The sequence below is a fragment of the Eptesicus fuscus genome, chromosome 12 (assembly GCF_027574615.1).
Source record: "Eptesicus fuscus isolate TK198812 chromosome 12, DD_ASM_mEF_20220401, whole genome shotgun sequence".
Lineage (NCBI taxonomy): Eukaryota > Metazoa > Chordata > Mammalia > Chiroptera > Vespertilionidae > Eptesicus > Eptesicus fuscus.
Genome location: NC_072484.1, coordinates 41,708,123 through 41,996,480, shown reverse-complemented (window position 1 = coordinate 41,996,480; position 288,358 = coordinate 41,708,123). Strand labels below are relative to the sequence as shown.

At 43.6% G+C, this 288,358-nt stretch overlaps 1 protein-coding gene, 1 long non-coding RNA gene and 1 pseudogene across 2 annotated transcripts; 1 reads left to right on the top strand and 2 right to left on the bottom strand.

Annotated features, from left to right (window-relative positions):
* The first annotated feature begins 74,710 nt into the window (after positions 1-74,710).
* On the top strand, positions 74,711-247,053 carry CCBE1 (collagen and calcium binding EGF domains 1). Its single transcript, XM_008149590.3, has 11 exons — positions 74,711-75,214; positions 75,608-75,688; positions 223,692-223,744; positions 228,164-228,298; positions 230,526-230,678; positions 239,916-240,019; positions 240,904-241,024; positions 241,832-241,971; positions 242,071-242,106; positions 242,979-243,014; positions 244,451-247,053. The coding sequence occupies exons 1-11, from the start codon at positions 75,081-75,083 to the stop codon at positions 244,688-244,690; spliced, it is 1,233 nt and encodes a 410-aa protein (XP_008147812.2). The 5' UTR covers positions 74,711-75,080; the 3' UTR covers positions 244,691-247,053.
* LOC129150939 (transforming acidic coiled-coil-containing protein 3-like) lies at positions 82,938-155,893 on the bottom strand (annotated as a pseudogene).
* LOC129150885 (uncharacterized) lies at positions 197,283-211,180 on the bottom strand. Its single transcript, XR_008557668.1, has 3 exons — positions 211,129-211,180; positions 210,163-210,299; positions 197,283-197,460 (listed from the first exon to the last, which is right to left on the bottom strand). It is a non-coding gene; the product is annotated as an uncharacterized LOC129150885 (long non-coding RNA).
* Positions 247,054-288,358: the final 41,305 nt, after the last annotated feature.

The window sequence follows — 288,358 nt, the reverse complement described above, 5'->3', positions numbered from 1 at the left end:
TGATGTTTCCAACTCAAATCCATTACCACATGGATTATTTTAGCCTCCTCCCCATTCCAACAGTGAGAAACTTGGCTCCCATCTACTTCCTTAATTGTTCAGTAACTTTAAAGAATTCTAAATGTTAGTATCCACTTCTGCCATTATTGTTTTTAATGCTCAGGTGGTCCCAAATTTGGCCAGTGGGCTCCCTTCCAAGCTGTGTCCTTTCACACATCTCCATCAGTCTTTGAGCACCTCATTGATTTTGGTACGAGAAGATAATCCAGACTTCTCTGTACTTTGTCTCAGACATAAAACCAACCACTCTTCAAGGATCCCTAATTCCTTTTAATAGGGAAGCTATATTTAGAGAAGGTCAGGGTGCCTAGTTTGCTAATTATGTTACCACTGGGTTTTTATTGCTTCATAGCCCTTTCAGTGGACAGAGCTCATTATAGCTACATAATGAGTTTTTAGTGATACCTCTAATTCAAATTCAACACTATGGGATTTTTCCTTATTTTCCTTTATTCCATATTTCTATAGTCCTTTTACCACAGCTTGTGCTTTAGTTCCCAGCAATTTTGAAATATATACTCATGTGCTCTATCGTACAGCACACAGACATTTTTTTTAAATCTCCTCATTTTTAAATATACCTAAACCTCAAAAAATGGATGCGACCCCAGTTTCCCTCACCTCAGTCTCCCAGAGGCCCTGCTTGAGACCCCTTTTATGTCACACAGGGAAGGCCAGCACGATTTTGTCTCTGTGTGGGGCAGGCCGCAAACCACCAGGGCAACAGAAAATAATGGAAAAAACTAGCAAACGTCAGAGAAACCATTCTCTCTCAATTCTGGAGTCTCTTGAGACTATCATGCCCTATTTGTTCCTGATACATTTACATATTTTCTTCAATTCATTTAAGTTCCAACGTAAAGGGAGAAAGATAGCAGTTACTTTGGCAGGGCCTCTTTGGCACTGAATTCAAATTGTACCACTTTTGCTCTATCTGGAGACTCTAGCCAGTGAGCCAGGGGAGATGTGCAGTGAGAGGAAGGCACGGGCTGATCTTTGAGGACCTCAGCGCTGCAGAGGTTTAATGATTGGGATGGGCCCCTGAGAAAGTTAATACCATGGCACCACTGAGGCACACTGACTGGGAAATTTACTGGAAACCATTTGGCATAGGGGGACAAGAGGATTATGAAGTGTTTGGGAAAATCTGTGAAGTTTGGACAATGATCTCATGGAGCTAAAAAATAGGCCATCGGAATAAATGTTGTTTTTTCTTTGTCCTTCTTCTCCTCCTTCCTTCTTTCATTCATTCTTTCATGGATGTCTTATGCAGAAGTGAGTTAATCATACGCTTCATTCACAGGTCATTCTCATGAGTTATGCCAAACAATTTTCTTTTTCTCCTTCAGTCCGCACAGCCACCAGGCATTCTTTTATGGCAGAAATTAGATCATGCCACTTCTTCACTCTCAACCCGAGGTCCTGCAGAGCCTTGCCCCTGGTGACCTCTTCAACATTTTCCTTCTCACGCTCTCCTCACCCGCCAGCCAATTTGGGTCTCATCCTTCACCTTGCTTTGGCCCTTGTCATTCCCTCTACTTGGAATATGCTTCCTTACATCTTCACATAGCTCTCTCTCTCTCTCTTCATTCAGATCTCTGCTCACATCTGCCCTGCCCTGTTCAAAGTAGCACTCTCCATCCCTCCCTGTTCATGAGTTTGATCCTTTCCCTTGTCCTGTTGCTCCCTGACATTGTATTGGTCAACTCTTTATCATTCACATTCCACATTAGAATGTAAGCAACATAAGGACAAAGACTTGGAGGAATTCCCACTTGATCCCCAGCTCCTAGAACAGTGCCTGGCATGCAGGGCTGGTTCCATCACTATTGACAAAGGGACCCTCCCCTCACCTTTACTCTCCTTTCCCCAGTTTTATGCCCATTCTAATGAGGTTTCTACGTGTTCTTACAAATAAGATTGTAAAATGCTTAGTATTGTATTCATTCCATCCATGTGGAAATTTTTAGGAGGGTTCTGGTGAGTTTGGGGAAAGCTCATTTCTGCCTACGTGTGGACAGAGCAGTCAGAGTGCAACTAACTAAGAAGTTGGGGCTCCACCAAGGTTGGCTAATTCATTGGGAGGTTTGCTTTGTGGGGAGAGAGGGAAAGAGTGGGAATGGGAGTCCTGGAGGTGGGACTCCTATATGGAGACGGAACAGGGATTTGGAGATGGGTTTATTGATGGTCCAAGGTTCTGAAAAAAGGCCAGAGAAGACACTTCCCACTCAGAGCCTATTGGGAGGATGATTGAACACAGGGAAGATAACAGAGGCACCCTGTTCCCCCAGAGGCGAGAAGAAATGCACTCAAAACAACTTCTTGGAGAAAGATGCCACTTAATGCTGCGCTGTTGGTGTGGCTGCTTCCTGGCCTCCATCTTGTAAGTAATGTAGGAATTAAGGCCCCAGTTACTGGTTAAACAGCCCCAAGTCCACATTTTCTTATCACAGTAGATTGCTTTCATGTTGAGTTTCTTAGGTGGCATATCTGGAGCATCTCAAATGTTAATTTGGACTTGATATAGGAGCCATATGTTATGTACAATCTATTTAATCTAAATGAAGTGAAAATTTAGAATACAATTTTAAGAAATTTTTTGTAGTTATTAGAACAACTCTAAAATAACCCAGATATCGTAAATCTAGACATAGTTATCACTGGTTATTATCTCAAACAACATCTCAAAGCAAGACAATCATACTGGGCTAATTATGACCTGGGGATGCTAATGGCCAAGAGTAGGCCTGTGTTCCCTGTCTAATTACCACGTATTAACAGTGCCTCCTGGGAGTCACGCTCAGAAGAATCTCAGTTTAAGATTATGTTTCTGCAGCGTCTTTGCCCTCTAGTGGCAAAATAATGGCAGTGGGGAAAGTGGAGAAAAGTAGGCCTCAGTGAAACAGATTATGGAATAGATGTGCACCCATTTCAGGGAGCGAAGCTAGAGCTGCAAAAGAGATATTCAGTCTCTTAACCATCTCATGGAAATTATTAGGTTATTCATTCAATGTACAAAACAAGAAGAAACCTTCACAAGGGATGAGGGGCTTTGTTTGTTATTTCTATAAATTGGCAAGATTTAAAACACATATTGCCCAGACCCAGGAAATACATGAAAAATGAACAGGCAATGCCCTAGCTGGTTTGGCTCAGTGGATAGAGCAACAGCCTGCAGAGTGAAGAGTCCCAGGTTTGATTCTAGTCAAGGGCACATGCCCAGGTTGCAGACTCAATCTCCAGGCGTGCAGGAGGCAGCTGATCAATGATTCTCATCATTGATATTTCTCTCTCCCTCTCCTTCTCCCTTCCTCTCTGAAATATATATATATATATGAACAGGTGAGCACTATTTACTATTTCTGGGAGAATAAATCATTTAACTTTTCAGGAAGGTCCTTTGGTAATAGGTTTCAAAATGTGTTATGTTGATATGGTTTCACCTGGGAATCCTATGATTGTAGTTTATGAAGGATAGGTTTACACAAAAGCCAAAAGATGTATATAAGTGTTACAGAAAACTGGAGAAGAACCAAGCAACGCTTAGAGAGATGGAGTTACATTTATTATTATTATTATTATTATTATGCGCGGGCCCAGAGGAATTCTGGGCCCCAACATGGAGAAAATTTCCCTATTATATGTTTTTACCTTCTTTGTCTCCCAAATATGGGGTGTTTTTGGTCCCCTTTGCAAGTTCTTAAAGAGCCCTATATGCTGAGGCTTTGAGACCTTAACCAAAGGCTTGGCCTGGCGCCAGCACTGATAACTTTGTCTGGGCAATGTTTATGGCCTCTCTGGAGTAGTCTTATTTTCCTTATTATTTAAGCAAGCAAGCATTTACAGAAGCCAAAATAGCAGGGTTAAAATGCTTCATAAGAGAATATGCATCATTTAAAAGTAAAAATGTGAAGCCCTGGCTGAGTAGCTCTTGTTTCGAACATTGTCCTGATATGCCAAGGTTGTGAGTTCGATCCCTGGACAGGGCACTTACAAGAGTCAACCAATGAATGCATAAATAAGTGGAACGGTAAATCATTGGTGTGTTCTTTCATTTGTAACACGAGTCACTGAATGCTTTCTGAGCTCCCCTGTGCTAAGGACTAAGAGTGCAGAAGGGAACTAAACAACAGGTCCCCCTCCACGGGGAGCTAGGAGATTCTAAGATGGCAGACAGGTGTTAGATGTCACCACCTGATTCTCATCCCCCTGAGTTCAGGGCCTGAGAAATTAACACAAGTACCATATTTTCTTTTTTATTTTAAATCAGGTTTAAAATTTACATTTAATAAAGTTCGCTCCCTTTATGTGCATAGATCTATGATTTGTCAAATGAATACATGGTCATTTGGGCACCACCAGAATCAATATTCTCTCATGCCCTTTTTCAGTCCCAAGATACAACATTTTGGAGGTGAACCAACATTCCAGTGGAGGTGTCCCAGTTGGAAAGCCTGCTTTTTCCTCTGGGAACATGCCATTTGCAAAAAATGAAATGTGCACGGAGCAGCTAGCTTGTTTTCTTCGTTTTTCCCCCTGTGTAATCTCTGAATTCTCCCTAATTGTATCCTTGGGCTAAAGGATTTTAGCGGGACACCATTGTTCTTTTAGCTTTGCAAATTTACTTTTGATTTAAATGATAATTAGACTGGGTTACGATGGGAGCAAAAAAAAAAAAAAAGAAAATCTTGTTTAACCAAGAGTCTGAAACTACACAACGTTATTGACAAGGGGGTATGTGCCTAGCCAGCTCAGCCAGGTTCGGTGAGCCGGAGGGCGCGGTGAAGGACTAAGAAAAGACAAGAGAAAAAAATCTGGGTCTGGGTGGGACGCTGTCCTCTCTGATAGAGAGCTAGCAACAGCGCCACAGCCTGAAAGCTGTGTCTTTATTTTATAGCCAGATTCTACGAGGCAAAGGGCGTGGTTACAACGTTCTTCTGAGTTTCGAATCTACTCAATTACTTGCACCTGATCTCTATCAAGCCCACATCGCTCAGCCACGTGGGACCACAGGTTCGGACCATAGGTTCAAGCTTACAACTATAGCCTTTGGCTATCATTGGGCTGGGAGGGCTTTGCCCTCCAAGCTGGGACTTGCACGTGGCTTTGCCACGAGAGGACTGTGCCCTCTCATTAGTCCGAGGCTTGAACCTATCCAAATGCTGTGGCCGCTCTCCACAGGGGTGGGATACGGGGAGATTGGTGGTACTTAAGATATAGTCAGGCTGAGTTTTCGAGGTGGAAGGTTAGGGTTAGGGTGCTGGGTTGGAGAGGAAGTGTCAGGTAGTACCAGCCCTGGTGCCCTTCCTAGGAGTCAAGTCACCACCAGCTCCCACGTTGAACTTTCCACGTTGGAAAAAACAGAATGAGGAAGAATACAAATGTACTAGTATTTTTACAAATACTATCACCTGGAGTAACATTTCCATCATAATCACGTGGGTAAGGACTCAAAACCTCCTGGAAGTTCATTTATTTAGAGGTGTTCATTTTAGAATACCACCAATCACTAGTTGCCAGGTTTTGTGTGTGTGTGTGTCTGTCTGTCTCTGTGTGTGTGTGCTTTGTTTTTAAAGACTAAATACAACTCTCTTTTACTTTTGCAAAAAAGCTAGTTTGATTTTTCCTTTTCTAATGTGTGAAGGTTTGACATGTGTGGAAATAACTGGCCAAAACTTTCCCGGGGTGTTTCTTGTTCTGTTGTCTCTAGAGGTAATGGGCACAGCTGGGGAAGGTGTGTCTAGACCCGTGGTCGGCAAACCGCGGCTCGCGAGCCACATGCGGCTCTTTGGCCCCTGGAGTGTGGCTCTTCCACAAAATACCACAGCCTGGGTGAGTCTTTTTGGAGAAGTGGCATTAGAAGAAGTTTAAGTTTAAAAAATTTGGCTCTCAAAAGAAATTTCAATCGTTGTACACAGAATAAATGTCTCGTTTTTGAAACAAACCTCTGTTTTCGAACTGACAACCCTTTTATGCTGATACCTCAGCATGACAAAAAGCATCTCGCAGGCAACAAGCAAAAGAGAGAATGCTTTTGCACAATTTTAAAACATAAAGAGGCCATCACAAATGCTAATGTTGTCCTAGCTGGTTTGGCTCAGTGGATACAGCGTCAGCCTGCGGGACTGAAGGGTCTCAGGTATGATTCCGGTCGAGGGCACACATGCCTGGGGTTGTAGGCTCGATCCCCAGTAGGAGGAAAGCAGAAGGCAACCAATCAATGATTCTCTCTCATCATTGATGTTTCTATCTCTCCCTCTCCCTTCCTTTCTGAAATCAATAAAAATGCATATTAAAAAAAGTGCTAATCTTGCTAAGGGTGTGAAAGAAGCAATGGTCACAGGCAATTGAAGAGGTTGTTGATTTGGATAAAGGGAAAGCAGTTAGCCAGTGACAGCATTTGGGAGGCAGTGGTAAGTGAACAAGCAAAGATGCTGCATGCTGGCCTGAAAGACACCCCTGGGATGAGTGCTGAACATGATCCCTTTAAGACTGGTAGGAGGTGGTTCCATAGATTTAAAAAAAGAAGTGCTTATTTATACATTTAACAGTACATTAGACATGTGCTGTATATAAGAAAGGTTAAAACGGAATCATTTGGGGGTCTGGAACAGATTAATTCAATTTACATTATTTCTAATGGGGAAAAATGGTTCGGTTTTTGAACACTCGCCTCTCAAACAGCCTTCCAGAACGAATTAAGTTCAAGAAGGGAGGTTCCACTGTACATTGAACTTGGTATGGAAACCATGACTTCACCTGTATTTGTTACAGAAAACCGGAGAAGAACCAAGCAACGCTTAGAGAGATGGAGTTACATTTATTACTGTTATTACGCGCAGGGCCCAGAGGAAAATGTCTCTCAAATGCTGGGCCCCAACATGGAGGAACTTTCCCTATTTATATGTTTTTACCTTCTTTGTCTCCCAAATATGGGGTGTTTCTGGTCCCCTTTGCAAGTTCTTAAAGAGCCCTATGTGCTGGGGCTTTGAGACCTCAACCAAAGGCTTGGCCTGGCACCAGCACTGATAACTTTGTCTGGGGTATGTTTATGGCCTCTCTGGAGTAGGAGTAGTCTTATTTTCCTTATTATTTAAGCAAGCAAGCATTTACAGAAGCCAAAATAGCAGGGTTAAAATTTCAAACAGCAGTTTTTATATAAGATGGATGCTTCATAGTGAATACAAGTCAAATGTAGAGCTCTAGAAATTTTTGAAACCTTATATTTTCATTTAAAAAACGGGTGCAATTTTGCATTTCTACTGCGAAATAGAGCCGTGGCTCGTTGTGCTTAATGTGATCATCTGGCCCCAGGTGTCAATCATTTGCAGATACGATCAGACTTCAGGTCGCCAAGCCCGGCCCCTCCCCCACCGGTTGTCCCCACTTTCCCACGCTTTATTGCCCTGTTGTTCTGGGGAAACCCTGGGGGGTTAGGTGTGCACCCTAATGCTCCATTCTCACAAGTCCATGACCCCCTCACGGTTTGTCTCCAAACTCACTGAATCAACAGCCCCGCTGGGGGAGAGTCCAGATAGCAAACCTTCCTCTGTGTTTCTCCAGGAGCCAGTAGGGAGGGTGTCTCCCTGGGATTACTCAGTGTCTGGCAGCTTCTTAGCCCTGTGGCCTGCCATCTGGGCTCACTGCTGGCCTCGGGCCCTTTCCTGCCCTGCTGACCATTCTTTTCTGGGCCTCGGAGAAAGGTCTTCTCCTTGCTTTCCTGTGTCAAGGAACAGCCTCCTGAAAGAGTATACCTTTCCCATCTTTCATATCTAAGTCCTATAAAATGAGCCTGTGGGCTCTCCTGGGCAGGTGGCTACCGTAGGGAGGGGTTTTAGGGGAGGGGCACCCACAGCCCCACACTATCTGGAATCGCTGCCCCTCTTGGCTTAAACACCTCCTGCTGAGTTTGGCCTGCTCAGCCAGAGCTGCTCACTCAGTGCCTTTTTGTTTGTTTGTTTAATCCTCATTCGAGGATAATCCCCCCCCCCCCCATCCCCGCCATTGATTTTTAGAGAAAGTGGAAAGGAGGAAAGGGAAAAACGGAGAGAGAAACATCGATGTGAGAGACACATTGATCAGTTGCCTCCTGCATATGCCCCGACAACGGGTCTGGTCGGGATGGGGCCTGCAGTTCAGGTACATGCCCTTGACAGGGAATCGAACGCAGATCCTTCCATCCACGGACAATGCTCTAACCACTGAGAAAACTGCTCAGGGCTTTTTAAAAAAATAATCTCAGGGGCTCCATTGTCCTTCTTTGTAACCTGGCTGTCATCAGGGTTTCAGACCTTCAGACATGCTCGCAATGAACTCTGACTGTGAACGGCATTCTAATACTTCCCCACGGATTCCTGGGTCCCTTTCAAATCCAAACCCTTCTTAACATCTCCCCAAACTCTTCATTGGTCAATCAGGAAGTGACACACAGAACAGAGACAAAGGTAGCCTTCTGGAGTGGGAGAGAGAGGCAGCTATTAGTAAAGAATCTCAGCTCTCGCCTAGCCAAGACCCCTTGTACTAGCAAAGGGATGCTTTAAATTGCTGGTTCAGAAGATGTCCTATGTTTCTTCCTGAAATTACCCCTGGGGGCACATGTGCTCCTTACTGAGAAGGGGCCTGCACTGGGGGTGCTCCTTCCCTCACCCAGTGCCTGGGCACACGTCTGTCTACCTCCTTTCTCTTTCTACCTCTGGTCAAAGCTTCTCCAAGATTCAACTGGGCACCATCTTACCCAGCAAGCCTTCCTGGGCCGACCTGGACCCTCCGGCTTAGCTTTAGTTACAGGTATCTCCACTCTGGGCATGTCAGAGCATGTCAGCCATTGTTGTTAATGTAATTGTTTATCTCTTTTTCCAGCCCCCATGATATCATCTTATCTCAGTTGATGGAGCTTATGTCTTTCATCTCTGTTGCAAATACAGTACCTACAGGAAGTGCTCAATATAACTTTTATTATAATTAATTTATTCACTAACAGTAACAGTAATAAGCTCATTACATGTTAATATAATTATTGTTTATGAAAAACAGCTATATTTTTTAAGCAAAAACATAGAATAGTGGCTTCTTATTCTTTCCTGGCTATTATAATAGAATGCCATAGACTGAGTGTCTCATGGGCAACAAAATTTGCTTCTCATAGTTCTATAGAGTGGGAAGTCCAAGGTCAAGGTGCCAGAAGATTGGGTATCTGGTAAGGGCCTAATTCCGAGTTTATACATGGCCATCTTCTTACAGAGTCCTCACATGGCAGAAAGGGAAAGAGGTCTTTCAAGGGTCTCTTTTTAAAAGGGCATTAATCCTGCCCTGGCCTGGTGGCTTAGACGTTTGGAGTGTCATCCTGTACACCGAAAGGATGCAGGTTTGATTCCTGGTCAGGGCACATACCTAGGTTTTGGGTTTGATCCCTGGGTGGGGTATGTACAGGAGGCAATCAATCAATGTTTCTCTCTCACATTGATGTTTCTCTCTCCCTTTCTTTCTCTCTCCCTTCCTTTCTCTCTAAAAATCAATAAAATTATATCCTAGGTGAAGATTTAAAAAAAAAAGGGGGGGGGAGGCATTAAACCCATTAGTGATGGCTCTGTCCTCATGACTTATTTGCCAAAGACCTCACCTCCTAATAATATCATATGGGGATTAGGTTCAACACAAACACTCAGTCTATATCATTCCAGTCTTGGCCCACCAAATTCATGTCCTTCTCGCATGCAAAATACATTCATTTCAACATACACACACACTCAATATAATTTTTAAAAAAATGAAGTGTCTGGATGGAGGCATGTGCCTCTATGTGGAAATATAGATACATGGATAATAATAAAAAGTAAATTTCACTTTTAAATCATTGTGAAAGTTCATATTTGATTTCTAATATGAATTTGCTTTGGGCTAACCTCTTAAGTAAAATAGCTGATAAAGATCTACTTTCGCAGAATATTCCATTTGCTGTTCATGTTTTCTCTTATGGATTGACAAGATGACTCTCCGGGGAAAGGACTGAGAATTTTTTGTAATCAGTTAATTTTTCTTGTGGTGGGCAGATACCGAAGGTCACCAAGGGGAAAAACCTAGCAAAGGACAACGGTAGGGTGGGACCTCACCCCCAGGGTGACTTTTCCTCCCCTAGCATATCACTGCTCATACCGTTTGGACCCCCTGACCTTTCCTCCCTAGAGATAACGTCTAGGCCTCAGATGCATTTCAGCTCCAGGCCCAGAAAAGCAAGAAAACCAGACCAGTGATCCTATAGCTGCCCTCAGGACCAGGTGCTTTGAATAATGACCCCTGCCCTGGTGCTGACCAATCATTCAGTGGAGACCACAACCCTGCAAGGACACACCTGGAAAGCTGCCGAATATTCTATTAAGATCTTCCCCTGGGACCTCCCCTAAGCTCTCCACCCTTAAAACCCTTAGGACAGAGGACCTAGCGCACTCTCCCTCTGGGAGCATGCCGGTGCCTTTCCCTACCCCTTCCGCCTTCCCTCCACCGCCTCCCCCCAGACAGGTTACCAGTACCTTCCTTATACCTAGGGCCCTTCCTTTGCCTCCATTTCCTCAGCCCATCTCTTGTACAAATTACTTCTTCTACCTCTGTAATTTTATAAATAAATGTCCTCTTATGGTTTGAGTCTTGGCTCTGAATTCTTTCAGAACTCAAGTACTGAGGTTGCTGAACCCATATCCAGTCTGACCCCATGGGTCTAACACCCAGAGCCATTCCCGTCACCTACAACAAAAGGATGGCTCTTTGATTAAAACATTTATAATAAATGTTATTGGCCCTAACCGGTTTGGCTCAGTGGATAGAGCGTCGGCCTGCGGATTGAAAGGTCCCAGGTTCAATTCCGGTCAAGGGCATGTACCTTGTTTGCGGGCACATCCCCAGTAGGGGGTGTGCAGGAGGCAGCTGATCGATGTTTCTCTCTCATCGATGTTTCTGACTCTCTATCCCTCTTCCTTCCTCTCTGTAAAAAATCAATAAAAAATATATTAAAAAAATAAAAGAAAAAAGAAAATAAATGTTATTGGCTAAGTTGTGACACCCGCCCCCCTTCACATGTTAAAGCCCTAACCCCCATATCTCAGAATGTGACTGTATTTGGATGCTGGGGCTTTAAAGAAATAATTAATGTAAAATGAGGTCATGTGAGTGGGCCCTAACCTAAGATGAGTGGCGTCCTTAGAAGAGATTAGGACACAGACAACATGCAGAGGAGAGACTGTGTGAGGACACAGCTAGAAAGGCCATCTGCAAACCCAGGAGAGAGGCGCCAGAAGAAAACTGACCTACTACTACCTCTTGGTTTTGGACTTCCAGCCTCCAGAAAGGTGAGAAAATACATTTCTGTTGTTTAAATCCCCCAAGTGTATGCTACTTTGTTATGGCAGCCCTAGCAAATTAATACAATTAGTATTAACAGGTCCCTACATTTCTCACCTTTTTGTGATATACAGAGCTCCTACTCCTTTGGGATTCACAGGGGCCCACTGAGACCTCACGTTTCTTGTTAGTCACCTAGTCCTCAGGGAGGACTCTCCTAGGAGCCACTTTACCTGCCCTGTCCTTCATCTCTCTGAGCTTCCACAGGGAAGCAGGGAAGGGATGAATCATTGTTAAGATCAAGCTGAACCCGAGATGGTGCAGGATCGCTTCATATGTGTAAGTGCAAAGACTGAAACACCACAGTGAGAAGCATTAAACTGGCCACCATGTCAAGAAATAAAATCTCTGATTTTTGGATAATAGCCAGGCTCTTTATATTGCAGAAAGAAAACTCAGGACCTGTTTTCCTGTACTTACTACATCTGATTCATTCTCAACCCCTTTCTAATTCTAAGAACAAGTGTGTGTGTGTGTGTGTGTGTGTGTGTGTGTGTGTGTGTGTGTGTGTGTTAGGAGTGGTGGCTGATTGGGAAGGGTTACCTGTCTTTAATAGAACTGTGCTCGTTTATTGAGGCCCAAACATGTATTCTTGGTTGAGTTAGACTCATAGTACACCGCCCCCAAAACCACTCAAATTAATTTTTATTTCATTGTTTATAAAATTAAGTTGTTGCTTCTGGTCTGGCTGCTTTGTATTTAATATTTCTGCAGAGCACAATTTATTTCCAAATAAGCATCAAAGGAAACAATAAATTTAAAAATTCTTTAGAAAAATGGGAATTGCTTTTTTGGGGTAACATTATCCATTTTCTTTCTTATTTTCCTGCTGCTCACTTTATTATTCCCAGTCTTTCTGTTTCATTGGTCTCTGAACACTCAGAGCAAACATCTTTTACAGAATCGGTTTGACAAGATTCATAATTCTCTGCTGGAAACTAATTTTTGTGGTTTTGGTTTGTTGCCTTACCGCAAATGACCAGGAGGTGCCTCAAAGTTACCTGTGTGTGGAGGGTCTGAAATGACTTTTTTAAGTGATACTTTGGAACACTTGCTTTCTGAGACCCATGGAAAGACAGCCATGAACTGGGGGGAGGCAGTGTCCGGTGCTGTAAGGATGAAGAACCCCAATCTCAGCAGCCTGGGGCTCCTATTCCTGTCAGGATCCGGAAGTCCAGATCAGATGAGGAGGATTGCTAAATTAAAGATTTGCTTTCAGGATATTGCTTACCTGCTTACCGGAGGCAAACGCTCTTGCAGCAGCGCAAGACACTGCATTGCACGTTAGGATCTCTAGATGGCGCTGCGAGCCCAACAGGAGGAGCCACCTCCCAGCTGATGAAGGGCCTCTGAAATGCAAGGCCTGGGACTTTTTAGATTTGCTTTCTCTTGGCCTTGGCGGCTTCCTCAAACCCCAAATAAACGCCCATGCCAGCGTATGTAAGAATCTTCTCATCCTCAGAAAGGGCTCAGCTCCCAGACGCACAAGATAGAAAAATACAAGGGAAGACGGAGCCCTGTGAATTTCTAATTGTTCAGAAAAGAGAATCTTGCAGGGGGGCGGGGGAGGGCGGTGAGGAAGGCGGGGGAGGTACTTTATGAATGTTCTTTGGAAAGCTGTGACTGTCATAGAGAAATCCTGGCACAGATGACAAAGTTGGATGTGGGTGAACGAGAGAAAAACAGATGAACCAAAGCAAAAAAAAAAAAGCAAACAAAAGTAATTGGCATCATAAATCATTGCTGAGCTCTTGGGATGATATTCATCTTCTGCTTTCATGCAGTGAACACATTTGGCCCCGCTCTGTCCAGCTGTTCATGGAAAGTCAATCACTCTGACTGCAGGATCAGTCCATTTCAAACTCTTCTCCTGACAAAATCAGCCTCCAGCTTTTCATCGGCTCCTCTTCGTCACAGTCACCTGCTGTGTTAGGCCAGGATGCTCCCTTGCAAAAGAAAAGCAGAGGACTTTCTGATCAGGTTATAGAGAGCACAGGAATTACAGAGGGGCGTTGCTCACTTCAGACCTGAGGCGTGCCAACTCCTGACTAGCTGCCGGGACACCGCATACTTGGGGAACTGTGTGTGGAAGACGTTTACTTGACAGAGTCTGCCCCTCTTCCTCAAGCATACTTTAACTATTGTCCTCATTCCCACCTTCATCTTCTTACCCCACCAGTAAGTGTGCTTATCGAAGTAAAAATGATTTGAAAGATAAAGCTATAGTGACAAAAACAAACAAACAAACAAACAAAAAAACCACACAAAACAAAACAATAATGTATGGATATAATTTAGAGCTTGAATGGCCCTACCACGCCTTTGCCTGAAGGTGACAGAGTGCCACTTAAAATCAGAGATGGCTGGACCCAGCTCCAGATCTACTGCATCAAAATTTCCAGGGCAGGGCCCGGTGGTCTGTATTGTAATAAGTCCCCCATCCCAACGCCCTCCCCAAGTGATTCTTTTCTTAGGAAACAGTACCTAAGAAATTGTCTAGTCCAGTGGTCGGCAAACTCATTAGTCAACAGAGCCAAATATCAACAGTACAACGTAGATTGAAATTTCTTTTGAGAGCCAAGTTTTTTAAACTTAAACTTCTTCTAACGCCCCTTCTTCAAAATAGACTCGCCCAGGCCGTGGTATTTTGTGGAAGAGCCACACTCAAGGGGCCAAAGAGCCGCATGTGGCTCACGAGGTCTAGTCCAATTGTCTGTGAAGGGCCAGAGAGCAAATATCGGAGGCTTTGCAGACCATACAATCCCTGTCACAACTACTCCATCCCAGTGGAGTGGTCATAGACAACATGTAAATGACAGCCTGGCTGTGTTCCAATAAAACTATTTACACAAACAGGTTGAGGGCTGACGTATGCTCGCGGCTGGGCTAGTCTGGGTTCATGTTACAGGTGAAGACACTGAGGACCAGAAGACGGAGGTGGCTTGCCCCAGCTGCAGTGAGTCAGTGGTCCAGCCAGGCCGAGGCTCTAGGCCCTGGAACAAGGCTCCCTTAACCACCCAAGCCCCAGCTCCCATGTCAAGTACAGGTTCACCGTGGTGGATGGACGGTGGTGGATTGACTACTTTGGAATAAACTTCTGTCAGGCCTCTTATGGACAGACTCTCATGATGAGGAAGTGTTCTTTTCCCCTACCGAAGGTCCTGCCAATCTCGTTTCTCTGGTTGGTGAGTTAAAAAAGAAAATAGAATCATAAAGAATCTACTGGGTAAGTTGAACATAGCCTAGAGACTTGGGGGTTACTAAATTTTCCACACTTCAAATGGCGTTAGAAATGTTCTCTTAAAGGTATTTGTGACCACATCTTGGATCACCTTGAGAGGATAGCTAGGTCTCCTGGTAATGCCCACCCCCTTTTCAACAACCTTCCAGAAGCCGATCTCTTCATTACGGCAAACAATCTCCTCTCTCCCTGCTCTCCTGGCAGCGGGCGCATCTGGTTGCCATTTTCTTTGTGCGCCAGAAGAAGCATCATTAAATCGCCACATAGTTGCTCTTCTGGCAAAGCAGCGGTTCTCTCAGAACTTCCCCAGAAAACCGGGCCTTTAATCCTGAAGGCATTTTTATGAGTTTGGGTCCTCCTCCAAGCTGTCTACACCCTCTTCAACTGCGTGGCTTTACACCAGGCTCAGGCTGGTGAGTTCTGAGTTCTGAAGGAAGAACTTCAGAAGACCCAGTTGTTTTCCTCTGTTGGCTTCCAGGATCTCCACTTACTCAATGGGTGATCCTTTCCATGCCAGCCACGTTCTGAGTTTATCTTGGGAGAAGCCAGAGAGCCGGGCTGCTGGTCACTTCTGGCAGGAGAGTCCTCACTCTCACTCAACCATCAGAAGCTCATGTCCTTTCTCAGTGGGGCAGGGGATATTTGATTTCATGTGTGTGTGTGTGTGTGTGTGTGTGTGTGTGTGTGTGTGTGTGTGTGTGTGTGTTTTGGTACCCAGAAAAACTTTGCCCAGAATATGGAAATAGTCTGGCATTTTTGGAACTCCTGTAGAATTATGTGTTATGCAGGAATTAAGGAAACTTTTAGGAATGGAAAACAATGTAGCAATCACTGCTTTCAAAAAAACAGAGAGCATTTGGAATTCAAATGACTCTGTTCTCTTGTCCCTTCACCCTTCTTGCATTCAGGGTACTTTTAGCAACTTGCCACAGCCCGTCCTGTTTTTCTTACCTAACTTTTATGTGCAAAACTTTCAAGTCAGCAGTGAAGTTGTACACACATAGTATACTGTCCATCCAGACTCACCAGTTGTTAACCTGTTCCCACATTTGCTTCATTGTCCATTCACTACCTTCATACCCTGCACTGACACCCCCGCCCACCCCCACACACCACTCTCCTTTTTGGGCAGAAACATTTGAAAATAAGTTGCTGATATCGTAACACTTCACTCTAAGTATTTCAGCCTACATCTCATGAGAATAAGGCCGTCTCCCACATAAATATTATTTAAATATCACTCCTAAGAAAAGTCATATTAATTCCATAACATCATCTCATACACAATCCATATTCAGATTTCCCCAACTGTTCCAAACGTGTCTTTTCACAGCTCTTCTATTTTCTGATCCAGGATGCAATCTAGGTTCACGTGCAGCAGTGCCTTTTGTCTCCTGGGTCTCTCGCTAATTAAGAACAGTCCTCTCACTCTCTATTTTCCTTTATGACACTCACTTTTTTGAGGGATCCAGGCCAATTGGTCTCCTGGAATATCCCATATTCTGAAACTATCTGATTGTTTCCTTATGATAAGATCCCAGTTGGACATTTTTGCCAAGAATGCCACACTGGTGATACTGTGTACTTCTTTCTACATCACATCGGGAGGCCCCAAGGTTGATGCTAAGTTTGATCGCTTTCCTAAGGAGATGTCCACCGAATCTTTCCAAGAGAAGCAATATGTCAGGGCTACTTTGAGCCTGTGTGAATAATATGTTCTCCAATAATCTTATACCTGATGGCCTTATTGCCCATTGTTTTTTGTTTTTTAAAATATATTTTTATTCATATTAGAGAGGAAGAGGGAAAGGGAGAGAGAAAATGGACACATCAATGATAAATAGAATCATTGATCGGCTGCTTCCCGTACACCCTCTATGGGGGATCGAGCCCACAACCTGGGCATGTGCCCTGACCAGGAATCGAACTGTGACCTCCTGGTTCATAGGTTGATACTCAACAGGTTGGACTTATTTGTCCATTGTTGATCTTTGCCTTAATCAATACAAGGGGCTGCAAAATGGCAATTGTCTAATTTTATTATTCCTTCTGATTATTAGCTGGTATTGTTCTTTAAAGAATAGTTTTGCTCCTCTCTCATCCTTCACCCTTTCTTCAGTTCATGCTCTTGACTAAGATGATTCACATAGTGTCATTGAGTTTTGCCGATGTGTCCTTTATGACAAATGACATGGAGTGGGTGGTAGTGAAGGTGTCCATATTCTACTGTGTTTCTCATAAATCACAGATATTTAAGCTGAATTCATTTTTTCCCTCTTGTTGGACCAGGGCTTTCATGTGGATGCTTACGGCAGATAAAAAATGTACAAAATGGTGTTTGATGGACAATGACCATGAACTTCCCTGGGCCTGACATGCTATATTCCAGTTACGCTATCTTCCCTAGTCTGTTCCCGCTCTCCTCTCCTGTGACTGCTACACACTTTCTACTCTCTCTTCAACCTTCACACCACCTCAGCTACAGGTCCCCGCTACCTGGGCTCTTCATCATGCACCCTTCTTCCCCTCCTGTGAGCACAGGTAAGCTCTCCCTGCTCCTCCCCAAACACTCTCCCTGCTCCTCCCCAAAACACTCCCCCTGCTAGACCCCACCCTCCTCAGCCACCCTGTACATTGCTCCAGGAAGGCTCTCCTCTTTCTCCTTCATCATCAAATACGCTCTTTTAATCCTATAGTCACATCACCATCAGCAAAAACTGTTATTATTTCTCCCCAGTAAAGGAAACGCTCCTCTCCAGACCATTTTCCTGGCCGTCATCTATCCCATTACTCTGAGCCGGCAAAGCTCCTCAATACAGTGATCAGTATGTGTCTCCACACTGTCTCCTCCCTTTCCCTCTTTACTTTGTTTTAGTTGGGCCTTTCCTCCCTGCTTCCTCTAGGACACCAATGACTTCCCCACACTTGCTCTGTCAGCAGCATTTGACACAGCTGACCACTCCCTCTGCCCTGATTCGCTTTCCTCACTTGGCCTTCCGAGCACCTCACCCTCTCTTGACTAGCCCTATGCCTGATCTTTCCAATCTGCACCACCTGCTCTTTCCCATCTCAGGTGATGTAACTGTATTCTTCAGTACAAAAACTTTGGAGTCTATATCATGACTCATTCTTACTTCACATCTGATCCAAAAGTAAATCATATCTGATCTACCTTTAAGATAGATCCAGATCTAACAACTTCTCAGGAATTCCCTTTCTACCACCCCGCCATCTTATTTCCACTCGGCTGCCTACCTGGTTTTCCTGATCCCCCTAGTCTCCCTCCTCTCTATTCTCGGCGTTTGCTGAACTCTGAATCCAAATACCCACCACCTTCCCCACTCCCGACTTTCCCACTCCCACCTTCCTCTCTCTCTGACCTCCTTTCATCCCCTTGACCTCCTTGGTGTTTCCAGAAAGTGTGGCATGTTTCCACCTTCCAGCCTTTGTATTGTCTCTTTCATCTGTTAGAGGTCATCTCCTGTAAGCTAATGTCCTCACTTCCCTCGCATCCTTTTGTAGTTATCATCTTCAATGAGACCTGTTATGACCATTCTATTTTAAGTTGCCATCCTCCCATCCCACCTGCACTTCTGATCACCTTTACTCTGTCCTACCTTATAAAATACTGCATAACGTATATATGTTTTAGGACAATAGTTTATTGTCTATTTCCCCCATGAGAATATGTGAAAAGATGGTCCTTTTTCAATTTTGTCCACTGATGTATGCCAGGTGGCCAGAACAGTAAACTCTCCACAAATATGTGAATTGTACAAATGAATAAATGAAATCAGCCCCCCTCAACCCCATTTCTTATTAAGCAGTTTTGATCAATTTTAGAGGGAGAAGTATTTAGGGAATATGTACTTGATAAATTGGATGAAAACCAATCTCTTGTAAAATAAGTTACACTTTAAAGAATCCAGAAAGCAGACGTCTCATTTAATTTTTTTTGTGTGTGTGTATGTGTGTGTATTTTAAGACTTTTATTGATTTTTTTTTTTTTGAGAGAGAGAGAGAGAGAGAGAGAGAGAAAGAAACATTGATGTGAGAGGGAAACATCAATTGGCTACCTCCTGCACACCATGGAGCCTGCAACCTGGGCATGTGCCCTGCCCAGGAATTGAACCAGCAACTTTTCTGTGCACAGGACGATGCCTAACCAACTGACCCACACTGGCCAGGGCTAATTTATATATTTTTAAAGTTTATGCACATTCACAATTTTATAAGTTAAATAGTTGCATTGTTTAAAATGAAAGCCATCACCCTAGCTGGTTTGGCTCAGTGGATAGAGCATCGGCTTGCAGACTGAAGGGTCCCGGGTTCGATTTCGGTCAAGGGCACATGCCTGGGTTGCAGGCTCAATCCCCAGTGGAGGCATGCAGGAGGCAGCCGATCCATGAGTCTCTCTCATCATTGATGTTTCTATCTCTCTCTCTCTTTCTCTTCCTCTCTGAAATCAATAAAAAATATATTTTTAAAAGTTCCTGTTTCCATTTAAAAATAAAATAAAATGAAAACCATCATACCCCTGTCCTATCTCCTCCCACTCTTGATTTTTCAGTCTTTTTTTAAATTTAATAAATCTTTATTGTTCAGATTATTACAATTGTTTCTCCTTTTTTTCCCCCATAGCTCCCCTCCACCCGGTTCCCACCCCACCCTCTGCCCTTACCTCCCCACCGCTCTCCTCATCCATAGACATATGATTTTTGTACAGGCTTTTCCCGTACCCCCCACACAGACACCCCTTTCCCCATGAGAATTATAAATCCACTCCCATTCTATGCCCCTGATTCTATTATATTCACCAGTTTATTCTGTTCCTCAGATTTTTAATTCACTTGACTTTTAGATTCACTTGTTGATAGATATGTATTTGTTGTTCATAATTTTTATCTTTACTTTCTTCTTCTTCTTCTTCCTCTTCTTAAAGAATACCTTTCAGCATTTCATATAATACTGGTTTAGTGGTGATGAACTCCTTTAGTTTTTTCTTATCTGTGAAGCTCTTTATCTGCCCTTCAATTCTGAATGATAACTTTTCTGGGTAGAGTAATCTTGGTTGTAGGTTCTTGCTATTCATCACTTTGAATATTTCTTGCCACTTCCGTCTGGCCTGCATAGTTTCTGTTGAGAAATCAGCTGATAATCGTATGGGTGCTCCCTTGTAGGTAACTAACTGTTTTTCTCTTGCTGCTTGTAAGATTCTCTCTTTGTCTTTTGCCCTTGGCATTTTAATTATGATGTGTCTTGGTGTGGTCCTCTTTGGATTCCTTTTGTTTGGGGTTCTGTGCGCTTCCTGGACTTGTAAGTCTATTTCTTTCACCAGGTGGGGGAAGTTTTCGGTCATTATTTCTTCAAATAGGTTTTCAGTGTCTTGCTCTCTCTCTTCTTCTGGCACCCCCATAATTCTGATGTTGGTACACTTGAAGTTGTCCCAGAGGCTTCTTACACTATCTTCAACTTTCTGGATTCTCTTCTCTTCTTGCTTCTCTGGAGGAGTGTCCTTTGCCTCTTTGTATTCCAAATCTTTGACTTGATTCTTGCGTTCCTCTAGTCTGCTTTTAGGTCTCTGTATAATATTTTTTATTTCAGTCAGTGTATGCTTAATTTCTAGTTGATCCTTTTTCATATCCTCGAGGGTCTCGTTAAATTTACCGGCCTTTTCTAGGAAATTCTTGAAAAACCTTATAACTGTGGTTTTGAACTCTATATCCAGTCATTTTTTCTCCTCCATTTCTTTTGTTTGTGATCTGTTTCCTTGTCTCCTCATTTTCGCTGCTTCCCTGAGTTGGTAGGGTAGCTTTGTGTGCTAGGTGACATATATGGTTCAATGGGTCAGCCTCCCAGTTACCTGAGGTGGACACTCTTGGTGCACCCCTTTGTGGACTGTGTGTACACCCTTGTTGTAGTTAAGTCTTGATTGTTGTTGGTATCACGGGAAGGAATTGACCTCCAGGCCAATTGGCTGTGAGGACCCGCTGTGTCTATAACAGAAGAATTGCTGTTCTGGAGACACATTTATGGGGCAGGACTTGTTCCAGTAGGGCTTTGGTGCTCACTGAGTCTGCCTCTTAAATGTGTCCCTTGTGAGAGTAGTTGAAATCTGGTGTCGTCTCGCACAGACCACTAGATACACTAGTTCTGGATCTCCAATGGGGTGCAGGTCAGCTACTGTCTGAGGCCACCCAGCAGGAGCTACAGCAAGAACTACAGTTTTCTCCTCTTTGCTTGGGATTTGGCAGTTTTGGAGCAGTCTGACTGGAGCTGCAGTTTATTTGGTTAAGCTGCCACAGGGCAGGCCATTTATATTCAAAAGCCGCTGTGTGGAGCCTGGTCGGGTTTGTAGATTATGCGGGGTGGGGTCTCAGGGCGGGACAGGGTCTCAGGGAGTCACTAGGCTAGGGCGTAGCAAATAGCGATGGCTGCTAGTCTGCCTTCTCTGCCTTTCCGCGTTTCGAAGTCCCTGCGTCCTGCACTCCAGCGCAGTAAACAATGATTGCTGGGCACACCTTCTCCCTGTAGGTATCTGGGTCCCCTGCATGTCCCCAGAAACTGGATTTCAGAGTGATGGGGAGCTTGTCTCCCTTCGGGTTGAAAAAAAGCCGCCCGCCCAGTTGCCCGCCACCAACCCGATTCACGTGCCTCCATACCTCAGCTTTTCAGCTCCTTTCTCTTTCTTTCTAGTTGTAAAACTTCCACTCAGACAGCTTTCCCGTGTTTCTGGTGATAGACATTTTGTCTTTTAGTTGTAGTTTTGAAATTGTTGTGCGAAGCGGCAGTTTAGGCATTTCCCTTTGCCGCCATCTTGGTTTCTCTGCCTGATTTTTTAGTCTTTTGATAAAAGCATTTTTATCTACTTTAGCTGGTTGGGAAACCTATTAATAATTACAGCAGGACTACAAGCATAAACTAGAATAATCCAGGGCTGCCAGGATGAAAATCACCATATTTAAAGTGAACCATGGGCATCCCCAGTGGATTTCTGCTACCTAGACTGTGACATTCTTCTATTTTTTCAAGTGGCTGTAATGGGTAGTCACACTTCTGTGGCCCTTTTCTTAAACATGTTTTAGTCATTTCATAAGGAGAACAGAAAGAGAAAAATAAAGATGTGTTTCAGTCACTTGAAAAAGATGTCTTAAAGTAAATGTTTGTTGAGTGAATAATGCATAAACAAAAATGTAATGGAAAAATTATTGTCTGTGAATAACAAAATTAAGGAAGGAAGGAAGAGAACTAATACTCACTGAGAAAATGTGACTCATTTAACTGTGCTCTAAATTTGTGTGGACCTTGGTTCTGTATCTCATAAAAAGTAATGCTCAACTAGCCAAGAAGTCACCAACAGTTCGTTCCTGGATGTTTGAAGAGAAACAATCTCCAGCAGGTTATTGACCATTAATACACTTTACAACTGGGGGAGAGTTTTCTTTTCTTTTTTCATTTCCTGCTTCTTATCTTAGGTTCTCAAATTGAGGCCATTCCTTGGCCAGAATAGCACGTTTCTGCACAATCTGCCTCCTGCCATTTATCAAAACTTTGTCTTGACCCTTTTCAGTTAATCAAAACCAGGAGGCAGAATTTCAGAAAAGGACAGAGCTGTATTTTCCACATCGAGAGTAGCGTGTGTGTGTGTGTGTGTGTGTGTGTGTGTGTGTGAAGAGAGAAAGAGAGAGAGAGAGAGAGAGAGAGAGAGAGAGAGAGAGAGAGAGAGAGAGAGAAGAGGTGGCATTGGTGTTAAGACACAAACATAAGCATGGGCTTTGACTGGAGGGTTGAGGAGTAAAGGACTTCAAAGAAATGCCAATGTAGGCATCAACTTATACTCTTGAAGTATAATATGATGCCGTAAACTTATTCCAGGATCCTTGATAATAATAACAAAGTTGACCAACTTCAACCACAAACAATTGTTTTATTATTGCACTTGTTTTGTTTTTTACTGAACACAAGTATATGAATTTAAGGTTTCCATTTGTGGTTTCCAAAAAGAAAGCAATTTGGCATTGCTAGTTTCCCACTGAGGGCAAATAAAGCATGCTATGACACGAACCTGGTTTCCTCCTTGTCAACAGTGATTATTATATGTCAGCTTGGCCAGCCTCATTTATCTGCATGAGAAGCTTCATGACCAGCAGCTGTGAACCGACTGTGTGGTAACCCCTGAGACACACTGTCACATTCTTTTGGCTTGGACTGTTTGGAGAGCCAATAGTCATTTTGCTGTGGGAAAATGGAGCACCATCTTCCTTCTGGAGAATCTTTGATAGGTAAGTAGAACAAAGGGAAAATGATGACTTGAATTTTCTTCCAGGCACCTCTATAAGTACTTGACATGCATCATTTATTTATTGCTCATAACTCTGCTATTTTATAGAAGAAGAAATTAGGCTTGGAGAGATGAAGCATTTTTCCAAGGCATGCAGCTAGTAAGTAGTACATGTGGGATTCAAATCTTCGTTTGTTTGTATTTAAAGACTGAGCTCCTAACCACTATTCTATACTACCCTACCTCCCTACCTAGACCTCACCATCTATACATCATTTTCTCTCTCTCACCTCACGTGGAGTTAGTCATCAACTCCTATTAATCTCCATTCTGTCTTAAATCCACCTTTCCATTCTGATTGGCAAGATACCTTCCTCCGTGGGATCATCATACCACGTTCTTACAAGGTCTGCCTGCCTTTGCGTCTCCCCTCTCAATCTGTCTTGTACATCACAGTCAAACCTGCGGGGGCCTGATGCGGCGGGGATCTCCCTTTTCCGTGGCCAGCACGGAGAGAGATGAAACTGGTTCTTGATAGAGGCGTACGGGGATTGAGAAATAAAGAAATAAAGAGACACAGAAGTAGATGCAAGCTGGGTGCCAGGTGGGTCACTGACCTCCTCTGCTGGAGAGACAGACAGACCCCCTGAGCCACGCAGCACATTTATTTATACTCCCATATACAAGGCGGGTTCACTGAAAAACTTAAGATTAAAGGAGCTTGGGAGGGCCCAGGTCTATTTCATTTCCTCTTTTCCTGTGCTAGACTGGTTCCACATCTCAAAGCCCTCTTCCAGAACCTAGACAAAGGTAAGCCAGGAAATAACAACACCTGCGCACTCCTGGGGCGAGGTGCAACTGACATGACTCTCTCAAATATCTTGGGCTTAATCAACAGCAAGCTAAAGAATGTCCATGTGACTTCCCAGGGGGCCCTCTACACAAACCAATCTCCCTTCTTCCACATTTTTAAAATCCATTCCACCAGTAGAGCTTAATCACCCCTTTTGTGCTTAGCTTGGCACTGTAAAGACCCCATAGTAAAGTGAATTAATCTGTTCCAGAACCCCAAATGATTCCTTGTTTTAACCTTTCTTATATATAGTATATGTCTAATGTACTTTTTTTTAAAAAAAATATATTTTATTGATTTTTTACAGAGAGGAAGGGAGAGGGATAGAGAGCTAGAAACATCGATGAGAGAGAAACATCGACCAGCTGCCTCCTGCACAACCCCTACCGGGGATGTGCCCGCAACCAATGTATATGCCCTTTACTGGAATCGAACCTGGGACCTTTCAGTCCGCAGACCGACGCTCTATCCACTGAGCAAAACCGGTTTCGGCTAATGTACTTTTAAATCTATAAATAAACACTTGTTAAACTTATTGAACCACACCCTACTAGACTTAAATGAATTTTTTTTATATCATTGGCTCCCAAATGTTATCATTAGCTAACTATGTTTGGTTTATCCAGTCAACAACAGTTTTTCTACCTGTTCCTTTGCCTGTGATTGTTGTTTTGTGAGCACTTTCACACCCTAAGCAACATTAGCACTCTTGATGGCCTCTTTATGTTTTAAAATTGTGCTAATATAGATTTCTGCCAACAACAAAAGCATTCTCTCCTTGGTTTGTTGCCTGAGAGATGCTTTTGTCATGCTGAGGTATCAGCATGAAAGGCTTGTCAGGTCAAAAACTGAAGTTTTGGTCCACAACATAACCATTTTTTCTGTGAACAACTTGGTCGAGAACCGAATTGTTCCAGGTGGGAGATGTTCTAGAAGCGAGGTTTGACTGTACTTGCAATCTTGCCTGGTGATTTCCTGGGATGAGTGCAGGCCTGGGAAGGGACTGGCAATACCAACTAGCTTCAACAGTCTGCCAGTCGCTTCCAGCTTTGGGAGATTTGTGACTCTGTGAACAGTGCTCAGTTGGAGTCTGAGCCATGGAGCTAAGAGAGAAGATAAGAGTGGTCAGACTGAGCACCATCTAGTGGGAATGAGGCTGCAAAGGCCAACAGTAGAAAAAGGAGTGGACTATGCAGTTGGCATTGTGATGGCACCTAGACAAGGACATTTAACCTTTTGCACTCAGATGTCGAGTGTGACTCGACACGGTTAGCATTAGAATAAAGGAATTGAGAAAAAAGCAAGCAAGTGCAAAGGGTTAAGGCTGAGGAATGGGGGGCAGAGTGGGAGCTGGGCGGCAGGTTAAGGGGCTGTGGACTGGGAGGAAGGGGAAGGACAGGAGGATCACTCTAGTCTTTAATGGGAAGTAGGAGGAAGAACAGGAATAATTTATGTTATTTGTCCAAGATCCATTCCTAATCCATAGCTTTGGGATTGAAAAAATAATAAAATGACAAAATAAAAACCAAATATGCACACTATTAGTTTGAGTTAATCAGTTTAAACAGTCTGATTTATCTTGTCAGTTGAGAAATTGAAAATGTTTTGGTTATCTACATGTCAAATTTTAAGAAGGTAACAAGAAGCACTATGTAGTAATTATAAGTGTCCTAAGGAAATATGAATTTCACTTTCATTCTGTACTGTGGAAAGTTAAAGGAGCCAGAGGAAGGAGGCAGGAAGAGAGATGTGTACTTAAAGGAATGGAACCAATACTAAATGAGATTCTAACCAAGGCAAATCATCCATAGAAAGATGGTACCATTTGCACCCTATGTTCATTGCAGTGTTATTTACAACTAGAGGCCCGGTGCATGAACCATGCACAGGTGGGGGTCCCTCAGGATGGCCTGTGGGGAGCGGGCCTCAGCTCACGCCCCCAGCCTCGCAGCCCCGCAGCCCTACCTGGCACCCCACTGTGGCCTGGTACCACCCCCTCACCTGCTCCACCATCCCACCTTCAGGCGATCAATAGGGGCCAGGCCCCCCACCCGGCTCCCTCAGAGCCTGGGAGTCGGGTGGTGGCCCCAACTCCCACCACTGCAGCTGGTCGCCATCTGCAGGGCTACTGGCAGGGTGATCAGGCCCCTGCTCACACCTGCCTTGTTCTGGCACCACCCACTCACCTGCTCCACCATCCTGCCATGATCCCGTTCTTGTTCTCGTTGGGGCCGATCAGGACTGGCAGCACCTCTACTGCTGCCCGCTGCCAGTGCAGCATCACCAATGCCTGCCATATTATGCGCTGCCCCCTGGTGGTCAGCACACATCATAGCAAGTGGTCAAACTCCCAGTTGAAAGACCACCCAAGGGGACAATTTGCATATTAGGCTTTAATGATATAGGATAGCCAAGATTTGGAAACAGCCCAAGCGCCTATCAGTAGATGAGTGGATAAAAAAGCTGTGGTACATTTATACAATGGAATACTACTCAGCAATGTAAATGAAGGAAATCTTATCTTTTGCAACAGCAAGGATGGACCTGGAAAGTATTAGGCTAAGTGAAATAAGCCAGTCAGTGAAAGATAAATATCACATGATCTCATGAACAAAATAAACAACAAAATAGAAACAGACTCATAGATATAGAGAACAGACTGACAGTTATCAGAGGAAAGGGAGGATGAAAGCCTGGCTAAAAAATGTGAAGGGATTAAGCAAGAAAAAACAAAAAAAACACCCTAAAACTCATAGATACAGACAATAGTATGATGATTACCAGAGGGAAAGGGTTTAGGGAGGAGGTAGAAGAAGGTAAAGGGCGATAAATGGTGCTGGAAGGAGCCTTGCCTTTGGGTGGTAAACACAATACAACATACAGATGATGTATTATAGACTAGTACACCTGAAACCTATATAATTTTATTAACCAACTAGAGGCCCAATGCACGAAATTCGTACAAGAGTCGGCCTTCCTTCCCCTGGCTGCCAGCACCAGCTTCCCTCTGGCATCCGGGACCCAGGCTTTCCTCTGGCTACCGGCAGGCACCCAGGACCCAGGCTTCCCTCGCAGCCCCAGCTTTGTCCAGAAGGTCATCTGGAAGGACATCTGGTCTAATTAGCATATTACCTTTTATTATTATAGATATCACACCAATAGATTTAATTAAAAAAAATTTAAATGGCACCATGGGAATCAGGCCAATAGATTAAAAGGCAAAGTGGCACAGACACAACCCACTCACTGTTTTGCACACTTCTTTGTTGAAAACACATCTGTAAGAATGGGGCTACCTTAAACAGATGTGTACACCTCACCTTTGGCCGATTGAAAGCCAACCAACATGGCTGCAGGAACTTTTTCTTCTTTCCTCAAAACAATGCGACAAGGGTTTCAAATGAGCAAAAGCTTATCCAATTCTCAATCAAATGAGCATGCTATGGGGCCAGGGCCAACTAATAGTTTGCAGTGACTTTTGTCAGTGCCCCTCATTAACCAGCTGGACTGTTTTACAAATATCAGGCCTTCAATTCTTTAACATGAAGGATTTGTGTCTTTTGGGAAATCTGCATCTTGTCATAAAAATGGAACATAGTGTCCTTGGTTTTGTTATTCCCCAGAGAAGCAGGCTTTATTGCTCTAGATGCCAGGATTATATAGTAAAGGCAGGGGGTGGGGGGAAGCTGATTGCTGTGAATTCATTTCAGGCATGAAAGACTGGGAGATGTCTATATAGATAGATAGATAGATTAGAAATATAAAACTATAGGCTCCACTCCCAGGTTACTAATATTCATGGAACAAACTCTAAGAAGGAAATTATTACCAATTCTTTTAATGTCCAAGAATTCATGAAGATAGAACAAGCCAAGAACAAAGGACTAACTTCAGAAGAAGTATGATAGATTCAAGGTTTTAGAAAACAAAAGCTCAGTTACAAACACTGGATCTAGTCTAGATAGGAAACAACATTCCAGAGTTTTTTCTCAAACTTGTGCATTATTTTCTTTTACCCTGGAAAAGTGGTAAAGATTGATACCGTTCTTGGACCACACATCTTTTACTAAAGTAAATCACAGACTAATCTGAAATTTTAATGTAAAAAAATAAAACCACATAAGAACCACTGAAAAAAATGCAGAGAAAATAATAAAGGAAAACAGAACAAAACAACAAAAATACAGATGAATATTTCTACAATCTTGAGGTGCAAATATGGCTATCTGAAGGATAAAATCAACAGCAAAAACTATAAAGAAAATGAGAGTTAGATTTGACTTTATTCAAGTTAAAAAACCATATTTGTTCAAGATAAAAGCACCATAAACAAAGGCAAACCAACGTGGGAAAAATGTGTACAAAATTCTCTTCAAGTTTCCTTTGGGTTGCACATAAGCCACTCAAGGCTGGCTTATTACAAAAGAAAAAGGACAGAAGATAAGGATTAGGAATATCTCCCAGACTCCAAGGACAGGAGCATAGCTGGACCACAGAAGAAATTGAGAACCAGGGTATGCGAGGCCCTTGGGAATGAAGGAATGAAGTGGCTACCCTCAGAGTTGTCCTGGGACCAGAATCTCCTGCCACTCATTTCTCGGTCTACACCATTACTTCCCTCTTTTCTCTCTCAGGCTGTCTGTCCCCACCTCCATGAACCTAACTGCTCCTGACCTTGTAGGTCCTCACTTCCACCCACATATAGAAGCTGCCTTTTCATTGCAGTCCTTTGTCCCCATAACAGAGAAGATTACTGGCCAGTTTTTCCAGTTGTAAATTCCTAATCCAGACAGTTGTGACCAGGGCCCATGGTCACGTGGAACACACACAGCTGAGGGTAACTGGGCTGTTATCAGAGGAAAAGGGTCACCACGGGCTGATCAGACACCAGAAATGGTGACTGCTACAACCTCATGGGGTTACTATTTGCTCTTGACCTTTTACAAATTAATTTAAAAAAAAACAGTAGAGAAATAAACAAGAATAAATGAAAATGACCAATACAATAATCTAATAGAAATGTTAGACCTACCTTACTTGCAAACAAGATAATGACAGTTAGGATTCAAAAATTCCTATTTCTATATAAGATTGTTATATAAAATTGGTGAATATTAAAATTATAATAAAACAACTATTGTAACTATATATGATTATATTGATTATTGTATTATAATAAAATTCTACTTATAATAAAATATTATTAAAGTACTAGAGGCCCGGTGCACGGATTTGTGCACCAGTGGGGTCCCTTGGCCTAGCCTGAGCCCTCTTACAATCCATGACTCCACTGGTGCATGATAGGGACTGGGGAGGGACTGTGGAAGGGCTCCAGGGTGTGTCTTGCCCATCTCTCCCAGTCCCAATCAGCTGGACCACAGCAGCAAGCTAACCTATCAGTTGGAGCGTCTGCCCTGTGGTGGTCAGTATGCGTCATAGCTACCAGTCGAATGATCAAATGGTTGCTTAGGCTTTTATATATATAGATAGATTATAACATCCAGGATCTGCAGAAGGTATAGAGAATCAGGTATTTGCACATGCTACATATATGGCCTTTATCATGTTTAAGTTCATTCCTTCTATATCTAAGTTGTTGAGAGTCTCTATCATGAAAGGAGCATTTGTCAAATGCTTTTTTTTTTTTTTTGCATCTATTGAGATGATCATATAATTTTTATCCATTGTTCTCTTCAGTATAAGTATGAACATGTAGTGATCATTGCTAAAGCCTGGAGGAATATTTTCCTGAATTCAACATTGCCAAAATGAAAACCACTACATGTTCGAGACATTTATAAAATAATCCTATATAATAAGAGAGGAATATGCTAATTATCCATTATTCCCTGAGGCATAACGACTGACTGAGTAATGACCGGATCACGGATCTGCAGGAGGGACAGCGGCCGAGAACTACAGGAGAGGGCAGGGCAGCAAGCTTTGAGGGGGAGGGGCCGGGGGAGCTACAGTAGGGCAGCAGCGACCTACTAGCAAGGTTGGAGCCCAGGAGGGAGGGGCCAAATCCATGCGGGTGGGTGGGTGGATAGGCAGGGAGAAGGAGGAAGAGGAGGAGTCAGGAAATGTCCCTGAGAAGATGTCCCAGCTAGTTCCTGCTCCCAGCTTGACCAGTGGGGCAGAAAGGTGTAGATAGGATTAAACTGCCTGGGGGACCCAGGAAACGACTGTGGAGACTCAGTGGGTAGTTTCTCCATCTTTTCATCGATGCAGAGAACAAGTGCACCTGAGGAAAGAGCACCAAACTGAATGGAGAGTGACCGCCGCCCAGGCGGTGGGAGTGACTAAGCACACACGGCCAGCCAGCATGGCCCAGACCAAAGCTTGTGCTTGCTGAGGTTGCCTGGACCCAGTGCCAGGTACTTGCACGAGGAGCTTAGTGACTTTCAGCCCCAGATCAGTAAACAGTATTTGGGAATGATCTCACACTCCTCCCTTCCCTGGGTTCAGCTGCCTTTGATCCGAAAGTGGGAACAGATGAGGACTGTTTGCTTTGAGAGAGGCCCTTTCTGCAGTCAATGCAGGCCCTGAAGCTATTTGTTGTGCTGTGGGTTTCAGTCTTGGTTCAAACTGAGCCCGGGGACAGATGTGTTCCTCTTTTCCTCAGTTGCATAGTGTCCTCTAAAACTGATATTTTGTACAGGCAGCTTATACAACTTAATAAAAGGAAGATAAATGATCCAATAAAAAAATGGGCAACAGACCTAAATAGAATCTTTTCAAAAGAAGACAGAAGGAAGGCCAAGAGACACATGAAAACATGCTCAACGTCACTAATTATCCGAGAGATGCAAATCAAAACAACAATGAGGTACCATCTCACACCTGTCAGAATGGCTATCATCAACAAATCAACAAACGACAAGTGTTGGCGAGGATGCGGAGAAAAAGGAACCCTCGTGCACTGCTGGTGGGAATGCAGACTGGTGCAGCCACTGTGGAGAACAGTATGGAGCTTCCTCAAAAAAATGAAAATGGAACTCCCAGTTGACCCAGTAATCCCACTCCTGGGAATATATCCGAAGAAACTAGAAACACCAATCAGAAAGGATATATGCACCCCTATGTTCATAGCAGCACAATTCACCATAGCTAAGATTTGGAAACAGCCTAGGTGCCCATCAGCAGATGACTGGATCGGAAAACCGTGGTACATCTACACAATGGAATACTATGCTGCCATAAAAAAGAAGGAATTCTCATCATTTGCAGCAACCTGGATGGAATTGGAGAACATTATGTTAAGTGAAATAAGCCAGTCAATGAAAGAAAAATACCACATGATCTCACTCATTTATGGATAATAAAGAACATTATAAACTTGAACAAAAAGATAGATACAGAGACAGTAAAGCATCAAACAGACTGTCAAATTACAGGGGGAAGGTTAGGGGAGATAAGAGATCAATCAAAGGACTTGTGTGCATGCATATAAGCATAACCAATGGATGCAAAACTCTGGGGGGTGAGGGCATATATGGGAGTGGGGTGGGGTGTGGCAATGGTAAGATATGTACACATATAATACCTTAATAAAAAAATTGAAAGAAAAAAAAAACAACCTGATATTTTGAAGGTCTTTAGAGCATGGGGAGATAGACCCCTCCAGACTGGACTGGGGTAGATTTATACATCACGTCTCTAATCAGTACTGGAAGCTCACTGCCCCTCATACTACTCTTCCCAAGAAGAATTAGGTGGCGAGTGTCCAGTGGGCAACTTTACAAGTGGACCTTTAGAATACAAGCCATTTCTCTGCAGGGTCTGGGTTTTGTTTGTTTGCTTGTTTTTTTTTTTTGAGAGTATGTTTATTGAAGCTGGGGGTGGTGAAACAAGGGCTTAAGATAGAAAAAGCAACAGGAGAGAGCTTAGGCGGGGGTGCTTTGGCTCAATAGAAATGTTATAGGCCCTGGACAGTATGGCTTAGTTGGTTGGGTGTCTTCCCATGCACCAAAAGATTGCTGGTTCAATTCCCAGCTCGAGCATATGCCCAGGTTGCCGCTCAATCCCCAGTAGGGGGCATGCAGGAAGCAGTGGATCAAAGATGTTTTTCTCTCATTGATGTTTCTCTCTCTCCCTCTCTCTCTTCCTCTCTCTCTAAAGATAAATAAAAAATATATATATATTTAAAAGAAATGTAATAGGACCAGTGTCTGGTTTGATTAGTCTCCAGAGAGAAGCACAGTGGAGAGGATTGCTGGACCTTGGCTGTGATTTTGTTTACTCTGTGTGCTCAGCATCTGGCATGAAGCCTGTACAATGGGCACTCAGTAAAAATGTGTGGAATGAAATAATTGTAATAATTAGGAATTAGAATGGAAATTTTTCAAATGCTAAGTATCTGTGTCTAATCCTTCATATTTTGTTACATATCGTTCAGAACATTGTTTCTGATACTGAAGTGATTTTAGTAGTTTCAGTACAATGCTATTGCATTAAACCTTGTTTTGGAAATAATGAGTACCAAATTCAATGGCCGAGTAGAGCTTTCTGAGTTATAATTATGTGGAGAGCGGCTACAGTACTTGGACAGGTTCAAGCCTCAGACTAATGAGAGGGCACAATCTTCTCATGGCCACGTGCAAGTCCCAGTTTGGAGGGTAGAGCCCTCCCAGCACAATTATAGCCAACAGCTGTAGTTGTAAGCTTGAACCTATGGTCCGAACACGAGGCCCCACGTGCCATGTGATAGAGGCTGCAAGTAAACAAAGCTTGATCAGGTGCATGTAATTGAGTAGGATCGAAACCCACGAGAATGTTGTAAACATCTTGACCACGCCCTTACTTTGCCTCGTGGCATCTGGCTATAAAATAAAGACACGGCTTGTAGTCCGTGGTGCTGTCACTAGCTCTCCATCAGGGAGACTCTCCATCAGAGAGGACAGCGTCCCACTGAGACCCAGCTTTCATTCTCTTGTCTGTCTTTTCTCAATCCTTCACTGCCCCCACTCAGGTTCACCTTTGGCCATCCTGGCATGGCACACACTTACAGGGAACTTCTTTTAAATGCAAAGCCTTCATAGGAGACTGCCACAGTCAATATGTGGCCTCACAAATTAATTGCACACCAAGTACTCAGAAAACAATAGAAAGATTCTCAAATCTCATTGACAAAAGAAAGAGTAAGCTATCTAGATTTAAAAAGAAAAGTTAATAAACAAAGACAGCATGAATTAAGGTAGACAGTCACTCCATGTAGTTCGGACAGTTACAGGGTGTAAGTGCCTACATGGCAAGAGTCACATGTGTTGTGTTTCTAAGGCACAGGCCCCAGAGGGGTGTCAGAAGTCAATGCTGCTGCCGCTGATGCTTAAGTCTCAGGGATGAAGGATTTTCCTGCAAGGTGCTGTTTGTTCAGTATTGAGAGTCCTAGCAACCAAGAAGGGGGTAAGCCTTCAGTTTAACCCTGTGCAGTACATGCAAAAAGCATTCCCCTCTGGGAATAAATGGCACTAAAATGTGTTCAAGGCTTGTTGAGACCTGAGAACCAGGCCTCTGATATCTGGTGTAGTTCCAGAGATAATCACAGAATTGCAAAAGGCAGGAAGGGAGAGACTGGGGAGGGATGAGGAGAGAGAAGGGGAGGGTGGGGAGGAAGAGGAGAATGTAAAGTAGAAGATGTGAGAAGCCAACCCAGAAACTCAGGGCTTGGTGAATTCCTGAGCTCTCCAACAGTGACAACCCACGCGGATTTGGCCTCCCCAGAAAAATTCTGAAGTTTTCCCAGTATCTTCTCTACCATCAACACTTACTTGTTCTATCCTTATTTTCCCAACTTCTCTATCATCAAAGCTTACTGGTTTTTTCCCTTAGTTACTCAGGTCCCAGATAGGGGACTCTCAGACTCGATAATCAAATGAGAGAAGGTGTTAATGGCCAATACTGGCAGCATGGTGCATCCCCAGCAGGCCACATTTCCATTTTAATTGAGGTCTTGAATGCCTTAATCTGAGAGAGAAAGAAGTGGTTAATGTGAGAACCTCAGACTCTCTGGGAAGGCTGTGGGAAAACTAGTTGGGATGTGGGTAATGAGTTTCCATTGCCATTTTTATCACATCATCAAAGGGGTGGAGGTGGGGGTGAGGGGGGTGGGGGGTGGGGGAGGCTGTGATCTACTCCGGTGAGAAGCCAATATCTAAGCCTTCCAAAGTGGATGGTTCGATATTCTTTGGAAGGTCTTCTAGGAACCCGTAGGGGCTCATTTCTGGGTTTGATTGTCTAAGATCAATAAATCCAAATGTGGGATTAAAAAGCCTTCTTTTAAAATTTGAACTCGTTTTCTTCTGTTTCTAGCTCAGTGAAGGTGGACTGAAATTAGGCTGTAACTCTTCTCATTAAGCATTGTTTCATATACAGAAGACAGTCATTATGTATCATCCTCTCTGGCAATATAACCTCAGTTTCTCTGTATTTCTCTCAATAAGAACCCCATTGGCATTGCTTTAACACTATCATCACCTTTTTCCAGAACTTGCTCCACTTTTTTCACATAATATCTAAAGTACAAGGGTGGTGCCTGGTTGTTGCTGTGTCACTTGGAAAGCCAACAGCCAGCGCAGCCTACGTCACAGTCAACAGAGTTGATGCTTCCCAGAGACATTGTTGGTCAGCAGCCATACCTCCCCAAATGTTAACCTTTTAAATAAAATAACTGAAACCACAGTGTCTCTCTTGAGTTTCCCCACATCTTATCCAAGTCCTCTAGTATGAAGATACAAAATCGGGGACAGATTTCATGTTTCAGTTACTTGTACTTCATAGCCCATGGCATGCTGTCTTGACTATAAGATGCTCCTAAAAAGAATAGTCATTTCAGCTCAAACCATCTCTTCATTTGGTCTATTTCCCATGTCTTCCAACATCCACAGTTAGGAAACAGACCCAATGTGGACTCTAAACTAATGCCATTTATGCCCACTGTTGACTGAGGGCTTAATTTTTGAGTTGGCTTTCAAAGGCCAATGATTAAGCACTAGGGATGATTTTCTTGGATGAAAGCCAGTGCTCTTGGAATGTCAGTTCTGGAGAAAACTGAGACTGAAATCTATCTCAGCCAAGTTTTCATCACATCATCAAAGAGTGGCTGTCATCTGTTCAGATGAGAAGTGGCTATCTTAAGTCTTCCCAAGTGGATAGTGTGTGTTCTTTTGAAGGTTCTTTAGGGATATAGAAACCACAGAAACTACTTTGGGGATAGAATGAAAAAATTAACAGAAATATAATAATGTTGAATAAAAATAATGGTTGTGAGGGTCATAATTTTTTATTTTACATTTTATTTTATTATTATTTGAAGTACTAGAGGCCTGATGCACAAAAATCCGTGCAAGAGTAGGCCTTCTTCCCCAGGCTGCCTGCACCTGCTTCCCTCTGGCACCTGGGACCGGGCTGCCCTCCGCTGCCCGCCAGCAGGCACCCGGGATCCATGCTGCTTCCCTTGGGCTGCCTGCAGGCACCCGGGACCCAGGACCCAGGCTGCCTTCCCTCCGGCCCCGGCTTTGTCAGGAAGGACGTCTGGAATACATCTGGTCTAATTAGCATATTACCCTTTTATTATTATAGAAGATTATTTTTATTGACTTCAGAGAGGAAGGGAGAGGGAGAGAGAGATAGAAACATAAGTGATGAGAGAGAATCATTGATTGGCTGTCTCCTGCATGCCCCCCCTCACTGGGGATTGAGACTGCAACCTGGCCTGTGCCCCTTGATCAGAATCGAACCCGGGACCCTTCAGTTCACACTCTGAGGATCATGATTTTATTTTAATTAATTTAGTTATTTTTAATAATTCTTTATTGTTGAAAGTATTACATATGTCCCCTTTTTCCTATTGACCCTCTCCAGCCAGCCTCCACCCTCTCAGCCTCAGGCCTTTAGCCCCCTATTGTCTGTGTCCATGGGTTATGCATATATGCATACAAGGTCTCTGGTTGATTACCTCCCATCTAACTGCCCTCCCCGCCTTCTCTCTGAGATTCCACATTCTGTTCCATGCTTCCATGTGTCTGGATCTACGCCGTTCATCAGTTTATTTTGTTACTTAGATTTCACATGTGAGTGCGATCATGTGATACTTGTCTTTCTCTGACTTATTTCACTTAGCATGAACTCTCCAGGTCTGAGGCTCATGATTTTAGATTGCCTCCTTATTCCTTTTGGGGCACTGTTCAATAGATCACTGCACGCTTACATATCCATTCACTTTTGAGTGTGGCCGAATGCAGTTCCCCACTCTCTAACAGGGTTCAGAACCCCTAAGCCATACCTCTTTACCCCTTAGTGCTTTATTGTGTTTACTCTAGAAACAAGATATTCTCTTACATAACCACGGGACAGTTATCAATTTTAGGAAATTTGGTATTAATCCCATAATTTTATCTAGTCTGTAATCCATATTCCAATATTATCCATTATCCCTAATAACGTTTGGTCCAGGACACAGCGCAGGATTATAGTCTCCTTTCCTCTGGAACAGTTTCCCAACCTCTTGTTGTCCTTTATGTCGTTGACTTTTTAAGAATACAGGCCACATATAGAAACTTTCTCAATTTGGGTATGTTTGGTGATTCCTCAGTTACATTCAAGTAGATTCTGAGGGCTCTTCCATGGAAAGTTAAAAATCATGGGGCTCTTCCAACAGCTTCCTATCACATTGAGAATGAATTTACATACTTTACCACGCCCTACAAGGCCCTGCTTCCTCCCTACTGGTCCTGACTCTCTCTTCCTGCCTCAGGCCCTTTGCATTTGCTGTGTTTACTTCCTGGTACATTCTTCCCTGTTTTTTTTTCTCTTGTTCCCTCACTTCATCCAGGTACATTTAGCTACAGAGTGAGCAATAATACCAGATTGCAATCCATAGCATTCTTTCATTGTGTGCAGCCTTCCCATCCCAAGATTCTGAAACCCTGTCTTCTATTCCCCAAGTGTCATGTAATGCTGATTAATGCATTGTTCTTTGGAACCGACCTGGTGTCCCTTCAGTGTCTAGTCTTACAAAGGAGTTTGCATGTAGAGCACTATTAATTAGGTGAGAGTGACATCTAGTGGACCAGTAATGGCAGTCTTTGAGTTAAAGGCTCTCCATTAGCCCTGAAGACTTAAGGAGGGACAAAACAACGAAAACTCCACCCTGATTCCTGGATAGGTTCCAAGGTGAGATCTGGAGAATCCCGTGAGATTCCTGTTGACATTTGATATGGCCAGCCTTCCCGGAGACCCTGGAGGAGCGCAGGCAACTGTAGCCTTGACTGCAAGCCCATGTTGCTGTAACTGGCTTCCCTGGAAGAAATGTGGTAAAGATCTCTCACCATGGACTGGTCCCCATATGGTTTTCACTCAGTTTGGCTTGTTTGGAGCAAGGCTCATGGAACCGGCGTCTGCTTTTCGGTATCTGTCTGTCCCTAAGGAGTTCCCACCTGTACTCCCAGGCCACCCACCGACCCACACTTGCTCCCCACTTATTCTTTTCTGGTTTCATCCCTGACTTACCAGGTGAGCACGTGCTAAACCACCACTCAACTGAGCCCGCTTGGCCCTCTGGACTTCCCAAAAGTTCTTCTCTAAATTTTAATTTATAAATTGATTCACACAGCAAAAAAACTCTTCATTTTGGCAGGGAAAGGCCCTGCCTGGCTACTGGGGCCCTGACTTAGCAGCTGGTCTCACCGCAGGACAGGGGACGGACCGAAAGAAGATGCTGAGTTTCCTGGGAACATCCCTCCTTCCTCACAATCCTGAGTCCGGGGGGCTCTGTTGTGATTAGGAAACCTTTGTTTTATGCACCTACATGAGGCGGACATTATTGGCAATGGCTTTGTACTATGGAGCAGTGGGCTTAGGGCTAAGGAAAACTCCATTTTATATGTTCGCAAGGTCTCTCCATTATGAGCAAATGGTTTGCTGCTCACCATGTGAAAGAACAAACTTTCTCTTTTGAGACTTTGGGGGAATCAAAGGAAAAGTGAAATGAATGGATCAAAGAGAGCTGGGACAACAAACTGAACAAACATTTGCTTTCCAAAAGCATGTTTCGACATTTTCTCTCGAAAATCTTCCCAAAGTTTATAAATAGCTCCTAGCTAGTGGTTCCAGATCAACCTTGGAGAAATACTTCCAGCTTTATGACCGAGTGTGTGTGCCTGTGGCCAAATGGGTTTGGAATGGAAACTTGTTTCTGTCATCTGGCGTATTGTTATTCCCTTCTGTGGCCACAATATTTGTCTGGGCCATGGGATTACTCAGTCAATTAAATATTTATTGAGTAACCAGACAAACAATGGAAAAATTAGACTTGGATCATATTGTATTCCATACTATCTGCCTTAGAATCTTCAGGCAGCTGAGATCATGGACGCTCATCTTTTGCTTTGGAGCTTAGAAAAGAACCTAGGCTTGGCTGGAAAAGGAGAAGATACACGTGCAGAAGGACATTATATATATATCTCCTCATCTGAGGATATGTCTTTTATTGATCTTAGAGAGAGAGAAAGGGGAGGGGGGGGAGAAATATCAATGTGAGAGGGAAACATCTATCTATTGCCCTCCGTAAACACCCTGGCCGGGGATCAAACCTGCAGCTCAGGTATGTGCCCTGGCCGGAGATTTAACCAGCAACTTTTTGGTGTATAGGACAATGGCTCCAACTAACTCAGCCATCTGAACAGGGCAGAAATACTTTCTTATGACATTTTGCAAGTAAAATGTTCACACTTTCAGTTGCCCCATTCTAGTGTCTATTTATGAATGTTTCTCTCCATTTTAGCTGTTTTCTCTGTAAATGTCGACTGCCAGTAACATCCACTTGAAACTGGAAGTTCTGGGAATTAAATTTTAGCCTCCTCAATTTACTATAGGAATAGGTCCCTAGAGACTGTAAGTCCAACATAAACAATGTGTGTGTTGGGGGGGAGAGTATATTTGTACACATTTTTACTAAGTGGGTGTGGAGGGGATCACTAGTGTTATTTGCCCATATTTCTGCTTCTCCTCCTTCTGGGACATGGGAAGATTTCACTTTTCTGCCCATATGAAGTTAAGGTTGGCCCTATGACTTGCTTTAGCAGAAATAAAATGTGCCTCTTTGGGGTCGATGCACAATTTTTAGTGTTCCCTTTCACTTTACACAGCAACTCAGTAATGTTCCAGTTGGTAGAGATTCCACCAGTGTGGGTCCAGGAGTGAGGATAATATAAAGAAGTGCCCGCACTAACTTGAGATGGACAAAAATATCATAAAATTATTCCAGGCTGCTGAAATACCAGGGGTGTTTTTTCCTGCAGCATAACCTTGCATATACTGAATAACATAACAATTAGTCCACAGAAGAGGGCTGCAGCTATGGCAAAGACCTAAAACAAATGGCATTGATTTAAGGGCCAGGTAGTGGGTGGCAAAGACATTGTGTCTGTGGCAATTTGGGATGTAGATTTTACCCCATGGGCCTGTGCTTTTAGGGGAAAAGAGTAGGAAGAAAAGATTATTGTTAGTAGAGTGTGTTGTTTGCTGATGACTGTTTTTGGTAAGATATTACAAGAAAGTGGTGAGCTCAAAAAGGAAGTGGCTCATGTTCAAGCAGGAATGTGAAAAGAAAAAAAACATAGTTCAGGGACTTAAAAGACTGAAATAAGACTCAATTCTAAATAGCAAATGATAAAATGAAGAAAATTGAAAGTGGCTGAGACCAATTAAAACTCTACCTTGCACCAAGGGGCAAACTGAGGGTATGGTAGTCATACTCATTATTAAAATCTGTGAATGAATTAAGATCTCTCTGAATAAATTTCCATTAATGGTGTGGTGTCCAAAAATCCTTTTACTTCTACAAAATGGCTCAGGAAAAGAGAAAAAGAAAGTGTGTGTCTCTCTGATTAAAGCCTGATGGCCCCAGGGAATTGAAATTAAATTGCTAAAGTGATATGAGAGCAAGAAAGGAAAGTAATATAGTAAATATGAGGATTGTGTCTCAAAAGGAACTGTGGCTATTGGCATATGGAGCTGACCAGAAGGAAATATACAAGAAGCTATGTTTTTCACAGAGTGATGTTCTGGCCACTCAGTGTGTATGTGTGTGTGTGTGTGTGTGTGTGTGTGTGTGTGTGTGTATGAGGCCCGGTGCATGAATTCGTGCATGGGTGGGGTCTGGCCAGACTGGCCAGGGGGAGGGGACTTGGGCAGTTGGCCGGCCTGCCTGCTGGTTGAACTCCTGATTGAGGGAACAATTTGCATATTAGCCTTTTATTATATAGGATATACACTGAGTGGCCAGATTATTATGTGTTCAGGGATCATAATAATCTGGCCACTCAGTGTATTTGTTGAAATTTTAGTGCAACAAATGATCTACTGTTTTAAGATACCTCCTTATAGGGACACTGGAGATTCAGTTATATATGAATGCCCCTTACTCACATTGTCAGGTAACATGTTTTTCTTAACCTCCTGGCACTTAGATTAAACCATGATTCAACAACATATTCAGTTTTATTTGTTTAAAACTCACTTCTTCCAAGATAGTACACAATATTTTTAGACATATGTAAGAAGAAAATAAAATAAAATAAACACACTTATTTTTATAAATTTATAGGAAAAAGAGAGAGGTCCTGAAGCATTTGGTATGAATTAAGTTACTGCTTTTGAGCATTAAATCAGCTCCTGGCATTGGGTTATGAAGTTGTTACTGCTTGATAACAGCAAGTATACAAATTTGTCCAGGGAAAGTCTTTTTCAGATTCTTTAGGCATGGATAACATGGTATGCAGTGTCTACAGTGCGTATGATTTTGCAAAGATAAGAAAATATTCTTCAGATTAATGCTCTGTTTCTCTTCTCTAAAGTCCAAGGACATAACATTAATCTTAATTCCATGGAACCTGATCTGTGGGGAGTAAAGATAATAAAGTTCAGGGTTGTGGCTTTCTGATGATCTATTTTACCTCAGGGATTGGGCTTATAGGATCTAGAGAAATGGAGAAATAACGTATTTCCTTCAAATCCCAGATGCTTTAAGCAAACTTTGGCAAGTGCTGAGCTACAGTTAGTTTGTGATGGGTTCCATGACAAATGCCTGAAGTGTGTGCACCCGCTCTATCTTCTCTTCCTTCCTTAATGTTGTCTCTTCAACTTGAAACGTCCCTTTCTTCTCCAACCATCAAAGCCCTTCTTGTCTTTCCAGGTCCAGCTAAAAGGGTAATCCTTCATGGAACATTTGACAGAGGCAATCCTGTATAATAAAGAGCTAATATACAAATGATTGTCACACCCTCGCGCCCTCATGCCCTCCTGCTAGGGCTTGATGGGGATTTGAGGCCATGCCCCCTGCCCCGGTGCTAGGCTGTGGGATCTGAAGCTGTGCTGGGGAACCTGAGGCTGCACCCCCCCCAACCCGGAGGGGCTTGACAGGGGACCTGAGGCTGCCCCACTGCCCTGCGCCGGGTCTGGGTCTCATGCGATTTCGAGGCATGCACGGGTAAGCGGGGACTTGACTCTGGTCCCACGGCACACCCCAGACTCTGACAGGAGGGAGATTTTCGTATACATTTTACTAATTTTCTTTCATCTCTGACACTTCTATTATAGAGAAAGGGCAAATAGCAATAAAATATTTCCTCTAATTAATTCCCTTTTAATGTGCATGAATTTCATGCACTGGGCCACTAGTAATGATAATAATAGATAACATTTAAAAAATATATTTTTATTGATTTCAGAGAGGAAGGGAGAGGGAGAGAGAAATAGAAATATCAATAATGAGAGAGTATCATTGATCAGCTGCCTCCTGCATGCCCTCTACTGGGGATTGAGCCCACAACCCGGGCATGTGCCCTTGACTGGAATCAAACCCAAGACCCTTCAGTCCACAGGCGGACGCTCTATCCACTGAGCCAAACCAGCTAGAGCATAGATGACATTTTTAACTAGAAGTAAGACAGTAATACTTAGGTTCCCATTGTGCCAAATGCTGGGTAAATGCTTTGGGTGATTATCTTATTTAAATCTCACTGGAAGCTTATGTCTTAAAACTGATACTATCTACAGTAGGCATTCTTTTGCTCAGAATCCCATAATTATAGAACTGCTTTATCATGACTGCAGCAGACATGCTTGGGTTTAATTCTTAACTTTAAACTTACTACACTAGCTGTGTGACCTTGGACAAATTATTTTACTTTCTAAACCTATGTGCAAATAACTAAAAGAATGAACAAGTCAGGAGCATAGATAGCTGTTACCCTGGGACAGTCATTTAGCAACAACCCAGGACACTGTGTGCCTCCTTTCTGTGTTAAATCCCATGCCATCTTGATTATTGGCTTACTCTTTTATTTTGGTGGAACACATGCTCCAGATGCTTTCTGAGAAAGTAAACATGAGGCAGAAGGCTATGTTTGTGAGACCTCACATGTCTGCAATTTTATTTATTTAATTGCTTCTTTAAGAGGTGCCTGGAGCCTCCTCTTCCTGGCCATTTCTGGGGTTCACCCATGTTGATTGCTTGTTGCTGGCTTTTCCCCTCTGCCAATTAGGTTCTGATTTTCATTGGTTTGACTATTTATCCATGTGCTTACCTTCTGAGATTGTATAGCTGTCCTCTCTTCACAGTCTCATTATCCTTGTGGGTTTATGCTTTTTTTTTAAGTGCTTTTATTGTAATGCAATTCTGATGGGGTTTTGGTGGGAACAGGAATACCCACAAGTATTTCATTCACTAAATTGAACCAGACGTGAGGACTGTGGTTATTTTAGCATGAACATTTACAAGGACAACTAGAGATCTCATCCATATAGAAGGTCACACCTTTTTTGCATCAAGGTTGGAATATGGTAGGGGGGAGTTAGGGTGGGGAATTAATGATTTCCATTTAGGACAAGTTGATGTTGAAGTTCCTAAGGGATATGCAAATAGAGATTTCTTGGAGATGTTAGGAGCTTAGGAGATAATTCTGGGTTAGATAAAGATGTATGCAAGTTATCAGTAGGGAGGAGACACTGAGGAGAGCAAAGACTGGGAGGGGGACAGAATCTCAGTAAGGGTCAGATAGAACAGGAGACTAGGTTATTTCCCAGGGTTTGGTTTGGTTTTGCTACCCCCTCCCCACAATTTCGGGGATTAAAAAAATTAAAGAAAATGTTCAAATTCTCTTTTTTATTTTTCAAATAGACTTTATTTATTGGGTGTGTGTGGGGGGGGGGGCGCAGCAATTAAAATTGAGCAGAAAGTAGAGAGCATTCCTAAATACCCCTCTGTCCCCTCACACCCACAGCCTCCCCAACTATCAATGCCCCTACCAATGCCCCCCCTATCAATGTTACAATTGATGAACTACACGGATACATCAATATCACCCAAAGTCCATGGTTTACATTAGGGTTCACTCTTGGTATTTATTGTACATTCCATGGGTTTTGACAAGAATATAACAACATGTAGTCACCATTTCGGTATCATACAGCGTAGTTTCACTGCCCTAAATATCCTCTGTGCTCAAGTCTCTTCTTTTTTAGGGAGTTATGCAACTTACTCTAATCTCCAGTACTGCTTTCTGAACCTCAGCCTACATAAAACCGGAACAAAGATAATAGGGATAAAAAAAAGCTAAGATAGATGGAGGGTTGCTCCAAAAACTGTGGATTACCTTAAAAGGTCTAAGTGATTTATAGCATGTCACTAAAAACTGCCTTCCTCCTTAAATACCCACAGACAGGCTAGAACCAGCCTTCCTGCCATAAAAACGGGTCTTCCTCGCTCATGATCCAAGAAATGCTGACGGGAAGCCAAGCACCCTGACAACATGAGCAAGGCAGTTACTAGGCAAAGTCACACACACACACACACACACACACACACTTCTGGCATTCAAGCATAGTAACATCCTTTGAGGGGAAGCTAGTTAATCACTTAACATGGGAGGATTTGCCTCTGACTGTCCCAGGAGTTGGGAATCATTGCCATGGCACGTCTCCTGTGGAAGAAATTAGAAGAATACTACTCTGTGCTGATCATAAGAGTTTGATTAGACCATCAGACCTCAGAGGGAAGGTAGGGAAGGGTGGGGGTAAGGGGGAGAGGTCAGCCAAAGGACTTGTATGCATGTATATAAGCCTAACCAATGGACACAGACACCAGGGGGGTGGTGAGGGCATGAGTGGGAGGTGAGGGGGGCAATGAGGCGATAAGGACACATATGTAATACCTTAATCAATAAAGAGAGAGAGAGAGAGAGAAAAGAGTTTCTCTGGCAGGGTCAAAATATTTCTCAAGACAGGCCTTTGAATCTTCACAGGTGTGTGGGCAGGTATTTGATTAAGAGCTCCACGTTCTGTGCCCTGAAGCAAGATGGAGATGCATTTGATCTGAAAACCTTAAAGGACAAATGTTACCAATTTGTCACCAAGACAATGAAGAGATCCCCATGCAGCCTTGCAGACTGTCAGATTTTAAGTGAAATTACCCAACTCTAATGGCTGCTCATTAGAATCACCTGGGGAACTTCTAAAACCAGCGATTCCCCAGGTGTCACGGGTAGAGTTCTGATCAGATGGGACAGAGTGGGGCCTGGGCCTATGTTCATCTTCAAAGCTCCTTCTGGGGATTCTACATGCAGCTCATCTTGAGACCCATCGCATGAGTTAGCTCTGCCTGTGTTCCCAATAGCTGAAGGCTGTCCATTCAGATGTCAGCATCCACTGACAAAAGTGAGCCAGTCACAAGGCTAGAGTGACATGGTCTTTATTGAATGAACAGATAAGAAATTGAAGCTGAGAGAGGAGAAAGCCCTCACTGGGAGTCGCAAAGCAAGACCTGTAACAGGTCCAGGATCAAGTACTCCACTAGAGACAGACTTAGTTCTCTTGCTTTTTTGTCACTTTGAATTATATTTCAAATTCCATAAAGCAGCTCACCCAGCATGCTTCAAAGAGCCCTAGCATGTTAGTACTGGTGGGACACAGTATGGCCTCTGCCAGCTTCCTCGAGTGTCTTAGGGGCTTATTTCATGCAGAGGAAGCTCGGGATGGGCAGAGATGGAGAGAAGGATCAGGATAGATCAGGATCTGGGTGCCCTACACCTGTTTCCATAAGAGCAACTCCAGTTTTTACCTGTTTTATAGTTCGGTATCCCATAGAAGAAAATGTTTTGAAGAAAAGTGTCCAATACTAAGAAAAAGAAAAGGAGGATTAAAAGTAATGGTTTAATCCAATCAATCCTCTACTGTTATAAAAGATAAAACAGGCTAAGAAGCTAAAAGACATCTAAGACCTAAGCAGATGATGTTGCAGTAGAAAATAGCTTCTCTTGGTCTCTCTATATTGTCAGTTATAATCATGGACCATGCAGTGACCAAAACTTCCAGAAAGATGTTAAGTAACAATGCTGTTGAGCATCCTTGTATAATTCCCGGTTTTATTAAAAATACCTACAATATTTGAGTGTTAATCTTCTTTGTTCTAGATAGATCTTTTTGGTGATATTAAAATCAATTATAAGAAAGTTCATTAGAATTAATGAGAGAATTATAAGCATCTGAAAACATCATATGATTTCTCTTAGTTTTAATATCTTTTGAAATAAGTATAGATTCATAGGACGTTGAAAAGGTACTACAAAGTAATCCCAAGTTCCCTTCACCTCATTTCTCCCAATGGTTACATCTTCTAGTAACCATTACTCTATTTTCTGTTTTGATGAATTTATCTATTTAAGGTCTTTTAATATATTCTTGATTTCAATTTACCGCATTTGCATGTATGTTCCTAATTTTATCATGTTGGTGCTTTACTAGCTGCTTTCTACACAGATTGAGAAAAATGAGGAGATGGTCAAAGGGTACGAACTTCCAGTTATATGATGAATAAGTTCTGGGAATCCAATGTACAGCATGGTGATTACAGCTATCAGTACTGTATTGTATACTTGAAGTTGCTGAGAGGATAGGTCTTAAATATCCTCACCACCACCACAACAACAAAAAAAAGGTAATTATGTAAGTTGATGGATGTGTTAACTAACCTTATTGTGGTAATCATTTTGCAGTGGATATGTGTATCAAATCATCACCTGTACACTTTAAATTTACACAGTGTTATATACCAATTATATTACAGGAAAGCTGGGGAGGAAAGAGAGAAACAATTGGCTCAAACTAAGCATATGACTTTATTTCCTCTTCTCTTGGACGATATGGACTACGCCCTTTCATTCAAGTTGTCCAATTACATTTATTATTATTAGAATTTCTAAAACAGGCAAAGGGAGAATACATTCCCTTTTTATAAACTTGGATCAAATATAATACTACTTAGCTTTGCAAAGAAAGTGACTGTCCTCTTAGCCAGCTCTTGTAATGGTTTAAAGATGAGACACTATATTTAAGTAAAAACAGCTAGCAATAAAAAGGGTAGCTTATTTAATTAACTGATCTCTTTATCAGGTATCATTAGTACCTTGATTGCTTAGTGGGTTTCATAAAATAATGTTCTTTTCTTTATTCTTTGCTTAACTCAACATCCTTTTTAGCATTTTTATGACCACTAACAAGGACAGTAAGTTACAACATGAGACTAGCATTTTCCAAAATGTGTTCCAATAGATATTTCAGGAACATTTTTTTCTGTGGTCAAATACATTTGGGACACATTGGATTAAATTAATTTAAACAGGTTACTATAGGACTTCTCAAACATTTAATACATTGTGTGTATTTTGAAACTTCGTAAGTGGAATGTAACATGCAGTGCTTCCCAAATTCATTTTTCTGTAGAATTCCTCTTTCCGGAGCCAGATTATAGGCAAGGAGGCTAGGTGCCAACAGAGCACACTTCAATAAAATAAAAATTAGACTCAGAACAAAAGGAGCAACAAAGGCATATTATTTAATTTGTTGAACATCAATGGACTTAAATTGCCAGACTTCAGCTGTAACATATTTAAATCTGCTATATTAAAGGATGTGTTGATTTTCAAAATATAGCAGACAACTGGGGCATACCGCCAACAGAGAGTTGCCAGTGCTGACTGTCAATGGTTAGTAATGAGGTAAAGAATGAGTGGAAGCATTGCTCAAACAGATGCAAAGAAATTTTGAATTTACTTAGGAATATAATAAAGCCACATTATTGATTTTACACTTGTGAAAAGATCTAAGATAAAAGAAATTGTCTTAAATCTCCATAAAAGGACACGGAGAGCAATAACACCAATTATTGATGTAAAAAATATATTAAGAGAATAATCATGCTGTCCTTAAAGATCAAACAGCCCTTAAAGATCAGAAAAGGTAGCTTAATAACAGTATTAGTAAAAGTTCTCCAGAGAAACAGAAACAAGAAGATTTATATATCTCAATTGACAGAGAGAGCAAGTCAGAGAGAGATTTTGTTTTATTTTAAGGAATTGGCCCACACAATGATGGAGGCTGGCAAATCCAAAATTTGCAGGCCAGGCCTTTGGGTAGAGCAGGAAAGATGGTTTCTATCTCTGTTAGCAACTGAGATATATATATCTTACATTTTCTTGATCCATTCATCCATTGATGGACACTTAGGTTGTATCCATACCTTGGCTTGGCTGTTGTGAATAATGCTGCAGTTTTCATAGGAGTGGTGATATCTCTTTGAGATCCTATTTTCATTGTCTTTGGAAATATGCCCAGCCTTCTTGGCCACCACCTGAGATAGCAGTTTTCTCCCAAGTCAAGCAAAACCTTCTCTTGGCTTGCATCAACTCTGAGCCACAAGTCCATCAGCTATCCAGCCACCACAGAATGGCTCTATTAATCTGACTCAATTCTTCTGAGTTGGGGCACAAAGGTTGCTTGGTTTCCTGGGTCTCTTAAAAGTTCCAGGTAGAATGCATGTATTTCTTAAAATGAATTCATATTTATTTTGCTTCGAGCCATTTGTGACTAGTGAGATCATCTGGAGTTCTAATTTTAGAATTCTTTTTTCTAAATGTTATGTATTTGCATACCCAGAAAGAATATTTCCTTGTTATATCTCTTATAGCTAAAACAAAAAGTTTGAATGGGCCACAGCTGAATACTCAAATAAATAGGAGCATTTTTCTATTTCTAGTTTCCCATTGGTGTCTTATGGCAATAGCACCCATTTGATGGGATCATCCTGCTGAATCACAGATAGGCTGCTTCACAGAACAGATGACTAACAAACATAACATGCATGGTATCCACAAAAAGAAAGGGGAGGGGAAGGAGGCAGAGGAGGAGGAGAAGGAGGGAGGTGAGGAAGGAGGGAGGATGGGAGGGATACTCAAACTCAAGAAGACAACTTTAAGACTATTGCCTTAAGTCCATTTACCAACTGACATTTCCAGAAAGTCTTTTTGGCTCAGCCCCTTTTCACCATTTTATTGACATGAAAACCAGTAGCATCCCATGTTATTCTACCTCAGTGTTAAATGAGAAGACTGGCCAAATTTTCATGTTATATCAAGAAATAAAGACAAGAGCCCTAGCTGGTGTGGCTCAGTGGATAGAGCATCGGCCTGTGGACTGAAGGGTCCTGGGTTTGATTTTAGTCAAGGGCACATGTCCGGGTTGCGTGCTCGATCCCCAGTAGTGGTGTCCAGGAGGGCCAATCAATGATTCTCTCTCATCATTGATGTTTCTATCTCTCTTTCCCTCTCCCTTCCTCTCTGAAATCAATAAATATATATATATATATATATATATAAATATATATATATATATACTAGAGGCCCTTGTCCTGCAGTTCACATTTGCCACAGAATGGTTAGTACATTCAGAATTACTCAACCAGGGGCTTTCTTAAAGGAATTGATATCTCATTTGTACTGAAACTACCCTCCTCGATGGTCTGCTGGAGAACCACACTTATTTGAAGAGTAATCTTTCTTGGCAAGGACAACAGAGTTGGTGTCAGGGGGTCTCTATGAAATCTTCAACAAGTTTTTATTCTGATGATGATTAAGAGGGTGACCTAATGTCTTGTCTGACCACTAAAGTATTAGGCCAAACTGTTAACTATGATTCCCGAGTGCTCCTTAGGGGCAGCAGCTTGAGAGAGAGAGAGAGAGAGAGAGAGAGAGAGAGAGAGAGGGGAAAGGACCCCCAGAGACATCACAAATCTGTTCTGCTCAGGACATAATGACCACCAACTGCAGAAAGCCAAGGAAAACCCCCAGAACTGAACCAGAGATGAGTGAAAAGAGTTGATAAATAAGGCCCAGGGTTAAAGCAGGCTTCGTTACTATTTTCCAAATGGGGAAATTTGTGGTCAGGAAGTGGTTCAAGTCTGTTCAAGGAATTCAAGTCTATGGAAGACCAGAGTGAGGAGTTAGGGAATATTCATTTAAAATAAAGTAACCCACGAAGAGGAAATTCTAATTCCCCTACTATGTAATCACTTGGACTTCTCCTCCCTTAGAGAGGACATAAATACTACAGTAGAGTGTGTGAAGGCTGGAGAGACAGATGAGAAAAGAAAATTTATCACGAAGCCCTTTCCAATGGCATTAAGGCATACTTTATCATCTACTTATATGAGTATGAAGGATAAAGTGAGGTCTGGAGGTATTGACTTTACATCATCCCTAAAGCAATCTACACGTGACATGGGACAGCACTGGCAGAGGTGAGAAGGAGGCGAAATGTCAACAAACGACCAGCTTGAAGTTCCCACTTGGTATCCCTATGGAACTTAGCTCCCAGAGTTCGCCTAAGGAGGGAGTCTCTGGGAGGACTGCTTTGTTTTCAGGCCAATGATCCAAGGTTCCCCCAGGGCAGCAGATCTTCTGTAGTCCAGGCCCATTCCCCTTCCCAAGAAGGAAAAGAAATACAAGCTCTTCAGGCTGAGGTCAAGACATAGCAAGTAATATAGAGATGGATTGAAAATGAGTGAGATCCCATAGAGTTTTCTTTGTCTCATGAGTTAGCAAGGCAATTCTATGATGTCATGACTACAAACACAAAGCATTTGATACTCCAAAAGGGAAGCAGTGGGAAAGGGGGATAATGGAAGTCAAGATGTCAGCCTAACACTTGTGACACAGTAGCAGTTTCCATAGTAAAGGCCCCAGCAATAATCTTCTCAGTTGCTGGGTTCATCCATGGCACTGCTCAGGAGTTTGTAGAACACACAGCTATTAAAAATAACCTCTCAAGGCTGTAAGTGTTGAGTTACAAAGGGCTAATACAAAGGTCTGTGAGTTTTCAGAGCATGAGACAAGCAAGGACAGACTCTTGAGTTTCTGTCCTTTAATTTCAGATTAAGTGGGTGCTCCAGTGACCTCTAGTTTTGGCCTTGGCCCAAAAACTTAAGGTAGAGATATAAGCCCCGTCTACATTATGTAAACCTGGACTGTGCAGCCATTGTAAAACCAGTCATATAGGCAGTATCCTAACAATGGTAGTGATTAATTGAAGAGAGGAGACTCCACCAAGCAAGAACATATTATTAACTGATTCTTAAATAGGTTACCTACCTTTTCTTTCCCTATGAGTCTATTTATGTTTTTAGGATCACAGAACCAATTTAACAATGGAAAGGCAATTGTAATTTATTAAACTCTCTGCCTAAATTCTGTGGCTAAGATGAGAGAAAATAAAATAGAGGTCTTTGGGGAATCTTATAATCTAATTTGAAATTTATGTTCTAGTTTGGAACATCAGAAGAACATACAAAATGAGTTGATGCTTAAGGGGGTGGGATAGGGGTGTGATATAGCATGAGAGGCTAGAGAAGGGACATGGGTTAGGGAGCCAAGAATGCACCCAGAGAAGGGCTCAGGTTAGATGTATAAAGTTGGGTTGCATTTGGGATCTGGATGCCTGGCAAAGGGAAAGGCAGGGAATCTTTGGAACATAGAGTGAGCTACCTAACAAGAATAGTAGGTTTGATATTGAGGAGTAACTGGAAAAAAGAGATGGCGAGTACTGCAGTTAGGAACATTAGTTCAAAGTCAGATTTGAATCCAGCTCTATTTCCTTATAGCTGTGTGACCTTGAGCAAGTTACTTAACTTCAGAGTCTCAGTCTCTTCATCTGTAAGTTGGAACTGTATTCTTCATCAGGCTGTGAGGATGAACAGACAACCCAAGTTAAATACCTAACACAGTGCCTGGACTTGTAAGCTGTCGGGAAATATTAGCTCTTTTAATTTTTTAGTCTCCATGACAGTAGGGACTGTCTGTCTGTCTATCATTGTTTCCAAACTCAGCTTGTAGTGAACTGTCAATATATGATTTTGAATAAAAGAATGAGTGAATGGCCCTAGCCGGTTTGGCTCAGTGGATAGAGCCTCGGCCTGCAGACTGAAGGATCCTGGGTTCAATTCTGGTCAAGGGCACATGCCTGGGTTTCGGGCTCAATCCCCAGTAGGGGGCGAGAAAGAGGCAGCCGATCAATGACTCTCTCATTATTGATGTTTCTATCTATCTCCCTTTCCCTTCCTCTCTGAAATCAATAAAAATATATATTTTTTAAAAAAGAATGAGTGAATGAACGGAGGACATGAAAGGGCAAAGAAATCCTTGTGAGCACATCGGCAATAATGTCATCGCCAAGAGCGCTAAGTTTCTTTCAACCCATTGCCACGTTTATTTAGACAGAATTTCCTCCTCAGGAGTATTTCCTTCTTGAGTCATGGGAAAAGCAAACAAACAAACCACAAAGAACCTGATATCTCATTGATGGCATTATAATCACAAAGAGGATTACCCAAAGAAATGATGTGTGGTAACATTATCATGTTAAAATAAATCCAATTATTTGTTTGTAAAAGTTCAATGAGTGATCAGGTTTCTCTATAGAAAAACAAAAAATATCTCTATTATATAAAACCCTTGCTAATTTGTTCAGACACACAACAGGGAGAACTACAGCACAATGTTAAGAACAGTAGTTTTTTTGTTTTTTTTACTGATAATGATACCCCATGTAATTCAATTCATTACAATAACTTCCCCCCAAAATCAATTTGATATTCACTTCAGTAGGCTAGTTTATTGTAACATAAGTTAATTGAAATTTTAACTCTGGCTCTGGGCATGTACCTAGAATGTTTTATGTAGAGTCTGACTGAAAAGAATACATGGATTTGGAAAGTGTGCCAAGAGAACAGGGTTAATGATATTACCCTCCACTCGCTGGGGGCTTCCGATGTTTCAGGCACTTGGAAGAACTTCAGTTGTAATTACTCATTTAATCCTTATGACAACTCTACTTTGTCTACAAAGTAGGTAATTTTATCATTCTCAATTACGCATGGGAAAATTAAGTTACAGGGAGTTATAGTAACCTGCCCAAGAGCACCCACCTTGCTCAGCTGCAGAGCTGGGATGCGAAGCCAGGTGCTGGGACTTGTGAGTCCAGGCTCAGTGGTTCGCCAGCGCTGTCCCAGCACCGACTCTGCTCCTGTGCACTGCCACCTGTCTCCTCTTCTGTGCAGGACTGTGCATGCAAGAGGGGAGGGGTGACCAGCATGTGGATCCTTATCCAATCTGAGACTGAGGAATGAGACTGCTTTGGGGGAAGTCTGGGCTGCCAGAGAGTGAGTGAGTTTCTTTCTTTTTAAAAAAAATATTTGTATTGATTTCAGAGAGGAAGGGAGAGGGAGAAATATCAATGAGAGAGAATCATTGATCTGCTGCCTCCTGCACGCCTCCTACTGGGGATCAAGCCCACAACCTAGGCATGTGCCCTTTCCAAAATTGAACCCGGGATCGAGTGACCCTTCAGTCTGCGGGCCGACGCTCTATCCACTGAGCCAAACCAGCTTGGCTCAAGTCCCCTTAGGTTTGTTAGCAAAGCCTGGGGTCTTCTTTTTAAAATAATTTTTCCAGCTTTAGTGAGATATGATTGACAGATAACATTGTGCAAGTTTAAGGTGTACAGTGTGATAGTTTGATACACATGTATACTGTATTGTGAAATGATTAGCACAATAAGGTTTATTAATACCTCCATCGCCTCCCATGATTATATTTTTTGTATATATGTAGTAAGAACATTTAAGATTTATTTTTTTTAGCAATGTTTAAGTATGCAGTAGAGATTGTCAACTATAGTCATAATGCTGTACATTAGATCCTCAGAATGCATTTTATAACTGGAAGTTTGTCCCCCTATGACCAGCATCTCCCCATTTCCCCCACCCTCCAGCCCTTGGCAACCACCAATCTACTCTCTGTTTCTGAGTTTGGCTTTAGAGTATACCTATAAGTGAGATCACATATTATTTGTCTTTCTCTGGCTGGCTTATTTTGCTTAGCATATGCCCTCAAAGTTCATCCTGGGGACTTTGAAATTATGATGATTCTTGGGCCCCACATGACATAGATTTTGATTCAATAGTTCTGGTAGTGGGACTCAAATGTGTATTCTAGTACGTTCCCAAGGGACGCTGACACAGATCTTCCTCTAGCCACAGTTTAGGATACTCTTTTCTGATTTACCTTAAAATATTCCACCAATCTCTCTCTCTCTCTCTCTCTCTCTCTCTCTCTCTCTCTCTCTCTCTTCACACACACACACACACACACACACACACACACACACACACACACACAAATGGGTAACAAATAATAAATATGTGGTTTGAAATTTTCCATGATTACACAGGTTAAATAACAAAGATCCTTCCCTGTTCTATGTGTTATACTAGTATACCATAGCACATGATGGAATTTTAGATCTTTTACTGAAACTAATACAGAGTTTTGTATTAGTTTTCTATTGCCGTGTAACAAATTACCACGAATGAAGCAACTAAAGACAATATCCACTTATTCTCACAGTTTTGTGAGTCAAAAGTCTGGGTGGGCTCAACTGAGCTCTCTGCTTAGGTCCCAACAAAGCCAGACAGAATGAGGACTTTGGCTGGACTGGGTGCATCTGGGAGCTCTGACGAAGCCTGTTTCCAAGTCTTTCCTGGCTGTTGGCATTTAGTTCCTTGCACTTGTAGAACTAAGTTCATTTTCCATGCTAACTATTGACGGGTCACTGTCAGCTTCTATAGGCTGCTCTGCTGTCCTTGCTCACATGTCGCGTCCCTTTCTGAGCCAACAACAGTGTGTCCAATCCTTCAGGAGTTTTCAATCTCTGACTTCCCCCCTGCCATCAGCCAGAGAAAACTCCCTGCCTTTAAAAGACACATGATTAGTTTGGGAACATCCAGATAATCTCTCTTGATCAGTTCAAAGTCAACTGATTGATAATCTAATTACACCTACAAAATCTCATTTGCCTTATCTATATACATAAAAGGCTAATATGCTGTGTTCGACCATCTGACCAGTCAGTATGAGGCGCACTGACCACCAGGGGGCAGACACTCAATGCAGGAGCTGCTGTTTCCCAGATTTACAGAGAAACAGCACTTCGGATCTGGCACCCACAAAGCAACACTCGACTTCCCCAAGTGGGACACGGGCCCCGCCACCATCCCAGAGCAACAGCCCACCAAATTGCAGCTGATGCTGCTGAGACCCCATGGTGCAAAATGCGGCCCACAGCCCAGCCAAGCCTGGAAACTGTGGTTGTGGGCACTGGGTAATGACATCATGTAGCAACACCCGGCTTCCTCTCCCTAGTGACTAGCCTCCTTGGAGTTTCTTCAGCTCAGAAACACGACTTGCTTTATAGCCAAGTGGAAACATTTTACGCTTTAACCAAATGTCTGTGAAGCATTTTCCCGTGCTCATCTCATTTGATCTTCACAGAAGTCCTGGAGTAGGTAGATAAGTGACTCAGTGGAATCCTATTTTCTTTTTCTTTTCTTTTTTTTAAAATTTCTTTATTGATTAAGGTGTCACATATTTGTCCTCATCCCCCCATTCCCATCCCACACCCCTCCCCACGGATGCCCCCACCCCCCTGTTGTACTTAACCACTGGTTAGGCTCGTATGCATGCACACAAGTCCTTTGGTTGATCTCTCCCTCCTACCCCCACCCTCTCCTACCCTCCCTCTGAGGCCCGACAGTCCGATCGATGCCTCCTTGTTTCTGGGTCTGTTCTTGTTCATCAGTCTATGTTGTTCATCATTTCCCCTAGATGAGTGAGATCATGTGTTACTAGAAATATACTTATAAGAACCGAATGTGAGACGAGCAATAATAGTTACGCTGACAGGCAAATGAATCAGTCTGTAGTGAGTTTCTTTCTGGACCAACAGTTCTTTTGAGACCCAATTTCAATGTCCACCAGTTTCTTATGTGTACATGTCAGCACTGACTTTTCAGTTCTGGATGGTGGACAAATGGTGGTAATGCAGGTCCGACTCCCTCTGGTTTGGTCTCGCCTGGACCCAGGGGCACGGCCTCACCCAGACTCAGGGGCGCGCCCTATTTTCTTTTCATTAGCTGGAAAACGGACATTTAGAAAGCTTAGAAACTTGACCCGACTGAAAAGAAGTAAGAAATGGTGGACTTTGAAAATGACTTCAGATTTTTTCACTGCACAGAATATAGTCAAACACTGCTGCAGTTAAATATTTTACCCTTTGTTCTCCCTGCATGATCAACAATAATAATCTGTTTCATGTTTATATTTACTGCTGTGTTACTGACAATTACCTGAAAGAGAAGTTGGGGTACTTCACTGGGCTGGAAAAGGTTTAGCTAAATCAGAAAGCAGGTCTAATTAAGCAAGTTTATCTATATCTATCTATCTATCTCTCTATCAAGCTCTCGCTGGCGCCAATCTCATGCATGTGTTTCCATTTGTCATTGTTGATTGTGAATTTGGTTGACACTTCTATTATAGAGAAAGGGCGAATAGTGATATTAAAATATTTCTTCTAATTTATTTCCTTTCAATGTGCATGAATTCATGCACCGGGCCTCTAGTAACATAACATAAGCACAAGTGTGATATCTCACCATATTCACAGTTCCAACAATTAGGGCAGGAAATCTTCCAAGTCCATTTTGGAACTCTGTCTCTAGTAAGCTCTCATTTTTAGCCATGTTTCTTATTCATTCATATCACCCAATGGGCCTGGTCTAGGATCTTTCACAGAGACCCTCTTCTAAGAGTAAGTTCTCTTTGCTTGTATTAGTCAGACAATTGCTGAACTCAAATCTTTTCTCTATTTCTCCTGGAAATACATAGCTAAAGTCTCTTTAAGTCAAGTGAATCTTTAAAATATGCCCCAGACCCCATTTTAAGAAAATTGAAATCATGATTAAACTAGAGAATTATGCAGAATGAATCTTTCAACTTATAATGATGCAAGCTTACTTCCTTGTAATGCTGCTCCAGGGGCCCAAAATATTTCAATAGATACAAATTGGAATTGGAATAAAAAACTTTTGGCCAATTAGTAGCAGGTTTTCCAGAGAGGTATTTTTTACTGACCTCGTGGAAACCAAAATAGGCTTCTCCCTCAGGGTCATCAAGAGTCTGGAAATATCTATCAGCCCTAAACACAGTCCAAGACTTGATGTTTTCTGGTTTTTTACAATGTCAGTTTTGATTTTTTATTGAGCAACAAGAAATTTGGTTGTTTATTGGAACAAACAAGGCTAGAAGTAATTCTTTCCAAGTGCTGGATCTTTCCACTCAAACTAAATAAAGTATTTCTGGTATGCCCACGAGAGACAGGAATGTGGAACTGTGGAGCATGTCTTAGAAGAGTTCCAATGCCTCCCCCAGGTCATTTCCCCACGACCAGCCTATTTGCATTTTTTAATATATCTTTAGCAATTCGAATTGGATACAAATTCTAACTCCCTGGTGGGGGAGTTGGAAGAAACTTTAAAAAATGAATAAATCAGGAATTGGAATTTTATGGCTACATCTTCATTTTAAAGCAAACAAACCTAGCATCATGTCCTTGAAGGTAAAAGCCTAGAGACTCCCACCCTGAAGAGGAGAGGCAGGGCACGTGGTGGGGGACGAATTGGTGGGCGCCTTGGTGGTATGGCCTGTCAGTGTGAATGGTGACAAAGAATCAGTCACTGACACCCAGGATGAGGGTGTGAGCATGTTGAAGCTATAGCTTAGGCCTTTCCCTCATTTGATTAAAGGGTGAGAAATTCATATATAGTTTGGTATCAATTAAGTAAAACAAAATCTGTGCATAGAAAAGTGTTAAAAGAAACAACTGTTGTGTGGTGGGATGTCAAGTGAATTTTTTAGTCTTTATATTATATATTTTTAATACTTTATACCTATACTATAATATTTTTATTATTTTTTATTGATTAAGGTATTACATGTGTACATAATATTTTCTAAATTCTCAACATTGGCAAAAATGACTTCTGTAATGCAAAAGCAATTTCATGTTAAAACTAAATGCACTAAAACATTCATAGTTGTTTTTGGCAGATTGTAATATTATGAATAATTTTTTCTTTATTCTAGTTTTTCTTTCATTCTCTTCTCTCAACAGAACCATGGTTTTTAAAATATATATATAATGTACAATCATCACCATTACTCACTCCAAAATATATATTAAGCATTCTCTATATCATTAAACAAGCTTTCCAAACAAAATATTAACAACAGTCAAGCATTCCAGCACATAGAGATCCTCTATCCAATCACTTATGTAAACTATTTTTATCTTCATCTGTCAATCCTCTTAAGCTAATGCTTTCTGCATTGTTTATAAAGCACATCTTTAAAAAACAGGTAAAGATGAAGGGAGTATATCCCAGATAGTGATAAAATTCTAGTTTTATACAATATTCACTAGTAGACAACTCAACTATTAGCCAGGCTAATCAGGATGGGAGCCAAAATTCACCAGTGCCAACAAAAGTCACAATAATTCCTTAAAAGTCCATACCTGGCTCATTTATTACCCTAATAATAGTAACATATGTTTTCCTGGTGATACTTTTAGTGATTTTCTTTTTAGGTGACAGTTTGATAAAAACTCTATTTGGTGACTGCTTAACTAGATGAAGGGACATATTAAAACTTCAAATCATAGAATTTTGATAGTTTGTAATATCAATTGCTTTTCATTATAAGGACTTTAAGTGTTAGCAGATGTGTAGCCCTCTGCTGGACCACTGAGGGTGTGGCAATACTTATTAATGAGGCTGGAAGTATTAGTAGATGCAAATGGTTTAAGGATTAATTTTTGAATATTTAACCTAACTAAACCTTTATATACTAAAAATAGACATCCAATAGAATTAAAAGTACAAACTATGTGTATTAGTTTCCTAGTGCTGCCTTAACAAAGTACCACAAATTAGGTGGCTTAAAACAACAGGAATGTATTGTCTCACTGCGATGAGGGATGGAAATTCAAATTCAAGGTGTCAGTAGGGCCATGTTCCTGCTGAAACTTGTCTCTTCTAGTTTCTGGTGTTTTCCAGCAGTTCTTGGCATTCCTTGGCTTGTGGATGCATCGCTGCCATTTCTGTCTCTGTGACATGTCAACATGGCCATCTCCACGTGGATGACTTTTCTCCACTTTATAAGGGCATCAGAGATATTGCATTAAGGACCCACCCTACTCCAGTATGACTTCCTCTTACCAATTACATCTGCAAAAACCCTATCTCCAAATAAGGCCACAGTCTGAGGACTTGGGGTTAGGACTTCAGCATAGTTTTTTGAAGGACACAACTCAAATCCATGGCACCAGGAAATGGAAAGTTAAATCCCTGAGTAACTGAAATTCCCCATGTGAGTATTTGCTCCTGTTGCTTAGCTGGAAAGAGTGAATAAATAATAAAAACATGTTTCTACAATTGTGGGATGGCTTTAATTAATAGAATGATGGAAAGTTCTCCTTTAGTCACTTACCAACCCACATTCTATTTAAATTCCAAATTTCAAGAGTATCATGTGAGCATTCTGAGAGTGTAGCATCTCTACATATCATGGTCACAAACTTTAGTAAGGGAGCCTCCTGAGTTAACTACTGTTTTCTTGGAATTTCCCAGATTTCTCTGAATTTCAATATGAGTGATATGATCCAGAGTAACAGTACTGTGTGATATAGAGTGATCTGGCTGGAAGGCACAAATTTTCCTGGCTCTTCATCTGATTTGCGATTGAGTCCATCTCAGTTGCACAAGAGCCAAAGGAGAAGATGTTTCCCAGAATGAGCCTTGATTAGAAAAGTCTGCCCCAATGTACTCCAGCTACAGGCTAACTGGCAATGTCCTGAGTCACCAAAGACTGCTTTGCAATGTGGCTTTCCTCATCATTCTCCTCATCATTCTTGATAAGTAATTGCTGGCCACGAGGCTATTTCAGAAAGCACTCATTTAAACCCCAAAGCTCATTGATGAATTGATTGTCATGTAATAAATTAATTATACACAGACATTGTAGCCAAATTGTGCATGCTTTATTTAACCAACTGTGCTTATAGAATACCCGTGGTGGTATGAAGAATCTGTAGTATGTAACATAAGCTTGCTAGCAGAATAATTTATAAAATACCCCTAGAACAAGCTCAACAAAGAGACTTACAAAGGTTAAGATAATTTTTCTTTACATTAGAACTGATGAAGGATAGCAGAAGGACACTTTGTATATGCCTCTCAGTAGAATGTAAAGCACTATCTAAATGTTATTTCATTAACCGCCCCCATCGTTGAGGTAGGCACATCAGATTAAAGGAGGAAAATCTGAGACAAAGAGCGAATTAAACGACTCTCTTATGATCCGGGTGGTGGATAAAATTCAGATTCTTATTTATGACTTCTCCAGTCACTAAGTGCACACTCACAGAAAATGTGTGCAGTGTGTTTACTGAGCACACTTTGTATGCTCAGCACTCTGTCCTGTGTGGGACTTTCACATAGTTTCTAACCTCACAGTAACCTTACATAATGGAATTTATCAACTCCATTTTAAAGAAAAGGAAACTGAGAACTAGAAAGGTTAAACAGCTTGACTATGACCCCTAGCTAGTAAGGTACAGCATAGATATGAACCCATGGGGGCAATTCCAAAATCTGTTCTCTTCCTAAGTCTGGTTTATTCCCCCTCCTCTAAAGAGCATCCTTAAGTTGTGTCTTATGTCTCTTACAAAGACATCTGTGGTTGTGTTTCCAGCTGATGCTCATTCCAGAATTCATCGTAGGTTCAGGGGTGACCTTAGTTATGTGAGCTGAAAAGTTAAGGCTCAAAGATGCAACAAGCAGCATCTGATCAGAACCAGCATCCTTGTTACCGCCATTGTCATAGATTGCCCATGATGTCCCTGCTGAAGGTCAGGCATGCACTGAAGTTTGGGCTCAGACAAGTCTGTATGTGGGGCCATCACTTCCTAGCCCTCCCCAGGAGGCCAAGCCTCTTCTAAATTGGAAGCAGGCTGCAGGTGTCAGGAGAGCCAAGTACCTCCCTTGCATTCCTCCCAACTCACATGAGCTGCTATTCTTCCTGTGGAAAGCAATCCCTGGATGTGTTCAGTATGAGAACGAGAATTATGTGAGATTATAAATAACACCCCACCCCCACCCTCGCTGTAAGCATATTCCAGGAAAACATTTGGGGAGCCTGGAGGAAGATGAGTAAGTAGGAATAACCTTGGCCAGCTGTGACTTGTGCCAAAACATGCGTTTTGAAGTCAGAGTGTTTCTGTTTTCAAGTCAGATTTAACCGTAACGGTGAGCTGCTGTGGGGACCACCGTTTCTCTCTGATTTGTTTCTAAAATGTGTCATTCATGTACTGAAATAGTCCCCCAAAAGGCAAAGTAAACCCAAATAAAAGAACCCAACAGCTGACTTCATGAATGGGTTACATGAGGTGTTAGAAAACTTGGGATAACATCCCTTGATGGGGAATGCAAGAGAGGGTCTCAGTGATTTGTGGGCCATGGAGAATGGGGGAAGGCACTGTTCCCTTCTGATACTCATGTTTATGCAGCTTTTATCCTTAAAACTGGGGCCATAGCTTCCCAAAGAAGTGGTGTTGCCCACAAGGGGGTGTATTGAGTACGAAGCACACAGATGTCTCCTCCCCACCCCATCCCTGTGCTGCCTGCTCACCCTTGCCTCTGGCAGACCTCACCATGATTGCAGTAATCTCCCATCAGGGACCAGGCCACTTCCAACAATCACAGCCCCTCATTAACCACAACTTCCAACCTCTCCCACTGGGCCGCCGAGCAGAACTGTACCAATAAGGAAAGCTTCTGATGAAATTTTAATTCTATTTCTTCTCCCAGACTTGTAGAGTCTGGTGAGGTGGCTACATAGTGAAGAACTTCAGGGGAAACTGGCATCTAGAGTTCTAGAAACCTACACTATCTGTTCATTACATGAATAATAATAATTGACTGAGCTGTGAGGGTTGACTCAGATTCATGGAGAGGGGAATGGAGTCCTAATCCCGGGTCTCATCCTTAACACTGGCTGCAGACAGAGCCCAGGACTTCTTATCCAGGTGCCTCTGCTGCAGCCTCCTGCCCACCCGGGGAGCCAGCTCTCAGTCCCTGCTGGGGTCAGTATCTGTTTCCCATAGAGCTTACCAGCCAATTTCTATCTCTGAGGTTCTGTTAAGTCCTTTATCTTAGGGTACCCACACACCCAGTCATTCCTCTGCTGCTTGTTTTTCCTCAGGAAAGCCAGCTATAGCTGAAAATCATCAGAAGCTGAGTTGATGGAGAAGAACCAGAAAACCAAATAGCAGAGGACTGAGCAAGGCAGCCACCCTATCCTATAGCCTCCAGCCAGCTGATGAGGAGGTGGATATTGTCAGGGTGAGACAGGTTGATCTGGACACTGGCTACTAGCTCTCAGTTTCATACCCAGAGCAGCTGATCTTTCTCACTACGATGATGATGATGATGATGATGATGATGATGATGATGATGATATGATAAAAAAACCCCACAACTTAGCAAATCATTTCATAACTGACTTTGATCACTTCCTTCTGACCATGGTGGAATCATTTAACATATAGGAGATGTACATCCTATATTAAGAATGCTACCATGCACTAAATAAATCATGTTTTTTTCTTTATCCAGCAATTAATTGTTAGGAATATGTTATGTATAAGGCCTACAGAAAATATTCAAAGATGTATCAAGTTTCTTGTCTTGAGTCTTAAACTTGGGCTTCAGGCTCTAGGCAAATCCCCAGTGACCCTGACTGTTTTCTTGTCCATAATGTAGTAACATGTCCTTTTGTTCACATGCATGTCCCTCGTCCCCAGACGTGCTTGCAGTAGCTTTTCTGGTTGTGGTCATGTTTGCAATCAGCCATTTTTATGTGCTCACAAGGTCCCTCCTGACTCTTCATGAAATTGCAGATGGCTGCCTGGAATTACGCACACAGCCTGTGGCCATGGAGCTCAGCACAGCTGTCTGGCTCACACAAGAACTGTTCTATGAAGCTTGGTGCCATTAATCACCCAAATGGACCAATTGATCATGAGTATCAAGAAGGCACCATAGGACACTGTGTGGAGTGAACTCTGGACTCCCTTCCTCTTTCCTTAAGGGACGCTCAGACCTTGTTTGCAGGCAAAGCCCAGGCTGCCTGGTGACTCAGGTCTCTAAGGGCTCAGTGGAGAACATACATGTCAGGAAACAGTGGTGACAGATCCAAATGAGGTTTCTGTAGAGGGGTAGCCTAGACAGTGACTCCTTGTGCAAAATAGTCTTTTTGTCTAGAACCAGAGCCGGGTGGTATAATGGCTAAGCGTGTGCTCTCCCAGACCATACAGGCCCCACCGCTTACTAGCCAAGGTGACCTTAGATGAGTGACTGGCATGGCCATGCCTCAGTTGTCCTCATCTAGAAAATGGAGATCATAACACTCTCCTGGCAGGCTTGTTCTAAGGACTGGATGACAGCACATCACTAAATCGCTTAGGACCGCCCTCGGGAGGGAGCGAATGATCCATCAAGGATTGCCAAAATTGTTGTTGGGGCATGGCAGAGCACAAGCTCACCCGTGATGGGGACATCGGGAGGCCGTGTTCTCACCACAAGCACATTTATTGCACAGAGCCGTGAAGAATGTGCCTCTAATCTTCAGTCTGGCACCAGCACCCCAGCCTGGCAGCAGATAGTGGTATCACAAAGAGGATTATGGTCCTTTCAGGGACACCCGCACACCCACAGAGAAAGGCCCTGCTCGTGGGAAAACAGAAGGTGAGAATGCACAGGGAAAGGAGTTTCAAATGGGTTTTGGTCTCAGTTTGATCTTGGGGAGGGAGGAATCTCTTCCTTTTCAGGGACTTTTCGGTACCCAAGTCGCCCCTCCAAGAATGATAGTGTTTTGAAGGCTTAGGCTACCTCTTCCTGTTTTCCTTCAATCCCCTAAACTGCTGCTCTAAGTTTTCTTAACCTTGCCCTTATATTTCAGGGAAGTGAGGCCAGAAGAAAAATAAAGCCGGCCTCAAAATAGTTACTGTTGGCTACGGATTCCATAATATTGGGAAGACGTCCTATCCCCAAGCTGGGGCAACTTTCCCACTTTTCGTAAATGTCTTGATTTCCAGAGGTGAGGCCTTCATGCTGCCGACAGGGTCGAGTTTCCTTTGGTAGCAACACAACTCAGTGGCTTTGATTTAGTAATTGCTCCAGGTTAGGAGAACAAGTTTGGTCTTAAGAGAAAGACAGTATTTTTTGTAGGGAGGGGCTGGTAAGCGAAGGTAGTTAAAACCACTTGCCTTCTGACCCCTTCCTTTGAGACTTGATTGGACATTGATAGTGTTTTTGTAAGGAGTGAGAAATAAATAAATACACAGCCATGGAGCTGTCACCGCGGCATAGGAGCTCCTGAAAGAGTCACGGTGTTTTGTGCTTTGGGGTCAAACACAGGAATCTCCAGTTACAGTGGTCTTTTCCAGAATGCTGGGCTTTCGTGCTGGTAGTAGGGCAGACGGGAGGGGGCAGGCCTGGGTTCTGGTGATGGTTCCACTAAACTACATTGTGTCCAACTGGATGGCCGCACTTCGCCCTCCATTCATCTGTAAAAGAGGGATGTTAGATACCAGGAAGGAAACTGATGATTGGCAGCCTCTGATTCCTGGTCCTTGCTTTGCTGTAGCCTCACACATTCATTCAGTTTTCGTTGCCTGCAAATATTTAATCAATAAGCTCTTTGGTTTTATTTTATTTCAATTTTTATTTATTGATTTTGAGAGAGTAACATCGACTTGGTGTTCCACTTATCTATGCATTCATTGATTATTCTTGCATGTGCCCTGACTGGGGATGAAACCACAACCTTAGCGTATTGGGATGATGCTCTAACCCAGTAGTCGGGCAAACTCATTAGTCAACAGAGCCAAATATCAACAGTACAACGATTGAAATTTCTTTTGAGAGCCAAATTTTTTAAACTTAAACTTCTTCTAACACCACTTCTTCAAAATAGACTCGCCCAGGCCCTGGTATTTTGTGGAAGAGCCCCACTCAAGGGGCCAAAGAGCCGCATGTGGCTCGCGAGCCGCAGTTTGCCGACCACGGCTCTAACCAATTGAGCTGCCAGGGCGGGGCCTACACTGGAGTCTTAAAAAAAAAGAAAAAAAGAATAAGCTCTTTGGTTCTTTCCTTCCTGCATCCAATCAAAACTTTCTTCCAGGTCCTGCAAAAGGAACAAAGTCCTGCTGACACCTTGATTTTAGCCCAGTGAGACTGACTTCGGACTTCCGGATCTGCAGGATGATAAATGTGTGTTGTTGTAAGCCACTATGTTGTGGTAAAAACTTCTTCTTCTCCTCCCCCCCTCTCCTCCTCCTCCTACTTCTTCTTCTACTACTTCTTTAAATGTTTTTATTTATTTTAGAGAGAGAGAGAGGAAAGGAGAGGGATAGAAACATCAATGAGAGAGAAACATCGATCCCCTGCCTCCTGCATGCTCCCTACTGGGGAATGAGCCCACAACCAGGGCATGTGCCCTAACCAGGAATAGAACTGGTGACCTCTTGGTTCATGGGTTGACACTCAACCACTGAGCCACACTGGCCAGACTGTGCTAACTTCTTATAACAGCCACATAGGGAACTAATATGAAGGACTTATACCACGCAGCACCGAGTCTGGGTGAAGGCACTTGCCCTGCTTGTCTCCCCATTAGAGCCGGAGCTCCTGGAGACAGTTGTTCTCTTGTTTACTTTCGTTATTACCATGCCCAGTATTGCCTGCTGTACAGCAAACACTCATTTGATTTTTTTTTTTTTTCAGTGAAGGAATGAAGGTAGGGGAAGGTGTTTCTCCCCTCTCTTACAGCAGGAAACAAGCCAGTACTACCACACCACACTAATGCAAGCAACACAACCATCAACATCATGAAGACACAACAGGGTGGCCTGTGTGGCCAGCAGCAGGTGAGCGGAAGGAGGCGTGGCGGGAAGGAGCGTGGATGCTCAGAGCAGATGGTGGTGTGGCTGCACCTTTGGGCACATGTGACATGCTTGAGAGAATTTAGAACCCGAAGCTTAAGAACTGCATTGGATTTGTGAAGACTTGGAAAATAAACAGAATTCTAAGGAAAATATTTTCACAGTTCCTCCAGCTGAGAGATAAGGTAACTGCTGAACTAAGGTGAGAAACAGAGGCGGGAGGAGGGAGAGTGTAGGAGGTGAGATCTGACCAAATTTAAAGGCATAAAGGAGACACAGCCAAGGAGAGGAATGCATGGCCAAGAGGAAGTGATAAGGAGAAGATGGGAAATAGCCCTAACTGGTTTGGCTCAGTGGATAGAGCGTCAGCCTGTGGACTGAAGGGTCCCAGGTTTGATTCTGGTCAAGGGCACATGCCCGGGTTGTGGGCTCGATACCCAGTAGGGGGCGCACAGGAGGTAGCCCATCAATGATTATCATCATTGATGTTTCTGTCTCCCTCTCCCTTCCTCTCTGAAATCAATAAAAATATATTTTTAAAAATACGAATGTGGGAAATAAATGACAGGATGGTCAGGGGAGGAAAGGGATTAAGCAACTGGGATTTGGAAACAGGAGATAAAAATAGAGTTGAAAAATGGACAGATGTCTGCTTAGGGTGGGATTTCTCAGTCTCAGGCACGATTGACCTCTTGACCGTGACAATTCTTTGTTGTGAGAGGGGGCTGCCTGTGCACTACAGGAGGCTGAGCAGCACCCTGGCCTCTACCCACTAGAGGCCAGCAGCATCCACCTCCCCAGTTGTGACAACTGAAATGTCTCCGGCCACTGCCAAATCTCTATGGGGTATGCCCGAGCCTTTCCCCACCCCTCATCTTTCCCAGGATGCACTCTACCCCTCCCCCCTCGCCATGTGCTAGAACCTTTCCCCGTCTTCTGACCTACAGATACATTTTCTCTGTTCTTTGTCTCTCTCTTTCTCCTAAGCTGGTTTCCTGAGCTCACTTCTACCTCTGTGACTTCCTAAATAAACTTTTTTTTAATAGTTGGAGTCTTGGCTCTGAATTCTTCTCTTAGCCAGGACTCAAGTGCCAAGGTTGCTGAACCCAGGTTAACACCTGGTGCTGACCTTCCGCCACTGGCAAGTTGAGAACTAGTGATTTTGAAGAGGACATAGGATTGGGGGAGAATACTTGGCACTTGGGTACTTGGGGGAGGATGGACACTAGGGAAGAGCAGAGTAGGGGAAAGAAAATAACAAAGATAAGATAAGGAGATAGAAAGTGAAAGTTGGTGGGTGAAAGGGCAGAATCTGACCAAAGGAGGAATTACAGCAAAATGATTGATGAAAGAGAGGGATGAACAAGGAGACCAGCCAAAAGCAGAAACAGGACTCAAAAGGAAATCAGGGATGACCGGCCAAGAAGGAAGGACGTAGCCTGAGAGGGAATTGACTTCAAAGCAGGTCACTCGTGGGGTTTAATGATGGGTTCCTGACATGAAGGGTCAGGGCCCATTAATCTTCTATCAGGAGGTGAAGGTTCGAGAGCCAAATACATGTCAAACGGCATACACATGACTTTCAGGCTCATTATAATTATACCACAGATAAATGCTGGAACAGGGAACATTCAAAAGGCCTTAACTCTTTTTCAGATGAATTGTTAGGATGCTCATCAGCAATCAAACCAAGTAAACAACACAAAAAAAGGTACACTCAGGTCTAAACATCACTGATCAAGCAGAAAGAAGGCAAACAATTGTCCAGATAGGCCCCAAACCGAAAGGGAACCTGAACCAAGGCAGCTTATTTTATCTGGCATTCCTTGGGGCTTCTGCTTTGTTGGTGAAGATTAGAACTGAGGAATGCAAACCCATGCTGATCCCAAACATCCCCTGCAGACTAGCCCACAGCCTCTGAGAGCTGGGGGTGGGGGAGATCCCAAACTCTTCCAACCTTGGTTGCAACTGCTTACCCTCCTCTGTTCTTTCTGGATCTTTGAGAAGAATCAGTGTCCAGTTGGAAGGACATTGCATGGGACTATGCTGGACTCTGAAGTTTTCAAAACAATTTGCCTAGGTATTTCTTTGTCACGACCACAGAAATGCTTTCCCCCAACCCCGCAAGAGTTTTCCTGATCTCTAAATTCTGTGTGAGTTCTAGGTCTGAGAAAGACCAGTATGAGGTCCAGGAATAGAACTGGAAGCATGGTTTGCAAACGTGCCAGAGCTCCAAGAGTTCTGAGCTCCAAGAGTTCTGCCACATTCCCACATAAGTCAGCAGGCTGTCTGCCCCATGAGGACGGTCTGGTGCATCTAGCTCAGCTCTGTTGCAAAGAGAGGGGTCAGCTGATACACAAAGGTGAGAACTTACGGCAAATGAGTTGGCATAGAGCAGCAGAAGGATTATACCTGAGCATGAACCATAATACGGTAGATCCTTAGGGTTATGGGTTATGGTGGCAGTCCTTTGGCTTCCCTGGTTCTCATTACACCCCTGGACAAACTTCCAGGATGCAGTCTGTCTGTGGTGAGAGCATGGACCTGGGGGTCCAAAATGCCCCAATTCAAACCCTGCTCAGTTACTCATAACTCTGTATCTGAGGTGAATTAATTGCAATCTCTACCTCAGTTTCTCATCTGTAAAATGCAGATAATAATAGTGACAGAGGACTATAATAAGGACTAAATGAGACAATGCTTTGTGCTTTGTCTCAAGTGCTCAAGAACTATTCTTTGTGTTAAATTCTTGGAAAATTATCATGATCCATTAAAAGTTTGCAGGAATGTGGCTCTTTTGGTATTACATCATGAATAGGTATCATTTTAGTTCATGCATCCCATGTTCTATTAGACTCTAACAACCTTTAACTTGAACTCTAAGATGTTGCTACACAATTGGTTTGGAACGTTTTCTTTTATTATCTTTCTGTTTGACTTTTAATCCTCACCTGAGGATATTTTTTCCATTAATTTTCAGAGAGAGTGAAAGGGAGGAAGGAAGAGGAGGAGGAGGAGGAGGAGGAGGAGGAGGAGGAGTGAGAGAACATTGATGTGAGAGAGACACATTGACTGGTTTCCTCCTGCGCATGTCCCGTGCCCCTACCAGGGAGCAAACCGAGGTACATGCCCTTGACAGGGACTTGAACCTGTGACCCTTCGGTCTTTGGGCTGATGCTCTAACCACTGCGCAAACCTATCAGGACTGAAACGTTTTCTTAAAATATAACTGCCCTGCTGGGAGAGTGTGGCCTCCTCAGGCAGAGGCCCTTCACACTGGTGCAAATTTTCCAGGCCTGCCCCGGTTAAGCTGCACAGGAATAATACAATCCCACCAATGGATAGCTTTGAAGAGAGTTTTTGCTCCACTCTAGAATTGAGCACAGCTGGGTTTTCACTAGCCAGCTCCTTTACATTTAAACCATGATTTCATTTAGAATGTATGGAAGTCAGACAGGCACAGTACCCAGAAGCACAGCTATTCTCCTCTGGGAAATATATACATTCTAATCTCCAGCCACTGTTATTGATTTCACTTACCCAGAGCCTTAATCGCTCCCCAGCGTCTAATTAAAGCACAGTGGAAACGACACCAATATCAACCCAGCAGCTTAGTTTAGTCTGTTCTGTGACAGGGCATCTCCACGCTGGCCATCCACTTCACAACATATCTCTTAACGAAAAGCAAATGAGATGAGACAGGGTGGATAATCGCATAATCACATCCACATTATTGAAGAAAAGCAATTAAAATTCTATTAGCTATCATTATCTCCGATGTGACTTCATGCCTGTTATATATCTCATTTATTCTTTTCAACAATCCTGACTTGGAGATTGTTGCTTCTATATTTTTTATGGATAAACTGAGACCCAGGATGGTTATGCAATTTGTTTAGCGTCCTCGAGGTTTTAGGTAGAAGAGCAGGATTTCAAATTTAATTTCTTCCCACTTCCCAACGCTATTTCCCTAAGTCCATTTTTTTAAAGGAGGGAGGTAAAATCAACCTCCTATCCTGATGAAAAAGCTGTTTTTAAGGATACTAAGTACCATGCTCTGCTGGGTAATATAGTTATTCACAGTAAAAGATGTCATGATTCAGATCAGAAAACTTTCAAAGTCAACATTCTTATTACCTGTCACACTGGCTTTATACCATATTACAGGGCTGAGTACCTCCCAGTTCTCACTAAATATCAAATAAGAACTTACCCTCAAGGGGTTAAGGCTGTGGTCGGCAAACTGTGGCTCGAGAGCCACATGCCGCTCTTTGGCCCCTTGAGTGTGGCTCTTCCACAAAATACCACGGCCTAGGCGAGTCTATTTTGAAGAAGTGGCGTTAGAAGAAGTTTAAGTTTAAAAAATTTGGTTCTCAAAAGAAATTTCAATCATTGTACTGTTGATATTTGACTCTGTTGACTAATGAGTTTGCCAACCATTGGGTTAAGGCATATAAACAGAATTAGCTCTACATAAGGAAAGCAGAGACGCTGTGGGATTGGAGTTGACACACTCACAGGAGCCAGCTCATAAACCCTGGGAGAGTCCCAACACCCTTTTCTCTATCTGAGACTTTGTCGTGTGGGCCAGCAGCCCTGCCTCTCGTGCTGGCTCCTTACACTCCCTTGTCAGGCTGTGGGGACCACAAGAGATGGCGCCATCCCAACCGCATGTCCTGCTGTCTCCACTTGTCCCAGATGGAGCTACAGAACTGAGTGGTGTTAGAACCCAGTTCTCCTAGAAACCCAGGGTTTGGTCCTACAGTTCTCCCTGGTCAAGGAGACTGCCAACTCCTATTGCCTCAAGGAGCTCCTGGTTCGGAAGGAACCCGAGACAGAGACTCAGTATCAGAACTTTGAAGAATATGACACTAAAATAACAAGAATACTTTTTCTTGAAATTTTTTTGAGACATTCAACCAAGTAACAAGAAGGTTCTCTTTTTTGGTATGGTTCGCACATTTTTCTTTCAGCAGCCTATATACACATAAGGCTAACTAATCTTTTAAAATTGCTTTTATTTCTAAGTTTGGCCAAAATGGTGTGATTTTTGTTATAAACATAGGAATCAGATGTTTCTTCCTGTCTTGGGAGGAAATTCCAGAGACCGATAGCTTCAATATACTGCAAGTTAAAACTTAGGTAGAGTAAGTGCAAAGAGAATGTACACACCCCAAATCAGGGCTTTAAAGCCCTTTTACTGTATTAACATGTTTGATTGTTGTTGCCTCTAGCATTTCCTCACAATGGCTTGGAAATTGGCACACTTTACCACTCTTCAAGGTGTAGCCCTAATTCTCTAAGTCTGTCAATCAAAACTGAAACTGAAGGAAAGGATTCAGGGCAACCTGTTCATTGTAGAGAAATTATGTTGTATGTACATCACTCACAATTCAGTAGGAACTTGACCCATGCTTGTTGAGTCTTGTTTCTGTGAGAGACATTTACCTGACAGTAGGTGGCTGTTGTAACATTTCAGGGAGATCTACAGGAAAAATCTGTAAATTTTTTTTTTTTTAGTAGTTTGTAGGTTTTTCCTTTATGGCTACCTGGAAACTTGTAACTGATCATGTAATTATCTTGAATGGACTTCTGAGAACCTGAGAATTGAGTGTGATCAACTTTAAACAGCACAGGACTTTCTGCTTATACAATCATGTAGCTTCATTTTATTATTCAGGCTTGATCCCCCACCCTTTGCCTTAATTGCTTCATTCAATCGTGCTCTATGCTATAATAATATGTCTAATATGCACAAAAATATACATACTGTATAATAGTATGTATTTTGTCAGCCACCAGAAATCCTTTTAGTTAGGATATTTTAAAACAAGCAATAGCAAAATGATTTGTGCCCCTAATTAGTGGTGTGTTTTTTTCTCTTTAGAGTAACTTTTTTTTTTTTTTTTTATCTCTCTTTTGTAATACTATGTTGATTATCTCCAAATGAGATCCTGGGGTCTCTTGAAAATGAGTGGGCAAAATGGGTGAAGATGAATGATACAAAGATACAAATGTCCAGTTATAAAATAAATAAATCAAGGGAATGTAATATACAAATAGTGACTACAGTTAATATCATATATTTGAAAATTGCTAAGAGAGTAAATCTTAAAAGTTGTCATCACAAGAAAAAAGTTGTAACTTTGTGTGGTGGTGGATGTTAACTGAACTTATTGTGGTGATCACTTCGCAACGTATACAAAATCAAATCATTATGTTGTACACCTGCAACTAATATGTCATGTGTCAATTTGGCCTCAATTGAAAAATAAATAAAAGTTAAAAAAAATGAGTGGAAGAGGCCACTGGTTTTATTTAGAAGGACAATCTGCTCGATGGCCCTAGCTTTACTTTTCTTTTTTCCTTTCACGTTGGCTTTGTATGCTGGCCTCCGTATTCTGCAGCCCATCTCCTCATCCCCACCCCACTGCCCCCAGACAACACTCAGTGGCCCTTAACAATACCCGGGCCACCAGGGAGTCCAACACAGCACAGTCCATGCCCAAAAGCCCTGGACAAGGTAAATTGTATAACTATCCACTCTCTGGTTTGTTTCAGGGGAGCTGACAGGTCTATGTGGAAAACATCTCAGAGAGTGGTATGCTGAAAAGAAATAATCATGCAGAGCCTCCCCTGGGGAGCACTCAGGTCCATATCATTAATCTTTGTAACACTCTGATGGAAGAGGCAGGAGGCGAGTCCGCTCATCCAGTGTTTCAGAGAGGAGAGGGAAATCGAGGGTCCTCAGGACTTTGACTAAATTTTGTTTTAAGTCCTAGCTCTAGAAATCATCTCTGTCTCTCTGTCTGTATCCCTCAGGGACCTAGTCTTTCCCCCTGATAACCAGCTCCCCCTAAGGCCGAAGAGGAAAGTTGCCCAGACCTGCCTAATGGTCACAGTCCCAGACCCCTGGCAGCTAAAGATAAACTTCTTGATGTAAGTTGTGTTTCAGCTCCTGAGCCCTAAGATGAAACAACCCCCTGGCTACTTGTCCAAGAAACCAGACAGAGGGACTCTGGAAAGGACCTCAGAGCTGTTCTCAAGACCTGAAGAAATGATTCAATTCCTTTACCTCACCTCCAGCCAATCAGCTCCCAGCAAGACCCAAACCCCTTGCGACTTCGCCCTATGTAATCTGTAACCTATGCCATCGGGGGATTTGGGCTTTGAGCATTAGCTTCCCGTTCTCCTGATGGCACCACTCATTACAAAAGAGCCAATATTTCTTCACTGCAGTTCTCAGGTGTCGAGTTTTTGGGCTCTGCTAGTGCCGGGAGGATGAACTTTCTGTTCTGTAACAAGGAAATGGGGAGGGAGAGAGTTAGGGTGTTAGGAGAGCAAACCTAAGACCCTGGAGGTCCCTATTACACTCAGCCTCATTCTGACATGTCCCATGCAGGCTGCAGGCTGAGCAGATGCAGGCTTTGTCTTTTACAGGAGTGTTTACCTCCTCAGGGAACTGTTATCCATACATGGCCAGTCACATCCCCTTCTGCGTGGCTCTGCTCTCTAGCCAGCCCCTCAAGCCCCATGCTGAATGTCACACTGTCAGTAGCTGCCAATTCGTTTAAGTTCCAGGCCTCCAGGCAAAGGTTTTCAAGAGGTCTCTGCTGCAGCTCACCTCCTTCATCAAAGCTCCGACCACCCTCCCCTGGCAAACCCGGGCTGTTTGCTTGGCCCGGGCACCTTCTCTGACACCTCATTCTTATCTGTGCTCAGTGTAAGAGGCTGAAAATAAGGAGGCAGCAAAGTTGGCTCAGTCCCCAATCTTCTGCCACACAGCTGTGCACATGGACAGTTTTGCTTTTATCATCTGCAGCCCGAGTTATTTTCTCTGCAACGCTGCGTGTCCCCATATGTGGCTTACTAACTATTTAATGAAGCTGACAGCTAATCTCCTACACCGTTCTCTATTATTTGCAGAATTAGCATCCACAATGCAGCAGTAGAAAAACAGAAGGAGTAATGATGGGGGGGAAAGATAGCAAGATATTAAAATAGAGTAATGGGTAAGCAAATAAAAACAGGACCTGCTAGAGAATGACCTCTTCCCTGCAAGACAAAGATTAAACACTTTTGTGGGTCAATCTGGAAGTGACACAGTCTTTATAAAGTCTAGGATGGGTTTATTTTGCATATGCTTGTCTCTTTAGGAACCCAAACAACTGTTGTGAAATAAACTCTTCTATAGCCAGAAAGGGAAAGCTTAAAAGTTAAAACCAAAATTTCTGTGCGATGACTTATGTAAAAAACAACAACAACAACAACAATAGTTAATGTCTACTGAGCACTCAATATACCCCGGCACGATAAAAAATGCTTTATAGGCATTACCTCATTTAATACAAATATTTATGAGGGAGGTTTCCCCATTTTACAAATGAGAAAACTGAGTTTCAGAAAGGGTAAAGGTAACTTGGCCAAGTCCACACACCTAGGAAGCTCACAGCCTGGGTTTGAATCTAAGGTTTTTTTCTTTTTTCCTGACTACCTAATGGCCACTCTCAGGTTTTGCAAACATCTGAAGTACTCTCTAAATCACTATGCGAAAATACACTTATTTTGTGTAGTGCCATATTTAAATATTTGTGTGGCTTACAGTCTTCCATGTCTAGGTAACATGTGCAGGGGGTGAAAAACACCTCACTGAACCAAAAAGTCAGACTCGTAGCTTCAAGGACTATTGTGAGTGTCAAATAAAATCAGAAATGTGGACAAACCTTTGGAAAATATAGAAGCATTCTACAGAGGAATGAGGAGGTCACTGCTATTAAAAATGTGGAGGCGTATGTGACAGGCACGGCCATTCTCAGTTGATCAGACTATTTTGAATCAAAACACCTGCCTACCTAACCAATTAGCACCCTCATAACTTGTGACAAGCTACCTCTCGCCTCAGGGTCCTGGGGTGGAATTAGACATTACAACCTTGTGCTCTCTTCCTACCATCTCTGGGCCAGAACAGTTGCTTGGCACTTCAGGGCACGTTTATATCACGAGCTTCTCTTTATCAGAAGAGAACTCCCAACGTGCAATCAAGTGTTAAGATGCAGACATATACCAATTACAGCCGAGCCCCCAGCCTGGTTTTCAGGCTACCCATACCCCGCTGTGTTAACTGGATGGGGTTGGGGGTGGACCTTCCGCCTCTCACCTGATCTTCCAGGAGTTTCCAGCTCTCACGTGTGACATATAAACAGCATTCAAGCAGCTCAGGGTAAGAGGATTTAAAACCCCTGGAAAGAGCCGCTGAGAGCTCATTACTGAATCGAGCCGCTCTGCTAACGAATGAAGCGAAGCGAGCGGGGAGCTTTCTCCTGGGGTTCTAACGGAGGCAGACTTAGCGATCGGGCATGAAAGGCAGCTTGGAAAAGCAGCCGTAGTCTCCCCACCACCTCCTTCCTCCGTTCAGGGAAAACGGCCACGGGAAAGCCCAGGGCAGGCGCTCCAGGCGCGAAAGCCCACGTCCTGGTCCTGGTCTTAGGAAGCCAACTGACGACAGGAAGGAAGCGTGTTAACCCCTCGGCCCCCCTTTTCCCAAGGGGAGAAGCGGCTCCTCCTACTCTTGGTCGAGCGACCCTGGTGTAAGATGCGAGCAGCCGCCCGCTTTCCGCACCCTGCCCTCCGCACAGCCCAGGACAGAGGCAAGAAGGAGCGCGCAGCCCAAGGCTGAGTCCAGCAAGTCTGGTAACGGTGTGACCATCCCGGCCGAGAAGACCTGGACCCCGCCGCCCTCCAGGTCGTTCACCAGCCCGTCTACGGAATTTGCACTCTGCACCCCAACTCCTAGCCTGGTCCCCCAGCGCCCCAGCAGCCCCAGCCCCTGTGCCTTCGCAGGTGGCGCAAACGCCCCTGCCCTCCGGCGCCCCCTGCCGGGGAGAGAGACGGCGGCGGCGGCGGGCGCCGAGGAGCCGGGCGCAGGGCGGGCAGAGGGCTCGGGCGCCTGGAAGAAGCCGGGAGCGTCCCCGATGGTGCCGCCGCCTCCGAGCCGGGGAGGAGGAGCGGCGACGGGGCAGCTGGGCAAGAGCCTGGGTCCGCTGCTGCTGCTCCTGGCGCTGGGACACACGTGGAGCTACCGCGAGGAGCCTGAGAACAGCGACAGGTAAGCGCTGCCGGCCCCCGAATGGTGCACGCCAGGCGCTGGTGCAGGCGACCCGCACACTCGCCATCCATCAGTCACAGGCTGGGCGCTCGACTGTCCCCGGCGACGCTCAGCTCTGCCCGGGGGTGACAGCCTCCGCGCCACCAGCCTGGGTTTCCCCCATCTGTGATACCTCTGCCCCCCACTCCTGCCGCTCTCCTGTGACGGGCTTCTTCAGCTCCTGTGCCCCTGGGACTGGGCTCGCTAGGTGGGACCCTCGCCGGAGGCCGCCCGGCGTCCGCGCTCGGGGACCAGTGGCTGCTCGGCGCGCCGGGACGCGGATCCCCCAGCGCGCACTGGCCTGCGCTCTCACGTGGAGAGTCAACGACTTGGCCTCTCTAACTTTTTCCGTAGAGAAGTCTGCTCAGAAAACAAAATCGCTACGACCAAATACCCGTGTCTGAAGGCCTCGGGCGAGCTCACCACGTGTTTCAGGTAAGCCTCAGGCTGTGTGGTATCGCCGCCGGGCACCCTGGCTGTGGGAAGGCGGCGCCTCAAAGGAGGAGGATGGAGGTGCGTTCGGGCACGGGGGGAGGGGGGCGTGCCACGGTGGTGCTGGGACGCGCTGGGTGACCTCTCCGTGGTGCAAACCTTTCTTTGTGTTTTCTGGGCCAGGGCAGCGGGGCCTGGAGTCTGGCCCTAAGGTCCGGAGGCTGTTGACTGGTCTCGGGAATATTTGCGTGGCAAGAGGTTGGAGGGGAAGAGGTGGAAAGTTTATAAGGAAAGTGGATCGGATTGTGGTTGTAAACAGCGAGGCAAAGACGAATGGCTGCTTTTGTATCTTGTTTTGAAAACACATCAACAAATAAATACTTGGCCTTGGGCTGTCTTGTGACCTTCTGCCAGGACAGAGTGTAACACTGTCAGGGCCTCTGTGGGCAAAGGGGTGGGGAGGTGGTTGTGTTGATTGAAAACAAAAACAAAACAATGTCAAGATTGTTGAGCCAACAAGAAGAGGGTCAGTCTTTCCTAAAACATGGCCCACAGATCACCTGCGTGCTTGTTAAAACTCAGCCTGGATGGAGCTACGGAATCTGTAGCTCGGAAAATGCTCCCCAGTTGGTTTTTTGTTTTTGTTTTTTTCAACAAAAGGAAGGGGAGGCACTGTTCCCTGCGTGCAGCTTTTTGGAGGTGAGGGTTGATGTGTTTTTCATCATGTGCTCTTGGCTTCTATTCCAGTGCTCTCACTGGATGGAGGAGGCATGCACCCATGAGCGTGTATTCATTGCCTGCTTTCTAAAGGTGCTGTGGAAGATTTGGGGATCCCCCATACACACCGGACTCATCTCCGTCTTTGGGAACTGTACACTGTTTGGGGTGCCAGGATAAATATTGGGTAGTACTAGGCAACCCTGCAACCCCCAGAGATGAACTTGAAAGAAAAGGAAATTTTACTATTTATAATGTCATAGCGGATGGATCAACCATGATTGTTTTCAGCTTTAAGAAACATGGTATATCATGGGCTCAAAGGTTATGGTGTAAGTGGTTTCAGGGCTGATCAGTTTAGTGGTACAAAGGCGCCATCAGTTATGCCAGGTACGATGCTTTAAAATCTGTCCTTGGCCTTTTAGGCGAATCAGTAGTCACTCCTTGGGAAGGGCTGCCTTCTCCAGGACTTGGTGTGTGTGTGTGTGTGTGTGTGTGTGTGTGTGTGTGTGTGTGTGTGTGTGTGACCACTGAACAAAATACGTGAGGGTTAGAGAAGGAGGAGGAAGTGTGTCTAGTTGGCAGGTAAAGACCGGAAGAGGTTAACTGGGTAAGCAAGGTCACCCAGCTGGTGAAATGACTTGGTGGTACTGGCATCAGAATTGCTTGCCTGGTTCTAGCCCTGTGTTTCATCCACACGACCACAGTATTTCTTCGGACCCATTGTTTTCCTATCACCACAGTACAAAGCCTCTAATTTAACATGGAAAGTGTCCCTGAGGGGGTTTGCTCATTTGTTCAGAGCCTGAAGGTCCAACTGCACGTAACTCGCTGGAGTTACAGAATGCATGTCCAATTTTCAGGAGCCATGGGTGCCTGATGCGTGTCCTAAGCTCACTTCATTTGTACGACTGTTAGTGTCATTTTTTTTTTCCTTCAGATTTTCTAAACAGCAGGGTTTCTTTCACACCTAGACTCTCGGCAAGAGACACGAACAGTGTCTCCATGTGTTTCCACTAAGAGCAATGGGAGAGGCTGTTTCCAGCTGGAGAAAATGGTCCCGTGAATATTCAGTTGCTTGGGTTTAAGTTACTTTATGGGAGTGAGAGTTCTAGGCGGACTCCATTGGTTTAACACTACTTCCATAATTTAGTGCTTTTTTCCTTTGTATTCTCATCCCTTTATTTTCTATTTTAGAGTTTTTTCTCCCATAATTGAGATATAAGTGACATTGAGCACACAAGTTGAAACTCTGCATTTCCGTATGTGTACACCCATGCAACTGCCACTCAGGGACGATACAGAGCAGTGCCAGTAGTTTAAAAGCTGTCTCAGGCCGTCCAATCAGTATATCCCACCAAAAGTTAGTAATTTTGTAAAGACAGTTTCTTGGCAGTTGCTGCCCCCATTTTGGTTTTGAACCCTAAGAATGGAGGAATACAATGTACGCCTTGGTTTGTGAACTGTGGTTGTCCTGGCTCTTGCTAATTCGACCGTGACCTGGAAACCAGCCACGTGGGCATCATCTGGAAGCATGTTAGAGTCCTGGACCTCTGGATCCAGAACCTGCAGGTTAATGAGCTGTGATTAAAGCTGGGGAAGCTTCTGCTGTAGAAGCCAGGCTCCCCAACCAGGTCATGGTGCGAGCCCATTTAGCTCAGTCCTCGAGGAGGGCGGGGGGGCGGGGGCCCTCTGCAGATGGACCACATTCACCTTAAACCAGACCGAGAAACAGCCTTCCAGGAAATCAACTCTTCAGCTCTTAGATGACCTCCAAGTAAACTGTAAGGACCGCCACAAAGCTACTGCTCTGGGAACACTATCTGATTATGCAGGTCCACTCTTTACTAGCGGTCTTTAGGTGAACAACTTGAGCACAAGAGAAGGAACTTCTGAACTTGTGGAAAATGACTTAAGAAATTATTATTGATATGGAGGATGGGTTTAATAAAAAAATGAGTATGGTAGATGCAATAAATCTGATCTCCTACCTAAAAAGATAGGGAGATGAAAAAATGAGAATAATCTTTGTTCTGCCCCACTCCCCACCCCGTACATTTCTACGTGGCTTCACATAAGCCGCCTCCTGCACACCTCCTACTGGGGATGTGCCCGCAACCAAGGTACATGCCCTTGACTGGAATAGAACCCGGGACCCTTGAGTCCACAGGTCGACACTCTATCCACTGAGCTAAACCTGTTAGGGCCATCTCTTCACTTTAGCCTTTTGCAATATGTTAAATAATGACAATTTGAGGATTGACTATGTATTCAGCACTGTTCTATGCACTTTGCATACATTATGTCTTATCCTCAAAGCCACACTGTAGCATTTGTATTCTCAGTTCTGCAGAGGAGGGAATCCAAACTCAGAGGGATTAAGTAAACTTGCCAGAGTCACAGTTAATGCATCTGAGAGCCAAGATTCAAACCCAAGTTTGTCTGACTTCAAAGTCTGGGCCCTTTTATCCTCCCAGAGGTGTCTATAGATGAGGCCGAACTTTCCAGATCCTGGGATCTAAGTAAGGAAGACTAAATTCAAGTGACTATAAATTCAAAAGATAGTTTAATAGAAACCTGGGTCATGGTGTGAACCCATTTAGATGGGTCCCAACATTCACCATGGCCATAGTGGTTTATGCCCTTAAGATCTGTCTTAAAGAATTAACTCTGTATTATCATATTATACACAAAATTGGTTCATACATGTATAGCTTTCCTTCCTTGTAGGATTTTACCTTAATCATAGGGTCTATATCTAGAGATTCTCTAGGGCAATGTATATTGTGCCAATACCCAAAATGTACTAAGCACTTGTTGAATGAATGCCAATGATACCTTAACAAGAGTTCATATTTACTTAGCATTATCATCTGACATAGGGCATACTCTTTCCCAGCTAAGATGTCAGAGTTGTTATGGATTTAGCTGAGTTTATTAGAGCCAAATGAAGCATATCAAGCTATCATGGCCTTACTCCTCCTGTGACTATTAAAGCTTTTCACACAAGCTGACTTTTCCTTTTACCCCCCCCCCCCCTCCCCAAACCATGTAGCTTGAATGAAAGTTTTGTGTTTACTTTCCATTTCTTTTATGGGTCTCATATCAATAAAAGGAGATGTTAAAGGCTTTTTCAAAATAAGACAAAAGGAATACATATGTTATGTGTATGAATGGTCAGTAAAATCCAGTTTTTACTGAGTGAGGCTATGTCTAATAAACATCCTAGTTAACTTTTTTGATCTATTACAGATTTATTGAACATCTATTATGAGCTTAAAATAGTCCTAGAGCCCTAGCTGGTTTGGCTCAGTGGATAGAATGTCGGCCTGCAGACTCAAGGGTCCTGGGTTCGATTCTGATCAAGGACATATGCAACAGGTTGCAGGCTCAATCCCCTGTGAGGATGTGCAGGAGGCAGCCGATCAATGATTCTCTCTCATCATTTTTGTTTCTATCTCTCTTCCTCTCCCTTACTCTCTGAAATCAATAAAAATATATTTTAAAAAATAGTCCTAGACAATGAGCACAGAAGAATAAGCTACAGTCCCTAGTTACAGTTTACAGACTTGATTTTTAGACAAGGCCTTTGAAACTATAACCAACACACATGGTACATGATTGAGTTCAAAGTCATGTAGTTTATACTATACTATCAATGATCAGGGAGAGATTCAAACAGAATCTGGGAACGAGTTTATGGGTAAGAGAACACAGCTTTGTTTTTTAGCGTGGCTGTTTGACATAGTGTGCTCGATGTTTGTCTAACTTGCATTAGCTGCGATTTTCAGCGTCGAGGTTCATGGACCTCCAAGTGGAGGCCCCCAGCTGCCACTCAGCTGTATTTGTTCAGGCAGTGGTGTCTTACTAGGCACTGCTCTTGCTCAGGGTCATGTTCCCATAGGAAGTAATGACACGGGGAGGCAAACCTCCCACTTCTCTTTGAGATAATACAACAGCATTGCCAAATCCTATTAAAACTTGGAAGTTAATGTGATATTTTTGCAAATGTGTTTACTTGGAATTTGGAGGACAAGAAGGTCACTTAATTAGAGCAGCATCGCCAGATGAGAGCATTGGACTGTAGCGAAGGCTACGCTGCGGGAAAGCCTGGAGAATGCACTATCTGGTAGGTCACCGGGTCCCCACAGAGGACTTTGGTGATGTCAAACATGCACAACAACAGTAGAAACTCGGCCAGGGTTTGAATTCCAGCTCTACCACTTGTGTTGTGACCTTGACCAGTTTCTTAATCTCTGTGCTTTAATTTTCTCCTTCGTAAAGTGAGGATCACATTAGTACTAGAGTTATAGGGTTGCCATGAAGATGAAATGAGTTAACATGTGTAGGAAGTGCTCAACAACTATTACCTCTCATGATCACTACTGTGTCTCCCTGTGTCTGGTGTAGTGAGTGCACGTAATAGATGCTCATTTGTTGAGTTTTTATTTGTGAGTTTGGGGCTTACTAGTAGACATTTTTGAAAGTGCAAATTCAGATGACAAGCCAGAAACACTGAGGGTGTTTATGTACCAGTCACACATCAGTTGTTTCTAGACGCTGTTTCAAATGTAGGGTAGCCCAGATTGGGAAAGTTACAAAAGAACATATCTTTGCTTCCTGCCTTCTACCTGACTATTCAAGGTGCCCAACTTGTGTGACCATAGGATCAGATAGAGGCCCAGTTAACCCATTTTAGAGGGTCTTAGAGGTGAATCCCTTGCGTAGGGTCATGAAGGAGTCTTGTTGGCAGAGAGAAGACTAGAAATCAGATGATTAAGCGCAGTTTTGGTCTCTCTTTCTGCTGCCTCCCTGTCTTGTGGCCCACATAGCTCAGGACGGGCACTGGGGGCAGCTCTGTGAATACTTGTTGGCTTATTTTAGGGCATGCGATCCCCCTTTCAAAAAGCATTTATATCTTAACCGTTGACACCCTAATGTTAAGGAGAAAGTGGTAATGGATGTTGGGAAGAACAGAGCAGGGGACAGGTGAAGGCGGCTTTGTGCAAAACTGCCTAAGTCACAGGCATGTTGAAGGCAGCCTCTGTTTCCCTGTGCTGGTCCTGTCTCCCATGGGGCAGTCAGCCCTCGGAGGGCCCGAATCAACTGTATCCACATCCCCTCATCCACAACTGTATCCCTGGAGGTTAGCTCTATGCCTGGACAGTCCTGCATACACAGTATCAAATGACCACGAGGATGAACATGTGAACATCACAAGTAAATAATGATGAGATTTGACTTAAATCTTGTAGGCCTTTCAGCAAACCGATGACCTGCACCTCTGTGAGATGCTGCCACGGTGTGCATTGGTTCCCAGTTTGGCTTAATTTTAACTGCTGATGTAGTTAGTACGGGGCTGATTCTGGAGCTTGCTATTTTAAATAACGCCTGAAGAGGACCTGGGTATTCCTGCTCACATAACAATTGCCCTATAGACACTGGCTTTGATGGGGAGGATGATAGTTTCAAAGGGAATCCCGCTTCCTCCCACACTCTCTTATTTTTTAAGCTGAAGAACAGGTGTTAGAGGAGGGAAGGTAGTGGGCATTGGCCAGGGCAGCCTCTGTATCACTTTTCACTCATTCTTGGAGACACAACACAACGTGTTAGGAAACAGCTAACAATTGAACTCACCACAAAGGCTGTGCTTTCACTGGTGTGTCCTTTGAGTCCAGGTCCAGTTGCTACTCTCATTGTCCCTGAAGTAGTTGATGCCTGACTTCCTACGTTACTTCACTTCATCTTTTCTAAGTGAAGCTGGGGTGGGTGCACCCGGAAAAAGCAAATGTGCTCTTTCTTTGTTCTAGAATACTCGATCTTCTTAGGAGAAAGCTTGCATTTCAATCAGTAGTTTCCGTGTCGGTGGGTTCAGCTTCCGAAAGCCCCTACCCCGCTGCTCAGCAGGACTCTCACTTTTGTGCGTTAGAGGGTCTGCCTGCTGGGGCAGTTGCAGAATATCGGGAGAACAAAGGTCTCCAGTCTGTTCAGTTTATTGCTTTTATTTGGAGAATGAAAAAGTAAACAGCTATAACATCTGCAGCTTCTCTTTTGCCAAACTAGGTTCTTCCTTTTCTACGAAGCCATTTACCACTCTTAAAGTTTTACCAACAATTTTCATTCATTTATTCAACAAATACCTGTGAGCTTGCTTGATGTGCCAAGCACAGTTTCTAGGCACTTGGAATACATCTGTGAATAGAGCAGATAAAAAACAAACTTCTGCTATTGTGGAATTTATGGATTTTAGTCCAACTTATCTTTCAGGAATTTTGAGCCAAAGATGAGCTTTGGGACATTTTAAAGAAAGTTGTTTTTGGCTCACATCTGATTAATATCACATTTTGGGGGCTAGGGACTTGAAATTTCCTGTGGCCCAGATGTATCCTTTCAACAAAAGAACCACCACAGGTCCAAACAGGGACACGAGAACATGAGGTTGGTGGGAATCGAAGATTTTTTTTCTGCAAAGGTGTTAGCAAGAAATTACCACGTGCCACAAGTTTCTCCTAAGCATGATTGGAATGTGAAAGTATTACCGGGAGGTGGCGAATTCTCTGGTCATGTGCCCCGACAGGTAGCCAGTGGCATCAGGGACAGACATTGGCCCATTAGGGACAGACACCTTGGCCAGTTCACCTTGTATTTTCCAACAGTAACTTTAAGCAGAGTGCATACACCTCCAACATTCCCTGATTCTCCTAATGATCTATTATAGATCTATTGTCGTAAATGTATTAGGACCTTCTGGACAGTTTCTGGACCTGAAACACCTGTCGGGGGTGGAGTGGTGTTATAATGTCAATGTGATAATCCCCGTTGAGCAAAGGAGTGCTTTATCTTCTTTCCAGCTTCAAGGGGTGATCGTGCCAGTCAGTAGCAGGTGTGAGAGAACTTGTCTGGGTCTGTATGTTGCCTCCTTGTTCAGTGGGATAGAACAGGAACTAGAACATCTTTCCATGCCCTTTATGATCTCAGAAACTTGATCTCCATCCATTCTCAGCCTTCATATCCCTTCTTACCCTTTCCCTCTTGGCTCCTTCTGTGGGGTGTTTTCTGTGTACTCCTCCTACCAGGGTGAAGCCCCCCATCTTTAGTTCTTTGGGGATGGCAGGGGCAAATGTCGGCCTGAACTGGGAGGAAGCCAGGAGGGCCCTCTGCACTCAGATCTGGCCCTGGGAGTTTGGTGTAGAGAATAGGAATTGACAAAGTAGAGCCCATGGCATGTTTTTATACAATGCATGATCTATGAATGCTTTTTACATTTTTAAAGAGTTGTAAAAGAAAAGTCTATGCAACTGAGACCTTATTTGGCCCCCCGAGCCTCAGATATTTACTATCTGGCCTCTTGCCAACTTCTAAAGAACCATCAGAACACAGAGACCAGGGGTGGGTTTCTCTGCCATCTATAACCTAGTCCACAGGTCTGAGTCCTCAAAGAGGCGACTCTGGGGGCATTTAGTCAGCTTCATCTTTGGGTCCTTTGCCTGTGTATTGCTTCATTTTATTGTTATTGGACCTCCTGGTCTGAGTGAGCATCTTTGACTGTGACTTGGTTTGCTGAATCACTTAATAGTTTTTATTGAGCTGGAACTTTATTGAATCATCACTCCTCAGTGATGTGCTAAATAAACATAACTTGCCAGGACATTAAGAATTGGATTTTATTGCAGGTAGTTAAGTATTAACTCACTGCTGCTTTTCTGCGTTCCCAAGATGAGCCTTCCTTACCTGTTGAGCAATCCTGGGATGGCCTGGGCCGTCCTCCCACCTTCCCTAATGCCCTACTTAATTCCTGAACATGCATATTGATCACACGCTTTGATGACTCAAAGCCACCCTATGAAGCCATAAACTTCATGTACAGGGGAAAACTTTTCACATTCAGAAATCAAATGATAATATATATTTTACTTGAAGAACGTCTAGAAAAAGTCATTTTCAATGAAAGGTATTCTAAATCAGAGTTGCAGTGTTATATTTTTCCTTATATGGCTAAAAAGTATCATACCGTTACACAGTGACACTATATACAACACAGGGTGAGGCAAAAGTCAGTTCATAGTTGTGAGTACGTGAAACAGTTTATTCTTGTATTATTAATAACTAGAGGCCCGATGCATGAAATTCATGTACAGGTAGGGTCCCTAGGCCTGGCCTGTGATCAGGGCCAATCTGGGGCCTTCTGGCTGCCGGCCATGGCCTTCCTTCATTCCCTACCACCCCCTGGTGGTCAGCACACATCATAGCAAGCAATAGAACTCCTGGTCTCCCAGTCAAACTCCTGAGGGGACACTTTGCAGATTAGCCTTTTATATATATAGATTGTATATTCCACATGAACAACTGTAAACCTGCTTTTACCCCACCCTGTACATCAGTAATTAAACTTTTGAACCTAAACTCTGAACTGCCTTTTCACGATGCCAACTCTTCTTTACTCCTAGGTGTTTTTAGAAATTTTTATTGAATTTATTGGGGTGACATTGGTTAATAAAGTTATATAGGTTTCAAGTGTACAGTTCTATAATACATCAGCTGTATATTGAATTGTGTGTTTATCACATGATGCCAACTCTTCTGTCCTGTGAAAGATGGAGGAGAGTCCTAAATAGTGATGCCTTCTGACACCGAGAATGGGGAAAAGTGGAGAAGGAAAGAGAACTGTTTAAAAGAAATATTTTGAGGGGAGAGAAGTAAAGTTTGCCAATGGTGTTTTGGAGAAAGGAAGAAACATGTTGGAATGCACCACTTGACATACTAGGAAGATTAAGATCTTTTGGGGTATAGCAAAGAGGAAAAATAGGGGTATGAAGGTTTTATAAGAACATCCTGTGGATATGAAGATGGGGGGGGGAAAAAAAGTCATGTGGGAGCTTGTGACCTTGATCACAGCTATTTTTACTGATTCGGCTAAATGCAGCTTAAAAGACAGGCAGACTAAGAGGGTTGACAGACTTACCCATTTTTATCATCTTGCATGCATGCATTTGGCAGAACTTATTCTAACTTTGTACAAGTTCTCACTCAGGGTCTCTGAGCAGGTATGTGAACAAGCGGGGGTTCTAGGCCAGACAGTCTGATTCCAGAGCCTATATTCTTTTTAACCAATGGGCTCTCCTGAAAGGCCTGACAATTGCAGTTACCTTGCCAACCACAGATTTAAAAGAGGCATTTAGAAGAGGGAGGGAGGGAGGGCAGCTAGAAATAGGGATGGGCAATTCCACTGGTAATGACTAGTGAAAACATAAGTTGGACAAGTCATTCAGAGTAGACACAAGACACCCCCCCCCCCACATTAGCTTGCTCAGGCTGTCTAAACCCATGGACGGCAAACTGCGGCTCGCGAGCCACATGCGGCTCTTTGGCCCCTTGAGTGTGGCTCTTCCACAAAATACCACGGCCTGGGCGAGTCTATTTTGAAGAAGTGACGTTAGAAGAAGTTTAAGTTTAAAAAATTTGGCTCTCAAAAGAAATTTCAGTCATTGTACTGTTGATATTTGGCTCTGTTGACTAATGAGTTTGCCGACCACTGGTTTAAACAAACTACTGTGGATTTGGGGTTTAAACAACAGAAATTTATTTTCTCAGTTCTGGAGGCTAGGAGTCTGAGCTCAAGGTGTTGATAGGATTGATCATTATGAGGCCTTTCTCCTTGGCTTATGGATGGCTGTCTTCTTCCTGTGTCTTCATATGTCTCTCCTCTGTTCATGTATGTGTCCTAATTTCCTCTTATAAGGACACTGCCTTGTTTGGACTCAGTGGATTAGGGGCCATTCTAATGGCCTCATTTGAAGTCAGTGACCACTTTAAAGCCCCTATCTCTAAATATGCTCACATTCTGAAATACTGGAATTAGGACTTAAACCAATGAATTTTGGGAGAAAAAAATCAGCCCATAACATACCCCCTAAAACACAAACAAACCCCACACAGTGGGGTCATGTAATAAAGGGGACATTTTTCATAAACACACTGTAATCCCCATGGCATGGCTGTCCACCATGGTGCTCCTGAGCCAGCCAATGAAATTAGAGAACCTTCAGCAATACCTTTGAAGAAGATAAAGGATTAAATTGTATCTAACGTGTCACAAATAGCAATGTTTGTGCTGTTGACTTCTGTGGAACCTCTCTGCAGGGTGGTGCCTGATGACGTCAGGCATCACCTGTTCTAATGCTTTCAAGACATCGCATTGGAGTTGCAGACACTCAGGCTCTGCTCCAGATCCACTGACATAGAACCTGCATGTTCACAAGGTTCCTGGGTGTTTCCCACGCACATTACGTGCCCTGATGGTCAGCACTGAATCATTCCAGGGCTCCTCACTCTCATTTGGCTCTTCTACTTGTAAAGCTGAAGGCAGCGACTCACAGCCTGGACTTGCACATTGGAACCACCTGATGAATTAAAAAAAAAAAAAAAATCCCAGTCTTCAGGGAGACACACCAGACACACCAGAAACTCCAGAAACTCTGGAGGTGGGTGCCAGGGGTTTTTAAAGCTCCTTTCACGATTCCAATATGCAGGCAAGGTTAAAAACCTTGCAGCAAAAAGGTGTGAGCAGCCTGGATCTTCTTCCGTGGACCCCAAGCCCGTGTCCTGCTTACTAGTATGTTTCACTGTTGTCTGAGGTCCAGGCCCCTGGACAGGTATGTGTACAGCTAAGGCCTGTGTTGGCGGGCCATTGGAAGCCTGATGTCTCCCATCCCTTGTCTGCTAGGTCACAGTCTTTTCCTCCTGGCGTCTCCTCTCCACTCAGTGAGGGAGGGTTGGAGGGCAGTCAGGGCACGATGAGGTGGCCAAGGTGGATCACAAAGGGTGGAGAGTTCTGAGTTTCTGAAGCTGATCAGTTCTAAGTCGCATAGTGCGAATTCCATCACTTTTCATTTCCTATGCAGGCTCTCAGCTTGGTGTCTCTAGCTACTTAGTGACCTCAAATGCATTTTTATAAAATATTTTGCTTTGTTGCTGCACTGCATGAAACCTTCCAAGATGTAAACATGGCTCAATTTGTTGTTCCACTTATTTATGCATTCATTGGTTGATCCTGTATGTGCCCTGACCGGGAATCGAACCCACAACCTTGACAGATCGTGATGACACTCGAACCAACTGAGCCACCTGGCCAGAGCTGGATATTTAAAATCTTAAGTGAAGGCATGAAAGAGTCCCAACCCCTTACTCGACACCTCTGTCACCCTCACTCTCTTCTTCAAGTCCTTTCCCAGAGACCTGTCATGTTTGGGAAGCACATTATCCGATCGAGGCACACAGAATGATCATCTGTGGAGGGCACGTGGAGGTCAGTGACAGCGGACGCTCAGGCTAGAGATGCCTGGCCCATGGAGCTCTGGCAGCCTAGCTGCCACCGTGCTGTCCTAGGGTGGGAGGAGGTTGGGGTCCTCACACACCTGGAACCATTTCTGGGCAGTCAGGGCTGGGAGGGCGTGATGGGGAGGGGATGCCCCTTTTGGGAAGCTCCAGTGTAGACCGACCCTCCACCCCCCACCCTTCTTAGCTATCCAGTTCTGTTCAAGCTGCATTTCCAAGTCCGGCCTCTTCAGTTAATTCTTCCATTGCTGTTTCTTAAGATAAGTTTTTCACATGCATTCTTTAAAATATGACTTGTGTTCATCTTTGGACGTGTATTTATCCATTCACTTATCCCCAGCTTGGCTCTGTCGAATTGCCCTGACACTGGTATGTGCTCGTATGTGCACCTTTGATGTGATGCAGCTTTTGTTTTGCGAAGCCCAGGGTGGCGCTGGGACCGCATTGAACTCCCTAGGTCCTGACCGATGAGGGTTTCATCCACTCTTTTTAGGACTTTACAACTGAGGAGCTTGGCTTTCGATGGAAACTGCCTTGATGATGAGGGGGAAATGCTCTTTTAATTTTTAGGGAAGAATTTATAAAGGGTGGAGGGTCATGCTTTGCAGTTCCTGCTGGGGAAGGAGCACAAGAAAGAGGAAAGCTCCCTTTCTAAAACTTGACCTTTTTCTGGGTTGGAACTGCAGGTCCTCCCTAATCTCAGCCCTCTAGGTTGACTGTCAAGGGACTGCATGTGTTTTTTGTGACCTTTCCCTACTTGCAGTCATTACTTACAGAAATGGGATTGTTCTGCAGTTGCTTTTTTACATAACAATGGGTAAGGGACGCTTACTCATCATTACATAGAGTGCCAATTCATTTTTACAGCACGGTATTCTTTTATACCGTATTTCACTGTACGGATGCATCATAATTCATCTCTTCACTGGAGAGCTTTTTATAAGGCCATTATCAGATGCTAATGGAGCCCTCTCTGATGTTGAGGTTTCAGGTTTAAACTTCAGATGCAGATTTCACATATATCAAGCTTGAACTAAATGAATCAGAACAAGAAAACAAGCTAGTGTCACCGGATAGCACATGAGTCTGGAACCTTTGAGATATGGCCTGTAGGGTCTAGCCCTGATTCTGCCCTCCTAGAAGGCGTGGCTAAGGGTCCTCAAAACCCTATGGTTCTCTTTGGGTGTGTGTGGGGGGATGGGCACTCTGATGGAGTTCCATCTAGGATCAGCAATGTGAGCAGAGCAAACGGAAGCAGGTTTAGTTTACAGCCCAGGGGATTTGTTTGACAGAAGGAAGACAATCTTGACTGTGAAGACACTGTGGGATATTTGGACACTTATCTTCCTAATCTGCCCTAAAAACAGGACAGCCGTTAGTGAGCTGTCAGCTGCATCTCTTCAGTGCCTTGGGTAGTTTTTCTTATCCCAATTATTTACTTAAAGAGGAAAATGTCTTTTTACTTTCCAGATACACACTTTTGGAAGCCAGCTCCTCTTTTTTTAAATAAGTTTGTTTTATAGACAGATCTCTCTTTTTAAATATTTTTATTGATTTCAGAGAGGAAAGGAGAGGGAGAGAGAGATAGAAACATCAATCATTGATCGGCTGCCTCCTGCACGCCCTCTGCTGGGGAGGAAGTCCACAACCTGGGCATGTGCCCTGACCAGGAATTGAACTGTGACCTCCTGGTTCATAAGTTGAAGCTGCACCACTGAGCCACACTGAGTGGGAGCCAGCTCCTCTCTTCGCTGCAAGAACCAGCTGGGTGAGCATAGGAGCCATCATTTCATTCTGCCAAGGGTTAGGGACACCCGCCCCCCCATCCCCATCGGCTTGCTTTGCTCTCTGCTGCTTTCTTTCAAGGCATGCTTCCCACAAAACAGGGCAAGGAGGGCGAGGTGTCAGTTTCCTCACCTAGGGAGGACCTATACTCCCATGGTGACCTCTCCCCTTCTAGAAAGGAGAAATTATTTCATTTGGGAAGACTATTGAAAAGAAAGTGGAAAGAAAAGGTGACATCAGATGAGAAGGCCTTTTGATAAAATTTCACATCTTTTAGCCTAACAGGCTTAATATTTGCTTATATTTACAGAAGACAATTATTACAAACTTACGAGTCGACACGTGTGTATCCTTTTGAATTGATTTCTCCAAGGGCCCTTGTAAAGAGTTCATGTGCTGCAGCCCCACTGCCCTGTCGCCTTCTCACTGTCCTGGTTCTGGGTCCATATTTGGTTCTGTTTAGAGCCACCAAGGAGACGGTGAAGCAAGGCAGTCAGCTACACAACTGAGACACTAGCTTTTTCTTTTCTTTTTCTTCCAGCCATTTACCCACATACAAGGATGAGGCTTCTCTTGTATCATCCAGATAACTGTCTATTTGCCCCTCCCTTTCCACATTTAGGCAGCCTCCCTTTAGCAGAGAATGTCCAGGTGAGTTTCATATTTGAAGCCTGATTCTTTCACTTGCTCTGTCTGCATGCTAGCCTTCTTTGTCTGCCTTTCAACATGTGTTCCCTTGGAAGGAGTTTAAACGAGGTTGGGGTTATAATTTAATGGATGAAAGTGAATCTTTACTGCAGCCTTTATTTTTCAATGGATTTTACTTACACCATAAATCACTTATAAAGAAAAAATGTACATGCCCTAGCCGGTTTGGCTCAGTGGATAGAGCATAGGCCTGTGGACTGAAGGGTCCCAGGTTTGATTCCAGTCAAGGGCACATACTTTGGTTGTAGTCTCCTCTCCAGCCCGGGCCCTGGTTGGGGCACGTGCAGGAGGCAGCCAATCGATGTGTTTCTCTCATTGATCTTTCTGTCTTTCCCTCTCTCTAAAAATCAGTGGAAAAATATCCTCGGGTGAGGATAAAAAAAGAAAAAAGAAAAAATGTACAAATTGACCCTTTTTGAAGATGAAGAAAAGCTGGCCATGTTTTCCCTCAGCATGTGATTCTGAATTATGAAACTCAAATATGCTCTAGTAAGGAGAAAACCACTACCCACCTGCTCATCAACAACAAGATTTTGCACCATGTGCTTTATCCGTCCCATTTTCCTGTGCTAGTGTATTTTACAGCAAATCCCAGACATGATGGCATTTGACTATTACATATTTCAGCACTCATTTCTAAGAAATGTGGAGTCTTCATACATTACCAAAATGTCATTATGACACCAAAAACTAACAAAAAAACAAACCAATATGAATGTTACTTTTAAACATCACCCCACCCCCCGCAAATAAAATGGGGGTTTATTTTGTGAGGTTATTTCTATTGAATTCTGCCATGGATGAGTGGTCCTTCTGTCACCACTAGTGAGTGATCTGACATTTAAAAAAAATATGTTTTTATCGATTTCAGAGAGAGGAAGGGAGAGAGAGAAAGAAACATTGATGAGAGGGAAGCATTTATCGGCTGCCTCCTGCATGCCCCCTACTGGGGATCGAGCCCGCAACCCAGGCATGTTCCCTGACTGGGAATCAAACCAGTAACTTCCTGGTGCACGGGACACACGCAACCAACTGAGCCACACCAGCGGGCTGACCTTACATTTCAACACATGTGCTTAATTCTGAGGAAGTGTCTGGAGTAGAAACCCTGTATTGTACACTGTGGTGTTGTCTGTAGCAGAGCAGGACTCCATGGGAGGCAGTGGCCCAGGAGTAGCTATTGGCTTAAATTTGACCATAAGGTTGTGAAATCTTCACCTTAATAAGAATATTTTACCTCAAAGGTAGTTCTATACATTGACCCCCAAGATGATACCATATTATAGATAGGGGTGTGTTCTTAGATTAAAACGTAGTTTGCGGGGGGGGGGGGAGGTAACTTCTAATTTATTTGTATACTTATATTTAGGGTTTATTTATGTTTTTAATTGAATTTATTGGGGAAGCATCCTATCTAATAAAGAGGGAATATGCTAATTGACCCTCACGCCATCGCAAAGATGGCGGCACCCACAGCCAATAAGGAGGGAATATGCTAATTGCTGCCCCGCCCTCAAAGATGGCAGCACCCACAGCCAATAAGGAGGAAATATGCTAGTTGACTGCCACACCCTCAAAGATGGCAGTGCCCACAGCCACAAGATGGTGGCGCCTAGTCCCCTCAGCCCCACCTGGACGGCAGGTGCAGCAAGGCTGGGCCCGCCCTGTGCGCCTGCCTCTGGAGTCCCCTAGTCCCCTCAGCCCTCTCGGATGGTGGCAGCCCGGCCGGCCCAAGGCGCAGGTAACCAGGGCAAGCCGAGGCTTGCGTTGCCGGCAATGGCAGCAGCAGAGGTGTGATGGGGCATCGCCTTCCCCCAATTGCTGAGTTGGCTCCCACCCCTGAGGGCTCCCAGACTGTGAGAGGGGCAGGCTGGGCTGAGGGACCCCCCCTCCAATGTATGTATTTTCATGCACCGGGCCTCTAGTTGGTTAATAAAATTACATAGGGTTCAGGTGTATATTTCTATAAATGCATTATCTGTATATTGTATTGTGTGTTCACCACCCCAAATCAAGTCTCCTTCCATCACCATTTATCCCTCCGTTATCCTCTACTACTGCTCCTCACCTCCCTTTTTTTTTGTGGTAATCACCATACTGTTGTCTGTGTCTATGGATTGTTGTTGTTGTTGTTGTTGCTTAATTTCCTCACCTTTTTCACTCAGTCCCCCAAATGCCCTCACCTGTGACAGCTGTCAGTCTGTTTTCTGTATCTGAGTCTGCTTCTGTTTTGTTTGTTAGTTTAATTTGTTCATTAGATTCCACATATAAGTGAATTCATATGGTATTTGTCTTTCTCTGACTGGCTTATTTCACTTGCATAATACTCTCTAGGTCCACCCATACTATCTCAAAAGGTAAGAGTTTCGTTTTTATAGCTGAGTAGTATTCCATTGTATAAATGTACCACAGCTTTTTTATCCACTCTCCAGCTACTGATGGGTAGTTGGAGTATTTTCAAATCTTAGCTATCCTATCTAATAATAGACAAATATGCAAATTGACCATACCTCTGACACGCCCACAAGCAACGCCCACATCCAATCAGAGCGAGTATGCAAATTAACCCAAACCAAGATGGCTACAGCCACAGAGAGCAATGTTTTCTAGGTAACAGAGGAAGCCAAGCTTTCTGCCTGCCCTTGCCAGGCCTAAGCCTCCACTCAAGCTACAAAGTTTCAATTATAGAAGGTAAACAAATTCAAACAAATGGCGGCAGAATGGAGCTTGAGAGAGAGCAGGCCAGGGTTGCCGCCAGCAACAGGGGAAGCAAAGCTTTCTGCACACCCTGGCCAGGCCCACCCACTTAAGGCAACAAAGTTTCAATTATAACCCCAACACAAATGGCTGCTGGCCTCGGAGGGAGCCCCAGGCTTGGCTCCGCTCCAGGCTACAAAGTTTCAATTGTAGAAGGAAAATAAATTCCAGATACTAGGGCCTCTGCTTGGGTTGCCAGGGGGGGTGGCCGGCCTGCAAACCACCACAGGCCCCTCGCTCAGGCCGCCCCACACCCCAAGGGAACCCCCACCTGATCCGGGACGCCCTTCAGGGCAAACCAGGTGGCCCCCACCCCTGTACCAGGCCTCTATACTATCTAATAAAAGAGTAATATGCAGATTGATCATCACTGCAACACACAATATAGCTGCCCCCATGTGGTCAAAGATCCTGCCCCCATGTGGACACAAGATGGCCACCACAAGATGGCCAGCAGGAGAGGGCAGTTGGGAGGCACCCGGCCTGCAAGGGAGGGCAGTTGGGAGGCACCCTGCCTGCAAGGGAGGGCAGTTGAGAGGGACCAAGCCTGCAAGGGAGGGCAGTTGGAGGTGATCAACCCTGCAGGAGAGGGCACTTAGGGGTGACCAGGCTGGCAGAGGAGGGAAGTTGGGGGCAAACAGGCTGGCAGCAGAGTGGTTAGGGGGTGATCAGGCTGGAAGGCAGAAGCGGTTAGGGGCAATCAGGAGGGCAGGCAGGCAAGCAGTTGGGAGCCAGCAATCCTGGATTGTCAGAGGGATGTCCGACTGCCCAGTGGATCGGGCCTAAACGGGCAGTCGGACATCCCTCTAGGGGTTCCATATTGGAGAGGGTACATGCTGGGCTGAGGGACAACCCCCCTCCGTGCACGAAATTTCGTGCACCGGGCCTCTAGTTATAAATAATGCTGCAGTGAACATAGGGGTGCATATATTCTTTCAAATTAAGGTTCTAAGTTTCTTTGGATATATTCCCAGAAGTGGAATTGCTGGGTCATAAGGCAGTTCCACTTTTAATTTTTTGAGTTAACTCCATACTTCTTTCCACAGTGGTTGTACCAATCTGCATTTCCACTAACAGTGCATGAGGGTTCCCTTTTCTCCACATCTTCGCCAACACTTGTTCTTTGTTGATTTATTGATAATAACCATTCTAGCAGGTGTGAGGTAATATCTCATTGTGGTTTTAATTTGCATCTCTCTGATAATTAGTGACATTGAATATCTTTTCATATGTCTGTTGACTATCTGTATGTCCTCTTTGGAGAAGTGTCTATTCAGGTCCTTTGCCCATTTTTAAATTGCCAGATCTTCTCCATCATGGAAAAGAGGTCATCATAGATTCTGGTCAGTTCATTGTTTCTTTAGTCTTCTGCTCCACAGCCTTCTCCAGTGAGTAGACATGCATCTGCTCCTTCCTTAGGCTTTCCTGGAAGGCCAGTGCCTCTGCCTGGGCTTCACTCCAGACTTGGGCAATGTCCTTGTTGGCTAGTCAGAGTTTCTCCTCCACCTAGGCCTTCAGCGCTTGGTACCTCTGGCCTTCCTCCTTAAACCTGATGATATAACTGCTTCAGGGATTCTTCATTCATATGGTAGCCATTGATTAACGCCTCCTGCTTCTCAAACCTCTTCAAGAGGTTAGAGAGTGACTTTTCCATGGAGTTCAGATCCACGGTCAGCTGGTCTTTTCCTCTCAGAATGTTTTGGGTCTTGGCTTTGGCAAAGTCCTGCTGTTTCTGAGTGTTCTCCATTGCCTGGTATATGAAGCTCTCATCCCCGTCCATGACCTTCCCCATCCCCTGGGACATGAAGCTCTCATCCCTGCCCCATCTCCAGGTTCATCTGATGCAGCTCCTCACACTGGCTCCTCAGCTGCAGGTTCTCCTTCTGTGTTGCCTCCATTGCAGGGTCCAGGTCCTTCTGGCGGTCTTGCAGCATGTCCACAATAGAGCCTCCAGGCCCAAGGACACACAGAGGTGGGCCCAGCACCGGGAGGTCTGGTGCTCCCAGGAAGTCCAGCTCCACCAGTTTGGCGTCAGGTGGGCTTCCCACAGAAGGCATATCAGTATCCTGTGTACTGCTGGTCTCAGGGCCATACACACTGGTTTCTGAGGATTTTTCTTCAGGAACAGGTTAAACTTGAAGTATAAGCCCGGGCTGACTCCTTCACCAGGAATGTCCTGAACTGCTCCAGGTAGTGTCTGTCAGCTCCCGAGCCTAGAACCTCAGCTGGGTCTCGGAAGTGCTCTGCACTCGAGTCTATGGTTGTCCATTTTAGGTCCTTGTTTTATTTTGCTACAGTGCTTAAATAATTTGTAGCTTATTTTTTGTCTTTTCCTGACTAGACATAAGGGCAAGGGACAGGCCTGTCTTGTTGATGTTTGTATCCCCTGTATCACGATGCCTGGTCCATTTTCTGTGCAGCAGCATAAATGTTTGTGGAAGAGTGAATGAATCCACATGGTTACTGTATAGTAAGATCATCCTCTGAAACAGAGCCACGTTTTGTATTTGTAGATTTAAACTTATACTTGGATCTATTCCAGATATATAAGGCAGTTTGTAATACATAAAATATGAGAAGATAGCATCCATTAAAAAGACCAAAAAACAAAAACAAAATTGGAGACTTAAGGAAGGGAGCCAGGATTGAGGGTAAGCATGTATGCCATAAAGGCACACAGGCTTGCGATGATGGGTAGGTCATGAGGCTCTGAGCTCTCTAGCAGCCAGGGAGAAAAGATGTCAAACTGGTCCATATGGTAAAATACCCAGGACTATGACAGCTGTTCTTCAGACCAAAGATAAATTTCATCCAAGGGTCATGGTAAAAAGAAAAATACCTCATGTGATAGTGCTCAACCCTAGGATGGGCATGGTAAGTTGCCTATGGTCATGACCTTCAAGTATATTTGGTTGCTGTCTTGCCAAGTACAGTATGGTTAAGGCCCATTGATGGGACCCAATATGAAGCTGTCCAGACTCTACATGCTGTATGACATTGTCGCTGCTGCTTTGGTTTCTGCTGCTGCCTGCTTCACATTATCTATGGGGGCATGCAAGAGGGGAAACACATATTTGTTACTTTCTTTGACCTAAACTGCTGACTTTTACTATTGCATTATTGCTTATTTGCTCCTGCTTAACATTTTTGAGATCCCGCTCCTCTCCTTGTTGGAGACCGGGTGTAAGCTGACAGAGTCCTTGCACCCGAAGGGACTGACAAGAATTAGTCCCTTCCCATGCAGTGTCCCCTGACTTGTTTCAATCTAATTTGTTTTGATGGCACATTCCTATTGTCAGCAGATGAGTAGAATAAGAAAAACCTTTCATAGCTTATCAAAAGTCTGTAAATATTTACCGAGAACTTGGTCTCCTGACTTCTCTTAGAGATTAAGAAGAACAGAGAGTACATTCCTCTTTGTTGACCTCCTATTCAGTATTGGTGTATAAAAGGCATTACGCGGTTAATAAAGCTAGCTGCAGTAGCTCGACGGCTTGCAGAGCCGCAGTCGATCGATGACTACCTGCAGACTCCTCCCGATCCCGCTGTCCTGTCTTTCTTTCTTTTCTCAATTCCCACCTCCCTACCTCAGCCCGGTTCAACCTGTCAGGCTGGTCCCTGACATCTCCTTACAGCCTTCTCTGTCCTTTCCTTCTAGCCTGTCCCTGGGTCTGCTGCACACTTCCACTAGCAGCATCTTCTAGCTCCTAGTGCTCATCTCCCAGGCTGTATTTTGAGGATGTCCAAACCTTCTTTATCCTCATATTCGATAAGTGTCTCTTCACTCTGGATGGACCAACTCTAGAATGCTGTAAAACTCTAGTAAAAGTCAGCAGTTGACTTTGCACTCAGTAGTGCTGCTGTATGTATGTTCACAGCCACTGGGATTCTAAAGAGAATGGAGATGAGAGACCAAGGAAGTTATATTCCTTTGTAAGAAGAGTAAAGTAAGTCTTTTAATGTGGGGGTTGTCCATGTACAGTGAGACTGCTTAGAGCAAAACTTATTGAGGGGCAGAAGCCTACCTGATAGTTCCGTAATCCTGTGTGTGCAGCAGGGAGGGCAGCTGGAGTAGCAGTAGATCTTAATTAGTATTGCTTGGTTTTCCCCATAAGGAGCTCAAAATGAAATTGATCATTACAGAAAGCAATCATTATTCTAGCTGATAAGCAGAACTAGCATATTTTATTTAGTAACCTGGGTAGCGTAAATACAGAAAAACTTCCTGCAGGATCGGCTTTAATACCATAAATTGGATATAATGCAGCAGACTAACTGGAGAGCACCTTTTCTATCACACGCTGGCACGTGGGTAAAGAAGCCTTCCTTCTCTGCAGCGAGCTAGGACACTCACAGCAGCAAACATTGCCGGTGATACTTGGTTTGAGCAGCTGACTCTTTGATTGGCTTTGGGTTCTTCCCTTCAACATTCTTATATTTTAAACGCAATTTATTTTAACTTTGGGGATTTTGTTAACCCTCGTGTTTCCACTTTATGAAAAGCCATAGTTAATAAAGAGAATGTGTACAAGAGAGTGCAAGTGATAGTCTTGGTGGAGATAAAAAAGGCCTTTTGAGCACAACCAGGATGTGATTAAATACTAAATTTGCTCAGGGATGTTTAGGTTTTAGAAGCCCTAAACCCCACCATTTCCCTATGGAAGCAGTTATTTTTACAACCTAATTGTTGATTACACAAGATTCCTTAGAAATGTAATGTCTCAAACAACAGAAGAGATTGTGTTTGGTACATTTTTCTAGATGGTACCAAATACACACTTAATAACATATTAATTATGGTGATGTTCAGAAATATTCTTATTGACCTTTTAATGATAACAATTGTAAGTAATATGCATTGAACACTTACCGTGTCCCAATTGCTGTATGGAGCAAAATAGATGATTTTCTTGAATGTTCTTGGCAATCTTGGGAGTAACAAACTGCTTTTATTTCTCATTTTACAGATGAGATACATTAAAGTTTTGGCTTAGCCAGCAACTTTCTCAAAGTCACATAGCTCTTAAGTGGAGGAGCCATGGTGGAATAGTGTTTCCAATTTTCATAGTTTATTCTTTATTCATTTCTTAGAATTTTGTTCTATCAGTCATGTACTGCAGCATAACCAACTCCCCAAGTCTTAGTGGCCTAAAACCGTGAGCAATTTTCTTGCTCACGGTTTTGTAGGTTTGCAATTTGGGCCGGCCTCACAGGGATGGCCTGGCCGTGCTCCATGTGGTGTTGGCTGGAGAGACTTAGCTAGAGCTGGAGGAACCAACATGGACTCGCTCATATGCGAGGCTTTGGTGTTGGCCGCCAGCTGGAGACCCTCTGTTGTCCTCCAAGTGACCTTTCTCTACCTGCTCTTCTTCAGTCAGTAGTCTAGATGGGGCTTGCTTCATGGCGGTATAAGCATTCCAGGAGCACAGAGATGGAAGCAGTCTGAGCTAGGAGCTTTGAAGCCATAAACTACTGAAGACCGGACTACACAGGTCACTTTCTCTGTATACTATTGATCAAAGCAAGGGACAGGGCCAGCCAGATTCGAGGTGGCCTGTGCAGAGGCGTGGGAGGGTTGTGTGAGGCCATGCTTGCAGACACGCTTCCCTGTAGATCTCTAAACACCACCCTGTGAGCCATAATCCTCCTTCACTTGACTTTTTATCTCTCTTGACTTCTAATCTCATATGGTTACTGTGATTCTCTACACAGCCACTCCAACCACGTCTTTGCTACATTTCATATTCCCTGTTAATTTCTTTACAAAATAGCAGTTTGGAGCCCTTGGCCCCAAGGTCTAGTCCAATTATACCAGCATTAATGCGTTTATTATTTTATGCAAATAAAGACAGTCCCCATGCCCACAGCTAACTGCCTTTTGAATGTTCAGGCTTCACTCTTCTCTTGATTGAACTTATGATCTGTTATCTCCAAACTAGCATTCTGCCAGCCTTGTCATTATTGCTAATAGGGCTCATTAAACCTGCTATCTTGGAAGGAGTATTGATCCCTTTCTTAGCTTCCCTCCTTCCTTTCCTCTATCTGATCCAACCCATAATAACAGCCTTTGAACATGCCTTTTCCTCCTCCCTTCACCACTCATGTTAAGGCTTGTATCACCTCATCCCTCACTTCACACAGGGTTTAAAGTGATCACTCTCCCAGCCTTATCTCCCCCACTTCACTCTCTCCTTCCTGCAGCTGCTGGTCTTTGGAAGTGCTCTTAATGAAACCTACATTCTATCATTTTCCTCCCCAAGAAACCTCCCCTTCCACCAGTCATGTCATACTGCTGGGTGCTTGAACTGCTTTCCTAGTGTTCAGGACCTGCCAGCAGCTACTGCCTGCTGCCCCCAGATTCAGGAGTAGTTAAGCGAGCATTCTCCCATAGTCAGCCGCTCTCTGCAGAGCTCTGCTTGCCACCACTTTGTGACATGGCTTTGAATGTTCGTCGTGGGTTTAGATTTTTATTTTATATTGATGTGGGATCATGGATGCCTGGCATTGAGCAGAAAGTTTTGCTAAGGAGGAGACGGGCAGATCTACTTTATTTTTATTTTTATTTTTTTGTATTTTATTGATTTTTTACAGAGAGGAAAGGAGAGGGACAGAGAGCTAGAAACATCGATGAGAGAAACATCGACCAGCTGCCTCTTGCACACCCCCTACCGGGGATGTGCCCGCAACCAATGTACATGCCCTTGACCGGAATCGAACCTGGGACCTTTCAGTCCGCAGGCCGACGCTCTATCCACTGAGCCAAACCGGTTTCGGGCAGATCTACTTTAAAGTAGTGGCTCTATGGAGGTGGTTACTCAGTTGGAGTTGTCTAAGACATGGGCGACTACAGAAGTTGTAGAGGGTATGAGCCATGACATTACTGTGCACACACATGCATGGCTATGAGGTAAATCTTAATTATGAAGGCGGCTGATAACATCTCCCTTAGGATCACTTTTTCCATCCTAAGCCCACACTTTCTCATCTCAGACACAGCAGTGGGCACATTCAAGGTGCATCCAACTCTCAGAATCCTGGGGTGCTTTTGACAAAGAGGACTGCTTTAGTTAATTCTTCGGGTAATTTGATTATTAAGGTTGTTGATGCTAATATTTAGCCTTAACAACATAATCTGCTTTTTAAAGGAAAAATTCTCATGAAATAAGAAATAATAACACATTAAAGGCCCTACACAACTTGGTGGTAAGGAGGCTGCCTTATAGCTTTGGAGGCAGTATATCAGAGAGGCTAAGAGTGTGGGCCATGACGGCAGATGGCCCAAGTTTTAACCTTTTGCACTCGGATGTCGAGTGTGATGGTTATTGAATGTATCAATAATTTGAAATATAAAAAAATCCAAATAAATAAGTTTGTATGAAAAGAAACTCCAGTTTTTTATTCTACTGCAGCGCTTTGTAAAATCTGGGGTATTTTAAAAATTAAATCCCAAGTAGAATAAAGGAATCGAGAAAAAAGCAAGCGAGTGCAAAGGGTTAAAGTACTCTGACACAGAGGAGCTGTGTGACTTTGGGCAGAGAACCTAACTTTCATGTCACTTTACCCACCTGCAAAATATGGATAGCAATATTACTTTCCTCATACGGCTCCTATGGTGACTCAGTGAGTTAAAACACAAGAACACACTGGCACATGTACTCAATGAACATTACCTGACACCATCTACCCTTCATTTTAAGTAAATCATGTTCCATGAAATGAGATGGGATGCTCAGGGCTGTACAACCAGAAAGGTTCAACCAATTGATATTTCCATCAGCCCCATATCAAAACCTACACCCCACAAGGAATAACCTTTTAAAAATGGAAAAGAAAAGCAACTCAAGTCCACGAGCATGCCACACATTTCTGCGAGTGGCTTCCACACACATTACAGAGGTCGGGGGTCATGAAATAATAACTGCAAGTCCTCTGACCTCCTTGGAGAAAGGTTCCATGTCAAGACTGGATTATGTTACTGGAGAACTTACATAAGGAAATGAGGCCTCCCACATTGAAGTGTAAACACATTCCATAAATGCTCTTAATACATTAAGTTAAAAGAATTTACATGATTTTTTTTTTTTACAGCAGCCAATTTTGAATGAGAAGCCAGTACAGACGCTATTAAATCCAACAACACAGGTTTCTTACATGGCTTTCGAATAGCCAACTAATTTCCAAAAGTGCTGCTTGATGCCTTCTCTTGGGTACCAAAAGGTGGGGAGGTGGGCAGGCAGAAACTTACTCCCAGCCCTTCTAAGAGTTTACAAGAAGCGATCAGGTTGCACATTTAGCAATTTATTCATTGCATGCCCCACTGAAAGAGGAAAAGTGACATGAAACAAAATTCATCAAGGCTATTAGTGTGAGCCAGAGAGCACCATGCCATGGCTCTGCCTGACCACAGTATCAACATTTCTAGAGAGCCTGGGTCCCAGGAAATGTGGCTGGGCCTGGCCACAGAGTCCACTGACATGTGGCTGTGTCTCATATGGATGCAGAGGAAATAGGAGGTCTGCTCTGGGTAGAAACCTTTCCTTCCCATCATCAGCAAGGAGCTGCATTATCAAACACATGGATGAAAGTTTCCTTGACCAGAGTTTGCTCATCTGTAAAATGAGAAGGTTATACAGACAAAACAGGGCTCAGAGGTCCCCTCAAGTTCTCGGTGTCTGTGACACCAAGTCCCTTTATCCCTAGCATCTCCCTGTGGTACAGTTTCCTCTTCTCTTTAGTTGTGTCCTTAAGTTGAGTGGGCAGGCAATGCCGGAGTTTATTGAGCCCATGTTAATTCTCCAGATGGCCACTTCAGGACTCAGGACCTCTGTGTACAATGGTGCAGGTGCAGGCTAGAAGGGGTCAATGGGGGGGGGGAGTGTAGGGGGGAAGGAGGATATCTGTAATACTTTCAACAATAAAGATAAATTTAAAAAAAGATTCTGCCTATGTAAGTAATAAATGAAAACCCAACCCAATTTGGCTTTCAAAGATGATATGAGATAATACAAAAATTCCTCCTGAAATGCTTAGAGAATTAGATTCATGGAAGGATTCAGCTGGAACTCTTCCCTCATTGGAATAACCTCATCATTTCACGGCCAACCACAGGTCTACAAATGCCCTGCCCCCCCAGACATCCCAATACCTGGCAAACTTTGAGACTGAGAGGAGATGTATAAATAGATATATCTTTGTAAACTATTTCCACCCATGACTATTTGATGAGCATGGATTTTCTATGTGTATTTTTTCCTTCTTGACCAAAGCTGTGTTCCCTGGAGATGTTCCAACAACATACTGCTAACATACTCCCATTGTGGAATTCATCTGGAAAATTTTGCAACTTAACAAAACATCGCAGCCCTCTAACAGGCGTCTCTGTGGACCTGCAGATTGGAGACCAGAAGCACACAGTAAATAGTTTTTGGTCTAGCTCGGAAGGCGTTCGGCGGATCTGTGCATCTGAGCTTATTTGTTTAAATAATTTACTGAAGAATTTAGAACACTTTGTTCACATCCATTTGGTTTGGGGGTTAAGGATCTGGAGGGTCAAATGGACACAACTGCTGAGTCAGAGGAGGGGCTTAATAAATATTTGTTGAATGAATGAAAGCTTCAAGTCTTGTACTCACTAGCTGTCTGTGCCTTGAGGCAAGACATTGAAATTCTTGGTGCTTTCATTTCCACAATTAAAGAAATGGAGCTAGTACAGTCGCTTCTCATTATCCATGGTAGTTATGTCCTGTGAGTTTGTCACAAACATCATTTAACCAATACTGACCATGAGTCCTACGGGAAATGCAGGGTTAGGCGTCCATGAGCCTCTAGTCATAGCATTTTTGCCAACGGATCAATACATAACCTTCTTTTATGTGTTTCTGCTTAAAAACACCTTATTTAATGAATACCCACCAGCACTATAATTCATGCCTGGACAAAGTGTACCTAACACACGTATTTTTTCCCAAGGCCCATCACTCCTTTCTTGTGTTTAAGACACTAGACAGCACTTCAGCACTACACTTGGGGGTCTTTTTCAACCGTGAAATCACCAACAAACAAAAATGCAAAGAAGTGGCGTTAAAAAAGGACACGTGTGCCGAAACCGGTTTGGCTCAGTGGATAGAGCATCGGCCTGCGGACTCAAGGGTCCCAGGTTCGATTCCGGTCAAGGGCATGTACCTTGGTTGCGGGCATATCCCCAGTGCGGGGTGTGCAAGAGGCAGCTGATCGATGTTTCTAGCTCTCTATCCCTCTCTCTTCCTCTCTGTAAAAAATCAATAAAATATATTTAAAAAAAAAAAAAAAAAGGACACGTGTTTCCAATATGAAAACTGAAATGAGAAGGCAGAGCCTCACTGGGTCAGCCTCAACTGGAAGCGTGCACATCGGGACACTTGGAGTTTTCACTGCTCTTGCATGTGTCTGTGAGTGACCACGACGGTCCCGTGAGGACTGACTGGGAGTTAACAAATACATATTAACCAGTAGAAAAATTTGCAAATGCACACTCCACAAATAATGAGGAGTGACTGTACTTGACTCATTCCCTAAATATTGACTGAGAGCCTTCTCAATGCCAGCCACTGTGGTAGGAAGGTGACCAGAGTGGACAGGCTCCTTCCTCATCGTGCTAGTGGTCCAGTGGGAGGTAAAGTTAAACTAACAATCACCCAAATATGTAATTACAAAATGTGGTAACTGCATGATGTGGAAGATACGGGGAGGCATGCAGGGGGACCATAATCTACCAGCAGGTTCAGGAGGAGGATGACAGTTAAGCCCAGTACCAGGGCATAGGTTGGAGTTAGCCAGAGGGAAGGAAAGGGGCTGATAATAAGAATAAGAGCGTCTATATTCTTAAATCACCTCCCCCGTTGTTTTCCTCTCTTAGGGACTGCATTTACTTGAAGGGTAAGACCAAAAGCAAACGTCAGCCCTGACTTCAAGTAAGATTCCACCTCAGTGTCCTTGTGGTTTCTGCATGGGAGTAACCACACACGAAAGCCAAAGCAGTTAAGTGCATCATCTGGCTTTCTCTTCTCAGTGCCTGTGGACCATCTGAAAACCAGATGGCCCGACCTGTGTCCCCATTGACCAGGGTGCTGTGCCCCCCAAGACAGAAGCTCACTCATGAGGACACAGGCAAAGCCCTCTGTTCACGAGCCAATAATCGTATCTTATTAGCTCCAGAGGATATTCCCTATCTCAGCATTTTGAACCCAATTTTGTTGGTGATGGTACAGAAAATATGTTGACTTCTGCTCAGTGTATTAGCATTAACGGCACCCCTCCCCCCCCCAGTGGTTAACAACAACTAAAACAACGAACACACACCAGACTAGATGGCTGGTGATCATGGGAGAGGATGGAATCTGCAGAAACTTTTCAATTTAATTCTAAATAAGTGGGGGATAATCATTGTTAAACTTATAGATGAAGCAAAGAATTAATGAAAGCAGTCCTCTTTGTCAAAAGCACCCCGGGATTCTAAGAGTTGGATGCACCTTGCATGTGCCCACTGCTGTGTCGTGCCTGCTCCATCGGGGTGGGGTACAGATGGAGGAGATGATGTTTGTCCTTGGGGTCTTCCTTCTCTCTCTTCTTCCTTTCAACAACCTTCTTAGTATTCCCTGGCTGTTTTGCAACCCCTCACTAAAAAACTAGCTCTCTGTCTCAGGTGTGCCTGGAAACCTTAACCTTCCCCTCCATTGCATCCAAACCTGCCTCAGGTCCAGCTTCCTGGATGCTTGCTGGGTAGCTGGGCGAATCTGCACCACTTGGTGTTGCCACATATGTGTGTGATAGGTGGCCTTTGAAATTAATTTCATTTTTGTACAGAACTGCTAGAGATAATGGGACCAAGGAAAGGAAGGCTCAAGGTAGAATTTCAGGTTGTGAAAGGTAGTGGTAGAGCTCTTTGGGGGCCCGGACCTGTCCCTTCCATTGGCCCCGGGGAAAGATCATTAAACAGTTTGAGACCCTAGATTTATCTTCTCACTTGTAATGGTCCTTTTCTGCTTTTTTGGAATCTCCAGGTTTAGCTAATGACAGATTATAGTGGTGGCCTCTAGGTGTAAGCACCCTGAGAGAGATGCTTGTGGTCCTCTCTGCACTCTAACCAAAGGTTACGGTCACATTAGTATGAAGTTATACCAAACCTACAGTAGTTTCTATAGGAAAGGAAGTCTGTGAAATAAGCATTCGGTGCATAAGGAACTTTGTTCTTTAGACAAATAGTAAGTCTTGTGTTTACAACTCCATCATTAAAAACGCTGACCTCTTAAAATATATTGGTTAGCTAAGCAATTGCCCACTAGATGCACTTACAAATAATTAGGCCCAGATGCCATTCCTGACCATCAAGAACTAAAACTAATGACCTGGAATTCGTATCCTCAGATTGGCGTCCTTAAATTCTCCCTTTAAGACCAATTTAGAGCAGTGAGTCTCTGAAAGGTAGATTAACCTCCTTCCATACATTGCAAACTAATAATGACCAAATACCCAGGAAAATAATTTAGTTGGTACATAGTCATTCTCCTAAGATTTAATGTAACTTATTATACTCCATCTAATGTACAGTGAAATGAGCCACAATCATGATTGCTTTGTAAGGTTTTAAATTCTTCTCCACTGTTTAAAAATAATACAAAATACAATTGGTGTGTGTTATTTTTTGTCATGAAGGATGAGAATTTCAGTCAACTATTGTGCCCTCTGAAACCACTCCTACCCCCATCTCATTGAAATGGACATTCTTCTCTCTGATTCTCTGGAAATGGACCTGCTCATTGAAAATCTAATGGTAAAATTACAGTGCAAGTTCACATGCTTGGGAATGGTCGTCAGTCTTTTAAAAGATGCTGAAGTAGAAATTACCTTCAGAGCACCTTATCTTGCCCTCCCTTTCCTCCCACAGCTCCCTTATGTTCTGTGATCCTGGGAACCACTTTTAAAGTAGAGGCAACATTTGGAATAAATTGCCAGACCAGATTGTTTACAGGTTTATGAAAACCTCCCAGGCCCACTATGAGGCTTCATGAAAAAGTGAACACCGTGTTCTTTGCTTTCTGAGTGATGGCGTGTTTGTTTTTGGCATGTTCACATGGGGCTTGAGTGCCTGATGGCTGAGTGGCAACCCTTTGTGACTTTTTGTGGAGACAGGCTTCGGCCAACAGTTGTGACCCGTGGGCTCTCTGCAGCCCCACTAGCCTCTTGTGGGATGTTTTGACTAGGGCAGTGGTCGGCAAACTCATTAGTCAACCGAGCGGCAAACCACGGCTCACGAACCTCATGTGGCTCGCGAGCCGCAGTTTGCCGACCACTGGACTAGGGAATCACCCTCTATCCTCAGGGGTTGGCCAGTAGCCTATGCACTGAATCTGGCTGCTGCCTGTTGTTGTAAATAAAGTTTTATTGGAACATAACTATACCAGTTTCTTTACATGGTGTCAATGGCTGCTTTCCTGCTACAATAGCAAAACTGAGTAGTTGAGACAGAGACTTATGGACGATCAAGTCTAAAGGATTTGCCATCGGACCCTTCACCAAAGAGTTTCCAGGAGGCGTTATATCCTATTTGTTTTTGTTTGTTTGTGTGTTTTGATGACCTTTTAAAAATAATTCTCTATTGTTGAAAATATTACATACTAGTAGCCCTGCACACGAATCTGTGCATCAGTAGCTCTCTGCAGGGCCTGGCAGCTCTGCGCCTGCTGCCCAGAGGCTCTCCGCGGCCCAGAGACCCATCCATGGCCGGGTGTGGAATGCTTGCCTCATCGCCAGGGCAACGACGCAAGCATTCCGCACCCCGGCCTGGCCAGAGACCCATCCGCGCATTCCACCAGGCTGCTCACGCTGCCCACTCTCAGCAGCCGACCCCCACCCCCAGGACTGGGGAACTTGGGCGGAGCTGAGAGAACTAGGCGCCACCATCTTTGTGATGGCGTGATTTATAATTTGCATGTTACCCTTTTATTAGATAGGATGTCCCCTTTTCCCCCCATTGACCCCATCCAGCCCGCCCCCACTTCCCCACCCCCACCCCAGGCCTTTACCACCCTATTGTCTGTGTCCATGGGCTATGCATATATGCATACAAGGTCTTTGATTGATTACCTCCCACCCACCCACCCTCCCCCGCCTCTATCCTATTTGTTTTTAAACAAGTCCTTGAAACTTGGCTTCTGTCACCTATGCACTGATGCTCTCGCCTCTCTGCTCAGTGGTTCAGCCTCACCTCCTTGAGCTCCCTCATGTTGCTCCCAATGGGTGACCAGTCTGGAAGCTGTGCTTGGGGTCAGGCTCTCTTGCTAACCTGTGGTCGAAGCCTTTGTCCTTGGATCTCCATGTTGAATGGAGCCTATCAATATGACAGTCACAAACTAACATCTAAAAGTGGGACACTGAATTTTAGAACCAGAAGAGACCAGCCCTTCATGATCAAGCTTCCTCTTTGTTTAGATGACAATGTTGAGACCATAGGAGGCTGAGGGACTGTCCTCAGTCACACATCCAGGCAGTGGCTGTCAGGGTCCCCACTGGGCCTCCTGGCACAGGTTTTAGCTCTCTCCCCACAAATGCCACATTGCTGCTACACAAACGCACCTGCTGGAACAAAACACGTGCTTTGTGATTTCTAGTTAAAGGTGAGCATTTTTTTCCTCCTTTACTAGTATTTCTACTGTGTGTGACTTTATCCAGGTTGGCCAGAGAGAGATGATTTATGCTCAGAAGTAAAAGCAAAACTCCTGTTAATGCAGGATATGTTTATTCACTGTTTATTCCAAGGACTCGGCCATCAAACAATAAAATGTGTTTTTTAATTCTTCCTGTCGGTAATTCTAATGCTAACCAGCCTAGTTTTAAACCATCAAATTATGCTCTTTTTAATGTGCAATTTTAGCAATGCCTAAAGCTTTCTGGCTACATATGTGACCACAAATCAGCAGTTTTATGTATTAGTGTTGCTTAGAGAGCTGATTTTTTTTTTTACGATGTGTGTGCATTATAAGCTTTTCAATTTTGTAATTAACATGACAGCCATCAAATAACCTACTTTTGATATAATTTCTTATTCTCACGACAGGGTCAGTTTTAAATTGGATAGTAATTAATATTTACACTTATATTTGATTTTCAGCAAAATAATAGATTAGTTCAGTGAAAGGCAGTTACCATGCCTAGTTCTGAATTTTTTTACTTTTTACTGTCAGCATGGAATCTCTTAATCTGTTTTTAGCAGCATTGGCATTGAAAGTAGATTTAGAGTCCTAGCTGGTTTGGCTCAGTGAATAGAGCATTGGCCTGCTGACTGAAGGGTCTCGGATTCTATTCTGGTCAAGGGTACATCCCTCGGTTGCAGGCTCTATCTCTGACTGGTCAGGTGGTGTGAAGGAGTCAACTAATCAGATGTCTCTCTCACATGGATGTTTCTCTCTCTCTGTCTCTCCCCCTCCCTACCACCCTATCTAAAAATCAATGGAAAAGATATCCTCCCATGAGGATTAACAAAAAAAAAAAAAGAAAGAAAGGAAGGAAGGAAGGAAGGAAGGAAGGAAGGAAGGAAGGAAGGGAAGGGGAAGGGGAAGGGAAGAAAGAAGGGAAGAAAGAAAGAAATGAAAGAAAGAAAGAAAGAAAGAAAGAAAAGAAAAAAGAAAAGAAGAAAAGAAAAAAGAGAGGGAGAGAGAAAATGGATTTGGGGGCTTACTGGATGACCTTGACCTTGGGCAGTTGCTTAACTTCTCTGAGCTTTAGAGTCCTTATCTATAAAGTAGAACAATGGTACTAATCTCATAGGATTGCTTGAGGGAAAAATTGGCAGAATGAGTGGAAAGCACATGGTACTGTGTTTAGCATAGTGTAACTCAAGCATTTCAAACTCAAAGGCTAACATGGGCCAAATAAACAAGGTTTATGTGGGCCACAAAAAAACAAAAGCCTCAATTTTCATAGAAACGTGGGTTTATTTCGATAGAGACATGCTGAATACAAAGGGTTGAAATAAATGAGTAATCGTTAACACAATAGAACATTTTAATAAAAAATATTTTTTCTTGAACATTAACTTACCAGACACTGAATAACTGCACAAATAAGCATAACGTAAATAAACCTATTTTTCTTGTTCTCCGAAAGCAAAATATTTCCTGTTGCGCACACCAAACAAGTCAGTACAAGACTAATGATGTGGCAATTGGCTGCTAAAATATTTGCTGCTAGTATTAGTGGAGAGAAATGGTGCGCCAAGGGAAATGAATGCAACACTATTATAGTAATCAGTTATCAGCAAACGTTGTAGTTTGTTATTAATAATTATGTACAACAGGATATTGTAAAAATTAAGTTATGAAATTTTTATGAAAACATTTCTTACATACCGTTATATTGGCTGGGCATTGTGGGTTGCATGTGGCCTGTGGGCCACGAGTTTGACATGCTTGGTGTAACTAGTCCAAATAGAAGCCTTTAAACTATGTGATTTGTTATTGGTTTTCTATTTAGATAGTGATGAGCCCTCCAATATATTGGTGTTATTAAGCAGGTGGACTTAAAAAGAAAGAAAAGACCAGTTAAGTTTATCCTTATTAGAGTGCGAAGAGTTTTGATGTCTCCTTCCTTGAAGGAGTGGCCTCCAGCGGTCTCAGGGTGTCTTTGGAAGGCCAGTTTGGTTCTCACCAGGCCCTTGGGGACAGGAGGGATGTTGGCTAGCTCTGTGGCATTGGAGATAAGAACAATGTCATTCCCTGAGAGAGTTGAAGGAAAGGGTACTATGTCAATAGGAATGTTTTTCCAGGCTCATGCCACAAATCTACATGATTATTTTTTGGAACATGGTGAGGAGGAGGGCTGAGAAGTAAAATCAGAATAGTCCTGCACAGCTTTCTTTTCAGAGTTTCATTTAGAAGCACCTTTATACTGGGGCTGGGGCTATACTGGAACTGGAATTCCCTTCTACGCCTGGAAGTCTCTTTCACTTGGCTCTGAGCCAAAGTGGGACGGTACTGGTAATCTCTCTTTACCTCTTTACCCTAGTGTCACAAAATGTTTTTTTGTAGATCAACTTTGCTGATCACAGAAACCAAGGATGTAGAAAGAGCCTAATTATCCCATTATCCTTCGGGGTCAGGCTAGACTCCTGGCCACATGACAGATCCATCACTGCTGATTGGCAACATCTGTCAAAAGAGATTCAGCTGGAATCCTCATAACTTGTTCAAACTCATCAGTGATGAAAGAGGGCTGAGTTTCCCTTGATTCTTTGATTCTAGGGCTGAGGCTCCCTGGGGGGAGCAGGTTGGGGTATGGGGTGGAGGAATTGAGCAAAAAAGAGAGAGGGGGAAAAAAAAAAGAGAGAGAACTCATGGACACAGACAACAGTGTGATGATTGCTATGGAGGAGGGCATTGGGGGAGGTGGAGGAGGATATAGGGGGATAAATGGTGATGGATAGAGACTTTACTTGGGGTGGTAAATATACAATACAGTACAGATGATGTCTTGTAGAATTGTGCCCCTGAAACCTGTATAATTTTGTTAACTAATGTCACCCCAATAAATTCAGTTAAAAAAAGGATTATGCATATATGCATATAAGTTCTTTGGTTGATCTCTTCCCATCCACTCACCCTCCCACCTCTGAGATTTGACTTATATGCATATATGTATAACCCATGGACACAGACAATAGTGTGGTGAAGGCCTGGGGCATAATGGTTATAATACCAGTCAGGGCACATGCCTGCGTTGTGGGCTCAGTTCCCAGTAGGGGGCATGCAGGAGGCAGCCGGTCGGTCGATGATTCTCTCTCATCATTGATGTTTCTATCTCTCCCTTTCCCTTCCTCAACAAAAACATATTTTTAAAAAGGAAGTAGAAAATCTTACCTTTTTGCAACAGCATGGATGGGCCTGAATATGATTTCACTTATATATGTGGAATCAAATGAACAAAAACTAACAAAATAGAAACAGACTCATGGATACAGAAAACAGACAGCTGTGAGAGGGGAAGGGAGTTGTGTGGCTAGGTGAAAAAGGTGAAGAGATTAAGCAGAGAGAAAAACCCCAGACACAGATAACAGCACGGTGATTGCTGGGGGGAAAGGGAAGTCGGGAGAGGTCTAAGAGGGCAAAGTGGGGATAAATGGTGACAGAAAGAGACTTGATTTTGGGTAATGAGCACATAATGAAGTATGTAGATAATGTGTTATAGCGTTGTACTCCTGAAACCGGTGTGGTTTTATTGAGCAATGTTACCCCAATAGATTTAATTTTTAAAAGTTATTTTCAGTGAAGTTAAGAAATATTACCCAGTACTCAGATTCATTAGCTTTCCATGACCTGGAAACAGTCCATTCTTAAAAAAAAAAAACAAAAACCCACTGACATATAATTGACATACAATATCCTAGTAGTTTCAGGTGTACATCATAGTGATTCGATATTTATATACATTATGAATTCCCCATGATAAGTTGCCATCTATCACCATACCAAGTTATTACAATATTATTGAGTCTGTTCCCTATGCTGTACATTGTATCCCCATGGCTTATTTATTTTATAACTGCAAGTTTGTACTTATTAATCCCCTTTACTTCCTTCTACCTTCCCCCCTCCACCCCCAACACACACACACACCCTCTCTTCTGGTAATTACCAGTTTGTTTTCTGTATCTATGAGTCTGTTTCTGTTTTGTTTTGTTTGTTCACTGTTTTGGTTTTTTGTATTCCACATGTAAGTGAAACCATACATTTATTTGTCTTCCTCTGTCTGACTTATTTCATTTAGCGTAATATCCTCTGGGTCCATCCATGTTGTCTCAATTCTTAATAACGCCTCAAAAAGTTCATCTTGACCTGTAAGTACTATTTTTTCTCAAGCTGCACTAGTCTTTTTCTTCCTCCAGGTCCTGTGGCTGCTCCCATGCACAGGAAGAGAACCTTTGCCTCCTTATAATGCATCTATTTCTGCTGCTTCCTGACCGCAGACGGTTAACCCTGTTTCCCACTTCAGCGTCACTTTCCCAGGTGCAGTTTGGTGGGGGGTGGGGGAGAGGTGGGAAAGGGATGGGAGTATATTTTCAGGTGGGACCTGCAAGGCAGTAAGAGTAGAGGAAGTCATAATAAAAAAAAAAGATGCTCAGCTCAGTAGCCCACAGGAGTGGCTGTAAGGTCCAAGCAGAGAGTGGATTAGAGGGTGACGTATGGTTGGTTCTAGAATGTCTGGGGAGCTTTCCCAGGGCATCAGAAATGTTTGAATGCTCACATTCCAGCTGGGATAATAACTTAGAGGACATTGCACTGAGGGTACCCTGGTGCTGAAGTTTTCCCTGAACCGATTATCCAGGCTTACACCGAAGGGATCAGGCACTTTCAACACATCACTTTCTGAGTCTACTCACGTTAGGAGTAGAATGATACTCCATGGAATGATACAAGCTGAGGGGAACAGTAGGTTAAATGTCGTCCATAGGAGGAACCTGGAAGAAACGGGGCACTCTGTGGAGGTTCGGAGACTATGTTTTAATGATGCTTTGTGGCCCCTCCCCATTCCACTCAAAGTGGTGTCCAGGCAGAGGTGGGACTGGAAACGAGCCTTACTGCTGTGCATCTGTCTTGTTTTTCTAAAAGCAGATTCTCTTAGCCCTAGCTGGTTTGGCTCTGTGGATAGAGTGTCGGCCTGTGGACTGAAGGGTCCCGGGTTTGATTCCGTCAAGGGCACATGCCTGGGTTTCGAGCTCAATGCAGTGGGGGGCAGGCAGGAGGCAGCCGATCAATGATTCTCTCTCATCGTTGATGTTTCTCTCTCTCTCTCCTTCTCCCTTCCTCTCTGGAATCAATAAAAAAATATATTTTTTTAAAAAAGGCAGATTCTCTTAGATAATTCTATGGGAATTATTTTCATTCTGTAGCAGAAGCCTTTCTCTGGGAAGTAGTTTCATGGATTCTGCCATATTTCAGATCACCTCTATGGCGCTGAAGCTGGGAAGAGAGGGCTGCAGGGGACTGGCTCTTCAGCTGGGTAACCATGGCTCACACCCCCTCCAAACTGCTGCCAAACAAGTGGACAAAGCCAGCCTGTGCCCCTGAGCCCCTTTTCCATATGCCCCGCGAGGCCACCCTGTCATGGTCATGTCCTGCCACTAGGGACCACAAAGCTCTGACTGAGCTCCTTGATGCTAGCCTTGGCGGGGTCCCTCCTGGAGCTCCTGCACCTGGACTGGGGTAGCCTATGCCCCATCACTGCACCACATGCTCCATGAAGGTTTAGGTTTATGAAACCTTTGTCTCCCACCCCACCCCCTTTTTCTGTTATGAGAAAGGGATGGAGGGTGTGTGTGCTATTAAAATCCAACAGTAGCCCAGGTGGCTGAAAGAGTGCACTTTGGAATCATTAAGACATAGGTTGAATCCAGACTCACTGCTCAGCAGTTACAAGGGCAGCGGGGCCCTCTCCTCACCCTCTCAGAGGCCCCGTTTCCCCCTCTGTAAAATGATTGTCATGAGGTTGAAATTGGTTCTTGTGTGTAAAATGCCTGCCATGTGTTATTAAAATACTCAAAGAACAGTAGCTGCTCTTTTGCATAAAGCCTTAACTTGTAAACAACTTTTTTTAATTTTGGAAAATTTAAGCAGGAGCGCTGGGTGTGGATTTTGACTTGCATTTCTGTAAGTCGACTGCCGGCCATGCAGAGTGTATTTTCTGGGCTTATCTAGGGACTGGAGGAGCCGAGCCCAGAGGCCTGGCCACCAGGTTCAAAGCAGGCGGCACACAGATCTCCTGGTGGCCACTCCTCTCCAGAAGATACAGGGAGGGATAGAAGTTTCATGAAGGTTCTAGTGTCTGCTAACAAAACAGTAAATGTGTGTTGTATTTCATGGAACCTTCCTGTCCACTCTTAGAAATATACATTGAACTTTAAAAAGTCTCAACAGGACCATTCAAATTGTCCACTTCACAGGCAATTTTTCTATGTGGAAAGTCGTATAGTTAATTTGAAATGTGTCGAGAGATCAGACCTAGAGATTTAAGCAGGATCAGCAAATGACAGCAATTAGCACAAGATGCTCACAGCTCTAATCTGGGCGTCTCTGAGAGGGGGCTAGCATTGGTTGAGAAGTAAAGGGAGATGAAGGGTCAGGCCCTGTTCATGGCCAACTTCTGGGCTGTGTGGGAGGTGGCCTGTTACTAGCTGAGTTGGTTTATAGGTATCCAAAGTTTCCCAGTTCCAGCTGCTGGTACCTGGCTTTACAAACTCATCAGCCAAGGGATTCTAGAAACATCTGAGCTTGAACAGTCTCTCCCATGGTTTCTGGCCACAGGTTCTCCAAGCATTTATGTCCCCAGGTCTTCAAGACAAGACAACCAGCCAGTTCCATGGATGGAGGGGAGGAGGGGACAGGAGTGACACCGCTACCTCACACTTGTCAGTCAAGCCCATTGTTCCTTGCAGTGCATGGGAGACCTGACATAGGTCAACCTCAGGCTTTTCGTTTTCATATATTCTTCCCCTTTGCCTTCATCTGCCTCGCTCTGTCTTTTCCTCTTTGTCATGTACTTCAGTTCTGATGTAAGGATTTTCTCAGATATACTGTTATGGTGGCTCTCTGAGAGAGTCTGGAGATAATGGTATATGCAAAATCCAAAATTGTTTCAGCTTTTGGCAATATATTCCCTAAATCTCTCTCTCTCTCTCTCTCTTCTCTCTTCTCTCTCTCTCTCTCTCTCAGAGCACTTTTTAATTTTTTATCCACTTAAAACTCTTCAAGGTTGAAAGCCTTGGTTTCTTATTCAAAACCAAATTTATATTTCATTTATTCCATGAAAACAATTGAAATGTGTACCGAAATAATGGAAAGTTGTGAAAATTCTGCCCTTTCTTCCTCAAGTACCAGTTGAAAATAGCATATTTGAATACACTGGAGGTTATTATTCACAGGTGGAGGGGCAAGTCTATAATACAATGCATTCATTTATTTCTGTGACTCTGGACTCAATTATGCAAAGTGGCCAGAATTTTTCAAAGGAAGGAAATGAACAGCATTTTCTGTTAATCCAGTTGGTAGGAGCAAGCCTTGCAGAGTAAACAGGGTCATTACAGATTCTGATTACAAAAGCAAAATGGTCATTGTTGAAAACTTGGAAAATGCAGAAAACTATGAAAGTATGAAAATAATCCATTATTGCGTCATCCATAGGTAGCCTTACTAATGTTTTAGTGTATATCCTTTTTTCTGTGTATATATGCACATGTTCATGTCTTGTTATTGTGATATGCACATACTGTTTATCTTATTTTTTCATATATGGTGAATATTTCCCATGGTATTAATTATACAGAAATTAAGATAATTTGTAATAATTATATTTGGGGATGACTTTTAACACATTCCATTTTATTGAGGACATTTTGAGGCTGAATTTGTTTTCATTGACTACATGGTAGATATTTTTAGGCAGACATGAAGCCAAATGTAAATAGGGATTAAAGAAAAAAAGAGTCTGGGAAACTGCCACCAAAGTTTTTTGGTTTTTGGTGTGTTTTTTTTTTTTGTGTGTGTGTGTTTGTGTGTGTGTGTGTGAGTGTTTTTAAAGAGTATAGAATCAGCATCAACTTTTTGCTTGAGTCACTATTTCTATTATTAGATAAAGTCAATACAGTACATTTCTTCTAGAGCGTATGCTCCCATCCTTCAAAACATGGAATGATCTGAGCCTATTGACTGTTTCGCCAAGGCTGGTGGTCCCTAGTGCTGGATTAGGAGTGAACATGGGCCCAAAGTGACTTTCTGAGAGGACCTGGTCCTCATCTTAGGCTTCACATGTCACGGACAGCCCCATGCTCTGCTGATGGTTAAAGCATATGGATCAGCACGTCATCAGCAGCCGAGACGCCCTGCACGCCAGGCCCTCCACAGGAAGCACAGTTTCGAAATCATGGTTGCACAAGTTAAATCAAAAACCTGCTGAGAGATTTTTATGAGGGATATTTATGTCCTTAGGTCATCTGTTCTTAACCATATTAGGTCACAGACCTATTTAAGAGTCAAAACAACTGGCCACATACATGTGAAATTCTGCGTTCATTTCACAGGGTTTGTAGTCCCCTAAAACCCACGCTTCTCCCCACATTGATAAGTCTTGCTTTAGATACTCTGAGCTCTGTCCTGCATAGCACCAGCATTGCCTGAGCTCTGGCCTCTTTAGATGACCATGCTCATTCCCTTCTCGGTTAGGATCATCGCTTCCTCCAGGTGGGGTTCTTCTTGGGTGAGGTCCCTCTCAGGCCAGGCCAGTTCTGCTCCCTTCCCTAGTCCTGCAGGAAACTCACACATTCTTGGCCTTGACACATTCTGAGGATGATCATCCATCTTGGTAGCCTTTGGGGATTTTACATTGTGAGTTCAGCACTAGTCATTGTGGCCTCCAAACTCCAGTGGACACACCATACATTTAAGTTGTTCCCTGGAGCCCCTCTCACTGGTTTGAGGCAAAGGGAGAGTGACTCCATTAGCTTCCTGCAAAGAAATTCTCTCTACCTCTCTCTTACATGGCTATTTTGTGATATTCTTAAGGTAGGTGATGAGCCAAGTCTAGTTGAATTGGTTCCAAAACCACTTAGTATGCCTTACATAGTGTGTCTGCTGCTTCCTTGGAATAAGGGAAAAGGTCTTTGCCACATATTATTTTGTCCTAGTTTATGGGCAGTCTGAGACAGAAAGTATTCCATTTTAACATCTTAACCTAGGTTGCTCCTTGCAGATGGCGAAAAGTAGGGGCCTCAATAGGATGGGATTTGGGAGGGAATGCATTTGGCTTGGGGAGAAGTGCAATGGATATGCTTCTACAGGAATGATTCGGAAAGGGAACAGGTAGTTTTTTAACCCGGCTCCTATTTTCTCTCACTGAGAAGTAGAAGGGACATGTCCAACATAGCATGACATTTTCCACAACCTATTATACTGGCGTGTGTTAAATATCCAGATGGGAAATCCTGGTTCTCAGAAGCCACATGTGAGCTTGTGGCATTCCTGAGACCCCTAAACCAACAGATGACTTACATTGGGAGCAAGTGTAGCATCTTGATATGATGGATATAATTTTTCATCATTATTATTTACTAGAGGCCTGGTGCACGAAATTTGTACTAAGGTAGGGTCCCTAGGCCTGGCTGGCAATCAGGGATGATCTGTGGGGCTACTGCCGGGGCGATCGGGGCAGCCCCCCACTGGCACCTGCCTTGGCTGGCCTGGGGCCTGCGGACTGTGGGCAGCTCCTGCATTGAGCATCTGCCTCCTGGTGGTCAGTGCGCATCATAGCGACCAGTCATTCCACCATTCTGTCAATTTGCATATTAGGCTTTTATTATATAGGATATTTAATAAAAGCAGAGACTTGAGAGCAAGAATTTGAGATTCCTATTTTTCACTGATTCCTTGTGGGAAGCAGGGAAGTCTTTTCTTTGGGTTTTAATTCACTCATTGAGGAATTGGTAAAGTTATTCCCATGGGGAAGAGGTGGTGAAGAGTCTCTGTCCCCAGTCGTCCTTCCCCTCTCAAGCTGGGAGTTAGTGATAATATGGAGGGAGGGATAAGAGGTATTAGGGATACACCTATACCCAGAAACACCTCCCCACACATTGTACCAGTTAGAGACATTTTTCATTTAAGAAGCTTTGAAATGGCAAGTGGTCTCTGAAAAGGATTACCCACATGGATGTTCAATTAGAAAATCAAATTGTTCTCCTGAGGGTGATTGCTCTAAAGAAATAATGAGACTGAAAAACAGTAATTTCAGAGCATGCAGCTCTTTACTGGAGGACAGGTTGAAATGGCTTGCTAGGATTGGGTCTCAGAGTGGTGCTTTCTGTAGCCAAAGAGCATAGCAAGAGCATACTTTATACCAGTGGTCGGCAAACTCATTAGTCAACAGAGCCAAATATCAACAGTACAACGATTGAAATTTCTTTTGAGAGCCGAAAACCAACTTCTGCGCATGGGCCATGAAGTTTCAATCGCACTGTACGTGCACGCCCGCACATGGTATTTTGTGGAAGAGCCACACTCAAGGGGCCAAAGAGCCACATGTGGCTCACGAGCCGTGGTTTGCTGACCACTGCTTTATACCATCAATCAATAGACACCCCTTAGAGGTGATCCAGGTCAGTGTGTCTCAAACTATTTTCCACAGAATACAATCCTGTGGATATTTCAGACAGGGAGAGGAAGGGGTTATGCTGAGAGATGTTTAGGAGGCATCACTTGCATCCCTGGTTTGGGCATTCATGGTACATTTTAACACATTAATAGTTCTGATAAAACTCACCATTCAGGAACTTGTCTAGTTGGGTTAAAGAAGTGTTTCCCAAAGTTCCTTAACTAAGTATTAGGACTTGTGCCATTGGGACATCGAGCATTTCACTCATGGGAATATTCTCAGTTTCCTAAGCAGCTGCTATGACTCAAGATGCATTTCAAGCTCTGGTTAAATTGCTTTGAAACCAATGGAAAATATGCTCAAGTGGCCTCTATAGTGGTTTGTTTTCTTTATCTTGAGGGTCAGTTTGAAATTAGAACCACATATTTAAGTTAAGGTCTGGTAAAAAGATAAACAGGATTAAGTAATATTACATGGGCTTAAATAACATGGAATAATTGGATACATGAAATGCACACAAATATGTTTATATATGTGTGTATACATCCACACAGGCTTTGAGTGCAGTTTAAGAAAAAGGAGTTTCAGATAGGACTTTGATAATAACTCATGGAAATAAATAACTCATTTAAAATATACAAAGTCTTTAGTTTTAATACATCCAATTATTTTATAACTATGCTTTAGATTAAAATATTGAGGATGGAAGCTATGGCTGGACCCTGACTCCAATGTAACCGATCTTTTTTTTTAAACAAATATATAGGAGTTTAATAGCAAATTAAAGTTCATCTGGGGAGGCAGAAAGAAAAGCCATTGATAGTAAATGATCAAAGTCTGGACTGGAGCCACCCACCCACCCATCCACTCATGCACTTAATAATTTTTAAAAATTAATTTATTTTAATTAAATTTATGGAGGTGGCATTGGTTAATAAGATTATATAGGTTTCAAGTGTAGGTTTCTATAATACATGGTCTGTATATTACATTGTGTGCCATCCACCACCCAAAGTCAGATATTTGGTCCCCTTTACCCTTTATGTCCCCAAACCCCCTTCCCTCTGGTAACTAGCATACTATTATCTGTGACTTTGCATTTCATATGAGTGAAATCATAGGGTTCTTAGTTTTTTCTGACGGACTTATTTTGCTTAGCATAAGTGACAACCAAAGTATCCTTCAATAGAAGGCTGGGTAAAGAGGATGTGGTATATATATACTATGGAATACTACTCAATCATTTGCAGCATCATGGATGGACCTTGAGAATATTATGAATTCACTAATTTTTAAAAGAATAACATTTGCCCTAAATTATTTTATCTTCAGTATACTCCCTGTGAGCTGCTTTATTACTTCAACATTGTGTTTAAATAATAATTTTTCCCTATAGTGTTATTGACTCATTTTCATTGTAATAAATCCACCGATGTTTCTCACATTGATGTTTCTCTCTCTCCCCCTTTCTCTCTCTCTCTAAAAATCAACATAAACATATCCTCAGCTGAGGATTAAAAAATTATTTCTACCACATCGTTTTGTGCTTTTTTCCTTTTTTATGATGCTGCTGTCTTTTTATTTTCCTGTCTTCTTTTTAGATATTTCATCTAAATATTTTCCCCTCTATCTTTTTTGGAAGTTAAACACTTTATTTCTGGTAATTTGGTGGGTTACTCTTAAATTTTTAATCTGCACACTGATCTTCAAGTCTAACATTAATAAATACCTGCTTCTTCTCTTGAATAAGATAATATTTTATTAGAATATTTAAAATTGTGATCATACCTTTTGTGAGTTTTGATCAGTATTTTGGATATATCTTCCAATCCTTCAAACTATATTTTTTATTATTAGTTTTTACAGTGGCTAATTTATTTTTAGATTTCACCACATGTTTATTCTGTCTTTGCTTATTTTTCCTTATTGCATCTCAGGCCTCCCTTTCAAAATGGTAACTGTCCTTTCTGATGAAATAAAACGCTTTGGCAATTTCTTTTGCAATGTGCTGTTCATATTTAACTTATTATTTCCTGAAAATTCTATTTTTCTTTATTTCTTGAATGCTAGTTTAGCTGTTCACACAATTCTAGATTGATAATTATTTCCTAAAAGCACTTTGAAATTATTATTTTATTGTCATCTGGCTTCCATCTATAGCTGCTGAAGTCTGATGTCAGTCAAATTGTCATTGCTTTGAAGTAATCTATTTTTGCTCTGTCTGCAGACTGTCTTTGCTTTCTACATTTTTATTGTGCTGTATCGCCCTCCCCTTTTTTCACTAATTAGAATTTTTTGTGGTTTCAGAATCTGAGAATTTTGTCTTTCATCATTTCTGGGGAATTATCAGCTCTTGTGGCTTTAAATGCTGTTTTTCTATTCTTTCTTTGGGTTTCTAATTAGACGTGTTAAACCTTCTCATTCTCATAGATTTCCTGTCTCTTTCTCTTTTTGTGTTAATCCTCACCCAAGGATATTTTCCCCATTGATTTTAGAGAGAGTAAAAGAAAGGGGGGTGCGGGGGGAGAAACATCGATGTGAGAGAGACACATCGACTGGTTGCCTCCCGCACATGCCCCAACTGCAGGGAATGAACCTGAAACCCAGGTACATACCCTTGACCGGGAATGGAACTGGAGACCCTTTGGTGCACCGGCCGACGCTCTACCACTGACCCACACCAGCCAGGACAGACCTCCTGTCTCTTAATCCATCTTTCATTTTTCAGTTTCTGTGCTGTGTACTGGGATGTTTCCACAGATAATTATAATTCAACCTTCAGCTGTGTCTAACATATTTAACTCATTTCTGAGTCTTTAATATCAGTTATTATATATTTTGCATAATTAGAAATTGTAGTTTCTTTTTAAAATCTTCTTGGTCCTTTAAGTAATTTGTTTCTTGCTCATGTTTAGTTTCACCTATTATTTCTTCAAAATCAATGATATTTTACATTTGGGTATTTTATATTATTATTTGAAAATTCAGATTGATTTCCTAGAGCATTCTAATTTTTAATTTTGTTGGTTTTGTTTTTTGCTAACTCTAGCTCATGGAATTTTGTTTCCTTAGTGTTTTGTAATTTTTTATTGTGAACTCATATTGTGATTTGTGGGAATCCCAAAAAGCCTGGCTTGTGGGTTTGCCTCTGCCAGGTACCTTGAAATGCTTTTGAATTGGAACTGCTTTCAGTTAATTTTGCAGCTTGGGGATCCCACATCATAGAGTTAGGAAAAAAAGCAAACCCTGAAGTTGTGTGAACACAGATCATCTCTGATTACAGATTCACAGGGGAGATTTTTTCTTTCCATCTGAGCTGAGGCCCAGACAGGTTTCCTTGTGCTTCGCTGCTGGTCAGCAAGTTTTTCTAGCCTATCCTTTCTCTGAGAAGGTAGCCTTTTGAGGGTCCTGTTGCCATTAGGCAAAATGATTGTCTTTGACTTCGGCTTGAGGTTTAACATATTGAGTTTGTTCTAGATTTTACTTCCTAGTTGGGTTATTGAGACCCAAATGATTAAGAAGTTCTTTATTTCATTTTTATAGATTTACTGCGGTTCCTCTAATTTTGCAGGCACATCTGCCTGCCCTGTTTCACTTTCCATATTGGCTATGTTTCCCTTGAGGTCACAGATATTCATCCAGAATTTGACTAAGCTTTTCCTATGCTAAATCAAGGTCTGACCCTTTGTTTTGGTGTTGATGCATTTATACAACTTATTTATGTTTGGGCCCCACGTCAAGTAGAATGTTGATACCATAAAAGAAACCTAACATTTTGCCATATATTTTTATGTATGAAATGTTTTTTTACAAATTCTACATTACATCAGAGTGTGTGTAATACAGGAAGGAGCAGCCTGTGTTTGGATAGGTTGGCTGGCCCTTCATTCTCCTGGCTACTTAACCTCTGAATGGTTTAAACTGCTCTCAGTGTTTTGCCTCAAGGGCTATTCCTGGCTGAAGGTCCTTTAATAACACCTTCAGGGATTGAAAACCTGGAAACCCAGTTTAATGAAATGTACAGATGATGCTAATGGAGAGAAGTGTTCCCACTGTCCATAGGGACAGGAGCTCAATAGCAGGAAGAAAAACTCATGCTAAAGGCAATAAATAATGAAACAAGAGAATATGCCTGCATTTGGACTAGAGAAAATTAATGTATCTTCAGAAAAATGATCTGCAGTGATTCTCAAAGCAGTCATCCTAGAGGGAAAATTGAAGCCAGATAGGAAATGTGAGAAAAAGGGATGGGAAGCTACACCATAGTTGTTTTCAGCTAATTAGTTATAAGCTAAACAACAGAGAGTCTTTCTTTCTTTCTTCTTTTTTTTGGGGGGGGCGGGGGGAGGGAGTCTTTCTTAATAGAAGAAAATTGTTATGCTTGTATAGCAACACAAATACTTGCAGAGTGCTTGGCTGCTGTTTATACCCATCACCACAGGTTATTTCTGTCATAAACTGGATTTTACAAGATATTCTTCCTGTGAGCTCCTGGAATATGAGTTATCCAGGTGTCCTTAAGAAAGAAAGCTCTTTGTTGTTATTTTTTGATCCTCGCCTAAGGATATTTTTCCATTGATTTTAGAGAGAGTAGAAGAAAGAGGGAAAGACAGACAGAAACATTGATGTGAGAGAAACACATCAATTGGCTGCCTCCTGCACGTGCCCTGACCAGGGCCCAGGCAGGGGAGGAGCCTACAACCGAGGTATGTGCCCTTGACAATCGAACCCAGGACCCTTTGGTCTGCAGGCCAACACTCTATCCACAGAGCTAAACCAGCTAGGGCAAGAAGGCTCTTTGGATCATCCCCTCTTAATGATGAAGTTATTTAAGCACAGAATACTTAAAGCCAATTTTAACAGTTGTATAGCCTTAAGAATGAATGCTTGACTTTCCCTTACGATCCTCTCCTTGGTTAACTCTATTCCCTTTTACTTTGTAAAGTTATTTTTAAATGTCAAGTCGCAGCCAAGAACCTACATCTAGGATGGGCCCTTCTCTGAATCCCCAGCCCTAGGTGATCTCTTTTGAGATTCTGATGTCCTTGTGCCCGCTTTGTGGACCCTTGTTTCCTCATCAGCGAAATGAGTAGCTTGGAATGGCTCTCCTGACTCAGGGTCTATGGAGAGTCCTACTGCCCTCTTAGCCTATGGCACAAAATTCAGTGCTAGTTATTCATTGTCTTATATTGCAGGCTGGTCTTGGCTTCACATCCTGATTAAGTTCTTGTGGACATCTGTGTCATATTTTATTTGAATCCATTGGACAAACTATGGCAGGCCAGTGCTGAACCTAGAATAGGTAATAAAAAATGGTGGTTATCCCAGATCTTTGCTGTCTCATATTTCCTATTATCTTCTCACTCTAAGATTCCCATCCCAACCACCAATGCTTAATATTAGGGCTCTTGATGATGGTCAGTTTACTTGTCAAACCCCAGACTTCTCCCTTCTCTTCCCTTGATGCAGGGTTGCCACCTAGTGGGAAAAAGTGGCAACTGTAGGCTATTCAGTGCCATGCTCCCCCACCAACTCCCACCCCCCTGCTGCTTCTTTAATTGATGAGAAGAAGTAGGCACTTTGGAGTGAGTTGCAGCAGTGTGACTAGAACCTTTGTGTCCTTACACATAGTACAGTGGGCTGAGGTCTGCATCATGTGACATGAAGGAGGTGATTTGGGTTCTACTGCTCAGAGGTCCTTACCCAGTGACCTTTCACGTCTAGTGTTAGAGGCTCATTCCACAAATGCCTCTTTACAATATTGTGTTGCCCTTGCTCATTGTTCCTGGACATAAGTCAGGACTGTCAGTTACAATGGAAAGAAACCCAGCTCAGGCTTATTTAAAGCTAACAAAGGGAGTGTATTGACTTATGTAACTGGGAAGCCCAGGGATAGGCTGGCTGTAGGCCTGTCAGAAACCATATCATCAGGATTCAGCCTCTTCCCATCTGTCTCTTGGCTCTGCTCTTGGCTTTACTTAATGACACTTATTTTTCACTTGGTGCCACCAACCTCCCCCCCCCCCCCCCCGCCCTGAAGCTTACTTTATTCCTACTCTCCAAATTATGCAAAAGTCCTGGGGTTTACTATTGGGCCATGTATCAATCCCTGAACCAATTACTGCAGGGAGGAAAGAGGGTGGGGGAAGAAGTTGAATTCTGGTTGGCCAGGTCTCAGTCATGTGCCCACCTCAATCCCATGGAACAGAACTACCCAGCGGAATCCTGTCTGGTTTCTTGACTCACCAAAGTGTCAGGTTTAACAAAATGAGGTGGTTGGAAGCCACTAACTTTTGGGTTAGCCTATCATTCAGTAACAATACAAGAGCAGCAAACTGCTGTCTCTTCAACAACCTTCACGAGCTAGTGAAGACCAGACACGTTGCACATTACTTTGACTATGATCTCAGCACAAACGTGCTATAAAAAGAGCTGTTTATGAAGAAAGATTAAATGATTTTTCCCCCAAAAGGCTTTCAAATAATAAGTTTGGATAAATAAATGTCTTCCTCCTGCCAGCAGCTTGTTGGCGGGCTGCCTCCTTTTATCTCAGGGAGCCCGTGCAGCGTGCAGCACGAGAGCAAGAGGCAAGGCTGAGCCCGCTGGCTGTCCCGGCTTTGCCGCACATGGTGGGGGCTTACAGGTCCTCAGGGACCTGCAGAATTTCCTCAGACAGATGGATCTGGGGGGCAAGTGCAATGAGGTTTATTAGTATATTACAAAAGAGAAAGTAGGTTCTCTTTCTAGAATTTTGATTCCTTTTTTCCTCTCCTCCCCAAGGCATATAACCTCTTTCTTTCTCCAGAACCTTGTTAATGACGGGGCAGGAAGAGAACTAGGGTGATTTTGGGAGGACCCCTTCTGCCTGCCCAGTGGGTTTCTCCAGGCCTTCCCTCTCCCTCCACCTACAGGCCCTGCCCCCAGCTTCCCCCAAACTGTTCAGAACCAGGAGGCACATGTGCACATGTGTGCTTGGGGACTCACAATTTCCTCCTTAGGATGAAGTCTCCCAGCTGGGGATCCGTGGACCCCCAGAGACTGCGCTGTCTTCTATTCCTGCCTTCTCACTTAGCAGATGCAAAGGGAAGAAGAGGATACAAGCACCCCCTCTTGCCCGTCCCTCCTCACTTAGTCAACCAGTAATCACGGAGCTCACACTCCAAGCCAGATGGCGAGCACTCTAGACTCTGAGAATATGTACGTGAGCGAAACGGACAAAAATTCCTGTGGTTGTGGGATTTACCTTCTGAAGTGGAGGAGAGGGAGAGGCAGGCAAACAATGAGCACATAAAACACACTGCAAGTTAGGAAGCTGTAGCTGAAATGAAAACTAGCCAGCGCAGGGTCAGGAATGGGTGATGGGGTTGCAGTGATCGATGGTGTGGTCAGAGAGGTCGTCTCATGAAGAAGACAGCATTTGAGCAAAGACCCAAATGAGATTAGGGAGCTGGTTACATGATATCCGGGGAAAAGTTATTCTGGGAAGAAGGAACTCTCAGTGAAAAGAGCTAAACTGGTAGCAAGGAAGCCTGAGTCTCTGAGTGTCCTGAGCAGGTGAGAGTAGATAGGTCAGGGGCCACGTGGGCCATTGGAGGGACCTCTTCCTGTGACAGACGTGGGAGCTGTTGGAGAGTTTTGAACAGAGGAGGGACAGGATGACTTGTGTCTCAGAGAGGTGACTCTGGCTGCTGCTTAAGAATAGACTGTAGGGTACAAGGGTGTACACAAGAGATCTGTAAGGGAGTGTTGGATTAGAGATGGTGGTGGCAGGGCCCCTGGAGGTAACTATAGAAGAGGTGAGAAATAGTGGGATTTTGAGAGCATCTTGAAGGTAGAACCTACAGAATTTGCTAATGGATTGGGAATATTTGGAGTGGGGAAAAAGATCAAGGATGAATCTGAAGTTCTTGGTCTGTAACCGGGAGGATGGGGCAGCTGAGAAAGCAGGTTTGGGGAGAAGATGAGCAGTTGCCATTCTGCATTTGGGTGGGAGGCTGTTAGACACCAAATAGAGCTATGAGTAGGCACTTGGATGGGCAGGGCTAGTGGTCAAAGGTGAGGATCAGGCTTAAAAAAATGTTTTTATTGATTTTTAGAGAGAGAGGAAATGGGGGTTGGGTGGGAACATCGATCAGCTGCCTCCTGCATGCCCCCTACTGGGGATGGAGCCTGCAACCAGGGCATGTGCCCTGACTAGGAATTGAACCAGCAACCTCTTGGTCATTGCACGGGACTATGCCCAACCAACTGAACCACACTGACCAAGCCAGGAATAGGCTTTAATGAAAGAGCCCTTCCTATTAGACAGCATAATGACTTGGGTTAGATTAGTTCTCAGAGCAGAGTGGGCACACGCTTTATCACTAGGTACCAGAATGTTCTCTAGCCCATCTGGTCTTATGACTGCCATCTCTTCCACAAACTTGTGGACATTGTGGTGGTGACAGAAATACAAGATTTCTCACAGCACCATCCAGAGTTGTCCGTGACAACAGGGTCGGCCTGGCGCACAGATTGGCCTGTTGGCATGATCAGATAGAGAGCTGTCTTCTCTGATCCTGTGTGTATTTAAGTTTGGAGAGCTCAAAGACAATTTTTTTTTCCATCACCTCATGTCCACATGGGGGTAAGAGAATTCAAAGTAGAAGAAAAAAAAATTAGGATAAATACCATTTTATTCTGAGAGAAGCTAATAAAAGAAAAAGCACTTTTTCCTGTCTTATTTCTTCTTTTTTTCCATTGAAAAAAAAACAAAAAACTAGCACTTTCACTTAGTTGATTCTTGTGTAATATTTATTAATTGAAAATATTATCCCAAAGGATGGACGTCCAAATCTGGCATGTGTAATCCACTTGCAGGTAATAGTTTCCAGTATACCTCTATCAATTTCCTAGGGTTGTCATAATAAAATACCATAAACTAGGTTGCTTAAAACAACAGACATTTATTCTCTCACATTCTGAAGACCAGAAGTCTGGAGTTACAGGAATGAGTGAGGTGGTGGGACACTGATGAAGCCCGGGAGATAGAGTGACCTGGCCAATGTCATGATAGGGGCTGGTGGCAAAAGTCTGTCTCTGAGATTGCCCGAGGCTCGCTATGTCAGAAAGCCTCTCTGACTTGAAACCGCTGTGGTTGTGTGCTTATAGTCATGGGAAGCTGAGGACCCATTGTTTCTGGGTCATCCTGTTTTGTAGTCACCACCTCATCACAATATTTGAAAACTTGATTGTGTCGACTGCTTAAACTTCAGGAAGCCTAGCTCGGTATTTTGTTCCCTTACTCCCTGGAGTATAATGAGGTTGGGAAGTTGTGTTCATTAGATGTCAGTAGTTCCAACAATCACAAATATATTTTTAAAAATTTAGAAAACCATTCACATCTATTGCATGTTTCAGAAATGATGCCTACATCTTTTCTCCACCACTTCCTATCCCTACCCCCTGAGGTCCCCTCGTCTCAACTCCAGGATGCTCTTGTATTTGTAGCTGAGTCCCAACAGTTCTATCATAGCCTTGGAATGGTTATATCACAGGCCAAAGAGAATTTGAGCCTTAAATGTTACGGTCCAGCCAAGGAGAAGGAAATACCCTGATGCTCTCTTCCACCCTTGCAGTGAGGAGTCAGGGCAGCTAGAGTTGCAAAGCACTTCTCTACCAGAAGCTCAGAGACGGGGCAGGCGACTACACATCATCTTAAATTGCATTTCTAGCGAGCTCAGCCTGGCCAGACCACCCTCCTCTTGATGCGGAAAGGTGATTCTGCTACTAAGTTCACATTCACCCCCCATCATTTGGAACAACTTATTCCCAGTGGCCTTGTGGTTTGGGTCTGTATGCACTGGGGAACATGTTTAATGAAAAACACACAATTCATTTTGACAGACTTGGCCCATCTCTCCCAAAGTGAGTCGCTGCTCGTGACTTACTCTCTTCTATTTTCAGTTTGTGTTCTTTGATTGCAAAATCAGGCATTCCTTTGAATTCACGTGTGTCCTTATAAACAAACCAGCTGTGTTTTCAATGGCGTCCCTCTTCCCTCTCTGTGGCTGTTGGTGGGTGTGTTTATTCTTCGGAGGGGAGGGAATGGCAAACAATCATTAGTAAACAGATCCCCCCAGGGTCCTACTGCTTACCATAAAGGCAAAGGTGTAGCCCTGAAGTGCTGCCCTTGGTCAGTGGGATCCATTGACTTACCCAACATTACTGGCAGGATGAGATTCAGGAGAGTTTAAGACCCTTCACTGCTACATGGAGGTACATGTTCCCCAGGTGTGGTCCTTCAGCATGCTGACCCGGGAAATACCTTGTCCCTGTGCAGACTTGTCTCAGTAAGAAGCAGGGTGGCCAGTGCACAGAGCATGGCTGGTGAGATAGGCGAGAGCGGGGTTTGAATATTGGCTGTGCCATCTCATAATCCTGTGACTTGGACACATGCCTTAACCACACGACATGCCTCAATTTCCTTTTGCAAAATAGGAGACAGTGATAGTGTTCCTAGTTGATACAAGCGTTGAGAGACCCTTCCAAGGACCTGGCGCAGGCACTCACTGGCCGCAGTGATCAGCGTGGTCCACTGGCCTCATCCCGTCATTGGTAGCTCCTTTTATTTCATTAGATTTGGCCCTGGATAACATTTGCCTCTTACCAAAAGTCTAAATACATCTAAAAGAGAATATTTAAAAGAAGATGTTGCAGACTCTGGAAATAATCTCAATAGATGAGTTTCCCCAAAGTTCTGAGAAATGGCAGGATTGTTGAAATAAATATGCAGCTGTATGGTGACTGGTTTTACCAGAAGCTCTGAAAAGCGGGCAGGCAGCTTCACACCGTATGAAACTGCATTTCTACCTGGAAGGGCAGATCAGACTGAAGGGCTATGCACATTTTTTCATCCCTGTAGGATTTCAGATGAGTGGCCTCTTATCGGCTGGTAAGGAGGTCCTCTTGAACACTTTGATAAGAGGCAGGAAGCATCCTTGGACATTGCCACAGAAGAGAAAATACTAAGTGAAAGTCTGGACCTGGGAGGAAGGGGAACAGATACAAGGAGGTGGGAAGATGCTGAGAGAAGGCAGGCCTTGCCTTACTCAGTGCCAGGGTGGGGAGTCCGAGGACACGTGCAAGCAGGTTTCTTTACACAGCAGTTATGGGGGTGTCTGATAGCGCTGGAGTCTCAGATGGAATGTGAGAGTTCAGGTCGCCAAGGGTGAGGTCTGTGAGTTGCCTCCGGCTTGCCACTTGTGTGACAGGTTACCCATGGGCACTTAAGCGGATATTTCTGATGTTAAGACAAAAAAATGAAGGGACAGTGGCTGTGTCCAATTCACCGCCCCTCTTCAAAACACAGACCCTCCCTTTCTTTTATTTTTTTTTAAATGTATATTTTTTAAATTGAGTTTTACAGGGAGGAAGTGAAATGGATAGAGAGTTAGACACATCAATGAGAGAAACATCGATCAACTGCCTCCTGCACACCCCTTACTGGGGATGGAGCCCACAACCAAGGTACATGCCCTTGACTGGAATCAAATTCGGGACCTTTCAGTCTTCGGGCCGGCTCTCTATTCACTGAGCCAAACCGATTAAGGCTCTTTTCTTTTTTAAAATATGTTTTTATTGATTTCAGAGAGAATGGAGAGGGAGAGAGAGATAGAAACATCAATGATGAGAGAGAATCATTGATCGGCTGCCTCCTGCATGCCCCCTACTGGGGATCGAACCTGAGACCCAAGCATGTGCCCTGACTGATTATGGAGCCATGACCTCCTTGGTTCATAGGTTGACACTCAACCACTGGGCCACACTGGCTGGGCAAGTTGGCTATGTTTCTGAGAATGCTTCAATTTTTAAGTACTTAACTCTAAAGGATAAATGGATCCTAGATCCACTTGTACAAATCTTACTTTGAGGTGAGTGGTATGATCCATTAGTTTATCGAGTACCTGATTAATCTTGCATGGCATGAAGGCCGCACACTGACTTTATGAGCTCAGGAGCTGGGCCTTGTCCTTTCCAGTGGGCAGTGATGGAGCAGACAGGAGCATTTCCAGATGTGGAGGCCCCCAAGGTCAGCCTGGCTCAGATCTGACCCTAGTAGTCCTGGAGTCAGAGAAGTATCGTCTCAAAAAAAAAAGTTTCTGCCAACACAGCTGCCTTCCGAGCCTAAAAATGAAAAACCTGATGATAAAATTCTCCAGGAAAAGAAATTGGTCTGAGTCAAAGGCCAGCCAGGACGAGACTGGCATTGCTTTCAACCCATCAGGAAAATTTTTCGAGAAAGTCCCCTGAGGAGGGTTCACCTCCTTGTATCTCACCTCCTGCCCTGTGACCTGCTCTTGACCAGACAAAGACAGGCAGTCACCTTCCTGATGGAAAATTGCCTTTCTCTCCATTTAAAATAAAACCACCACTCTCGTGTTTCCTGTTCTTTATCTCAGCAGCTGACCTTCGGGCTAAGGAGCATGTTTGCAGGTGATGCCTCTGCCAGAGTCTGGGCGTGTGGTCCTGCAGTGCCCTCTTCACAGGCAGTTTTGCTGAACAAAGAAGCTCAGGCTAAAACCTGTGAGCATTTCAAAATCGCCTGTGACCTCAAAGGAGGAGTGACTGAATGCCTAGAGTTTAAAGAGAACAATGGGAAATGCAAAAGGAACATACAATTTTGTCCTCAGGAGATTCCAGAATAATTCTTTCAGCTTCTCAATCGTGTGAAGCCATGATCGAGTGATCACCTTGAGCATCATGGCCACCATCATCATATTGTAAATTCCTGTAACGCAGTGGTTCCCAACTTTGGCTGCTCATCAGAATCACCTGGGAAATTCTTAAGGATACTGATGCTCAGGTTCCATATCCAAAGATCCTGATGTCATTGGTGTGGGGTGAAACCTGGACAGCTAGATTTTTGGAGCCAAGGTTGATGATCAATGAGCCCTGTGAAGCAGACCAGACAGGCAATATTATTCTCACTTAGCAGATGTGAAAGCTGAAGCCAGAGTGATGAACTGTCTTACTCAACATTACCCAAGTAGCCAGTGGCAGAGTAGGGATGAGAAACAAAGGCTTCCATCTGAGTGGACTTTCTAATGAAATCTGGCCGTCCATTTATCACACTGTGTGAAATTCTTTGGTTATTACATTAAGAGTCCGTTTCTGGGAAATGTAACGCAACTTTTTAAGTCCTGGAAGCCCTCCAACCTTAATGGACACTCTCCCATGCACCAAGCTTTCGCTGGGAGGGAGAAAGATGAAGGCAACCAGCCCTCGCAAGAGCCAGGACTGAAGGAATGGGTTTGGCGCCGAGCCTCTGAGCGAGAGTTTCGTAAGAGACGAACTCCAGCCGAGATGGCACTATCTCCCTCTCGCCCAGGGGACCTGTTTCCTCCCTGGGGAGCCATAACCCCAAAGAAGAGGAGGGGCAGCTCTTCCCTGTCATGCTCTTGATATCTAGACTTGGAACTGATCCAATTTTCCGAATGTTTTAGATAATGCCACTTAACCTGAAATTGCTTCCCTCAGAGTTTGTATTAACCACATTTGAGGTTCCCCATAAGTCAGTTAGCCATCATTTTTAAGACCTTTCTGGATCACCTTTGTGGATCTCCACCCCCCACCCCCATATTTAGCCAACTTTGCATTTGAAGCAAGTTTCCCCCAAATCTGTCATCTGTTGGTCTTTCTTCCTCCATCCAGTGCCCATGTTCCCCTGCACAGACCCCACCTCACCTGTTGGACAGGGCTGCCCATGTTTTCCAGAATGGCGGGGGAGGTGGAGGAGGCTTCTCTGAAGCTCATCTCCACTGGCCACCAAGTAGATCCTCAGGTCAGGAGGCACCAGGTGTGTGCCAGCCAGGAGGAGGCCAGGCCACCCATTCATGGATCTGTACCTTGTTATGGGACCACAGCAGGGCTTGGCTGCTCTGGCTTCCGTGGCTTTAGAATTTCCTTTTGATCCTGATATGACCATGGTAGCAGGCTTTTTTTAAAGTCATTTTTTCCTACTATTAATAGAAAGGGAAGTGTCCCCTTTCTTCTAAAGGAACTCACTTGCTTATCTGCTTTCATCTTTCTTGTCCCCTTTCTTCCTCTTCTGCAAATATTGAATGCTTGGTAATTCACTGTTTTAGCAATGCCAGCAAACGAAACAAAGTTCCCATGTGGGCCTTGTCTTTTAAGGTGATGTCTGTGTGGGGTAGGGGAGGACATTTATTTAGCACCTACTTTGTGCCAGGAATAACCTCATATACTTTATGGAAGAGGGGCAGCAGGTTAAACCAAGTATGGTGTTGATAAATAAAACAGCCCCTTGTCCTATGCTCACAACCTATTTAGGAGATAAACGTAATAGTATAGTTTAATATGGTCAAAGTGTATAACAAATGCAATGGAAACACATGTAAGAGGCAGTCCACTTCTTTTTCCGACAGCTAATCAGGAAAGGCTTGACCAATGCAAATGACATTGGAAATGACCTGGAAATGAGGACTGGCATCTGATGAGTAGACAGAGAGAAGGCCATTCTATTCAGGAGGAATTGGGTGGATGAAGATGCAGAGCAATGAATGAGCCCAGTGCCAGGGAACAAACAAGAGCAAGGGATTCTGCCTGGGAAAGACACTGGAAATAAAGCTTTGAACAGCTGTATCAATCCTAAGGGGTGACCTTGTAGATAATAGGAAATCATTCCAGGTTTCAAAGCTTAGTGGTTTAAAAGGCGCGTTGCAAAGGTCACTTTAGTAGAGTGGAGGACCTGTACAGAGTAGACTGGTTAGGATGCCCAGCTATGGGTCGTCTAATCAAGCCACTATGAGGTTCTAGTCTCCATCATAGACAGGGTGAATGGAGAAGAGAGAAGGACGCAAAGAAAACTGGATGCCTGGTTGTCCGTCATTGGTAATTGGATGTGCTAAGCAAGTCAGGGAAGGAGTCAGGAGACGGGTTTCTAGCTTGGACAGCTGGATGTGCCATTAACCAAGAACGAATATGCTATGACTTGAGGTGGAGATGCAGGGAGCATAATGAGTTGTGACTGAGATATATGTTTCTTTGTCGCATGTTAACATTTGTTCTGAAATCAACCCTGAGACATATGTAGGTGGGATAATGTCATCCATTCTGTACCAACTCAGTGGAAGTTGGGAGAACTTCCATCAACTCAACTTTAGAACTTTGGCCATGGAGGCCAAACAAAGCCTTAAGAGAGAAGGGTTAAGAGCCAGAGAAATCTAAACTGTGTCCTAGGATTAAAGGAAGTTAGCCAGAGACCCAGTGTTCAGACGCGTCAGGATTGAGAAGTCAGCATCCTGTACCTACTAGTAAGTGCTCAGGCTGTGAGGCCATTCCTTCTGGAACGCATTGACATGACAGCCATAACACGAGGTGTTGAAAAATTGCCCAGCTGTTTGATGCTCCAGCTTCCGGTAAACATCTGAACCAGCCAGCTGAAAACTATTCCCTAGAATTAGCTTAGGAAGGCAACTCAGAAATTATTTAAAAGGCCTGCTCATTTACTAAGTAGATTGAGTGTGTATTAAATTTAAGTGAAAACTATGTTAAAGAAAAAAAAAAAGGATAAAGTCAATCAAGTCATTTTTTTTTTAAGACCCATCTGTGTACATTTGCTATTTCAAATATTAGTGATAATTAAAATTCATAAAAATGTTGCTCATGAGAGAGACATATCATCCTTGTGCTTAAATTTATTTATTAAATATATCTTGATTGATTTCAGAGAGTGAGAGAGGTAGAAACATCAATGATGAGGCAGAATCATTAATCATCTGCCTCTTGCACACACCACACTGGGAGCTGAGTCTGCAACCCAGGCATGTGCCCTTGACCAGAATCAAACCTGGGACCCTTCAGTCCGCAGGCCAACGCTCTATCCACTGAGCCAAACCAGCTAGGGCTATGCTTAAATTTAGAATAGTGAATTGGATAAAAGGCTTGGGCTTAGTTTTACAAGTATGGAAGCATGAAAGACATGAAGAATGAATTATATTGGCATTTCAAATTAAAATTCTGAAAGTTAACTTGTTATACAGTTGAAGTACTCTAAAATAATGGGCACCAAACATTTCCAAATGTGGTTTAAAACCTTCGGAGGGTATCATTTCCCCATTAAGAATAATTTCTAAAATGTGCTTGTCTAGAAGAAGATTTGTGAGTTGAATTTTATTTCTTAAATTTGGATTTCACTTGGATGCATTGAATAGTAATATTTAAAATTAATAAAAATTCACAAGTAACTTTTGAATGCTCTTTTGTGCATGCAGACACCACTCTCAAGAGTACAAAACCCACACCCACAGGAAACATACTTTATAGTTGGTATTTTGTCACTTATAAATGGTGACAAATGTTCCTGTGTCTGGCCTCTGGTTGTGTAGTTGCTCAGACATGGGTGCATACACACACACACACACACACACACACACACACACGCATGCACGCACCCACGCTCTCCAGTCATTTTTTGAAATGCAGGTTTTTGCCCTTTCTCACCCCATCCCCCACTTCAGGGAGCTCCCTTGAGGTCTTTCTTCTCTAAATCCCTTTAGGGTTTAAAATCCATACCATGCAATTTAGTGCTTAATTGTATGCCCTCTGGTCACAGTCTAATTCTTTCAGTGTGTGTGAGGCTAGTTTTCCAAACCAGAGCGAATTATCTCTTCATTCCTCACATCTAAGCTCCAGCCAGCCATCTGAGAGATAGGCTTCAAAAGAGAAGAAGGAATGATCGAAAAAGCAGATGCCCACAGCGTTTGACTGATTGCATTCCGAGTTCTTTTACCCGATGACTTTTAGGTACAAGGAAATCACATAAGGTGCGTTTTAAGAATCAACTCCGTGGCACAGCAAGGGGCTTAGGCTTCAGAAGGCCCTGCTTCCTGTCTGGCTCCATCATTTATTTATTAGCTGTGTGAACTTGGCTAATTAATTGAGGCTTTCCAGCCCTCAGTGTCAGCATCCCCTTAGCCCAGCGCCTGGAAAGTAATACAGCTCTGTAAACATTCATTGCTCTTGGCAAAGCCAGCTGTGCAGAAGCTTCCACCTTCTAGGGAAGAAGGGAACGGCTCCACCTCCAGCTAGAGAGGCTCCTCTCCTCTGAGCAGGCCAGAGGGAAGATGGGCAGCTGGGTGGCACCTGTGTCCCCTACTATAGTCCTGGAATTGCTGTGCCTGTTCTGCCCCAGAGCAGGCGGGAGATTGGGGTCCTCTCCGTTCTAAGCTGCCACCACATTGCTAGACAGATGGATGGTTGGAGAATGTGAAGAAACAGCAATTCTGCCGAAGGACTAAGATTTTATGTGAGGTTTAGGATTTACCCCCGTGACAACCTATTCAAAGATGAGCCAAGACTGTTGATGAAGACACCATCATTAAGGCCATGCTGTGGGTTTCCTGCATTGACCTGTGAAATCCAGGAACTCTTAGGGGACTCTACTGCTTAGGAGTGTGAGAAACCATGCAAAGCCCAGAGTCATCACATCTGAGCAGGGCTCATTGTATTTCGACTGCATAGCTGCAACCCAGCAAACTAGATGGACCTTACCCTGCTACTAAGACTTTCAGGCATCTTTTTTCTCAGTGACTGTACTTCACTATGAACTTATACTTAAATCTCAGGCACAGTTTTGGAGCTCTTAATCCAGCGTCACGAATGTCATTGTTCTGCACTCAATGAAGAAATGCTTTTTGATAACCCTCTGCTTTGCTCACGTGTGGGCTTCTCCTAACAAGTTTTGAGCTGTCTTTCAGCTTTCTGAAAAATTTTGCTGTGCTTTTCTTTCTGAGCTGTGCTCAAAGGATCAAATCAAAGAGAAAGGCTACAGGTGTCCTAGGAGTCCCCTTTTTCATTGTCTCTCTAGTCCAGACCCACAGGCTTGCCAGCCATCAGCTGGAAGCAAGTGTGGGTGTGGAGGGTACCGGCTCGGTGGCGCCTAATAACTTACAAGGGACATGCATTGAGAGTAGTGCTGCTGTGTGGTGTCTGAGTGCATTGTTCTCACGTCTGACAAGCCAGAGTCAGCCGTGAGCTCTGTCAGTTGATGTCTCAGTTCTTTCCAGGGCATTGACCTCCCAGTTATTTGAAAACAAGCAGGCTGCTGCAGCGTTTCTTCATTTCCTTGTTTTCTTTGTGCTAAAGCGTGCGAGCCACGTGGTGAAAGCAATTCAGAAAGCTGGGTGAACCTGATTCAAAGGGTGTTGGCTTGGGGACATCTCAAAAGTTGATGTTGTGCATAGAGAGGCATTTTGGATTGTGCCCAAGTGAAACACTTGTCACTGTCCTGAGCTTTGGCAGAGACATGAGGAGCTGTGTGCTGGGACTCACTGTGCCAGCTGGCTCTGCAGAGAAGGCACCTTGTCACCTTCCGCCTCTGTCTGAGGCTCAGCTCATGTTGACCCAGCCAGCTCTTGTTAACCATTTTCACTTTTCTGATATTCCCGTGCGTGAATAAGCCAAAGTCAGAGAAAGAGTTTGATTGGTGCAGAAATGTTTCATTCGTGTTGTCCTGGTAGTAAATGGAAATCTTTGTCTTGCACAATCATACTGAAATACTGCCCCCCATAACTGGATCATGGCCGACATGGGTTGATTTTCTGGTCCAGCTTATGATTTGGAAAATGTGTGTTTTGGTAATGCTTCTTACTAGGAGAAGAGTAGATCCTCTATGGAAAATGCCTTTGCAAACTTACTTAAATGTTCAAATCTGATCATCTGAAGACTGAATTGGAGGAGGGTAAAACTGATGTGAGGTAAAGATGCTTTTAGAATGAATTAGACCAGAAAGTGTGAAGTCCATGACGAAACAGTGGCAGTAGGGATTGAGAGAAGTATAAAGATTTCAGAAATAGTAAGAGAGTAGAAACTATAGTACTTGGTGGACCAGAAGTGGAGGAAGGAAGAAATTATTTCTATCTGGCTTTGGCCTATTGGGTGAATAATGGAACTATGTTCTAGCATATGGAACACCTAGGAAGGAACCATTTAGATGGTGGTGAGGGTGGATAATGATGATTGGTTTATTTGCTGAATTTGAGATACCTGTGAGATATGAGAGAGGAGATGTCCAGTAATTAAGTTCATATATGAGTCTGGGGAACAGGAAGTATGTGTGAGCCGGAGCTAGACTTCTGAGTCATTGGGATGTGAATGGTGGATGAAGCCAAGGAGGTATACGAGGCTCCAGAAGGAGTGTGTACAATGAGAAGGGGAAATGGCTAAAGACAGAACCCATTAGAATGCTAAGAGATGCCCACAAAGCACCGTGGAGAGTAGAGTCACAATAAAAGAAGCAAGAAAGTGCAATCCTAAGACACTTCTAATGGCTTACTAGTCATTCAACATCACTTCCTCAAATGCTGCACTAATACAGCAGCCACCAGCCACTGAGTAGCTTGTTATAAACCTTTCTTTTTCATCTTTACAATAAGCCCAATCACATAGGTGCTTTTATTATCCCCATTTTACATATGGAAAATGAAGAATGTGAGTTTAAAGGGATTAATAGCATTGTTAGTGTCACAGAGCAGGTGGTTAGAATTTGAACTCAGGTTACCAACTCCATAACCTGTGTTTAACCACTGTGCTTCATTAGCTCCCAAGCCCCAGGATTCTGCTCTGGAATGAAATCTGAGGCCCTGAGGGCAGCTGAAGGTCAGGGAAGGAGAACAGTGAAAGAAATAAAAGGAGAACAATGCATGTTGAGATTCAACTACGTGGCCATCTCTCTCTTTGCTTACGATGGTCTATGGGATGGTAGCAACTGTGCCTCACAGTTCTATCTTCACAGGCAGTTTCCATCTAATAAATGAGTTGCATCCCATAGTTCATATGTCAGTGATTTGAAATTTGGCACGATTCTGCAATCTGAACAATATTGTAAAAGGTTGGGCTTTCACTGAAACGCATCGGCATCCATGTAAATAATCCATCTTCTTGGTTCACAGATGATCTGATTCTGGGCACTAAGAGGAGGGTCTTCATATCATAGACAAGCTCATCCACGATGCTGATTGGTAGCTGCTTCTATAAATGTCAGCCCAAACTGCACAAAATTAGAGGACTAAATCCGCAATTGCAAAAACACTGTACATTTCCACGCGTATTGGAGAGGATTTGGGGGTTAACCTTTATTTTCTAGAGTAAGTCTCTCCCTTTTATCAGTCTGACTGATGCATGAATAGGCTCACAGGTTTTCATGTAGAGTGTGGGTAATGATGATTGGCTTAGATTTGGACTGGCTGAATTTGAGATACCGGTGAGGCGTCCATTGAAAAAGGCTTCTCTAAGCAGCTGCTAAAATGGAAAGTGAGAGAACTAGCATTCGTGCTTATAAATGTAAAGTTAATCCATTTTAGTTAGAAAGTGTTCATGCTCAAAGTCAGAATTCTTGAATTAAAAAACAAAACAAAAACAAATTGGTTTTCTTTTCGTGGTCAAAGAGCCAGAGTGACAGAAGAACCAAGATAAAATACAATCTGCAGAGATTATTCTTGGTGTTTCTTGACACCCTCCAAGGGTGTTTATGTCACCCTGTGGCCCGATGGAGATGCCTGATTTACAGATACTCAGTTAGTATAAGATGGCAGGAGTCACAAATGGGCGCTATCTTAAAGACTAAAGCCATGCTTACTGCTTTATTTGAAGACAGTTTGCAATGGGATGTCATAACAGGCTTGTTAAGTATGTAGATAATTAAAACAAAGTCTGATTTATAAACAAAAAGTCAGCATTGCACGCGTGCAGTTTGTGGTTTGCTAAACGGACATTTCCTTGTTACGGATGCCTTTCTGCTCTTCCTGAAAGGGTCACTGTGTCTCTCTCTGTCACGTCTGAGGAATTTCATCCTAAGTAACATTTTTTTTTTAAGTTTTGTCATGGAGCATGCAAATGTGACCCCTGCCTTCTGAGAGCTCCACAAAGCACTTTAATGAAACAGTTAATAAGCAGTTAAGAACTAAGCTTGCATTATTAAGAAAGCTATACTTGTCCATCTTTAAGTTTGGGGTGAATTGGCGTTTATCCCAAAGCACAGTGGGAGCTGAGATCAGTGGCGTGGGGATGGTGGTGGTGGTGGTGGGGGGGGTGGTGGGGGCGGGGGGTTAACACAGTTTGGACAGGAAGTGATAGCTGGGAACTTCAAGCATTTTGATTCATGGCCTTGGCCAACTTCTAGCTCAGGCTTCCGGGGCCTGGCCTAGGCAGTTTTCAAGCAGAGCAGGTCACTTCCACCTTCTCCTTTTCCCATAAAACCACTAGAAAGCAGACAGGTCACCCTAAGGCTGCCTCCCTGGGCAGTTGTCCAGTTGGCTCTAGAATAGTCGATCTTCCTTTGACTTTTCCTCCCTGATGACAACCAAGTACATTTTAACTCTGTTTGAGGTCCTGGTGCTTCGTCATCCACCTGGGAACATTCGCTGGGTTCCATGAGAAGCAGAGGTGGGGGTCCCTGAAAATGCCCGGTGAGGAGAGAGGCTCTGCGTCATCCTTAGGTCCCTGGTGTTTCAGCAAGTACCGTGGCTCTGCCCAGGAACTATCTGGGGCTTGTGTGGCCCTGGAGCTTGGAACCTCTTCATGGAGTGAAGAGGTCCCACTTGGGTAAGTTTTCAGTTTCTTCTGCCTCCTTTCTCCATTGGCCCCTTCCTCATTGGCCTGCCTGAGATGGGGTCAAGTGCCAGAGAGAAACGGGAGACCTCTTCCCACGGTCATTGTTATAAAAGTAATTGATCACAATACCAGTGGTTGCACATATTGAGTGTCAGGCTTTGTCTTCATCTTAGAATCGCCCTGCAAAGTCATCCCTGTTTGGATGTGGAAACCGAGGCATAGAGAGCCTGCGCACCTTTCAGCCGGAGGAAGGCAGAGTAGAAATGTCCCTGTCCCCTCGGCTGCAGGTGCTTCCTCAGATCCCCTTGTCATGTCGGAACTGCCTTTTATCTCTTTCTTGTGTGGTGATTTATTGGCTCAGCCTCCTGGGTTTTAACAAGGATAAGATATTCTCTTTCTCCTAAAAAAAAAAAAAAAAATGGGTGTGTTTCTTTATAGAGGATAAGGGAGATCTTTCTGGAGTGGGAGGAAAAAATAACAACTGCTTTGGAGTAGGAAAAGGACACTAATTTCATTTTGCGTTCCAGTTGAATAGAGCAACAAGATAGGAACAGATAATTGCTTGGTAGATAATTCTCTAATTACTTAAAGCGGAGCAAAAACTTGGACCTGCCCCAGGATGCAAAAGGTTTCAAAGCAGGGAGACACGCTCCCTGATGAAAGCCAAAGACTGTATTTAAATCAGATGTTTTATGGCGGGACGAGCCATCACTATCTCTAAAGGCCCAATTCTGCCTCTTCACAGGGGTGGAGGAGAAAGCTTGTTTAGAAATAACTGTATATACAGAAACCTTTTGGCCAAGGACCTGAAGGGCCCCGTTGACATTAATTGATGAATCCAGCCCAGCCAGTGTGGCTCCATGGTTGAGCGTCAACCTATGCACCAGGAGGTCACGGTTCAATTCCCAGTCTGGGCACATGCCTGGGTTTCAGGCTTGATCCCCAGTAGGGGGTGTGCAGGAGGCAGCCGGTCAATGGCTCTCTCTCATCATTGGTGTTTCTATCTCTCCCTCCCTCTCCCTTCCTCTCTGAAATCAGTAAAAGTATATTTTAAAAAAATTGATGAATCCTTGAAACACTGAGCTTCTCCTAATCCTTCAGCTCTTCAGAATAAGAGATTAAGACCAGGAACTGAGTTCTATGCGCTGATATTTGAGGCTGCAGGAGTCCTGATTGTTTTCTTCTAGTGCTCATCTTGAGTGAGTGGTGAGCATTTGGCTATGGTGCGCACATTCTTTCAAGGATAGTTTAAAATGAAATATTTTGTCCAACTAGTCTTCTATGTGTAATAGCGAACAAATTCAGTATTCTGTGTTCCTGGGAGCACATGAGCACAATTCAAATGTTATCTCCGTGAAGGCCCCACAACAACCCTTTGGGGTAGGTATTATCACTTCCTTTTACGGTTCAAGAGAATAGGCACAGAGAGGTTTAGCAAGTTGTCCAAGAGCACAGAGTCCGTAAATGTGAAGCCAGGTTCTGATCTCAAGTCTGACTTTGAACCTGAGTTTTTCCCCATCTGGCTGCACATTCTCATGTTTTGTGAGACCACCTGTTCTGGTTTGGAATTGGAAACGGTGACCCTCTCCATGGTCTGAGGGTCCCACTGCTATTGATCAAAACCATCTGTGTCTCAGAGTTCCTGGGGCTGCTTTGACCAATCATACTCCTCTGCGTGGCCCACTGGCTCAAGCCTGGCTTCTCCCTGTGGAACCCCCTTCCCATTCTTTTCCTCTTACTTTTCCAAGTCCTACTCATGCTTCAAAGTTTCCATATAGCCTTTCATGGCTATTCCAGTGTATTGTGAGCACTGCTTCTTGGAGATTCCTCCCCTCAGGACTCAGAGTTTTTCTCTTTATTCCATGCCTTCTCTCTCTCTCTCTCTCTCTCTCTCTCTCTCTCTCTCTCTCTCTCTCTCTCTCTCTCTCTCTCTCCTTTTCCATCTTGTATCTACTTTTTGTTTTTGCAATGTGATGTTTTTTATAGCTAGGTCTTTGTAGATGCAAACATGTATTTATTCATTTATCCATCCAATGGTTTTATATTGAATTCGTGCTTTGTGCATAAGGACCAGGTATACAAATGAAATATAAGAGGAAGGGCAGTACTTTAAATCTTTAATGTCATGCTGATAAATCTTGATGCAAGAAGGAGGAAATGAAGGAAGGATCACATGAAGATGATAATGTTTGTTGTCTCTGGACATGGCTGTTGAAAGGCAAAAGCAGAATAGTGAAAAAAGATGAAAGGGAGATGAAAAAAATCAGCTCCTTTGCTCCTCCAGCCTCTCTTTGCCCCCCTGGCACCCTAGAGGGATCCTGGTGTCAAGAGCTTGCACTTTTCTTAGGTTTTCATTAGCTTTATGGGACCCAATAGGTGGCATTTGTAAAGTAAAACGAGGAGAATTCACATATGTAATAACAAACGGTCTCTGTAAATAATGAGTGCTCGCAAGAACTGGGGTGCACCCCTTCACTATTATTCATTCCAATCTTGTATTTTGCCAATGTTAAAAATGTTTCAGATTTGTGGATGTTTTAACTTTCCTATATAAGCAAGCTGATCAGATGTTGAACTTGCTAATTATTTAAATATGGGCCAAGTGGAAAAGAAAAGATCTTTTAGAAAAATTAGCAGGCTACAGAGGGTGATGAAGGGTGTGAATGTGTGGGGAAAGGCGGTTTCTTCTAAAATTTCAAAGATATTATTTAATTAAAATGTCTGGCTTAACAAAAGCAGAATGTCCCCCTCCCCCAATTCCATAATGTTCTGGGCTCCACAGACTTTCTCAATACAAGTTTTGCTGTTAGATGATAGGAAATGAATGCAATTAAAAGAAAACAGAGACAGCTAATAAAACAGCCTCCTTTTTCAAGCAGAACATGGGCCCCCTTTTCTCTCCCCTAAGCAGTGAAACAGGTTTAGTGAAGTCTCCTAATGGAACGTTATTAGGTATGCTCTCCTGCCTGCCACTCCTCCACGCTTGAAATCTTTGAAGGAATATCAATTCCCAGGATGGAGTGAGGGGTGAGGATGCTAACTGGAGAAATCAGGAGAGGACCAAATTTTTCTACATAAAAAAAGGGAGCCGGCTGCTCAGACGGGAGACTCTATGTGGGAAGAGTTGGTAACCAGCCAGCGGGGCTGGAGGGGGTGCAGCTGGAAAGAGAGGAACTTTAGGATATGGAGGGGGTTTCGCTGACCATGATGTATTGTGAGCCTTTCCTTCATCTCCTTACATATCCTTCAGTGGAACCTACCCTGTTCATTTAAAGAAACAAAAATGCCTGGCAGTTCTTCTGACATAAAAAAACCAAAACCGCTGGAGATGAGGGCTCTCACTCTGGAATGATCTTCAACAACAAAAAAGAATTTTTTGCTCCCAAATGGTGGATGGAATTGGAATGACACGGTATCTTCTTTTTAAACCAACAGCAGGTGTCCAAAGTCATGTGATATTGTTATTTCATAAACTGAAATGACATCAACTCCAGTAAGAATATGGTTTCAGCCTGGCCAGTGTGGCTCAATGATTGAGTGTCAACCTATGAACCAGGAGGTCATGTTTCGATTCCTGGTCAGGGCACATGCCCGGCTTGCGGGCTCCATCCCCAGTGTGGGCTGTGCAGGAGGCAGCCAATCAATGAGTCTCTCATCGTCGATGTTTCTATCTCTCATTCCCTCTCCCTTCCTCTCTGAAGTCAATAAATAATATATATATATATTTGAATGTGGTTTAATTGCCACAAATGAGTTTCCAATTTCTGGAAATGCCTCATTCCATTTGGAAGTCTCACATGTCTGGACTCCATCTGTAGATCCCAGACTGTACATAGCCCACATTAGTTCTTTTTTTTTTTTTTAATTTCTTTATTGATTAAGGTGTCACATATTTGTCCTCATCCCCCCATTCCCATCCCACACCCCTCCCCACGGATGCCCCAACCCCCTGTTGAACTTAACCGTTGGATAGGCTCATATGCCTGCACACAAGTCCTTTGGTTGATCTCTCCCCCCTCCCCCCAACCTCCCCTCCCACATTAGTTCTTTAGGAAGAACTTGGTGTCCCGGTGGTAGAGATGGAGAAGTTGAGGCACAAAGAGGGACCTGCTCAGATCTCACAGTCAGGAAGAGATGCAGCTGACATTTGAACCCAGATCTGACTCTAAACTTTGGCCATTGAGCCACCATGCCGCAAGGCATATTATCACAATGACATACCTCAGTAATGCCCAGGGATAACATGAGACTTATAGGAATAAACCATGTTTGGCTAACTATTCTCTACACTGTAGCGATGATGGTCAAGGAAATGGACCACAACGAAACAGTCATTTAAATTTTAGTCTTTATGTAATTCAGGGCTGCTTCTGTTCTATCTGGGTATGATAATTGTATTCATTGCAGATGCCTGCTGGATCCCAAACTGCATGTGTTCTCAATGACTACTTGTCACGTATCATTTTTAAATTAGTTCTAAATGAGATCATGGAATGAGTAGTGTGCAGCATGGTGCCACGTCCATGGCAATGTGGCCCCGCATTCTGCAAGTTCACGATATGGCGGCTTCCTCCAGCGGTGGTGCCTTTCTGTATCAGGCAGGGGCAGTGTGATTCTGCAAGGTGGGAGGCTTATTTTTGGCAGCTCAATCTAGAGCCTGCTACTCCAGGTTTTAGAAACCACTTAATACCTGGTAATATCTTTCTGCTTAAACTAGTTAGCGTAGTTTCTGTTTGCCCTCACTGATCCCCTGTTGATATGGTGCTATTACTGGAAGATGAGGACATGGACGCTGGGTGAGCAGCACAATGCATGTCCCTAGGGTCCCTAAGCTCCATTTCCATTTTCTTCTTTCACTTCTCTCTCTCCATTCCTTTGAAATTTAGACTGGGAGGCTCCAAGTTGTGTTCCTCAAGAGTTTCCAAAATATTACTCCTTCAATGTCTTGAAGAAAAGGATAGATCATTTATTTCTAAGGTGCTTAAATGAAATCTGTGCAGAAATGGGGATGGACTAGCAAGGCTCTTAAAGTCTCCCCTAAGCCTATATACCTGTGCTCTTCTGGACATTTCCTAATGAAAAACAGTGTTAGTGGAAGTATCATGGACTTTGAAGTAAGATTTGGGTTCATAGCCCTGCTCTTCTATTGTGTGACCTTGAACAACTGTGTTTGTGACCTTGAACAACTGTGTTTGTGTGACCTTGAACAACTGTGTTTCGTGTGACCTTGAACAACTGTGTTTGTGTGACCTTGAACAACTGTGTTTGTTGGTTGTGTGACCTTGAACAACTGTGTTTCGTGTCTCTGAGGTTAAATCCTCTTGTGTGTAAGGGGATAGTAATAAGACCTCATGGATTCACTGTGAGGGTTAAATAGCGTATGTACATGTTTCACTCAGTGAATACGCCAGTAAATACCTTTCCCCCTTAAGCCCCATCTATTCCTTTTCTGACTCCACACTGCATGAAATGCTAATACTAACTGCACACTTATTCTGTGCCCAGCCATATTAGTATGGATCATCTCATTTAATCCTCACAACAACCTCATGGGACAGGTACATTGATGATTCTGAGTTTACACATGAGGACATGGAGGCAGGGAGGGATTGTATAACTTGCCTAAGTGTACACAGCTAGTGAGCAATAGATTCTAGACTGAAACTCATCAGTCTGACTCCAGAGCCCACAACCACTGGCTGTACTGTTGCTTTATCCTAGCACCCTGGAAGCTCAAAATATAGGGTAGGCGAAAGGTTGGTTTGTAGTTGTGAGTACATGAAACACGAGTTTATTCTTTAAATATACATATCCTATATAATAAAACCCTAATATGCAAATCGATCGAACGGCAGAACAACTGGTCACTATGACGCGCATTGACCACCAGGGGGCAGATGCTCAATGCAGGAGTGATGGTCAGTGCCATCCCACAGGGGGAGAGCTGCTCAGCCAGAAGCTGGGCTCACAGCTGGTGAGCACAGTGGCGGAGGTGGGAGCCTCTCCCACCACCCTGGCAGTGCTAAGGACCCCTCGGGGGTCCCGGACTGCGAGAGGACATAGGCCAGGCTGAGGGACCCCCACACACACACACAGTGCTCAAATATTGTACACCAGGCCTCTTGTGTGTGTGTGTGTGTGTGTGTGTGTGTGTATGTGTGTGTGTGTATATGAATCATTGATTGGCTGTCTCCTGCACACCCCCTACTGGAGATCAAACCAGCAACCGGGGCATGTGCCCTGACTGGGAATCGAACTGTGACCTCCTGGTTTATAGGTTGATGCTCAACCACTGGGCCATAATGGCTGGGGCACAGAGTTTATTCTTGTATTATGATTTATTAATGTATTTTTCATACGAACAACTGTAAACCTATTTTTGCCTTATCCTCTATTAAATGAATGTGAACGCTTTAAATAACGGAATACAAAGCACTCCCGTTCCTTTTGGAAGAGGGTTTCATTAACAGATCTTCAGAACTTCTATTTCTCATTGTGCTCTGTTGACCTGTTCGCACTGGCCACCCACATGCTCTTTTCTGTGGCTGTCTTTGTAACTCCAAGCCTACCTTTATGAGGTTGTAATGGCGGTGTGTGTCCTTTGGCCACAGAACAGAGGTTTTGCCCCATGTGATACTGGTTGGTCTCCTTAGATGTCAAACCTGTGGCTTTGTTTCCAGATGAGTCCTGTTTTAACAAAATGAATTGCACTGCCTTCTCAATGCAATGCTTTATCAATGGTGGGCTCACACCCAAGCCATCACTACATGATAGAAACAGACAAAAGGCTTCTTCGAACCCTTGCAATCTCCATCATATAAAACAGGAGAATTGGCTGTAGGTGCTCTCCTCACTATCACCTGTGAGAGCCTGGTCTTGGGGGGGCGGGACACTGGGCACAGGAGGTTAGCGTCTGTAGTAACACTGAATTATCTGCTACTTCTTAGGGCATTCTTCCCTGTTCATATATCAGAGCCAGGAATGATTTCCTGTGAATGCAGATCTAGCACGTGCCTGAAATACTATATTCTTTCCTCTAAAACTTTATAAAAGGATTCAGATATTGAAAGCGAAATATTTCAAAAAGGGTCAATTCATGTAAACATGTCCAGATACACCTTGTTTTTAGGTTAAACAAGGAAGACTAACAATTATTTGGCAAAATTATTTTTAAAAAGTAGACTTCTGTTCTTGTGATCTGTTGTCAGCGGCCTGGAGTAGGGTCCATGGACCTGACATTAGACCTTCTGTCCAAGCATCTTTCCCTCCACCCCTTCTCACAGTAAATCACTGAACTATTTTGAACTCTACATAATGTCCTCAGGATTCATCCAGGTTGTCACATGTTACAGGATGTTCATCTTTAAGCATGAACAGTATTCCACTGTGCGTATAGACATTTTCCTTATCCATCTGTCGTGGACACTGAGGTTTGTTTCCACATCCTGGTTATTCTGATTAGAGCTGCAATGAACATAGGAGACCTACTATCTCTTCAAGATCCTGATTTCAGTTCTCTTGGGTAAATACCCAGAAGTGGGACACTGTTTAACATTTTAACACGCAAATTGTCCAGAACCATCCTAGCATCTTCACTTGCACAGATAGAAGAAAGACATAGGGAAGACATTGGGGTACTTTTTCAATGGCTATTTTATCCTTAACCTTTTGCACTCGTATGTCGAGTGTGACTCGACACGGTTAGCATTAGAATAAAGAAATCGAGAAAAAAGCAAGGGATTGCAAAGGGTTAAGGAGGAGGATAGAGATCAAACTGGCCTTTGTTGGGGCCCTAAGGTAGCAGGAACTCTGCAGAGAGAGCATGTCTTTTTCAGGAGGTCGTGGCAGCTGCCTGAGTTCTGCTGAAGCAGGCATTTCCCCTGCCTTCAGTAGGTTTCCTAGGACGTTGAGAGGAGAGGGAGCCCATGTCGTTCTGCCTGGGTTTACGAGGGGCCGTGATTCTCGAACGTGCAAGGTGACCATGAATGTGATATTGCCACTGGAATGAGAACCCCCATTCCATTGTGAAATGGTGCCCCTGCAGGTACCCGCAAAGTCATTGTGGCTTTTCTTTTTCTGGACCAAAGGCTGCCGCCTCCAGTGACCAATTGAGTTGACAGCCGTGTACCAGACTTAGTCACAGTTTGCACAACTAGCTGATAGAAGTTGGACAATATGAACAGCCTTGAGTTTGCTTTTTCCCTCTCTCCCCAAATGTTTTAAGTGTTCAAATGTCAGCACAAATCAAGAATCTTGGGAATACTGCAGCCAAAACTGCCTGCAGCTGGGATTACAAAGATTATAAATGTGTCCAGTGAGTTCCCAAAATTTCAGGCCTTGACTTATGTAAGCACACTAGGCTTCTTTTACCTTTTTGTTTTTTTACTCTTAAGAAAATGGGGCTATATTTTCATTTTTGTTTTCATTGTCTGTGTTATTGAGGGAGGATGGCAATGTGGCTAATTTAAAACAGCTGATAGGGCAAACAATTTAGAATTTATAGTTGGTACTGGAATGTATTACAAAAGTTTTTGTTGGCAATACTTAAAGTTTTCTATTCATGTTTTTTTTTAAGCTAATCTGATAATTAGAATATGTTCTCTGATCACGCGACATTGAATGGAAGGCATGTGTTACACAGTTGTACTGAGTGGCAGAAAAATGCTAGAGATGTAAGGATGCCCGCAGATAAGCATGCCAAGGACAGTTGAGAAATGGCCACGCATGGAGTCTTTTCTCAAAGAGCTTTCTATTGTAAAATGAAATACTATATGATATAGAACACCACTGAGAACTACTGTGCACCCTAATATAAAGCAGATACCTTTGTAGCCACCACCCAGGGCAGGAAATATAACTGTCTGCCACCTAGAAGTCTCTCCATATACCACATCCTAAGGTACAAACCTTCCATCCCTCCAAAAAATAACTACTATTCTAATACTTTCTTGCATTTCTTCATAATTCTGTCACGCACTTGTGCCTTCCTAAACCCTAGAATTTGCCCATTTTTAATTCAAACTCTCTTTCAATCTTTAACACTTTGTTTTATGTTTATTGTCGGACAGGGCTAGCCCCTCTCATCCCCTGCCCAAGCTTTTCTTGTTTAGTATTTTCTTAACTATTCTTTCATGTTTGTCTTTCCATATTAACTTTAATGTCATCTTGTCTAGACCCATCACAACAAAATAAAAAAGTGCTGATATTTTTACTGGAGTTGGTAATTATATTGGAATTGGTGAATTAAGGAGAATTGACATCTGTGTCATGTTTAGTCATCCTGTCCAAGGACAAGGAATGTCCTCTTTGTTCTAGTGTACTTTTTTGTCTTCCAAAGGAATTTTAAAATATTCTTCATATAAACTTTGCAAATTTCTCACCAAGCTCACCTTTTAAGTAGCTATGTTATATGTTACTTAACTAATTTCTTTTTACTGTGGAGATTTTTAAAAACTTTTCTCTTAGTTTTTCTAGGTATACTATCATATCATCTGCACACAGAGATAGTTTTAATTCTTTCTTAATTTTGGTGTCTCTGATTTCTCTAGTCTAGTTGAGTTGGCTAAATGGAATAATGTTAATGTCAAATAGTAGTGGAGATAGCATCTGTGCCTTGTTCCTAACCATATGGAAATGCCTCTGATGCTTCTCCATTAAGATATTTGTTAAATAACATGGTGGTTTTAGGACTAAGCTGTATGTCCATCGAGTCTTGTTTTCTTGAGCACAGATCTGTGAGTGTGTATATGTGTGTTTAAATCAAGAATGGGTGTTGAATTTTGTCAGACTTTTTCTTTACCACTATGGAAATTATGATCCTTCATCCTAGATCTGTTCGTATGCTATGTTTGTTGATGCATTTCCTACCATTGAACCTAACATTTCTGAAGTATATCTTAGTTGGGATTTCCTAAATACAGTTGACCGTGGTGTGTTATTTTTAAATGAGACATTAGATTCTATTTGCTATTGTCTTTGGAATCTTATATCAATCTTATATCAATGCTCGGCCCTCGCAGCCCCGCCTGCCTCAGCGAGCCCTTGCAGCCCCAGCTTTTAGATGGTTGTTCTGCTGTTTGGTCTAATTAGCATATTAGCTCTTTATTATATAGGATTCTTTTGTGATGTGGGTTGTAACACTCGTTCTTGGTGCTGTCAGCAATAGGCTATTTATCTAATATATACTTCCTTTACTAAGCAGCTCCTTTTACCTCATTTTTTAAAAGAAAATGGGAGCTTGAATGTATAGTGTAAGGTACTTGCACACACTTAACAAAAAGTACAATCATGACACATGGTGAGGAATGTGATGCTGGGTGAGAAATGAATTATGGTGCCAGCCATTTGCTGTGTCTGTTTGTAGCTTTTACCTCCAAGTGGGTTTATGATGGCTAATGAGTTATTTTGTTGACACTGAGCAAAACAAGACATTTCCCTGCTCTTCCACTTCTAATTGGAGAAGCTAGAATTTAAAGTATCTGTTCTCCACAAATTTTAATGAGTTTGACTCAGAAGTCACTCACCCACCAGTTATTTTCTGGGCTTCTCTGATGCATCAGGCCCTGACCTTGGTGTTGGGGACCTAGAGGCAGCAAAACCCAACAAACTCCTTGTTCTCACCAGGGCCTTTGTGACTCCTTGTTTTCAGGAGTATATAGGATAGGGGCAAATAATAATCAAACAATCACTGAATAAATGTAAAATTACCTTGTAGGAAGTTGTATTTAGGAGATTTCATGGGGATGAGAGTGTTTATGTGAGCGACCTGGGAGAGGAGTGGGCATCAGAGAAGGTTTCCTGGAGGTGAAATTTATGAGATATGAAGGGTGAGCGGGGGCGTTCCATGTGGCGGGAGCAGCACATTGGAAGGCCGCGTGGCTGGAAGAAACGTGGCACACTGGAGAAGCTGAAAGAAAGCCAGTGTGGCTCAGGCCCAGACTGCCAGGAGGGGTGTGGTCCACAGTGCATGCGGCTCTGAGAAATGGCAGCAAACAGAACATATGTGTTGAGTTTTGATTCTTTGCCTTGCACTGGTAGGAAACCACTTACTTGCTGGTCTGAGCAGGAGAGTGATTAATGAATCAAAGTTGTCTTTTGAGCGGATTCTCTCAGGCTTCATACAGAGAAGGCCCTGAGTTTGCTGGAAGGTTCCAAGGGAGCATGAAGCCCATGACACACTTGGGACCAAACAATTGCTCTTCTCTGTGTGGGAAGCTCTCTGCTTTGACTCAGTTGTCCAAGACCCCAAAGGTCAGTGAGGGTGCAAGGCAGTTGGCTGTTATTAAGGGGATGGCCTTTGGTCACTAAGTGATACATCCCAAGGGAAATTTGTTACAGAGCTCTTTAGAAAAGGGCATTGGCTGCAGGGTGGATAATGATAACCTTAAACCAAAGGATAGAGCACATTCTTGTCCCCCGGGCCTCTTACCTGGAACAGTTTTGCCCTCCACCCTCACAGGAAACAATTTTTGGTTAGCTGTGTGGGAGACATTTCAGATATAATGAACATTAAAATGGACAGCTAGAGAGTTGAAGTTCCCTTTCATCTGTGAGAATCTTTAATTTTATATCTTTAGAAAGTTTAGGAAAAGCTTGTATGTTTTATGTTTTTTCTATGGACATACAATTAACGCTGAAAGCAGCAATTTCAATTTAATGAAGATACTTAATTGGGAGAACTCATCCATGTGCTGAGTTCAGGTGATGAACCCAGTGCAGGTTTAAAATTTAGCCTAAAAATGGATAGTATTCACCTTAAAGCTCAATTTCTTCCCTCACAAAAAGTACATAAGCACTTTTCAGCTAGAAGGCTTAGTGTGTGTGTTTAGCTGGTTGGAAAAGAGAATTCACTTTCTCCGATGAGCAGGATAGAATGTGAGCCCGAAGGCCGTCCTAATCCAGGGCATGGGTGTGGGGAAGTGTGGCTGCTGTGCTGCTGGCCACTCCTTGACTGTTGGGGACTGATCTTTTGGCTCCGTGACTCAGCAGCTCCTTCCTTCCTCGATGCTCCAGGGCACACGAGGTGCTGAGTGGAAGAGCCTTACATCTTAAGCCAACAGTGTTTCTTGCCTCAGTCTCTGCTGAGAGTCTCCAAGCAAACTCTCAGTCTGTTTGCACAAAGCACATTTCTGTTCCAGCTTTTCCTTATCAAGTACTTGGCATTAGCATCGGGGTCTGGTGATCACAGTAAGGCCGGTAAAGCCTCAGGCATGGATACCATAAGCTCTGAGGTCTAACACACTGAGATCCTATCATGAAAAGTCAATGCAGCCTGCATTGCTTTGGGTCACGATGCAGTTTTTCTGTTCCCCAGAAGAATCAAAGTTCAACAGAAAGTATAAGAAAGTGAAAGGAAGGAGAGGTGGTGAAGAAAGGCCCCTTGGGAGAAGCTGCTTTTGACTTGGGTCTTAGAGAGTGGGTAGGACTTGGCTGTTGGAGACAAGGGAAGAGAGCTTTCAGAAGGAAGGGAAGAGAGTCGTAGCATGAGGAACAGAGGCAGGTCAGTTAACTGAGTGCAGAGGTTTTGTGAGGGGAAGATGTGTTTGGGTCAGACAGTAACCCTCCATTTTCCTCGCTGTCTGATCTAATCTTCACGCTTGGCCCATGTGACAAGCAGGGTTATTATTATTAGCCACGAGACAAGGATAGAAAATCTACAATATTAAATGAACTGCAGATGGGGTTGGATAAGACACTTTCATGCAGGGCTTCTCAACTGGGTGCTGGGGACTGTTAGCATTGTCTGCAGACATTTTTGGACGTCAACAACCGAGGATGGCTGCCACTAGCATCTAACGCGTAGGGGCCAGGGATGCTACTAAATGTCCTACAGTGTGCAGGACAGAACCCCCCCGCCCCCACACTGTGCCCCCAACAAAGAAGCATCCAAATGTCAATAGTACTGAGGCTGAGAATGTCCTAAGGTATTTGGAGGGTCCAGAAAGCCCCATTCAACCCCTCTTTTCCTTAGGTTGCCCCAAATGGTAGCAACCATGTGTATTTCTAAACACAGGAAGACAAGAGTGTTCTTTGTTACCCAGTGAATCTGGGCATCTGCAAGCTGGGGTCTGTTAACTACCCTTGGGCATAACTCCTTCTCTTCGTATCCAATGTTTGTTACTTTGGGACTTCTCAAGAAAGTTGAGGAGACATGAGTGGGAGTGCCTTGAACATTTTCCACAGGAAATAGAAAGCCTGTTGGGTAAGCTGACATCTCTCCCGTCAGCGAGCGTTCTCCTCGGCTCCCTCTGGGTGTTAAGTGAGGTATGAAAACTTGTCACATCGGTTTCAGATGTGTTGGCAACTGTTGCTCAGATTAAAGGAAATAAAACTAGCCAAAGGAAATGGCACAGAGGTCTGGTGCCCCCTCTCATCCGCCCTTTAGGCAGCTCCGAATGGAAAGCACGCAGGGGTGGATAGAATCACAGTCAGGCTTTGCCAGGTCTGGCCAGCACGCTGTAGACACGTCAGTATTCTCGGGTCCCTAAGTGATCACACAGCATCCCAGCAAGGACCGGAAGTTGGAAGCAAGTACATAGTCCAGTGGAAAAGGCACAGACATGTCACTGGGCCCCCACTTCCGTCCTGGCCCAGTCACCAGACAATACCTTGGACAAGTCACTATGTTTCAGGACTCCATGACTCAATGTCACAGATGAGAATGTGGAACTAAATTATGTCCAGGGTTTTCTAATCCTGAGACTTTCTATAAAAGATTGATAACTGACTTCACCTTCTTAGACTTTCAGGAGAGTTTACCTTTTTTTTTTCCCCCATTGAAAAGAAATTATATTCAAATCAGATGTGATTTGCTCTCCTCGAATTATGGAAAGTAGAAGAACTTCAGGTAGGTTTTTCCTTAGGCTCTTAATCTCCTGTCTTCGGATCCTGGAGGCATCTTTCTCTCTCCAGGGGCTCAGGGTCACCAGGTGTTCAGTGAAGGCAGGCGCCAGTGGCTCAGCACATGCAGGTATGTTCCTTTGTAGCAGGGAAGAGTCGGGTCCGTGTGTGCTGGTAAAATAATTAGAAATTCCTGGACAGGGAACCAAATGCTGCTGCTCAGGGACAGTCCCAGGCGGGTCTCACTGACAGGGCTCTCTAATACAGTAAGAACCTGCACGTTTCTTTCTGTTGGCATGGCAGGTGGCACCGCACACAGTGTGGGGAACAATGAGGGTCCTGGAATGAGGTATTTTGGGAGGTGGCGTTACATCGTTATGAATGTTGACAAGTGTTTTAGGAAGAGTAGCATTGTCCTGGGTTGGTAGTTTTCAGCTTCTGCTGCACATTGAGGAACTTTTAAAGGGCCCATTGCCCAGGTGACAGGGCAGAGCATTTAAACGAGCATCTCTGAGAGTGGGACCAGGGATCTGTGTCAGAGGTCCCTGGGATTCCAGCATGCAGCCCAGCGTGAGAAAGCCATTCTTGGGAAATGTTTATCAGGTACATGATCTGTGTTCGTGCATTTATGGGACCGCAAAACTGTTGCTTATTTTTGCTTTTCTAGCTAATTTTAACAAATAAGGAGGCTAATCAGTGCATTTGCAAGATATGCAGTTAACAGCAGTTGTCAGAAGAGATTCAGAAGTTGTCACAAAAAGATGAATGACCTGTGAGGCTTTTGCCGAGGGGATTCTTGTGTTTTGAGAGAAGTTGAATAAGAACTCTTACCTCTGAGAGTCTAAGGTTCAGTGATTAGACTTCTGTCAATGAGGCTGGAATTAATCTGTCATTAAGCTGTTTGTATTGTGCTTTTCTTCATGTTCTTAATAATGAAAGCAGGTATCTTCTAGTGAAAGCACTGCAGCGCTGTACACTGGCTCTCTGGGTGACCACTTCCTTCAGTCAAATAAATCACATCCTCGATTTTTTTCTTTTCACATCTGTTCAAAATTAGGTTGACATAGCAATATTACAATTGCTGACTTGGCTGCGTGTTTTCCCAAGAAGATACATGGCATGTGTGTGGGCACAAGCTTGAATTGTATAAACCCGTGCCCACATTTATTCGTAGACGCCTGTAGAATTGATCCTTTAAAATCTATGTCTTATGAACGCTTCTTTCCATATGGCAAACCAGTTTGAGCCTATTTTCAACAAATGTGATTGAAGACCTTTGGGGTAGATTTCTGATGATTTAGCTTTAGAGCGTGGGGAATAACAGAAGTGCCATCAATCAAGGGCAGCTTAAGCTGGTCCCTCGTGTCTTTCCAGGGGGCTTTCCTTTTATTGAGTCAATATTTGAACCCACTGCCCTGCCAGACTTCGCTTTTGTTGGAGAGAAAACCAGCTCGAGCTGAAGCCTTTGCCCAGAGACTTAAAGCAGCCCCCCAGGTAGGGCTGCTCTGCCTGGTGACCCTGTAACCCCTTCTCTCCCTGAGTATGCAGTGGCCTGCATGTGCCCTTAATGCTCACACCTTTCTCTCTCAAACTCCGCCTCTCCCTGCCACTGCTGGATCCAGAATTCAGAATTGCTAAAATCCTGCTTCCCACAAACACAGGTTCGAAGGAGGACCCTTCAGAGAAGGAACAAGGGTATCAGATTTGTTTCTTTTGCGTCCTGGCCAGATGGCCTTTGGACTCACTACCGGGATATCTCCTGGTCCTGCACATGGAGGCACATCCGTGATTGGAATCAGGTTCAGAGAGAAAATAGGGATTAGGGAGCAGTCAGAAAAAAGACCTCTTTCAGGTGGGGCAAAAGCACTCCGAAGGGTGGCTGGAATCCTCACTTCCAAAGAGGCAGACCTCTCAGGGGAAGAGGCTGTCTGGGTGAGACACGCAGGAGCTCTTCACAGATGGATGCGTTTCACATCCTCAGTTCTTTTGAAGTGATCACTCACTGTTTGGCACCAAAACAGAAGCCACGATGAGGCGCCGTGGTGAGAGCGGCAGGTGGGAGGGTGTACAGGCAGGGACCTCCAGGGTAAGAACCATGTCCTGGCTCCACTCCCAGCTCATCACTGCAGGGGAGGAGCAAGAGTGATTTAGTTCCACATTTAATCACAAGCGAAATAGAGGCAGAAAGAAGTAGCATTTCATCTTCACTTAAGCCTCTGTCCACTTACAGCACTGCTCCATTTGCTTTTTGCCTCGGTCGTAAATGTTATGGTTTTTGACAGCCTTCCCCATTTCTAATGAAGCTGTTCACTGACATTGTTTACCAACTGACTTTAATCTTTTCCTGGATGTCAAGGGTAATGTAGAGCCCATGTAGTTAAAAAACAACAAAACGTCCTTTAAAAACAACTATTTCAATGGTCCAGCATTTTGGAAAACACTTGGACATTTTCTTATAAAATTAAACATGCATCCATCATTTGACTCCAAAATTCGACTCCTGAACATTTACTCAGGCAAAATGAAAACTTGTGTTCACACAAAAACTGGTGTGCAAATGATTATAGTGGCTTTTGTCACCTACCCAAACTGGAAGCAAGCCAGATGTCTTTCATACGGGGAACGTATAAAGCTGTGATGCGTCTATACTATGGCATACGTCTACACCACGGAATACTGCTCAGCACTAAACGGAGGGACTGTGGGTACACACAAGAGCATGAATGGATCTCAAGTGCGTTATGCTACGTGAAAAAAAAAAAAAGCCAAATGCTAAAAGGCTGCCACCTCTGGTGTGATTCCATTTATGTGACATTCTCACTGACGAAGAGTTACAGGAACAGAAAACAGATGACTGGTTGCCTGGGGCTGGAGTGCAAGGGGACATGAGGGGAGAACTTGGGGTGATGGAAGTGTTCTATGTCTTGTGAGTGTAGTTACTGAAGGTGTACATTCACCAAATTTACAGATACTATACACTTAGAAGTGAATTTTACTGTATGTAATTTATAACTTAATATATAGAAAGAAAACAAAGGTGAGGGTAGGGAGGAGAAACCCACCTGTGTGAGGTGAGAAGGGTTCTCACCCAATATTGCCTGCCTGGGGCATTAAGATTGCAGCCACCAAAGTAAATTGGGTCCAGTATTCCAGATGATTCCAACTGTTTTAACTCAGGTCTTTACAAATGACTAGCAAAGCATTGGTTAAGAATACAGTGAAGGCACATAAATGAAATGAAAACTGCAATTGACTTAAGTAAAACCTATTAACAAGATTCTATGAGGGTCATCTAGTCAATATTCCATTTACTCACTTTTCAAAATTGATTTCAGAGAAAGGAATGGAGAAGAGAGAGAGAGAGAGAGAGAGAGAGAGAGAGAAAGAAAGAGAGAGAGAAATATTGATGATGAGAGAATCATTGATCAGCTGCCTCCTGCACAGCCCCTACTGGGAATTGAGCCCACAACCCAGGCATGTGCCCTAACTGGGAATCGAACTGTGACCTCCTGGTTCATAGGTCGACACTCAACCACTGAGCCACACCGGCTGAACTCTCCTCACTTTCAAAATCTTCTGTTTATGCCTATCCTATTGTGCTAGTCAATTAGTCTATTATATACATATTGTGTCTTAGATATTCCTAGTATCAAAATTCTGATTGTAATTTGTTGAACTTCTCAGTCTCTGAGGTCACTTTTATAAGAATGTCATTTTTATTTTAAAAATCCTTGATTCCTATAGGTTGGTTGTCCCAAATGTATTTGGTAGGACACTGGCTGCTGGCTTTTGGAGTAACCTAGGGAAGGTGGGCACTCATGACCTTGCTCTGCTCTTAAACCTTTGGCACTGCAACCAGTGCCTCCTGCAGCCCATCCCTTCGCGTGTCGTCCATGAGTTTTGGGGCACTGTAGGTAGGAGTGTGAGTTAGTTCCTAGGGCTGCCAGAACAAGCACCCCAGCCTGGGAGGCTCAGAGAAGGGACATCTACTATAGTTTCACAGCTCTTGAGGCTAGAAGTTTACTGACTTAAATGTTAATCACATCTAAAATATAACTTTACAGCAACATCTATTCTAGTCTAATATTTGACTAAACAGCCTGTCACCATAGTCTACCCAAGTGGACAGACAGAATCACGCATCTCAGCAACACACATGTATAGGGGTGGGCAAAGGAAGGTTTACAGTTGTTCATATGGAAAAATACAAATTAGCCCATAATACAAGAATAAACTCTTTCTCATACTCACAACTGTAAGCCTACTTTTGTCCACCTCTGTAGATGGTCTTCACTGTTTTCAAGACATTGCATCCTGAACGAAGCACAAACGCCCCAAGAGATCATAGTTGATTCCCTTGAAAACTGTCCTGGGACCCAGCTTCGGCGACCTGCTGTCTCCGGGCTGCCCCAGGAACTCTGGGCCACCCTGCCTATCGCTACGGGCTAAGGTTTGCAAGTGAATGAATTTAATCCATCCAAGCTTGCCCAGGCAATTGAAATTATCTTGACTGATTTACATATTTTGACATTTCACAAAAACACAGATTGTTTTTTTCAAATAATCAATGTGATATAAATTCATGATAGGAGATATTAAGGGAAAATATGTTATAGAGGCATTTTTCTTCCTTGAAGCATTTCATTTGGACATATTGTCAAAACAATCCATGGCAAAGTCTGTGCAGTGCCATTTCACATGGGTTTAATTATGTTACAAAAAAAACCAAACACTCATATGATATTATTCTAGCATCTCCTGTAATAGCAGGAAATCCGGGCCCTCTTTTATTTAGTCTCCCTATAACAGCAATTGGTTCCAGCTTCACTGGGCAAAGCAGAAAACACGTGAAATCTGTGGCAGCTACAATAACACTGCCCTGGCTGGGTTAAACTCAACAGCAAGCTGATCAGGGCATTGATTTGATGCCGTGAGACATTTTTTAAAAACACACACATTCACTCACTGTTAGGCGCTTCATGGTTTCTTTTCATGCTCAGGAACTATGAAAATGCCAAGGTGATACCAAGTAAAGTGTTCTTTTCAGTTTTGTTTTCTCCCCCAGATACCACCTCTGCCAAAACAGCCATGGCAGAAACCCTCTTGGGTGTTGACCTCAGATGATTCTGTAAAGGATGGAGGTGTCACTGGGCTTCTCCAGTGACTAGAGTCCAGACTAGACTCTCCAGGAGTCTTAAGTGTGGGCTCTGTCCAGTGTCCAGACAAGTAAAACTGGCTCAGACTATCTGATTCAGCAGGTTTGGGGTGGGCCCCGAGAATCTGTGTTTCTAACAGGTTCCCAGGTCCGGGCTATACTTTGAGAATCGCTCTTCTATGTATACCAGAGGTGAAATATATAAGGATGTCAAATCAACCTTGTGGTAAGGCCCAGATAGTTCTCCTGATTGTCCACGTCATCTAGTAATTCATTTACTTGGACAACTATATGGATAGGTATTTTTTAAAATCACTGTCACCAAATTCCTTACAATCTATTTAAAATAAAACAAAACAAAAGGAAGCACACACATAGGGCAAATCATGTGAACATGCAGAGTGGCCTCTCATCATGTGCTGAGCGCTTCAGCCTCTCCTGACGCCCTTGGCAAGCTGACCTCTAAAAGGAACTAAGTGAATCCTGGCTTGCTCCACCATGGACCAAAAGGAAAAGAATAAGAAGCATGTTTCATGCTTGGGGTTGACTATTGTAATCAGAAGTGGTAGGGAGAATTTCTAAGTCAAGCTCACATATTCCAACTCAGCAGCCCTCTTACTTCATAATGGAGCGTGAAATTGGAGCAATATGGCCCCGGCTGAAGGACCAACTTGGTGCGATCAGGGCCCAGGGCACTGCTGGGGGCCATGTGAATGACAGAGGCTCTGATGCCTTGATTTTCATCCTGGTTGGTGGGCAGCCCAGGGGCGTCCGGCTCTCTTGCTCTGATTCCTTTGCCCAGCAGCAGTCCTGCCCTTTGTCCTTCCTGGAAGTCCCCCTTGCCCTCCCCACAGTGTACACAGCACTTTAAACAAGTCTTTCATGAGCTGCAGGGCCCCTGGGAGGTCCTGGCCCCCAGCACATCCCTGAGGGCACTTCCCTTTCATTTTCTGGGAGGTCACTGCCCTGGCCATGTCACACAGAACTCTTCTCCCCTGGCTGTGATCCCAGGGACCCTGCCCCAGCTACTATTCTTGCTCACAGCTGTTTGGGGCTTATGTCAAATCCAAGAGAATGTATGTGAAGCCCTGCAGAAGCCAGAGATGTTGCAGCCAGCAGACCTGGGGCCGGGCTCACCTTCCTCAAAGGCCTGGTACTCCCCTGATCAAACCCCATACGGACTATTTCCAGTTCTGGCTCAGAGCCTGGCTTTCAGGGCCATTACCTACCGAGCATAGAGTCTGCTTGGCCTGGATAAGCATTTGTCCCTTTGTGTTGGTGCACACACCCCCGCCCCCAGCAGACTATTGTCCCTCTCCCTTAAGAGTCCCAGGTTTAGTCTCACTAGATGGTCTCAGCATGTAGCTTCCTACTTAATTCCTTTCTCAGGGCATCCAAGGAACTTCCTCTCCCCAGCTTACTAAACTCCCAATGGAAGTCCTTACACTTGACCCTTTGGTGTCTAGTCACCTAGTCAGAGTTCGTGGCAGATATACAATACCCACTTGTTGAAAGAAAGTACATGAAGAGCAAAAAACTTTAAAAGAAGTGGAAGATGACTTTGCCTGTCCTGCTTAAGAAGGAAGAAGGAGGGTTTAGAATCTTACATCTTCCTGGTGGCCATGTCTACCTATGAAAAGGGAGCTGAATTGCTAAAAAAAAATAATGTGTTCACAACATCCTGTACGTACAAATTTGGGCTTTTGCCTCATTTTGACTCTTCAGTTTACTGGCTGTGTGATTTCTATTAATTTACTTTCTCTCTCTGATATTCTGTGTGTGTGTGTGTGTGTGTGTGTGTGTGTGTGTGTGTGTGTTGTGTCTGTAAAATGAGAATTAAATCTACCTTGCAGGGATTTTGCAAAATTTAGAGGTCTCGGTGGATATATGCAAAAGTAAATAAACTAATGGAGAGTCTGTTGGCACCGGCAATATAGTAGGTGCTCAGAAAACAATACAGGCAGTCCTTGGGTTACGTCAGACTTGACGTATATCGTTTCGTGGTTATGTTGCCAGCTCCCATTTATTTATTTTTAAAAAAAGTTTCATCATTTTGACGTATGTACATATGTGCTTTATGTTTTTTATCATTTATTTACCACAAGTAAAGGTCAGGAATTGTTATCTTTCTTTTAAATTTTTTTTACTATTTCACTTCATTACTGCTGTGTATGTGCTCCATGTGAGTGACGTAGGTGCTTATGTAGGTGGGTTCCGACTTACGGCGAAAATCGTGTTATGTCGCGCCGTAGGAACAGATCTCCGACATAACCCGAAGACCTACTGTACCTGCCTTTCATGTTAATGTTGTCGGATATACCATTTCAGAGTTAAATGCTGGTAAAGTCTTAAATGAAGCTACACAGAGACTGCAGAGAGTCTTGAACTTCTGACAGGCCAGTGCAGCGAGGTGCTGAAAACCTTTGTAATGGGTAGTGGCCAGGCTAGCCCTGACTGTTACAGTGGGTTCCAAAGCTTTCTGTCCTGGATTGCTGGAGGGAGAGCCGGACTGTGGGGAGGCACTTAGGGGGGGAAGATTATTGCAGAAAAAAAGGAGGGAGGGCAACCAAACATGATTGAGAGACAACTGCAGATGAGCCTCATTGCACAGAGGAAATTGGAAGGGGAAGACATTGGGAAAGTACGTGGAAACAGCCAGTGAATGGCCCAGCCAGTGTGGCTCAGTGGTTGACTGTCAGTCCCATGAACCAAGAGGTGGCTAGTTCGATTCCCAGTCAGGGCACGTGTCCGGGTTGCAGGCTTGATTCCTAGTAGGGGGTGTGCAGAAGGCAGCCAATTGATGATATTTCTCTCTCATTGATGTTTTTATCTCTCTCTCTCTCTCCCTTCTTCTTCTCTCTCTCTAAAAATTAAAAACATAAAAAAAAAAAGAAACAGGGCAGTGACCTCCTAAAAAGTCTCTAGATGAGAACCCACTCAGGTGGATCCTTGGGTTGGAGGTGGCAAGTCAGAGGGTGAGGATGTTACTAGATTGAGAGAATTTATGCCCTGCCCATGTATGTCAGCCAGTCTGGCCCTAGCAGCAAGCATCCTGTCCACATTTTGCAGGTGAGCAGAGGTGTGCAGGTGCCCACCTAGGGAGTCCCTCTGGGCTCAGTGCACAGGTCCTGAAAGGCGGAGGCCTGATGGGAACAAGGCACATGCCCAGCTGAGAGGCTTCTGCAGCCCTGAGCGGTCGGCCAGACTGCCTACAGCATGCACTGTTCTTTCTCTGTGCACGTAATCCAACCAGATGCGCAGCCTGGCTTGTAAAAGACCAGCTCCTGGTCACTTCAGTTTAGCCATCTTCTCCTTAGTTCTTCTGGTCAAGAAAGGGTTACATTATCGGAGGCACAAATTGGAAGGCTTACATTATTAGAGATTCTTTTGAAACACTACTGAGAAGAGTCAATGGACTGATTTTGTTGGAGGCCAGCTGGGAAAAGGGGGTGCTCAGAGGACTCCTCACAGTGCTCTGTGCTGGTGTCTTTCAAGAAGTAGTTGGGGGAAAATAACACTATTTATTTTCAGCCACATCTGTATTGAACTCCCACCCACCTTGCTCCAGTCGCACTGGCCCATTTACACAGCCTGTGCGGAGCATTGGACAGAGCAGAGGCAGGAATTCTGGATCAACTCTCTTATAAACCAACTGAATAGCAGTGAGAAGGCAGCACTGTGACAACAGAGCAGACTTGAACATCATTCTGCAGAAAACATTGGCTTCTCACTTCTCCCAAGTAATTTAATTGAGATGTCAGGATTGGGAGGTATTTTGGGCTAAGTGTTTATACCCCCCTCCCCAACTCATATATTGAAGCCCCAACCTCCAATATGACTATTTTAGAGAAAGGGTCTTTATCGGGGTGGTTAAGGTTAAATGAGGTCAGAAGAGTAGAGCCCTGATCCAATAAGATTAGTGTCCCTGTTCGCTCTCTGCGTGAATGAGCACCAGGAAAGGCCATGTGAGGACAGAGAAGGCGGCTGTCTACAACCCGGAGAGAGGTCCCACCAGACTCCCGCCCTGCTGGCACCTTGGTCTTGGACTTCTAGTCTTCAAAACTATGAGGAAATAAAGTTCGGTTGTTTGAGCCATGAACCTGTGGTCCTTTGTTAGGCGGCCTGAGCAGACTAACCCAGGAGGGCTCTGGTTTGGAAAGGGCTGAAAGGACCCCTGCAGGGACCCCCTTTTGCCCCTTGGGGGATTTTCCTCACTGTGATTCTTTCTGTACGAATTCGGGTTTCAAAAATTAAGAAAAATAATATTAAACCACAACAGTAATTTTTAAAAGCCTACGAATAAGTAAACAAAATGAAAAGTTCAACACAAGTTAAAAAATTTTTTTTAAATAGCACAATTTAAAAATAGCATTAGGAAAGGGATGTTTTGGATCGATGCTCTGGTGCATGAAATATGAGTCTATTGATAAAACCTGGAGTTGGCTCTGCTTTCCATCGGCACGTTATTGACAGTGACTTTGATCCCTCTCAGAAGCAGAACAGTGTTTTTTTGTGTGTGTTGTTTAGCAAAGTCACATTGTTGGCAAGTCTCGGATATAGTTCCAGACACTTCTAGGCGGAGCACAGGACAGCGAGGCCTGGAAACTGACACGTAGAAGGTCCATCAGGCACCAGCAGAGGCGGTGGCCAGCGCAGAATCACTACAGTCACCAGCTCCACTTGGGTGGCAGCTGGGGGCACTCCAGGGTGGAGTCAAGCAAAAAATGGGAACATTTGTTCCCCCACCACTTCCTGCTTCGTTTCCCTCCTAGCTAATTGAAGAGTGTGAAGCCTCAGAGATGTGCACAGCAAGAAAGGTTTAACGACTAAAGACAGTGAAGGAAGGAAACTGCCTTTTTCAGTACAGCCAGAATGTTGGAACAAGGAAAGACCTTGGAAATGACCTGTCCCTCTGCCTCATTTTACAGATAGAGAGGGGAAAATGTGCCGAGTGATTTGTGGTGGTCACGTGGTTGCCTTAGCAAGGGGGTCTTAAACTAAGTGGGGTTTTTTCATCTTAATTGTGCCTTTCACCCTGGCTTTCATCTTTCCACTTAATGTCTTCTGAGGCTTTAAAGATTTCTTGGTAGCTAGACATTCCAGGAAGCAGCAGCAATTTTTTTCTTGGGGAAAAAAATAAAAACGGTGGTGGGAGGGAGGGAGTGATATTTCTTAAGAACCAAATGTTAGTCACAGTGTCAATGATGGCATTTCTTACGAAGGGAATCTAGGGGCTTTATGAATATGTCCAGATAAGATTAGCAGCATCAGCAAATATCTCTGGCAGCATGCAACAGAGAGCGGCCCTGTCCCCCTCTTGGCTCTTTAAAGTCACAGGTATTTAATAACATAGCACTTTTAGTTCATTTTTTTTTATGTTTTTGCCTAAATTTTACAGCATTTCTAAAAACAAGTTTTTGATCTGTGCTGGAAAACAAATGATCTCGTGTTGACAGCCCATCTTGAATTAGGTTTACTAGTAAATTGTGCAGATGAGCCTTAAGCAAACATGTTCAATATCAAGTATCCTCTCTCTCCCCCAGAAATTTCCTCCCGAAATGGTCACAAGAGGCAAGTGATCAACTCAGGGGCCTTTTTCATAACGGAACATGCATGTGTTATGAGTGGGCCTGGAAGAGGCGTGATGTACTCCCCCGGGAGTGGGAAAACGACACGTCTGTGGATGGACTGCTTTGCTGCTTCTGTGGCACCTGGTTGCTGTCATTGCTCCTGCAGCGTGTGTCCTGGATACTCTGCTGCCAAGTCCTCGTGAGGACGCGCTCTGACTGGGAGCACAGTCGAGCCCACCGCAATGGCCTGAAAGCTGTGCCTTCGGAGCGCAGAGGTCAGGGGTTGTGACCCAGGGGTCCTTGGCGGTGTGATGAGTAATTGAAGCAGCAGCCTTAGACTGTCTTATGCATGAGGTTGGGTGATTCATTTGATTTTCTTCGAGGAGAAAAAAAGTCTGAAAACCCAACAGCATGTTTGAGAATTTAGCAGGATCTTGATCTGTGCTGGAAAACAAATGATCTCGTGTTGACAGCCCACCTCCCTCGCTTAGTGCAAGGTCTGGGCTTGTCCTTCCTCACAGGCGGGGCTGGCTTCATGACCATGTGACCTCTGCATCTGCAGGGGACCCTATGCTCAGAGGGCCCTGAGTTTAGTTTAATGCTCTGCTATCACCATCTTGAGAGGTCTTCAGAGTTTCTTAATCAGGGCCCCACATTTTCACCTTGCACTGCTCCTGGCAGAAATGTAGCTGGCCCTGCCTACAGCCTCAGCCACCCCTGACTTCAGGCTGGGGAGGCACATGTTAAGCCCTGAGGGGGCCCAGACATCAAGTCTTCCTATGTAACTCTGTATGAGATCAGGCATGGAGAGTGAATTTGAGACCCTGCACTCCGCCTGCTCTCACCCCTCAGGGTTGGTCCAGCCTGGATGCCTGGGTGACGGCCTGTTTCCCTGCAGCGGCCCCAACACAGGCCATGACAGCCCTCCTCAGCCACTGTCCTTGGGGCTGGAGCTTGTCCCTCCCAGGCCTTGTCTGGGATCCTGTTCCTGGGGCTCTCCACTCGGCCTGCACAGGTTCTGTACTCACACAGCTCTTCCATCTCAGAGCTGGTGCTCATGCTCTTCCTCCTCCCAAGAAACCTGACTTCCTCCTCTTCCTCCCGAGAAACCTGACTTCCTCCTCTTCTTCCTGAGAAACCTGACCTCCTCCTCACTTACTCAGACCTGCTGTCAATCACATCGCTGCCCTGGCCCCATGCAATGCTATTTCTTCTCAACACTAAGGCACCACTGATTTGGGGTCAGGATCATTAATAACCTTTACCTTTGTGGGCCTGTTGCATATGATTTACTGACTCCTAGATTTTAAGCCCTTTAGTTGGTAAGAGCTGGATTCTAATAATCTTTCATGTCCTCAGTAGCATGAGGATTCTGTGCACCCAGTAGGCACCCAACAAGGACTTTGGGGCTGAATCAGAACCCAGGGAGCTTAGCTTCCAAGCACCTATTGAAGCTGGCTCACACCAGAAGAGGCCTCACCGTGTGATCTCAGTGCTGCTCCAGATTCTGTGACCTTGGAGCTGGTCCAAGAAGGGCCACAGCCTAAGTCAAATAGTGGCATTGTTTTCCTAATTCACAGAGAAAAAAAGGTATTACAGAATTTTCTCAAATTTTTAAACACCCTGATGTTTGCTACCAATTGCCTGCTTATGAGTGTTGACCAGATGGCCAAATGAATGCACAAGTAGCAAAATATATATTATTTTAAAAAATAAAATACAGCTGATCATGTTTATTTCAGCAAATTGGTTCTCCGCGCCCCCCCCCCCCCTTACTCTCTTCTTCTCTCTCAAACAAGTGTTGAGTTTTTATATTGGAAACAAGACAAAACTGTATTTTATGTTCTGTCTGGATCAGGCAATGCTCTATCGGGCATGTACCTCTGCGGTTGCCACCTGCGGCTCTGATGTCATAATCACCTGGCGGGGCATGGGGCCACCCTGGCCTCCTTATGGAGACAGGGCCACCAGAGAATAAAATAGGTAATTTGTCCCATTCACAGGCCAACAGTTTGGTTTTGCTTTAAGTTTAAGCAATTCATACCCTTGATCCACCTGGAAGACCTCTTTCCAGAACACTGCTCTCAGTTAGGGAAGCAGAAATGGCTTAGCAGAGACTAGGTTGAAACATCTAAGATGGCTTCACAGCAAATTCAGTGACATCACCAAAGACTGTACACATCATGTGTGACCACAGCACGAGAAAGGCCTTCCATAGCGTCACAGGGTGAAATAGGAGCAGCTGAGTTGTCCGTGGTCCCAGAGGAGGGGCAGGTCCGTACCCATATAAGGCACAGCTAACCCCTGGGCAGGAGTCGCGCAATAACAAAGCCGTACACTGTGTGGGTTGGGGAGCGACACCTGGACTCTGGTCTGCACTCATTGATGATAAGACACAGACCCCCTCCAAGCCACTCAGGTGGAAAGCTGTGCTATTATTGAAAGTTGGGGGACTATCCTGGAAGTGCAGTGCAGGATAGTCACACAGGGTCACACAGGCGTTGGGGCTCCTCTGGCCCACACTGTCTCCATTTTTTGGTCTCTCTGTAGTCACATGGTCTTTTGTTCTCTCTGCCTCTGGTTGATATTCTTGTCTGTCTGAAAACACATCAATTTACCCAGCGTGGAAAATGACTGCTCTCCTCCCCATGATACCAGGTTTATATCTCTAAATGTCTTAGTATTCTAGAAAGGTGGGCCTGGATTGGTTCCCAGTTCCCCAATGGATGGGTTTCCTGTGGGTCAGGTGCTTATGCCAAGCCAATCAGCCTGTGGGCACACACAGACCTTACACATTTCATGGAGTTAAGAATTCACAAGCAAATCTGAGGGAAGATCTCATTATAATCTAGTCTGGGTTCTTTGATTTTCAGCTTTTATGCAGTGAATGACACTGGGCAGGGAGTCCTGTCTGTCCTCCTGCAACCTCAACTAACTACAAAACTGTAATTATTCCAAGTAGACTGTAGAACTGAGGTTAACTGTTTTTCCCATTTTGTTGCAAAGTGGACTTGGATGTCTGTGAAATGAAGTTTGATGGTTTCATAAATCAGGGGATCGTGTTTCCATCAGCTATCAAACTGGGAATGGTGTTGAGAAAGGGGAATGGGGAGTGGTTCAACTGATATAAAGTCACAGGTATGGAAGATGAATAGTTCTAGAGATCTTCCATACACTTTCATACCTGTGGTTAACAATACTGTGCTGTAAAATATAAGAGGTGGATCTCCTGATGTGTTTTTACCACAATAGTAAATAGCCACATGCATACATACATAAATACTTATACTATTAAAAATACCGTTTACAAAGAAAGAAAAGTTTGAAGAAAGCAAGGTGCATTGTAAATCAAATAGAAAGGAAACTTAAGATACACCCGAGTCACCAAATATAGAACAGCCTTCTGCTCTTCCTTGGGAGAGTTTTGAGAGTTTTTCTTCCCAACACTTAACTGTGTCTGATCTTTGACAGGCAGGAGCAGTCATGATAAAAACATAGTCACACACAACAAACTTCCGTCATACCCATGTACAGTTTAATACAGGTGTATATATATATATCCATTAGGGAATTAGCGAAGCAGAAACACAATGATAAAATAAAATTGTAGGGCTTTAACCATATGCAATTGTGGGTGGCGGTTAAACAGTCTCTATAAAGCTCTTTCTTCTGTATCCGGTGCTGAACCTGAAGTCTGCGGGGCTGGCATCGCAAAGGAAGATGGACAAAGTGGGCAAGAGCAAAGACCAGCTAGAATCTATGTCTGTCTTCTGCTGCCTTGAGGCCTCCAGATTTCACGGTGTGGGTACCTGCAGGAGAAGTTACACATGCTGGCCTGGGATGCAGAGATGTTGAAGGACAGCAAGATGCTAGTTGGGGGCCCAGCTGCTGCCCACAAACCCCAGCAGCACCTGATGCCTTGCTTGATCTTGAGAACAGGCAGAGCATGGCTGGGCTTCACTTCCCTTTGCACATGGCATACGGGTTTCTTCTAGTGACCAGTGTTGATACAGAAGTATCCAGGGCCAGGAGTTCTGAGAAATGCAGTCCCAGCTGAGCTGAGCTGACGTGGCATGAGTGCAGCAGACTCAGAAAATGTGTGTTTCCATAAACAATGCAAACGGTTTTGTCTTGCTTAAAGCAGAAGCTATCCATAAAATGGACTTATGGAACCTCCTTCTTTGGAAACTATCATATCGACGAAACAAAAAACCAAAATCTCAGTGTGGGCTGGAGACGTTACAAACTGGTGATGTATTGATTTTCCAAGTAATTATTAATTTGAGAACTGATTAGATCCTCCTAAGCAAGGCTGGTTCTTTGAGCAGAAAGGAGCCTTTTAATTAAATTCTGACACACAAGGTCATTGCTGGGCCTTCCACCTGTTCCCTGCCCCAGGGCCTCTGCCTCCAGCTACCTTTAACGTTGCATAAACCCCTGTCTTCTGCAGCTGGGTCACATTCAATAAGGAATTACAGAGCTTCTGATTAAGGTCACTCCCAGAGCTGCCATTAATCATCTCCAAGAAAGAATGCCAGGGAGGCAAAGGTTACTGCAGGTCACTTTCTCCTGACCTGCTGATCCAAGGTCTCCTCATGCTCTGCACTGGATCGGCCCTTATTGACATTGCTCCTGGAAGACAGAACACAGCTGGACCCGGCACACCCTGGGGGACTTGTCCACAGCTGGGCTTTGGCTCTGCTGAGATCTCAGGGACATTCTAAGGACAAGGCGCCTTGTCTGCATTCCACACATTTCCCCAAACATCCCACACCAAGGCCATAGCAGGTTGGTCAGTTGAGATGTCAGTCAAGCCAGGAACCAGACAGGAGGCGGTGTCAGAATAGGGGGGACAAAGGTCTTGGGGCAGGTGTGGCTCACCTGGGAGCTTGCATAGCTGAGACATGGATGTCATGCTTCTGAGTGAACCCCGAAAATGGTGAGCGTCTGAATGCCCTGAGATGTTGCAGAAGGCATTTTGTTATCAAGGCTGCAGCTGCAAAGCACTCCTCCTGTGCTTTCTGTGAGCTCCCCCAGCTCCTGTTGCCAAGAAGGACTTAGTTTATAACAGATGGAGTTGGTCTCTGTCTTCAGGATGTCCCCATGTGACAGGAACATTGACTTCCCTCGTACAACATAAAGAATGACTCCAGGTCATTGGCACTTGTAGGAGATATGGCAGCGTTTCTTTCCAACTTTTACATGTTTCAGATGAAACTGAAAACTTCCACAGTCAGTGGGCTCTGTGACTATTTCTTTCTAAGGTAACTGCAAACCCAAGGAGCTGGCACAGTAGCCAGACTCTTGAGTTATGCCGTTGACCTGGATGGCTGGAGCAGAAGCTGAACATGACCTGTTGGCAAACATAAGGAGAGAGACAGCAAGAGCTGAGGAGGCAGGTGATGGGTACAGTCACAGCTCTGATGACTGTAACATGCCTGTTCCAAGTTGCCATCAAGCCCAGCTCCCCCTCCCCTACCCCCTCTCCAGACAAAGAGCCAAGAATCCATGTGTTCTTTTAAACTTTTCGTCTTTTACTTTTGAACATTAGGCAATCCTCTTGTTGAAGAATTTTTTTTAATGTTCCATTTCAAGAATAAAAGTTTCACATTCTGAAATCATTTATCACCTAAAGTTCTCATTATTAGAGCTGAATGGGTAATATTTCTAATTTATATGTTGAAATCTGAAGAACATACATGCCTATCAAGTTGGCTGGGGAGAATAAAATGAATGCCAGAGCCAGAGGAATCAAAGAAATCATGTCCTCCAACTGTGTCCTCATACAGATGACTTTAAACCAATGCCTGGCTTTATTGAGGCTTGTGCTGGTCACGGGCAGAAGATCAATACTTGATGCTCTAAGCTCACATTCCAGCCCCTTTCCATCTCCAAGCTGTGTTATTTTCTCCAGATAATGGGAGATTAAGTTGGAGATCTATGGTCCCACTTTTTTCTGGGTACCTTTCCATGTAGTTACTGGACCACATTCTGTAGCCCCAGGAACCTCTCCCCATCATCTGCCTCCTCAGGAGTATCTTATCTAGCACAGAGGAGGATGCTCACCTGCTGGACTCTGGAACACTTTCTTATCACCTTCTCATACAAAGTCTCTGATGTCACAGGGAGAGAAGAGACTCTAGTAGCTCATGGATATCTGGCAGGTCTACCTTTTGAGTCCATAAGAGTTGGCCATTTTGGCCTGTCATTGTACCTGAGAGCTCATCTCTTATTGGAAATCTCCTGGCCTCCCTGCCTCTTGGGACTGCTGACCCAGAGGAAAGTGGGAATGACATACATGCTATCAATACAGTAGAGCTATTTCAGTCACTCAAAGACCTCTGGCCCACAGTGAAGTCAAGAAATGCTTTGAGCTGTATAACCTGTTTTAAGCCAGATGATCATGAAGAACGACCATATGGAACAGGGTCCACTAAGTGGGGGTGGGGGGTATGATAGAATGTGATGAACTGTATTCAGGTTTTTAAAACCAAACACAAAAGTCATGAGCCAGCTCCCCTTCCTAACTCCTTTACTCCAGGTCAAGTTTTCGATTTGGAAAGACGTATACTCTTTTCATTGACTATTGATTGGCAAAAATTCTTTTCTAGATGCTAGTTGTCCACAACAGTGCCTTATCCAAAGCCTGGAAGGGAATCAAAAGCTGCACCATCATTGGCCATCCTTGGCGATACCTCAGATGTATTTCATTTACGCTTCCAGAACTTTCTTCCTTGGGCCTCCATGTCACCACAGTGGTGAAAGGGGCTGCAGTGTTGGAGGAGCATTTTGGAGTCGGTGGCTGATCAAAGTTACTGAAAACAGAGTGGTGGCACTTCAGTTCCACTTGTCTTTTTAGTTTTGGGCTCGATAGCAGGACACTGACTGCAAGGCAGAGTCTGCCCACTAAAAAAGTGTGCTTTTCTCAAACAGAAATGGTACCTGGGGTAGGTCTGGATTTTGCCCCAAACTTTCTCCTTTTTCCTTTGCCCCTGGAACAGGAAGGATTTTAATGGCTTGGGTTTATGATGCTGCTGACAAGGCACTATGAATATCTCCATACCCATTCAGGGCCTGACAGCCCATCCATTGTTTTCCAAGGCGGGACTGTCACTGGGTTACAGATGCCTGGCTTGAGCAGTGGTTGTGTATAGAATGATCTCACCGGGTCTCAGTCCCTTTATCTGTCAACTAAGAGGGTCCCCGGCACATCTGAGGTCTGTGGTGTCATGGGTACTGGTGCTTGGATGAGGTTGGGTTGCTCAGTTTAGCTGTAACACACCTTCACCCCATCTCAAAGTAATGACCGTGATTAAATAAGCAGAGTCTCTCCCCCACTAAGATTGTTTTGCTTCAGATGAGTACCACAGAGGCCATTTAAAATTGTCTCATTCATTTGACCTGGGCTTTGCTGTCTTCTCTTATTGATTCTAGGAATAGGATGGTCAACCCTCTGATGACACATAGGCTGCAACCAGCTTTGGAGAGTAAGGATATGTCCTGACACTGAGAAGATCTGCAAAAGGCTGTCAAGAGTGCAGCTGTGTAATTAGCAGAGACCAGTGTTCCATCTTCTCCATGTCTCCCGATGTTACTATTTTATTTTTGACTGGCTGGGCATGTGGGACGACTAGAGGATCAGAGGAAGGCCAGCGTCAGCTCAAAGGGGAAAACTCCACCCTTAACCAAGTCTAAACACTCATTTCAAGGGCATAGATAGACAATGATTTTTCCCAAAAAAATTATTGATTACATGGGTCCTTTCACTAAAGAATCAAGCAAAAATACTCTGATATATTTTTCGTAGGCTGCTTCTTAGCATTATTTATTGTGATACAAAATGAATTTGATAGGGTATTTTCCTTTTTTATTTAGACAACGTCCCAGAGTAATCTTCCCAACCAGGTTTCCTGATAGGGAAATAGCATTGGAACTATTGCCAACTTTGACGTACACTCCTTTCAAATTGTTAAGTGAGCAAATGAATACTCAGGACTGTTGAAGCATAAGGAGTTGCCAGATTAGTTCCACGCCTGCCAGAATCAGGATGCACGCTAACGAGAGGAATGTCTTTGTTAAGATATGCATGCAGTCTTGCCAAAAACTGGATGAAGAGTAGAGAAGTTCTTTTTATATGCTCTGGATAGTTCATGAACTTGACCCTCTGATGAAACATTCTGCATGTGTTACCTCATTCAGTAATCACAATAAACACAAAGGCATGAATGTCCTGGGGAAAACATGGCCACAGAATTTTGCAGCTCTTGCCATCAAGAGGTGGAGTCCATTTCTCCACCCCTGGTTGCTTCCTCTGGCAAATAGCATGTGACAGAAGTGATGATGTATGAGTTCCCCAGCCTTGGCCACAAGGGACATCTCCCCTCCTGGAATGCTCCTGCCCCCAAAGAAAGGAAGTCCAATCTTTTTTTACTGGATGACAAGTCCAGAGAGAGAGAGAGAGAGAGAGAGAGAGAGAGAGAGAGAGATCCATATGACAGCCAATGACAAGGCATCAGCCATGTGAATGAGGCCATTTTATACCCTCAAGCCTCAGGCCAGCTGCCAAATTTTACAGCCACATAAGTGAGTCAAAGCAAGGAGAATTATCCAGCTCAAATGGAGAATGATGATCAAATAAGTGGTGGTTGTTTTAAGCCACTGAGTTTTGGGTTACACAGCCATAGATAACAGATGCATACCCCCACATTACAGATGAAAAAAACTGAGAATCAGGAAGGTCAAATAACTTGCCCAAGAGTTGTAGAGGCAATAGTGGTGGAGTTGTGATTTGAACTATGTCTTCATGATGTCATGTTCTTTTTTGCTTGTCCACATCAAAACTACTTCAGTGAAAAAGTCCTGAATCATTGGAAATGTTTTTTAAAGGACTAGTCTCTTATAATAGACTAGAGGCCCAGTGCACGAATTCGTGCACGGGTGGGGGTCCCTCGGCCTGGCTGGCAATTGAGGCCTATCGGGGAGGCCAGCCAGCTGGGGGGGGGGGAGGGGCTGAGGGAGGTTGGCTGTGGGAGCGCACTGACCACCAAGGGGCAGCTCCTGCATTGAGCGTCTGCCCCTGATGGTCAGTGCACATTATAGCAACTGTTTGACTGGTCGTTCTAGTTGTTTGGTCATAACGGTTGCTTAGGCTTTTATATATATAGATGATAAAAACTAGTTAAATACACCTTGTTTCGTTTGAGTCTTTGTTTGTTTGTCTTGATTAGGGAGTGTTTTTGAAAACACCTTCCCAGAATGTATCACCTGCTCTTTGGGAACAGGATTCTCGATCTCACAGGGTTCTGGGGCTGCTGATTTTCTGACATCACAGGGCATGAGCAGGCACAACTATCTGCAGTATAGGCCTTTTCTAGTCCAATCTATCTGATGAAGGAAAAGATTTACCAGGAGTTAGTGGCTGCAGAACTTGGTGTTCTGAAGCTTGTGAAGTCTTATAGGTGAGGGCCATCTGAAGAGTGAGGCCACCAATTAGGGGTCAGGAAACTTTTTCTGTAAAAGGCCAGGTGGTTTTTGTCACAACTACTCAATTATGCCTGTGACACTCTTAACCAGCCAAGAGCAGTATGTAAATCAATCAGTATAGATGTGTTTAAATAAAATTTTATTTATAAAAACAGGCAGCAGACCATATTTGGCCCATGGGTCATCATTTGCCTTCCCATCAGGAGGCCACAGTGGCTGTGCTGCTGACCTGGGTTCTATCAGGTTTGAGTGAATACATAGCTTCCAGGTGGCTGTTGTGTAGACAAACTAAAGCTGGTTGTAGATACAGCCAACAGGAACAGATCAAGAATTGCTTTCCAAGGATTCATAGAAGCACCCTTCCAATAGTGCCATCATCCCAGTGGGTTCCTGAGGAAGCCAGGCAGCAGGCAGACAACCATCTGGCACAGGTGTGCCCTTGGGCAAATTATCTTTCTGAGTCTTAGCATATTTATCTGTATTATGGGGGGATGAAAAGGAGCAAACTCGGCAAATGAGGGAGTTCTTTATGTCATGCTGGTGTTGTCTTCTCCCCATGCTCACGGAGAGGAGTCAAGTTCAGTGCTCTCATCACCCAGTGTAGAGAGCAGCTGTAGGTCTTTAGCTATTGCCCACTCATTTTGCTAAGGGCATGCTAATTGCTTGACTAGATACCGTATCACTGCCACACTGCTGACTGCTGGCCTTTCTTGTTCAGCTAATAGTCTAAGTTTTGGCATCTCCCTGTGGCAGTTCACTCAATTGGTAACAGAAGGCAGCAGGGCAAGAGTGGGTTCAGTGCCTGTTGTCCCCGAGGGTTTAAGCAGCTGATTGACAGAGGTTACCTTCTTGGGTCCAGGTGCACCAGATGGTTTATTTTAAAACTCAGCCTCAATCAGTGAGATCAAATATTACATGCTCTTAATTCAACTTGCTTTCTGGGACTCTCTTGTATCCCTCCATGGAAGTGCCTATAAGTATTGCTTGCTCCTTCAAACTTTAGTTTGATTTATTTTGCTGGAATTCTTTTGGCGGAATAAGAATAGTTTAGTTGAAATCTACATTCACCGTGATGGATTATTTTTTAAGCAATGTTACATTTCTAAAATGCTGCCATATGTGAATCAGATGTTGCCATTTTGAAGTGTGGATTATTTTATGTTTTAGAAGCACACATAAAACATAGTCTGGTCTATATTTCCAAGAGAAATGAAGAACTTCACAGTGCAAAGTATATTTCTTTTGGTTTATGCTCTTAGTGTTAAAGGCTTTCTGCAAATAGTTTGTTGACCCATGATTGCATTTGTTGTGGCAGCAGTTGATTTTGTCTATCTGGGGTGTATCAGGAGGGCTTTCCTTCTCATGCACTTATTCCTTGCCAGATTTAAAAGGAATCTTAGTGATTACCTAGTCAGTTATGGACTGAATGTTTAGGTCCTCCCAAAAACCCATGTGTTGAAATCCTAGCAACCAATGTGATGGTATTAGGAGGTGGGGCCTTTAGGAGGTAACAAGATCATGAGGATAGAGCCCTCATGACAGGGATCAATGCCCTCACAAGAAGAAACAAAAAAGCTTGCTTGTGTGCTCTCGCAGCTCTTCACCATGTGAGGACACACCAGATCTGCTGGCACCTTCATCTTGGACTTCACCCAGCCTCTAGTACTGTTGAGGAAGAAATTTCTGTTGCTTAAGCCACCCAGTCTCTGGTAATTTGTTATAGAAGCCTGAAGTAAGACAGATGGAATTGACTATGTTTGAACAATGGAAACCAGAGCAATCTGGAAGTCTCCATATAATTTTATTTTTTTCATATCAGTGCAAATGTTCTTGGTCTCATAAAAAGGATACCTTTCTTCTCAAGGGAAGAACTATGAGCTGAGAGTAAAGAGGCTTGACGTCTTGACCCAGATGGATCACTAACCAACCCCATAAGATGAGGAGACCACCTTAGATGGGCTCAGTATGTGTCTGTCACTCCCCTGTGGGCCCACCTGACCTTTTGACCTAATCTATTCCCCAGGTAATTTTTAATGTATGAAATATTTAGGATTGAACTAGAAAAATTGAGGACTTCCAAAGAAGGAAGCCAACATTCTGAGGAGAAGGCTAATTATGCTTGTTGGCTTGTTCCATAAAAAATTTTAAATACTTTTTGAAAAGAGGGAAGAGGTCACTTCTGGGTGGCCTGGGTTTGGCGGGATCTTGGAGGAATCAGTCTTCCTCCGTAGTGAGGTTCAAGAGGGTTGCCAGGATGAGGAAACCAGCAGTGGCCAAGAGAAGAGGGACATTGGCAGGGCAGAGCTTCAGGGAAGGTTTGGTAACATGGAGCCTGCTGTATTGGCACCTGGGGCCTCGGGAGGACAGAGCCAGAATTACTGCCCTTGAGGAGGAAGGGCTCTGTGGTCTGCGATGCTCCGACACCATGTCAGAGCACTCTTCAGTCCTGCCTTCCCTGGACTGTCTTGGCCAGAGACCTTTTACATTGTGACTAGCTTCCCAGCAATATCTCATAAATTCTTTAAAACAGGGCTTGCCTCTTTTAGTATATTTCATTTTTCACATGAACACAGAGTACAGGAACATTAAGAATGACTTTGTCATCAGTCCTATTCAAGTGGTAGTATCATTTTTCCTGATCCCTTGTGGTATTATTTTTAAACATCTATATTATTTAAAAACTCCATTGTCTTCAGTTCATGTAATATTTCTCATCTTGATGGTGCTTTAGGTTTGTGTTGAGATTCAGAGTTCTGCCTTTGTATGAGAACTAATGTATCATGTTACATGGACTACTTGTTCATAGAAACTCTGGAAACTCATGTTTGGAAAGGTTGTCAGATCTCATACTGTGCAAATGCCACCTAAATTCTACAGGGCTTTTCATAGGAGCACATACAAGACACTATTCAGCAACAGGGGAGCCAAATCACACCAAGAAGGCACCATTCTTTTAGGGACAGCTAGTTCTAATTGTAAGAAATGCTTTTTAAAAAATTAATTGGAAAACTATGTTCTGGCATCTTGACTAATTGGCTAATTCTGACCTGGGAAAAGTAGAATGTCTTCTCTATCACGTAGTATCACCTGTTGGAATACAGTGAGTGTATCATCCTATGTCTTCCCTTTTCAAGCTTGCTTCCTCCCATGGGTCACTCTCACAATCCCTCACCCCTCCTGCTGATAAATGTCAGACAGCTCCAGTTATCAGTGACCCTGACATGTAGACACCTCGGACTCAATCCTGCCCTTTAACAAGTCTGAACAAAGTGTTCAGCAGGACTGTTACCCCCTTTCTGGATACCCTAGGCCTGCTGAAGTAACCTTATCTCCCCCTCCCCAGTTGTTTTGCGATATAATTGACATCTAACTTTGTATAAGTTTAAGGTATATAACATAATGATTTCATCCATGTATATATTGAAAAGGATGATCACCAATAAGTTTAATTAACATCCATCACCTCACATAGCTACAAATTACCTTTTTCCTTATGATGAGAACTTTTAAGGTCTATTATCTTAGCAACTTTCAAATGAACCGGTGTTGTTAGCTATAGTCACCTTGCTATACATGCACCCCCAGAACTTATTCATCTTATAACAGAACCACACTCTGCCCCTGCCTCTGGCAACCACCAATCTGATCTGTTGCTATGAGTTTGTTTTGTTTAGATTCCTCACATAAGTGATATCATGCAGCATTTCTCTTTCTAGGTCTGACTTATTCCACTTAGCATAATGCCCTAAAGTTCCATCCATGTTATAGCCAGTGCCAGGATATTCTTTTTTTATGGCTGAATAATCTTTACTTATCTCTCATAACAGGTGCACCATAGAGCAATCGATTTAATTTACAGTTAGCTAAGAACTTAAAATTTTTGCTTATTAACTGCTATTGAGTTCCTTCTTTCCCATTCTAACCTTCTGAAATTGGTTGTTAGAATCCAGTATACTTGCTGCCTTGTTAGATTTGGCTTATTCTTTACAGCCTGTTGATCTTTTTGGGTCCTGGGGTCCTGCCTCAGCTCTTGCATAGTGAAGAGAAAGTGGGACTTGTCATTAAAGCATGGGATTAAATCCCAATTCTGTCACTTATCTTGTCCAAGTCATTAATAAGTATGTAGAACTTCCAGGCCAACAATGAATTTCAATCCATTGGTCTTCTTTGGAACAACGGATGTAATGGTACCTTCCCTCCACAATACTACGTTTTTCCAGCTTCTCCTCAAGGAGATCATAAGAGACTGTTAAATGTCTTGTTGAAATCCAGATATGCTAGGAATGTGTTGCATTCACTTCCACTAGGCTGGCAACTGTCTCCAAGAAAGTAATGAATTTGAAAATGGCTTGTTCTTAGTAAATCCATTTTTATTCCAAATTATCCCTATATCCCGCTGTCTCCTTATTACAAAGCTCCATGGAAATAACTTAATCTACAATTTTGCCTATGATTGTTGTAAATCTGCTTGGCATGCAGTTATAAACTTCACCTTCTCCTATTTGTCCTTATTTTCAGTTCCCCATCATCAGTGCATTTGTTGTGATTTTCTTTTGTGTCCTTTTAAAGTAAATAAATTCTCTCAAGACGATTGCACCTAATTCCTCAACTTAAATAGTAGACAAACCAGTAAATAATGAAAAAAAGATGATTGCTTTACAAAGTTGTCTCATATAAATTATGTCATTAAGCAACCTTGAGAAATGGGTCAGATATTAATCTCATTGTGTAATGAGAAACAACAGCCTCAGAGAACTTTAATGAACCCTGCCCAAGGTCCTCGGGTCAGAGGGGATGAAGTAAAGATTCAAATGTGATTCTCTGGACTCCAAAGTTAGCCCCGCCTCCAGGGAAGAGATAACTAGTCTAAGTCTTTCACTCATTGTTTTTCTAACAGGTCTGTCTACTTTATTGTAAAGCACTGGCTGGACAGACTATCTATTTCTTAGAGTTTCTATCATGATTTTTTAGAACAAGGATCAGCAAACCTGTTCTGTAAAGGACCAGATATAAAATACTTTATGGGCCATATGGTCTTTGTCACAACTGCTCCAATCTGTCCTTGTAGTATGAAAGTAGCCATAAGCAATATGTAAATGAGGAGTGTGGCTGCGTTCCAATAGAACTTTCTAAGAATGGGCAGAAGGCCATAGTTTGCTGACACCTGTTTTAGAACTTGAATTCATTTAGAAGTAAGACCTTGCAACATAGAAAGATTGATTTCATTTGTGGAAGTGCTTATGTTAAGAAAAGCAATGGGGGGAAAGGATTGCATTGGCACTTTAACCTAAACCACTACTGTTTGAAACTGTAAGAAGTCAAAAAACCCCACCACCACCACCCCCCTGCAAAAAAAAATAATAGAATGACAACAGAGTCTCGCTTCCCCTTCCTCCCTATTACCACCCACATAACACCAAGGCTGACCACAGTCCAACCAAAATCTGGACAAAATTTGTGCTCAACCTCACTGGCACATGTGTGACTCTGAATTGCTCCAGTTTATTTATAAGAGACCTAAGCTGCACTGTCTTCTGGGTCCTGTATATAATTTTCTCATATAATGGATGAAAAATTGAGCTGTTGGCTCCTTTGGGTTAGAGCCAATGTGAAGAACACACAAACCCCAAACAAGTAAACAAAACAAAAAATACAATTGTAATGTTTAGCTGCCTTTCTCTATGTAGGAAATATATGAGTGCTTATAGTAAGTCCATCAATTTTTCAGAGATAACAGTGGGGGGTTAACTAAACCCTAATTATTTATAATGCCTCCTAGTTTCCACTATTTTATTCATCATAGGAAATGAGAGGTTTATCGCAGAACTCAAAATTTTATGGGCCCAAAATTATACGTGATTTTTAAAGTCAACCAAGTCCATTAAAGCGGATTCAAGAGGTAGGGAGTGAGGCGTGACCCCTCAGGGAGGATTGGCCAGTTAGAGTCCCCCATGGGGGAAGGGCATGTAGAATTTGAAAAAGCCTGTTTTGCTGCTATAAAATAATTTTATATTTCAAAAACAACAAACAAGAAAAGCTTAACAGAAATCATAGTCTGGTATAACATACTTTTTTAAAGTTGAAAATCGTGATTATTTGACTATTATGTGGGTTTTAAAGCATATTTGGTAATACAAACTTGGGAGAACAAGAATTTACTATTTTAGTTCTCAAACTGATAAATGGAAGTTTAGAGGTTTTGAAGAACCAGAAGGTACGGTCATATTCATACAGTCCTGGGAAATTAGGATGGTGTTATTGCAAATAGCTTTATGCCTTATCAGATTTTCATCATTAGTTGATAGGCTTTCTAGCGGTTATCTATTGCTGTGTAACAAAATTTTGCAGTTTAAAATAATTCATATTATCTTGATTTCTGTTGGTGTGTAATTCAGACACTGCTTGCTTGGGTTCTCTTCCTCTGTGTCTCTCACGGGCTGTATGTAATAAGGTGTCAGCTGGACCATGGTTTACTCAAGGTTCAACTGGGAAAGGATTTGCTTCCAAGATTACGTGGTGGTTGGCAGAATTCAGTTTCTCATGGAATGTTGCCCAAGGGCTTTGGTCTTCATTGGCTATTGGCCAGAAGCCCCTCTTGCCAAGTAAGCTCTTCAGTGTGCTTCATCAAAGCATGCAAGCCTAGGAGATGCTAGAAAGGGTCAACCAGCAAGACAGATGACCCAGTCTTTTATAACCTAATCAAAGAAGTGACGTTCTGTCACTTTTGCTATATCTGTCGTATCTAAATAAGTCACTACGCTCAGCCTACCCAGAACAGGAGGGGATTACAAAAGGATGCAAATACCAGGAGTGGGAACCACTGGGGTTATTGTAGAAGTCTGCCCACTATAGACTTCTAACTTCTTTCCTGTCAGGCCAATCCAGTCTTTGTAAGAAGTTGCATGTAAGCTTCACTAGTGTTTTCACGACAGTTGGCTCACTTTTGGCTGTTTTCTCTTGTCCTGTTTTATGTTAGGCACTGATTTATCAGGTTGTCATGTGTAGTACCTTTGGCTAGTAGTTCTCAAAATTAAGTACAAATATTTTCATGTCCTTTAATTTTCCTTTTGGAAATTTGTGATACTTAAGAAGCTAGCCAAGAAAAGGCGTATGTTCTATAGAGAGAAGGCAGCAGTGGCAGGTTTGAGAGATGTCTGCTGAAATACTTGATTTTTAGCATTGTTTTGTTTCTTTTCAAAGTATCTCAATAACAGATACAAACCTGTTTATGATTATGTTTAATGGAGCTAAGTTCTGAGGAATAATGGCTTTATCAGAGGCATTTAGAAATAGAAATGGAGAAATCAAATGTGCATGTATATTTTGGCAACTGAAGAGGAATATTTTTTTTTAAGTTCTTTGAGGTTTAGGAACTATCTTTGGGTTTTTGAGAATGAACTCATCCATTTCACAACTTTTACTCTAGCTATTCTATAATATACTTAAATGTGCTCATCATTCTTGACATCCTTGGTATGCAAGACTATAAATCTTTAGACACATTATCTATTGGCCATATTTAATGAAAACCAATATGTTTTGTGAAATATCACCTTGTTTTGCCTATGTAGCTTATTTATAACCATATTCATTTAGCAATAACAAATTGCATTTATATGTTCTAGGCACTCTTTATGGTATTTTAAAATAATAGTTCATTTAGTCCACATAATACCCCTATGAAATAATAACTATTATTATCTCCACTTTCCAGATGGGGAAGGAGACATAGAAAATGTTCAGTGACTTGCCCAATGACGCATGGCTAGGGAAGGGGTGGGGCTGTCTATCGGATTCCATTAAGGTACATTATGTGGTTCAACTATAAGTTTTATGGATGAGATGAAAAATGTGTTGAAAACAGAGGGGTTAGCCAAGTTCCTTTTGAATACAGAAATTATTTTCTTGCTAAAGTAAGAAACTTGGCAGCTGTATTCCAAGTATTTGTCACCTTGGTTTGGCTGGCATTGTGCCACAGAGACTATAAATATAATATAGAGCACTCCAAGTTCTGAGTTTGGAATTTAGGGACAAGATTAGAAAATGACAGCTTGAAAATGGGTCAGAGCTAATACAAAACGAATGACATTAATCGTTGGAAAAACCCCAAACCCAAAGATAGTTTTTAAGTCTTAGCAGATGAGGTCAGAGGTCTCCCAAATTTACCCAAGAACTGGCACTAAAAATTATTTTGCTTTCTCCATTTTATAAGCTAGTGAAATAAAGAAAAACACAAAGTATTCTTTTGTTTTCTTGATTTCATGTCAAGAAACAAGGAGAGATGCCCAGTTAATGTAATTTTTGCTCCGTTACTTTTATGTCCATCATTCTTCTCATTTGTTTTCTGCACTATCTCCAGTAGCAAGTTGTGGTTCTCCTGGCATTTTATTACTCTCATCTTCATTTTTCTGGGACAGTTTATGTTTCCCCAGCTCAAGATAACCTTCTCTTCTTTTGTACATACAAATTTCCCTCTTGCATTATCCCTCTTACACATGCTACAGGATCTGAATGAATCTAGTTGACAAGAAATAAGAAGAGCTAGTGATGATGGTGGTCATGTTGCAGGAGAGGGGGCGGGGGGGGGGGTGGAAAGAAGGAAGATGGTGAACCCAGGGAAGGGACACAAAGATTTCCTGAAATCTCAAAACTCTTTCAGATGTGAAAACCAAGGTTCATAGAGGTTAATTTGACCAAAGTCTCGCTATTAGTAACGGCTAGACTTGATATTCCTATCTCTCTAGATTCAAAACATATTTTTAAATAAAATATTTCAGAACCTTTACATACTATGAAAACATTTTGTGTCTACCTGACAAAAATAAAATATTACAAACAATTGAAAGTCTCTGTATATCCTTCTCCCCTTTGAAGAAATACATTCTGTCCCAAATCTGGATTGTATTATTTCTCATAAATGTCTTTATGCTGATATATGTATGTATTCCTTGGCAATAAATACTACTATTTTCATGTATTTAGATTTTGACATAAATGGTATCATGAATGTACCTATTCTTCCACAGCTTGATTTTTGTATTTTACATTATCAAAACATGATATTTTTTCAGTATGAGTAAACCACAATTTATATATTCATTCTCTTGTTGATAGATGTTTGAGTTATTTCCAAAATTTTAACTATTGAAAATGCTGCAGTGAACATTCTTATATGTGAGCACTTGCACTGAGGAGCACAAATTTCTGTGTTCCAGTCCTCAGTGTAGTTAGAGAAGTTGATCGAGCTACTGGGGTAATAGGCACATTTTCAGCTTCATTAGGCCTTGCAGACTGCTCTCCAATGATGATAATTTTCACTTACAGTGTATGAGAGTTCCTGTTGCTCTATGTGCTTATCAACACTTGGTTATATCAAGCTTTGGGGTGTCTGCAGGTCTGATGTGTGTGAAATAAATTTGAGTTCTTGTAATTACTACTGTGCAAAAGAGAGCTAATGCTAATTGAGTACCATCATCTTGTCAAATCTCAACATAGTCTACAGTCACCAACGTTGACAGTCTCAACATTTTCTAGTACCTTCTCTTCATCAAGATTCCATTATGCTCTTGATTTCATTATTACTAAAGGCAAAACTACAGCAATCTGAATAGCATGCCCTAAGATTAAAGAAATTATAATTGTGAGCAGACATGTGGTATGGAGAAGGAATTTTAGAATGCCGGTGAAAGCCTGTGTTTTAACTTAGGTGATATTTCACAGGTCTTTCTTGATAAACATTTGTTACACTGATTATATAACTTACATACTAGTTTTATGTTTCATAATATGAATATGAATAAATATGAATAAAGTTAAAACCAAATCATTTAAATTTTTTTATATTGCTCACATTTTTTACTGATTTTAGAGAGAGAGAAGAGAGAGAGAGAAAGAGAGAGAGAGAGAGAGAGAGAGAGAGAGAGAGAAACATTGATTAATTGTTCCACTTATTCGTTGATTCTTATATGTGCCCTGATCAGGGGTCGAACCCGCAACTTTGGCGTATCAGGATGACACTCTAGCCAGCTGAGCTACCTAGCCAAGGCTGCTTACATTTCTTTAGAGGAGTTATGTAGAGTCATTACAGTTAGTGTATTATATATATGCATGTGTGAATATAAAATGTGGAAAATGTGGGTTAAAAATAATATAAGGAAATAAAATGTTATTCTCCTTATAATCTCTCTTTTAATAAATAACTGGTCTTACATGGGAGGATTTAATTATTTTAAGTTTTCTAACAGGAAGATGTGCCTTGGTTTCCATTTTTATTTTCTTTATTTCAAAAGACAAATATAGATTCACAGTCTGAAGTCACGGGAAATCCGTATGCATGTACTCTGATATCACTGGCATTTCATTTCAACCTAACAATTCTAACAGCCCGTTTCCTTTGGACTTACTGTGCTGAGAATAAAATGTAATTTCTAGTTGTAAGCTACTTTTTGTTTTCCTGTCTTTTAAGATTTTATTTGAACATATGTTAAACATAATGAAATGGAAACCAAGAATAGCTTGGGGAGTAAGAAAACTAGGATCAAGGTTTCAAAATATTATGAAAAGGAAACAATCAAATGCAACACTTCCCTTTTATGTTGCTCTTCTGGCTCTGGTTCCTCGCCCCTCCCTCGGGGAAGTGCTCTGAAGCCCGTGGGCACCGGTGACCTGCCAGACGGGAGGTTCCAATTCCCAGGCAGACACAGCATTGAGGGGTTTGGGGGAAATGGACGAGCCCTAGATAGCCTCCAGAATAATGCTTTATATTTTAGAACTGTTCTCTCAGGAGGAAAGTTTGCTGTGAAATCTCTATATTCTGAGTTCTGAGCATGAACGTTGAAATCAGACAGACATGTGCACTCCCCTCCCTCCTGTTCCTGGCTCTGTTATATTTAATCCAAGTTAATTAACCGTAACGTTGGTGAGAATGCTTCTTCAGTCTGCAGAGTAGGTATCATAATATGTCACAGGATTTGAGTCAACAGTGAGAAAAGTGAAGGCAAGTTATTGAAATGTTACTTCCCATCTCTGTCTGCTCAAACCTGGTCTTTGAAGTGTGGTGCCTGGTGCCGGCACCCTCCCAGCCAGCAGCTTTGGAGGTTAAGTAGGCTATTGGCCCCAGCTATTGCCTGGCCCCATCACTGAATGAATTTGATGTGCTGCTAACCATGTTTTCTGATACAAATCCTGCTTTCTAGACATTGTCCACATAGAGACTAAAACATAAGAACATTAAATGAAGAGGTGTAGGTGGTCATGAGTATATTTATTTACTGCCCAGTTGATGAAAATAACATGGAAATAGGTTTCTAAAGCAAACTTAATTGAAATGGCACATGCTCGGATTGGGGGCCAAAGTGAGCAGGGAGCCCATGTTCACTGGGTCCTTTTCAGAGGCCATACTGAGCTGGCCAGCTCAGCATGTCCTCTCCCCCAATCCTTAGAATGCAGAAGTTACTCGTTCTCAGCACATTAGTTGGATGATGAGTCACTGGTAGTTGAGTGAACGGACGACCTATAGGTTTGCCCCAGCCAACGTGTTTGAATGTTCTTACGATATTGTAATAGTGCTCTCAGAGAAGGATCATGTTTCTAGAAGCTGAGTGAGGGGCTGTGGAGCTCTTCAAAGGAACAATGTCCAGGGCCCTTGACTATTTTCTTGTTTCTTTTTAATCCCCTGAGGTTTTTGTTTATTTGTTGCTTGCTTTTCAATTCATCAAGACACCAGGACTCATCACCCATCTTCATGCCTGTCTTTGCTGTGGGTGGTCAGTACATCCACGATGAACTGGAGGGCCATCCATTTCCAATAGTGACCAGACAGGAGTAATAGTTAACACTCCAGTAATGCCTGCTGCAAGGTGTCAGGCACGCTTCTGAGCTCCTTCCGATTGTTAGCGTATGGACTTTTCTCGGGTGTAAGGATAACAGTGATACCTTGGAAAGTGTGAGACAGAATATCCTGGAATCAATATATGCTAGTTTCAAGGTGAAATAGGCAATATTATGAGATCGTTGTAAGTAGACTCCCAACCATTCCAGTTTATTACTCAGATCCCCAAATGGACAGGTTGTCTATTAAATTCTGTGTCAAGTCACATATAATCGTATGTAGCAATCAAATGCTAAAATGATTATTAACACTACCACATCAAAGGCAACAGACATTTTTTGAGTGCTTATTATGTGTCAGGCATTGTGATAAGTGTTTTACCTGCCTTGTTATTTTATGCTCCCAACAACCCTACGAGGTAAATGCTATTACATGAACTCCTAGGTTTCTGATTTAGTGGTCCTCTGATCCACGCTGCCTTTATGAAGAAATCGGTGGGCAGGTGGGCAGAGGAGTTGTCTGGGGCAGGAGGGTAAGCAGTGACAGGGTTGAGGCCGGGATTCAGATAGCCTAACCTGAACCCCAATGTTCTTTCTATTATACTACATTGTCCTTAAGATCATCTTTTAGGTTCTGTCTCCCTTTAGTTAACGTACTATTATGTACTTCTGGAACCCTAGTTAGGACAAGATGGGATTTTAATGATGAAGAAAATGAGCATGCTTATTATGTACTATCAGTACTACTACCGCTACCACTACTAAAACACACACACTCCTCACATCAAAAGTTCTAACTATTGTACCCAAGGGGACCCACCTTCCTCTTCAGATGTATCCCCATCACTCTTCTCTGCTTCTTCTGCCCTTGCCACACCCTGGAGAAACTGTACAGTCTTGGACTTATCCCTTGCTCACCCACTTTCCTTTTCTGAAATGTCACAGACATTTCTCCTCCTGTGTCTTCTGAGACTCTTCCATGGCTACTGTCCCTGCTAGATCACACTCTCAGAAAACCTGCACCTTCCCGGTCTCTGCTACTCACTTGGACTGGCTGGATTCCAACTTGAATCACTCCTTATTTTACGCTGGTGTGCCTTGGTCCCCAAATGAGTTGCCATTTGAAGGCATCACCCTCTTATAGAGAGTCCCTTAGATACATGGTAGGTATTTAATTATTTTTTATTATTGTTCCTGGAGACAATTTTTTTGGTTCTCTCTTTCACACACACACACACACACACACACACACACACACACACGTGTTTTTCTTTTATTCCAATAAGAAGCCTAATTTAATAGCCCATGAGAGTTTGGACAGAAGGAAAGATCACATGTGGTTGAAAGTAAAAGTGGTTTTTATTTTTATCTTGAATGTGTTTTCTCATCTTTCACTCAGGCAGGGGCACTGATGAGGCCATATTTCCAGTGTCTGGGTCATTGCTTTTGTAGTGCTGGGAGTTCTGTTTTGTTCAGTAATTGTGTAGCCAGCAAGTTAATTTGAGGGATATCAGATCATTCAGCTCACCCCGCGATCCTTATTGTGTTGGAAGAACATGAAGTTCTCGGGTGTATTTAACGAAGACAGCCCTCATTTAGCGGACATTCCAACTGGGTTTTTGGTATTTTACTTGAACAGTTTTGAACTCATCAATTCATGACCATTACTTAGACATCTGGCATAGTCAGAATGGAAGAGTTTGCTCATTGTAATAAAGCATCCATTAAATATTGTGCTTAAGAAAAATATTATGGATAATTCAAGAAATAATTAGATCCAGTACTGGAATAAGAAAATGTCAAAATAATTTGGAAAGTTGTATCTGCAATAGCAATAATAATAATACCTAGTCCTATTGATTGTATGTATTATTCTGTTCTCATTCTTAGTTCCTCTATTTTGTGCCATCAACCATAGCTTAAGCCAGATTTTCCAGAAAATTCCAGAAGCCATGTCACTTTGATTGATGTCAGCTATTAACAGAGACAGGACCAACATAGAAAATTAGCACCAGAGGATGGGATATCCAACCTCGAATTGAGGCCAACCCCAACCTTGACCCCTTTCCCTTCTGCTTCCTCAAAGACCTTGCTCTGTTGGTTATCTTTTACACAGTTATTTTCTGGCTCCTTCTCACCTAAAAAATGCTTTAACAGTATGCTGACTATTGTCAGTCTCTCTCCCCACTTAGCATCCAAATTTGGTGGAAGAATAGTCTGTGTATAACTCTCTCCATTACTTCATTTTCACCTTCTTCCCTACAGTAGCCCACAGTAGTCAGACTTTTACCCTCACTGCTCTTTTGAAATTGTTCTTGAAGTCGACAAAAGATCTTCTTGTTGTATGCAGTGTTCATTTTTCAACTCTTCTCTTATTGAGGCACTGTTTCTCCTTGAAGCTCTTTACTCTTCATCTTGAACATGCTCTCTCAGGTTCTCATCTCGCTGTGACCATTTCCCCATTTCTCCACCGTGCATTCACTAGTGTTCTCCAGGTGCCATCCTCGGCTCACTGCTCTCCCTCTGCTTCCTGGTAGCACATCTCTTAGGATCCCAACATTCATGTCTCCTCTACGGCCAACGACTCCCAAACTTTCCCTCTACTTAAGGCTCACTGATGACTGAACTCATCTATTTGATTCAGTATCCCCTGCCCCCTACCTACTTGCTTCTCGTTATTTATTTCCAGTGTTACCCAGACCTGCATTAGAAACAGGAGTTCCTCATCTTCCACATCCAATCCATCAGCATGCCTCTGACTTAAATTCCAAAGTTATTATTTCTGAATCCATCCCATGATATTTATCACTTGTCATCTTTCTCTGATGGCCTCCCCTCCTACCGGTCCTGCTGACTTCAGTCTTGTCCCCATCAGATTCTACCATTTTATTCCAATTGGAGTCACTAGGCTAGAACTCACACATGGTCATGCCATTCCCCTCCCTGAAGATGTCAGTGCTTCTTCACAACCTACAAGATTAGTCTCGGCTCTTCAGCATGGCACACAGGACCCTGACTTCCCCATAGCTTCAGATTGCAATGCCGCTCATGACCGAGTCCCCTCTGTCACTTCCACTATATTCTGTTTGTAGCAAACAAGTCATGATGTCCAGCTCACACTCAAGGGGAGGGGAATTACACCCCGCCTTTTGGAAAGAGGAATATATTTCAAACAGGGAATTTAAGCCTAATTTCCAATAAGTGCAAGCTAATAAAATTATTTCTAACCTGCAGACTGCAAATAACTTAGGAGAGAATCTGATTATCGAAGGAGAAAGTCTCTTCAGAGTGTTAAATTTGCTTTGAGGGCCCAGGCCTACAAGTAGGGTTTCCCATTCACCCACACCAGGCCGTGGGCACTCCTGACTTCACTTGGTGTTTGAGAGGTGAGGGGAGGGACCCCGGGCTCCAATTTACCAAATATGATTGCTGTACACAGAAGGAAGAAACAATCAGAATGCACATATGGGATGAAAAAGTTGGTCTATGACCACTCCTATTTCTAATCTTTCAACTCATTCAGGAAAGTTCCATCTGTGGATAGTAGGCTGGATTGACCACGTGTCCCAGTTTGACAGCTATAGTCCTTAGAGACTTGCACCATAAAGCTATTGAGGCCTTGCTTACTTTTCCTCTTTGGGAGGGTCCAAGTAGACAAGCCCCTCACTGACTCACAAAACTCAGCCCAGACTTAGTAGCTGCAAACAAAGCAGGGACCTGAGATATCTGAAACCCAATGGTGAAGTAATTAAATCTGTGAAGTAGGTTAACCAGGACGCGGATATGCTGTCATTTTGGGGTTTGAGTTCGTTTGGGTGGTGTAGATGTTTTTAAGGAAGGTTTAATAGCACCAGACAACTTGGTGCTTAGCCAACTACATGCAAAGGAGAAAAACTGACTTTTGGTTCCTTGCCTCTGCTAGTCTAGATGTAGGCTGAAACTAAGGACCTTGTTGTCCTTCCAGACCTGAAAGGCAGTCTGCCCAAGGGACAGAGCAGCCTGTCATTACCTCTCCTTGCCCTTATCGCTAACTCATCAATTAGGTGCTAAAGCTGGCATCAGTCATCTCCCAACAGATTTCCTTTCCTAAACAGCTTACTTAGCTGGATAAGGAGAGTCTCAGGCAGGGAGTTTCAGCCTGCAAAGGGCACTTAGTGGACATGAGCTAGCAGGGCAGGCCTCCACAGAGGACACGGTGCAGGATGTTCACACACTCTGCAGGCAAACAAGAGCTGCAGGGCGAGTGTGATTCAATGAGGTGAGCCATCGGATACTGTGTCCTGTGCTCCCTTAACCTTTTGCCTGAACAGCGGACTCCTTGCTCAGCCCTTAGCAAGGCTTTCTTTACTGAAGGCCTCTTGGGACCCAGGTGTCCCATGGCTTTGTAGTTGGGAAAGCCTGAAGGTACTTGGTAAGCTAGCAATGAAAGCACCTTCTATGCAGTATCTAACTTAAACTTCACAGCCCTGTGATGTTATTACAATTCCCATTATACAGTTGAAGACATTCAGACCCATAGAGGTTAAGTAGCTTGTCTGAGACCACCAGCCCATGAGTTACACACCCAGGTTTTGAATCCAGAATGTCTGACCGAGGACTGTGCTCATTATTGGTCCACACACTGCCTTTCTGCTGAAGCCCCTGCCCACTGTTGGGCACGGCCCAAGCAGGGCCTCTGCTGCGAATGTCTTCATTCCCTCAATCCCCACCCCTGTTCCTGCACCAGAATGAATCTTAGTATATGCGTCGCCAACTGGAAACAATTTTTAAAACTCAGTGCTCAGTGCTGATGGGAGGGTGGGGGGGAGGAACACTTTTTCATTGTGCTGATAGGCGTTTTCCATGATAGAACTTTCTAGAGAGCCATTTGGCAATCAACAGCCTCTAAGTCCTGTTTAGGAATAGGTAATAAGAATATAACCAGGGTTCACATGAAAGATGTCTATTAAAGGATTATATGTCTTAACATAGAACCTCATTCTAGTCAAATATACAATAACTAGAGAAAGGTTAAATTGTGGTTTATCCATCTGCAAGAGCACAATGTAGCCAGAAAAATGTCATGTGTTCGTAAGATCTTTAATGGCAGAAAATATAAGATTTTCAAATGAGAGCCAGAAATAAAATAGTATAAAGAACACAGTCCTGATTTTGTTTAATATGTGAGTATGTCTTATACAATAAAATGTAAATATTACTTATGCATGACAAGTGGGATTATGGAACATTTGTCATTTACTCATGCTTTTCATTTTCCAAGTTTATATAATCACCAAATAGTATTTTAGTATTTAGAAAAAAACACTAAACATTAATTTTTTTCTCATTAAAATATTCATTAAATCCAATGAATGTCTTCTTTTAAAAGCGTGAACTTCTCACAAGTGGTTTTCTGCAAAGCCAAGAGGCTTCCTATAGCACTATCTCCACATAAGAAACAAACACATACACAAAAACAGATCTAGTGGTATGACAGGTTGGCTTATGAGAAGAGGTCAAGGGTGATATCTGGTTCCTTTTTTAAATCATCAATTTTTTTTCCACCTGAACTTAGAGTGAGGTAAACACAGAAAGAATCCTTGACTGGCAGCCATACCGAGAGATATGGGTGGGAAGCTGGGTCCAACTCTGCGTAAGAGCCCTTGGCTCCACTACTGGTTATAAAGACTATTGGCCATTTCCAAAATCATCTTGGACTTCCCTGTTGACCCCCCCATATTTTGGGAATGCTCCCCCCAAAGTGATTTCTTTTCCCAAGGAAAGATGCATTCCACCCAGACTCATCTGTGGTCCACATAATTCACAAATACATCTCTTCGTTGTCACCACAACCGAGAAACAGTGAAATCTGTATTGAAAAAACAATGGTGTTGAAATCACATAATAAATCCAAAATCACAGTTCTGATGCGTATCAAAGTCAGAGCTGGGGGATTTTTATGTGTGTAATGTTTTTTTCAAATTTGGCTCTTAATTTTCAACTTAGTAAAAATTCTTATGCACTTAAAATAGTCATCTCAGCTCTAATGGAGCAATAGTTGAATGTGAGTGCAACACATGGGATTAGCTGTTGGCAGGGAGGGTTGAAGATTCCACTTTGGACTGTAAAGTCTGCATATCTGGCTGAGGGATGAAGGCAGATGGAGTGAGTAACGAGACAAGTTCAGCATTCAGAGAACATCTTTCCAGAAAAATAGCGTTACAGCCCTTTCATGACTGATAAAAACCAACAAAAATGTATTACTTTTTAAAAATCACTATTTTAACAAAGCACCAAATGTGTACACTGTTACAGTTAAGAGGCATTTGCAAAAGTGGATTAATTTATATTTGTGTTTAGTATGTCTGGATCTTATTTCTTTTTTTTATAGCAAGTTTTTTCTTGTTTAAGCATTTTAGCAGGTCAGTTGGCCTCTTAGTCTAGCCTTTCACTTTTTATTTTTTTAGTTTTTATGTTGAAATAAATTTAGACTTACAGGACAGTTGGCAAAAATATTATAGAGATTTCCTACAGAGTTCCATTTGAAGTTTGTTAACATTTTGGAATATATGCATATATACTGAGTAAGTGTATATACACATCTATATTTACATTTTTTTGTATCCGTTCTTTTATTGAACTTATCATCATCATAATAAAGAGCTAATATGCTAATGGTTGGGATGCCGAAACGCATAACGACCGATAGCAGGAGGCAGGGCGGAAGCAGGGAGGCGCCCAGAGGAGGCAGGACCATCCTGTGCTGGGGAGGGCGGGGGTGAGAGCCATAGCGCCCCCCCTCACCAGTCCTGCTTGCACTCAGAGCGCCCCACCGCCCACCTGCCAGGGGAAGGAGCACAGTGCAGCAGGCGGGAAGCTCCCATGCTCTCCTCTGGCACCATGACAGGATGAAGCCACCATGTTGCTCTGGAGACAGGGCAGAAGTGGGGAGGCACCCAGAGAAGGCGGGACCAGCCTGAGGCGACTGGAGGGTCTGAGGGCGGGGCTTGAAGCAGCCAGAGAAGGCTAGAGGGGTTGGGGGCTGGACCAGGCACACTGGAGCTCTGTGTGGAGAGGTTCGGGTGTCAAGGCACGGTGGTGAGTGGGTGGATGGGCAGAGCTACACGTTGGTTAATAAAATTATACAGGTTTCAGGTGTACAATTCTATAATGCATCATCTGCATATTGTATTGTGTGTTCACTATCCCTTGTCAAGTCTCCTTCCATCACTATTTATCCCCCCTTTACCTTCTTCTGTCGCCCCTCACCCCTGCCCTTCTGGTAATCATCATTCTGTTGTCTGTGTCTATGAGTGTCTGGACCTAAGGCTTTGAATGAATGTTTTCCAGAGCAGAAAATGATGGTGAGCATGAAGCTCATGTTGGCAACCAGCCAAATCAGCTCAGCTCAAAATCATCATGGAATTGGATACATGTGGTTCTGGTGGATGCTACTCTATCAGGAAACATGAATTCAAATATTATTCTAAATCTTAGAGTCAACTTGTGTTCTTTCTGTGAGTTTTGCCAACTACTTTGTGTGCAAAATTGCTATGTTGACCCTCCCTCTATGGATATTTTAACCTTTATCTGAAAAGTCCCCATTGCAAGAAGTCACTTGGAGGAAGTTCAAACATACGTGCTTACTTAGAAACTGCCATTGAATCATCATGAAGCAGGTAAACACAGTCTGTGTTGACTTCTACTAAATCCAAAACATCTCATTAATGAACTAGAGTTTATATTCAACACCTTAATTTTGGCAATGGCATGAGTCTACATAATGTGTGACATGTTGCCTTTGAGAGAAGTAAGATCTTTCCTATCAAAGCCACTTCTCCTGGATACTTAATAAAAGCTATTAATTTAGGTAAAAGTTGATAGATTTAGGTGTTACTTTTCAATTGAAATGTGTAGAATAAGCTGTTTTTCATATAGGGTTTATTTTCCTGCTATGAGAGAGGCTTCAAAATATCCAAGTAATTAATTTTTAAAAAATATGTTTTTATTGATTTTAGGAGAGAGAAAGGGAAAAGGATAGAGAGATATAAGCACCTATGAGAGAGAAACAACATTGATCAGCTGACTCCTACATGCCCCCTACTGGGAATCGAGCCCACAACCTGGGTATGTGCCCTGACTGGGAATCAAACCAGTGACCTCTTGGTTCATGGGTTGATGCTCAACCACTGAGCCACACTGGCTGGGCCTGAAAATTTTTTAAAAATGGAAGTAAAACTTTCAGAAATGTAAAGCTTTGCATCGTGTGCATGCAAATGCACATATGCTGAAATGAACTTATTCTCCCTTACATACATCTCTACATAAGCTGTAAGTTCAAATATGTTTTAAAACAGGGAAGGGCATATTCCTGGATTGATTCAAATGCTTGTCAAGTTAATTTAGAAATAACCAGAGAGAATGTATTTGACCAATTTTTTTCCCTCAAAAACATATGATCAATTTTAGTTAATGTGATTTTTATACTGCATAGCATCCATTCTCTCTTCTTAGTAATATCATTCTCATTTTGTTTGGGGAAATTGTTCTTTCCCACTCTGAGTACATCGAGTTGAATAGACCTCCCATGCTGGTCCCAGGGTCAGAGTCTGTGGCTGACACATGAGCCAGTCAAAGCCTTAGCCTTCATGCCATGATTGGTACAGAGATGGGCACATGACCCAGTTTGGGCCAGTGGAAGAGAGCAGATCCCAGGATATGTACAGCATGTTGTGTAAGACCGTTGGACCTGGTGCTGTGAAGGTGTGTGCCTGAAGCTGCAGGGAGTTGACTCAGAGCAACAGTGCTGAGAGATGGAGCCTGATGGTGCTTGTACTCTGGATTGAGCATCCCTTAAACTTAATCTTTCCCGTTGTCTGAGCCAGTAAGTTTTCTTGCCGCTTAATCTACTCTGGGTTCAATTTTATCTCAACTACTGGTAAGTGACCAGTAACTGGTACAGAAGCCTGATAGAAAAATACAGTAACCAGCCAGATACCATAACATTCATTCTGATTCAATACTGTGTTGCAGCACATTGGATCGTGTGCCTTTGTTGGGGACTCTCCAGTGTATGACACTCCTTTACGAGGAAGTGTTTAGAGAAGGTGAACATTTGAAAAGCAGCACTGCGTGTGTACAGGGATGTGATGGGCAGCATAGGGAATATAGTCAGTAATATAATAACTGTATACAGTGACGGAAGGTTACTAGACTTGTCATGGTGATCACTTTATAAGGTATATAGATGTCAAATCACAATGTTGTACTCCTGAAATGAATATAGTATTGTGTGTCAATTATACTTTCATTTTGAATTTTTTTAATTAAATACTTATTGTTGAAAGTTCTTTTTTTTTATTAATGGTGTTTCATAGAGGTACCATGAGTATATCAGAAAAATGTTGTGAGCCACCAGGAAGTCCCAGGGTTCACTCGATACTACTGTTTTGTGCCCAAACCCACAAAACATCATTTCCTCTTTTCTCATGATGCTGATCACAGGCCTAGCAACAGGAGTATAAGTTCCCTCCACCCCAACTTCCTTGAGAAGCGTCCAGCTGGGTTCAGAACCACGGACAGTGTTGTGGGAGATGCCATCTGGCAATCTAGGACACATTGATCCTGTGACATATCTCTTTTTTAATCTTTGAATCTTCCCTATCTCCATGACCATGTGTGTTGTGTGGTCGAGAAAATTGTTATTGCTTCCAAACTCAAGACATATGACGTTCAGGGGCTGTGGCTCTAACCCCCTGTTAATGGCTCAGCAGAAAAACCCAGTGCTCTGAGGGCCCACTTCTCCCCACCCTTGCTGACAGAAGTTCAGGTTCTAAGTGAAAATTAAAAATGGCTTTAGGAAGAAGGGAACGGAATTTATCATATGGTTTCACCTAATCGGCACATTCACTTCTTAAAATGGGGCTTCTGTAGGACTTGGGGCTCTGGAGCCCAATGATATGGACAAGTTAAAAATAAGATAATGGTGTGTGTTACAGGGGAGTTGGGGAGCTTTGGTTTAAGGTGTATGCACTATATTCTTTATATGTGAATAAATGACGTTTTTACCCGAAGCAGAGCTGGAATAGCTCTGCTTATCCTTGTGAACACACCTAAAAATAGGTGAAAATTCCTCCTACCCCAACAAAAGGGAACCTTGCCCCTAAGGTAGCTAAACTGAATATTCCAAGAATGCCAAATGCCCAGGGTTCCTTACAGTTGGACAGCAACAGTGGAAAAGAACAGCTTGTTTATGAGTGAACCATTGAATTAGTTCTCAGTGATACAATTCATTTTCATGCCCCTTCTCTCAGCATCCTATGCTTGAAAGGGCCTTAGCAAGCTCATCTACTCCCATGTTTGCAAAAACAAGGAAATAGAAGCATTAAAACTAAATGACCCCTGTAGGTGGTATCAGACCTCATCTCCAATGACTTGTCCCACCTGCCATGAGAAAAGTGGGAATGCTTGATTTAGACACTTCTATTTCATGTAGTTAAAACTTATGATATGGGCTAATGTACCAGGGGAAAAAAATAAAGTGGTAATTAGGTGATCTGGCTGGCACTAAGGAGCTTGATCAATACCTAGTTTATTTCAAGACCTGAACATAAGATACGATAGGAAAGATGGTTACACCATGCTTTCTACAGAAGACCAAGTGAAAAGGTTGAGTTGGGACAAAGACTCTGTCCTGGCACATAGTGTGTGGACAGCCACTGTAGACACTTCCCGGCACACTCTCAGTGTTTGCTGTGGTATCCTGGCAGCCCCTTGTAAGTTACCACACTCGCCTATCACATGTCACTGTAACCCGACCTGAAAAGACTGATGACCTCTGAAGCATCTGGAGTCTCAGGAACAAGGTCACAACATGGAAACCAATTAAATAGAAATTTGGTTAGCAAGCCAGGGAGGCCTATGGTAATGAGCCGAATCATCTCCTAAGAAGAAAAACAGACTCTGAAAATGAGTCATAACAGGAGGGTAAACAAAGATAAAGGTTGGTGACTCCCCATCTTGCCATTCCAGCACAGACCATGTGCCCCCCTATCAGTGGAATGTGAATGACTCACTCCATCCACGAGGTGCCACGGCAGCAACAAACATTGGCAACTACAATCGGCCATTTGACAGATTTGCTGGCCTTTCTCATTCCCCTGGCTTCTTCTTCTCCCTCGGCCTTGATGAAGAATTATAGATGTTTGTGTTCCTAGCTAAAGAGCGAGAATAAGTAGAGGTCTTTCTGAAGAGGAAAACCTTTGACCTTGTTCCCTTTCTTTGGCAACATGGCTTCTGTGAAGAAGGGTAGTGTGCTCTGCAAAGTTAATTAGAAGAGAAAAAAAAAACACACACACACAAGAAAAGGCAGGTACCACATTTAAGTATTACTTGCATTATCCCCTCCACCTCCCCTCAAACCTTTAGAGTAGATCCTATTGTGCCCATTCTGCAGATGGAGAAACTGAGGCCCAGGGAGATTAGCTTGACTGAGACACAGCTGGAAAGTGGCAGAGGCAGGATTTGAACTCAGTCAACCTGACATCCCAACCTTTCTCCTGCCTCTCTCCAAAGATGATTTTACAAGGACTAAAAGAAAGCAACATAGAGCCAGCATGATTTTTGAAAGTAATGTTTGTTTTCCCAAAGGATCAGTTTTCTTACTATTTAATTAATTTTCATCCAACTTAAAGATTACCTTGGCCTCCTAACCTGAAATCGTGTCCAAGATGGACTTTCAGGAGGGTCCGTGTTGACATTCCCAAAGAACTGCTCAGAGATAGAATCAGAGGACTGGGAGTTGCTGGTCTCAGAAACACAGAACACAGTAGCTCTGCGAAGACCTAAAAAGACAGGGTGGAAGTCAGCCTTAACAGCACAGTTTTGGCTATGAGACCATGTATGGGCAAAGTGCAGCTCAGGGCCCTTCTTAGGAGAAGTACCCCTCATGTGTATAGAGGACGTATTTAGTGCCATCCCTGGCATGCAGTAGGAACTTAATAAGTAGTTGCTGTTTGGATTACTAAAACCTATTCTATTGACTCCCAAACAACTGGTCTTTAACTAAAATATAGCTGCTGTTTGCATCACTCCAATGTCAGCTTTAAAACGTTAGAAGTGCGTGGTCCCCCATGGTCAGGGGTAGGTAGGTTGTGATGGTCATGCATTTTCCCCTTCAAACCTCATTCTATGTCTGCTTTCCCTCCCACCCATCTTTTCTTTGCACCTCTACTTTTCCCCCCTTGTTCTCGTGATTTTCATGTATCACTTTACACGACTTTATATATCTTCTTTGGAGAAAGCTATGACATGCATGCATTTTCAAAGTCAAATAAATATCAGAACTTCCTGCTTCCCAGCTTTGCAAACATGAAAGTAAAACCAGACGTATTTGAACCTGGCCCCCTGGTTACTGTAATTCCAGGCGCCATCCATAAGTACAACTGAGGGTCAGGAGGGTCAGGAATTGGAGTTATAATATAAAGATTTATCAGCAACCCCGGAGAAAGCTGAGGGACTGTGGCCAAAACGACTTCAAATATACCTACTAAAACGGATGAGTTTTCCCTCATGTTTTAATGATTAAACCTAAAGGTATTCTGTGCCATGGCAAGGGTGCTCGGGGGTAAGGAGTAAGTGTGTGTTCTTCAAAGTCAGCAGATGCCACTTAGATTAGGGTTGTAGGCTTTTGGCTTTATTTTATTTTATTTTTTAAGAAAAGAAAAAAAAAGAAGAAAACATGCCTGAATCCCCCAAGGGAAGTCTGTATTCCATAGCAAACAAGGCCCCAGCCAGAAGTTACCCTTCTACGCACAGGGCTCTGAGCCAGCTGACGATGTCGCCCTCGCCTTTCCAAGGCAGTCTAGCTGGTCAGGTCGCTGGTCTTGGCTACCCCGAAGGCTGAGCTTGGGGAAAACAAAGTGACAGATCAAAGAGCCAGACGGCTCTCAAGTTCACTCACTTGGGAGGGCCGCGTGCCAACTGAGGAGCCAAGCGAGGGACCTCCCAGGCATGGTAATCAGCACTTATTAAGTGCCACTATGTACTGTACCACCTAGCAGCATCCGCTATATGCTTCAGAAGATGCAGGAGTGGTCCATCCCTTGAAGAGCTTATTTAGGACAAGTGGTGTCCTGGGGAAAGTTCTTTGAAAATGATAATAAAGCGATGGCCCCTTGCCAGATGGTGGTGGTCATACTGCTGTTTTTGTAATGGTTACTCCTGTCCCTGACCTCCAAGCTGCAGCTGTCCAATGGTCAGCAAGGTCATTCAAGTCCCTTGTGCCCACAGCAGCCATGGCAGCCTGAGCATGGGATGCAGGCTGCCCCAAAGCAGGAAACACTGTGGACAACAGCGGGAGCAGGGGCTTAGGGCCATTCAGACATGCATCTGTATTCCTGCTGTGAGCCTCAGTTTCCTTATCTCTAATTCAGGGCTCATTGATCAGTTTGAGATCGGGCTCTCTCACATAAATGTTGCCCAGCCTCTCCTCCTGGTTTCTGTCAAAGTGTAGCCTTTGCCAATTTGCAGGGTAACCAGGGCTATCTTCTATGCCACCTCCTTCAATCTCTTGTCTCTCACTTGAAACTCCTGAGCAAGCTTGATTGGCTCGGCCAGTTTATTGGGGGGCAGGCCTTCAAGGCTGGTGTTCGCTGATGGTGGGAGGGAGGGAGTTTAAGCAGAAGAGTAATTGACATTTTTAAAAGGTCACCCACTCTATTTACTGGGAAAACAATGTCATATCCGTAGTAAGGAAAGAAGGCAGAGAGACCAGAGGTGGATAAGGGTTTGGGACTGAAGGCGGGGAAGGTTGGAGCAGAAATGGAGAAACTACAATTAAAGCCCAATAAAAATATTAGCATGTGTTCTCCCTCAGCAAAAAACTCACACAGCAAAATATGGCCAGTGGTCCCAGCATTCTCCACCATTCACCAGCAGCAAGAATAGATGGTGCCCTAGCCGGTTTGGCTCAGTGGATAGAGCGTCAGCCTGCGAACTGAAAGGTCCCAGGTTCGATTCCGGTCAAGGGCACATGCCCGGGCTGTGGGCTCTATCCCCAATGGGGGACTTGCAGGAGGCAGCCGATCAATGATTCTCTCTCATCATGGATGTTTCTATCTCTCTCTCCTTCTTCCTTCCTCTCTGAAGTCAATAAAAATATATTTTAAAAAAAGAATAAAAAAGAATGGATGGTCATGTAGAAGAGCAGATGCTGTCACTTTGCCAAAACAGGAGGCATTGATCCCCAGGTATCTCTGCCTTTCATGGCCAAAGAGGAGGATGTGTCCTGGGCTGGACTTCCAGGGTGGGAAGCCTTTGGGCTCCATGGTGACGGTGGCTCACATTTCACAACATGAACTCTCAGCATTGCTGTGGCCGGGCATTCAGGTTCACAGATTTTTCCGCTGGCTTCCTGCCTCTGGCAGCCCAACATCCTTGTGTAACATGATTTGCACAGTCACTCCCTTCCCCAGCCTGGCCCCTGAATATCGCCATTCCATCGCTTGGAAAGCATGCTGGGTCACTTAAACAATTATTTCTTTTCTCACCCAGCTCATTAATAACGACATTCAATAAATCCGTCCTATCTACAAATACTTTCAGAGCAAAGGAACCATCTGGCTTTCAGGGAGGTCATTAGACAGCGCATACGAAATAACTGTTTCCTAATGCCCGCTGGTATGAACCTGGCTGTTTCCACTGGGCACCGAAGGTCCTCTTTTGTGTGGTGTGCTTCTGCAAACATCAGAAATGTGCTAGGTCCTTAATATGTCCAAAATCTTATAGTTTCAGTATGTGACTGTGAGGGGTTCTGGTTAAGGACCAAATTGTTTGTTTTTCCTTTTTTGTCCCCTTGTGTTAATTATATTCAAAATAAAAATGTTACAATTTTCTTAGTATTTATCATGTATCTGTAAATGCACAACAGTAAGAATAAAAATGGAATTTTCCTTTATGTATTAAGCGATCACAAATAATCCTATATAATAAAGAGGTGATATGCAAATTGACCATCACTCCAACACACAAGATGGCCACCCCCATGTGGACACAAGATGGCTGCCACAAGATGGCCAGCAGGGGAGGGCAGTTGTGGGTGATTGGGCCAGCAGGGAAGGGCAGTTGGGAGGGACCAGGCCTGCAAGGGAGGGCAGTTGGGGGTGATGGGACTGGCAGAGGAGGACAGTTGGGGGGGACCCAGGCCTGTTGGGGAGGGCAGTTGGGGGGACCAGGCCTGTGGGGGGTGGGCAGTAGGGGGCAACCAGGCCAGCAGGAGAGAGCAGTTGGGGGGGACCCAGGCCTGCAGGGGAGAACAGTTAGGGGTGACCAGGCCAGCAGAGGAGGGCAGTTAGGGGTGACCAGGCCAGCAAGGGAGGGCAGTTAAGGACTACCAGGCCTGCAGGGGAGGGCAGTTAGGGGTGACCAGGCCGGCAGGGGAGGGCAGTTAGGGGCAATCAGGCTGGCAGGGGAGCAGTTAGGCATCGATCAGGCTGGCAGTGGAGTGGTTAGGGGGTGATCAGGCTGGCAGGCAGAAGCAGTTAGGGGCAATCAGGCAGGAAGGCAGGTGAGCATTTAGAATCCAGCAGTCTTGGATTGTGAGAGGGATGTCCAACTCCCGTTTAGGCCCAATCCTGGTGGGATTGGGCCTAAACGGGCAGTCGGACATCCCTCAAGGGGTCCCATATTGGAGAGGGTGCAGGCTGGGCTGAGGGACACACACACACACACACACACACACACACACACACACACACACATACCTGTGCACGAATTTTGTGCACCGGGCCTCTAGTCCATATATATATATATATATATATATATATATATATATATATATATATATATATATATATAAAAGGCTTATGTGCAAAGTGTCCCCTCAGGAGTTCAACTGGGAGTTCAATCACTCACTATGACATGTGCTGAACACCAGGGAGCAGCGCAGAACATGGCGGGTGACCAGCAGCAGCAGCAGCTGGGTGCTGAGGGAGCAAGGGAAGGAAGAGGCAGGGAGGTGGGGAGGTGAGGAATCTGATAGGCCCTGATCACTGGCCAGGCCTAGGGACTCTACCCATGCACAAATGTCATGCACTGGGCTTCTAGTTTATAGATAACATCATTAAAATTTTTAATCAGACTAGATTACTATCCATTACAGCTACTACAATATATGCAGTAATTTTTCATTCATGTTTACATAGAGAACCTTTCATTTAGCCTTTGATTTTGACTGTTAAGTAATGCCCTAGAGCAAGCATCTCAAACTCGTGGCCCATGGGCTGCACACAGCCCACAATGAATATTTTTGTGGCCCAGCCAATATAATGGTATATAACGTTTTGTTGGGTTTTTTTATTTAAATTCTTTATTTTTAAAGTATTACATGAGTCTCCTTTTTCCCCCATTGACCTCTCCCCAGCCACTCCCACCCCTACCCCCCAACACATGCCCTCACCCCCCGCATTGTCTGTGTCCATTGGTTATGCTCATATGCATACATATACGTCCTTTGGTTGATCTCTTACTCCCTCACCCCCTGCCTTCCCTCATAGGTTGGACAGTCTGTTTGATGTTTCTATGTCTCTGGTTCTGTTTTTGTTCATCAGTTTATATTGCTCATTATATTCCACAAATGAGTGAGATCATGTGATATTTATCTCCCTCTGACTGGCTTATTTCGCTTAGCATGATGCTCTTCAGTTCCATCCATGCTGTTGCAAATGGTAAAAATTCCTTTTTTTTACAGCAGCGTAGTATTCCATTGTGTAGATGTACCACAGTTTTCTAATCCACTCATCTGCTGATGGGCACTGTAGTACATTTTTAAGTCAGGAGTGTGTGTCCTCCAAATTTGTTCTTTTTCAAGATTGTTTGGCTATTTGGGGCCCCTTGATTGCCATATGAATTTGAGAGTCAGAATTTCCATTTCTGTATTTCTACAGCATAGCCATCAAGTTCCCCTCCCTGGGGCAACAACTATTCTTGCATAATTCTTTCCAGCTGGTGTGGCTCAGTGGTTGAGCGTCAACCTATGAACCAGGAGGTCACAGTTTGATTCTCCATCAGGGCACATGCCCAGGTTGTGGATCCCTAGTGTAGGTTGTGCAGAAGGCAGCCAATCAATGATTCTCTCTCATCATTGAGGTTTCTATCTCTCGCTCCTTCTCCCTTCCTCTCTCTCTCTCTCTCTCTCTCTCTCTCTCTCTCTCTCTCTCTCTCTCTCTCTCTCTTTTTTAAATATATTTTTATTGATTTTAGAGAGGAAGGTAGAGGGAGAGAGAAATAGAAACATCAATGATGAGAGAGAATCATTGATCAGCTGCCTCCTGCACGCCCCACACTGGGGATCGAGCCCACAACCCAGGCATGTGCCCTTGACAGGAATCAAACTTGGGACCCTTCAGTCCGCAGACCAACGCTCTATCCACCGAGCCAAACTGACTAGGGCTCTCTCTTCGTTTTGAGACGTTATTCTTCACTCACTGCAGCATTTTCCTGCCAGCCCTGGAAATGCTCTTGGCTGCGGTTTCACTGGGTATCCAGAATCAGAAGCATTCCCTTTACCACCCACCCCCTCCAAAGCCTCCTCTGCACTCTGTAAGAAGCACTTTAATAAAAATTTTATAATTTAACTTTTAAAATATCCCATTATACGTAATTATTAATAATGAACTACAACGTTTGCTAATAACTGATTACTATAATCTTGTTGCATTCATTTCCCTTATGCACCTTACTCGCAGGCGCACCATTTCTCTACCCTGATAGTAGCAGCTAATATTTTAGCAGCCAATTGCCACGTCATTAGTCTTGGACTGACTTGTTGGGTGTGTGCAACAGGAAATATTTCACTTTCAGAGAACAAGAAAAAATAGGTTTATTTGCGTTACGCTTATTAATTTGTGCAGTTCTTCAGTGTCTGGTAAGTTAATGTTCAAGAAAAAATATTCATTTTTATTAAAATGTTCTATTATTTTATGTTAACGATTACTCATTTATTTCAGCCCTTTGTATTCAGCATGTCTCTATTGAAATAAACCCAGGTTTCTATAAAAAGTGAAGCTTTTGTTTTTTTGCGGCCCACATAAACTTAAACCTTGTGTACTTGGCCCGTGTTAGCCTTTGAGTTTGACATGCTTGTCCTAGAAGCAGCTAGCAATGTTGATAAGTATGGAAATAATATGACAGCCACTATCCACTGTGGGATAAACGGAAACACTGATTCCCAGTTTCGTTGTTTGGAAAGACTCTGATCTAGAAACTAATTTCTGCTTGTTCTCAGCTCCAGCATGACTGAGCAAAAAGGTTGGCTTTCTATGTGACCAGTAGCCAACTGTCCATATCTGGGCTGCATCTGGTTAAAAACTATATTCACTTATTGGCCTTGAGTATAAATTGCATGACTTTGTTGTTCACTGTATTAACAGCCTAATTTTATGCTGCACTGTGCTAAGTGTCTTACATAAATTATCCATTCTTACCTTCACAATAACACTATGAGGCAAGTTTCAAATAGCCACTTAACAATTGAGAAAACTGAGACACAGACAGGAGGAAATAAGTTGTTCTAGATAACCCAGGTGGTATATGGATGGGCTGGAATTCTAACTCGGGTCTGTCTGACTCCAAAGTCCAAGCTCTTAATCACTATAACATCTTTCTTAGCCCTCCTTTCATCCCTTGAAGAGATGGGTGGTGTGTCAGTATCTCAGGACTGCCACAGCAAATCACCACAAACTGAATGGCCTCCAACAACAGACACTCATTCTCTTATAGTTTAGGAGGTCAGAAGTCTGAAATCAAGGTGTTGTCAGGGTTTGTTCCTTCTGGAGGTTCTTAGGAAGATGCTATCCCATGGTTCTCTCTTCTGGTGGTTGCCAACATCCTTGATGTTCCTTGGTTTGTAAACACCTCACTGCAATCTTTGCTTCCCTCTTTAAGTGGTTGCCTTCTCTGTGTCTCTGTCTCTATGTGTCCTCTTCTGGCTCTTACAGGGATTGCCATTGGATTGAGGACCCACCTAATCCAGTATAATCTTACCTTGATCCTTACCTGACATCTGTAAGACCCTATTTCCAAATAAGGTCATGCTCTAAGGTTCCTGGGAGGGACATGAATGGGGCTGGGAGGATAGGAGCACTATTCAACCTATTAGAGGCGGTAACAGCTCTTCTGTGGTCAGCTCTATGTCCCTGCACATGACCTTATGGTTCCCCTACACCTTGCCCATGTATTTGTACTTTAGTCCCTTCATAAACGACCACTGATTGACTTACCCTAATTTTACTATGCCTTCTATTTCCCGTTGAAGATCTGACTGATGAACATCCTTTTGGTAAATGTCTCACATCTTATACAAACCTATATTAAAATGAACTCGTCAAAGCTCCCTTTTGGGGATCAGCTGTCTGGAAAATTAGCCCTAAAAATAGTGCTCAACTACAGAAGCTCTCTTTAAAGTCCTGCTCTATTGCTCTTTTCCTTTCAAATGACTGTTATTTTGTTCTCATTTTAACATGTCTTTATGAATTATTTTAAAAGATATGAAATGGTATTAAGAAAAAGGCTGGTTTTCCAGTCTTCCTCTCTCTTGCTAAATTGCTTACAATTTATAGTTTACCCTCAGAGGAATCATATTCAAGCAGCTATTTTTCACATTCTGGGAGAAGTACATTTGGCTAATCTAAAGAATTATGTCTTGAATTCCATGGTTGATCATGACTAAAAGGAATGTTTAAGTAGTTGTTTTTTTGGGTTTGTTTGGTTTCTCTCTCTCTCTCTCTCTCTCTCTCTCTCTCTCTCTCTCTCTCTCTGTGTGTGTGTGTGTGTGTGTGTGTGTGTATGTATGTATGTAATGCTGAGTTTGTGAATAATTGTGATAACCCAGCCTTTTCATGATGCACATTTCTCAACATAGCTCATATAACCCACAGCATCAGGCCCAGCAATTCTTCCCCGCTGGGCCATCTCTTGGTTGCATGCTTAGTTTGAGAATGCCAACATCCTTTGGAAAATGAAGAGGAACATAACATCCAAATCCCTTCAACTCAATAGTTTGAATGTGACTCAAAAGTTCTATACTTTTGCACTTCATCATCCACCCCACTAGGGAGTTTCCAAATAGTATCAAGATATCTGGCATTTTTCATAGAATTCTAGAGCTGGAAGAAAGCTGAACGGCCGTGTACCCCAGCTATTTTGTAATGAATAGATGAAGGCCCAGAGAGGTGACTCCACACCCAGTGTCCATGATGCATTCGTGACAGTGTTCTCATGCAGGGTCCTTGCCCCTCTGAGGTGCTGCATGTTACCTTGACAAATGTGAATAGTACAGCGAGTGAGTGCTATGAAGTTCAAGGGGAGAGGAAGTCACTTCTTGCTTGGTTCCAAGAACCAGGGATGGAGTCAAAAAGGAAGAAGAAATCGAGCAAACCTTGAAGTGTGGGCAGAGGTTAGCTAAGTTCCAGTTCACTGTGCAGAAGACAGGAAGACATCAAAGACCCCAAAGACTCTAGTTTCTCATGTTTATTCCAAAAATAAGTAAAATCTCTAAAACAGTAGCATAGGAATTGTTAAGATTACATATATAGTCGGTTGGTAAAAACACAATGATCTTTGCTAATTACCCCCCATGAGATTCTGTTTATTTGGTCAGTGAGCGAGTCAGCAATATAACATATATGAGCATGTATTTTCTGCCAACCCCTATGGAAATGACCAAGGTGAACAAGGCAAGTCTCTTGCCTCCTTAGCTCACATCTTGGGTGGAAAGACAAACATGTAAACAGATGAGACTGAAGGAGAAAACAGGATGTCTTATTTAAGGGATCTCCCGAGCTGGGCATTTGATGGGACAGGATCATGCTGGGGAATGACAGAGAAAAGACTGAAAGGGTGGAGTGGGGTTGCGTGTGCTTTGCTAAGGGTTGGACTTGAGTAACAGGCAGTGGGAGCCAAGAGACATACAGAGGAATTAAGTAGATGTGCTTTAAAATACCTGCTTGATGTGATGAGGGAAAGATTAGAAGCAGGAAGATGAATGAAGAGGCTTAAATAAGGGTAAAGGTAAGAGATTCTAAGGTCTGAACTAAGGTAGGTGGCAGCAGGGATGGAGAAGAGAGGTGGGTTCCAGTAGTGAGGTTGTAGAACAGGATGATTAGGAAGCCTAGAGCCAGAAGGTTTGGGTACAGGTTCCAGCCCTGTCACTTAGCAGCTGTGTGACCTGGGCAAGTTGCTTAACTGCTCTGGACCTCAGTTTCCTGATCTGTAAAGTAAGGATAATGTGTCTCCATGGTACTATAGTGCAGGGCAATCAGATGAAAGGCATATAGTATGTGCTCATTAAACACTAGCTGTTGTTACTGCTGCTCCCGGTACTCTTACACCCAAGTATCCTGACTTCCAGCTGGGTTATTGTTCCCAAATCACTCTTTCACAGCAGCTGACACTTCATGGCAGGTAAAGGGGTGGAGGGGAGAGACACTTGATTTCCACTGGGGTCGTTCTCATTGCTCACCCCATGGCCACCAACTGTACCCACAGCACAGCAGGCTGTGTCATATGCACATCACAGGCTGCTCCTTAAGGAGAATCGGCACAGACCCACGCCACTAACAACAGTTCGCAACACTTGTCTTGCTGACAGTGAGCCCGGAGCCTGTCTTTGCATGTGAGAGATGGTCTTTCCTCCACTTCCATTTGCAGATCACCCTAGGTTGGTCCCTGTTCCTTTTTTAAGAGGATTTATTGTTCATTGGTGATATAGAAAGTTAAGCGTCCTTTGATGGGAGAGAGAGCGCAGCACTGGAAGGGAGGGATGCCTAGGACTGCCTCCCTGCCAGGAGTTAGGGCTGTTTGATTTAGGCAGCCTAGCAACAGAACCGCGCCAGCCACACTGCGCAGCATCCTCACTGCTCCACTCCAGCCGGCTTGCATGCTTTCATTTCTGAAATGGAATTTATGGCCTTCTATCTAGTGTGCCTTGTTTTTCCTTTTTTTTTTTTTTTTTTTTTTTTTTTAGGAAATTGGATCCACAAAGCCAAATCGTATAAGCTTGAGAATTCCAAGGGCTCGAAGTGGTGCGCAGGTTCACCAGGCGAGTGTTTGGCGCTGCCCTCTGGCTCACCTTTATTTAGATAAATAATTGAGAATGTGCCATTTACAAAGCTCGGACCACAAAGGAATCTGGCTGCAGGCTCTTTAATTGAAAGCAGGAGATAACCAACAACATAGCCTGTTCCTCCCTCGGGATGTTAACATGGGGAAATTTATTTTCCTTGGAATTCATGTTCTCGGGTTGCCCAACCCAGGAGATGACACACATGCAGCTTTTACCTTACAAATAAAGCAAAGCATGCTCCCTCTCCCCTTGGGGCACTGTTTGATTTTCAGGTGAGGATGCAGTTACTCAGCAAACATTTGAGGAGGGCTGACTCTGGGCAAGGCCTGGGCTCGGTGCTAAGGGCAGCACAACACCAGACTGGGGCCTTTCTCGGAGGAGCACCCAGCTGGGTGGGGAAAAGGACACAGTGAAATCCCAAGGCGTTCCAGCCTTGGTTCTCAGTCCTGACGCTTTTCTTTTCTTTTGAGATTTTTATTTATTTTTACAACTAGAGACCTTGTGCATAAAATTCGTGCACTTGAGGGGGAGGGCCCCTCAGTCTGGCCTGTGCCCTCTTGCAGTCCAGGAGCCTTCAGGGGATGTCAGACTGCTGGCTTAGGAGCGGGCCTAAGGCGGCAGTCAGACATCCTTAGCGCTGTCATGGAGGGAGGAGAGGCTCCCACCACTGCCGCTGCACTTGCCAGCTGTGAGCCCAGCTCAGGGCTTCTGGCTGAGCAGTGCTCCCCCTGTGGGAGTGCACTGACCACCAGGGGGAAGCTCCTGCATTGAGCATCTGCCCCCTCGTGGTCAGTGCACGTCATAGTGACCGGTGTCCTGCTGTTTGGTCGATTTGCATATTAGCCTTTTATTATATAGGATAATTCCTTATTGTTGAAAGTATTACATATGTCCCCTTCCCTCCCCTTTGACTCCCTCCAGCCCACCCACCCCACCTAGGCCTTCAGTACCCCTGGCACTTTTCTTAAAATACCAGTTCTCTGGTTCCAGCCAGGAGATTCTGATTTTAATTACTTCAAGGCTGGGCCTGGGCATAAATATTTCTTCATCTTTTATTTTTAAACAGCTCTGTGGTAGATATCTAGCATGCAGCCAGGATTAAGAACCACTGTTTTCTTTGGTTTGTTTGTTTGTTTTTTCTAGATATCCTAAGATGGGTGCAGATTGTAAGCATGTGAATGTCCAGAGAAAGTGGAAATTCCTTCCTGGGGTGGAATTCCAAGGCTTCCAGGAGGAGGGCCTCTGAAGAGTGCATTAGATGTGTTTGGGGTCAGGCAGGGAAAGCTATTGACGCTTTAATCCAACAAGTCAAGACAGGAGGGGTTTCCTCCACACCTCAGCGGGTTTTCTAGTAATTCCGAAACGCTCTCAGTTCAACCTGGCACTCACTCAGAATGCGAACTGCCCATCATCCTCACCTGTGTCCTAGGAAGGATGAATTGGTGTGGGGAGCAGCTACAGTGTTTGGACAGGTTCAAGCCTTGGACTGATGAGTGGGCACAGTCCTCTCATTGCCATGTGCAAGTCCCCGCTTGGAGGGCAGGGCCCTCCCAGCACAATTATAGCCAACAGCTGTAGTTGTAAGCTTGAACCTTTGGCCCGAACACGTGGCCCCATGTGCCTAAGTCAGTGGTCGGCAAACTCATTAGTCAACAGAGCGGCAAACCGTGGCTCGCAAGCCACATGTGGCTCGCGAGCCGCGGTTTGCCGACCACTGGCCTAAGTAATGTAGGCTTGATAGAGTTCAGGTACATGTAGTTGAGTAGGATTGAAACCCAAGAGAATGTTGAAAACATCTTGATCACGCCCTTTCTTTGCATCGCAGTATCTGCTATAAAATAAAGACACGGCTTGTGGGCGTCATCACTGTCTGTCAGAGAAGCAGCGTCCCACCGAGACCCAGCTTTCATTCTCTTGTCTGTCTTTTCTAAGCCTTTCAGCGCCCCCACTCAGGTTCACCCTCAGCCGTGCTGGCGAGGCACAAACTGGTTTTACCCACCTTTGTGTCCTAACCCAGTAACCATGTGTCCAGAGCTTCCCCCCTAGAGGGGGATGGAAAGATGGGCATTGTGCCCAGGAGGAGAGAGCAGCCCAGCACACGGTGCCATCAGACTGATGGTCCAGCTGAGTGGCTCTGGCACTCCTGGCCTCAGAAGTGGGCTCTGCTCATGGTGGCGTGAGGACTTCCACATCTGCTTTTTTTTTTTCATTCAGATGTTAATCAGTGACTGTTCGGAGCTAGACATTGTGCTTCCCTCTTTGGGGACTGAAATCTCAGCTGTCCCTCTTCTTCACAGTGTGACCTTGGGCGAGATTGTTTAGCTGTCTGGCCCTCAGTTTCCTCACCTGTAAAATTGGGATAGTCACAGACTGTCTTGCTGTTCTTGATGATTCTCTGAAACCATAGAAGGTGGCAGTTTCTTACCTTGTAACTCACTGTGAGACCCCAAGGCAAGAAGCCCGGTGGCAGCAGGAACAGTCTTTAGGGAAAGGTAGGCAAGACCTGGGTATGTGATTTCTCCTTGGCTTGTTGGCTTCTGCTGGAGGGCATGATGCACCAGGCTGTGCACAGAAAGCAGTAAATGTTACCATTGTTCTGCTGATTCTACCACCACTGCCTTTCAACATAAGGCCTGCCTTCCAGGTTTTATCAGACGGTGGGTCTAGACAGAGCCTCCTCGTTAGGAAGGTGGGATGGGGACATTGAATGGCATCATGGGCAGTTTGCTGGAAGAAGCAGCACCTGCTGGGTGACTCCTCCTAGAAGGATGCTCAGGAGGCCAACTAGAACTATGGTCTCTATTAGCAGAAAAAAGCCAACAAGCTAAAGGAAAGTCACATACCCGGGACCTGCTAGACCTTCTGAAGGTCCCCACTGCTGTCAGAGCTGCCTTCTCTGTGACAGTGGAAATATAGAAAGGGTGTTGCTATCATTGTCTCCCAGAGCAAGTCACAGGTGAGAAAATGGCACTGCAGAGGGTCTCCCAGGACTTGTGGGAAAGCATTGTGCTTAGGCCCAGCTGGTCAGCATATAGCCTACAATTGTGTAGTAGGATTGGCCTCAGGCTGCTGCTGATGCAGTGGCCTGGAGCTGAGGGTGGTCTGGGTGGTTGTCAGGGTGTTCTTGTTCTGCTCTGGAGGTTACCTTTTGACTCAGGGAAGCCCCTGCTGGGGCTAAGCCCTACCTTGTAGAATTCGGCCATCTGGTAGACCCTGATTTCATAATATATACCCTGTGTTAGCCTTCTTCACAGCTGTCCAAGGCCCCAAGAGCTCCTTTTCCTGGGAAGATAGTGGCCCCAAAGGGATCCACCTACAGCGACTGTGGTTCCTTGGGAAAGGGCCATCTCATCTACACCTGTGCCCCACCACCGTCCCTCCATCCTCCTACCAAGCACACTTCAGTCCCAGAAGTTCTGCAAGAAAAGCCAGCTGCTGGTGTCCTTTATTAGACTTCAGAAAGCAATCCTCACTCCATCTTACCATAAGGCATCACTCCCACCACAATACCTGGATTCTATCCTTTATTATAGTGCCTGGAATTCCATCAAAGAGTTACTCCTCTGAGTTGAACACCATCCTTTATACAGCTGATGCCCTGAAATAGTGGTCTTTTTTGAGGATGCCCAGTTCTCCTGGTGGACTTTTGTTAGAGCCCTAGAATTAAATAAAAGGAATCCTCCGTCACTAGACTAGACCTTCTAGCAATGCTTTGGGATGTATGAGTAAATGATACTGAAGCCACTATGGCAGGTTTTTAAGGTTACAGTTTACACTTAATCACATGGCACTATTTTCTCTTTATCTTAAATGCCATACTTGAAATGGGGCGGGGGGGGGGGGGGCACTGCTCTCTCCAACTTCTGAGAGCCCCGTGGCCTTAGGTTACATCAGGAGAACAGATGAGAAAGTATTTCAAAGATCTGGAGGAGCGGAGTCAGTTAATAATTCAACAACAAGGAGTGGTCAAGTGCATGATACAGTGCATCTGTTTATCAGTCTGAACCCTTCTCTCTAATGGAACCCACAGAAGGATTTATTTTGGCTGAGAGTAAGGATCCAGACCCCAGGGCAAGCCAAACAGAAGACAGAGAGCACCGAGGTACCGCCAGTGAATTATGCGTTCATGTTGCCAGAGACACTAGATCTTCCATGTTATTTAAAGCAAGCTCGGGCTTGTAAAACACATTTATTTTCTTTCCTTTTTTTATTGGGTTTATTGGGACATAAGTTTCAAATGTGCCATTCTATAATACATCTGTATATTGCATTGGTAGCTCACTACCCTGGAATGGTGGCTGAGCTGCTAAGCAGCCCCTGGATTCTGGTTCTAGCTGTGTTCTCTGTCTACAGTCTTGTCTTTTCTACCTCTCCTCTGAGCCTATATGTGGCTCTCAGGCTTACAGATTACATCAAGTTGGGCTTGGGAGGCAGATCCTAAAGGTTGTCTGAGGACACCCTGAACCAAGGACAGGGACATTTTCCCCAGAGGGAAGCTGAGATAGCAAACCAGAGAAACTGAATTTGGGACCAAGCTGGAGAGGCAAGACTGGTAGGTTGTGAGGGCGGGTGCCCCTTTATACGGGGACTGATAGATTTTTCTCGGGCAGGACCAATTCCAATGGGCCATAATTTTTGCAGCCGCTGAAACTGAGTTAACAATCTTCCCTCTCTTCCGAAAGAACACATTCTACTTGTGTTAGGATGCTTTTAATGCTCTCTTGGGTTATTCATAGCAGTGTATATATATATTTCTCCTACATTGTCTTCAAGGGCTAAATGAAAATCTTAATCATTTCCATTTCTCCTGTAACACCCAGTTCAGGGAAGAGGTGGCCTCGGGAGTCCCATAGCCTGGGATTAATTTATCCAGCTCAGCTACCAATTTGAACAAGTTACTTAAGTGTTCCGTGCTTCAGTTTTCCCATATGTAGAAAAGGGTGGTTATGAGAATTAAATTAAACAATCTATGGAAAATGCTTGGCTTAGTGTATAAGTGAGCTCTCAAGTGTGTGTTGAATTAAGTCAGACTCAGTGCTTCCAGTTCTTAACTAATCTGAATTTAAATTTTTGCTTGATATTGTCTAAAGCAAATAGAAGATTCCTACTCTTATCTGTAAATGATTTGTAGGTAGAAATCTCATTTTCAGTGTTATTTGAATTTTTACCCACCAGTGACCTAGACCTGAATCGATGTCAGTTGTATTTTGTTTTCCATGAGGGTTTTATGCATGTGAGGAATGGGCTGTGTCACATCATGATTAATTAACGTAAGAGAGAAAATCTCAGATTGGGTCCCTTTCTGTCTTTCCAAATCATTACAAGTAACACCCTCTAAGACTGCCTCATTTAATTCCCAAATGACTGACCTGTGGGCAAAAATTTGAATCAGCAAATTGTATTTATGTTTCCTATGCTGAGATCTCTCTGGAAATGCCTCATTGACATGGTGAAGTATAGGAAAGGGGGCTGAGCACCAACAAAAGTCTGTCCACTGTGTAGAGAGAACTCCTGTCAAAGCAGAGAGCTCTGTGGCTTTGGATAATTTACAGAGAAGGTTCCAGACATTTCTGTTTCAAGGGTCAGTATTTCATAAGGCTCAAGGGTTCCGTGCACAGTTGTTACTGGAGCAAAATGAAAGGCCATGTCTTCTCTGGGCCCCTTTTGACTTATGAACCTTGCATTTCAGTAGACTTTTCCCCAAGGATTCATTTCCATCAGTTTTTTTAGCTTAGGCTCCTGCAGCTGAAACCAAAAATAATAGCTTAAACAAAATGGAAGCTTGTTTCTCTTATACAAAACTATCAGGAGTCCTTAGCTCACGTGGTGGTGGATAGCATCATGGACTCAGCTCCTTGTACGTCCATCCACTCATTGTTAAGGTGTCAATCTCATTGTCCAAGATGGCTCACCACCACTTCTTTCAAGTCCCCACTCATGGGAAGGTGAAAAATGGAGGACATGTGCCCCTTCTATTTAGGGGCGGCACCTGAAAGTTGCACACATCATGGTCACTCACCTCCTATTGGCCAGGCTTATTCATAGGGCCATGCCTGATAGAACAAGTCTGGGAAACGTTTCCTTTATTCTGGGTGGTTATGTACTCAGATATAATTTGGGATTTTGTTACTGAACAAAAAAGAGAAGATAGATTTAGGAAAACAGCTAGCTATCTCTGACCCAGTAGTGACCTTTTGAAAAGGCAGCTGTTATGGGGCTTCTACTAGGGGGGAAAATTAGAGGACAATATTTATAAAACAGAATTGTGGATTATTTGCCTTTATGCTCTGAGTCCATTAAGGATGCTATTCTATTCCACCTTGGCAGTGAGAAATTTTTTTTTTTCTGTTAGTTTTAAAATAGGACATTTTCTCATTACCAAAGTAATATCTGATAATTATAGAAAACTTAGAAAATTCAGGCAAGCAAAATGAAGGCCATTAAGATCCCTGGAAGTTTGCAGTTTAGGAGTCATGAGTAGAGAGGTGAGAGTTGAAATCCTGAGGCTAGATCCACCCTTTGAAAAAGAGAGAGGAGTGAGGTAACAATGGCTCATCTGTAGAGAAAGCCCTGAGTGGGAGGAGACAGTGGAGGAGCAGTCAGGAAACTTCCAGAAATGCCTTGGTAACCACTGTACATAACTTGTATGGCTCAATTTATCATGAATAACTCAATTATTGAAGATAGGATTTTCTTGATGAATGCCATTGCAACATATTATTAATAACCATGTGATTCTAGAATGCTTAGAAAGTTAAGGTTAGAATAAAAATAAGTCAATGGTGAGAGCTTTGGGTCTCACAGTGTCACTGCACTGTCCAGGGACAATGACCCACAGAATGAGACATAGTTCACAGCCATCAGTGCTTCTGAAAATTAGCAACTGTGGAAATAAATGTGAGCAGAGATTCCTTGGTTTAAACGCGTCTCACAAATAGAGAAAATTCTTCCATTAAAATCCTCTCTACGAGAAATCTCTATTAAACCAGTTATTTGAGGTGAAAAAATAATGACTATCCTGCCAAATAGTGCACTAAATCCTTCAGGCCATCTATAATATAATAAAAGCCTAATATGCTAAAGTGTCCGACCGTTCGTTCAACTGTTTAACCAGTTGCTATGACGAGCACTGACCACCAGGGAGCAGACGCTCCGACTGGTAGATTAGCTTGCTGCTGGGGTCCAGCCAATCACGACTGGGCAAGATGGGCTGGACATGCCCTGGAGCCAACCTCACGCAGTCCCTCTCAGGCCTCTAAAATATTTCTTCTAATTAATTTCCTTTCAATGTGCTCAAATCTGTGCACCGGGCCTCTAGTTTCTTAATAAATACCATATATTGGTTCCAGGTGACTTGGTCAAAAGCAGTTTGGTTGAAACCTCGGTGGTCAAGTTGTTCCAAAATGTCACTGCTCAGTTTCTGGATTGGTTAAATAACCCTGTAGGCAGTGATTCTCAAACATGTGTTCATGAGCATTACGCCCTAACCAACTTTCAAATCCAGAGTTTCTGAAACTGTTGCCAAGCCTGGCATTCAAAATGTGCCAAGACACCTGAAAGTTCCTAAAGATCTCTCTATTTTATTATTCCCTCTGTTTTCTCTTGCTACAACATCAACACCTGCTCGTTACAGAAAAACCAGAGAACACACAGAAAAGGACATGAGAAAAACATCGCATCCACATAAGTCAACTTAATGACTACCCAATGTGATCTTTGTATTTTAATGTAAAATTATCTCACAACCTATACATATATAAGTATGTACATAGATACAATTTTATATTTTTACAAAGATAATACCAAGCTACTTTTTCTAATTAGTTATAATTTTTTCTTATATTTCTTATATATTAAAGGCAGACAGCCAACAAGACAATTGAGGTTGACGAGGTGGAAACTCATTTGGGGACATAAAGAAGGGGAGGAAATGTGCGAGAAGAGGGTTGAGCACCTGACATTGGCATAGGTGCGAAGAGGAGTTGAATCAATCCCAGGTTCTTGTTCCCTCTGGATTCCGGTGGCCCGCTGCGGAGGTCCTTGACCCTTTGAGTCTGAGGACACTATGCCAGGGAGGTGGGGAGGTGCTGGCAGAAACACCCTGCAAAGGTGACATGCGTGTTCTCAGCCCGCAGCCTGGGCTGTTGTCTGAATTGCCCGTGTGCTCCTGGGCCAGCTTTGAGTAAACAGTCAGAGATCCAAACATGTGCATTTCATCACTGAGAACAGATACCGTGCTGATCAGAGAGAGGGAGGTGGAATGCTTTAGGGTTTCACTTCTGCAAGATGATCCGATAAAATCATCTGCACGCAGGCGTTTGCGTGGAAACAAATATGGCCAAGATACTGGCCCTTGTATTGCTCTGCCTCTCACTTAAAGCAGGCCCATGGGAAGTCAGCCTATGGCGGGCCGCAGATTTCCTGACCCTCCCTCCTCTGCAACACTGCAGGGTCCTTGAAGGTGGGGGCAGAGCAGTGATACGACAGGAAAACCATCACATTTCTTATATTTTCTGTTGGAATGAATGTAGGCCAGCAGTGAAGTACTAAGGTCCTTGCACCCTAACTCACTGAACCCTCACACCAAGCTGTTCCCATTTTACAGATGAGGAAATTAAGGAAGAGGAACTTAAAGTCGCTTGTCTAAGGTCCCACAGCTGGAAAGCAGCAGAGCCTGGATTCAAACCCAGAAGATACATCCCCAAAGCCCAGGGCCCTCACCATCAGCTATTCTGCCTTTGGGGTAGATGCAATATGAATGTTTGTTGAATGAAGAAATAATTATCACCCACAGTCTTGTGGGGGTAAATAACTTCTGGCTGTTTTCTTAGCTCCATTTAAGAATAGCCACACACACTTTTCCCCTGTATTTCACACAGCTAAAACCCAGATGATACCATGACCAGGGTATTAATGGTTAGAGGAGTAACTTCAATGATGTTCCTTCCTCATTTGATCATTTTGTATTTGTGTAGTGAAATATACACAACATAAAATTTACCGTTTTAACCATTTTTAGGTATTTAGTACAGTGACATTAAGTTTTTCCACATTGTCATGCAATTATCATCACCATTCATCTCCAGAACTTTTTCATCTTCCCAAATTAACACTCTAACCATAACTTCCCATTCCCCCTCCCCCAGACTCTGGCAACTGCCATTCTTTCTGTCTCTGTGGATTTGACTATTCTAGGTACCTCACATAAGTGGAATGATCCAATATTTGTCCTTCTGTGTTATTTCATTTAGCATAATGTTTTTAAGGTTTCTCCATATGGTAGCCTGTGTCAGGATTTCCTTCCTTTTGATATCTGCATACTAGTCTGTTGTGCGTATATAGCACATTTTGTTTATCCAGTCACGTGATGATGGACCTTTGGGTTGTCACCACCTTTTAGCTATTGTGAAAGGTGCTGCCAAGAGCCAGCATCCATTCAAGTCTGCTTTCAATTCTTTTGGCTATTTACTCAGAAGTGGAATTTTGAATCACGTGGTAACTCTGCTTAATTCTTTTAGGAACTACCATACTGTTTCCATCATTTGATCTTCACCATCAGTAATTGCATACACTACAGCAAGTTATACGTAATAGATTCCTTACAATTCTCATAGTATTGTCATTGATGTGGCAGTAACAAGCTAATACCTAGATCAGTGATAGGCAACCTTTTGAGCTTGGTGTGTCAAACTTCGCCAAAAAAACTGAGCGTAACTCGGGTAGTGTGTCACTTTGAGGAAAAAACTAACTCCAAGACTCTAGTCGCAAATGTCTCATCCTCAGGAGCAGCAAATGTTTCATCCTCGGCATGCGGCCGCGTGTCATCAGAAATGGCTACTACGCGTGTCAGTGCTGACACACGTGTCATAGGTTCGCCATCACTGACCTAGATGAATAAATAGGTAGGTTTGTTTGGGTTTGTTTGGTTTTTAGTTTACTGATTGCTGTAGTAAACATATCATTCTGTTTTCGGGGGCTGGGGTGCACATTCTGGTTTAAAGGCTGGAACCAAGCATGCCAAGATGGGAGGTGAGTCATTTTACGGGGTTCTGTTCTCAGGACTTCTAGCATAAGAGGAATCCTAGTAATTCACGGGAAGTCACGCAAAGCTCAATGAACGTTTTGGAAAGCAAGAAGGTTAAAAGGAAGAGAGGAAGGCTTCCTCACTCTTAGGAGCTTTACAAGGAAATTCAGGGCCACTTTTAGATCCTCGGGCCCTTAATTATAGCCTCGAGGAATTCACGTCCTGTGTTCTTCCTGACTAAAATTTCGCATGGACCCCCTCCACAGGCTTGCCACAGCGCAGTTGGAATGGTAAACATGAATTAGGCAAGTTGGGCTCTACAGATTTTCAGTCTCATGCGTCTTCCTTTGGAACTGACTAGTTGATGAGAGGAAGCCACCATCAGTTTGCCTTTAGAAGCCATCACCAGAAGGGCTTCATTGTTTTGGAATGAAATATGAAATATTAAATTGAAGGGGTTCTTTAAAACCATCTGGAATCTGCATGTCAGGGTTCTACTCAGTTCCCTGGCTTGGTGTCCCAATCTTGAGTTTCTCCCATACAGTTCTCACAAATATATACCTTCTGCCTTTTGCAGGAGTGGGAAAGGTTATCAGGCTAACTGCTTGGAGTTGCGGGGGGGAGGGAGGGGGAGCGGGGGCTGGGAATCCAACTTCTCGCCAGACTATCAGCTCATCTTGCTCTCTTCTGGCCCCCACTTTCTTCGATGCCTGGTGTCTGCAACTGCTAAGCCTTGCTCCATGATGAGCTCCTCTGGAGGCACTTAGGTTTGAGTTACTCCACTCTGCAAAATCCCTCCCATCCTTCCATCTTCTAGCCATGTTCCAAGTTAGAGAGGTCTCCTGAATCCATGGGATATGAGCTTGCATTTTCATTTCATGTTCATTTCGTTATTTGGGATTAACCTGTGGAAGAAGAAGACAAAAATATGACTTTTCCATCATCTTGAAACCAGAAGTTCCTCCTCCCGGCTTCCTTTCAGGAGAAGACAGGGCATCTACCACTGAATAAGAAGTGGAAGAAAGAGATGAGTCTTAAGATGAAGTCGTCTGGGTGGAGTGGCTTTTGTTGTTTTCTTGCCATGTTCATAAAGCTGCAGCTAGTAGTCCGTTCTGAAAAGTACCACAGCTTTTTTTATTCGCTCATTGCTAGGGGTGATGGGTGCACAATGCAGTGTGCAGATGATCGTTTATTGAGTAATACACTTGAAACCTGTTCCCCTATAAGTTCAATCTAAAAAAAGAAAGAAAAGACTAAGTAATTTATATAGTTCTTTAAAAAAAGGGAAAAAAAGCCCTAGTCAGGTGGCTCAGTTGGTTGGAGCATCGTCCCTTACACAAAAAGGTTTCAGGTTCAATTCCCTGTCAGGGCTCATGCATAGGTTGCGGGTTTGATCCCAGATCAGGGTTGGGGCATGTATGGGAGGCAACTGATGGATGGTTCTTTCTCTCTCCCTTCCTCTCCCTCTCAAATGAATAAAAACATATCCTCGGGTGAGAATAAAAAACAAAAAAGAAAAGAAAGCTGCAGCTAGCACACTGTTCTGACCCTGAACCAGGCCCTGCGCTAGGTACTTTGTTATCTGTAATCAGTGTGATAATCCTGTGAAGCAAATGTTATTACTCATGTTTTATCCATGAGGAACCTGAAGCTCAGCGAGTTGCAGAAATGAGCCCAAGGCCACATCCTGAGCTCTTCCAGTGGCAGAGCCAGAACTGCAAGCCTGGTTTGCTTGACCCTAAAGCCATTGCTTCACCCACTGCACAGAGCTTGGCACCAAGAACTCACAAAAGCGCAGTTCTCTCATTAAAAAAAAAAACACAAAACCTGATCTATCTGGTGCATGTCTAGGCAGTTCTGGAAAGGAAACCCCAAGTAAATCATAGGAAAATTTACTGTTGCCTTGGAGCATGTGTTGACATATTTCTTGCCTACTAATTCACTTGACCTTTCGAAGTCCCTTGTAGTCCTCTAATGCTTAGGCAGTTATTTTTTCAAATTCTTTTCTAGAATCTGATAACTAACAGCAGACAGTCGGATGACCGTACCTCTGTTATCTTCGTTGCCTTGATTTAGTTTTCCCTTCCAAAGCTCTCGCACACATTGGTTGATGGATATATTTCGGGCTGCACTGTTTTTATTTATGATTTTTTTATGTGTGTGACTTACTCAGAGGCACCCAGGGGGAAACCTCCACAGACTTTCCTGATTACCAGATGTCGCCCTTTCTGTGTAACAACTGTCTAATCACCACGGCCTCTTGCCAAGAATTGAGAAAAGCATTTGCATTTGGAAAACCAAGCTGCGCCACGTGAAGCATATTAAGAAGGACGGCCTCCCCTGAATCCACATGAGCTTTCCCCCGTCTGAGTTTGTTTTGCTTAAAGATGAAAACCACACAGCCGTGTTTGTAGTTAGGACTAGCAAGTGCTTGCGTAACCAGGAGGACATTTCACGTGGCTGTCTCAACTTCATTATGCGCAAATGATGTTCTAAGTAATCTTTGAACTGGTAGAACATGTGTAGCCAGTGTTTGTTTTTGGAATATTTCATTGTTTATTTTAAATGGTGATTTATGATGGATGGGTGTTTAACATGCAAAATAATACTGCATCCCCAGGAATTCTGAGGGAGACAGGAGGTTGTGGAGGCGTTTCAAACCGCCTTTTCTTGAGCAGAGACATGGCATTAGTTATGCAATTAAGAAAAAGCAGCGGAGGGGAAGGTAAATCGTAGCGGAGCAGGTATTTAAATGAAGCGTGCCCATCCTGAAGCTCAGATCTGCTCCTGACAGAGCTCCGTAGCCTTTTGAAAACATATCAAATCACTGCATTCTCACTTAATTTTGTAACAAGGCAAAGGACAGGTTACTTTGGACTCCACTGTGTGGACAATCCCAAGCCCTTGAAATGCTCAACAAGGTCAGAATGCCCAAGTTGAATGTCTCAGATGTGGAAAGAGAGATTGTAAGGATAGCATCCATTTGCATGGATTTTAACATGCCATCGAACACCTCTGAGGCTGTACCTTGGATGCACCATTTAAGTAGGAAGAGCCACACAGAACCATATGTTTAAATGTGGTGCTATCCTTGAGACATGAGTATCAAAAACACATGTTTTCCCCTCCATTCAACTCTCTCATGAATCACTTAGTTTCAGACCATGGAGTGTACCGCTTTTCCTCTTATAGATTTCTGTTAGACAGCCTCATGTAACACAGTAACTAATAACCATAAAATTGTAATGAATGCTCAATTAAGCCAATTTTCTTCTTGGTTGTTAGGAATTTGGTCTTTCTTAAACCATGCAAAACTAGGCAGATTTTACTAGCAAGTTTCATGAAATATAAAAGTAGATCCTGTACCTTTGTTAGAAATAGTAATTATCATAAATTTATACCCCATGGGATTCTTTTGTCATGTAAAATTATAATTCAGCCAGAGATGGTGTGACATTATATCTAATGGGAAAACTCTGGACACTGTCACATGCCATTTATATCAGTACATTTTATTTATATATGAAGAAATACGTGCATATACATTAAAATACATACATAAAATACATATACACTCCCTTTTGACATAAATATGCTGAAGAAAGATTCAAAATAGTCTATATTGAGTGGACACATACAGGTAGGCAAATGTGTCCTTTGCAGCACAGGGGACCCTTAGCTAGTTCCTTCAAGTCGGTTTCAAGAGCATCCCAGATGCCACTGTGTTTTCTAGTGGAAGCCCAGTGTTATGCCTTTGAAGTAAGATTATCTCTCGCAGCTGGGTTGCACATGAGACATATTGCAGAGAGAAAGGAGGCGGTGTAGCAGCACCCGATGGGGCTCAGAAACTTCTCCTGCCAGATGCAAAGTTTACAAGCTGTATACATTTTTCATAAATTTTATGTAAAACTTGTGATGGATTGAATAAAATTTTTCTAGATATTAGAAGTCTTAGGAAGAGATTGCGGGAATTTCTCTTTCATCCGGCAGATGGAAATCCACCTAGCAGACCAGTCCACAAGAATGGATTTGACCAATAGTATAGAGTATATTATTTGCAAAAGTAGAAAAAAATGCTGTTAAATTGTTTTTTATTACAATGTGATGGAAAAAAGACATCTAAGTGTATCAAATTATTCTTCAACAGCAGGTCTTGTCTAACGTGGTTGAGGGCACTTGCTTTAGTTCCCACCTTTGATTATTTCTAATAAAAAATAATAATTACCCCGTTTTGGTCCCCTGTTCAAAGTTCAACTCTCCTCCTAAGTCTGCCTGTTTGATTGACTCTCCAGAACTCTCTCGTAGTTGATGGACGCTGTTTTGTCCGGAGGGTGCAGCTGCTATCTGCTGAGGGGCGGGCCTGTTAGGAGCCCCCGACTCCTACCAGAAATGGAATCTTCCCAGTGGAGATTCCCATTTGGAAGGATGGCACCATTTGTCTACCGCAGACAGAGATGTAAGACTTGAATATGTGTGTGTGTAATTGCCTGTTGGCAGTTTTTCATCATTAGCTAATTTAGGTCCCTTTCAGTATCTTCCATGGTACAGGCATTAAAAAAAGCACTCCAGTGGGAGTTAGAATGCTTGGGTTCCAGTCCTCATCTTCTATTATAACTAGCAATCATTATGTTATAATTATCCAGTGGTGATTATACTTAGCTAATCCTATATAATAAAAGGCTAATATGCAAATAGACTGAACAGTGGAACAATCAAACAACCGGTCGCTATGACATGCGCTGACCACCAGGGGGCATGCATGGAACATGGTGAGCATCAGCCCTGGTGGGATGGTGGATCAGGTGAGTGGGAGCACCAGACCAATGTGGGGCGCTGGTTGGTCACTGACATCAGGGCGAACCTCTGGTAGTTACTGAAAATTCTTTGCTCCCGCATGCCACAATCCCGCCAGGTGCTTGCACCTGCTGCCAGCACCTAAGCCGCCACTCACATCCACTGCCATTACCCGGCGCCAGCCCCAATTGCTCAGTGCCATCAGTGGGTGCAAGTGGCAGCTGCCAGCCCCAATTGCCCCTCCGGGCTTCTCCACCTCCCCCTGCTCCTGAGGGGAGATCAGGGCCGACAGCTGCTTCTCGCACCTGCTGCCAATGATGGCCCCACTCACACCTGCAGCCGGCGCTGGAGCCACCACTCACACCCACTGCCGGTGCCGGTCCCGATCGCTCGGCGCCATCAGCGGGTGCAAGCAGCGGCTGCCAGCCCTGATCACCCCTGAGGGCTTCTCCACTTTCCCCTGCTCCTGAAAGGCAATCAGGGCAGCAGCAGCCCCTTGTACTGCTGCTGGCACCGGCCCCAGTTGCTCCACGCCTTCAGCAGGTGCGAGCAGGGCCAGCGCCGTCAGCCTATGGGAGTGGCAGTTTCGAGAGCTGGGCTGCCAGCAGACAGGGGACCAGGGGCCATGGCGGGAGGGGCTGGTCGAGGGTGCAGAGGATGGGCCCAGACCCGCCCCTTTGCTTCCTGCAGCCTCGTGTCCAGTTCCTTTCAAGATGCAAGAATTCGTGCCCTGGGCCCCTACTTGTTATTATAATTAGCAAGTACTGTGAATCCTTGGTGTGTAGGATGAGGGGCCAAGTCAGCCTTGAAGGTTCTTTTCATACCTATTTCTGCAGACCTGGAATTATCTAATTTAAGTATCTTGAGATCTCTGAGTGAATTCACTTCATGGGATTTAAAGGAATAATTCCATGTATTATGTGATGAGAAGGACATTCTGCTATTAGAAGATGTGGTCGTGTGATACTGACAATATTTTCCCTTTTTATCTCAGATTTCCTTTAAAATAACTCACCCTGTGTTGCTTCAGTGTTTCCTGGACACAAGTTATTTCATTCAAGACCAGTAACTGGAAAGAATGATATTTTTATCCAACATGTCCCATTTAAAATGTGTTTTGTTTGTTTGTCTCTTAGGAAAAAGTGCTGCAAAGGGTATAAATTTGTTCTCGGACAATGCATCCCAGAAGGTATGTCATAGGGAAGATTCTGCCTTCTCACCTTATTCATGACTAATCACCAGATGTCTGTAACGTTCAGATGTGCCTGGAATGATGTGTGTTATCTATGTCTAATTATCTGTGCATGTGTGTGTGTAATTTCTATGTGGGGGCATTACATCCTTCCAATGCTGATTTGGTTACATATAGCATGCTCTGTCTAAATCATTACACAACATGTAATCATACATTGAGTAATTCTCTAATCAGCATATCACACACAGAACACAGCTGCCCTTCCCTACCTCTCTACCTGCTTTTCATGTGTTAAACTTGAAACCCCTTCACATGACCATCAGCAAGCCCTGTGTGCAGCCCAGCCCTGAAGAGACAGAGGCCCAGCCCTCAATGCCCTCACCCTCCAGCTGAGTAGACAGGGTCTGGACAGCGCAGAATCAGAGAGACCTGGATTTCCTCATGGTTCCACATCGCCTTAGTCCATTCTGACTGCTATAACAAAAATACCATATATGGGCGACTTACATAACCAGCATTTATGTCTCACAGTTCTGAACGCTGGCAAGTCCAAGATCCAGGTGCTGCAAGATTCAGTATCTGGAGAGAGCTTCCTGGTTAATACACAGCCATCTTCTTGCTGTTTCTTCACATGGCAGAAAGGGCAAGGGAGCTCTCAGGGGTCTCTTTTACAAGGTCATTAATCCCATTCATCAGGGCTCCACCCTCATGGCTGAATGACCTCCCAAAGCCCCACCCAGTCCATCACATTGAGGGTTAGGATTCCCACTTATGGATTTCAGGAGGATGCAGGCATTCAGTCCACAGCACCCTTCCCTGTTAGCGATGACTTGGGCAAGTTACTTCCTAAATTTAGTTTTTGCAGGAAAGTATTAGTATTTGACTCATGTGGTTGTTCAAGACTATTACCGAATCTAAAGTACTTAGAAGCTTGGTAAGTGGCAGTTACTGTTATTGTTGCTGTTGTTATGAATAATAACTGAAATATGTGTGCTAGAGGCCTACAGTGCAGCAAGTGTGCGGGGGTGTGGGGGGCACGTAGCACAGAGGACCAGCGTGGTCAGAGATGGTGTCTAAGAGGAGGGAGACTCGAGCTAGGTTATCTGGGAAGGCTGCCAAGGACCTAGACAAGTAGGAGGAAGAAGACTGCAAAGGATTCAGCACTGACACAGGGAAGGCTAAGAACCATTTGAAGAGCATGAGATTAGTTGGCCCAAAGCTGGGGACAGACAGGTGAGTGAGTGATGTGAAATGGGTTTCTTCACTATTGCCCCAGCAGCCAGGTCTCTGAGCACAGCCTAGCTACTGCATGTGTTATCTCATGGAGAGCAATTGTTTTATCTGTTAGAAATAAATGAATCCCTCCTGTTGATTGCTCTCTTCGGTGGAAGGACAGCGAGTTCATTAATCCATAGCTGGGACCTCTGAGGAAGCTGGGACCTCTGAGGAAGCTGGGTGAGGAAGGTTGTTAGGAAATCTCATCACCCTCGATGGTTTATATGGCTTCAGGTCTCTGCAAGACTGACTTTCTCACAGCCAGCCAATTCCATTGCTGAGAGCGTGGTGGGAGAAAAACCACAAAAGTTAAAGTAATTGCATTCTTTTATAAGCCAGCTTTTCTCAGTCACCAGCTGTGTCTTTTATATTTCAATGTGGCAGCTACCGAAAGAAAATTAAGTTTAGGCCAATCATTTTAAGATCCCAGCTAAAGACCTTACCCCAACTAATTAAAAACACATATATGGATACCACATACTTACAGTTCCTTTAAATGTTAGGTATTGTGGTTTCAAACATCTGGGACAAAACCAATCTCCCTCATCCTGAGGTGGGGCCACAGCACCCATGATTAATGTAGTCTAGAACTGAGTATTTCCAGGAAAAGTGGTCTCAGGAGCTGAAAGCTGCTCTGTCATAGCTAATTCTCTGCTCTCTTGCTTTCGCTAGAACACTTTCAAAAGTTAATTCGTTTTAATTTGTAAGAATAAGTCAGTATTGGCTTGTTTATCATTTACTAAAAATATCTTTAGGCGTAAAGGTTTCTATTGCCCAAAAATGCAAAGTGTAAATGTAGGATCTCAGAAAAGATGGTGTATTAGTGAGGATTCTTCAGAGATATTAATTTTTAAAGAATTGGCTGACAAGATGTGGAGGCTGGGAACTCCAAAGTCCGAAGAGTAGGCCAGCAGATTGGAGACCCAGGAGAGAGTCAGAGTTTGAACCCAGAAACTGTCTGCTGACAGAATTCCCTCTTTAGCAGGGGAGGCCCATCTTTTCTCTATTGAGACCTGATTGGATGAGACTCACCATCATTGTGAAGAGCAATCTGTTTTACTCAAAGTCCACTGATTTAAATGTTAATCGCATCTGAAAAAGATCTCCACAGAAACACCTAGAATGTTTAAATAAATACCTGGGTAGTGTGGCCTAGCCAAGTTGACACATAAATTAACCATCATAGATAGTAAAAAGAGACTAGAATTTCTTTTCTTTTCTTTTTTTTAAAAAAAAAGCTAAATAAAGAATAGAAGCTGTAATTAAAACAGTGTTATTGCCTCACAGTTGTGGTTCTGGAAGTCAAGAGTCAGCAAGCTATGGTTATGGGCCACGTCTGACCCACTGCCTATTTTTGTAAATAAAGTTTTATTGGGACACAGTCATACCCATTAATTTAAGTGCTGTCTGTGAATGCTTTTGCCCTACAACAGCGGAGTTGAATAGTTGCAACAAAGGCCTGCAAAGCTAAAAATATTATCTGGCCAACCAGATATGTTTTGCCCCCCGTGCTGTATTATCTTACTTGGCCAGGTGACAAGATGGTCTGATTTGTTCTAGTTCAACAATTATTGAGTATAAACTGTAGGAGGAGAGTGGTGCTGTACTCCAGAGCAGTGGTCACCAACCTTTCAGACCTCACAGACCACCAGTGGTCTGTGGACCACTGGTTGGCAACTGCTGCTCCAAAGGTTTCCTTAAACCAACAGTCGCCAACCTTTCAGACCTCACAGACCACCAGTGGTCCACGGACCACCGGTTGGCAACCACTGCTCCAGAGGACTCAGTCCCTGCCAGGTACCCAAACAAGTGTAAGAACTAGGAATTTAAAAAGCAGAAGAGCCGGTGAAGCTCTCACTGTGTGTCAGGCATTGTGCTTAATGCATCATCCTATGTAATCTCATAAAAGCACCCTGAAGTCGGTACTGTTGTTACCTATTTTATAGGTAAGGAAATGGAGGCTTAAAGAACCGAAGATCACAGAGATTGTGGCAGAGTTGGCAATGTTGGCTCCAGAACCTGCACGCTTCACCACCCTCCTAGAATAGGGCCTGCACAGAGTAGGCATTCGATAACCATGTGGAAGCCCATGAACATGAGAAATGCAGGGCACAGAACACTGATGCCTGGAGGTGATGCTTAGTTAAGGAAAGTGTGTTTGACCAGGGACACACACAGGCAAAGCAGCCTGGAATCCCCATCTTAGGGAGAAGCACTTATCTAGGGCGGCTTCCCAGGTCATCGTGAAAATGGCATGAGCCTTGTCACAAGGACCCTGCCCACAGCAGGGGCTGCCAGCCCAACATTCCACCTTCATATGTCCCAGAGCAAAGCCAAGGGTAGCTCGTCTGTCAGCACCTGGGGAAGATAGTGCTGTGATTAATGAGAGGCTGGATCTAGTTGGCAAGTAAATGTTCAGCCTGAGCACCTGACAGAGAGCCAAGTCCCTTCAAGAGGCTCATTAACTACCAGTTTGTAAGGACCAAGAGAAGGAGATGCTCTAAGTCTTTACAAGTAATAGACCACCCACCCAATTCACACAGGCTTAGGGCCAGGATGAGATCTCTAGCTATTCACCCTTACCCAGCGCCTTCTCAGCATGCAGAATCAACCCCTGGCATGCACACCTACAACCCACACACACTCTAACTCAAACACATCTCCATTCCAAAGCCTCCCTCACACTCCTAGGAGCCAACCTGAGTTCTGGTCCTGCTCCCCACGTTATAGGGACAGCACCCATCACCAGGGATGGCTGTTCTAGAGTGTTCCACCAGAAAGGACTCCCTGTCTCTACAACAGTTGGTTAAAAACAACAACAAAACAGACCCTGGTAATGCTGCAGAGTGAAGCCTGGCCCAACTAGAGCTCCTTTGCTCTTGGGATGAGGGACAAAGACCAAAGGATGAGGCGGTGACCCCCCAGGGGGAAATCACAAATGATGTTTGCTTCTAACCACTGCGAAGCTGGACACCATGTTTCTCAGAGGCCCCCATGGCTGGAAGAGTTCACATGTCACAGTTGCCCTAGAGCAGAGCGCAGCCCAAAAAGTCTGTTCCAGTCCAGAGCCAGGTGACCACCCCCCCTCCGCCTCTGGAGTGACTGCAGTTGACATGAGCTCACACTTTCCTCTTTCAGATTATGATGTGTGTGCCGAGGCCCCCTGTGAGCAGCAGTGCACAGATAACTTCGGCCGTGTGCTGTGTACTTGTTACCCGGGATACCGCTATGACCGTGACAGACACCGGAAACGGGAGAAGCCCTACTGCCTGGGTGTGTTGGCAATGCACGTATTTTTCAGCTCCTGACACTGTGCCTCTTTCAGATGAGTCTATGCTTGCGTGGGCGCTCTTTGTCAGTGGGACCAGCTCCCAGGGGCCACTTTGATCTTTGATTCCTGCCTTTCCCTCCTGATATTTGTTGGATGCAGTGTGTTGTCATTATCCTAGGGGATCACTGCCCTTCACCTCAATTATTGAGACGAACGATGGCCACAGAACTCTTCAGGGAGTTGGTGCCAGTCAGGTCTTCATGGGCAGTGAGATATATGAGCAAGAAAAGGGGAACATTAGCAAATGTAAACAAGGAGAGTATAAAACAGAACATTAAGTGGGAAGAAATGTAAAAACAGAAATGAGAGTAAGCATTCTCTCAGAAGAGGAGTAGGGGGAGAGGCTGGGAAAGAGGGCGTCCATGTGGCAGACAGTTTAGGAGTCAGAGGGAGCTAAAGCCAGCCACCAGGGCTGCAGCTGAGCAAAATCAGTGCTGCCATTGCCACAGGCGTGTTCCCTCCCTGAGCCTGCACTCTGAATTTCTGAGGCAGGTTTATTGTCCCCTGGAGCCATGTTTCAAAGTGGAGTCAGTCCTGGCTAACCTACCTCAGAAACATCTAAGGTTCTCTCTTTAAAAAAACAAAAGTGTCTGGCCTCCCCTCCAGACTCTGAGGGTGGGACTGGAAATCTGCATATATGCAAATGCCTCTAGTGACTCCCAGGCACAGTCAAGTTTGAGCATCAGCTTGAGGATGAACCTAGGAGACTGGCACATGACCCAAGTGGAAAATAAAGGAGCTGCAATGAGCAGGGGCTCTAGAGAGAACCATTCAAAAGAAGTTCTAGATGTTAGGTCTCCTAGATATTAGGGCACCTTGGAAGTGCCCCATGCTGACAAGGAATGGGATTGAGGCCACCAAGTGAATGGAGTGGGGACCCAAGGCCTCTCCTACAGAAAGCATGGGATGCCACTCTAGACCCCCTAAAGTCCTAGGCACAAGGGCTCATATTTGTGGTATGATACCCTGTTCTTTTCATTTGGGGGTCAGCAAAGCCAGCTTTCTGCCGAGTTCCATCCATTTCTATCTCTCAACCTCCTCTGGACATAGAGGCAGCTCCATGCTTAGGTGTAGGGCAGGTGCACGTGGAGAGCGTGGTCAGCCTGAGGAACTGCAGGGGAGGATCCAGCTATGTAATATATACAGATGACGTAGCATGTACCACCAAGGGGAAAAAATGACCACACTCCCCTCGGCACACACACGGCCTGCCAGAGGCGGATCCATGGCAGCTTGTCTGGGGAGTAGTTGTTGGAATCCGGAAGCGAGGGCTGGGCTGAGTCAGCTGCCACATGTGCACAGTCTCCCACTCACTGCCACCCAGGTCTTCAGTGAATGAGAGAAACCAGACTTGGGCTCCCTCTCTTCTTCCTGGTGGGAAATGGTTTTGTTTCTACCCCACTCACTAGGGGAGCAAGTCTGTGATGTGCTCAGTTCACATGGACTCTTACTGGTTACTTGTTTGAGGGTCTCACGGCTCATTTCCACAGCTCACGAGGAGTCTGTTTGGGTCATTGATGAGGCTGAAATTTCCTGGGGAGAACTCTCTCCGTTAGACCCATTAGGACTGTTTTCTTTTATCAGAAGTGGCTTTTCCCAGGTACCATCATGTCTCTTAACTGGGAAGGAGTCCTTCCTAACTGACCTGGGGTCACCACATGCTACTTGGAATGATAGCCAAACATAAAGAAAACATAAAACCCGTGGCACACTGGGTTCTTGCAGAAAACCATTTCTATAATGCTCACTTTTGCAGAAAACTGTTTCTATAATGCTCACTTTTGCAGAAAACTGTTTCTATAATGCTCACTTTTCAAAGTGTGTTGCCAGTGGGGGGCTTGTTTTCTCACCTAAGGAGCCTTATGAAGTGTGTAGAGCAGTCTTCATTATCATGGGTTACAGGTGAGAACTGTGAAGGCTAGCGATGCCTGCACCAACCACCTGACTTGGTAATGGCAGAGCCGCAACCAGGAACCCCATCAGTGATCGGTTGTAACCGTGGTGACACTGCCTGATGTCTTCCTGTCACTCAGGTTTCTAGCTTCCTGCTCTATTCCAGGCTTCTCTGCTAGAGTCTGACAAAGTGTGCTTTGCAGACATAAACATGTCGCTTGTGCTGGAAGTCAATTCTTGGAAACTAAGTGTCGTCTGCATTTGGTCCAAACCTAGATATCGACGAGTGTGCCACCAGCAACGAGACTCTGTGTGCACACATCTGTGTCAACACCTTGGGCAGCTACCGCTGTGAATGCCGGGAGGGCTACATCCAGGAGGACGATGGGAGGACGTGCATCAAGGGAGACAAATACCCCAATGACACTGGTGAGTGGGGCAAGTATGGTGGGTGGGTGGGTGGCTGGATGGATGGATGGATGGACGGACACAAAGAAGGGGCATTTATATGAATGGTAGGTGTGACTGGGTAAGAGGAGGGTAGGACATCAGGTCAAGTCTCTTCTAAAGAGACCTGTTGAGAGCGATGCCCGTGAGCAGCAAGGTTGTGAACTGGTGTGTGTTTGAGGAAGCTCTCCACCAAGCAGAGGTGGTGTGCTCGTGGATAAATCAGTAGAGCTTAGTTACTTGCTTAGACCAAACTAGGATGAGCAAAGAAGAGACCAGAAACACTACGTTCTCTCAAAAGAGAGGGAGCTGAATATACATATGAAACATTTCCATGTAAGGAAGCTATCTACATCAGTGCGGCTCAAAGTACATAGTCCATGGCCCTGTGCCTGCCGATGAGCTATTTGTGATTTGGTTCAGGACTGGATAGAAACAGAAGTTGAGAATGTTTAGAAGTTTTTATTCCGATCTGACAGAGAAATTTTGTTTAGATCCAAAGATTTCTGCTGATATTTTATGCTTTATTTTTCTAGCAATTTGTTTTAATTGTATTTTGCAAATACAATCACAGTGGAGTGGAAATTTTTAAAAGCTGGCCCTTCTTCGCAGCATTTGAGAAGCTGATTGAACTGAGATGTCTGATCCCTAAGGATATGATTAGCTCGCATATTGAGTTACTTCCTTATTTAAGTTTGGAGGGGAAAGGAGTTGGGGGAGGGGGAAAGGGAGGCAGGAAGGAAAGAAAGGAGGTAGAGGGAAGGGAAGGAAAAGAAGAAGCTTTTGTGCTCCTTATCTAAGGCTCACAAGGCCAGGAAGATTTCATCTTCCAGAACCCAGGGCTCAGATCCTCTCTGTCATCCTGAGGAGGGAAAGGGGCCTGGATGCTGTCAGTGGCGTGGGGAGGCTGCCTGGGTCTGGGCCATCTGTGGGTGGGGAGGGAGCGAGTCCCAGGTACCAGGAAATGAAAGGCCAGAACTGTCTGGGTACTCAGGAGCTAGTTAGCGATTTTGGGGGTGTAGTCTGAGGTTCACAAAGGAGCGGAAGGCAGTTGCCATCAGCTCACCGCAACAAACAGCTGGGAACCAGCTGCCTCCCACAGGAAAAACTACAAAGCACAATTATGAGGTTGAGTCATGAGGAAGCCACCGTATATTAGAAGTAGAGGCAAAATATCTGTTTGGAGCCAGCTCAGAATTGGGCAATTTGGGATAATGTGAATGAATCAGAGGGCCCTGTGAAATCTACTGAAAGCCGGAAGCACACGGGACCCGCATGCCCACAGGTGCTTAAAGCTGGGGTCCGTTGGGGAAAAATGTGTGCAGGTGGCACACATTTCTTAGAATTCAATTTAAAATCCCTTCATTTTTGTTTCATGGTGGAGAGGGTGCGGGAGGAGTGGGATGTGTAACTTACCTCTTAGATTATGTCCTATATTGAAAGGAGGAATCTCACTGAAAAAACGAGGTGCAGCTTCTTAGTCACTGATACATTGATGTGTGGGTCAACCTAATAATTAGCAGCAAGAATAGCAGCATTCCCATTTTTCATTCTGGAATTGGATTTCCAGCTGCGCTCTGAGCCAGGCAGCCCAAGGCTGTGGGCTACTCAGCCTGCCAACTTTATCGTCTCTTTGCCTCACATTTCTATTCCGGTGAAATCCCATTTACGTGGGCATGAGGGGCAATGTTGAGCAACCCAGTCTAGAGCACAACCATCAGAAACAGCAACCAGTGCTTACTGCCGAGTGTCAGGGTGGCCTTTGATGCTAGGGATCTGGTAAGACCTGGCCCCGCCCCACCAGCAGTTCCCACCTGGTGGGCCAAAGTGACCTGCCCAGAGACCTGGTCTTAACCAGCAGAGACCAGAGAAGCAGAGACTAGTGTAAGATGTTATTCACTGGATTTACTGGTTCTTTGGTCTCAGTGGTCTCCACCTCTTGCAGTGATTCTTAGGTTCTGCAACCACATCCCTCTTCAGTCTCATACATTGCACTGCTGTGTGGTTCCCTAGGGATGTCTCTGAGCAGGGCAATGTGGCCTTGGTGGCACTCACAGCCTGCCTTGTGCTTCGCAGTGTGCACCCAGGAGGGGCCCAGCCACAGGACAGGGGTACGGGAAGGTCTCACTGCATCTTTGAAATTAGCAGCCTGTCCAGCGGGCTTAGTGGTTGAGCACTGACCTATGAACCAGGAGATCATGGTTCAGTTCCCAGTCAGGGTACAAGCCTGGGTTGCGGGCTCGATCTCCAGTTGGAGGTGTGCAGGAGGCAGCCAATCAATTATTCTCTCTCATCACTGATGTTTCTCTCTCTCTTTCCCTCTCCCTTCCTCTCTGAAATCAATATATATTTACAAATATATATTTTGTAAAAGATGAAATTAGCAGCCGGTGGTGCTCAGTCAGTCTTGAGACCCCACTCTTGTTTCCGTCCCTGAGAAACAATTTCTCAAACACACAAAAAGTTTCAGTGCAAGAGATCAAGAATTTTATTTAAGAAATGACCATTTGACTTCAGCTGAGAATTCAGTAAAAACCTAAGCAGTCATAATTAAAAGGGATATGTATTTGCAGCTTTTTGGGTACCTTCTCTAGTATTACTTTCATGTAAAGGCATATGTGACCTCAACCATTTATTACAGCATTTCCTCACGTTGTGTTCTATACAACTTTGGGGTTGTATGGGTATTGCTGTGCCTTTCTTCCTTAAGGAGCTTCTGTGTTCAGAGGTTTGGGGAAGAATGCGTTACTGCACCCACTTCTTAAGGATTCATGATGCAAGTGCATTAAAAGCTCTGAGAGATGGCTATTTTCTACCAAAAAAAATATGTTAATTTTAATGAAACCTGAATTACCCAAAATTAGTTTCTTAAGAAATACCTTCTAACATCTCCCAGATGGTGGTGTCCTGGAAATTAGAGTTTGGAAAATTCTAACTTACTAGTGCTGGGGTTCTTTTCCCAGCCTTACAAAGGGCTCAGCATTCTGGAGAAAGGGGCTGCGCGTAGATGATTAAAGAGTCCGGAGACGAAAGATAATTTTGAAAGGCATTGGGGGTCAGAGGAGCTTCAGCTAAAGGGAGTTAAAGACTCCTCCTTGACCAAGGACCCTGCTTTTATTCACACGATTTATCCTAAGGCAAGGTGGACATATACACTTCAAAGGGTAAGGTATCAAAGGGTAGAATACAGAAGCATTATCAGTTTGGGGAATAGCCTATAGCTGTTCAGGTGTTTGGCCAACAGGAGGCAATAAAATGCCCTGAGCTGTCTGGCAGTTAACAATCCTATTCAGGGTTGGGGAAAGTGCCGTTTAGCCGTTTCCAACAGGTAAACTACATATGTGGCTCACCCTTGTTGAGCCGCCCAAGTCCCATCAACCTTTTGACAGAACTCTTGTCATTATTACATGCTGGAATTGGTTCCCGGCAACTAGCATCTGAGCTCTGGGGCTCAACTTGGTAGATCATCTGGTCGACTTTCAGGGAAGGATGTTTTTGGATGCAGCCACGAAGTCCAGAGGGAAGCCATTCGCTGCAGACAGCAGAGCATCTGATGAACAAAACAGGCCGATACTCCTCCATTCTGCCATTCTGAGAGACAGGATGTTCAGTTTACAGGGGCTGGGAGGGGGTGCCCTTCTGTTTAATCAGAAAGAACTGTCTGGTGGCTCTACCGCTGTGCTTCATTGTAACGAACTCCTCGCTGCCGATTCTCTCCCTCCTCCTCCTCCTCTACATATAACAGCCTCAAATGACTTTTTTAAAACCTGAAAGGTCACTGTCAGTTGTATCTTACTCGCCCCGCTGCCAGCAACAGCATTATAAAAGAATATGGTCTCTATTGAATTCACCACACACACGCAGAGGACCTAGCATTTGGTTTTAGTATTTTACTAAGAAAAACATTCCAACACGCGTAACCAAGGAAATCAGGGAGTCACAGCCTGAGAGGAGTAATTCATACACAAAATTATGAAAAAGGACAGGCACGTTGCTTGCCCGGAATGTTAAAGTCATAATTTGGGCCACCAAGTAAGTGAGGGGCTGGTTTTGGTGGTTCTGGCAGCAAAAGGCAAGTGCCCTGGATGCGTTTCTTTGACAGCGGTGACGCCCCGAAAGTTCCTTGGCGTAGAAGTTAGGAGAGCTGGTAGCTGGAGCTGCGTTAGTATTAACCAGCTGTCGTGGGCCGGTCGCCAGGCCTCAGCTTCCTCCTCTATAGACAAGAGGGTTGGACAAGGGGAGCTCTGAAGACCCTTTTGCCCTTTGCAAATATTTTTTTCCAGTGTGGTGTGATGTAGCTTCAGTAAAAGTAATACAAGCTCTCCCAGCCCTGGGAGTCCCTGTCCAGTCACATCTTTGTCCTTCATCTAAGCGAATGCCAAGTCTCCAAGACATGCCCAGCTTCACTACCAAAACAGAGAACTTACTGTATCTCAACAGATGAAGCATCAACGTCCAGCTATTCAGCTCAGCATTAAGAAAAGTTAGGGGCCAGACGAGCCTCATATCTGGAACATCAGAGGCAGTTAAGTGGTTTCATCTGTTTTGGACTAATTATTAAGTCCAATATTTCATCACAGTCAATTTTTTTTGGATGAGGAGGTAATGATTATTAAGTATAAACACATGATGTAAAACCTCCTTTCTTCCTCCTCTGTTTTTTTTTTTTTTTTTAAACTTTGCATTGGCCAATGTCTGTAACATTACAGTCAGAGGAATTTAAAGTCAAGGACGATTTCAGCTCTTTATCCAGAGAGCAGGCGGAGAGCAGAAGGGGCTGGCCCTGGAACTGTGTCTCATAATCGAAAGGTCGCTGTGCACACACAGGCACAGTATCTCGGCTGGCTAATAGGCAAGAATGGCTCGCTCAGTCACTTTGATTCTCTGAAAATATGTAGCTGGAGCCAGCTTAGTCACTCCAGGGAGTCTGTGTAGCCCCCCTGAGGAGAAGAATTAAGGGCAAGTCGGCTCCATAGTAATTAGCTATTTATCAACTTTTGTTTACTTTCTGATAAAGTGACCGTGACCTCCAGTGCCACTTAGTACAGTTCAAAGTGTCAGGGACGGCAGGTGTTTCATATAACTTCCAAGCTCCACTAATCCCTAGGTCAGTGGTTCTCCCCCTGGGGGGCTTGAAAAAATGCTGATACCATCCCGTGCTGTGACTCCCAGATGGGAGGGGTACAACATAGTCAGTGGAATTTTTAAAAGCCCCCAAGCAGTTGCATGTGCCACCAGGGTTGAGAACTGCTGCCAGGGCACAAATCCGCACCATCAACTTTTAAAAACAAACATGCTTTGTTCGTTTGTGACACTGCTGGTATGAAATGTGTTGGGAACATTCTTTAGTTTTTCTAAGTTTATTAAATATTACTAATATGGTATGTAAGGAATTCTATCTCTAGTGCTTAGGACGTATGTATACACTGCTCAATATCCGTAAAAATTAGAGCTATCTGCCCCCATGTGGCTAATTGATAATATTGCACCTTTATCTGAGCAGGTTGGAGCAATATGTTGTGACCAGGGGCCCAGTGCACGAATTCTTGCACCTTGAAAGGCACTGTGGGCTGCGAGGCTGCAGTAGGCACAGGAATGGGTCTCGACCCATCCTCCACGCCTCCACCCACTGCGGCCCCGGTCTCCTGTCATCCAGCAGCCCCACTCCCACCGCCACCGGTCCCACTCGCTGGCCCCACTCACACCCACTGATGGCGTGGCGCGATTGGGGCTGGTGCTAGCAGCGCGTGCAAGTGGGGCCCGCGATGTCAGTGTGTTTAAGTGGTGGCTGCTGCCCTGATCGCCCCTCAGGAGCAGGGGGAGATGGAGAAGCCCTCAGTGGCGATCAGGGATGGCAGCTGCCGCTCACACCAGCTGATGGCGCCGAGTGATCAGGACCAGCGCTGGGCACTGGCAGTGGGTGCGAGTGGCGGTTCTGGCGCCAGCTGTGGATGTGAGCAGGGCCAGCACTGGCAGCAGGTGCAAGCACCGGGCAGGACTGCAGCACATGGGAGCAAAGAATTTTCAATAACCACCAGAGGCTCACCCCAATGACAGCGACTGGTGCCCCACCTTAGTCTGGTGCCCCTGTTCACCTGCTCCACCATCCTGCTGCGGTCAATGCCTGCCATGTTCCGCACACACTCACTGCTGGTCAGCACATGTCATAGCGACCAGTTGTTCAGTTGTTTGGTTGTTCCAGTTGTTCCACCGTTTGGTTTATTTGGATATTAGCCTTTTATTATATAGGATTCTTCACTGAACATGGTCATAATCACAGTCAGAGACACTCAGTGACTACATTGAGAGGATTGAAAACAAAGTCCAAGATTCCTACCCAGATTTTTATATGAATTATTAATGTAGCACACAGGGATTATTTTAACACATTTGACAGTACTGTGGACAAATTGCAGGAAAGATGAGCCCCAATTCAGAAGAGATTGTATGCTCTGATCTACACACAGTTATTTATCTTCAAACCCTCTGAGAGCTCTTTCCAAAGGAAAGACATCTGTAATTTTGTAGGTAACATAATTTTTTAAAAGATACCAGCATCAACAATCATATCAGCATTTATAGAGCATTTGTCACGGACTAGGCACTGTTCTGGGAATTCACAGCAATCCCAGGTGTTAAGTGTCATTGTCACTTATCACGTTTCAAAGGATGGATGCTCACAGAGGCTGTGACTTCCAACCCAAAAGGTACGAAGCAGCAACATCGGGATTCCATCCTGATCACCGGACTCCACCAGAGCCTACACCCCTTGCTACTACTAGTATGTTTCTCTTTCTGTGGAAGATTCTGAAGTCTTTGGAGCAAAGTTTATCTTTGTGTGTGTGTGTGTGTGTGTGTGTGACAAAGTTTCATTATAAGGCAGTCATATACATAATTTAGAATACGTAAATGTTTTAATGATTATTTTAAAGAAACATAAAAATGAAAAATTTCTTATAGGGAACCCCCAGAGCTCTGAAATTATGTCCATGGATCCTGAGGAATCCATTTAAAAAGAGTTTTTAGTCAATATCTTCCTAATGCATTTGACTTTAAAACCTCGGAGCAAAGTTCATCTTGATCTCTATTCTGATCATTTCACAAAGGGACAGCAAACAGGCCGAGTACTTCTAGGTCAAAGGTCACTCAGCAGGGCTGTTCTCTGGGTCAGTGAATGTGGGTCATTTAGAGGGCTTTGATAGACAGGCTCTAGGCCCACTCCCAGGATTTCGGATTTCAAAGAACAGGTCCCCGTGTGATTATGGTCCTGGTGCTGCTGCTGGTCTGTTGATCACACATGGAACCACTGCCCTGGAGCCAGCCTGGCAGACGGTCCTCAGGTGTTCCAAACAGAACCCCCCCACCCGTAGCAGGCTCCCTGCACCCCCACGGTGCTCAGTCTCTGCACACGGCACACTGGGAGACCTTATCTGTAAAGGAGACTGAACTAAAGTTACATTAGTCCTAACACCCCATGATATAAATGAATAGTCTAGAACAGTGATGGGCAACCTTTTGAGCTTGGTGTGTCAAACTTCGCCAAAAAACTGAGCATAACTCGGGTAGTGTGTCACTTTGAGGAAAAAAACATTATTTCACAAATGTTTCATCCTCAGGAGCAGCAAATGTTTCATCCTCAGCATGCGGCCACCTCAGCGGCCGCGTGTCATCAGAAATGGCTACGCATGTCAGTGCTGACACGCGTGTCATAGGTTCGCCATCACTGGTCTAGAACCTGGTAAAGAGGTTTTACTCTTATGAAAATATCAATTTTGAGTATATAAAAGTAGAAATAAAAAGAGGAGCTTTTAAACCTTGTTCGTGATGGCCTGGGGGTTAGGGTTTCAACATATGAATTTGGGAGGCAGGGACAATTCAACATCTGACATCCTGTTTCACAGACATTTTTTGAGCATCTACTATGTGAGCCACCAAGAAGCGACTCTGGTTCTTAGGTGGCTTCCACTCTGCACCAGTATCCCCTCTGCAGGGAAGCCTGGGGCACCCGCCACTTGAGTGGGACACGTGGTCAACACCGCTGACCTCAGAGGCCTGAAGGATCTCTGTAGACAGAGAGGTGGGCTTCGTGGACACTCGAGCTGGGTCTGGCTAGTTGGTAGAATTCACTAGCGGAGGCAGCCAAGAGGCCTTCCCAGAAGGGAATAGTAAGAAGAAAAGCACGTGGGCCAAGAGGCACAGGAAATTACTTGGGGGAGATGTTAGTCTACTGCCTCTGCGTTACATTCCAGGTAGCAGTATTATCCGTCACAAACAGCACAGCTGGCCCCACACCAAAGGCCTCCTAAGCCAGGAGGAGGGTTTCCACTTACCTGGAGTCACACTGCCCTATCCGCCCCAAGAAAACATTCGTGCACCCCACTCTTGGCCCACACCACTGCCGCCTCCGCACAGCCCTTGGTGGTCTTCACCTCCTCATCAGTAGCAAGGTTGCCTCCAGTGTCTAGTCTCCAGCACACAGGTGTCTGTAGGCATTTCAGTGCCAGTAGGATGAGAGCTGTGTAAATTCCTGGCCATGGCACCATTTGAGCCACTCTTTCTTTAGTGAAATATAATTTTACAAAAAGCCCTTGGAGCTCCCAGTGATCTACAAGATGTCATTGGGATCCTTCCCAGTGGACGGATGGCCGGGGTGCCTTCTCAGGGCCTCTTTCACTTGCCCCCAGGTGGGTGTGTCCAGAGTGTCTGGCACATTTTCCATCCCAGCTTCACATCTCCATGGAGGTCAGTGCCCAGCCCTGATCTGTGACCCCGCCTGGTCTGGCTGTGCTGCCTTTGATCGGCTGGATGACAGAGGTGATAAGGACCAGCTATGTGAGCCCCGCGCCCGAGGCCCGCTGCCTGAGCATGGGGATAATTTACGGCGTGTGAACATTGGCCTTTGGAAGGGAGTATAAATCATGTCACACTGATGCAGCCTGCCTCCCGGAAAGTCCTGATAAAAGGGCGAGGGTTCACATTTCCCCACATGAAGGAGAAAGAGGCTGGGATGCCTAAATGGGAACAGCTGAGCCCAAAACATAGAAGGTCCCTCTCGCTCTCTCCACCACCTGGGTACTGTCAGTGCTCCCCTGAAAACCATAAAACCCTCGCACGTTCCACTGTCAGCCAGTCTGCCCAGGTCTGCCTCCCGTGATGCTGTCTGCGGGGCTGGGTGTCCTCCGGCCTCCCAGATGGACCAGAGCCCGTCTCCTCTCTCAGGGCACGATGAGAAGGCTGAGAACGCGGTGAGAGCCGGAACCTGCTGTGCTTCATGCAAGGAGTTTCACCAGATGAAGCAGACGGTGCTGCAGCTGAAGCAAAAGGTACATGCCCCGCGTGTTAGACACAATCACAAAACAGGAGCACTCGGCAGAGATAAAGTGCAGGAACGCTTAGAAACAAGAAGGAAATAAATCCGCAACCTCGTTGAGTGTTTCCTGGGGTTGGTGCCAACTAGGGTTAGGCTTGAATGCTTTGCCCACCACCCTCAGAGCTGACCAGCTGAGGGGCAGCAGAACACAACGAAGGCAGGGCATGGACTGGGTGACTAATAGGCCCCCAGGTCAGGGGACGTGGTGGAGCTGTGGCGGATGAATTAAGACGATGGAGACTTTTTGTGAAATGATCATCCAGGCCCATGGCCCTGGGGCCAACATAGGCGATTCCATTTTATCTGATATTTTGTCTGTATTCTATCAATAGGAACATCCTCTCTATACACTTCCATAACTGGTGATGACTTTCTGTGGCAGCTTTATTTTTCACATTTGAAAATGATAGCCTGTGCGCTGGCTGGGCTCCGTGCACCTCGAAAAGCAGCCGTTTGGGTACCCTTGTCACCAAGGGTGAGGACTGACTCTCCCTAAAAGTCTCCCACGAATGCCTGGCAGAACATCAGGGTTCTAATAATGGGGGTGTGCTGTGGGTAATGCCCTGGGATGGACCTGGCGACGTGGTTTCTTGAACAAGCGTCCTCCCCCACATCAATGGTATTCATTACACTTACAGCCAATCACTTCACCTGTTTGTCAGCAGCTCAGAAATTGTGCTTATGCTGATAAAACACAGACTCTGGGTTTAGAAGGAGGACCTCTGTATCCCCTCTGAGCTCTAACTGGCTCAGATAAAGGGAACTTATCAATAGTGCCAAGAGTCTCCTGGCAGTGGAGCCATCCCTTCCTGACCGAGGTTTCTCTTCTCTCTGCAGATCGCCCTGCTCCCCAACAGTGCCGCCGACCTGGGCAAGTACAACACTGGTGACAAGGTGCTGGCCTCAAACGCCTACCTTCCAGGGCCACCTGGCCTGCCTGGGGGTCAGGGCCCTCCTGGTGAGTGTGGACAAGGGCATCGAAGGGCAAGAGTCACCAGCCAAGGGCTCACTGTTAGTGGGGGCTGGACGGAGTTCTCTAGCTTCCATGGATGAGAGCAGAAGCAGGAGTCCAGGGAGCACCCACACCTGTGTGACCAGAGGGCCTTGGGAAGTTGGTCCTCAAGCCTGAGAAACCCTCATAACCAACAGTAATTTGGGAGAAAAAGGTTATTGTCCTGGGCTTGGATAAGATGCTTAGAGACCATTTTAAACTACAGAGAAACAAAATGAAAACTATTTTTTAACATTGATCTATATAAAAATAGATTGGTGTAGTGAACTCCTACGGGCTCATTGCCCAGCTCTGTGGACTCAGGGCCAGCCTGGTGTCCACTATTCCCTAGGCCTCTCAGATGCTGAACCCTGTACTCTTGACCACTCTCCAGGTGTGGTAACCGCCACCCTGCTATGATTGATGGGATTCAGAGGAACCAGCGGTTCTAAGAGATGTGAAAGAGGCAAAATGTAGAGGAACTGGTCACAGGTTGGATGAGGGGGTTGTGGAAACAAGGAAATCTGTAGGAAGACTTTCAAGATTCTGGCTTGAGTGGACAGGTGACTGGTGGTTTATGACAAAAGAGGGAGATGTGGAAGTCCATTTAGACTGGGTTAAATTTAAAATGCCAGTGGGACATCCCAGAGGAGGTGTCAGAAGGCACAGGGGAGAGTGCACAGAGAAATGGCTGCAAGGGCTCACAGACTTGAGAGCCAGCGCCCTGGCCTTCCTCGCAGGATGAAGAGCTAATGAGCTGTTCTTTGATTGCAGGCTCGCCAGGACCAAAGGGCAGCCCAGGCTTCCCGGGTATGCCGGGCCCTCCTGGGCAGCCGGGCCCACGGGGCTCCATGGGACCCATGGGACCACCCCCTGATCTGTCCCACATTAAGCAAGGCCGGAGGGGCCCTGTGGTCAGTATTTTCTCAGAGATCCACTTGTTGTTGTTGAGGAAATCGTGTTCTTGTTCCCTGCTTTTTCCTTCTGTTAAAGGAGACCCCTTTGTCTTGTAGGGCCCACCAGGTGCACCAGGAAGAGATGGCTCTAAGGTAAGTCTCATGAGTGGTCCTTAACAGCCTAAGGTTTCCCAAGTTCAATAAAGCTCAAGCACTGTTTACTGTCCCCATTGTGCGTGACAAAATTGAGACACAGATACACTTTCCCCCCCAAAGCTGGGAAGAAAATCTATAAAGCAATTTCCTTAAAATATGAAATAACCATAATAACAAAACAACCACCAAAACCACTCCTAAGAGAGATTACGCCTATGAATTTTTAAAAATATTTATTAAATTGATTGGGATGACATTGGCCAAACTGAACACATAGGTTTTAGGTGTGGGTTTCTATGTTGTAAGATTTGTATATTGCACCGTGTGCCCACCACCCAAAGTCAAATCTTCTCCTGTCACCTTATATTAGGGCCCCCTTCCTCCCGACCCCCTTCTATGAATCTTAAACAAGCCCCTGTGTTGTCAGAGTAACACCTGCTTTTCTCTTTAGCCAGTGTTCTTCTGTATGGCTATTTTGTGTGTGATGTGTTTAAGTCCACAGCAGAAGGTCCCTTCTGTGCAAGTGGGGGTGGTTTCACTTTGAGAGCTGCCTGCTACTTGCCTCATAAAGTCAGCGTGAGTTCCTTTAGAAAGCTCCTAAATTATCCCACACCCTGCCTGGAAATGCAGGCATTCCTCTTGTCAGATCTGGTTTTAAAATATATGACCTCGGGGGAAATATGAATGAGAGACACTTGACCCAAGCAGTCTGTTCAAATAAGTGGTCCCATGAGTCCAGCTTAAGCTTACATTTGTTTCCGACGGAAAATATTTGTTGTTTTGGGCAGGGAGATGGTCATGGCGGGTGTCTACGCAGAGACTGTGGTGGTAGCATCAAGAAGCTAACCCTGACCTTTCTCTGCTTTTAGGGGGAGAGAGGAGCTCCTGGACCCAGAGGGTCTCCGGTGAGTAGCACCATCTGCCTCGCTTCCCCAAATGTTCTCGGGAATGCAGCTCCGAGAAGCCTGTGAGTTGGTCTTAATAGCAAAAGCTGGCTTCCTCTGGCTGTCACTCAGCCCGCCCAAACAGAACGAGGTGGTTAGGAGGGAATCATGGAGGCCTTCAGCAGCTGCTTGGAATTTATTTTGAAATTTTGTTTTCCATTTCTTTTTCTTTTTATCATGGCTAATCTTTATTTGGAATGTCTTAAGATTCAAAACCTCAGTATGCCATGAGTCTGTTTTCAAGTATGTCATAAAACATCTGAAGGAGATTAGAAGAGAAATCTATGGGCTAAGTCCTGACTCTGAACGCTTCAGAATTTAGCCACCGCTATAGCCCTAGCAGGTCAGGTGACCATCCCCTACAGAGAGTACAGAGGCATGCAGCGGGGGTGGGACCACTGAGAAGAAACTAGCTGGATAAGTGCATAGTATCTGGGAGATTAAAAATGAAAATCAGTAGTATCCAATCTCTTATCCAAAGCACAGAAAATTCAAGTAACTCCATGGTTTTTGAAGAGGCCAGTGTCATTTCTGGAAAAAGACAAAGGCCTTTAGCGTTAGAGGTAGGAGGTCTGGATTCCCATCTCAGCTCTTCCACCTGGTAGCTCTCTGATCATGGCCATGTCACTTAGCATCCCTGGGCATCCATTCCCTCACCTGTGCAATGCCAAGTGGAGTCTGATCTGCTACCCTTCAGCCAGCATCCAATGATGTCAAAATACTACGCGTCTTAAGTATTTGCATATGTGAGCTGCTGTTTATAGCACAGCGTGGAGGTTCTCTCTGCTTCATTTAGGTTGTAGTTACAGTCAGGCATCCTTATAAACACCAATAATTTTGTTTTAAAAAACATTCTTTTAGCATTTACTATGGTCTCAGCCCTTTGCATTTATTAACTCATTCATAGATGCACTTGGAAGCCTATGAAACCCAATGAATTGAGTCTGTTATCTCCTTTTTATGGATGGGGAGATGGAAACCCAAAGAAATTAAGTAACTTGCCCAAGACTAGCTAGTAAGTGGCAGAGGTGAGAGTCAAGCCCAACAGAGCCCCAATCTCTTAACCCCTACTCTCTGCCTCTATAGCATCGTCCAGGTTTCTTTGGAAAATCACATTGGAAATGTTATTCTCCTATTCTTTCATTCTGCCAGATTTGATATAGCCTAGAATAGGGAGGGAAGAGAGGTTATACATGCGGTAAGGGAATCAGAAGGCAATCTAAAGAATTCCCCCAGGCTATGCTAATAGTCTGTATGTCTTCTCCATTTGGGACCCGGAATTATTGACTCAGTAGCTGCCAGCACACAGCAGGAATAGCAAACTATGGAGCCCTGCAAACCTTCACTTTGCAAGGGGCTGAGTCTGTGGTTCTGGCTTTGATTCCTCTCTTGCACAGGGGCCACCTGGTTCTTTCGACTTCCTGCTGCTGATCCTGGCTGACATCCGCAACGACATCGCCGAGCTGCAGGAGAAGGTGTTCCAGCACCAGACTCACTCTTCCCACTCTTCAGCAGAGGAGTTTTTACCTCAGGAATTTGCCAGCCATCCAGAGACCATGGACTTGGGCTCTGGAGACGACTACTCAAAGGGGACTGAGACGAGAGACGTGGGGACCCCCAGGGACTTTTATCCTTAGCACATGCCAGCATCTTCATGCCAGAGGAAGAGAAGTTTTCACACCTGCAGTTAAATCATCTACAGAGAAGACAAGAAAACAAAACCCACCACTGGAGACCTAGACAAGATACATTTTAATTGTCTTTGCTCTTTTCCTGCCTTCTCCCTACTTTTTTTTCTCCCAAATACTATTTTCAGAGGCCACTACTAGAGGTACTGGTTATATGAGGGAGTAAATGATTGGTTTACATATCTCCCTCTGAGAGCAGTTGACATTGGAACTGCTCTTTTATTTATTTATATTTTTTGGAACTTCTGGGTTTCGGAGTTAAGTACTCTCAAAGTATCTTAAATTTGACAGGATAAAAGGGAAAGTGGCAAGGGGTGAGCTCCAAGAAATGTTAGGTTACTTATTTAAAAAATTAGACATGTGTCCAAAAGAGACTATTACTCTTCAGTATCAAAACAAGGCTCTTCAATGAAAAGGACAAGACAACAGTGTATATTTACTTTGGTGGGTAATTCTTTGTCCTTGTTGATCTAATAGATGTTCAATGTTCTAGCCTCCTGTCCAACCTCACTTCCCAATTTCAATGAAAGATAGGAGAGAGTGAAGAAAGAGCAGAGATTAGGGAAGATGGAGAAAATTAGTCATAATATTTACTGTTATATAGGTTGCTACATTCTAAATTCAAATACAACTATTAAATGTTCATGTCATGCTTGTCTATAAGTATCCTCCTCAGAGAAGGAAGTCACATAGATGTAGGACTAAGTCCTCTTTTCAAAAAAAAAAGAAGTGAATAAAGCGCCCTGATTCGCATTAGGACAATGGGTTCCTGTTTTGCCAGGACATTTTAGGGCTGTTTGATTAAACAAGTGGGCCTGTTCAGTAAATCACAGATTATTGGTTGAACAAAGGTGGCTGACCCTTAGAGAGAGTTGCAGATATTCCCAGGCTCTGATTGGGTGCCCATTAAAAAAACAGAGGTGCCATTAGACTATGATTCAGGTTTGGGTCGATGCACAATGGGACTCAGGGCTAGAAGGAGGTGGCTGGCTCAGGTTGTTGGCTAGGGGGAAGGGGAACCTCGGGCAGGGACCCCACTAACCACAGAGACAAGTCATTTGCTCTCCTTGGGGATTAGAAGTCCTCATCTGGGGCCAGCCGAGCTTGCCAGCATAGAGAATTATACACTATTGAAAGTTCTAGGTGTGGAAGAAATTTCCTCCCCACTAGTCCCTTTTTTCCTTAATTGTCCATAATTTAGATCAAGTTCCAGATGTTGCAGGCCTTCTCGTTGATTTCCCTTTCCCAGCCAATGTGGAAGGCCTTGGGAAAGGGGAATATTCCCCCCTCCCATTCTGTCCGTGTTGGCTTGTACACCTCTGGGTCCCAGGGGAAGCAGGCTCTGGAGCAGGCTTTCTCTGGATCCGCAGAGGCAGGAGCGAGAGGAAGCGCTCCCAAGGACCAGCAGGAGTGGCTTCCCCCTTCTATCGTTGGGGAACCGCTTAGCTTTGAGGGCAGCGCGCAGGTTCCTTGAAGTACAAGTTCTCATTTGACACACGGACTGGCTTTTCATCCACCTGGTCAGGAGCCCTTCACCCTTACAGTGACCCTCACCAGTTATCCTGCCACAGCTCAGTTTGCTTGTGTTGGGGTTTCCATTTCCCATCCTATATGATTCCCCCCCCCCCCCCCCCCACACACACACACACACACTTTTTCTGGGAGATTCATGTTCAGTTTTCTCACACTTTTTCTGGGAGATTCATGTTCATTTAACTCTCTTCCTGGGAAACTGGTTTCAAGAGAACCGCTGCTGGTGTTTGCATGCCACTGTTGCAGCTTGCTTCAGGTTGACGGGAAGGGCTTCTGTTTACGAATTTCAAATGACAGCAGCCTTCCCTCCCATCATTAGAAACTCGGGACTCCAGTCAGCCAGCCAACGTCCGTCCTTCTTCCTTGTGCAAAATTCCTAAGGACTGTCCACCAGAATGTCACAGCTGAAAGCCACACATTCCCCATGCTCCTCTCCTAGCACTTCCCTTCCCTCTCCAGCCTCCCCAGCACCGGTTTACGAGGCAATGAACTGAGCAGCTATTGCTTCACATCTGGAATATATGTAATGTTTGCCTGCTTGTGGAGTACAGTATTTAAAGGGTGTGGGTGGATGAATGCTAAAGAAAATTGTGCACAAACTATGAGAAATTATTATGTCTGTCTTTGATTTTTTTTAATGAGGAATTTTATTACCTTTTAACAGTGAACTGTGTTTAGAACTATAATCTTTATTGTTAAATGCTCATAAAATGCAAGCAAACTGCATGTTGGACATGCAGAAGCTAGGATAAATACATTAAAAGCATGAACTGATGATAGTAATATCTTGGATTCATGAGACTATTCTAGATAATATTCTCCAGCAAAACACACAATAATCTCTATCGTCTCAGTCTGCTGGATCAGGTCAATTTATAAAATAATTTTTCATCCTCGGATTTTCAAAGTTGGACTAGGACCACAGGACTAAATATGCTCTCTGGACGCCCAAATTATATTTTTCGAAGATAAGGCACTGTTATTTCTAATGTATCTTTCAGTTATAGGTAGAAAACCAAAGCTTCGCTATCTAAACAGGCCAGCTGCTCAAAACCAAAAGGAAAAGCCACTTTGGGGGGTAAAATTTGCTACAGTTTTGCTAAACCACTTCATGGTTCAAGGAGGAAAAGGTCTTTGTAACCTCTTCAACCCTCCAGCAGAAATGTGGACTTCCATGTTTTGCACCCTGATAACTAGGACTTGTGAATAGGCCTTAAATAGATTGCTTCTGTTTCAGGACAGCGAGGGGAATAAAAATCTGCTATCGGAAATAGTGCAGGGAAGGCGAACATTTTAGTTTGGGAATATCTCCCTCCCTTCCCAGTTCCAGAAAAAGAAATTATAAGCTTCACTATGCCAAAGGGCATGGGGGTACAGAGGGAATGCTGTCTTCTCTCTTCTTCCCTGTTAATTCCAACACCTGCCACAAAATGAATTGACCAACTGAAGTCATTTCTATTGTATAAATGCAGACAGGTGTGTCCACAGTTAAACAGGTAAATGATGAATGCACATGGGCATCGGTGGGAGTATCACCCCACCACACACTAGGTGGAGGGCACCCTGGTTCTGGTTATGCTCCCTCTCCAGGGTTCGTAACTGCTTTGGCTTTGTGAGCCCCATTTCCGACAGGCTGGGAAAGACAGTCTCCATGCCAGATGTGTCCTTGGGGTGACAGCAAATCCCTCATCATGCTTTGGGTCTTACTCCCCATCTCTTTGTCCCCCCACTCCAGCCTGTCACAGAGAGAAGCAGCCTCATTATGCAAACTTAACATCTATCAGATAGCCTTCCTGAAAAAGACATGTATTTGCAGGAATCTGGGCCAAACAACTAGTAGAATAGAGCCATCTAAAGTTATTAATGTTGAATTCATGGAAGCTGATGGATTTTCCCTGGCACTGTCAGCATGTATGTCTCACAACAAATCAAAAAATGATTTTCCATTTGAGAGAAAAACACATTCGACCATGACATAATTGTTAAAAATCTTGGGCTTCACGTGCTCCTTCAACAAATACTGTCAGTGCTTTAGGGAAACCATAGAAGAGCTTTCCACATCCCCCAGGGACCTCGGTGTTCTTTGTTATCTCCCCAAAGCAAGTGCCCTGGGGGGTGTCATCCATGTGGGGACTCTCTTTACTGCCCAGGGACTAGTCCTATTCTTCAGCAGCTGTTTTGTTCATTATTTATAAGAGGTCCACATAACAGCTGAGCTAGTATGCAAATAGTTATGGATGTGATACTATGAAGTACTTTTGATAAGATTGTATATGCTTAATAACAAAGTTATTTTTCTTATGTGGTTGTACTGTGTTTTGTGCTGATACGCAGTCCTGTGCAATGTGTTGTGTCTCTACAAGATGAATACAAGGGATGGAGAGAGGGAGTTCTCTCCAGAGCTGGAACCTGCATTCTGGGTAGGCCACCTCCTGGGGTACCAGTGTGGTCCCAACATTTGAGCCTGAGTCCAGGTCTGAAGGCCTAGGTCCCACTGAATTCTGAGTCTCAGAGGCCCACATCCCCCAGCTGGGATCCTCTGGGGCCACAGGGTGGAGTCTTCAAACCAGGGACCCTCGGTGGGTCACTGGAGGTGCCTAAGGCGCTCATGTATGGAGGGCCTATGAGGGTTTCACCTCTCCCTACACCCACTGCACCTCAAGCAACTCAATTTTTAGTTGGTTTTGGATTAGAATTTCTCATTAGGTTTCCTTTGGAGGAGAAAAAATGACTGCCTAAAAAAAGGTTAAAATAGAGAGTTGAGGGGAGGAAGCCCCATGAGTTGGTAAGTGAAGTGCCCTATGTGAGCATCAGAGGAAGGGAATTTTCATCAGCTGGGCCATATAGGAGGCAGTTATCCTATATAATAAAAGCCTAATATGCTAAGTGTCTGGTCATCTGGTCGTCCATTCAACCAATCAAAGCGTAATATGCTAATGACATGCTAAGGCCCTCAACCACTTGCTATGGCATGCACTGACCATAAGGGGGCAGACAGTCAACTGGTCGACCAGTCATTATGATGTGCACTGACCACCAGGGGTCAGACGCTCTGATTGGTAGGTTAGCTTGCTGCTGGGGTCTGGCCGATTGGGACTGAGTGAGACAGGCTGGACATGTCCTAGAGATCTCCCGCAGTCCCTTCCTGGCTGGTCAACCTTCCGCATCCCTCCCCGGTCCTGATGATGCACCGGTGGGGTCCCTTGGCTTGGTCTGCACCCTCTCTCAATCCTGGACCCTTCGGGTGATGTCGGAGAGCTGATTTCAGCCCAATCCCGCTCAACACAGGAGCTGCCCCCTGGTGGTCAGTGCACATTATAGTGAGGGGTTGAGCGGCCTTAGCATATCATTAGCATATTACACTTTGATTGGTTGAATGGCCAACCAGACGACCGGACACTTAGCATATTAGGCTTTTATTATATAGGATAGTATTATAGTAATGTATAATAATGTATTTTTAATTTATTCATTTATTTAGTACTTACACTGCTATTTATTGAGCAGTCACTATGACCCATGCACTGTTCTATCGATTGTGAATCCAAAAATGAGCTGAGCTCATGGTTAGAGAGCGCAGTGGTGGTGGCGGGAGCCTCTCCCACCTCGGCAGCAGCACTAAGGGTGTCCACCGAGGGGTCCCAGACTGTGAGAGGGTGCAGGCTGGGCTGAGGGACCCACCCCCCTAGTGCACAAATTTTGTGCACCGGACCTCTAGTATAGCAATAAAAGGGGAAGTTACTTCTAAGGGATTTTTCCCACTCTAGAGGGTGCCTTTAGCATCCTGAAGTCATCCATATTTACACATCTCCCTTTCCTTTGGCAAATATTTATCAAATGCTTGCTGAAAGCTGCGCACTGTGCTATACACTACAGACACCATGGGGAGCGAAAAGGCCACAATCCCCGTCCTCCTGGGGATTTTTGGCAAAACAGACAAGGATCCTTCCAGGCAAAATAAATCATATAAATATGCAATTACAAACTGATAAGTGCTATGAAGAGCTGTAAGGGCAGCAAGAGCCAATAGCAGCTCATGCCAGTAGGACCCGCCCTTTGCTCCCCAGTCACTCAGGGAGCACCCCACAGCACCCAACAGCGTCAATACCACAGCCACGTGAGACCTCGGCCCTCACAGAGAAAAGCTTCCCCAATCCTCGGGGCGAAGCAGCAGTCGATGGAAATATGGGATGCCCCTTCATGTTTAATATTTCCTGTTCTTCATTTAAAAGACAGTTCAACGAACCCACACTGGCCGAAACATTCTCACTGCTTCTGGATACCCTGCATGGTAACCTCATGCTCTGGTGTGGATCCCAGCGGAACCTGAGGCCAGATTCTCCCCACCTGGTAGAACACAGTTTTGAAAGAGCATGTTGTGCTTTAGAAACACCCCCAGTTCCTGGAGAAAATCTGCACTTGGAGATTTAAATACCGGCTCAGGTCCAGATTCCAGGTTCCAGAGTGGCCAAGTGCGAATCTGCATTTAGCTACTGGGGGTTGGAGTCACAAGGAAACCTTGAAGGTTATGTGGGGGCAACTGCAGTTGAATCGCAAGGTTCTGGGGAACTGGCAGAGATGTGAGGATGAGGGTTTGTTTGTTTCCTGGGGCTGCGGTAGCAAAGCACTACATCTAGGTGCTTAAACAACAGTACAGTCCTGGAAGCTGCAAGTCCAAGAGGCGTCCCTACCTCTGGAGAAGCTCTCTGTCCAGGTTCTGGTGGTCACCAGCCGTCCTGGTGTTGCTTGCCTGTGATGTCACAAGCTGTTCCTCTTTCTTGTCCCTTTGTCTCTCTGTCTTCACGTGGTGTTCATGCTGTGGGTTCCATGTCACTGTTTTTTTATAAAGACTTACTGAATGAGGGCTCACCCTAATCTGGTATGACCTCACCTCAATTTAATTGATTATATCTGCAGAGATCCTATTCCCAAATAAGGTCACATCCTCAGGTTCCAGGTAGCCATGAACTGGGGGGAGGGGACATTTCAACCCAGTGCAAAAGGAAATTTTCTCTCTATCCATTGGCTCGTATCACCCTGCTTATTTCCTTTAACAGGGTTTTTCCAATCTAATTTTTTTTTTACCCAAGACTATGTTTTTCATTGATTTCTACAGAAAATGGAAGGGAGGAAGGAGGGGAAGAGAGAAAAACATCGACGTGAGAGAGACACATTGATCAGTAGCTGGGGCTGGGAATCTGCAACTGAAGTACGTGCTCTTGACTGGGAATCAAACCCACGACCCTTCGGTCTGCAGGCTGACACTCTAATCACTGAGACAAACTGGCCAGGGACAATCTGAAATTTTTACTTGCCCACTTCACTCAATAAAAATGTATTGAGGGCCAAGGGTATAAAGTAGTGACAATACAAAGTCCCTGCTCTCGTGAACTATGCATTCCGGTCCAGGAAAACAGACATATGTATGTGTTAGGGTTCTCCAGAGAAACTGAACCCATAGGATGGATGTCTATATCCTGGTTGGGGCAAAAGTAGGTTTACAGTTGTTCATATGGAAAATAATACAATAATTAATAAACAATAGTACAAGAAGAAAATGTGTTTTGTGCACTCAACTATGAGTGAGTGTGTGTGTGTGTGTGTGTGTGAGAGAGAGAGAGATGTGGATAGATGGATGTATATGTGTGTGTTTATTATTAGAGAGAGAGATTTGTTTTATGGACTTGGTTCACGAGACTGTAGAGACTGGCTCCAGAGACAGAAGGGCAGAAATGAAGTCCACACAATCCATCAACTCAGCAGAACTAGACTAGCCCCGTTCCCGCCTGGTGTGCTGTCTTCACCAGCATCCCCAGGAGGTGGAGGGACTCTTCCCATTTCTGACAAGGTGACAACTTATGTTTTGGATTCTCACTTCTCCTCCAGTCCATTTTCTGTGGCTGTGTATCCTCTCCCGCCTCTAACATTGCTGAGGGCCACACTGGACTGGGAGCTGTGGGGAAATGACTAAACCAGAAGGAAAGTCGTATCTATGGAGTCATGTTTTGCTTTATAAATAGTTTTGGTGATATATGAGGATGGAACTGTTTCCACAGTCAAGTTCTGTTGTTTTTGTTTTTTTCACTGTGATCCATGGGTGTCCTTGGCTCTCTCTGCCTTGCCTGTCTCCCTCACTGAAACCCAGTAACGTGCTGGATCTGCCCTGAGTCGGCTCGGGGATGGCTGTCAACCTTGTTACCCCCAGCATCCTGCAGATAATACACAGCATCTCGCTAGGCTGCCATCGCGCCCTGTAATTGAAAGATCACGTGATGTGGAATACTTTCCCCTGTACCCACGGGGCCACTGATTTACGATTCAGTAAAAGTCTCAGCCAACACCAGGGAACATAGAGATGCCTGCAAGATGCCGGTAACTGGCCTTCTGAAAAGGTCTGGAAGAGAGAAGGTAACACAAGTTGAATTAGGCTCAGATCATTCAGAAAGGAAATAACAGCTGCAAAACATTTCAAGAAGAGGTCCCTTCAAAACAGGCTTCCTGGGACAGCAGCCAAGTACAGTTTCTTTCTGGGCTTATTCGACAGTGTTGTTGGCGGCTGAGATTCAACACCATGGCCAGATTGACACACTTTATGTATAAATATTCACACGAGGTGGGATGAAAGCCTCTGCATTAATACGATTTGGTTTGGGTGTTCCAAAAAAAATAAAAAAGGATAGACTTTCCCAGCTACATGGGCATCCTTCTACCACGGTTAAAATCCGGGATCATGGAGGGGTCACTTTCTCTTAGCAAGTCTTAGTTGAGTCATCAACACCCACTTTGTTGCCTCTGGGTCTTCCCCTGGTCAGTTCTCTGATTATTGGACTTGAAGTTCCACTCGGTGGCCTGTCCATGGTCAGGTGGGACTGGAGGGCTGCAGCCACGCTGTCCCCCTACACCCATTTTCTGGAGAGGTATATGGGCAGCTCACAGGCATTGCTTCCTCAGGCAAATCACTCTTTTTTGCCTTTGTCTTGGTTCCAAGGTCCCAGGTGAGACCAAGAAATCTGGTTACTATTCTCAGGGGAGTGTTGCCTCTACCCCCAGAATCACGCAGGACTATGGAGGGGATCCCATCCTGTCTGCACAGAAGGGGCCTTAGAGAAGTGAAGGGCCACCCTCTGAGGGGATATGGAATCTTTACCTGACAACCCAAAATACTAAGTGCCCCACTACAAGTCTGCCTCAAGTCTGAAATTCTCACCACTAACTTCCCTTCTTAGGGACCATTCATGCACTACGGCTTTTGGTTATGGATACTGATTTATCCAATAACCAGCAGGTACATGCAGAAGTTAATCACCTGACTCCATGTTAAGACCCAACAGAAAGCAATTTTGAGAGAATTAGGGAGATAAAGTGAAGAGAAAGAAACAGATCTAATCTGAGAGCTAAACTCAGGCATTGCTAGTTCCCAGGGAAGGTGGGTGGGTTATAAAGTAAGCCAAGGTAGCAACCCATGAGCTATATTATCTCCAATGCACTTTCTCTTCCAATACAATGAATGTTCTTTCCACTAACCATCATTTTAAACTTGGGGGTTTCTGGGTCACTTCCATTATTAGCTGGGTGACCCCCATGTCATACTAGGGGAACATGAAGGAAAGATCTAGTCTCACAATAATTTGGACCACTCTGTGCCCAGGTAGGAGCTGTGCCAGGGGATTCTCCATCTCCCACTCCTTGCTGGCTTCAAAGACAGGGTCTTATTTTCTCCCTAATGGAATCTGGACACTTTATTGGGAGGTAGTTGTACCAATCTGTCTCCTACCCTTACTCATAAACTTCTTGAGGACAGGAATGTTAACCATCTTCATAGCTTCTGAGGGACCTAGGACAATACTTAGTGCACAATAAGAGTTCAGGAAATGTTCTCGGGAAGCAATGGATTGCTAAGAATACAGCCACTAATGCCCCCCCCCCCCAAATTACTTCTGTTCATTCAATTATTCAACAAGTATGTACTGACTGCCTCAATGTGACTTACACACTGGAAATACAGTGGATGTCAAGATCAGCCCCAGTCCCTGTGTGTGTGGAATTATAGTCTAGTGAATGAAGTCACAAAGCTTTGTCAACACACACTGAAGCCCCATCAGCTTTTTAATTTTCCTCTGTACAGAATATTTATTTTACAACTCAAAACTGGATTCTGCATCCTAGATAATACCACCTGTTGTAACTTTCACCCCTTTTAAGGAAAAGGATCCACCTTTACACACTGGCCAGTAAGATGAGGCTTCTTCTCCTGATGCCTCTTCCCACACTAATGTATTACAGGTGGATTTAGCAAGCTGTAAGGCCTGCCCAGTTACTTTTATTTACTCCTGGAGATGATCTTGTTTTATCTTTGAAGGGTCCAATCACAATCTAACACAAGTACCCAATAAGCCATGGACCTGAACATTTAGACATGTTCTTTCATCTTTGTGAGATACAGTATCCTTTGGCCTTTGGCACTCTACACTGTTTTCAGAGGAAGAGAGACATCTCTGCTATAACCATTCTGTCATTTCACAACTAACGTTGCCTAGGGGGATGCATGGAAGGAAATCCAGACATAGGAAAAAACTTCCTTCCAATGCCAGGGGCAGTGAAAAATGAAGGACATGGATGGTAAACCAAATGTTGAGGTCATTGGATTTCAAAATGGGAGGGAGAGACACACACTTGTGCAGATTTGCTGGCAAAGATCCACAACTCTTGGAACTCAGGCCCATAATTTGGATAGTGCTGTTGACATTGGGGATGTCCAAATGTCTTCATAATTATTCTTGATTGAGATGACTCACTTTGGGGGAAGGCACATGGAAAGGTAAGATGGATAAAAGCAGATTTGTTTCTTTGGCCAGATTTATTTAATTCTGATTTGTGAGTTTGGGGAGCTCGGTCTATGATACCATTAAAACATATGTGAATATTATTATTTTTAAACTCTTAAAAGCAATCATTTAAGATGTCATGATGTCTGTTACATGATATCTTTAAAAGAACCCCATGGGGTAGAGGGAATGGGTGGGAATAGATAAAATCAGATTGTCCATGTGTTGATAATCGTGAAAGCTGGGTGGTAGTACATGGATGTTCATAACAATATTCCCTCTATTATATGTTTTGAAAATGAAAATCTATACTAATAAAAGGGTAATATGCTAAGTAGATCAGATAGACCAGACGTCTTCCGGATGTCATTCCGGAGGTCCTTCCTGACAAAGCCAGGGGCGTGGCCAGCCTGCAAACCACCCACGGCCCCTCGCCCTGGCTGGCCTCGCCCCCCAGCAGGGACCCCCACCCCGATCCAGGGCCCCCTTCAGGGCAGGACAGCCGGCCCCCACCCATGCACCAGGCCTCTATCCTATATAATAAAAGGGTAATATGCAAATTGACCCTAACAGCAGAATGACCAGAACGACCACTGGACCAGTCACCATGAGGCACACTGACCACCTCTTGGTCCCTTTCCCCGGCCAGCAGGCTCCAATCGCCTGATGGCCACCCGCAGCTGGGGCGGGACCAGCGAGCGAGCGGGCGGGAACAGCTGACCTCTCAGTTCCTTCCCCCGGCCGTCAGGCACCAATCACCCGATGGCTAGCGGGGAACCAGGGGTTGGGGGTGGCAGTGGGCAGGGCCGGCTGTGGGCAGCTGGGGAAGATGGCCCTGATCGCAGGCCAGGCCTAGAGACCATACCCATGCACAAATTTCATGCGCCAGGCCTCTAGTGTCTGTAATAAAAGGCCTTTCAAAATTGCATGAAAACTCAGTAGCTTTAGAAAATCACTTACTGATTAACAAGTGGAAGCATTATTTGTCCTAAGGTAGAGATCACAGTTTAGCATCCACCTGGGCTGCAGGGGTCTGTCCCTTGAGGGGCAGCTCTGAGCCCTCTCCCTCTCTAGAGCAGTCCCCACTTGATAGGCTGGCTCTGTCCCAGAGAAATCAGAACCACACACTTTGGATGAAATGAAATCCCATCCCTCTGTGTTTCCCTTCCTTACATAATGGGCCCAATATTTGTGGGAAAAGCTGCATTGTGTACACCCTTCACAGCCATTTCTGGGCAAGGTTTGTTCTCTAAAAATTTCTAGTGGGCTAATCTATTTACTTGGAGATTTGTCACAGTCATATCCTGACCGTCCCTATGACCATAGGCAAAAGCACTAGGATTAGGTTTGATTTTTAGTGAAAAGAAATTCTCAACTCCCAACAGGTAAAAAAAAATCCTTACATAAATTTGCTTTGGGCCTTTTTCCACACTATGAGGCTCCACAGATTAGTATCAGCTTCTCTCTACTCCCGTTGACCCCAGACAAAGGGGATACGATAGAGTTAGACTCTGGATGTCATGGGAAAAGATTCCAAAGATTTTCAATTTTTTTTTTTCTCTTTAGTCAATTCAGTATGTTCTAATTCTAAGTGAATTAGAAAGTTTGGTTTTCTGTAAACAAACACAGCATCTACAGTGCTGAGAGGGTATCTCTGTTGTTGATTACCCAGCAATTCTATCTCTTTCTGGTAACAAAATCTGCTTCCCTTTGGAGAACCCATTTGATATGGTTGGAGTATGGCTGCCCCCTCTCCCACCACAGAGCGGGACACATATTTGACCCAGGCCTATCTACATGGTATCTCTGCTGCCAAGCAGTGCCTAGAGCACATAGGTGAACAGTTATAATCAAATGAATGAATGGATGAGAATTTCACTTGATAGGGAAAGAAATCTTGGCTCCAGTGATTGACTCATTAGTAAGTATGTATATCCCAGCAGTTCTCAAACTTTTTCTCCTCAACACCCTGTCATGTTTTTAACTATTATTGAGGACCCCAAAGAGCGACCATTTATGGCAGCAAGTCATATTTTCTGTCACATGGAGAAAGCCTGCCTGAGAATAAAGTCAGCCTAGGAGAAAGCAGAGCCAAGAGATAGAAAAAAAAGAATCTGAACAATGAGATGAACACCTGGAACAGACCCAGAGTAAGACCTACCCCAGCGTTTTTCAGGTATGTGAGCCAGTCATTTCCCTTGTTGCCTAAAATAGTTAAATTGGATTTCTGTTGGACTTGTTGGTTACTACAGAATAACTTAGGCTGTATAGTCATGATTCCTTACTGAGCTCATTCTCATGGGTCTGACCAATCATTATGAATGGGTCCATATGGCTGTGGAACTTACAGTGAAGCAGTCCCTAGGACCTCTAATATGAGCTAACTGCCATCAGAAATTTGAGAAATTTGTGAGATGTAATATTTGTGAGACATGTGAACCAGAACAAAGGCTTTGAGTAGTGGTTAGAATATACCCCAGAGGCATTTTAAGAATGGACAGGCTCAGGACAGAATGGTAATGCTAAACTACATGAATGTTTACAAAGCCTCAACATTAAGAGTTGTTTTTGGAGTTAAAGCACAAAGGTTGAAGCTTTTGAGCTGAACTGTCTCAATTGCCTAGAACACACTTGACCGTGGGTAGAATTTGACCATGCCAAATTTATGATCATATCTATGGCCCAGCAAAAACTGTTTTGCTTTCATGTTCTTACAGAAAGAACTATGACAATCTGCTTTTTTTCCAGAGAATCACAGAATAATTCTTGCAGCCTCAGAAGTCTCCAAAGTGAGCTGCATGGAATAATGTAAAGGATTAATAAGCAATTTTGAACTTCCTCACTACCCAACAGACCCAAGTGATCTCTTGCAGCTGGTGAATCTAATTAGAAGTGAGAAAAACAGAGAGGTAAGTCTATCACCAGAACTGACCCCCAAGAAAACTCAAGCAAGGGACTCTGGGTGGACGTAGAGAGCCAGAGTGATATAGGTGTGACCAGCAGCCCTTACAATTGGACCTCTGAGGAGACTGTTCATTGTCCTTAACCTTCTATCTTAGTACGAAAACTCCTGCTTTGTAGCTGGGCTTGTGTCCATCCTAAATAAATAATACATTTTCCAGACTTCATTGCAACAAGAGATGCCATATGACTAGGTATCAGTAAGCAAAATTTTATATTTAACTTCCAGATTTGTCCTTAAAGGGAGGAGCATGCTCTTTTCCTCCTTCCTGCTGGCTGGAATTCAGGCGTAATGTAGAGAACATAAGCAGCTATTTTATACATAAATTGGACCATTCAGATGGTAAAGCAGAAAGAAAATGGAGCCAGGATCCCTGATATCTTGAGGCCATTCCACTAATCCTTGGCTGCCTAACTCTGGCCTTGTATGTGAGATGAAAATGAACTATCTCTTTTAACCACTTGAATTACTGGTATTTTGTTTTGTTTTGTTTTCTGTACTGTGCAGTTAAACTTTATCTGATCTGATAAAACCCTCAGTAGACAAATTCTTTGCAAATGAAAATTAGCAAATCCTCAGAGCCAGTTGGGAGACCCTCCGAAACTCTGCTCCAGGTCTGGGATGGACAACATTTCCTGGCATATTTCAGTGGTGAGGAGACAGTCATTCAGCACCTGGCCTTTTGCCCCAGGGTTAGTAAACTAGGTTTTGAAAAGATGGGGACTGGAGATATCTTACTTTCTTTGGCTGTGGCATTGAGTCATTTTTTGAGTGGCTGCTTGCTCTCAGACTTGCTTTTTTTCCCCTCCAAAGACTAACTTGGAAGGATTGGGGGTGGGTGGTGCAACTGAATGCTACAACATACTTGTCTGCCTGCTGCTTTTTGGGAATTCACTTTCCCCAGTCCCAGTGTTTGTCAGCACCTCCAGGGGCTGCATACACACCTAGTAAGAGAAGGAAAGTAGAAAAGGGAGACATTAGCCCTCAGCTTCTCAGACTTGAGTGAACATCATAATCACCCAAAGAGCTTCTTTAAAACAGACTGCTGGACCCCACATCCAGAGCTTGCGATCCAGTGGTTCTGGGGTAGGGCCAGAACAGTTGTATCTCTAACAAGTTCTATGAGCCACCCTTCCAGAACCCCTGCCTTTGACTATGAATAGAAATAACATATAGGTGGCTCCTTTCCATATTGGTTTTCTCATTGACTAGTGGAAATATAACCAGACAGAAATAATTAACAAGTGTCAAGGTACTCGACCCAAAAGCAGAATTGAAGATGAGAGGGGTGAATGAAAAGAGAATCTTTCCCAGAATGCATCTCATTTTCAAAAGCACTGAGACGGGGAGGAAATGGTCCTTTGGAGGAGGCTCTGCAGAGGCATGACCAAAGGCAGTCCTGGTGACCAAGGCCGTGGGGTAGAGGGAGGGGAAGAGAGAAATGGGGCAGAGAAGCTAAGGATTAACTTCACTATTGTGAAAGAGGTAGGTGGGAAAGAAGCAAATCAATCTTTTAAAAGAACAGAGTTATTGTGAAACTGTAACTGGCAGATGCAAACACAAACCCTGTCTGCAATACATACCACTCAGAGAACTAGCAAGTGCATCAAGACTTCGTAAGCATCAAACTATTTAAGCAACATTCGTTATCTGATGTGTGGACAGATAGTCTTCATTCTGGAGCCCTACAGTGTGCCCATAGGATAATTACTGGAGGATTGCTTAAAAAATGTTTAATGTATCAGAGCAGAGAAAACTAACTTGAGTAGTTGCAAATTTATATTAGCATCCCACCAGCTCAGGCAGGATGCTCAGGATTGCTAAATATTTTCATTTTCTAAACATAGAATTCCTGCCAGCATTGTGTTTTGTTTAATTTTCATATCTTGTACTATTTAAGATGAAGAATATTTGTGAGATTTGTTTAAAAAAAAAATGTTGGTCACATTGAACCAATCATTTGAAATTCTTATTTCTTTCCCAGGAGAAGTCATGTAGGACTTTTGCATTCATCTTTCCAGGAATTCCCGTTTCCAGGAATATTTTGGAGCAGATATTCAGGAAAAACACTCCTTTTGTGAACTTTGAGATGATGGATACAATTTTGTCAACATTTTTTTAAATGGCTGATTGACCTAGCGGGAAACTAGGAATTATTTGGAGGTCGAAAGTGACAAATCCTAACAGACAAGTGAGAATTTGAGTTGGCCTTTACCTCTGGGTATCCACTAGTCCCTGGTCACCTTGAAATTCCATTTTAATGGACCATGTACATGTGGACTGGAAACAAAGCCTGGGACAAAGCGGGGAGTTATGGGTTTAATTGTGCCCCCCGCCCAAATTAATATGTTGAGGTCTTAACCCCTACTACACCAGAATGTAACCTTTTTTGGAAATAAGGTCATTGCAGATGCAATTAGTCAAGTGTTAAGTTCATTAGGGTAGGCCCTACTCCAATATGACTGGTGTCCTTATAAAAAGGAGAAATTTGGACACACATGCATGCAAGCGAGAAAGCCATATAAGATGAAGGCGGAGATCAGGGTGAAGCTTCTACAAGCCAAGGAATACTGAAGAAGGCCAGGGGGCAGCATGGGGCAGATTCACAGTTCAGAAGGAGCCAACCCTGTGATCCTGGATTTCGGACTTCCAGCCTCCAGACTGTGAGAGAACAAATTTCTGCTGTTAAAGCCACTCAGTCTGTGGTGCTTGTTACGGCAGCCGGAGGCAACTAACATGGGGGCGGGGGAGTTGGTGAGCGGGAGGCGAACTGGATTGGATGCTTGCATCCCACCCAAAGCCTGGACACACACAGTACGACCAGCTCAGCAGGAGAAGGAGAGGGAGAAAGCACCCACAGAGGAACCACAAGATGTACCCATCACAAGCTGAGCTTTAAACTACTCCTGGGAAGGGAAGTACTCAGGGCTGAAAGTTTTGTTTAAAATGGCCCCAGGCTGGTAATGTTCCCAGGCACCTGGCAGAAGGAATCACAAATCCCTCCAATCTTAAAGAAAAATTCCACAGATGACTTTCCAAGAAACATGAACCCCTGGTCAAAACTCATTGAACACAAGGAAACAAGAGTGAGGGTTGATGGAAACAATGAGAACTGCAAAGAACGCAGATATGGAAACTTTAGATGCAGAATATAAATTAAGTATGTTCAACATAATTTAAGAAGAAAGGCGTAGAAAATAGAAAGAGGAACATGGGACTGTTAAATTTAATCAAGGATATTTGGAAAAGAAATCAACAAAACTTCTATAAGAAAAGAGTATAATCACTATTTGAAAAATAAAATGGATGGTTTAAATATAGGTAAGTGATAGCAGAATTGATAGACTGGAAGAGAGAGCTAAAGACGTTATGCAGAATGTAGACAAAGAAAAGATATGGAAAATATGAAGAAAGAGACATATGGGACAATATGACAAGAACTAAAATACAACTAATTGGAATTCTAGAAGGAAGTATTAGAAAGTGATAGGGCCCTGGACAGGTGGCTCAGTTGATTGGGATGTTGTCCAATGTACCAGGGTTGCAGGTTCAATCCCCAATCAGGGGCACATACAAGAATCAACCAATGAATGCATAAATCAGTAGAACAACAAATATCTCTTTCTCTCTCTCCCTTCCTCTATCTCAATAAAAACTCAACAAATTTAATTTTTAAAAAAGAAAAAAAAGTGATAAATTGAAGAGAAAGAGAAAATGGCTGAGAAAGTTTTCTAAACTGTTAAGAAAAAAAAAAAGAGCATTTCTCAGACTCAAGAAGCCAAACAAAAATACAATTAAATGGAAAACCCACCTATAAAACCCACCTATACATAGTAAAATTGAAGAGCTCCAGGAAATAAAAAAAAAATACAAATATAGGAAAGACTAGGCCAAACTACCTTTATTTGCCAGGTGCCAGCCATAAGCAATAGAAAGATCATTTTTAAAAGATTCTGTTCACCATAGCAACAAACACTATAAAGGACCCAGGAGTAAACCTAACAAGAAAGGTATGTGGCCTTTATGTAGAAACTATAAACTTTCCTGACAAACATTTAAAAACAAACTGGGAAAATGGTGATTTTTAAAAAAACATGTTCTTAGATAGAAAGTTTCAATATTGTAAGTTTTTTACATTTCCCAAATTTAATATATAAGTTCAAAACTACCTCAAACAACATTTCCACATGATTTTCTTCTAACTTGACAAGCTCATCCTAAAATCCCTAAAGGAAACTGAAAGCACAAGAACAAAACAAGAAAAGATTTGCCCAAACAAATACTAAAACACATTATATAACCACCATGGTTAAAAAAGGCATAGTATTTTGGTACCAGAAGGTGAATAAATAGAAAAATCAATCAAGGATACAATAGGTATCAGAAATGGTCTTAGATATATATTTAAACATAGTCCATAATGAAATTTGCACTTTAAATCATTAGATAGATCATTAATAAATATTGTTTGAAGATAGGCTTTCCATTTGGAAAAACTATTTTGTCCTTAAGTTCACACCACTAATATAAGTTAAATCCAATTAGTTTAAATATAAACATAAAAGTATTAAAAGAAAATGCTATATAGGTAATGACCTTACTGTATGTGAAACCTTTTAATCAACCCATAAAAAACTAAGAGTCATAAAGGAAAAAGCTTAATTTGACTATATTCAAAGGTAATACATTTATTTAAATGAAAAAACTATATATAACAATGAAAAATAAACAATTTTATAGAAAGAAAAGCATAATGGGCAATTCAAGATAGGATTGGTTGATAAACATGAGATGCTTAGACTCACTAAGAATGAGAGAAATAAAATTTTTTAAAAAGTTGAGATAATCTCACCCAAAAGAATGCCAATGTTTTTAAGTGACAATAACAAGAGTTGCCAAAGTTAATGAGAAAGGCAGATATTGCTAGTAAGTATAAACATTTTAGAAGTGCAATTTGCTCTATCCATCAATATTTTTAAGGCGCATACCCTTTTGCCTGGCAGTTCCTTATCTCAAGAAACAGCACGTGTGCACTAAGAGGTGTGTACAATGATTTTTAATGCAACAACATTTATAATAGGAAAGAAACTAAATGCCCATTATCAGGGAAACAATTGTGTAAACCATGATATACCATTCTATAGAGCACTTTGAAAGAATAGTGAGGCTGATCTTTATGCTCTATCTGACATGGAAAAGGATCTAATCATATTAAGTTGGGGTGAAGGGGGAGAAAGCAATGTGAAGATGTTGCATTGTTTATGTCCAATTTAGGAAAGCAAATAGGTCTTAGATACACCGCATTTCCTTCCGGGGAATGTACTTGGATTTATATAAAGAAAATATACAAGGAGATATATGTACTAATATATGTAATACTTTAAACAATAAAAAAAAGAAAATGAAGAAAAAGAAAATATACAAATGAATTCATGTGGAATGTATCCTTTTTTAAAATATATTTTTATAGATCTCAGAGAGGAAGGGAAAGGGAGAGATAAAAACATCACCGATGAGAGACAATCTTTGATCGGCTGCCTCCTGCACACTCATACTGGGGATGGAGCCCATAACCTGGATATGTGCCCTGACCGGGTAATGAACTTCCTGATTCATAGGTTGATGCTCAACCCCCACTGAGCTGCACTGGCCAGGCTATCACAACTTTTATTTTTTCTAATCTGCTTATTTTATTTTATTTTTATTTTTTTGGTATGCATCGTGTGTGTTTTTTTAATTTAAATTCTTTCAGCTGATTTCTCAACAGAAACTATGCAGGCCAGATGGGAATGGCAAGAAATATTCCAAGTGATGAATAGCAAGAACCTACAACCAAGACTACTCTACCCAGCAAAGTTATCATTCAGAATTGAAGGGCAGATAAAGAGCTTCACAGATAAGAAAAAGCTAAAGGAGTTCATCACCACCAAACCACTATTATATGAAATGCTGAAAGGTATTCTTTAAAAGGAGGAAAAAGAAGAAAAAAGTAAAGATAAAAATTATGAACAACAAATACATATCTATCAACAAGTGATTCTAAAAATCAAGTGAATTAAAAATCTGAGGAACAGAATAAACTGGTGAACATAATAGAATCAGAGGCATAGAATGGGAGTGGATTAATTCTCAGGGGGAAAGGGGTGTCTGTGTGGGGAGTATGGGAAGAGACTGGACAAAAATCATACACCTATGGATAAGGACAATGGCGGGGAGGGAACCGGGTGATGGGAAGATATGGGGGGGAAAAAAGGAGAAACAATTGTAATAATCTGAACAATAAAGATTTATTTAAAATAAATAAATAAATAAATAAATAAGTCATTTTCATAAAAAAATAATAATAAAATAAAGTATTATATAAGTCTCCTTTTTCCCCCATTGACCTCTCCTGACTGCCCCACCCTCCAGCACATGCCCACACCCCCACTCCACTGTCTGTGTCCATTAGTTATGCTCATATACATGCATACAAGTCCTTTGATCCCCCACCTTCCCTTATAGGTTAGACAGTCTGTTTGATGCTTCTATGACTCTGGTTCTATTTTTGTTCATCAGTTTATGTTGTTCATTATTTTCCACAAATGAGTGAGACCATGTGATATTTATCTTCCTCTGACTGGCTTATTTTGCTTAGCATGATGCTCTCCAGGTCCATCCATGCTGTTGCAAATGGTAAGAATTCCTTCTTTTTTACAGCAGCATAGTATCCCATTGTATAGATACACCACTGTTTTTTAATCTACTCATCTGCTAATGGGCACTTAGACTGTTTCCAAATCTTAGCTATGGTAAATTGTTCTTCTATGAACATAGGGGTGCATATATCCTTTCTAATTGGTGTTTCTGGTTTCTTGAGATATATTCCTAGAAATGGGATTACTGGGTCAAATAGAAGTTCCATTTTTAATTTTTTGAGGAAACGCCATACTGTTTTCCACAGTAGCTGCACCAGTCTGCATTCCCACCAGCAGTGCACGAGGGTTCCTTTTTCTCCACAACCTCTCCAGCACTTACCATTTGTTGATTTGTTGATGATAGCCATTCTGACAGGTGTGAGATGGCACCTCATTGTTGTTTTGATTTGCATCTCTTGGATGATTAGTGACTTTGAGCATGTTTCATAGGTCTCTCGGCCTTTTGTATGTCCTCTTTCGAAAAGTGTCTATTTAGGTCCTTTGCCCATTTTTTGATTGGATTGTTGAGTATGAGTTCCCTATAAATTTTGGATATTAAACCCTTATCGGAGATAACATTGGCAAATATGTTCTCCCATGCAGTGGGCTTTCTTGTTGTTTTGTTGATGGTTTCTTTTGCTGTGCAGAAGATTTTTATTTTGATATAGTCCCATTTGTTCATTTTCTCTTTAGTTTCCATTGCCCTAGGAGCTGTATCAATAAACATATTGCTACGACAAATGTCTGCTATTTTGCTGCCTATGGCTTCTTCTAAGATTTATATGGTTTCCAATCTTATATTTAAGTCCTTTATCCATTTTGAATTTATTTTTGTGTATGGTTTAAGTTGGTGTTCTAGTTTCATTTTTTTTGCATGTATCTGTCCAATTTTCCCAATACCATTGATTGAAGAGACCATCTTGACTCTATTGTATGCTCTGGCCTCCTTTGTCAAATATTAATTGAGCATAATGGCTTAGGTCGATTTCTGGGTTTTCTGTTCTGTTCCATTGGTCTATAGTGAAATGTATCTTTTTAATGAAAGCAAAGTATGAGAACCCATTTTTTACAAAAAGCTAAATTGCAGTTTTATTATTCTCTGCAACAAACCTGTTTGCAATGGAATCTATTTCAGTCATGAACTTTCTTTCCAAAGCATTCAGTTAACCAAGATTCTATTTACACACATCTTCTCCCATCTGTCTGTGCTGTGCAAAGTATATCTGCTCATTGGAAATAGTGAGAATGTCAGTAAATCCAGAATTAGTACACTGGTGAGGTCCTTATTTACAGGCATGATATTATTCTGTCTCTATTTGTTCACCTTCCGCTCTCCATGTCTGAGGGCCAAGCTTTGGAATCAGGCAGAACTCTGCTGTTTAGTGGTTTTGGGGCCTCGGATAAGTTACCTGATGTCTCTAAATTTCAGATTCCACCTTTCTAAAAATCAGGAAAACACCTACCTCAAAGGTTTGCTGTACTAAGTAAGACATTAAAAGTGAAATTATTTAACCTAGTGCCTGATCCTACTGTGCCGCGTAAACAGGTATATGAACTCGAACAAAGTAATTCAGTCTCTCTGCGTCTCACTTTCCCTGCCTCTGAAATGGCTATAACAATAACTTCCTTATACATATGGGTTTCTCTGTATCATAAATGTAATGAACAACTCAATATGGGGACCGGAAGAGTTATCATGTCTGTGTTCCCCTTCCTTCCTATATCCCTCCTCCTTTCTCCAGCAGGTTCTGCATTTCCTAGCTGACCCGGCAGATGGAGCAATTGAACTGCACGATGAGCCTCAGCACAGCTGGCCTGAGTCACGTCCCCACAAAGCAACTGCCCTGTGCTGCTCTCATTGGGGACAACCCTACATTCTCTCTCTCTCGCTCTCTCTCGCTCTCTCTCTCTCTCTCTCTCTCTCTCTCTCTCTCTCTCTTAGGGAATGTCAGAGTCACTCATAAAGTGTAATGCATTTCTTTTTTTCAATTACAGTTTACATTCAGTATTACTTGTATTAGTTTCAGGAGTACAGCATAGTGAATTATCTAACCACTCCGTTCCCCGATATTTCCATATTTCCAGTACCCACCTGGCACCATACATCATTATTACAATATTATTGATTATATCCCCTATCTGTATTTTGCAATCCCTTCACCTTTTTCACCTAGACCTTCTCCCTTCCCTCCACTGTCCTCCCCTCTGGTAACCTTCAGTCTGATCTCTGTAACTATGAGTCTGTTCCTATTTTGGTTGTCCATTTATATTCTTTCTTGAATGTCCATCAGATGAGGCAACTGTCCTAGTAGTAGCAGCAACAGCAGTGCTTAAATACAGTCTGAGGTTTCCCATGAACCCCGAGCCACCTGGAGGCTCTCATAGACGCAGTCAGTCACTGTTATGCCTGGGGCAGGGAAGCCAAATCTCTATTGCTTTTCTGAAGGCTCTCAGATAAGCTTCAGAGGTGCTTCTTTAGGGGCCAACTTTTTATCAGTTCATATTCTGTCTGTTAGGAAGACTGTTACATACCTGGGTTTCATGAAGATGGTTTTGGCTTTTGGAATCAAGGGGAATATGTGGACTCCCCATTTTTCAGTCTACTTGGATGAAGGGAAGTTGATGCTCGAGGGTGGATACAGATTAGAATAGGACATCCAGAGGCAGCTCCTTATATCGGGCCATCTTTCCTACGCCAGTGCTCAGAAGTTTATGAGCTTGAATGCGGCACCTAACTTTCCAGGATCCAAAAAACATGTCCTGGTCTGCCCGGCTCCAGGAAGCTGGGTAAGCGCTGGACCCACATGAAGAGTGGAGGGTTGAGCTCAGGGCACCTGTGGTACAATTACAGAATGTCCAGCAAATGAGCAGGCACTACAGTGTGCCAGGGCAGAGCCCCCAGCAGCCATATCCCAGAGCACCACAAAATGCCAGATTATTCCAGCACAGCAGCCTTGCTGTGGACTGTAAGTTCAATTGAATAGCGCTTCTCAACCCTATCAGACCCAATGCCCCCCTTTCATAACAAATATGGTATAAGTCTTCCCTATAGTATCCTAAAATGAGATGCACAGATCCAACTTATCTACACAGGTAATATTTTACTCACTCTAATGACCTAATGGTAATATAAAGAAGAAATAAAAACAAAGTTGTCATAATACATTAATATGTTTCAACATGTAAATACTGAGCCACAGTTATAGGTAGAAGAAATAAGGGAGTAGTCTGATGTCTGTGCCTGTACTTCCTCAGTAGTCTGTGACAGCCACAACACAGAATAGGTGGTGGTAACTCAACTACCATAAGCTGCATTGTATTAGTGAATAACTCTCAGTAAAGTCCCAATCAAATATAAGTATAATCTTTCCTTAATTTACATGGAGTTACTGTAGATTAAAGATATAAAATATAAATTGTGTTTATATGTAAAACAGAGTTCGATTTTCATTACTTGGGACAATCCCTCCTTTACCTCCTACACACACACACACACACACACACGCACACACACACACAAACACACACACGCCATTCATAATTTCCTAAAAACCCCTAGGAAGCAGTATTGCCACTGTTAAGAGCCACTGGTGTGGAAGGTCAGGGAGTGCCCCAAAGCATGGGGAGTGCCTTTAGCTGCCTTCCATAACTCTGAGAAAGCATCAGGTTTTGCAGGTAATTACCTAGCACCTCTCTCAACTGCAAAATCCAAGACTTTGGCACACCTGGTGCTGGATTTGATTACAACATAGGATGGAGACCTCTCACAGGGGGCTGTGCCCTTGATTCCTGTCTGATGATGCAGCTGTGATCTCAGATGGAACAACACTGCAGTCCACCACAGTCAGCCTGGGAAAAGGGACACCTACCTGGTTTGTCCCCTGAGCTACCTTCCACCCCACTTCAACTTGCCAGGCCACCAAGGAAAGGACTAGAAAGCTGGGCCCATAACAGATTCCCACAGAACAGGGCTGGCCTGCAATTATTTGAGAATCAGGGATGTCGAGGGGCTCCTAGATGTTCTGGTTACTTGACAGTTAATTCACAATCTTGTTTGCTTCAATCTTTGTAAAACTTTTCTAAAATTCATGAATTTACCCTTCACCAAAATAACAATAGTTTAGTTAGTAGGCAAGATTCCTTTTTCTCTCTTCTCTTCCCATCTCTCATGATGGAGTTATGATATTTCTATAGTAGTAGACATACATTTAGTAAACACACAAGCCCAGTTTCCTGGCTTAATGTATAGTCCAAACCAGAGCACTGAGCTTTTGTTTAAGTTTAAGAATACTGAAATTCAGGCTCCTCTTTCTGAGCAGTTCTCAACAGGCGCCTATGGAGACATCAGAGATTGTGGTTAGTGTGGATCCTGGTCTCAGGAAGTCTCCTGAAAGTTTAGTCAAGTTTTAGTGTGTTTTTCTGCCACACTAATTTTTTTCTACAATAAATGTAGTGTGTGCTGTGTCAGTTGGAGGTCTTCTAAGAAGCAGATGCAAATATGGAATTCGATGTACATGGATGCTCTTAGAGGAAAGACCTGTTTGAGAAAGTGAGGAAGGAGCCAGGCCTGGTTGAGAGTGGTCAGGTTATCATGCAAGTATAAACCCACATAGTTGTTGGCATAATTATGTAGCTAATTAAATATTGACTAAATCTATAAACACATGAGTACACATAAAAAGAAAACAAAATTGAACACGTTGAAGACACTGGGTAAAAACAAATATGTAGTCACTAAGACATCTTTTTATCACATATGGGTAAGATTGCTATAAAAGTTTAGGGGAAATGTATTAATATTTAATAGAATTCTACACCGTTATTGTGTTGCAGTATCTCCGGACATGATTGTCAATATGTTAAAGATGTAATTTGTGCAAAATAAATGATAAAGAGCTCAAATCAATGGATCCTGCACAAAGAAAAGACGATAAGTTTACATCACAAGATTGGTGTGAGTATACATGTCTATGCTTTAAGCCAAATGAAAATGTGTTGTTGTTTTTTTGAAGTCTGTGATTTGATGGACTTTCTCAATTAGCCAACCAACTACTCCTGACCATGGGAGGCTTTATATGTGTTAAACATAGTACAACTGCACTTATCACTATTTTTGTTTAATTTGTGATATAGTAGCAAAAACAACAAGATGTTCCTTGGATGGAAAGAGTACATGACGGTCAACTTAGGGTCATGGTTAGATCCTTTCATTCCATAAACATTTGTTAAGAATGGTTTTAGAATCTCATCTAAATCACAGATGGCCTCCTTTGATTTCACATCTATATTTTGCAAAGATAGATAGATAGATGATAGATGGATAGATATGCATAAATTTCAAAACCCCAACAGACAGAGATAAGCATAATGATTTCTCTACTGTCCCATATATTCTCTACCCAAGAGCTGCTGGGGAATATTCAACTATCACCTACATTACTCTCTGCTGAAGGAACTATTCTTTTTAAAATTTGATTTATCAAAGGTCCATCTCCAGCCCTAAGCTATTTCTTGTGGTTCATTCATTCATGCAGAATTGCCTGCAAATCCTTAGCTGTCCCCCACTCTCCATCCCGGGGTGGCATGGGGAAAGCACACACTGGAGCCATGCAAATCTAAGCTCCACAACCTTTCTCTGCCACCCAGGGATGGATGGAGTGATCTGGGCAGGCCCTTTGTCTCCCTCCTGCTCCAAGTCCTCAACTCTAAATAAAGGTCCTAAGGGCTACTTTGAGGTCTTATCATGAGGCTCACAGGAAACCTCATGATAAGCTCATTAAAGCTCCTGGGTTACACTAGACACCAGGAGTGGACACTCCCTCCTAGCAAGTAGCCTTCTCACAGCACTATAAAGTTATGTTCTGGAAGAAGTTTCGTCTTTGTCCCCTTTGTAGATCTCTATTCCCAATATCCATCATGCACATACCATATTTAATCAATTCTTCAATGAGATGCACATTGTTTCCCACTTAAACATCTACAAAATCATATGCATCTTACAAATCAAAGGCTTTTTTATAATCGTTGTCAACCAGTTGACAGTCTTCATGTAGTTGTATCACCTGGGTGGCTGCCAGCTTACCCACAGCTGGTCACATCATTATCATCACTTCCATTGAGTTATATGGATTATTGGTACTCCATGCCCTTTACGGTGGCTTCAAAAAAATTCCCTCTGATTCAACATTGAAACAAAAAATTATTGTGTCCACAAAAAGGCACAGAACTAGAACACGGGGCATGAATTTGCTATTAGTAAAGCTAATATTCTTTCATGGCAGTATGATCATAATTCTATATTTTCTTGCAAATCACTTTAGAAGATTTAAGAAATGTAGATACTCTCAAACAAGTAAAGCTTCGTCACCTATTATCTACTAGGATACATGCTAAAAGATTACTTACCAGGCTCCAAACAGTGCAACACAAGGCAGAAGAAAGGATCAAATTCCTCAGAGTGGATGAAAGAAATGTCAAAGCAATCAGAAGCCAGTGACATCAATTCATGCATTGCAAAGGACTGTTTAAGATGGTATCAGTGTTCAATGGGCAGTGGTTTTTCCTCTTTAGTGAGACTTAAGTCTTATAACCTAAGTCATCTTAGAAAAGATAAGGCATGGTACTTTGCCATTCTTGTCAAGAATAAATGAAGTCAGCATGATGTGAGTGTTCTGAAATCACACTGATACCCACAGATCACAGGAGAGGCAGAAGGCATGGGGGTTGGACCAGGGCCCTCTGCCGTCCTTCCTGATGGCCTTGTCTTTCATTATTTATCTTCCTGTTCTGAGACTCCTGTTGTCCTTGCAAAAACTCACCCTACCTTTTTTACTTTCTTCGATGGGGTTCTACCTCTGATAATTGTAACTGTCTTGCTAAGCCATGACTGCTGCATGCATAGCCCCACACATTAGTCTACTTCTCCAGTTCAGATGTTGCCTCTTTCTCAAGGTGTGATCAAGGGTTTTACTGACTCGCCCACACCCTCTTGCCCAGACTTCTAATAGCCCAGGATACCCATGTGCTGGTTGGGAGGGAGCAAGAATCTTCTGAATGAGAGACCCATGTGTATGCTCTCTAGGGTACACTCCATTGATTGGCCTGTGGTTTGGGGTAAGATTCTTACATTTAACATTTAAATAATCATTTGTTATAAGTCAAGGACAGTACGTTATCTGATTGACTGAGTGGGAGGTGGTCAAGATAAATATTCTGATTATTATATAAAGATCATATATGCCATAAACAAACAAAAAAAGAAAAAAATCAAAGAACTAGACAGAACACTTTATTCTGAGCACGCTTTACCACAGAGCATGTTAGAGCTCCTTTTTCTTAATACTAATTGTCTTCATCCAATAAGGTTAAAACTCCAAGTTTAATAAAGAGGCAGATTAATAGAATGCCAAATAATCAACATTTTATACCTGGGTTTGGGGAGAAATTTCTGAGAGGTTAAATGTGTATTCAGTGTGCTTTTCATTTGTTTCAGGCTTTATACCTACTCCAAAAATAACCTGAGGCCCGAGGTCATTTCCCTTCACCTGTTCCCCATGCAGCTGAACAAGCTTTGAACGTCCCCTCTTCTCTGAAGCACATCACTGTGCCAGGGTGCAGGCTGGAGGCAGAACCTTCGTTTCCAAGGAGTGAGCCCTGGCTGCCGAACAATTACCTCCAACCCCTCAGGTTCAGCAGAGCTCTGAGTGCTGGTGGCACAAGTTGCTGCCCCGTCTTGCCGGCAAGGTGGCCACTACAATTCCAAGGGCAGAGAGCAAGCTGGGAAAGATTGGGACTGAGGAGAGCTCCTTCCAATCACTGCTCAGTGGTGGGTTTCAAAGAGCTGGGGGGTGACTGGGGGGATTGAGCTAGACGTGTAGAGTTGCTTGGTGCCTAGCAGACTGGGGGATTGCTAAGAAAGCCAAGTATTCTGGGGAAGTCGGAAATTGAGATTTCTGACCCTTTCAGGAGGAAAAGGATGTGGCTGAGAGCGGCACTGGGGCACATGAATGCCCACATGCGGAGTGAATGTTTGAGAATTAAACCATCCATAAAGCAGGGCATTATAAATGAGCTGTGAGTGTGGCAAACATTGACTTTGGGCTGCAGAGGTCTAGATGTGCTGAGCAGTGTCACGGGTGAGTGGATGACGGGGTCGGGGAGTGGGGGGGGGGGGGTGGAGCACAGGAGGTTACCAGGACCTCCTCCGGGCCCAGCAGGGTTTTCCAGTCAGTAAAACTGACCCTGGCGTGATCTGGTGGCCAACTAGGACAATATTAAGAAAGTCACAAAGAGACTTCAGCCTAATGCTCTTTTTAAATAAAGCTGGGTGCCTGGGGCAGGGGAGTTCCTATTAGAAAGTTTCATGGTGCATTTGTAGCATATTACAAATTCCACTTTGGAACCAAACAAAACAGTTTGAATATACCATTTTCTGAAGCTGGAATAATGGTCAGGGCTGGCTTTGCTCACCTCCCAAGCTAAAGGCACCTACCTTCGCGGGAAAGAGACGAATCGCCCCTGTGGTCTTTGTGGCCCCGGCTCACCCTTTGAAAACCTCCTTTTTTCTCTTTCCTTCTGTCCTGCCTTTATGTACATTTGGTTCCCACAGGCTTCCTTTATTAATATTTCAATTGCTTGAGGCTGACCTATACTTGAATCCAAATATTTGCCCTATTCAGTGTGAATTGTGCATTCAGCCAAATGCTTGATTATGTCTGTGCTCTTTTGAGCAAACTGAATGGGCTACTTGACTAGGTAATGCCGATATAGCCTGGTCATTAGTAATGTTTGTTGGAATTGACCAGATGCAACAAGGAAGGGAGGAGAGAGAGAAAGGGGGCTTGTGTTCGGCTTCCCTTCCATGCAGCCATGGTGAAGAGAATGAAATTGTGTACTTTCCAAGGCATAATTATAGACTGTCTCCCTGTTCCTCCAAATGGACCCTGAGTCTGGTATGAATCAAATGAGCCAGCAATCGACAGCGAGGACTGCCCCTAATGGCTCACAGTTTCATTTACTTATTAGAAAATTATGCCCTGTAAAATGAAAACACTATTATTTTAGTGGTGGCTAACATTTTTATTTTCTTATTCATTAATTGTCCTCAGTTAACCTCAATCCCTACACTGCCATACAACCATGGCATTTTTTTTTTTCTGTATACGAACTGTCCTTCATGAACATCACATATCACAGGACTGCACAATTTAGAACTATGATATGCCAAATCATAACTCGTACGATTATGTATGGACCTACTATACAAGGTGTCCAGTCCTGAGTTACGTTGTGGAAACACTTCGTGTGGAGTAAGTTCAAATTCTTGGCTCTGGCCCAAAAGAGGAAGCCAGTGCAGGTCCAGGAGGATTTTGCCAGAAACAAGAGTGGTTTTGAAATGGGCGTGAACTTGGCCAGGGCCCAATGCAGGAAATAATAAGAATGTACTTGAGTGTTTGCACTTGCCTTTGAAGAGATCATAGCTTGTTGAAGGCAGATATGTAAACAAAGTAGAAAGGGTAGGAATGAGAACACTGGAGCAAGATACAAAGTGATTTGGTAATCATGGACCAAAACCAGAAAAAATAAAAAGGAAAAGAACCCCTGCCCTTTAGGAGCTTACAGTCTGTTAGACGAGCTCATTAATGAACACAAACAAATAGTAGCCACAGCAGGCTGTGCTTAAAGGAACAAGGTGGTATGGTGTTCTTGACCATAGAGAAACCCCAGATGTCAAGGTGCCCTTCAGAGCTGGAAAAGGTTATATCCAAGTTCACTGGGTATGCCTAACACACACTAAAGAGTTTACAAAATTCTTTAAGCATCTCCCACCTAGCTCTTTAATTACAAGTGATTTGCTGCCTAACTGATTGCAATGCCTGATTGTATGAAAGAGGGGAGAGGAGGAGGGAGGCGGATATCTTTTAAGCACTTACTATGTACCAGCCATTGAACTAGACACTTACAACCTTGTTTCTCACTTGTTTAAGGAGAAGATTTTCCCGTACTCCTTGGTTCTTGGGTCTGTCAATGCTATAAGTATATAATTTCTCCTAGAATTTTTGAAATGTACATATTATCTTCATTTTAACAAAGATGGAAATGGCTTCCTGTTAGTGACAAGGTCACCAGAACATCTGGTCTTTCCCTATGGTCAAGAACACCACAGAGTAAAGGCAAGACATGGAAGAGGCCTGTGCATGTGGTATTGGATTTGGGGTGTGAGAAAGGGGAGTGTCAGAGGGGTGCCTCAGGAATATGTTTTCTAATAAATATCTAGCAATGATCAAAATGTTTTTGCTTAAAGGTCTTTGGGGAAAAAGATTATATGAACAAAAAGGTATTGCTCTAATAAGAGATATTAACATGATTTATATCATAAATCATTGTACTACTGATAATCATGATGACAGAAAGGTAAGGTCCATTACTTATTACAAAGTGAAATAACCAACTCTAAAAGTATTTGTATTGTTGTATTGTAAATCATCGAATGAGATACAAGATGCCTTAATGAGTCAATTAGGAGTCATTTATTGAGCACGGCAATAAATGGAGGTGTTTCTTCCAAATCTCTGAGCCACCCATACAGGAAGTTTTTTCCATATTTATACTTTTTGAGCCTCTTTGTTTGCAGATATTACAAAGAGCTCTGTGTGAGTTATTGTTACAGACAGTTGTAACCTTGAATACATAATGAGTTTGTACTTGGCGTAATTATTATCAGTATTAGTCTATTTTAGTCTATTACTTTAGATGGCTAGCTTGCAAGGTCAGACAGTTAAGTTTATCTTTTTCTATTATTTGAACTAAAAAACAAAGTCATTTTACAGAATAACAGACTGTCTTAAAGTGATAGAGTATATAACGACAGTTTACAGGACTAGGGACTATCTAAAAATAGCAGAGAGTTTCAAACAGTTTTTTTATACAAGTTTTTTTATACAAGTTACTATACTTCAGTATCGAACCTGTGTTCGTTTCCTCCATCTGCCAAAACAAAGTACCACAAATTAGGTGGCTTGAAAAAACAGTAACTTATCTCACAGTTCTGGAGGCCAGAAGTCCAAAGTCAAGGTGTTGGCAGTACTGTGCTCCCTCTGAAGTCCTCTTTCCTAGGACCTGGTTCTCACCAGCAATCTTTGGTGCTTGTAGGTGCCTCACTCCAATCTTCTGTCTTCTTATGGTGTCCTCCCTGTATCTCCACATCATCTGTCCGCCCTGTGGGTCTGTCTCTGTATCCAAATTTCCCCTTTTTATAAGGATACCCGGTCATATTGGATTAAGGTCCACACTATTCCAGTATAACCTCATCTTAACTACTGTAATTGCATCTGCAAAGATTCTATTTCCAAATAAGGTCATATTCCCAGGTTCTGGGTGCTAGAACTTCAATCATCATTTGGGGGGAACACAAGTCAACCCATAATAGCACCTGTTTTCCAATAACCTTGAAAAACCTGGTGTTGCCCAGCTATTCCAAATCCTGAGTGTGTTTCATGTGTTCAAGTCAAGAAAATAAGGTCCTGAGCAAACACAGTAGCCATTTCAACAATGACCAAGCCTAGTAAATATAACCAAAGGCCAGAAAAATGTTGGTTCTTGTAGGGAGCGGCTATAGAGTCAAGCCTGGGACTGACCTGTGGCAGGGCCACAAACAAATCCAGCCTCGAGGGCAGAGCCCTCCTAGCACAATTAAGCTTAACCTTACAGTCCTCCCTAGTTCCTTCCTAGGTAGCTAATGGGCTGTGGGAGGTGCAGCAAGTGCTGTCAAAATAAGGGGAAACTCACAAGAACATTGTAAACATGTTGACCACTTCCCTTGTTTTGCTTTGTGTGCTCTGACTATAAAATAAAGCTTCAGCTTGCAGGCTGGGTCACTGTTTCCTGATCCAGGCACAGTGATCCGACCTGGCCCCAGCTGTATTCTCTTGTCTGCCTTCTTTAATCCTTCACCACCCCTCCTTAGGCTCACCGAACCAGGCCACGCTGGCGCGGCACAGGTTCTCACATTGGCAGAGTGGATTATTTTCTAAAACCACTAATATTATATTAATTAAGGGAGATACCTTACTTGGATGATGGGAAAAAAGTTTACAAATAATATGTTTGGCTGTGACAACAAAAAATAGGTTAACTATGTGCAAATTATCTCATAGTCACATAGACTTGATGTAGAAAAATACATTTTCCCCCTTCCTGGTATTTTCTAAAAGGTTAGGACTTTTGTATTTGATGTTAGTTGCCTAAGTATTTTATAATCTGAAGTTCTCAAAAATGTACAAAGCATTCTAATGCCATGTTTAATATCTTGTGGTTTTAAAATAGTAAATGGTGGTAGAAGGAGACTTGACTTGGGGTGGTGAATACACAATACATTATACAGATGATGTATTATAGAATTGTACACCTGAAACCTACACAATTTTATTAACCAATGTCACCCCAATAAATTCAATAAAATAGTTATACTTCCAATATTATGTTATGAACTATAAATATTAAATATATGAATTAATGCAAAAATACATGAATTGATGCATCTTGGGGCTTTTCCAAGGTATGAAAGGCATTTAGCTTGGTTCAATAAATTGTTATTATTAATACCATCCTTTCTTTATGAAGGGGTCCAGAATAAGGCACTTGGCATAAAAATTATTTCGGGTTGAAAACATTTAAGTTCCTGAAACATCATCCTAAAAATAGTCTCCTAAAAGAGCTTAATTTGTCATAACCATCTCCCCTGGAGCAACTCTAACCTCTTCTTGGAGAGGAGTCTACGCCACACCACACAGACATGACATTGTGACATTATCGTATCTTCCACCCATTCTCCCAAGGGCACATTTATCTTTCCGAAATGTCCTTTGTTTCTCTTAAGTGCCTTTTCTCCCTCTCCCCACACCATGATTCTAAGAAGTCATTTTTCCCCCCAGAAATACCCCATCCCCTATTAAAATGGGTTGAAAACCCCAGATTTCTCCTTGAGTCACATTTTTCTATGAATAAAACTCTGTCTTTTCTGTTGCTAATCTACCCTTTGTTGTTTTATCTGCAGGCCTCAGAACAGAACATAAGAGGTGAAAGGCAAAGTTTTCCCTCTGCAACACCACTTACTCTCTGAAACTTGCAAGGCATTGTTTATAGGTTTACTTTTTGCATGTGTTATCTCATCCTCACAAATGGGTTTATTATCCCCATTAAATACATGAGATAACTCAGACTGAGAAAATGGAAGTAACCTATTCATGGTAGCGGGGGATTTTTAAAGCAGACCCATCTGACCCCAAGTTCCATATTCTTTCCATTGAGCCTTATCTTGTTTGATGGTTATGTCACATAATTTCAGGTTTTGAAAAAATTAGCTACGTGCTCTTGTTTGGGTCTCTCTCTCTCTCTGTCTGTCTGTCTCTCTCTCTCTCTCTCTCTCGTTGTTGTGCTTAATGATTGAATGATTGAACACCACTTCACATCACATCCAGAAAGACCTACTCCATCAATACGATTCAATGGCATGTAATGAACCATGTGTTATATGATTTTCTCTGTATACATCCCAACTAGGATAGTATTGCCTGCTGGCATAGACTCTTCTTTATATACAAATTGAGACAGAGCCAATGCAAACATACTTGATGCTCTGGATGTTACAAAAAGCAGTTCTGACCTCAAAACCAGAGCATGTGTGTCCCCAAGCCTGCCATATATGGCCTCTGGTCCTGCCTTTGCCATGCACCATGATTTTTGAGGAAATCCCTCAGACTTCCTAAACCCCGTGCTTTTTCACGGGCGCTTAATATCTAAGTCTTACTTCATAGGATTTTTCTAGCAAATGAGAAAATGTCGAGGAAAGCATTTATTAAAGGTTAAATCCCCAAAGGTCTGTAACTTTAAAAGCATTATGAAGTATATTATTAGAGCCCATGTACCTGGTATGGCCCTGGCCGAGGTGTTAGTTCAAACACTGGCTCGCCCAGCCGGCGCACTTAAGGGTTTTTTCCCCCCTAGAAAGGGGGGCCTGCATGGCACCCTTCAAAACGCATGTTAGAAAGCCCAGATAATAAATTATTAAGAGAACAAAGACTGAGCTCATCGAAAAGCTATTGCTCTGTGGGTAAATACAACCCCACTGTGTATTAAACAAAAATTAAACCCCATTTTCTTTTTTATAGTTAAGTTGCCATCAATTCAAATAGAACAAGGCAGTGGACACAGTTAATAGTCTGCAGGCCAGCCAGGCTGGGCTTTGAAAGCAGTTAAGCTTCCCTAAAGTGCTGCTTGTGCCCAATTATAACTCACTACTTACCATCTTCATAATTTAAATCTGTCCGCCCCTCAGGGGGGGAAATTTTTTGCTAATCAAAGCCATGAATGCACCTTTTTCCTTTTGACAGCATTAAATTAAAGCTAAATGGTTGGTTTTGAATGAGTTACTGTGAAGAATAAAGGCATTAATGAGGTAATTTCATTACGGAGACTCATCCAGGCCTATGTGAAAACGAGGGAAGTAAGTGGAGGGGAAAGCTGCGGGGGAAATTAGGGTTCCTTCCACCCTAATTAATGTTTGGGGGCATTTAGGACAGGCACCAAATTAACTGCTCCAAAGAACTCTCATTGAAAAAAAAAATACATTGTGGCTGCCCCGTGTAATTAGAAGACAGTACAAGAACTCTGTGAGTAGAAAGCGGGCTCCAACCCAGGCGGCTGGTCCCAGAGAACGGGCCATTAGGGAGGCGAGGGCTAAGGGAGCCCTGGGCAGACAATGTGGGATTGTTTAGGTCCTTGAGCTCTGGGGAGCTGTAAACAGGTAGCCTCTGAATAAGGAATTATGAGATTCCTGGGAGGCCTGTCTTCCCAGCAAAACAGTCTTAAATGCATCCAAAAGGAAGAAAGAAAGGTGAATGGGCCCAGCGTGGTCAGCGGAGAGAATGCTCAATGCTTGTCTTAAGTGATTACATGAGGTTGTGCGGGCCTCTCTCATTGAGTTATCTTTACCCTGCTTTTGTCTCCCCTAATTGGAGCTGATGAGGTGCAAATTGGAGGCCTTTTTAAAAAGCCCACTACTTTAATCATTGGGAAATCTGGGGAGACTGAGGGAGTGGAGTTAATGAGACAAAAGAGAAAGAGAGAGAAAAAACTTACAAAGTGTAGCTGGACAAAAAATAAAGCTGTCATTTGCCATGTCTAGGAGGGTGAAAGGGAGAGGCGTGATGGGAGAGAGGGGCGAGCAGCAGAGATATTTTATTTAAAAATCTTTCCAAAGCATCTTCAGAGGTTAAGCTAGAAAAGGAATAATCTAGTTAGTCCAGCTGTGTCTTCCCTTTAATTCTCATATTTAGTTCTCACAATTCTCTGAATTCAGGCTAAAGCCTTTATGTTTCAACTCTCTGGCTCCTTTATAAAACTGCAAGAAGAGAGTGTATAGAAGCATGTGTCATGCTAACCTGTGGGTCTTCCCTCCCCCGCTTCTTCCATTCCCACCTAAGTATTCAAGTGCTTAAGTTACGCTTTCCAAGCTGCCTTAATGTAAAATCCAGCCATGCTAGCGACCATAAAGAAACATGAAATTGACATGCTGCAGGTCGAGCACGTGATGTGTGCAAATCCTAGTGGGATCGAATTTTATCCTTTGTGAAATGAGTTGATACATGTCAAGTGCTTGGAACGATGCCTGGCACACAGAGTTAGGAGTCAGTAACTTACAGTTGATAGACACATGGAGACTGAGAGAAGAGAGGTAACCGTGGGAAGCAAAATCCTAAAAGACAAAACTGACATGCAAGGAAAAAGATGCTGCATTTGGCTTGAAAACTGTAAACCTAAGGAAGAGTTGGTTTGTGGGGAGATATTTATAATGAAAATCGTTTATGTCATTTATGGACTGAGAAGGCGGCCCGCCAGTGTCTTGGCTCCAGGTTGGGGAGACAACACTCGCCTTGTGGAGAATCTTAGGGTGACAGTGCTGCAAAGATCCCTACAGGTGCCACTGCTGTGCAGAAGAAGAAGTGATGTGCTCACCATCGCCCAGGTCACCTCGAGTGGCCGAGTCCACACCAGACTTTATATATATCTCCAGCCTGCTAGGTCAGTGCTCAGTAGCCCCATAGGACCAGGAATGGGCTGGCCTCCTCCTCTGAAGCTCCTGAGAATGTTAGATTAGAACAGGAGCCCTCTGATGTCCTTGCATACACGTGCATGGATTTGCACACATATACTAGCCCCTAGACCTACACGTTGGCCCCAATTTGGGGGGAAATCCTTCTTTAAACTCGGATAGACAATTTAAACGTCAAGAGGAAGGTCTCTGTATATCTGGGTGACTCTCCATCAAACTGATTCATTTGGTCACTCATGTACCCATACATTCAGCATCCAGCGAATACTCAGATGCCTGCAAATACCATACCCTAAGCTGAGTGCTGGGGATCCGAAGGTGAGCAAAACCAGAACATAGTCCGACACAGCCTGCCCTCATGGAGCTTCTTGTCCCATGCAGGAGGCAGGCCTGACAAAGACTTATACAAGGAGTGGGCTAATTCCTGACGCTGTGCTGAGTGCTATGGAGGAAAAGCAGGGTGTGATGCCAGAGCAGGTGAATGCTATAGGTCATTTACCCAGGTCTCCAGGTGACACTGAGGCAGGTGCTTTGAAAACCCTGAGCTACAAGTCAGCAGACAGCAGAACACCGCCCCCCTTGCTATGAAAGCAGCTTCTAATGAGTGAATGAGCAGCCTGAAGAGGAGGGTGGGGAGACTGGGGGAGGAGGAACCTCAGCAACCTGAGAGCACCAGCAGATGCTGGGATGCTATTTGCAGTGGGCTGCAACTTCTGAAAGTGCAAGCTGAGGGTCAAGCAATGTGGCCTCTATCAGGGCAGCCACTACATTTTAAATAATTTTAAAAAGCAGAGCACATAATCTAACAAACTGTTCCATTTTACAAGTTAATTTCACAAAATAACTTGCACAGACAACAATTAAAATGAACTGAGTTATATAATTACTAGAGGCCCGGTGCATGAAAATCATGCACGGGTAGGGTCCCTAGGCCTGGCTGGCTATCAAGGCTGATCAGGTTTCCTGCCTTCCCGCCTCCACGCCTCCTCCTTCCCTTGCTCCCTCAGGGCCCCACCGCCACCGCAGCTGGCCACTCACCATGTTCGGTGCCATCCCCTGGTGGTCAGCACACATCATAGTGAGTGATCGAACTCCCAGTCTCCTGGTCAAACTCCCAAGGGGACAATTTGCATATTAGCCTTTTATTATATAAGATTCAATTGGCTTTACTGAAAAAAAAAAAAAATACCTTTGGGACACACGAGAGCCAGCAATTAAGTTTTCAGCATTTTAGCTAAAATGTGAAGATTGTAGAGACACCCCTCTCCCCCAATGTGATAAGGAAGAAACAAAGTTCCAGGAAGATCAGTGACTTCCTTACAGGTCAAGCCAATGGTAACGTTAGACAGCAGGGCTCCTGGTCACCCTGACACCTGTCTGGCCCATGTATTGGTCAGTTGCAAAGTGAAAATCCATCCACTTAAATACATGAAATGCTCCTATTAATAAAAGAAATGCAAATTAAGACTTCTTGATGTAACACTTCTCACCTGTGAGACTGGAAAAGTTCAACAAATTGTACCAGAAAGCAAGAAAACTTATCAAAGTTTCCTGGGATTGTATCAACGGGACTGAGGAGTCAGCTTGAAGAGGGACCCACAGAAACGTTGTGAGCATTAAGGACAATAATTGAACTGGGTTAAAATGCATGAATATGTTTAAAAAAAAACAACCACATGAGTTCAAAATGACACCTCACAATAAACAGAAAAACAACACCCAACAACAAAAACATATAGGTCACTTTCGGAGGATGCCTGCAAACTAAATCTAGCTTTTAAACTGTTTTTTTGTTTGTTTGTTTGTTTGTTTGTTTCCTTTAAAAAAAGGAAAGAATCAAGCGTTTTTCTTGCCATTTAATAAACTGTAGATAAAAGTAAATAGTTGATGAGAAGTTTCTTTTTATGGAAGCATCCAACTAAAAAATGAAGAAGAAATGACGGGATTAGAATATAACCATCTCATCAAACCTAATTAAATAATGGATCCAAGAAATAACTGTCAGTGGCTGCTAGTGGAAGCACACATGGCCCACTGCCTAAGAATGATTCTTGCCAAAAATTCCAGCAGGGGTGGCCAGTGCTTCTGATGGCTCAGCATTTTCAGACATGGCCTTTGTCAGGGCCTCGGCAGTTCTTACTGTTTTGAAATAAACTCCTAACTGATCCTCCAGTGTTTTATAGTCCTTTAGTCTCCTCACCTCAAACCTCCAGACTCATCCTTGTAAAGTATATTTTTTATGTGCATCTCTCCCTTGCTCTAACTGGCCAGTCCCTATTGGGGGTTGAATTGTATCCCTTCTCTCATCCAACCCCCAAAGATTTGTTCTAGACCAATCACCAGTATCTATGAATGTGACCTCATTTGGAAACAGGGTTTTTGCTGATGTAACAAGTGAAAAAGAGATCATCCTGGATTAGAGAAGACCTTAATCAGTGACTGGAGTCCATAGAAGAAGAAAGAAATTCAGGCCCAGAAACACAGAGGGAAGATGGCCATGTGAACACAGAGTTAGAAATTTGCCTGATGATGTATCCATAAGCCAAGAAATGCCAAGGATTACCACAACCACCAGAAGCTAGCAGAGCTGGCTTCCCACCTCATATGCAGAGATCCCTCCCTCACACCCTTCTGCTGCACCAAAGCAGTCACAGCTCCTCCAGGGAGTCAGGTCTTGCACACCTCTGACCTTTGCACGTATTGTTCCCTTGAGCTACAATGAATGTCATCCATCTCCTGGTTTGCTCAGATGCCCTCTGGTCTTTGAACCCTCCCATTTCCTCCTGAGCAGAATGAAAGCCCTCTGGGACCCAAAAGCACTTTGTGCCCACCTATTCCTGCGTGTTTGCCAGGCAATATTTCGGTCTGTTTCCCACCAGAGGTGCGCTCTGCCATAGCAGGAAAAACACCTTATTCTCTCCATAATCCCAGATGCTCAGATGAGTAACAATAATAGCAGCTAATGGGGTTGAGTGATTCCTAGGTCCCAAGCATTGTTCCAAGCCTTTTCCATGTATTGACTCAGTTAATTCTCTCAACTCTGAATCATTATCCCCATTTTACAGATGAGAAAACAGAGGCACACAAGGTGAAGTGATTTGCACAGTGTTGCACATAATAAATGGTGGTGGCATGCATGAATCAAGACCACTCCAGACACAGAGCTCTCATACTCTACTGTCTCTCAGGACATGGAGAGATTGGATGGGGGAGGGAAGTGGGTGACAAATGAATCAATGGATATGCAAGACTTCTCATCATATTAGTAGGGTTCATAATCTAAGTCTAACCAACTCATGGCTCTCCTGGGTTTCCCAGCTTATCCCAGAGTTGGAAGCACAATTTGAAAATGCATCCAAGGGACGTTAAATGGAATGGCAGAGGAGCCCAGTGGTGTCTCTGTGGTTCACCAGTACATGAATCCAGTCACTGAAACCGATTTTTGTCCACAGAGTTCTCTCTAGCCACGCTTTCTGACCCCTCGATTCTTTTAAACTCTTGTACCTCTCTCACCTGCCCTCAGCAACTGTTTAGTTTCTCTGCTTAACCTTGTGGAACTGCATTCTACTTGATTCTAGCCTAATTTGGCCAAGTTCATTTTAATGTTAGCTTTCAACAAGGTATAACTAGGTTTATTTAGCTTGATGTTTTCTAAAAGCAAGTGCATGTTAAAGTTTTAGTATCCTGTTCATGAAGGGAATGTTACAAAATTTAAACACAATTAGCAACTCCACCCACAAATGACCCTTGAGGAAATACCATATGGTGTGTTTTTCACTCTTTTTTAAAAAAAATATGTAATACAATACGCATAACATGAAACTTACCATTATTGACATGTTGTACATTTACAGTGTCATACAACCATCACCATTGTCTAGCTCCTAAACATTTTCATCTCCCCTAAAGGAAATCCTGTAGCAATTAAGCAATCATCCTCCTGTATCCCTTCCCACTGCCCCTGGCAACAACCAACCTGCTTTCTGTCTCAATAGATTTGCCCATTTTGAATATTTCATATAAATGAACCCATATGATATGTGATGTACTGTGTCTGGCTTCTCTTAGCATACTGTTTTCAAGGTTCATCCATGTTGTAGCATGTATCAGTACTACATTCCTTTCATGGCTGAATAATGTCACCGCGTTTTGTTGACCCTTCATCAGTTAATGGGCATTGGTGTTGTTTCCACCTTTTGGCTATTGTGAACGGTGCTGCGAATGAACATTCATGTACAAGAAGCTGTTTGAACACCTGTTTTCAGTTCTTTTGTGTATATATCCAGGAGTGGACTTGCTGAGTCATATGATAAGCTATCTTTAAGTTATTAAGGAATAGCCAAACCGGTTTCCATAGTGACTGTACCATTTCACATTCCCACCTGCAATGTACAAGGGTCCCAATTTCTCCACATCCTCACCAACACTGACTCTTCTTTTCTTTTTTTTTTTTTAAAGAAATCATAGCCATCTTAAGTAGGTGTTCCTTAAAGTCTTTTCAAAGCACCAGCGTGATTATAGCGGTGCTTCTCAAGGTTTTGTGCACCTGTGCAGCACTCGGGGATCTTCTAAAATACAGATTTTTATTCAGTCGGTCTGGGGTGGGATCGAAAATCCACACTTCTGACAAATTCCCAGATTGCACCGGTGCTGCTGGCCCACGAGATTCTTATATTGGCAGAGATCACAGAGCAGGATTATAGTTGTCACTGGCTAGAAGCGCTCCAGTAGCTGCCATCTATGATTAGAAAAAAATGCAAACTCCTTATCATGTTCAGAAGGCCCCTGCCATCCTTCCTGCCTCCTCTCCCATTGTTCTCCAACTATTGACCACACTCCAGTCATTCTGGGCTTCTCTTCTGCTCTCTGAACAAGCCACCGCTTTCCAGGGACTTGCCACTCCTGTCCCCTCTGCCTGGGACACTCTGCCCCTCATCCCCACTTGGCTGCCTCTTCATCCCTCAGGCCTCAGATCAAATGTCTCCCCCATAGAGAGGCCTTCCCAAGGCCCTCTCCCCAAAGTGACGGTTCCCCTGCCCACTCTACCCACAGTCACTCTCAATCCCATTACTATGTTTGTTTTGTTGTTGGTGGTGGTGGTGGTGGTTGGTTGGTTATCAATATCAGAATTTGAAACTTTCTTTTAAGAAATGTGATCACAGCCCTAACCGGCTTGGCTCAGTGGATAGAGCGTCAGCCTGCGGACTGAAGGGTCCCGGTTTCGATTCCGGCCAAGGGCACATGCCTGGGTTGCGGGCTCGGTCCCCAGTAGGGGGCGTGCAGGAGGCAGCTGATCAATGATTCTCTCTCATCATTGATGTTTCTATCTCTCTCTCTCCTTCTCCCTTCCTCTTTGAAATCAATAAAGAAATATATTTTTTGTAAAAAGAAAAAAAAGAAATGTGATCACAGTTTTAGTCTCTATCTCCCTGCACTAGTATGTAAAATAGTATGAGACCAATACCTCCTCTGTATGATTCATTTTTCTACCCCTAATGTTTAGAGCAGCACTCAGCACATATAGTGTGCAATAGAGGAATTATTAAATGAATTGGTGACAGTTTTAGACCCTTCTTGCCCATCTCCATGGTTTTCATAAGTGGCCGCACATATCTGAAATTTAACCCAGAGGAGGTTATAAATTATTACCAAAATTATAGATATGAAGTACCATCCTGCATACTCTCAGACCAGTTAAACAGTCATCAGACAAATGGCTTCAGTTTATCTCAACCTCCCATTGGCTTCATCTTTGTCTCTACTTCCAAATCTACTTCCCTTCCCACCCCAAATCTACTTTCCCTTTTCTATCTGCTTACAAATATTCAGAGACAGGATAGTAAGTTATGCCTTCTATCTCTGCCTTTTGTGTAAATGCCCACAGCTGTGTGAACAGCTTAGCCGAGGGTCATCTATTTCCAGGAGGGCTTTCCCTGGGGTCAGCTCATAAGGAGGCACGTTTTCCCCACTATACAAGGAAGTGTTCTCCACTTCCCTTGGTGAAGCCGGCCTCTTTGGACCTGAAGGCTCCGAATTTATTTGGATCTTGTTTGGGGCCCTGCTTCTCACTCAGTGATCTTATTTGGGTCTCAACTTCCCAGAGTATTTTGGGCTTTATTCTATCAGGTTTCCTTTTGTTTTTCATATATATGTGTGTGTGTGTGTGTGTGTGTGTGTGTGTGTGTGTGTGTATATATATATATATATATATATATATCCCTAATATGCAAGTAAATGGAACTGCGGAACAACCGAACAACCGGTTGCTATGACATGTGATGACCACCAGGGGACCCCTGTGGAACATGGCGGCCATGGGCCATGGAGGGATGGTGGAGTAGGTGGGGGGGGGAGGGGCGCCAGACCAAGGTAGGATGCCAGTTGCTATCATCAGGGCATCAGGGGGAGCCTCTGGCGGTTACTGAAAATTCTTTGCTCCCATGTGCTACGGTCCTGCCTGGCGCTCGCACCTGCTGCCGGCGCCAGAGTTGCTGCTCGCACACAGTGCCGGCACCTGGTGCCGGCCCTGATGGCTCAAATGGAAACATCACACTGGTCTTATTTTCCTGGTAAGGAAGTCATAGTAAATCTCCATCAATATATCTTCCTTGCTCCTTACCTTTTTCTGCCTTAACCCAGAAGTTCAATACCCTCTGCTGCTCGTCTATTTCTAGATTTGGTGATTATGAGCTCAAATTTTTCACTGCCAATATTTCCTAAAAATGTTTTAGTCAACCATGCCATTGGCCTTGGCCTTGGAGATAAATGTCTTTCATGTTACTAGCTCTCTTTCTTGTTACTGACTATCCAAGAATGTACAGTGCCAGATGTATGTCCAGCTGTGTCTACATCTCTCTCAGAGCTTATAGCACATTTCTGCCTACTTACCTGCCTCTTCTCTAGTCTGTAAGCACCTGCTGTCCGGCACCATATTTTATTCATCTTTGTCTCTCCAGCACCTAGCACAGTGCCCACCTCACAATTGACCCTTACTATATGTTTATAGAATATGAATAAATATACCATGACTTACAAGCCAAGAGACATAAACCAGGTGAGACTATTAATGAACACTGAAAGAGAAACTACAGTGGAGTGTGAAATGGGCTTCAGTAAGTGTTCAAAGAAGGGCAGTGAATAAGGGCTCACAGAGTTGCGGAAAGCTTCATGGAGAATGTAAGACCCAACTTGGCCATTAGGAGAAAATAGAGAGAAGCAATGAGGAATCTTGGAGGATGCTTGCGTTTTCCACTCAGTCCCTCCCAGGTTTCCGTGTGAAGCTGCTTTTGTTTCCTTCTCATTTGTCACAGCACTCTCATTAGGTCGCCTGCACTTTTCTCTTCCACCTTTACCAACCTGGTCTAAAATCCTCTGATGGTGCTTATCTGTGCAACCTTATCTTATTTTTCAGCCCAGCGTGAGAAATCAAAGACTCTGATGGACAATGCCACTTTTGTCTCCTCTTCCAAAGGTCCCTTGGGCTGATCTCCCAGCCTGATGTGGTTGCTG

Excerpts from the sequence above, each read along its gene's own strand:
- CCBE1 (XM_008149590.3), top strand. The coding sequence starts at position 75,081 with ATGGTGCCGCCGCCTCCGAGCCGGGGAGGAGGAGCGGCGACGGGGCAG. Across the intron at positions 230,679-239,915 it reads CAAATACCCCAATGACACTG|GGCACGATGAGAAGGCTGAG; the intron begins GTGAGTGGGGCA and ends CTCCTCTCTCAG. Across the intron at positions 241,025-241,831 it reads TGGGGGTCAGGGCCCTCCTG|GCTCGCCAGGACCAAAGGGC; the intron begins GTGAGTGTGGAC and ends CTTTGATTGCAG.